The sequence below is a fragment of the Cinclus cinclus genome, chromosome 1, assembly GCF_963662255.1.
Source record: "Cinclus cinclus chromosome 1, bCinCin1.1, whole genome shotgun sequence".
NCBI lineage: Eukaryota > Metazoa > Chordata > Aves > Passeriformes > Cinclidae > Cinclus > Cinclus cinclus.
Genome location: NC_085046.1, coordinates 25426512 through 25700969, shown reverse-complemented (window position 1 = coordinate 25700969; position 274458 = coordinate 25426512). Strand labels below are relative to the sequence as shown.

The window sequence follows — 274458 nt, the reverse complement described above, 5'->3', positions numbered from 1 at the left end:
CAGTCTGAAAACAGAGAAGAGTGGAAACATCTAGTTAGATCCTTTAGAAACAAGAAGGATAGACACTACTGTGACATTTTTCTCTTATGATTTGTGTTTGTTTTGGTTTGGGGTTTTTTGCATATGGAATAGAGTTGGGGTTTTTTCAGCTTATGAATAAACTGAAATGATTCCCAAAGGAGATATATTATAAGCAAATATGAACAGTTTCAATCAATTATATCAGTATTCTGCAACAGGATCTAACCAGTAATTTGTGACCCATAAGTCGTATATCTTGTTTTTTAACAAGACTGCCCAGGACGACTGTTCAGAGGCAATTTCTCAGCATAATCAGGAATCTGAATGTTACCCTTTTAACAGCTGAACAGGTAATGAAACGATCCACTTTGAGAAGAAGAATATAGTTAGACTGTGATGGACATAGCCCTTATGAGTTTACAGTACCATTTTCTGCCAGGCTGCTGAAATTCTCCAGCACATTACACATCTTAGGCAAAAAATATTCAAAGCCAATAAAAGGCCATGTGTTCTTAGCAAATCCGACTTAGTTTTCCCACATAATTTGAAGTGGAAGATGTTTAGGAAAAATACCATATATATATATGTATTTCTAAACACAGCTCATGCAAAACTTGTTGTCTCTGGCCTGAGATAACTTTACACCATGATACTATAGAGTTAGATGTTGTAGATTACATATCACTTCCTTTACAAGTTAAACAGTAAAGGGCACAATACAGAATCACATATTTTTCACAGGTGTGCTATGCTTGAAAATATGATTTAGGTAAAAAAACTAGGAAAATGCTTTCCAAGTTTCTTTTTTTATGACAAAAGAACAAATTATTTTTATAACGAAATTAATATGAAACTATGTTTGTACAGACCCTCAAAATACATTATTTTCTTAAACTCCATAACTTGAAAAAAAATTCATTAAATCTACATGCAATCCTGTTCTCTACCACCCTCTATGGAATTGGCCTTTTCCTGGAAGAATCTCCACGAAAGCATATAAACTACATCTTACTCTCAAAAAGCTTTTAGCATAAAGGAAGAAAAAATGAGCTGGTTTTCTGTGCTGTTTCATACAGTTATTCTCAGGTATCATTATCAACTAAAACAGTTATTCCACATAATAGATTTATCAATAGACATATGGAGTCTGCATACATCTTCATAACTACCATAAAAAAATAGACATCAACATTCAGATAGATCACCTGCAAATGAAGAAAAAAGAGTGTATAACTTAGAAGAATAAACATTAGCAATAATGTTCAGAATACTACAAGCTTACCATTGAATTTTATATTTTCTATAACATAAACAGTGAGAGTATAAGCTTGTTCATAAATAAAGGGGAAACAGCACTCTATAACAATAGGTGCACATTGTGTTAGGTTAAGGGGAAGAAAAAAGCCTTAAAAAATGACAAGGAAATTCACACATCTTAAGGAGCTGTTTAGCAGAGTTCCATACAGGTGTGCCTACATCTACAGAAGTTTGGGAGCCCACCGCAATGACTTTCAAACCTATTTGTTAATCTCATCCCAACTGGACAGAAGGTGAAAGCCTCTAAGAACTGATAGAAGAGAAAGACAGCATCAATGAAGAGTGATGGAGGACTAAGGACTTTTTTAATGTTCAGCTATTGATGGTCATTGGGATTTGGTTCATCTGATAGCTGTTAGAAGCTTCACAATTGCAGAAAGGCTACTTACACAATTTCACCCTAGTAAACATCACATAATGCAACTGCTAAATCCAAACCCAAAGGAAATTGAACTGGGCTATTCCCATTTACAGAGCAAGTTTCCAGAGATCACTGGTCTTTATTTATTAACATAACTATGAATTTCTGCAGCCTGAGCAGAAGTAACTTCTTGAGTAATATGGTGCAGCACTAGTGACTTTACAATGCCACATGGAGATGAAGAGAACTAGACAGAGGCCAGAGATTTGTAGGACACTGCCACAAAGGGGAGCTTTTCCTAAAGGAAATGTTACTGGAAAAGGACTCTGAAGACAGATTGCCTAGTCAGTTTAACTCCCATAAGGTAAAATTCTCAAGTGAATGGGAAATATAGTCAGCTTCAGTGAGAAATTTTTACAGAAGGAAAATGCTAGTTACTGGAGGAGGATTTCCATCATATAATTATACATATCTGCATAACTGTAAATTCAGCTTATCTGGCTGCTGTGGTATAGATTAAGGTACTGGAGTTTAAGGGTTTAGACTTTATTCAATATTAGTTCATTGTGTTTCAACAGGGAAGAAGCTGTATGTTGGAAAGGGAGTGGGGACAGGTAGTTTCATGCCAGCTGCTTTGATACAGAAAGGGCTGAGAGTGAGTTTCCCATGCTCATCTCCACATGTCTGAACTCTTTATACAAAGTGAGAAGGTGACATTAAAAAGACATTTGTGTGGGCTGACAAGAAAGAAAATTATGAAACCAGACAGAGGTCTGGCGATATAATGCATTGATAGATAAGCAATAAGCAGCTATGGCAAGCCGAGTTCATTACAGAAGACATAAATCAAAAAAGCCTGATTCAGTCAGGACATATGGAGATGCCACGTAGTACAGGAAAAAGGCTAATACTGTGACCTGTCATAATGTCAGAATTATTTTAAGGTAAAAAATATGGTGTTGACTTTGAAGAGTACTTCATGACACGTGGATGGCAGGTTTGCCAAATTCAAGTACTGGGATATACAAAAGGAAGTTCCAAAGCACCCCTAAGGACACTGCACTCATTGTTGATCCTAGGCAAAAGTTACAAAAGTTACCTCTGTAACAATTTAAGAAACTTAATCTTGTCTTCCCTTCCCTACCTTTAGCTTTCCCAAATAGAAAATGTTCTGTAAATTGTATTCCAACAACTCCAATTCAATTGGTCCTGAATGTTTTTTCCCAACATCCTCCTCTTGCAAGCATATAGTATATACACATTGAAAAATGCTATAAAGATAGGACAATATAATTTCCTCAGATTCTAAAGGGATTTGTCAGTTATCCCCAGAGCAGTAATATTGGGAATGGGGAGGCATGTTTCCTTGCCATTCCCTTCCCCTAGGGAAAGCTTAAGCATATTTCAGATAGGATTTTCTGTGAAGGCCATATTTATATGGGCTATGTAGACACCTAAGGAATAGTAAGAATCACAGTGAGGTTTATAAAAGCATCCAATTTAACGGTGGATTAAAATTTCAAACCTAGGCTGAAAAGTTAAAAAAAAAAAGGTGAAAATAAAACTCTCACAGTATTTAAACACTCTAAAATTTCTCAACTAAATCAAATTTTAAAGCATGCAGCACATGAAAAAATCCAATGGGCCTACCTAAGTTATCTATGAACTTATGAAAATTCCACCTTTAACACCTGTCACTTTTTGAATTTGAGAAAAAATGCAAGTGTCTCAGTTCTAGAAATAAATGCATCATCTTATGTTTTCTATATTAAATACAAAAATAATTATGCATATAACGCTATTCGTCTGGTCACTCAGGAGCAGTGGTTGCCAAGCATTTTATAAAGTCAGTGAATTGACTGGACTTTTTCAGTGATCATTGGTGGTTGCTGCCTATTTCACTGTCTGTAGTTGCTACAAAAATTATTAGTCTAACTAAGACAAAAATAATGTTAATATCCCAGAATTCTGTTGCAAAGTAAAATGAGTGAAGAGCCAGCTTTATGTTTGGATCCTATTTGAAACGTTATTCATGACATTTTCCAACAAAAGTTGCAATTACTGTCATGGACATTGCTGTCATCGCAACGCAAACACTTTGTTTCTTGTCTGTCAAAATCAGAGCAGCTGTCACAATTTAACTAACTTGAAAAGAATTGTAATTAGAAATCCCTACGTTATAAAATTTTTCCTACAGCTTAGCTAAAGTCAAAGTAGTAATTATACAGATTTCAGTCAAAAATGCAATCTTCAAACTTATATAATAGAAAATATTGCCTTTTTTGCTTTTCTGAATGCCAAGAGCAATTAGAAAAAAAAAATGGAGGTTAACTGAGATTAAAATATAATATATTCTCAGTATGAGAAAGTAATGCTGTGAAAAAATATTAAATTACATAGATTGTATATTATTCTTTATCCTTTAAGTGTTTCCTGTATAGAAAATTGATGCACTTACCCTAGAACTAATAACATGTAATGGACACAATAAAGAGGCATTTAGAGTTAGAGACTGAGTCTGCATCATATTTTTCATGTACTCAGAGGGACAAATTCCACCAGAATGCTTGGGCCATTTAAAACCAGTAAATGATGAAGAAAAGTATCTAATGTAGCTATAGTCCCAATATAGTTGCTGCTTTGGGCAGAATAAGAAGGGACAGTTAGTTTTAAACCTATTATCCAACTCAGATCTCTATGGGACTGTTGTTATACTGAGAGCAGTGTGGTATCATACATGTATGAAAAGTTTTTCAGCTCTGACTGACTTTATTAATTTATTAAAAGGCATTTTAATTAGTCTAAATGTCATTTAAACTGTATGACCATTAATTCTTTAAAATAAAATGGTTTTCAGCAAATTCCTTTATTCTTTTTTGCAATAATTTGCAAATATTTCTGTTCCTTAAAAATATTTCTAAAACTTATCCTTTGTTGTTCAGCAAAGTCATTATTCAAACAATTTTTATTGCTATTTGTTTGCCTTTAATCTAGACAAATTCACCAGCATTTCTTACAGAGTAAGAGATAGACTCAGCAAAATATTAACAGTCAGTTGTCTGTCCCAAAATTTCTGCAGAAAAATAACAAGGCAGCTGAATAATGAGGGAGTAAAACTTCTTATTGAACAGATATAAATGTTTGAGTTTGTTGAATAAATTAACTAATTTATGGCTGCTAATAATTTTTTTTTTATTATTTCCAGGTATCTTTGATTTATTTCCCATTTGAATATCCATTTAATATTTTAAATATATATTTATGTCTCCCTTTATACAAAAGGAGATTTTTTTTCAGAGTTAAACATATGAAATAAAAGCACACTGAGCTGTCCAAGTAAGTGACCTGATTTTTGGATATGTTGAGACTCAGCTCCCAGTGTGATCAATATATATTGATTCTACATACTACAGTTGCTTTATGCAGTTAAAAATATACCAATATTGCCATCCAGTATTTCATCAGCAAGCTATAAAAATTTCTTAGATATCTGTGTTATTGACAAACTAAGTGTCAAACTGTAATTCCGGTGGTGTATAATCTTAGTAAAGCTTAACATTGATTTGTAGAGTTTGAATTAGAGAAATTATTTATGTATTCTCTGAAATGCAACAAAAGTTTTCAAACAGAACGTTATAGAAAGGGAGCTGAATGTGCCTCTTAACTCTCAGACAGTTCACCTGAATTTTTTTTCTTAGAGATGTAGCTATTAACAGAATATATTCATATTCTCCATTTCCAGTTAAGAATAGTTCTGTGAAGACAAGCCACTGATCCTAAAAGGTTTGTTATGTTTTGCTCACACCTTCCTTACCATCCTGAAAATACCATAACTTCCCTTACCTTATAGCTCCTACTGGATTATAAACTGGAAAAATCGACATCCTATCTCTGTTAACCTTTGGCAAAGCTTGAGGAACTATTTCTTGCTCATGAAAAAGCCATCTAATTGCTAATCTATAATCCTTTTAATATGGTCTATGTTGTGGATTGATCCATTGCCAGCTGACCCAGCAGTGCCCACGGCTATATTAATCCTATTATTCACATGTTCCAATGGAACTCTCTAATGAAGTCTGAAAGGCTTGCATACTACTGATATTAAGGATGGTTACACTTGTATTGCACCTAATTATGGAACACTGTATTGTATCACCTAATTGTGCAAATTATTTTTTTCACAAGGCGTAATTTATTTCGGCAACAAGCTTATCATGTTTTCATCTATGTTCTTTTATATTTTTTTTGGAGGCAATAACTTATTTACAATTTCAGTGCTATGTTTTTAAGATCCTAATAAGTGTTACATTGCTTGACCAGACTGGAAATAAAATTAGCAAGGTAAAGAAAAATGTTCAAAAAAGCAGGAGTCATAAATAGTAATAGTATCTTGCATAATTAGAATTTAACTAGAGGATTTAAAGCTACTCAATAAACAATGACACATTGTTAGACTTTAAAACACTCTTTTATGAAAACTGATTTAACAATATTATAAATCTGTAGAGAAAGAAATTAAGGAAACATGTTAATAGCAATGACACACTACTATCATCTGCCACAATTCTTCAATATTGACTCTTTGGCTTTCTTCCTCACAGAAAGTACAGTAACAATATGGTTTGTATTGTCTTCTCCTTTAGGAGTGTGAAGCAATTCACAGCTGTTGTGGCTGATGTAATCACTTTCACTGTCCCATACTAAAGAACAAATCTGTCTTTCCACTTCATGCATTGCACAGCAACTAAGTACATCATCTGTAAGTACAGCATCAGAAAAAAAAAGTTTCTAATCCAGCCATCTGTAATCCAGTGCAACTTTGAAAATAAAGGCCCCTATTCCCTTCACTGATGCCCTTCACTGAGTCTTATTATGGTTTGGGTCATGTATCTCCACAAAACCTGCCCTGCAGTTACAAGAGAAATCACTTACCCTTCATGATGCCATAAGAAAAATAATAGCCTGCTCACTCAAAAAATCACTCAAACCAATTGTCACATGTTTCCCTGTCAACCATCCTAAGAAATAAAAATATCAAGAACACAACCTGTGTTTTCTAAACTGTTTCTCTGGTATGTTATCGTCTTACCCCAGCTTGGCAGTAGCATTTATTTGCAGTATATTGAAAATTAACATTTTATTATTGACCCCTAATAATTATAGAATAGTAAGCATGTTGGAACGTCTCAGCTGTTCAGTGATCACCAGAATACATATGCTCCTCACTGATATAACAGAAATATCAAAGCCTCAACTGAACGGTAACCTTCACCTACCCGAGTTTTTCTCTCAGGTCTGTTTCAAAATATTAAATCTATCCCATAAAACATAACCTTAGACAAGTAACAGCAGAGTATAGATTACTTTCTTAGCCTTGATAAGGTTTATGTATTTATACGCAAATACAGATTCACACAAAATATATTTATGATAGCCAGCTTATACTACACAATGTTGTGCAACTGACTTTTGCTTGTGCTTCCTAAACACCAGAGAAAATGAGGATGAATACATGTTGTCTCTCAAAGACTTCATTAAGGTTGTCTAATTAGAATGCTACTCAATTATCCAATATAATGGCTACAAGAGCTAATAAGGCATGCAAATACTCATAGGCACATGTCTAATTCATGATAATATTTTAAAATGCACTACATTGGTGGATTTGGGTGTCATAACTGTAAATAAAACTGCAGCAGTTGCACATTACTCAATATGTAAGAGTTTTCTTGACAAAATACTGGTCACACAAACCTCTTTGTCATTCCAAGGAGCCTCTGAATTAAGTGAGATTCAGCATGGGCAACAATGGAACAAGCTGGGTAAGAGAGTAGGCAAGAGAGATAAGTGAAAAAAGAAGTAGTTCAGCTAAGGGAAATCAATACATTATTCAACCCTTGGCAATACATGTGATTAACATAAATGTGTTCAGTACTCTGCTAATAGATTTACTAGCCAAAAGCATTCTTCCCTTTAGGAGCATGACCACCACAGAATATAAGAGTCTCTGACTGCCATAAAAGTAGAAATCAGTGCTGTGTTGGCTGTATTTCCTTTGACCATCACTATCAAACACTCATCAAACCGGAAAGAAATACCAAAGTTAAACAACAAAAAAAAAAACCACCCCCAAATCAACCAAACAACCACAAAAAAAAAAAAAAAAAACCAAAAACAAAAAAAACCAAAAAAAAAAAACAAAAAAAAAAAACAACCAGTTATGCAGGACATCAACACTGTTCTGGTGATACCTTAGCTAGAAATTGCTTGGCTAACTTACACAGATGTAAGAACAAATTTGGGACAATATTATCAGTCATGTAGGCCGAGAGGATATGAAAGGGCCAGAACACCATGAATTGCATGCAAAAATGATAACCACGTGAGAAAATATATTATAAATTTATTTTTTTTCCCTGTTTCGGATTCCTGAGTTCCTGCCCAAATCCTTTATGTTCTCTTTTAATACAATTTTAATTTGTTATCAGCTAATTTTTTAAATATCTTATATTTGAAAGAAACTAAGAAAAGGTGGCTAAGATTTTAGTTTTGGAGGGAAGGACAAGAGTGAAGAAATTATGTATGTTATCTTGGATTTTGACTGAATGACACTGATAGTCTCTATCATTTTGTTTCCACAGCATTTCTAAGATATCTCTGATAGTTTATACTTAGTAGCTGTATGTGTGTTTATCTGGTATATTCTCTAGGACCTGTTGAAGTGAATTGGCCCAAACTAATTTGAGTCTTAAGGTACTAGGTTTTTGTTTTGCTTTGTTTTTTCTTTCCAATCAATTTTAACCTATTTTAATTGCCATTAAAATAAACTTCAATTAATTCCATAAGGAGTAGTAATAGTTTCTTCATTTTTAAAAGAATACATAATCTTTTCTTTCTGGAAATGAATGAATTTTTAACTCTGCATGTTGTCAATTTGCAGCTGGAATGCTGCTGAACTAGACTTTGAACACCTTTGCAAGAGGGTTTAATAAGCTTCAGTTGTTGATGATATAGTTAGAGAATCTGAAAGAGTGAAAGCAATCGAGATATCTCTGCTAATATATTGATCAGCTATCTTAAAATTATCAGATTCACAGGTGTGTTTGACATACTGTGTTCTTTGGCTAACTTTGCTTTGGGAGTGGGCTAGTAGAGCTCAGCACAGCTATCAGCTCCTGACCTTCTACCTTGAAGTCACTTTGAAATTTTGAAAGAAGTTCCTCATATGTAAGATTAGTAAATTGTTTATATGTTGTTTGCTCTGGATTACATCTGTTATTTGCTTTCTCCAGGAATTTGTATTAGAATTCACATATCTCAGGTACATCACAAGGATTTAATTCATCATAAGAATTTGCAAGTGCATTATGTGATGTTTCTCTGTACAAAGTACAGAACAAATATTAATTAAGTTTCCCAAAAATGAAACAGACTGGCCACTGTATCTTTTTCCTGGTAGTATACTGTGTTCCTAATTTCTACCAAAATATCATGAAGAGGTCATTACTCAGAAAATGTGACAGTAAATTTTCAGATTAAGCACCTATTACAAAGAACAGCTCAACTATATTTGAAAATCCAAAATCAAAGTTAACTGTAAGTTGTCATAACTATCTGATTTGGGAGCTGATGGATCAAACTTACGCAGGAATATATTTTTTTTAAAATTGTGAGAACCTTGTGGCCAAGTCATCAAACAAAAATACCAACATTAATCAAAAATGGCTCACTGCAATAAGTGAAGGTTTAATAAGTATAAATGTACTGAAGCAAAACATGGTCTGCTGAATCAGCAGACTACACCATAGGTTGTTCTAGTAAAGCATATTTGTGTCATAGAGTAATTGAAGGGATCAGTTCCTGTGGTACCACCAATCTATTCATTTGTGAAGAAAATTTTAGTGTGGAAGAAGAGAAAGAGGGAGACTGTTCATTTGCTGCAGATAAAAATAAATATTTTGTTTATGCTAAGCCAGTGGAAAATATATTACCTGAGAATAAATGTAAACATTTTCAGAAAAATCTTATATTTTTTCTTAAAATCTGACAAAAAAAATGCAAAGGTGGGTTCTAGGTAAATGTTACCATAAAGGTTGAAAAACATTTAATTATTTTTTGGGGATATATTTTCATGTCCTTGTTTTATACTGATGCAGACTTATCAGTGGTTTTTGTTTGGTTAGCTTTTTCCCCATGCTAATTCCAGAGAATATTTCTTAACAGCCTAGTTATTCTGAAACACAGTTAGTGCTCTCAGTGGACTATAATGAGTTACACTGTGCAAAATCCATCCCTAAGTAAAAGTTCACACAGGGAAAAAAAACATCTTTAAAATGAGTCAGTTTGGAATGTACTTTACCTCAAGACATACTTCATTAACTGAGTCAAGGGTTTTTCTTTCCTTTTGGTTACATTTAAAGTCCATATAACTCATCAAGAAAAAATATGATAAAATGGAAAAAAAAATTCCCCACATGATAGTGATGCATTTTCCTGGTCTTAGGAAATTGAGTCAGACATGGTTAAGGAATAAGGGTATTTTAAATATCTTGGTATTTTAATAAGGATTCTTATGGTGCACCACGTCACCAAGTTGCAATGTGCCGCAATGCACACACAAGATAGATTGTGTATACAATACATAGGCCTTAAAAATTAGCAAATCTAACAAGGATGCCCCAATGGGAGGTCTGGGTGAATTGTGTGAAATTCCCCCATTCAAGGAATTCCTGCCGGGATGGGTCAAATCTCTAGTTTACAGCCTATGTTCTAGAGAGGACCTTGGTTTCTACTGAAGATGGGCACTGAGTCTGGAGGGTTGCTATTCAGTCCAGGAAAAGTTGAGAAAAAAAGGAGCTGCGAAAAGAGTGTGTGCTGTGGAGAAAAAATACATTTTTCCCATCTCCTAGGCTTCTGAACTAGCAACCAGAACTTTTAAGCATGCAGTGTCCCAAAACATTGTACTTCAGTAAGGTGAGAATAGGCAATCCTCAGATGAGTCTCCTCCCACTTCCAATCCATCCCACCAATTTCACGGTCTTGTGGAGGCTACTGCTGCTATGAGTTAAAACTCCTGGCACTGAGAATTGTCACATTTCATTTCTACCCATGGGTTTTGAACAGCTCCCTGTGCCAGCAATGGTGTGAGGGGAAAAAAATCCACTTTGACTCAGATAGTAATATAACAAACAAAGAATTTATTTCTTTTTATTGTCCTTCCTCTTCCTGACTAGGCTTCTATTAAAATCTTCAAAGTATTGCAATGACAAATGATGTAAATACAGATAGAAATTTACTTATTGGATCAAATATCTAAATCTTGGGAGACCTAAATTGAAAGTATTTCTGAATTCAGAACAGGGACTTGCATACCTTTTTTCATATTACAAGAGTGCTCTGACAAATTGTCTGCTGGCTGGGGTCCAATAGATATTTCTTGTTATCTCTCAGTTTTGAATTGTTAGAGAGACAAAATAACTTCCAGTACTTTAAAAACTCTACATAATACATATATGTCAGGTAAGAATTTTAGAAGAAAATGTATCAGATGAAGTAGCTAGAAATAAAAGACTTCTAAAAAAAGTAAAAATAGGCTATTTCCTGATCCTTAACAAAACAGAGGCAAATTTTAAAAAATAAAAAAAATATTTGAAACAACAAATTTAAGCAAAACAATTATATTTAGTCATCTGCAAGGACAAGCTAGTTAACTAGTTTAAAATAATGAATCATGAACCAGGAAAGAATAGAAACTCTAATATGTCTGAAAAGCAGAATCACAATTAAGTACATAAACCTAAGTCAGAGTTCTAATTTTAATTGAAAGATTTACCTTCAGCTTTTTTGTACTTCTCTGATGAGCACCAGAACTAAGAGATCAGGAAATAGCCATTTTGTTGAAAATTTTCTCCCAGTCTTAGCTGACCAAGCAAATCTGTTTTGACACAAAGTGATTGCTTTGGTTCACCTGCATAGTTTCAGTGTAGCATTGGGCACAGAAGTTCCATTGGAAGGATACTTATGAATTTTGATGTTCCCTTTGGGCTAGTGGAGGAGGAGATGATGGCTCCAATGGACAGCTTTGTCAGCTGTTGCACTGATAAGGTCTAGTTGTACATTATATTATCTTGGTGGATGTTTGGATCTTGTGGCGAATTAGCAACCTCAGAATGTTCAAATTAACAGAATTTTCTGTATTAGAGGGAGAAATTAAGAAAGGTATTTTATAATATAGTGTTCCAGTACCAGCTGCTATCATTCAATGATTTTCATATAGATTAGTTTATGCTATATGATGTGCAAACCAGAACTACAGAGTTTGTAGTATCTGTAGTGTGTCTGCTTTCTGCTTTAAATTTGTACATGATATTAAAGCATTTAGAAACTGGGAAAAAATACATTAGAGTTGCTGCCTAGAGTGTGATGGTTTGTGCTTTATGATAAAGTTCTTAATTACTTGATCTCAAATTTCTATGAAAATATGTAGTAATTCAGAATCTTTTTTCACTACATGCACACAAACACTTGTATTCACTGAAGTTTGTCTGGAGGGAGATACCAAACTATAATTTTAATGCTAGCTATCATGAGAATTTATTGAAAGTTTTTGTTGGAAGATGCTAGACTGGTCAGTAAAAAGTCACTGTCTGAATGCCATGACATGAACCACAGCAATAATTTATTTTACAGAAGACCTGGAATAAAGTTCCCAAATCTTATTTTTCCATTTTTTATTCTATTTGTTATTGTGCCTTAAATATCTAATTTTTATTTACTATGATATTTAGATCCAAGGAATCTTTATGCACATTTTTGAACTTATCTCCCACACAACAACAGTTGCACAAAGTAGTTCCTCACCAAGGGAATTTTTTCTCATCATCTCTGGTCATGCATGTAGTAAATAGTCATCAGGGGAAAACTTGTTTCATCCACTGAGTCTAGGCAAGTATCTTAAAATTGAGATTTTTGAAGATTCCAATGGAAAAAAAAATATATCTTCTAGTGATTTTCACTTTCTTCAATAGACCCCGTGGGAGGAAGATGGAAGTTCAGGGAAGAAAGAGTCTTATAAAGACTTCCATGATTTTTACTGAGTAAGGTTTTACTGATCAAGACAGCAAGTTCTATGTGTTTCTAGCTGATCTATATTAATAGATCATTATTTGTAAGCACTGCTTTATACTCTAAAGACAGTCACTTGATTCATTGTAAGTCTTACTTATGCAGGAAAAATAAAACCTTGTGTTTCTGACAGTTCCTTGACAAATGCTTCATGGACTAGTCAGAGAAATTAATTAAATAACTAAATATAAATCCTTGCATTTTCCTGTCTTTAATTTGGTCCGTATTCCAAGAGTGGGTTAGGGTTTTCTCAAAGTCAGTACAACACATTTAAACAACACATTTAAACAATATATTTAAAAAGAAACACATATATATACACACACAGAGAAAACCCCAGATCAAAACCCTCAAAACCTCAGAATACATGAAACACGGAAACATTTCAAAATATCACAAATACTTTCTCTCAAGCAATTTCTTACCTGTTAAAGGGCATCTGCTTTGTGACAGCACCTGTTAATTCACACTTATGTGTAAACTTTGAGATAGAATAATGCTTAATTGCAAAATACTTGATTTGGTTTGACATGGAAACAGAATATTGATTCTTCATCATATAGAGTACTTTGACAACTGAAAGCAAAGTAATACCTAATCCACTGACATAAGCAAACAAGATCATTGATTTTCTTGTGTTAGATATTTTAAATAAATATATAAACACATTATTTTGTAATTGTACCATATGCATTTAAAGAAATCTTCTGAATTAAATATAGAACTTCTGTTTAGAAAAAGCCAAATATTCACCCTGGTATTTTCCAAGACAAACACTATTGCAAATAGTGAAAATTAGCAGAAAATATAATTTGAGCATGAAAACAATCTTAAATAGAAAAAAAAAACCCAAAACCTTTTCTATTTCAGAATATTCTCATCTTCCTATTAAACATTATCCACCTTCTCTAATGCAGAATTCAATTTCCAGCATAAAAGAGATAAAATACTGATAATGGTAATGGATATTAATCTGAAATGGAATGAATAAAAAAAAAAGCATGCATTAATATATGCTAATGTTAGTGTTTGCAAAATATCCATAATATCATGTTTTTAATGTACTTAGGCAAACTCAAAGCAACTGACATTAACAGTGGATTACAAATCCCTTTATTTTGTACATCCTCATATAATTTGCATGCTGAGATCATTATGTTTCTTGACACACATTTGCAATGAAAATAACAATGAAATAAATGGAATTGTCACTACTCAAGTGGGCACTGCAGTGTGGTATCTCTCAGGATTTGAGCCTCAAATATACCCCAAACATAACAGGATACACTATCATGTATCCTAGCTTACACCGCAGAGTTCTCTTAACATACAGAGAAACTGCCAATATGCCCTTGTAAAATATACTGCATTAAACTTGTCAATAGCAAACACTATCATCTTAATGAAACAGATGTTCAGGATTCCAAGTGGATTGAATGACACTGATAGCTTCATTCACAAGTAATAGTCAATATAAAATATGATTTTCTTAATAGAGCAGAGCACAGTATTGATAATTAAATAAACTTTTAATAATGAATCTGTCATAGAGCAAGAAATGTCATGAATCATTCATAGCTATATGCTTGAGGCAAAAAGTGAAAAATGACTGATTTTTCTCACTTTTTTTCTGGTCAGATTTGCTTTTCCAAATTAGCTGGCCAAACCAGCTGAATAATGAGGTCAAACTCTTGACAAGGTTAAAATATCATGGGTTTACATCTTTTAAATAAGGTGGCAGTACAGCTTTAATGTTCAGTAAATTGTTCAAGATTACTTAAAACAAGAAACTATTATAGAATTTACATGAGGTTTCCATTGCAAAGTTGTAGTAAACGATAGGTGTTCTTAATATTTCACTGTATTAATTTCATGCGAATATGCATTCTTTCTTCAGTTCAGTCCAGTCTGGAAGTGTCTGACGTGACCTGGGGTAAGAACTGAAACACAGCACAACTGTGTTTTATAAGGAAAGCTCTGAGGTGTCTAAAAAGGTGGCCTGCTAAATAGACCTCAGACAAGCACCTCACACAAAGTTGTGTAAAGAGACAGAATTTACTCAAAAGAAAGAATATTGGAGGAAGATGAAAAGTTGTGTCAAGTTTGCGGATGATGCCAAATTGGAGAAGATAGTCACCAGGCTCAAGAGCAGAGCTGCCACCCAGAGGGACCTGTAGAGTCTGGAGGAATGGGCCACCGGAGCCTGATGAAATTCAGCAAGGACAAATGCTGAGGCCCACACATTGGAAGGGAGGTCACCTTGTAATGATCTTGGCTGGGAAGAAACTCTGCTTAAAGGTCCTGGAGCAGTTTGCAGAAAGTGAGTTAGGTGAGCATGAACTCAGTGGTAATTATTGGTACTGAAAGGTTATAAACTGGCCCTAGTATTTTTTGTTCAGTTTAACTCTACTGAGTTTTGTGTAGAAGAAAACACACCAGGAAGAATAAAGACTAGTCAGTTAAATAGCCAATGAAGACTGGAAACAGGGGTAGAGAGCTTCTTGGATAAGACACTGCCCAAAGGATCTTGAATGCTCCAGAATCTTCTCTTCTGTCATTCTGTTCCCATCCGCAACTTCCTGAGGGTCAAGCAACAGCATAAAACATTTCTATGTTTCAGTCTATGTAGCATAGATTTATATTTGACATAACTTTAAAACTAATTATCTTAAATTACAAAATTGGATAAATTAGTTTGCATTGTGTTCCATTCTACTGGGACTAGTTTTCTCCCACGTAACTCACTGACAACTTCCTTTACCACAGTGACAGGATCCTGCAAACTGCAAGAGAAAAACAGCTCAGGAGAGAAACTACTCAGTACATAATTGGTGACCTCTAGTATGGGTTCATCAGTGATGTGCCAAGCATCACCGCTGTGCAGCACAACTCTTTGCATGTTCCTAGAGGACTGTACACTTTGTTTTTTGCAGGACTGCAAGGCAGGGTTAACAGTTTTGCAAAGACTTTTTCTAGTCTGTCTCACATTCTTTCTCCGCTCTGCCATATTTCCTTGGTTTCTTCTTTCAGAAGGGTTTACTTCCTTACAATCAGATACATATGGTGAGTAATGCAAGTTGCTCTGTATTATACTCACGTTCTCAATTAGTTCCTCCCTATTGAAGAAGTAGATCCAGGACAGTTTCTCCTCTGGTTCCATTTTCTACTTTCTGGATCATAAAGCTGTCTTCCCAGTATTCTTGGAACTACTTTCATGTTTTACTGTCTTCATTACCTAATGGGTTTCAAAATGGTTATTGTTAAGTCCCTCATGAATATAGTAGCTTCTGCATTTTAACACTTCAAGGGTTGATGTAGGAATTTTCCATTCCAATCAGGTGACTTATAACAAACACACACATTCATATCTTCATCATATCAATTTATTTTTTTCTAGAATATAGAGTATGTCTAGCTGCTGGGTTTTTTATCTTATTTTTCTATTCAATTATTCAAATAGTTAATATTATAGAGCCATATTATTCTTTTATTTTTATTTTGCATTTTGTATTTTAATTCTCCCCTAAGAATTTGTTGGTTTATGTTTTCTCTTCTTTTGATGTCTTAGCAATTTTCTTGCCCTTACTTTCTCCTTACACATGTTGCATCTTTCTTTTCTACTGTTTAATCCAAATAGCCTAGAGCAACTAAAAGATTTCTTTTTACTTTCAACTGAAAATTAAGCATTTTACCCTATGGGCTTTGCCAGAAAAGATAAAGATCTTTGTAATCTATTTGTATACATTCCTTTAAGAAGGATGTTCTGTATATCAACTAACAGATACACTAAGGCACAGTAGTTGCTAGAAGAATTTTTCACTACAATAACAGAACAAATAGTGATTTGTCTGAATATAATTTATAGCTTCCCTAAGGCTGCAGTAAATTATGCATCTTCTTCTACTCACAGAATGTCTTACAAACGTCTACTGAAGGTACCTCTTTTTTTTCTACCTGTGTTTTTTTTCCTGTAATGCTTCGTATTTTTAATACAGAGCAATATGTTCATAAGAATTAATATCATTTGTTGTTTTTTTTAAAGCTAACATCCACAGTAAGTATGATTTCCTAATAAGTATACTTAGTACACTCTCTAAAGTAGCCAGCTTCTAATGTCATGTAGCAATTGTTAATTTTGAATCATTATGGAACATAGAATTCGTAGAATGTCCACTCCTTCCTTCTCACCAGGGTATTAGGATATTTTGTAAGCAACTGAAGTATTTAGCAGAATGGCAGAATGGGTCACATTGAAAGGGGGTCATCTAGTCCAACCTCCCTGCTCAAGAAGGGCCATCCTAGAAAATGAGTGCTAAGTTTTCAGAAATACTTCTAACTTCTTCGGGTAATTTTAAAACATGCCATTTGAGATGCTGAAAATCGAGCCAGAGTATTTTTTTTTAATTTGTTTCCTTATACAGAGAAGACTTTTAGACTTCCTAGAAAGAGAGCTCTAATTTTATGTTGTTCATCTTGGTCATAGAGTGCAGCATCTGTGACTGACATTTGCTTATTGTTGGTTATCAGAACTGACTTACTGACATCACATACCTCTACTAAAACTTCCAGGAAGCTTCCCATCCTTCAGTTTACAATTTGCAAAATTATTTACAGAATAGTGTTATAATCCACATATGGAATAAATTTCTTCCAAAGGAACTGCAAATTATCTGAATTTAAATTAAGAGTCATGAATCACAGTTACATCTTCCAACAAGTGTTTTCAAAACAAAAGAACATTGAGGAAGTAAACTCACAAATAAAGAAATGAAAGTTTGAGCTCTCTAGAATATAATTTGTGCAGTGTCCAAAAGTTAAGAATAGCCATATTCTTTAGCTGGATTAATTTCAATATTTTTAATAATAGTTTTCTTTCATGGTATTAATTTTAAAGATGCAGGTAGTTGCACTCAATGAAAATGTAACTGCATTTTATACACTGAGACAATGTGGCATCTGAAGGCAGTGGTATTTTTGATTGATGTAAATCATAACGTCTAAGGCGATGAGTGCCAAAAATGACATTAAAAACCATGATAAAAACTTATAGTAAGAAAATTTCTTCTTTAAATGATCAAAGAATTTATTATTTATGGAAATGTGCACTTTTGACCTTATACTTCTAAGCTTATATTGTCCGCAACTCATGGCAAGGCATAAAAGGCTGAACAAATCCAAGAGCTTATGTGAATTAAATTATTAATTTCAGTCATAGAGCAAGTGCAGTAAATTATACTAAATGCAGAACAAGACAGCAGAAGACAAAGCAAATAGCTCAAGAAACTGACTCTTATTTTAGAAGGCAAAATTATCTTAAACTAGCACAGCGAATCTTGGAGATAATCCATTACCATAATGTGTAGGTTGTCAATATTATTCCAATGTATTATTGTAACAGCTTGACCCAGGCTGGATATTGGTGCCCACAAAGCTCTTCTACCACTCCTCAACTGCGCAGTGGAGAGAAAATACAAGGAAAGCCTCCATAGATCAAAATAAGGACAAGATGAGTAACTCAGCAGTTACCATCACGGGCAAAACTGACTTGACTTCAAGAAATTAGATATTTATTTTATGCATCAAAATCAGAATAAATTAGTGAGAAAACAAAATCTAAATCTTAAAACACCTTTCTTCTACTCTTCCCTTCTTCCTGGGCTCAACTCCACTCCAAATTTTCTCTGCCTCCTTCCCCCCAGTGGGACAGAGATTCAGAAATGGGGCCTGCAGTCAGTTCACCCCATACTGTTGCTTCTGCTGCTGCCTCCTCAGGGTAGGACTACTCACACTCCTCTGCTCCAGTGTGAGGTTTCTCCCATGGGAGACAGCTCTACATGAACTTCTCCCATATGAGTTCTTCCAAGAGGCTTCAGTTCTTCATTCACTGCTGCAGTGGAAGCAATGTATTATGACCACAGAGTCACAATTCCTGCCAGCAAATCTGCTCCAGCATCATCTCCTCTGACTCTGTGGCTCCACTGGTCCTGCCAGGAGCTTGCACAGTCCAGGCTTCCCATGGGGTCACAGGCTTCTTGGGATGCACATCCCTGCTCTGGCACAGAGTCCTGCACCAGGTTGATTTCTGCTGTACTGTGCATCTTCCTGGGCTGCAGGGGGACAGCCTCCGTCCACATCTTCTTTTCCAAGGGCTTTGGGAAAATCTCTGATCTGGCACTTGAAGCAGCAATGCCCACCCCTTCTTCACCGATCTTGCTGTCTGCAGAGCCATTTCTCTCAGTATTCTCAGTCCTCTCTTACCTGTCTGCAGTTGCTGTTGAGCAGCACCTTTCTTCCCCTTCTCAATTGCATAATCCCAGAGGTGCCACCACCATCGCTGATGGGCTCAGCCTTGGGCAGCAGTGGGTTCATCTTAGATCTGGATGCCTTTCTCTCCATTGGAGATTAGAGAAGCTTCTGGCAGCTTCTCACAGAAGCCAGCCCTATAGCTCCCCCTGCTACCAAAAAATTGTCACACATACCAACTACATTGACTTCCTCTTAAACCTTTTTATTTAAAGAACGGAGACAAAAAGTTACATCTAAATTGTTTTTTTTTTTTTTGGTTTTTTCTTGTTTGTTTGTTTTTTGGAGTTTGTTTTGGTTTTTTTTGCTTGTTTGTTTGTTTTGTTGGGTTTTTTCACTGCTGGTTTGATTTTCTTAACTGACCTTGTTTAGGTTTTTCAGCAGGATCATATGAGCATCAGACCCAGCACAAACATATTAGATGAGAACATGGCTACAGTGGACACGGGCAAAGATGACAAAAATATGGGCAATTTCAAGAGAATGCCTTAAACTCTCCTAGAGAAAACCTTATCTTCTGTGTATGGAACACCAAATTCTCATTTACATTTTCCGGACATGTTTACTCTCTTAGGCCTGTGACATTTGTTTTTAAATTCAACAATATTTCAAATTACTCTAGGGGTTTTGACTTGCTATGCAAGAATTTTGCAAATACTAGCTAGCTTTTAAGGAAAACACACCGACAAATATTACTAAAAGCATGGGCACTGAAGAACTGTGTAGGAAATTATTTTCTTAGCCTATGGTAAGTCTACCTCAAGCTATAACTGAGACTTCTGAAGGGTTTTATGGGAAAAAATAGAAAGCATCTGTTAAGAAGAGGCAGTAGCTCCCACGAGAGATGAGAACTGCAAATTCAAGACAGTCATTTCAATTAAGTCAGGGCAAAAATATAAAGTCGGATTTTTCACACTATCAGTTCCTGGCTATCTGTTTGCAATGACAAGATGGGGGTTTTTTGGTATTTTTTTCCTTTTTTTCATTTTTTTTTTTTTTAGTTTTGACAGATATTAAGTGCTGAATAAGAGAAATCTTTCCTGATTTAAAGAAAAATAAAAATTCTGTACATTCATATGGGTAGTTCCCTTTCAGTACCTCAGTATTTTCTACTGAAAATTTCTCAACTTCTAGTATAATTTTTATAAGCTCTGTTACTTGATTCCTGGCTTTTCCAGAGTACCATTATAAGGACTCAATATTGCCACTAAGTTTTAGCTTTCACTAATCAAATCTGTCTCGTCTCTAGTTCTTTCTGCATTTCTGTGTTATAGTCAATCTTTTATTCCTGAATTTGAGAGAGTGATATGTTGTGCACAGTTCATCCTCTATTGTATCTCAAAGATAATTTTCTGCAGTGATAATTTTTTCATATTTCCCACACCCAAGGAACACTGGAGGTTCAGAGGAGTTTATAGTGACAAATGTTTTATAACATATGGGGGTTTGGAGTTTCTGCCGATTTCAAACCTATGACCTCATACTACAATGTCCAAGGTGATTCAAGGCAAAATTTCAGATATTTTCAAGCTTTCCAAGTTAGTTGGTTGACCTTCCTCTGCACATAGGAAAATTTTAAGCAAAACTGAGACACTTCACCTTGATCCCTGACTGAAGAAGAAAAAGGGGAAAGGATTTGACTGTCAGCTGCCAAGGAAGGTAAATGAAGATTGCTGTTTTATTATTAACTTGATTGATATATTCTAGGTAAAAGCACTCTGGAGCACTCCTGTTAGGTAGTGATATTGGGTAAAATAGCTGTTTTGCATCTCCCCAGTTATCATTATGTTAATTAAGTTAATAAAGTTACAGCTTCTAGCAGTAATATATTCTTATGTGTGAATCTTATTTGCCTGAGGTGCTTAAATCAACACACAGGTCTCGTCAAGCCTGACAAAAATCCATATTTTGTTACATGATTACCAGTTTAAAAAAGAAATGTTGGGGGTTTGGGATGTATTCACTTACTGGTACATTGAAATTTTTCCATTTTTAGGAAATATACCAAGGGGATATATACATAATTTTCAATGCATCCCACATGTACAACCTCAGATTGCATCAATGAGGATTTTTTAATGAGTCCAGGGTAGTGTAGAAATACAATAGTATTTCTTTTTAAACAGTATTTTATAGGTCATTATGCCAAATGGATTAACCTCCACCTATTTAAATTTTTTTTACTTAATTTGGTGAGATTTTTCCAAATATCCTAAAATTTTTGGTTTCCACTGAGTTTTCAGAGTAATTTTTGAATTTATAATTAAGACAGCTGTTTTCTGATCTTGCTCTTAATAATGATAATGGAATTAGATTTGAAATTATAATAAAAGTGAGAGGAGAAAATTCACTTAAAACTGAGTCAAATAAATATTTATCATTCCTATTATTTAACAGTTGTAAATTAGCCTATGGAATCCAAAAGACATGATGCAAACCTAAGGATACACCAGCTTCATCACAGTTTGACTTGCTATAGTTTGAAAAAAAATGATAATGAAATAAAAACATCTGTATAAAAAACCAGAAACTATTTTCATTTAGACATAGAAAAAAATTTGAGGACTGAAATCTGAAAGAAAAAATTTGATTAACAGGTTAAGCCTAATTATTTCTACAATAAAACCACATTCCATCCTCTGAGGAATCCAGTTTCAGCTGCTGTCTGAGAAAACCTGTAAAGCAGATATTTCTTTGATTCTAGTAAGGAACGTCATTATATCAGACGAAATGGATTAAAAGAATTTTTCACATCTAAGGATTAGTTCCTGATTTGTTTCTTCACCTCACTATAGCCATTCGGTATAAATGAAAAATAGAAGAAACCAGCAGGAGATGTCACATCCAGGAGTTGTGACAAGATGCACTCAACACAAGATTAATCTGTAGGATTGCACGCTGTTCTGGAAGACTCTTCAGGTTTTTTAGCATGGACCACGAGTTGATGGTCTTGACAGCCCTGAAGGATGAGATGCCATCCAAATGGACCTGGGCAGGCTTGAGAAGTGGCCCATAGGAACTCAAGAAGAGAAACAAAGCCAAGTGCAAAGTCCTTCACCTGGGTCAGGGCAATCCCCATTATCAATACAGGTGGGGTATGGTGGGGCGGGGAGCAACCCTGCCCAGAAGAACCTTGGGGTGCTGGTGGATGAAAGGTTGGACGTGACCCAGAAATGTGCACTTGTAGCCCAGAAAGCCTAGTATGTCCTGGGATGCATCCAAAGCAGTGCAGCCAGCAGGGCAAGGGAAGTTTTTGCCTCTCTACCCTGCTCTGGTGAGAGAGACCCTACCTGCAGTGCTGCTCTGGTGTCCCCAGCTCAGGAAGGACATGGACCTCTCACAGCAATTCCAGAGGAAGCCAACAAGATGATCAGAGGGATGTAGTACCTCTCCTAAGAGGAAGGCTGAGAAAATAGGCATTTTTCAGCCAGCAGAAGACAAGGCTTACTAAGAGATCTTATTGCAGCCTTTCAGTACTTGAAGGAAACCTATAAGAAGTATAGGGACAAACTTCTTAGCAGGGTCTGTAGTGACAGGACAAGGGGAAATGGCTTCAAACTAGAGTGCAGTCAATTTAGATTAGATATTTGAAAGAAGTTTTTTACAATGAGGGTTGTGAGACACTGGAACAGGTTGCCCAGAGGGGTGGTAGATGCCCCCTCCCTGGAAACATTCAGGTTGGATAAGTTTCTGATCAACCTGACCTAGTTGAAGATGCCCTTGCTCATTGTAGTGAGGTTGTAATAGATGACCTTTAAAAGGTTTTCCAACTCAAACTATTCTATGATTCTATGAAGAAGCAATTAAAAAAATCTAAATTAAGGTCTGGGTCAGAATATGTGACTCAATCCTGCTTCAGAGCATGATCAGATATGGGGTTAATTTCAGACTTTCTGTGGACCCTTTGGGTCCAGAACTGATCTGGAAGTTTTGGGAAAGAATGTAGAAAAGGAAAGGTGAAAGGGACATGGTTTAAATGTTCTAGAAATTCAACAACAGTAAGTATTTCATACCACAACTGACAAAATTCAGAAACCAAAAAACAAACACACTCAAACTGTATTCATTACAGAAAAATGGTCTTATTATTTTTGAAATAAAGTCAAACTCATGAGTCTCTGATTTGAAAATTTATTCTGGTTGGGGTTTGGTGTTTTTTTCCATAATGTCCAGTAGAATTTTTATTCACTGAAACTTTTCCATGTTTAAATGTGAAACTGCTGAATGCAACAGAACAATCAGTTTATAGACTACCAGTTGAAATGAAACTCAGTTATAATGAGATGATGTGTTAGCCCCACTGATAACATAAATAAAAATCTCTCTTTATATAGAAACCAGTAAAGTAAGCAGAAATCTTACCATCTTTGTTTAAAATACTTTGTGTTCTAATAATAAGTTTCAGACCTAATCTGAGATATCTTAAGGTCAGTCTAAAAGCTCCAAACAGTTATCAGGGCTTTTGATCGGGTTTATGGTTTTAGGGTTCTTTTCAGAAAGGGAAATCACATCATATTTTCCTCTGAAAGGAGTCAATTGAAGATGATTGTCACACTTGACTTGATGATGTATGGATAAGTTAGACAATGTTTTTTCCCAGATAGTGCCTTTTTTTTTCCCCTTCTATAACCACAGCCAGTTCTGGTTTACATATATTCTACAAGGTAAAGGTTTATCTAAACTCCTGTATCTTTCAAACTTTGCCCTGCAATTTCATTAGGAAAAAAAAACAAAAACAAACAAAGAAAAAAAAATCTGTCATACTCTAATATATGATTAGTATGATCATTTGATTAACCTGTGTCTGCTTAATTTCAATCAGCAATGCTAACATGTCAACAAATATTATCTAAGTCTAGCCCAATTTCAAAACTGTCACTGGCTCATAAATTCTTTGTTATGTTGACACAAAACACATGAAGTCAATGGGCATTTTCTCTTGAATGGCAGCTGGAACAGACAACACATGCATAGTGCTTGTATCAGCATTTCTATAGAGTGCAGTCTGTTCTGATTTTACTGTAAATACTTTTTCCTGCATTTTATTCACCTAAAAGCCTCAGATATCATCAAACAATATATGATAGCTATTTATAGAGCCATAATTTTAAAAAATACTGATCAAGAATACCAATTTTACAGAGGCTGTTATCCTCTTTAGATTTAGAGAACATACTTACATCATGTTTGGGTTTAGTTTTTACTTTTCTTTTTCTTTGACTTGGAGAATTTATAGTGGAGTTCTTTTCCAGTTCTCTCTAGTTCAGACAAATTAGGAATGCTAGCTCTAGTACAAATCTCAAAGTTTTGGTATTGATTTCACAGACACCTCAAACAAGACTTTGTAAAGGAAAACCTATTAGGAAACTTAATCATTTGTAGTAAAATTATGTTAGCTACTACTTGGCAAGATTGCTTTAGAACTAAGGCTTTGAAGCCTGTCACAGGTCTTAGAAATAAAATTGCTTGAGTAGTTGAGGAGAACTGTATTAAAATGCAAATTTCGAGCTGCTAATATTTCTTCAAAAACCAATAATCCCTCAAGGCCACCAATATGTCAAATACTTAATGGAAAAATATCCCTTAGGCAGAATGGCCTTTCTAAGTTGACTTTTGATTAAACTTAAAATACTATATAGCAAAAAAACTTAAAATCAAAAAGAGGATATAAATATAGTACTAGACTAAAATGTCATAAAGAATGCAATTGGAGGGGCAAATTTAAGTTCTCTAATTTTTAAATAATTTTCTACCCTTTCTGAGGATTAGTCAAGGAAATAATTACTAATATAAGGTATACCTTATAGCATACACTCACAAACAGGCCTTGGAGGAAGAGAAACTATTTTTTCAAAGTAATACTGATGTAAACAAAAAGTTCTGATATAGTTGGTGTGTATAGCACAGAAGTCAAGGTCTCCCCTGCCAAATAATTCTGCTTCTACTCTATTATACAAATCCTCAAACCTAAGGCTCAAAATTATCAAGTGAGAATGCAATGGATCTTATTTTCCCTGACTAATGAATTCCAAAGCTCTGTGCATCTTTGTCAAACACAGGAGAGAATTTTCCTTTGAGGAGGAATGACTCAATAAAATGACTCAATAAAAAGTCTAACTCTATTCCAGTTAAAAACAGTGACAAAACATTATTGTGAGAAGGACTGGGATATTGGTTTGCTCAAGTTGCAGTACACTTCGACTGAGTACATCAAAATTTTGAGGAAATTAAATTGCTGTTTAAGCATTAAAACAATCATAGAACCTATAGTTGCAAGCATATTAAATTCTATCATTCCTAAGTGTTGTCCAATAAAAAGATTTGTGGAAAACACAAGATGTCTGTTTACTGATTACCATACTCTATGACAAGTGTGCTGTTGCAATATCACCTTTTACAGTGAAAATTTTGTGGCAGCAAGGTAAAAAAACTTGAGATACTCACAGTTTGTAATGTCACTGAGTAAAGAGACTATTTAGTAGCAAGAAAACAGAACACGAGTTGTCAGCTGAATAATCCAGGCTGAGCTCATTTCTAATGTGCAGCACAATTGTTTTTGAATAGGAATTGGACAAGTGTTTTGGCCAGATAAGAAAATCTTATGTGATCATGAGGAAACAGCAGCTGGATTCTCAGCTGGGGTGAAGCAGAATAGTCTGACTAAAGTATCTTGAACATACAAAGATCTATATCAGTTAAAGATATGACATTGCATTTGATCTTCAAAAGATGTGTTGTGTTCTTAATCTGTAATAGAAATCCAAAGAACATGTTTTCAGTTCTAAAGGTATCTTCTAGTCCTTCGAAATATAATAATCTGTATAGCTTCACTTTACCTTTTGAGGCTTCAGTCACCAATGCATTAATCTAGTGAATACAAACAAGCAAAAAGAATGAAATTGCCCTGAAGAAAAAAATATGATGTAGAAGTGATATTGGGCCTCTGCTTTTAAATAGTTTTAGTTTTTTAGAAGCACTGATCCATAGCTTCCCTGGAGAATTACAGACGCACCCTGAAATCTGTATTCCTCCCAATCAGTTCCCTACATCTAAGAAAACGAACTTCCCTAGCTCTCACCTGAAGATGTCTGACCATCTTCCTATATAACCTACACTTATGATACAGTATGAAGAATTTTAACCTTCAAGTTAACAGAAATGCTTTTTCTCTCAGTAGTCAATAATCTAATCTAGTAACCTTTAACGACTCCTCAAAAGAAAAGTACCCATCTTTTAGAAACCCCATGGGTTTAGTTTCTGGGTGAGCAGATAAAGTAGAATCAGACATGGACACTTCATGTGATCAGCAGGTTTCCAGTTCACCATGTACCCAGTTCTCTTTGTAGAAAGAAATTGAAGTCTAAAGAAACTTTAATTATTTTTTTTTTTCTCAGTCATAAGGAGGTCACATACTGAGTGTTGTGGACACCATGTTAAAGGCAATGAACAGTGATCACATTCAAATCTTGGCTGTGATGAATTATCAAAATATACTTGTTGACAAAGTATGTCACAGCAGCATTTCTCACAGGATCAAAATAGCTATACAAACTTCTTCATTTACAGTGGGTGGAGGATGAAGAGTAGTGCTTCTACATTTTCAGTCTGACAATTATATGCTTAAGAGAGGGTGGAAAATAAAAATGAAGTATAGTTAGAAGTACAATAAACAAAGATCACTTACGGTATTTGGCATGAACAACTTTAAATTAAAAATATTTCAAATGCATTTCAATCCAACTCCCTGAACTTGACTTTAGAATTAATTTTGTTGATTCATGCTTTGTTCTTGGCTGCATTTTCAGCCAAAACACATGTCATCAAAATCATATAAGAATGGTCATATTGCTATCCCAGATTTACATAGTATTTAACAATGCTTCATTCTAAACTCATTTTTGGTTGTTTTTGAGTGAGATTTCACAGCAGTAAGTAGCTGTGATGTGTATTGTTAAACCAAAGATGGAACCAGACAGTGTTCTGTATGACGTTCAAGGAGACCTAGACCCCTTTCTCTTCATAACTGCAGGGAAGAAGAAATGAAAGGTTCTTTCAGTCTTCTTGAGATTCAGAATTAAGTGCTATCACACTTTCACTCCTTTAACACTCTTTTGGGTTGTGTTGTTAGCAATTTAAGCTCAGAAAAGAGTGATCTATGTGATAGGTCTATAACTTTCTTTCAATATCAGCTATTTGGCCTTCATTTATCTATCAGGATCTTCTGACAATCTTTTGAAAGTCAGCAGTCTTACATTTTTATTTAGTCTATTTTCTGATACTTGCTTTTATTTTCCCCCAAGTCCATTAGGAGTTAAATTTTAGTTTTGAACAAATTCAAACATCCTTATTTCTCTGTTCACTAAATAGTTGTTTTGTTTTGGGTTGGGGTTTTTTTTGTTGTTTTTTTTTTTTAATCTAGTTATTCCTAAGGGACATTTTTACATTTTAATTGAGACAATTGAGAGGGCTTTTTTTTTTCTCGTTTACCTTTCATCTTAAAAAGACTGTGGTGGGTTGACCTTGCCTGGATGTCAGGTGCCCACCAAGCCTCTCTACCACTCCCCTTCCCAGCTGGACAGGGCAGAGAAGATAGAATGAAAAAAACAATTTATAGGTTAATATAAGGTACTTTACCAAAGTGAAAGCAAAATTTTGCCTGTGCATAAACAAAAAAAGTTTTATTCTCTACATCCCATGAACAGGTGGTGGTCATCGTCTTCCTGGGAAGCAGGGCTTCAGCACGTGCAGGTTGCTTCAGAAGGCAAACATTGTAAGTAATGAATGCACCCCACCCCATTCTTCCTCCTTCCATTAGGTTTTACGTCTGAGCTGACATCATATGGTATAGAATATCCCTTTGGTAAATTTTGGTCAGCTGGCCTGGTTGAGTCCCCTCCCAAGTTCTTGTCCACTTTCAGCCCCTTTGATGGGGGAAGGACGTTGAGAGACAGAGATGATGCTGTGCCAGCACTACCCAGCAGTAACCAAAACTCTGGTGTGGTATCAACATCTTTCAAGCTACCAATACACAGCTCAGCACTATGAGTGTTGCTAAGAGAAAGTGAACTCCATCTCATTGACCAAAAGACATACTTTGTCTTTTAGTTTGGTAAAGAAGTTGCTTGAGCATCGTCGGGTTTCTAATTAATTCCCCAAGTGATAGCGGTTTTTGTGACTCATTTTGGGAGTTTTGGGTTTTTGCATTTAAATCGCTTTTTACTTTCTTATCCAGTTATAACATCAGACAGCCTTGTTATATTGTAGGTAATTTTTTCAGTATTCACATAGCAATGGAATCAGGAAGGGATTATGCAATGGTTTACATTTAGACACATGGTATTTTTAACTGCAAATTTTAAAAGAACCTTATCTTAAATAGTTGAGAAACAATTAAAGTTTCCATCAGAGAAAGAACATGAGTAAGTTAAAAGTAATTAGTTTCTATAAAACATATCCCAACAATCAGTGTTGTCTAAAAATTAAATCCTTTGGCATTCTTATAAAAACTGCTTAAACTATGAATTATATTATGTTGTAAAATGAAAGTTTATCATCAAAGAAAGACAAAAGTAGGAAACAAAAAGTCTGAAAACTGTCTTGGATTTACTGTCCAGCAATAATGCTTATTCTGAATGGCCTCCCTGAATCACTATAAGTAATGGAATTTTCCCCGTTGTGTCTGTTGCGTAACAGTCATTTTGTTGGGTGGGCAAGATTAAACTTATCTGTGAGCTTGACTGGTATCTTTAAAGGTGAATTATTTTCCTTGCATTGAACTTATGATTTCCTTGTCCTTTGACCAAAGTGGTAAATAGATGTATAACCTGTCGTTTCCTACTAAGGTGGCATGAACTTGGCAGGGTGACAGATTCCCACCCAGTCCCTCTTTTTCACTCCTCTCACAAGCCTCTGCTGGGAGAGGAAAAAGATGAAAAGAGCTTGCAGGTTAGAACAATACCTTCCTTCTATCTCTCCTTCTTTCCAGGCTCAACTTCACTCCTTTATTCCCAACTTCTCTACTTTCTCTCTGTTCCAAATAGTGCAGGAGGATGAGGAATGACAGGGTCACAGTCCATAGCAGTTCCTTTCTGCTGCTTCATCCTTTTTCTCTTCCCCAGTGTGGGCCTCTCCATGGACTGCAGTCCTTCAGTGAAAACCTGCTCCAACATGGGCTCTCCATGGACCACAAATCATTTAGGAAGTATCCATATGCACCAGTATAGAATCCACCATGCAGAGTGGATGCCTTCTTCAGCATGGTCCTCCCATGTGTTGCAGGACAATACCTGCTTCTAATGGCCACTTCCACAGGCTGCAAAGGATTCTCTGCTTGCTCCTCATCCTCTTCCATTTAGGCTGTATATGTCAATAAACTAGCAAAGACTGCCCAAGGATACTATATATCATGATATTCATGCTCTTTAAGCATTTTCTGAGAACCCTGTCTCTTTAAGTCAGAAAGAACGTAAGCAAGGGTTTAATAATACAAATTCCCCACAAATAAATTTGAATTATTTTACTGAAAAGCATTTTTGCATCGCTATTAAGATTTAATTCCTATAACAGTTTTGCAAAAACATGCAAAGCAAGCAGCAGTTTCTTGACATAAATTAAAATAGAGCCAATGATACCATATGGATGAGGAGAAAAAGGGCCAAATTAACCATAAACAGAACAATCAGAAGAAATCTGATTAATTTTCAACTTGTTGGTAAATGAATAAGGCCCCATTCATTTGCTTTTCAGCCAAACAGTGGCTGTAAAACTGCAATACCATAGACAGACATGTCTCTGCATTTTATGTATGTGAGCATTATGACACCAAAGGGGCAAAGATGTGTGTGGTTTAATGTACAAGGGATCCAGGTAAAAACAAATTAAAGAATAGAATAAACACAAGAGACTGCAAATAGGCAGAATATAATGCCAAATACAGTAGAAGCACACTCATATATGAAACAATTATTAAAAACTAGCAGTCATATAGATGCAGGGATGATAACTAATAACTTGTGGAGGTTTTAATGAAGGAATTTGTCAATATCTTTTTCTAAGTCTAGGAACTGTTCTGTTTTGTCAGTATCATAAGCACTCCTATCATATCAGGCTACAACTCCCTAAATTGTATCTATATCTACATATATCTGCACACGTAATAAGCTTCATGACATTTTTCCATCAGCATTTTTAAACACGAAAATTTTAAAATTTTCGCATCCAACCATTTCCAAAATGACAAAGAATTGCATAAGCTTCACTACATAAACTCATAAGAAGTCTGCTGAAAAAGGAAAGCCAGAATTACTTCAGACATATCTCCTTAAACACACTTGCCAAGAGCATCTTTCAAACTAAGCTAATCTACTAAGTCAGCAAAACCAACAAAAGGAACTTAAACAAGGGAGGTTTCTTCCTCTCTTTACCCTAACCAGTGCTATCACCTGCACTACCAAGTCCTAGTTTCCCAGAGGCAGAGAAACCTGAGATACCAAGTCTCCTCAGTGTTCCTTCTCTACTGGGAGAAGCAGTGTAACTTGGAGAGAACAAAATTTAGGCACATAAAACAATCGAATGTGTAAAGTCTAAGGCATGAGGCAGGCAATAGGAAATCTAGGAGGGATGGTGTGGTAAAGGTGTGATCACCAGTATTAGTCTGTTCACATCTCTTTGGGGCTACTGAAAAACTCATTTTTATACGAGTCCCTAAGGAGTCTTCTGGAGCTGGTTGTGACACAAAGTTCATCAATCCCTTCAATTTCTTTAATCACATTAGCAGTTTCTGATGCTGATGGAGATTGTCTACATCCCATGTAGGGAGTTACAGTTCAGTTTCCAGTGATCAAAAAGTCCCTGCATATGGATTCTGCAGAAAACATTCCCTAGAAAATATATAAAATACACTCTTAATGTCTTCTCAATAGAGTCACCCCTTTCTGGGAAAAAAAAAATAAATTGACAACAAAATGAGCATATTACAAATGCAACAAGTTGTGGTGTATGGGCCAGACAAGGATCCTGATACATCCTGGAACTTGAGATTTATTCACAGAATGTGTATCAGCTGTACATCACTCCAAAGAGCAATCACAAGGCAGGGAGACTGTGTCTCTTATTTATTATTATTCCCAAACCTGATGCATAGGTGTCTTTGTTAATCTATGTGTTGAGTCGTACTTGGAAGGAAAAATAAATGGCAGCATAACTATATACTTCTGCACTATGTAATCTGTTATGTAGAGAAACTTTAATGTAAGAAAATTCTGTTACCTTAATTTCTTTTTTTTTTACATACCTTGCTTTGATTTGCTGTTCATCCAAGTGACTGAAAGTTTCTTCTGAGAGCATATTTAATAGAAAATGGAAAACAAAGTGTGAAAAAGAAAGGAAAAGAGAGAGCTCTAATGAATATGATGTTTAGTATGCTGTCAGACATTTAAGGCTTATGCTGCCACAACTCCAGTTAGCTGAGCACAGCAGTAGTTATGAGGAGTAATGAGTTTGCCAGACATTTTGAAATTCCTCTCCTGCTGTGTCCTGTCAGTTGAAAAAGAGGGAGACAGTGATGGCCAACAATTTAAACATAATGGATTGACCATAACTGGCACCTAAAGAACAATAAAGCAAAGACCAAATGGCAGGATCTGACCAGCTAAGTTCCCTGAATATGACAAGGATTGTTACATTTTATATTTTGCTTGAAAAGAAAAATGCAGCTATAGATTCAGTAGCTGGAAAACATTTAATTAGAAATAAACATATTTTATTGGAAAAACAAAATAATTAGTGACATAATAACGAATATTAAAAATGGCTACATAATTTTTCTCTTTTTTTCTGCCCAGTTTAAAGTAGGGAGGTATTTCTTGATAATTTTGAGTAATAGATAAGAAAAATATTCATGCCAAATATATTTTTCCAGTAGTATTCTAGTTATGTGTCCGTGAAAGACCAGAGATTACTTTCCTTCTACATTTCTCATCAGAAAGACTGAAGACTGGATTTTTAAAAAACAAAGCAGATCTTCATAGCTGTCACCATGCTGCACAGTTAGAGTATTCATTATTTTCTGGTAAAAGAGGGATTGGACGTCAGATTTTCCACTCCAAAAGAATATGCCTTTGCCAAGTTATTTAGATCAGATTTATATGAGCGATTTGTCCTTCTAGAACTTTATTTCCAAAATAATATTTTAGTGTTGATAAGAAAGATGAAAAAAAAATCTCAAAACAAATGGCTTTTCAGTTCTACTATTTAGCTGGAGCAACTCAGTCTGGAGAGGGCTGTGAAACTGTTCCCTCTTCCAGAATAAACTGGAAGAAGGAGGGGGTTTTCATTTCTCCTGCTAAGGAACTCAGACCTTAATTTATTGGGCTGAGCTAATCACCCCATGATTCTGCCATAGACAGCAGAGAAAAAGGAAGGCACCTCTAGACAATTACTTATCTCCCTAATATGATGGATCAGATTAATTGTATCTGGTTTTGTTTATATTTGCTAGGAATGGAGTCTCAAGTGTTTTATTCTGAATTAAATATCCAGTTTTTAAACACCTAAAATTTGTGCAAATCTTTTTATGCCATCAATGTGGCTTATTTGATTATTCTTCTATAAATATTCTATTTCACTACTTTTGAAATTGAAAACACAAAGCTCTTTTCCCTAAAACTGAATTCTTCACTATTCCAACAGTCCCTGTTTTCAAAGGGCAGAACCTTCGGACTAAATATATAAAATTTGTATCATGTGATATCAATTAAGTTATGCAAAGCAAATAAAGGTAATATTGATAAGGCCAGATAATGCATGTCTGTTTTACCTGTGACACAAGAGATAACAACCCTTTATATTTTTTGCAGATTACGGCAGTGACCTGTTGCAGGGCACGTTTGGACAACTGTAAATTCACAGCATTAAGAGCTGATCTGGGAGCCCCCAGCCCCTGAATCTGCAGTTCAGCTGCTCTGGAGTTGATCAGAATACTGCTTTGTTCACAGATCATTAGCTTGATGGAATAGTTATCTTAAATGCCTAACTAATTTCCATTTATTTTTAATATTTCAAAAATGATCCGGTCGAGTTTTTTCAAGCTAAGAAAACAAGGATTGGGCATGCTAAGCTCAGAGCTTCATCTGCTTTGTCCCCATCAAGCATCCCGACTGTAGAAGAGTTATGTAAAGAAGCCTCTGGACTACCTGGATAATGTATGAAGCTCTCTCAGATTTACTTAAGGAAGGTAATGCTGGGTCACAAGGTTCAAATGTCTGTGTCCAAAAAGAAGCACAGAGACATAGAGTCAATGTAATGACTAAAGCCTTCCTTTCCACATCCACTGGATATAACTGTATTCCCACTTTTGTCAAACAAAGGGGAAACACGGTTTTGTCATGTTACTTGGCAGAGGCACAGCTTGGTGTCACATCATATACCCAGGAGAGCTCGTGCTGGGCATGCAGCAGTGCAGGTGCTGCCTATGTGTGCAGGAGGAAAGGAACTGCTGTTGTGTTGGACACATGAAAACTCCCAGTGCTACTGCACTAAAGCAAGCACGGGCATGCAACTTCCTGAAATAATTCCTGGCCTGCTTAACACACTAAGGACCACAGAAGGACTGCAGCTTTTACCACTAGATAAGGAGAGCAGCTTACAGCAAGAATGGCAATAGGCTTAGGTACCATAATCCACAGCCATGGCTGTAGCTTTGACAGAGTTTTGTGAACTGCATATAAACCTATCCTGGTCTCTCAGAGTGTTCTTGCTATTCAAAACCATTTGAAAAAGCACTTTTACATGGAGCTCTGTCACCCAGTGTAAGGGCTGAACTGTATCATCTTTTCTGCTACATGATTATTTTTCATCCAGGATTCCTGGTATATTTCCTGCTCCTTGAATGGACAACACAGAATTTTAAGCAGGGAACTCACAGGTGAAAAATAGAAAAGACTAACCCTCTTCAAATATAAAAAGGAATATTCCTGTTGAAATTTTTCACAGTTTTTATACTTGGCAACATTTTTATGGGGAAAAAATGAATTTTTAAATAATAATAGTAAAAACACAGTGGGAGAAACAGACATAACAATCATTCACAAAGATATTTAAAAACAATTTTTCATAAAAAGGCAATTCTCTTTTTCACAGCTTTATTTTACCACTCAGAGAATAGTATCTCTTATTAAACAAGGGAATCCAGGGCATTTCCAGCAAAAAGAATCTAGAGTGTTTCCAGCAGCTCTAAGTCACCACTGAGTCCTTGAAGAAATAATTTTTTCTATCTGGAACAATAAGAACAAAGCACAGATTGTTAGAAGGTGTGACCTTAATGCTCCAGTTTTTGAAAGCAAGTATTTATGAGGTTAATCAAATTTTCAATTAGTTAAGAATTTTAGCAGTTAAATTAATGTAATGTCAACATAGATGTCAGTAGCACAATAAGCTCATATTGTCTGACTTAGCTGACAGGAGATTCTGGCTTATTCTAGGCTGGGGACTCAGTTCCTGTTCTGACATTGATCCTAATCATGTTTTGAAAGCAGTAAAGCTTTGAGAAGCTATTGTTTTCCACAACTACCAGTGTAGGGCTGATGTTTTATTCTTTAAGCTGAATAGGAAAGCAGCATGGTCAGTGTTCTTAGGGTCTTCAGAGGGGTCTGATTTTTACTCTGGTTTTGCCTTTATTCTGGTATGTAACAGGATGCCACTCATTTGTCTGTGTTGCCATAGCCTGTCATAGATTCTAACACCGTCAGGGAAATTCTTCTAACTATAAATGCACAAATTAATTCCAAACTGCTATGCCTTGGATGAGAGGCTAAATCTTACAGCATATTGACTGCATAGTCAGTCATCACACTACAGACACCTAAGCTGAATCTTTATTCAGTTTGATCCATGGGAATTCTTTACTGTGTTACTGAAATGTCTCCACACAATAAAAATGTTTATTAAAAATTTGTCTGAAATTCAATAGCAATAACTTTGTTGTCTGAACCAGGTTATCATCTTCTACTTTAAAGCAGAGATAAAGGCAGATTTCTGAAAGATGCACATCAGTCACAAGATACAAGACAGTATCAAAGCTCAGAAAAAGGGCATGATCTATGTCAAGCAGGAGACATAGGAGTCAATTTCTTCCTTTGTCACTAACTCTGTTTATGTCCTTAGACCTAGCAATCAGGGGGTTTTTTTTCTTTTTTTAGTGTTGGTGTTCCTCCAACGGTTAATGATATCTCCCTATCTCACCATATTTGGCAGATAATCTATACAGAACTTTGAAGTGTTTGTATACAAGGCTACCAGTACTAGTCTACAAAGGGCATTCAATAGACATTCAGCACCAGACACTTACTATGGGCTCTTCTTTTACGTCTTCACTCATGGCTTTTCATTTCCATCAGCCCAATCCCCCCCTGCAGAGTTGCACAAAGTGCAGCCACCCAACAATCAAGATCAAGACCAAGACCAGCTCCTGCACTTCAGTTAATACAACCAGCTAGACCAGTGCTGAAGCCTTTTTATATTTTATTCTCAAATTTCTCCTAAATGTTTTCGTTTCCCTTCTTTGTTGTTCCTCCTCCCACCTTTCTTTCCCATTTCTGATCCTGAATCACACTGCTTTACCTCTTGTAACAAAGGTCTCTCAGTCCTTTCCTAATTGGCAAAACCCTCCCTAGAGGATGACTTTTTAGCATTTCAACATCTCATGCTATTGCTGTGATCTTTTGTGTAAGAGCTGCCAGACAAAAATGATTCCAAATGAGATGACTAATGGGAGTAGACAACGGATTTGCAGATGGACCTGTTTGTCTCATTCTACCCCATGAATGTGCAGATATATCACCATTTGGATGACTGGCATTTTTGGGGGTTTGCAGGAGTTATTTATAACATCTTTACACATTCAGACTAGAAAATAATTCTCCTATTTTCAAAACCATTATCTCTTAGAGATTACATACCCTCAAAGTCATATTAAATCCCAGTGTTGGATATAAAGACTTCTTCTAATTAATTCAATTTGGTTATGCAGATTTGGTTCTGTCTACAATTTTTTTTTCATACAGCATTTTTAATATTACCTCATTTACAAAGAGATTAGACTTCAGAAATTAAAATAAAAATCTATGTGAAAAATAGGATGACATTGCTCTGCCTTTAACCCTAGCATCTACTTCTTCTGTAAGATAATGGCTGCTGAGCAGACTAAAGTTCTTAAGTTAAAATGTGGCTGCATAAATCATGCAAAACAATTCAAAGTTTCTAGGCATCAAGAGGCTTGCAGACTTGAGGTGTGATTGAAGAGTAATAATGTGCGTTTGTCAGTGAGTTAGCCTGGATCTGAAAAATAGACTAGCTGATTGAAGGACTTGACCTAATGATCTCATTCTTCCATCTCTACTCTGTCCTTGTTTCCAGTCCACTCTAGATTTTTGTTCTCCATTTCTTACTAGACGAAAATTTTCCCTCTATTCCACTTATGTAAATGAATTTCACTGAGTCTGCTAGTTTTGGTGAGATGACTCTTTATGATACCTTTACTATTTTCAGCTGATCTGACAGACTTAGCAATAAGTAATAACAATAACTGGCACAGAAACCACAGACTTTTTTTCCCAGAAAATTCCACATTACCTAGATAAAAATCTATTTAACTAGAGTAGCACTTTAGATAAATATAGGCAAGACATTAAAAAGTTCGTAGAAATACCAAGAAGCATGAAAAAATATACATACTTAAGTATGACTATTTAGATTTACCTTGATTATATCTGTGTTGGTTTTGCATGGCCTGTTTTTTGGCAGCAGGTTGGGCCACAGTGATGGCTCCTATGAGAAGCTGATGGAAGCTTCCACCATGTCCAACAGGGCCAAGCCCTCTGAAGATGGACATGCTGATGGCCAAGGCTGGGCCAATAAAAGATGTTGATAATGCCTCTGTGTTAACGTATTAAGAAGAAACCAAAACTAGGAACCTTCCATTATATTTTCTCCCCTGTCTAGTTGCAATGGGGAGTGAGCAAGAGAGGCTTCATGGGTGCCTGGCATTTGGCCAGTCTCAAACCACAGCAACATCATTTGATATAAAGTTCAGTGTGTGTATTATATTCTTAAATCTTTCCCCATCTATAAAAGATTGTTATGGGTTTGTCAGTACTTTCCCCAGACAATATCAATTATTTCACAAATAATGTAATCATGTAAAATCTGTGCTAAAGGACTACCTGAATTTTTTTTTGTGACCTACACCAGATTGTACTCAGCTTGTTACAGCACAGGAAAAAACCTCCAAGCTTGAAACCTAAAATAAACTGTTTTCTTAATTTCACACAAAAATCTGTATATTTCCAATGCAGGAAAATAATATTTAACATTCTAATAAACACTGGAAATAAAAGGTCACTTAAGGAACCAAAAATTGAATTTGCATTTCTTACACCTTTCATAGGTTACCTTATCCATAGTTGTCATCTTTGTCATCAGAGCAGAATGATCCTCAAATTTTAAGAAAATTTACTTGAATGGCAGTACAATAGTTCACAGGTGATTTCAGATTTTGGTGTTCTTGAAGAAAAATGTAGGTTTAATTTTGAATGGTTAACAGGAATTTAATTTAGATATAACTGAAAATGGCTTCTATTAGATGCTTTCCAAAAATGCACTCCTTCTAAGCTGCTCAGTCACAGAAAATAAAGAGATCACTTTAATATATCTTTCCATTATCTTGATTATCTATCACTGGCCATGTGCTTCAGCTGTTTAAAAATAGGAACAAAATCATTAAACTGTTCTTGCTAAAGATAATGCTGCTTGAAATTAAAGAAATAGTTTTTCTTTATGTTATCATTTTCAAAGTGCAAAGAACAGCCAATTTATTTCCATATGTACTCATAAAGTAGTGCTGCACTTTTGTAAATGCTATTTCTCTGTATTATGCCAATATTATATCTGTGCTACTTCCCACACAAGAAGGCATCCATGAGGTGGGGAAAAAATATTTACTTTGCTTATTTTTATAGCTGATTTATTGTTCCTAGGGATTTAATCAAAGTTTCCCCTCAGAAGGTTAATTTTTGAAACTAATTTACATCTTATCAGCTTTTCTGAAATGCAACTAATCAACAGAAGACCCATTTTTATGTTTAATTCTTTAGCTGAGAGGACAATCTTTAAAAGGAAATGCATCCAGTATGAAAAGGTTTGCAAAAGTTTAGGGCTCATTTATGTACTCCATTCAGGCTATACGTGAAACTCTCAGTGCTGCTTGCTCAGGAGACTTTAACCCAATTAAAAAGCCCTTGACAAAATAGGTTACTGCATTTCAGCCTCAGCCTCAGGAGAAAACATCAGGGATAGGGACATGACAACATGGTCAATTAACATGACTTCAGATATGTTAGCTGAGCTCTGCAATGCCATTAACTAAAATCAAATGAACTAATACAATTAAACAGAAGAGCCTCTTTATCCATCCAGATATACCCCAAAGACTAACAAAGATGATCCAACGCCTGCCAGATCTTTTCAGGGAAGACACAGTTAAGCTTCTACCTGGAGCACCATTGTAACCTTAGGTACAGCCACGTATTCAAGTCAAACTAGAAATCAGTGGTAATTTTTGCACTTATCCTCTGTTTCTCTTGCATAGATACCATTCAAATGCCTTTTAGAAGCAGTGAAACATCATCCCTGCCCTTTTTTTCTTCTGTGATCCATCCACACTCAACAGGCTAGCACTGGTACAGAACCTGCACAGCTTGGTTTGTGCTCCTCTACATGTTATGATGAGCCCTTCAAGGAAGACCTTACTTGGAGCAGTTTTCCACCATTTACTTTGTCCATTGTTGTAGTTTGATGGTAGTAATACAAATCTTTTCTGAATCAAATGTACATTTTCAGCTTTCTGATAAAGGGTGATATTGACATGCAATACAAAAATTTTATCACTCACTTTGGAAGTTTATTTGATGATGACTGGTCATTCTATAAAAATTTCATTAAGATATAAAAGCAAAAGTAGAATATTGTTTTAAATGTATTGACAGAACAAAGATACAAAACTAATTTAATGTATCTTGAGTGTAAAAGTTTCATAAATTGTATAGACCATAAAGAATAAATCCTAGCAAATTTTAAATACAAAAATAGAGACAAACCCAAAAAACTGCATTGAGGGCACTCGATAGTAGGATACTGATAATATTAAAAATAAAGTTGTCCAATTTAACAGATGACTAAAATAATGCAGATGGAAAAACAGAAAAATGCAAATACTTTTACAGCAGTACATGAATCCTCTGACTTATATTGGATGTTAACACTCAGAACTTTTACAGGGCTTCACTTAGTCAGGACTTTTATTGAAAAAACTTGTAGTTGCACTGTGCATGTCAGGAAATACCTTTCTCAGCTGCAGTCCAGAGCCTCTGGATCAATGTATCTCTTTTACCTGCACCACTTTATTTACATACTGACTTGAAATGAAGCTGCTACTCAGGGACATAAAGCAAGGCAAAACTTTCACATCATTTGCAACTACCAAGCTCTGTGCATGTCAGTGTGGCAAGTCATGAAAATATTACACTTTTTTATCCCTGTCCTTCCAATTTTTTTCTTCTTCCTGACCTGTTAAGGGCATTCATTGTGACCCATTTTTGATTTGATCCCGACCTCTTCAAGGGAGAGATTTTTTCTCTGGGTATTTTTCACGGTGATTTTTTTTTTAATCAAGTAAATTGTTGTAAATAATATTTGAAAGAACTATTAATTGGTTTGAATAATAAATTTCTTTTTCAAGTTCTTTTGTTATTGAATTTTTTAAAAAGTAACCATGTTTGCTGAGTAATAATTTCAAATAAGAATTTAAAAATATTTGGAAAGTAATTTGACCAGCTTAAGTATTCTGAAATTTGTTTCAAAATTCTTCTGGAGGAGTGTCATAGACAAACTGTGGTAAATGCTGTCTGCTGTATCTAAGACTTTTTCCATCGTGGAAAAAGTAGGATTCTATAGACCTGTAATGGCTTTCAACCATTCAGGTATGGATTACATGTCTTTCCTTTAAACATCATTTTGTGGTTTCTGGATGGTAATCATTGTTGCCAGTCATGATACTCTGTAATTTCATGTTTTTTCATAACCATGAGAAACAATAAAGCAGTAGTTCTCAGTTCTCATCACTCAAAATTTGTCCCTCAGTTCTCCTTTTAATTAAAAATAAAATTAAGATAAATATTTATTTTAGCAATATTTGACCTTCTAGGACATTACACTGAATGGGAGTGTGAACCACGCAGCAATCAGATGACACAGACTCAACAAAAACTGAAATATTTTAAAAAATATATTGTCTGTGGAGATTTGTGTAAGATTGTCGTGGCTATTCGTAAAAAAATTAGCTTAGTGCCACTGAAGGAACTGGGTTTGCTCAGCCTGGAAAGGAGATAACTACACAGGAACAAGAATGCCAGAACCTACAAGGAGGGCATGAAGAATAGCTCTTCACAGAGATGCATGGTGGGAGCATGACATGGGCATAAGTTGAAATAACAGAGGTTCAGACTAAAGGTAAAGAAAAGAAAATATTACCATGAAAGGCACTTGAATAAACCAGTTTTTCCAGAGAGTTTAGGTAGTCTCTGTCCTTGGAGATTTTGAAGACTGGATAAAGCCATGTGCTGAACTCATAGCTAACCTCAAACAGAAGACTCCTTCCATTCCGAATTTTCCAATGATACTTTAATCCTCTATCTAACATAAATGTAGAATAAGATAATGAGCTATTTGGGTGGTTGCACTTAGAATTATGTGGAGATACACTGAACACAACACTCTTCTTTTTATCCATGGAGAACCATTACTGTCAGTAAACAGGCAGAAGAATTCAGCTGGTACAATACTTAATACAGTAGGGGACTAGGCTGGGGAAGTTTAAGTCTCAAGTGGCACAGATCACAAATAATGATATTAAGCATACAGTACCAAGTATTTAGAGAATTATTACTTACTTGCAATAGGACAGGGCATTCATCCATTTTAAATATACTACTAATCAAAAATATTCCACTGTGTATTTACATGTATTTCTGTATGTTCTTATATACCTACACATATATAGCATATATAATACATATACAACACACAGCATATTATAAATACATTAAATAAGTTAAGCAACTATAACCCACAATATAGTCACAGGAATATCAACATACACATGAAGCTAGAACTGCTTATAAATATAAATTTCAACCTTGACTTCACTGGAGAGAATTAGCATAAACAGCGATTTACAGAATGTGTCAGTACTGTTGAAAGCTATTACATAAACCTGGTTATCATTTCTTTTCAGGCTGCAGAGGAAAACCTCTTCACCATGTTCCTCATATGCACTTATCCAGGTTGCCCTGTTTTAGTGAACAAAAAGGAATCACCCCTTCTCTGTGAGTGCGTGTGAATAATTTCTCTAGGTATTTATGGGAACAATTACAGAAATAATAACTGGAAAAGAGCAGGCTGAAGAGATTAAAAGGACACGTTGAGACATAGCATGTGACAGTCTCCAAGGACCTGGTATATTCCAGGGACCAGATATCCTATGGAATCTGTAAGAAAAGGTCTGAGAAAGCCAAGAGTTGGACAAAGTGCAAGGGCAGTAGTGCACAGGGAGATCAGCTGCAGACTGTGCATCTTGGACCACTTCCAGAGAGGTGAAGACTGCAAAGACTAGAGGACTGTGCACATATCTCATAAAAGAAGGGACCTTGAGGGAGTTTCCAAATGCTTAACTACAAACCACTGGTCCAGCAGATTGCAACCATTTAAAATAGCTGGAATCTGGGATTCCAGCCTATTGCCTTGCTGCAGCAAGCTAAAATTATTTAACTTATCTCAAATAAATACAGCAATGAGATTTAAGTATCTAGAGTCCACTGTGATTGGTAATGCCTAAGAACATATTTTAAGAAATGTTACTTTTGTTCCAGATTTTCTTCATAGGTTTGTTAAGCCTAACAGCACCCATAAAAAAAGGAAAACATTCCTCAAGATCCTGATATTTAATGCACAGTTTTGTCCTGCTCTGGGTGTCTTATTTTACTTACTGTTCCCATAAAGAGGAGCTGACATCTCCTGTCAGTTAGAGACAAGCTATAACTTTTAAGTGCCAAGATAGGCACAAATTGCTATTTTGCTTTACTCTCTGATTTTATATTATTTTTTGATTTGCAATGTACTGCAATTTCATTTGCAGTCTATTCTGTCTTTCTAGGGAGATCAATTAAAGATAACAAGATAAATTCTTGATTATATTCAGGGAGTCAATTTTAATATTACTTACAGGAGGGGATTGTAATCTTATCAAGGATGTAATTGCTCCAGTTTTGTTTTTGCTTACTGGGAGGATTGAGCATAATAACTCAAACCAATATGATATGGAATACAAGAAATGTCCAAATTTAACAGTGTTCCATCGTATAAGTTAAATAAATAACAGTGTAATGAAGAGAAATCAAAGTTAAAAAAAGCTGCCCAGAAACATAGTGACATTTCTGATGACAAATTGTAGGAGACAGTGAATCTCAAAGCCACTGTAAAGTGTGAGGGAAGTATCAAATTAATACCAATTTCAGAGAAAAAAAACAACTTCTTACTATATTCAGAATTACGTTAGATCACCTTTATATTCAAAAGATAGCATAATATCCTTGAAAGAGAACAATGTGATAGCTTGACTACACTAACTGCTGCCTTCACTGAATGTGGAAATGTCAGGTACTTCATTTTCATACAGGACTTCATGAATTGTTAATAACAGAACACTGATTATGAGGTGGGTGTGTGATCTTGCCTTATTGAAAATCAGAACGGGTTTCAGAATGCATCATTTTAGATATCTAACTTGAGACTTCTGTAAACAAACTGTTGAGATACATAGATTATATCTCTATGAAGCTTTCATTTTGCATATAAACCTGAGGCACTGAAAGTCCAAAGTATTTGCTATTGAACAGATGTAGGCTTTTAGCTGAAATTAGTCAAATACTTTAGCAAACTAAAATATTGTAGTGAATAGGATTCAAACAATAATTTAACAAGTTTCAAAATACTTTGCTAGTCATTTCTTCATAGGTAAAGAGGCCTGAGAGAGGATGGAGTAATTTAATGTATTCTGGAGGCCTTATCCATACAAGGCAGATCCCTCTTAAGTTAATGGAGCTACCCTGACATATAAAGGTGCACCAGAGTGCAATACTGTCTCTGGTTCAACACAGATTTTGATTTCTACCTGATCTTCACTGTGCAAGACCTAGTTCAGCTCATTTGAAATTAAAAAATAAATTTATGCACAACTACATTTAATTATTTGGGTTTGGAAAATTAGGCAAGAAGTAAAAAACGTAGCATTTTGTGTTGCTTTCATTACAATTTTGTAAGAATATGATTGACCTTAAAGCAAAGAAGGCTAATTGTCCTGAGCTTCATTAGGAGGAGTATTGCATTATACAGGTCAAGAAATGTGATCCTTCCCCTATGTTCAGCACTGGTGAGGCCATACCTGCACTACTGGGTCCAGTTCTGGTTTCCCCAGAACAAAAAGACATGCTGGAGACCATCCACTGAAGGGCCACAGAGAAGATTTGGGGGCTGGAGCATCCTTCATATGAATGGAGCTGTACTGAGCCTGTCTGGGGGGGTAACCCCATCAAAGTGCATGAATATCTGAATGGAGGCAGTAGCAAAGATGAAGCCAGGCTATTTTCAGTGGTGATCTGTGACAGAACAGGAGTCAGGGAACATTGTAGGTTTCATCTGAACTGTGAGGACAATGGAGCACTGGCAGAGGTTGCACACTCTACATCCTTGAAGATATTTAAAAATCATCTGGACCTGGTCCTGGAGGACCTGCTCTAGGTGACCCTGCTTGAACACAGTTGGACAAAATGATGTGGAGAGGTCCTTTTCAACCTCAATAATTTGGTAAATCAGATTCTGTGGCTCTTGTATTTCACATTCCTTTTGGAAGGTATCAGAAATATGGTCTTTGATTTTCTCCCATAGGAGCGGAGCCTAGGCCTGTATGGACCTGTCTGAATTGCTGTTTTATACCACCTACTGCATCACTCAGGGCATAGCTCTAAGGGAATTAAAAAACAACCTCAGGACAAAAATGCAGTTTTGTTCCATTTCTTCCTTAGGGAAGTTGCCAGTACCAGCACTGAAGACTCTGTACCTCTCCTGCTGCTGCCTTTCCTGTCCCTCAGAGAATGCAGCACCAGGCAGTGACCACATCTGATCCATGGCACATCTCCAAAAAGCAACACACTCAACCAAAACTCAGCTCTGAAGTGGCAGAGAGATGAACCTGAGCTGACCCCCAGCCTAGTCCAGTGGAGCCAAGCAGACAGGTCCGAAGCAGCAGCACCACACGGAATTAAATCAGTGGAGTGGAGCAGTCTGGAGGTGGGCACTGCAGCGTTGTGCAGATGATCCAGCTTTTGCAGGGGTTATCCATCAGTGTTTTTCACTGTGTTGGACATGGAGATGGGGAACACTGGATGTGGAGAGCCTCTGCCAACTTGTCTTTGTCTTGGCAACCAAACAGAATTGAGATGGTGAACATCTTCTGGGCATGAAGCAGCTTTTGTTTTGTATTTTTTTTAATTAATATTGTTGCTGTTACTGTGTGTTTCTTATTCCATTGTTATTTTTTTCAGTAAATTGTTATTTTCTCAACCCATAGTGTCTGGTCTCTGTCTCTTTCACTAGAGGGGACTGGGAGAAGGGGAACAGCATATTTAGAGTTTAATTCCCAGCTGTTTTTTTTAACCACAAATATATAAGGGCTTTCAAGACCAGGTTTGGCAAATAAGGGTTTGTGAAACCAGGGGAGTATGAGAAATGAAAAAACGGGAGACACTAGGAACCGAACTCACAGTTCAGTGCTGTGACCCTTCTGTGGGCCTGCAAAGCCCAAACTCAGATAGATTTCACCACACAGGTGCAACTTGACTTCCTAGGACTTCATGATGCTGCAAGGTCTACATTCACTGAGCACCACTGCTATGGAGCTGGGCCAATCTGAAAGTTTAATATGCACTACAGGCCACAGGGAACCTCACATTTATCTGAAAAAATATCCACAGGGGCAGCTGGGGGCACGTGCATCTGCATCAGCACAATTTTTTATAAAAGTCCTTGGGCCCCATTTTTTGAAGTGTTTAGGGGTGTTTTAGCTGATCAAACTCCTGGTGATGCTAAGGAGATTTGAATGAACTGCTGTGTAGGCATCCAGGATCCACCACTGTGGAGAGAGAGAAGAAAGTGGAAGGACTAAGGAGCTGGATTTGATAGCACCAAGACTGATAACTTGTCCCACTGTGCATCTCACATGAAATTGGGCTTTTCAGTCTCTCTTCCCATTCATTGTACCTCTTTCAGACAAAGCTGGTGTCACTTGACTGTTTATGCAGATGTTCCAGCTGTTAAGGACTTTAATCTGGCCCTTCTGCTACAAGGTTTGCAAGATAGAAAGCGTTAGGCACTTTATGTGAATTATATATCATCAGACTAGATGATCCCAGCTTCAGTGATAGTTCATCTTCAAGGCCTCAAGGCTAGAACTAGTGCTCCAAGCAGCTAATCGGTGAGGAAAGTTGCAGCAGTGCTTTGGATGCTGTGAAGCTGCCAGTTGCAAGAGACTACACACGTAACTGAATTGGACACCTGGGAGGTTGGGCTGTAGTTATAGCTGTGAAAACAGCAGCCGTGCCAATACTGTGAATCTAAGCACCAATCTGTTGTTTTGGGAGCCCGAATTATTTTGAAAGACCTAGCAAATGATTGTCAAGGAGACTTAGAGCTACAGCTATAACTAGTGATGGGATGTTTCACAGGTATTTTCTTAGGTCCTGAGGTAGTCACATCAGTCCAGGTCCACTCCAATATGTGTATTTGCTTTCTCAAAATGGGATGGTTGCTTGGACTAAGAACCCTACAGAGACTTGTACAGCTGGTGACTGGGAGTAAATTATATTAGGAAAGAGCTACCTTTTCTACTCACAGCAGTAAATGGTGGATATCTCAAAACCCCAACACCCCTCTGTGACTTATGAAAACTGGACTTCAGGTTCCCAAGTCATTTTATACTGGCATTTCACATCTCCTTTGTAATTTCTAGAACAAAAATAATTACTATCCCTGCAGTGAGGACTAAAAGGCAAAAATGAAGTTAAACATGGTACATTCAGGGTTTATGTTCCCATGAAACATCTGTCTCATTAATATAAGTCTCTCAGTTTGCCAAGCAAAGTCAGAAAAAATCTTATTTAAAGCAGCACTGTTGAAGAAGCAGTTTTCTCATTACAGAGTGTTGACCATTGCCTTCTAATAGTTGCTTGTGTTCCTCCTAGTTTTAGTAAAACTAATTCTATAGTTGTAGCAGTATTTAATAAAAAACCAGCACAAAAATTTTCTAACATACAATAAAATAGTTCTGCCTACCTACTCACCCATTCCATCTGATGAATTTTAAACTAGCTTTGAGATAACATTGAATGTTCTAAATATATTTAGCAGTGTTAAATAAAAATTACAAGTCAACAGGGCTAGCTATAAAGCATAAGGCTTACTGACACATTTTTTCTTTCATAAAATGAGACTTGTAATTCAATTATGTACTCATAGGGGGAGAAAATGGTGCATGTTCCAGCCAGCAGCTCCCATTGTCCACATGTGCATTCTCAGATCAAACAGATCTAATAATTCCTTGTTAAAGTCATCATTTCCCATTAGATGAGCAACTGTGGCTGGTAAAAGATAATGGTTACAGTGTGTTACACAATTAATACAGTGTGAAATGAACTGAAATATGTTTTCTAAAGAAGATTTTCAATGGAAATGGAGTATTTAGACTGTATATATCAAAAATACATACCCAAATGTGGATTGTACTGAATATTTTTACAAAACTGACAGTGTGCTCAGTCACAGTAGCTCTTATACTATAAATAAAATTAGTATGCTGTCAAAAGCATAGCAAACATTCTTTAGGGCTATGAAAGAGAAAACTTGCATTAGAAGAAAATCACTTCAAGTTGTCGGGAAATACATAGATGATGGAAATATTTTCAGGCTTTGCAATGGTTTCTGCCACAAAAAGTATTAAATTTCAGATAATCAGAAAGACTGCAATAGATAATAGACAGCATGTTTAGTGTAAGTAGAATGAATTCAGAAAAGGAAATTATATGGGTCTGGTGTTTAAAAAAAAAAGAAAGAAGAAACTAGCAAACACATAAGTGAACAGTTTACTGTGTTGTCTACACAATATGCTTCAAACTACCCCAGAATAACTCATGTAGTCATTGAGTCACCACAATATCCAGCAGTTCTGACGTTCAAAAGTTGCTTACCAATTCATGCTGTTTCTTCCTATCAATAAAGAGAGCAGGTTTCATAGCAGATATCTGATCTGAATTTAAAAAAATAAAAATCCATACATCCTTTCATGTTGTAGAGCATTTTTACTTCCTGTAGACTAAAAGCAATTCTGTGGAATTTATAGAGACGAACCTATTTTATAAGTCACCTGGGTAGTGACACACTGCTGGAATTTGATAAAGGGTGCTCCAGAAGATAATGATGTGAAATTTGTTCTTCAAGTGCATAAACTATTACCAAAACTAGCTGAGGCTCTAGAACCATTTAGACAGGTCTGTGTGTGACTGTGTTCCTGCTAACAATTCTTGCTCTTCAAATGGATTTATTGGTATAAGGCAGTCTGACCAGGTTAGAACACTGGGCAGGTACAAGTGGCAGCCTCTGACCATTTAGACAATTCCTGAGGTACTGTTGTGCTCAACAGAACAAATATCTAACTATCAGGTGGCCCTTAGGAATCTTTGGTGTTAAGAAGCCTCACACCAGAATTATAAGATCACAAAATGGCTTGCGCTAGAATAGAATCAGAATCATGGAATCATAGAATCAATCATAAAATCATAGAACCATAGAATCATAGAATATGTTGAGATGGAAGAGATCTGTCAGGATCAACTCCTGGCCCTGTGCAGGACACTGCAAGAATCACACCATGTGCCTGAGAGCATTTTCCAAATCCTTCTTGAACTTAGACAGACTTGGTGCTGTGACGACTTCCCTGAGCTCCTGATCAACCATTCTCTGGATGAAAAACCTTTTCCTGATATCCAACCTAAACTTTCCCTGACTCATCTTGATTATGAGAGTAGAAAATCTCAAGACACACCCAGTAGTGCTGTGGTGGTGGAGATTCCTGTCACACAGTCATTGAATAATACAATCATCATAGAACCATGAAGTGGTTTGGGCTGGAAGTGACGCTGAAGAACGTCTAGTTTCAAGTCCCTGAAATAAGCAGGTGCACCTTTCACCAGGCCAGTTTGCTAAGAACTCCATCCAACCTGGCCTAGGGTACTTCCAAGGATGGGACATGCACAACTCTGATTAACCCGTTCCAACGCTGTCACCAGCTTCACAGTGAAGAACTTCTTCTTAATATCTAATCTAAACACATTCTTTTGACTTGAAGCCATTCCTTCTTGTCCTGTCCCTCCATGCTCTTGCAAGTAGCCTCTTTCCATCTTTCTTGTAGGCTCCCTTCAGATGGCAGAAGACTGTAGTTAGATCACCCTGAAGCCTTTTATTTCCAGGCTGAACAATCCCAATTCTCTCAGCCTTTCCTCTTAGAAAAGGTGATCTACAACTCTAATCATGTTGGTGTTCCTCCCCTGGATTATCTCCAGCAGGTTCCTGTCCTGCCTGTGCTAGGACCCCAGAGCTGCATGCAGCACTGCAGGTGGGGTCACAGCACAGCAGAGCAGAGTAGAGCAGAGCAGAGCAGAGCAGAGGGACAGAATTTCTCCCTTGCCCTGCTGCCCACACTGTTTTGGATGCAGTACTGCATCTAAAATGCAGTCCTGCATCCAAAATGCATGGTTAGCCAGGTGCAAAGATATACCTAAACATCTTAGGAAAGGACTTCAAAACACTGACACACATTAGAGAACATCTGGCTGAATCTCAAACACAGAAAGTATTCTGCAGGTCCTTTACTACAAAAAGATGAAGTTCAGCTTCCAGTGAGGATGAGATCAGGCCATTTGTAATTAAGCTAAAAAAAAAACAAAAACAAAAACAAACAAACAAAGAAAAACAAACACTGATGCACTTATATACAAAGGGTCTACCTATACTATATGATGGAACACAGTACAGCAATCCTATCTCTAATCTACTGAAATAGCACGGCAGGTTTTATTATCTATTTTTCCTATGTTGCTCTCATGCTAGATTTCTTTTTCATAATTATTCTATTGCTGTTCTCTTGAGTGTTGATTTACTGCATACCACTATACTTGTCATTGAGGCTTCATTTATAAGCCAGCCAGGTATCAGGTGTTTGATGAGACCAGTTAAGAGAATGATCAGACGATGCACATTTTATACTATCAGTAGGATACAGTAGCACTGAGATAGTTTTGAGGCACCATGCAGTATCTCCTTTTTCTTTTCTTTATCTCTAAGGTTCATTTTTATCCTCCATAACGCACACCTTTAAACTGCCATCTCAGTTTAACTGGTTTTTGGGACAAGGACTGCCTGTTTCTAACTGCACAATGGGATCATATACCCCATTATGCAAACAGTAAGTAATAAATAGCAAGCAATAAATAATCATATGACAAACACAAAAACTCCAATAGTTCTATTCCTCTTTTTGCAATCCTTTGAAGGGGACAACTTTTTGTAGGATAACTCCTTTTGCAGTATCAAGATCACACTCTGTTCTGGGAATGGGATGAAGAGGTGTTTAGTTTCAAAGATGAGGAAGAAAAGCCACCATTAAAACACCTACTGACTAGATCTTGTCTGTCAAAAATAGGGAAAGATTTATTCAGACATCCTGTCTCATTGAGAAGATTCAGGTACGTTACTCTATGAGACGATTACAACTTTATATATAGGCATGATGCCTTTGGTTGTAGTAGTATTCATTAAAATATTGGCAGAAAATCCAGAGACTCCAAACAGAATCTTATCACAGATTTTGGTGGGCTTGAAGTTGGATATAACATGAACACCCTCATATGCACTTGAGATTGTTGCAAAACTGAGTGCTTAAAATAATGTCAGTGTTTTTATAAAAGCAAACACAAGAAATTACAGACCAAAACTTGACCCTATATAAATACTCAGAAGACTTAATTTCCTCATAGTGTAAATCTGACTTTGTAACTATGCCCTCTGTGAAAATGGTGTAATGTAACTTGTCTGAACAGTGAAATGCTGGAGCATGATATCTCCTTCTGTAGTTGAAAATACACACAAAAGAATAAATCTGCTCTTAAATCAAACACACTGTACCCATTTGCAGATGATGTCCAGATAGGTTGCTTCATATGACTGGCAGATTTTATAGCCAAATCTCTTAAAAAACAGCAATTTATTTTCAGTCCATAGACCTTCAAAACGACTCTTCATGACTCAGATTGTCCCAACATGATTTTTTCAATAAACTAAGGGCAGTTGATAGTTCAAACTTACAAAGAAATTGGCAATAATGATGCTCTTCAATAGCTCTTTTCAGAACTCCAAAACAATGACCTATAATTGTAGGCGAAAAAAATATTGTCATGCCTCAGCAGAATAGTTTTCTTTAAGTGGAATATGTGCAATAAAAACCCTTACATAATTGTCTAGAGTAGTGGTGAAAGGGACAGAGGGAAGTGTGAGGTCCTTCACATGCACAAGGAGGCAGATCTATCTTCTTACTTCGAACAGCAGGAAACAGTATTAGTGAGGAGGGACCACATGGAAGAGCTGATGCAGTTCCACGTGGAAAAGCTGCTCCACAGTTGTTGCCTCCTCATAGAAGCATAGTCCTTGGAAAGTAGAGATTCCACACTGTCTTCTATTTAGGCTGATGCTATGCAGGACTAATAACACCAGAAATATAACTAAGCAAAGAGTGGAAAGACCCTCTTCTGACAAAATTTCTGCAGGAAATGAGTTAATTTATGCCTAGCAGGCTGTTAGGCAATTGAGAATAACTGATATTTTAGTTCCAATAGTGAACAACACGGCAAATAAATTCTGAATATATTGATTAATCAGTGAGCAAGTAAACAGAGAGAGACACACTTTTCTCCACTAGAATGTAAGTGGTCTTTCATTTGTTTTTTGATTAAGCTGTAGAGGTTAGATTCACAGAAGGGCAAACACACCTTGAAGCCCACCAAGATTGTCCTTATGATCCTGAACCCAAAATTTAATGCTATTCTTTCCTAGCTGACTGACTAAACATTCCCCTTGAATAGCTAGATCTCCTTCCCAAAAAAAATGCAGGTCAAAATCTCCCTTGTTAAGTTGCTGTCTATCAGGAGAGAAAGTGAAGCCTACACTTTTTACAATTTCAAACAATAAAACTCCAGGGTATTTGAGAGCTTTTATTCTGCTTAAGTGCTGAACAATGAATACCTAACATATGCCTAAGCCTTACACTTTTCTCTTCTTGAAACCTTGGAGGTGTTCAGAATGGTGAATTTTTTCAGAGCATATAGAACAGAAAAGAAGAGAAATCACAGCCTTAGAGAATGCAGGAAGAGTGGATAATTTGGTAGAGCAGGGAACACTGAATTTTGAGCTAGAATTCATGTCTTCCCCTCTCTAGGCAAGTGATGTAATCAGAAGGTTCTCATAGAAATGGTGAGGATGAAACCTGTGTTTTTAAAGGGAAACCTTTTTACATTGCTTTGAAGGAAATACAGGACTGAGGACTGATTTCATTCATACTGCGGGTGTCATGAGATCTGATTCAAACAAAAAGACAAGTCTGAGTATTTGGACACAATAGCCCAGGAGAAGAAGACGCAAAAAAATTCTTTTTCCAGTAAACTGCAGAAATTAGACTGGTGTTAAATGAAATTACTTCCTCAGTTCCGTCCAGGATACACAAATTTGTTCATGCACTTTTTAACAGCCAGGTGTTAACTGACTTCACTTATCCTATGAAGTTACCTACGTGCAGCCTGAAAGCTGTGCATATTTATCACCTCAGTAACACTCTCACATTTAAACCCATCACAGAGGTCTACCAGTAAAGGAGAATATGTTCATACAGCTTCTTCCTCACACCCATTTTGATCAGAGCACTGGAAAAGTCTCTGCCTGCAAGTAATCAAAGAGACCTGGACCTTTGTTTTCACACTCTGTATGTTCTGACAACCACTTTAGAATCAGAGGTAAACAGAGAGCTGATGACTAACAGTAGAACAGTGTAAAGAGTAGACATAGGTGAGTTTTGTTTTGCAAATATTTGTAGTTAAATTTTTATAAAGAAGGATCAAATTCAGATTATAAATAAATGAAGAAAATTTAATGATTAGAAAACTGAAACAATATTTAGAGACCTAAAGTCCTTGTTTTGACAAGATACCATTAACATTTCTTAGACATGTAATGTCCATTAAAATGTGTGAGCTTGTCTTAGAGTTATATAAAAGTTATTTTCCCAAGTTGGAACCTCTGATCAAGGCAAAGTTTTTATTTGTAACACATACATACTAACAGGCCAGAGGTAACAGGTACTTCTAATATATTAAAAAATGCCAGCATAAATCCCAAAGAAACTATGAACAGCATTCTCCAAGGAATTATTTCACTCATTAATATGAGAAGGAATTAGGCCCTTATTAATTGTCACTGATTCCAAGAGAAATACTTTTCTGCCTTGACTTTACACACAAGAATCTACTTAAAGTTTATGACCTTTCTTCCTTCCAAAAGCATATAAATTATAAAAGTAGCTCATTCCCTCAACACATTAAAGATATCTCTTCTGGTGAATAATTTTTCCAGTCTCCTGTTTAGTCCTCAATTAATCATCGCTTTCAACTTGTGTGATTGTAGTCTAAAAACTGTAACTGTAAAAATGCCATCTTGGTTACTCTCACAAAGACTCCACCTGTGCCACCTTGCAATGATTTACAATATCATTAAAGACTACAAAGACTATGAAGAGTTGATGTAACTTTAAAAGGAATAAAAGGGGAGGAGAGAAGTGCTTTATTGAATACCAAAGTTACCTTGATAAATGGGGGGATTGGTCTGAAATCAATAACAAGAAATTCAATAGAGACAAGTGCAGAGTACTACACTTGGGGTTTGTCTACACAAACAGATTAGTACAGCAAAGTAAAGCATGAATTTACAGTACACTTGCTGCTGCATACTAACTTTTCATACTGACACTTTGCTAAGCAGTAAGTCTAGCTCTCTGCTGTAGTAGATGTCTTCTACTTCATGTTTTGCACAGAAACAGCATTAGTGCAGGCTTACAAGTACCCACAGGGGAATCTGGCATGGAGAAGCTAATGTGCTATAAATTTATACCCTATCTTACTGAAATTTGGTACATTAAATTCTACCATAGGCAGGAAAAAAATTGAATGTACAAATAGACAAATGTGGACTTACAGGTTAAATAACATTACTGCATAAGCAAGTTTTAGTCAGCATAACCAGCACAGTCAATGATAAATGATGATAAATAACTATGATATTGGTATTACATAGAACACTGTTACAAGTACATCAAAAGAGACAGAAGAGAATTATTCACATTCTTCTTTTCTCACTCTCGGCAAGACATAAGCCAGAATAGTCTGTTTTCTTTGGAGTTCCACTTGAAAGGGTAGGCAGGTTTTATAGTAGTCAGAAGAATGCAGTCAAATATGCTAAAAGAACCAGGACTGCTAAATCCAGAAAAACTATGACTGATGATTGAGTATGCTAACAGTCTTCAAAGACATAAAAGAGTGCTATAAGACAACTTTCTGCTTGTTTTTTCCCAGTCCAAGAAGACTTGGAAGGAAATAATTGTTTCATTTGTAATTGTGATATTGCATATGAGCAGTTTGGAATAGTTGATGTACACCGCCCTGAAGGGTACAAGAGCAGGACAACAGTGGAAACAAGGGTAAAAGGGGCCGTTACTCTCATTTCTAACATCATGATGTGTTCTAGGAGTGAGTGCAAGAACAGCAGCAAGAAAGTGAGAGACTTCAAAATTAACCACCTTTGAGGAAAGGGTACAAGAACATTCAGTTTGAGAACTACTGAGTTTGGAGACAATTTACCTAGAAAGAACAAGTAATTAAGCATGCTGGGGGCTCCTGATCCTAAAAACTATTCATAGACAAACATCTTTCCTTGTGGTCTAAGCATTCTTGAACATTTCTCTGGGCAGGAACTCAGAAGTAAACATCTTTCTAACTCCCTTTCATTTATTATTCCACCTATAGCAGCCGTGCTAAAATACAGACCTTCTAGTGGTGTATACTTGGCTCAAACATATTCTTTGCAATTAGCTTTGGAGCAGCAGCAACATCTATTAAGTGAAGCCTGACAACAAGTTAATGGGACTCTAATTTTATATCTGATCATTTACCACCCATTTTTCAGTTTCTCATCTAACTTTTCTTCCTCATCTTTGCTATATGTAAAAATAAATTTTGGTGTTATATTTCTCATAATAGAAAAGATAAAAAATATGTTAATTACAATATATGCAAATTATGCTTATATTTATGTGCTCTTTTATTATTCATTTGCATTTGCTTACTTAACTGTCATTCTATGTACCTCCTAGCTATGCATATATAATTTTCATTATTGAATGTGTTCTATGAATTTACAGCTTGCATGTTATAACCAATTTAACCCACCATATACTAGGACCCAGCTAGCCTAAAAAATAAACTTTTGGGTTGGCTGCATTTTTCTTCCACAAAGACAGCACATAGACATTATCTTAAACTGAGAAACCAAAAATCAGTACCAGCTAGTAAAAGAGTGAAAAGTAAAATTAAAGTATACCAACCAGATAAACTAAGAGTTCTGGAAAGTTACAAATTTCAAAGATCAAAGGGGAGATTACAGTTACAGAGAGTTGGTTGCCTTCTCTTGGCAACTAGCCATCAGACAATCTAAGTCATATAAGAGTAGCAAAAGGAATCCAGTGTAAAGCCTTTTTAAAATAATGTTAATGATATCTGGAGAAGAATAATACAAAGTGAAAGAAATAGAATAAACCTACAGGCTGGCAATTACAATTGTATATTAGCTTTCTACTTAGAAAGATACAAGAAATAGAGGGAAACTAAAAGGAAATGGTATATATTTCCTAGAAATGATATGAAATTTTATTACTGATTTGTTCTACCACCAAGCTAATCACTTTGCCTTCAGTGATATTTAGACAAAGGCAACATTTTTACACTATTTACCAGCCCTATGAATAAAGTAACTACTTATTTTTAATGCTATACCTAAATCTTTACCCGAAAATTAGTGATAAGTATGACTACCCCTTGTTACTTAGTATTTCTAGAAGAGTTTGCACAATCACCTCATTGGATCAATTTTTAATAGAAAACATAATTATATATTCCATCCCTTCCTATGTGTAAACACATCATTGAGCACTACTCACATCTGATATGAAGCAGACAAAAGGACTTCAAATCAGAGAAAGGAAAAACACACCAAACTGGGAAGAAGGCAGACCAGAAATCAATCAGAAAAAAACTGTAAAATATTTCCTCATTATGACATCACAGCAGTTAGCTAGAGTCCAAGAAATGTACTAATGATGCCTATGCTAATTGCATAGGCAATTCTTACATCTGTAAGGTTAGAAATGTTTTAAAATGGGTCTAAAGAGGTAGACTTGCACAAAGTAGTCCAAAGGAAAGTAGCCATGAATACACCTGAACACTGCTACTTCAAAACTCAAATGAGAAGGAACACTGGAAAGCAGTATAATTAAGACTTGCTTCTAATAGAAATAATAGTGGAGATCTCATTAGCAGTAAATTTTTTTGCAGTTTGGGACCTGAGAGAAACCACTGTATCTATGAATATGTAGGAATTTCATTAGAGAAAGGTGATGAAACCCTTCATCATTGGAATTCCATGTAAAATATTGCATTCATTTTGTAGTCTTTAACTTTATATAGAGACTGATGATATGGGAGTTGTTCCAACTCTTCCAGTTCTTTTGGAGTGGTTAAATAAATCAACTTTACAGGTAATAGTGTGCAATTAGCAAAAGGAAGTAAATTGGGCAAATTTGTGTGATTTCCATGAATAAATGGAAAGGGATGCTTTTACCTCAGTAGGAGGAAAAGCCTTCTTTTGGGAGAGTAAATTCAGTAGCAGCATAATCTGCAGGGTAAAAAGGAGAAACTTAATCAATATTTCTAGGAGAATAGTACAAGTTTTAGAAAAAAATACCTCACTGAAAAATGGGAGATTAGTTGCTAAAACATTTCCCAGAGTAATAGCTTTGATTAAAGAAATGGTAAGTCTTTGATATGCAGAGGAGAAATTACAATTCCATAAAGTTGGATGGCACTGGAAAATGTTGGCAAGCTGAGAAAAAATACAGTTCTAAGTTTGTGAGTATTACTCCTGTTTTCTGAAAGGCTACAGCTAACTTGCTGAAGTTCATCAGCTAAAGGTTTCAGTAAGTGTTTTCTTAGGTCATGGAAGATTCATTTGGAAATTCATTTGATACACAAGCTGTGTTGTTAGTGTCTGTTCACCTTATTAACTGGACATGACCTAAGGTCATTAGCAAAATGAAAACTAGAGCAACTAATGTCATACACCTATATATCAGGTTTTTTTACACAGTTTTTGAATGAACTTCACACTTAGAGTGTCAAAGTGAATCATGGCTAAATGACTGCATTTCTTATGCCTCTACAAGAATACAAACACAAAACCAGAAACAGACAAACATAACAAAATGAACATACAATGCACTCAAGATCACCATGGTCCCTGCCATTGAAGTTCTATTATTTCTGTTATTGCTCACTGTCAGCAATCACAGTTCTGGATTCCACATGTAGCCACTTGAAAGGAGTTCAGAGTATTTGCCTCTGGAAGGAGTATGTTGCAACTGTAGAAACTTCCTTGCAAAAAATTCCATTCTTATTTCCACTCTATGACTAATCAAAATATTTTGCTTTCACAAAAGAAATTTTAAAATGCTTCATAAATATGCCATAATAAATTTAACAATTATAGCTAATGGATACTGAAGAACTAATATGACTTTTTATTTACACTCCATAAGTGATCTCACTTTTCCTTGGGTTAGTTACCTGTTTGTAAGTAGGCTTTTGCATCTCATCCTAGATTTTCTGTGACCTAGAAGAGGAACTAAACATCTCATGTTATTTACGCCTTTGCCCAGTCTGGTTTTACTTATTTTCTGTGATGAACAGATCTGCAGATACATTGGGCTTTTCCCAGAAACTCAGTAGCCCTTTCATAAAATAGTGATTTACTTTTTGAAATGGCTAATTGCCACATCTTCACTGATGTGCACAAATTGCTTCGAACATAAATTTTCTTTGGTGCCTCTAAATTCTTATTAACAGCAGGCAAAAGTTCATTTCACACACCACTTAAGCCTTCCTTCATAGCAGTATCCCTGCTTGATACATGATTGAGGTATAATTTGAACTAGGAATAAATCCCAAACATGCCCCTTCTTCTCAAATTCCTTCTTTGACAATGGAACTGTAACTCTCTTAGAATTAAAGTTCAAGTGAGTCAGTGGCTTACTACTGATCCAAAGCACCTACCAAAAAACTACATTTCTTTATTCCAAAGGCAAACTAAGATAAAGGATTCAAATTTATGTATATGATACACAGGACATCAGTCCAAGCTTAAGCAGAGATTTACCAGCTGTGTCCCTTAAACAGAACTTAAAAATTCTATAGATATTTTCCAAGGAGAAAATACTCCTGAACAAAGTAAAGTAATCTGCTTGCTAGTTTGGGTACGTTAACTACAGAATACAGGAAACAATGAGAAAATGTAATTTTTAGCTATAAGATGCATCAATGCTTTTGGAGAAATCATGCTACAAGTATTAGATCATATTGTCAGGTGTGTACTACTCAAGGAAATATAATATTCCCACAGTCCCACAATTTATTGTATCTTTACAAATGACAGTTTATTTGTAATGAGTGTTCCTCTCACAAGTAGTAAAAAGTGTTAACCATAACCACAGATATTTATTTTGTTAAATTGATTCACAAATTATTTAATCTGCCAATTTTATAATAATTTTATTAAGATACTGACCATTAAAAATTCTTTTTTTTATTATAAAATACTCTATTCTTCCACTGTCAAAATATTTTTGGAAATAGTATTTGTATTCATAAATTAAAGAGGTAACTGTAACTAATCAGAAGGGCCAAGAGTGTTTGTATTTAATTGATGTAAATATGAGATTTTAAAAATACTTATTTTTTGCGTTCTGTGTATATTTAACAAAAAAATAATTAACAGTATGTTTCAAATTTATAAGTACATGGTTCACAAGAACTCTGCAGTATGCTGTCTTGAAAATTAAGAGTACTTGGCATCAAAACCACTCCCAAATAGGTATTGTATACATATTTTTTTATACATATTGTATATATTATGCAGCTCCTGGCACAACAGATCCTTGATGTAGTCATTTGAGGTCTCTGGCAATCCTAAGATATGCAGTTTAGTATACAAATCACTAGAGAGAAGCCTTTCTTCCTTTACTACATGCAGTCAGATACAATTCCACTACCTCTGCTACGGAAGGGCATAGAAGGACCCACAAGATGCCAAGACTGAGATTCACTGTGTTCTGTTGAAGATCAATTCTTCAGACCAGCTGTCTACACTTTAGGCTGATTTTACCGTAAGCTTAGAAGATAATTTTTTATCCATTTTCTTCCAAGGTTCTCTAACACAAAATTTTCAGAGTAGTTTATGATATTCTACTAGAACTGCAATTAAGAACACAGTGTTCAGAACTCATGAGGATGTAATGATTTAAAAATGGTAAAACTGCCCTCTGACCGAAAGACTCAAATAGAATTATTTAAATTTCTGTTCTAACATGTAACAGAACACTGCGAGACTTTCATTTTGCTCTCCTATAATATTTCTAAGTTTACTGTAAATTACTGCAGTAATTTTCAACTGTTTCTGACATCTTTACTACTTAAGTAAGGGTAAACTTCGAAAAACAATGTCTGTGTAAATATGAATTTATTAGTTTGCTTACTATCAGTGTAAGAGGAAAAAGGGAGAAAAGGATAAAATTTTACAAGCGATTTCATGTGGGGCAGAGATAGTATATTTTCTTCCACATGCTGAAATATTTTCATAAAATTAACAAGTGAAGGCCTTACAGGTTTCCACCACTGTTTCAAACTTTGAACAGTGATTCTTGTAGGTTTTTTTGCAAACCACCCATTTCCTATATCTTGGATTCCTTTTTTCAAAAGCACAGGAACTGACACAAAAATAATATCACTGATCCATGCCAGGCTGTTTTAATATACTGATACTTGCTCAAGTGCATGATCCATGTATTTTTCCACTAGAAATAACTGGTTCCATTAAAATATCTCTATCTGTTATTTCTCTGTGAAGTGAAAGTAAGAGTCAAAGCATGATTTAAAAGTTAAAAAAAAAAAGTGAACAGAAACAGTCTCTTCACTTCTTAAAAATAAGTAACTTAATCTTCTTTAATCCTAAAAATATACCTTTAGAGATATACATCTTTATTACTTCTAGAATTAGTGAGTTATAGCATGGCAACATTTGCCTGGCCTAGCACTCCATTAAGGCATTGTTCATGTGCAAGACCCAGACACTCATACATACATTGTTTAACTGACTTAACACATTCATGCTCATTAAAGTCCTTTTTCAAATGACAAAACCAAAAACATTCTTTAACAAAGTTAGTCAATGCAAAATATTTCCCAAATAGATTGAATGAAATTCAATGAACTAGCACCCAAGTAATATATTATCTATTCTGATATTAAATCACTGTTTTGCAACTCAATCACCAAAAGAAATCTTTCAAGTTCAAACTCAACAATACCTATGAAGAATAGCAAATTCTTCAAAGGCTTAAGACTAATTAATAGTATTAATTACTGTGACAGGGGCCGATACAATACCAACAACCACAATTATTAGGATCAAAACCATTGTCTGATTAATAGTTCCTTTTTGTATGGATGTTACCTGAAAAGTGGAAAAATATTTATATATTAACAGAATGTATATATTTCATATACTTATGGGAAGCTTTAAAAAAATTAGAAAATAATGAAACTGTACCAGCAATAGTATTTCACATCCATTTTCCAGGAATATAAATGAACCATATAATGCTCAGTTGTAATACAGATTGCTAAGACTGTTAATCACATTTAACATTCAAGTTCTACATAATATTAAATGGAAATTTATATTGGAATCAATATCAAAATTCCAATTGATTTAATAGGCCCAAGACCTAACTATTGCCAACAACACAAATTACTTTATGGTTTATATTATTTTGTATAAACAATTACTTTTCATAGAGCATTAAGATAAGTAGTACCAGTTTAATCATAATCCCTGTGAAAGGCAAAAAAAAATTTGTGTGTCAGCATATTCCTTAATGAGATCAGAGTATGAACTACATGGCTTGGAAAAGATCTTTCTCCAAATCTACACATGGACTGGGGTCACAGTTTTGTCCTGGGAAATGTCATACATAATGAAGAAATCCCCACAAGCATATCTATTCAAAGAAGCCAAAGCAATAATAATATGGAAGTCTCCTCTCCTACTGGTACATCAGTGGGAAAACATTTACTTTCAATAATGTTATCCATTTGCTTTGTTCCACTCTCATTTAGGTTCTGCACATTTCAGCAAGAGACATCATCAACTGGTAGATGTTTTGAACTTTTCAGTTCTTGAAACACTAGTGAAGTGTTCATTTGGTTTTTTGAAAAGCTGCTCATAATGCTGTACATAGCTGGAAGCTGACTCCTATTTGCGATTGCATCTGTGACCCAAGAACACAGAACATGGGGGAAAGGGTAGAAAGGGAAAGAAAACATTTACAGGAATGATAATTCTGAAAGATATGATATGAAATACTGAGTTCTTCTTTGGGCAGCCTTCTTTTAGGCATGGACTTCTTACAGTTGCTGGTTTTCTGGATGTTGGGGGTAAAGTATGCCACTATCCACTATATATCTATCTATCTATCTATCTATATATATAAATAAAAGATATGAGCTTTTTCTTACAGGAAGAAAATTCCCTAGTGCCATAAAAAGGGATCTCTTCATTCCCCAGAGATCAGTACCTCACAGGAGGCTAGAATTAAGGCAAAGACAGGCCTTTGTATACAGAGTGGCTCTATATTTTCCCACTTCTAAATTATAATGACTCATTTTAAGCAAAGCTCTGCACCTGTAATTTCTTATCAGAGCGGAGGCTTCTGCTTGAACTAGCAAGACCTTCAGTAATAAGATCTGCTTGCTAGGAAAAGGGCTCAAGAAAGTTCTGTGTATTCAACATATATGTATTTGCACACACTCACACACACATCTACTTATACACACACAAATATGCACACATACAAATTCATAAATAGATGTCTATATATGTACATATGCAAAGAGACAATATTGAAAATCATATTAGGCTTGAAGTATTACCCGCTTGTCAGAACTATTTAAACTACTATCTACACAGTACATATTGAAACTCAACTTTAAGATTTTTTATTTTTATGTACAGTTCATTTTTTCCTCTGGAAATAAAATATCTAAATACAGACAGACTGTAATGTTGTATATGTATAGCTTTCAACAATACTTTAGCTGAATAAATGCTTTGTACATAGTTCTGTCTTTTAATGGAGTTTACAACTACATTGATAAAATGGATTCCTCATTTCCTTGATTGTTTTAACCAATAACAAGCAGAGAGACAATTACAAGTTAATATTAATAAGCAGCTCAAATAACACTGGTTAAATTATGTACAATACAAACCATTCATACAAATGAAGACTAGGATATTGAATTTGTTACAATAGTTTGTAATAAAGATAAGACAGCCACTTATAACTTACATGTTCTCCACCAGGCATTTTCCTTCTTAGAGATCTATTCCAGTTTATAAGTAGTTTAGCTGGCCTAAACTTAAACAAGTTTAAAGAATCAGAGCTTAAAGAGTCAGAGAAACATTAAACCAGAATGTCTGCTCACATGTAAATTCCAAATGTTTGCCCATCTTTACTAGAAACAGGCTTGCTCCATGGAAAAAGAGCCACCAACACCACCTTGAATGTGCCTACTGTGTGCTGGGAAAAGCCATTACACTTTTCTGTGTTCATATAATACGGAATACTGAACTCTAAACACACTTTTTTCCCATTTTAACAAGTATTATTCCTACAGTATTATTTACCAGTACAGCTACTTCAAGCAGTAGAATGCATGAGTGGGGATTATTGATTGGCATGTACTCAAAGGACATTCAAGGAGATTTCCATAACAGTCTGTCAAAAACCTTGTACTGTCTAGTTAATCCATTTTGCGTGATGATAGGTTGTGCTGAATCCTTAGATATCAGACAATGAAAAATTTCTTAACAGGAATCTCAAGAATGCGCACTGAAAAGTGTGTGTGTGTCTCTGTGAATGTATGCATGGTTTTATTTCAAATCCATAGTGATTTACACCTAGATTGATACATGGAGCTGACTGGGCAAAAATTACATTAGATTGTTTTCCACTAACATATTTGCAGCCATTTGACATCAGCAGCAGCAGGTAGACACATTCCAGGCAATAGATGTGGCCTTCCTCCTTGAGGTTACAGCCCTGTCATTCGACCTCTTTTATTCCCCAGGCTTCAGTCTCAGACAGACACAAGTTGGTCCTCACCCTGAAGGGAAGTAGGGTGTGTCACTGTGGTAGTTGTAATCAGGACACACTTTCTGTACTAGTTTATAATCTGTACTATAAAAGGAAATGTAAATACAGATTACTTTAAAGGGCTTGGAGCAGAGCCACGACACATGGCTCTGGGTCTGCTCCTGATAACATGTTTTTGAAGGGTCATAGTTGCAGAGTGTATTCTTGGTAGCCTTGTCAACCTTTTCATACTCGATTCGACAGTTAAAGGACTTGGAATCTTTGGCATCAATCACCGTCTGTTGTGCCAAGTCAAATTCCACTATTTTTGTAGGGGGCACTAGGCTCACAGATACATTCCCTTGACCAGTGGAGTTATGCCTGAAGTAAACACTAAACGTCCCATTGCCATGGTCAACGATTTTCCCTGTTATTAACAGATTTAGCTTCACAGTCTTGATGTTGGAATGAAAATCTCCCCAGCCAAACATTTTCTTAAATTTCCCAGTCTTGACGATGGGCCGTCTCTTTGCTCTGGGCCGAGGCTCTTGCAGATCTGTGGAGTTCCTCAGCCAGTCCCAGAGATCTTGCTCAGAATAAGTTTCTGGGGCATCGTATCGCAGGTCCAAATCTGTATCATTTTCCTTTCCACGAAAAGTCTGTGACAGCAGTCGGCTGATGGATAAGTCTTTGCTGCTTTCTGTCCATATGTGCTTTAGTGTGGATTTAGAGCTTCCTGATTTTAGAAGTTCTGTTTTTCCTCCATTTGTTAAATTTGCACAGGTAACCTGAAAAAGAAAGGAAGAAGAGAGAAACAATATATTGAGATATGTGATATAAATCCCATCATTTCCACCTGAGACCAAAATGACCAGATTTCCTAATCATAGAGAAATATTTTTTGAGAACTTAAATTGTACCTCTTTTCTCAGTAAACCGAAAGAGAAATGTCTGTTTTCCTCCACTTTCCAAGTAGTTGTTACTCAATTCTCCTTTGCCAGTTTTTTTTTAAATTGGCCTTCAGATATAATCACAGATATTCACGTTATTCATCTGAGGTCTGTAAGTGATGAGTGTGTAATGAATTACTACAAAAACTGAGGTACACAGTCTTGTCATCCTTCAGCTTGTATGTGGCATCTCAGAGTGAAGTGTTCTTGCTTGAATGCTCACTCTGCAAAGTTGCTGCATCTTCCACCAACAGAGACATATTCATGTATTTTTTGCTGCCCCTGGAGTCTGATGTCAGGGTGCTGTCTTGGTGGTGCCAGGCTGACCATGCTTGGAGTCCATGTCATTATGAATCTAATAATAATAATACAATTTCCCAACTCCATTTATGAATACTCATTGGTCTATGTTCTCGACTGGGACCTTCAGTCACGACTACAATATAAATAACAGAATAATGAAAATTTTAATGAGTTTTGAGTTGACAGCTGTACATACAGTGTACTCCACGTCTGTTAATGCAGGAGGAGTCGCAGCCTTTTCCAATAATCCCTTTCAGACCAACTACTGATTCGCCTTGTCGGTATCTATGACAAGCATTTCTCCTTCCTCGCTTCACTTCTTTTTTCACCACTTCCTCCCCAAATTAAATAGTGATCTGTATAAGACAGAAAGCCTTTTGTATATTTAAAAAAAAAAATCATAGAGCCATCAATTTAAAAGCAGTAATAAAAAAATCCTGCAAAATCATATTTTAAAAGAACAGAAAATTTTGCCTCAAGTTCCTACAAAATTATATATTTAAGACATAGTTTTCCACAAAATTTACTGTCAGAGCAATTTGTCATATTTATATTTTTTGTCTTTGCTTTAATTGAGTGGAAAACAGAGAACAGATGCAGGCTCACAGCTGTCTAACATGCAGCACTGGCAGAGAGCTCTGTCCGAGCATACCTGGGAGGGCTGGAATTCGTGCAGGTTGGGTGGAAAGGGACTGACATGTGTAGTCCCATTCCCCCTAAAATTTGCACCACACTCACTGCCCAATTTTTTAACATTTGCACTGAAGAAGAAGCTTTGAAGAAGCTTCATCATTTGCTTTGAAGAAGCCATCAAGTTTTTTATTTCCCTTTTCATATGAGATTCAAAAATGCCCGTTTTATTCCTCTATGTTCTGGCACTGATTTATGTGCTTCTATCATACTTGCAGTTAGATCTTTCTCTTCACTTAAAAATGAATTAAGTGCATTCCATACCCAGGAAACCCACTGGAAACCAGATAGTATTTAAATCATGTCCCCTCCCTACTGGTACAACTGGAGGTATATGTCACGGAAGATATCTATCACAGCATGGCCTTTTCATTTCTTAACAATCATGAAATTGAAACACACTTTCATTAACTTCAGTAGTTTTTCAAGGTCATTTGAAGGCACATACATAAAATCAGTCTAAATTGTCTTAATACACTGATCAGACAGGAGATATGTCCCCAGACTTTCACAGCAAATAAATAGGTAAATAAATCTGTCACATCCTACACTATATCTCCCCAATCCATTTCATGTGGGGACAGTAAGGATAGTAGATAAAATATGGATTTAATTCAGGATTTTGCCAAAGAGACAACTTCTTCCTCTTTTGAATGGACAGAAGGATTAAAATACAGACTACCATTTTGATAGCCAGTTCATAGCTGCATCTTAACAATAACACAGTAGGCCAGGAGAGAAGCTGTAATAAAATGCACTGATGGTGCACTGGTTAATGAAGCAGCAATGAAGATTTCACAGGGAGAGAGAAAGAGACTCAGAATATATTTTTTTCTATGGCATATGGAGAAGGAGGGCAAAATAAGAAAAGAATTGTGTTTAAAAGGAAAAAATGTTCCTGTCTAGAATGAATCTGTCAACCTACAATGAATCTAAGCAGTTAGCTAGCAGAGCTAGTAAATCAGCAATCTGTAGGTAGGATACAGATTGCTTACCACTCTCATTATCTTTGCTTAGAGTTTGTTTTTCCTTTGTTTTCCTTTCTTCATCTAATGATTTACATTTCGCAGGATTAGACTACCAGTTTCGTGTAACAATAGGTAAAACTGTAAAAACCTTTAAAAAAGGTCTCTCTTTTTTTTCAGATATGTGAAACTGAAGACTCAGGAAAGGGAGGAGCTATTTTCTGAAATGATTGATGATTGATCCAATACATGGTTTTTTGAAAGCCACTATATTTCATGGAAATGGATGATTTAGGCTACATGCATTCTATATTGTTTCACACACAATCTAACAGATACAACTGCTTGTTACTGTCATCAGTTTTGTAATACCTGAAAGATTTCTGGCTGTGCAGTTAGCCCTGAGACTTCTGTTTGTGATTTTCAGTGTGGGTAACTAGCTGCATCCATGAGTAAAGTCCTGAACCTGCCCTTCATAGTCAAGAGTCTGTGTGAGCACTAGAAAATCAGGCAACAAAGCATTAATGAAAAAGCTCTAGAATTCATTGTGATTCACTAACATTTTCCATCCAACTGCTTTTGCATATACTGCTAGTATACTATATGCTACAGAAAGTATCCTCAGAGATTCACACACCCAATAACAGAGCATTGCTATGTAATAGAATTTCTGCAAATGCAACAGTCCTTTCACGTGAACTGATTCAGTTTCCTTCAATCTCTCTTCTTCCCAAACCCAAGGTTGCAATAATACAAGAAAGAGCATGCAAAAGCATGAGGCTTTGCACTTAGTATTGTGAAACTGATTGTGAAAGAGCCAATGAAAAGTGGATAATAAAACACAGAGTAGCCTAAATTCTATGGTGGTATTTTTGTCCTCTTCCTTGAGGATTTCTACATATAATTCAGAAACTGGCATATGCTATTTAATCAATTAGCTCACTATAACCAGTATTGCCTTATTTTCCATAGCCAAGTGTCACTCCTAGATGGAACATTGAAACATTTGGCTCAGTTTCAATAGCTCTGTCTAGAATGGAGTCCATTTTCTTCACAGCAGCTCATTTGGTGCTCTGGTTTAGACTTTTGACCCAAATGCTGGTAACACACTAATGTTCTAGCTCTGGCTGAACAATGTACAACACCAAGGCCGTCTCTATTTTTCTCTCAGACCCTCAAGTGAGTAGAATGGAGAGGTGCACAATAGATTGGGAATGGACACAACTGATCAAAGAACCTGAATTCACCAGAGATATTCCACAGTATGTAGTGTCATGTTTAGCAATGAGTGGGGGATTTATAGGAGGTAGGCATCTTTTGTTGAGGAACTGGTTGGCCATCATTCTACCCACTGGAGCTGGTTTTGAATTGAGTGTTGCCTTTGCATCACTTGCTCTGGTTTCTTTCCTTCTTTTCTTTCTTCTTCTTCCATTTATCCTTCAGTTAATAAATTTTCTTTATCTTGACTAGCAAGATTTCTTGTTTTTATTCTTCTATTCCTCTTCCCCGTATCCACTGGGGAAAAGGGGAAAGTAAACAAAGAACTGTGAGGTGTTTAGCTGCTCATCAGTGTTAACCCAAAACATCAGTGCACTGCAATAAATCAGTGTTGCAAAAGGGCTGAGTAGGGGGATTTCCTCCATGACTGTGTAGCCAGAAGTGGTTCTGAATTATGATGATAGCAGAAATGTTTGTGTCAAAAAATAATAAGGAACAAAAAAAAAATTTAGAAGTGCTTATCTAGTGCTACAAGTATCATTGAAAAAGCACTTATTAAGCATGGCAGAGTGACATTTGGTTTTGGTCTTGAACTTTTACTGGAAATTATGAATTTCCACTACCTAGTAAAGGCTACTGATACTGAAAAGGTACCACGAGCTTTTGCTACTGCCTGGCAACTCTTTTCCAACACTGGCAAAATTTTATTATATCTCTTGTACTTCTTCCTTGAAGAAGGAAAGACAGCGGTTTCATTGGGCATTATCCAAAAGTATCATTTAAAAGACACAGGAATTGATCTGTGTTTAATTTTTTAATCTATTAAGATAGAATACTCCTTTCATTTTGTATCCTATGTTTTGAGAGTGATAATTTTTTCTTTATTTTTTAACTTCATTAAGCATATTTTAATTAATGTATGTTATTCTTTTAGGACTTTCTAAAGGATAGGCAGTTCATTTATCTCAGAAATTTAGGAGTTCTCTTTCAAGACACTGAACCCTGAATGTTTTTCCAAGTCAAATGCTTGGAGCAGAGAAAATGAAGTTAGAAAGGAATTTCATGAAACCATGAAGGCCTCAAATGGTGATTTAAGTCCTCCTCTCTAAAAGGTAGTAAAATCAACCATATATATATTAATGTTAATGCAAGACTTATAGACCTGAGATTTTTTTAAATATAAATTCAAAAAGGTAAAGAATGCATCTTGATTTCTCACTCTTTTCCTTTTATGCTAGCTCTACTACAGTTCATTACCTCTAATTACAGTATTGGCTTAGAAATTATGTATTTATTCCTCTGAATATATGACTACTTGAGAGCAAATGAAAACGCAAACAAACAATCTAATACTCAGGGTGGAAAAATCTCTCTCTTCAGGTAAATAACTAATCAGAAACCAAGACTGTTTCTATTGGCATAGCACTGTAAGAATTTGGCAGCATTGTGTTTGGAAATACTATGAATAGAATTCAGAATTTTCTTTCCTCAGTAAGATATCAGGTACAACATAGATAGGAGAGTACTAAAGGACATTACAATAAGCTGGACCATTATCAAGGCAGGGCAGCACACAGAAAGTTGGCAGTGAATCCAGTTCCCTTATATTCATCCTGTTTATGCAGTGGGTGGAGGGAAAACAAAACCGAGTTTACTCTTCCATTTAGATCCATTTTTTTCTTCCTGCAGCTGTCTACACATTGTACAAAGTTACCAGTGGCATGGAAATATTTTATTCCGTGAATAATTTCCAGAAAAGTCAAAATCAATATTCTACAAGAATTTGGTAATAAGGAAATAAACTGAGAATGCAAGTTGATGGAGATATTATTATAATGGGAAAGAGTAAAACACACTGAAGAACTTGTACCTCTAAAATGGACATTCTGAAAAAGAAGGACAAAGAAAAACACATACATGGATCTTTCACAGAAAAAGGCCTCTCTGGTTTTAACTTACAAATCGTTTTGTTGCAAAACATGAAAATAATGAGGATGCATGTTAGTCATTCAAAAAATCTGCAGACTCAGATAAGTCTGACAAATAGAACAGTAACTCATGATTTACTCTGTCAAATGAGAACTCAAAAATGGCTATGCAGGATCAAAATAAAGACTTCTTTAGAAAAATCATCTTATCTCCTATAGTAACTATAAGAGATGCCTGGAGAAGGACAAGAACATGGCAAGCATATTCTAGTCCCCTGATTTCTTCCCAACTATCCAGCAATTCTAGTTTCCTCTTCTAGATATTGTTTCTGTACATGTTTTCTGTTTCATCATTTCTCTTTCAATTTTAAGATATTATGCTATCATTTATAAAATTATGAGAACTGAAGGACCAAATGAGTTTTCTGTTTCAGTAACTCTAAACAAACTGATCTTCTGTGCATTTGTTAATTTTGACCTTTTTTAAACTTTAAAAATTCATAAGATACTTCAGCAATGAGTTCCATAGCTCTGTGTCCTCCTATGGTTTGTTTTGAACGTGGTTCCTGACACCTTCTTTGGAGAACCATTCAAATGGAAAATATTGTCTCTATACAAATTTCTCATGCTCATGCTCATTTTTCTTTACTGCTACACATTAAGTATTTTTTCTGCAAATACCACTGAATGGAAAACTTGATGATTCTTAACTGTATGAGGAAGCCTCCTTCTAACTCACTAGTACATGCCTCAACTATATCCATTCATAATAGTAAACAGATATTGATCTCTTTTCCAGCCCTATCAGCCTCCTGAATCATGAAAATAATCCTTGAATATAAGTTATTCTATGCCTATACTTTTGAATTTCCTTTGTGTCCTTCTCCATTCCCAGTTTTGTCTTTTAACTGAGGAGACCAGAATGGTACACGGTATTCAGGTTGTGGCAGAACCATGGTCCTGTATGATGGCAAATATGGCCTTCCATTATTTGTTCAGTCTTTTCTCTCTAATTCATAATATTTTATTTGAGTTTGGTCATAAAACAGCACTGAATTGATTATTGACCATAGAAAAAAAAAGCATCTGAAGTTTTCAAAAATAATTTCTAAAATAATCACTTTGGATCATTCATTTTAAGCATAAAAATGATAATTTATTGTCACAGAGAAAACAGAAGGAATGTAATTTTTTTATACTATATTTAGGTTAAGAAATTGAACTTAACACACACTGTTACTGCAATTTTTGTATAGAATTCCTTAGGAGTCACAAAATTCAGAATACTTCTATTAAGTGTGCTCAACTCAGCTTTAAATTCTGTACTTCTCTGGTTTTAATTTATGAGCTATCATTCTTGCTTCAAATGGCCCTTGTTAAAACAAAGATGTAGCTACCTGAGCTTTTTTCATCATTCACACAATAGCAGTTATGCAAAACAAGAAGCTGATATAAATTCAGCTGACAACAGCTGATATAAATTCAGAGAAATTTAATATCATTGAAATTACAGTGCCTGGATCAGTTGATATCTTTTTGAGATCTGACTAAGAATCAAAGACTAATTAGAAAATTTGTACCCACAGAAAGATGAGGGTACTAATAAAACAGTAGCCACGCTGCTTTGTTTAGGTGCATTATAATTCTTAACAGTTGTTATCATAAAATATTAAGATATTGGAATGGCTGTTCTGCAAAAGACAAGTGCTAGTAAAATTTACAATTTTACAGTGCTTTCTACACAATGTAATTTGCTTGTTATAAACAAATCTGAAAACTAGCTAGTCTCAAGTAATTTTCAGGAAATGCAAAGATGTTAAAGCACCTTAAATGTTTGGTCCCAGAAAATATTCTTAAGAATTAGAGTTTCAGTTCCTCTTCCTTGCATTCCTGGACTGCGGGCTAAGCTGTGACACTGCAACAAGCCCTTTGAATGGTAACAGACTCATGAAAAATGCTGGTGGCCTGCCAGCTCTTAGGTTCTAAATTGTATCATATTCTTTGCCAGTCCAGTCCATGGTCAAGACAGAAACAGAATGCATTGTGTCTTCTACCTCCATGAATTGTTGATGAACTTTCCAAGTCGAATAAATGTTCTTCAGCTTGTCACCCAATAGTAGCCAAAATAATCTGACCTATGGAACGTAACTTGCCCTGGAGACAATTCTATAGAGAGAACCCAAAGGCTGTAGGCTGGAAGCAGGGCAATGAATGCTCTGTGTAAATGCCTTCTGAAATTCTCTAGTCCTGCTGAAGTGCACTTCTCCCTATACATCTGTAAGCATGCTGAAGGTGAGGAAGTGATGTACTCATAGGCATGCACACCTGCTAGTATTGCTCCTCCTTTTAGATACAGGAAATTCCCCATCTGGAGGTTTCCTGTAAGAAATAGTGTAGATTTGTACTATTCTGTTATCTTTTGAGTTTGATTTAAAATCATAAAAAATTTTCACAAGTATTTAGAATCTGAAAAATTAGTCTTCATGACTGTGTTTTGTTCACTAGTGACTAAAAGAACTGTTTAGTAAACAGGCTTTCAAAGTGTTTAGTTTTCTAAGACAGATAAGTACTTTAAATCAAACAGACTTGGATTATAATTACAGACATTTCTTCTAGTAGCAGTGCCCTAATGGATATTTTTCTCTTCCTCCTTTTCGCTGTTTCGTTCTGCCAGTGCTGCCTTCTCCCCTGTGACCATCAGACATACAGAAAGATTTTCTTTATTCTTTCACAAACTACCAGAGAGGAAATCAGACTCAAAATTAAACATCCAGGCTCACCTATCTGCCTGGGTAAGACTGAGACCTTTGAACCAAGAACCAAAATCACAGACTCACCAGAGGAAGTAATGAAAAGCCAACCCTACACTTTGTTCCTCCCTTTTTCTGCAAAACAGGAGCAAAGACAGGTACTTCTGTCACTATTGTTTTTCAAAGGAGAAAACTCATTATTTTCTGTCCTGACATGTAGCTTTTAGACAGGGGAAAAAATAAAAAAAAAGATAATTATTGCCATTGTCTATTTCATTTACGAGTTTGAAAGAATTAGCAAGTCAAAATGGAAGTCCATCTGGTCCCGTACTATGCATTCAGCAATGGCCTAATGTTGATTTTATCAAGGAAGGTAAAATGAGGGAAGAATATACTATTTGTACCAGCAAACCTTTTTCATTTCCAAGTCTTTGCAGATCAAAGACTACTTAAGTTAGGGGTGTGGCTATGAACTTATTTATTTGCAATAAATACAGTTTACAAGCACTTGTCTGTTTCTGTATGGATCTTCTACTGTGTGAAACACCCTAACACCTCATCTCTACTTCACACTCTCAAAACTTTCTCGTCCTGTTGTTTTGAGTAAGTCACCTGCCAGTTTATCTTATGCCACCCAAAATCTGGTCCATCACGACACAACAAAACCTAGCAGGGAGGCAGCATTTTTCCTCTGGGGTTCAGGCAGAAGTTTGGTCCCTGGATGCTGAGGCCAGGCAAAGCTGTAGAAGTCTATAGCTGGCACTAGAGGAGCTTCCTGGTTAAAGAAAATAAGATGTTGTCTGAGTTACAGCTGCTTCCAGAACTAGGTAGCTCCAAATGTATAGTCAAGGAAGAGTGTAAAACTGTAAATTTTAAGTATATAGGAAATGCATGAATTTTTCCCAATTAGTTTGTGGGCTGAATTTTCACCCACCAATAAAGTGAATTGTAAAAACCCTAGAGCAGCAGAAGGATGAAGATAGTGTGGTATTATGTATCTTAATTTCATTTTTGTGCCCAGTTAAGACAGAATGGGAGGTCAGTTTAGAAAACATTATGCTCTCACATATAAAAGTCTGTGAACTGAAGGACTAAATGAGTTACAATACCCTGAGAAAATCTTCACATTAGAATTTTACAGCTTTCTCTTTTTTGCCTTAAAAGAACAGAAATCGAGCCCAAGTATTTCTGATGGCAGAGATGCAAGTGAATATATAAAGATTTGGAAAAGGATTGAAATATAACTGTATGAAATATCCTATTAACTCTTGCCCTAAGTTTTACATTTCTGGAAATAATTTAAACTAAACTCTTGAAGCCTGCTGTCTATGTTGTCATTACAGATTTTTTACTTCAGTGGATTATGACTTTTGAAAATTCACCCCATCCGCATTCAGCAGGGGATTAAACTACCATGGAATAAATTAAAGTGGGTTAAAAATGTCTAACAGAGTTTTAAGACCCGTGTATTATGCCAGTGCCACAGAGTGCTGCTAACTTTGAAATGAAAGTCTAGCTAGGTAAATAAATTTTGACAAGGATCTATTGTTCTTGTTCCACATTCCTGTAAGCCTTTTTTTATTAATATTAGCTTGCCATTTTCTGCATACATGTAGAAAGTAATATTAAATAAAATTAGATTTTATATGAAAGGCCACAGAGCAACATCTTAATCAAAATTTGTACTATAGTTTGCTTTTTGTGTAACACACTGAAGAAAATATTCATTATCATATGAGTAGCCATATCTTCTGAGGACAGTTAAAAAGGCTACAGCTTGACATATCCTGGTACCATATAATGGACAAGGCCACTGTGCACTATTAATATACTCTATTAATATTACTAATTTTCTACATGACATTTCCAATCTTCCATTGTCAATGCAAAATTTAAATAAAATTAAATCCACACAAATAGTTTATTGCTCCTGTGTCTGATGCTGTATTTTTTCCAGAAAAAGCATTAGAATGTTGATACAGCTAAGTCACTTTCCACACATATATTCATGGGTGTATCCTAAAAATCTGAATTTGAACAAAGATGTCTTTTGAGAAGATTTAACTCCCACTGATCTTTACAGAGTACACATTGCCACACAAAGGAATTTTATATCTATATGAGATGCTTGTGGGGAAACAAAAACAAAAAGGACTCCCACAAAAACAAGAAATTCTATTGCAAAAATATAAATTCCTTTCATTAAAATCCCCTGTTCTTCAGCATGAGTTATGCATTTACTACAAACAGCTGAATACTTCAGGAATATTATTTTAAAAACATAGAGGAAGCTCTTCCAAAGTTCAGAGTTTGGCATGTCCCTGCTAATTTTTATGCCTTCATCTTCACCTTATACATACTAACTTCTCAGTAGACTTTTGTGATCACAAAGAGGTAGGCTTTCTTCTCTTTGAATTTTAACCAGCTATAGCAATATATTGTCTTTCTAACTGTGTTTGTTTAATAGGCATTGATCATTCATTTCTTTGGTCTGTGGATATCAAGCTGTATTAAAATTAATTTCTGAGGAAAGAGGTGTATTTCTTTAAAGTTGTTCTGGTAAGGAAGGGAAGCATTTAGCAGCTATTCTATTGCTAGTTAATTCAATTAATTCTTATCAAGATTTTCTTGATGGTTTTGTAAAGGTCTACTAATTCTTAAAGGGGTATACTCAGCAGTAAGCAGCATGTGGGGCACCACCTCTGCTAGGCAAGCTAAGTGCTGAATATTGTTTTCCTGGCTATGACTTACACAAACACGTTGCAATGTTCCCAAAGTGCAAAGGTGCCAAAGAAATATGGATTGGCCTGTTGGAAATCAGGAGACACCACATGTTACATATTTACAAGATTTTACAGGCAAAATTTAGTCTTGATCCAAATCTGAGCAGGACTCTATCATCAGTGTACATTTGCTCAGTCAGCATGCAGGGAAACCAAGTAGTCTCAGTAAAAGTCCTAGCCACACTTGCCTACACAGCTGGTCTTTATGTGACTCTGGACGTGCATTACAAGAGACTTATTAGGCCATTAAGAGGAATAGACCTACTGAGTACTAGAAGGGAGTACCATAAACCAATTTCTCTACATCTTATAAACTACTAATATTCAATCTATATGGTGCTTCTTTGTGCTGAATATCACTGAGCTTGTACAGACCTGTTTTAAGGTCTGTGGCAACTTTCTGAGCTGATCTAAACAGACACTGTCAGGGAATTTAGCCCAGCCAGTCAAAACAGAAAAGAATACTCAATAGAAAATCAACATTGTCGCTGCCTGATAGCAGTCTTGTATTTTCTCCCACAATAATATCACACCTAATTAAAAGTGAAAATTGATAGCCAGCAGGATTAATCAAATTCCATATGCAAATAGCTGGCTCATGAGAGCCATGGTCCAATTGCTAATACTATCACTAAGGTCATTAATTTAAATTGAGATGAGTTAAGAGTCCTTTGGGCACTGACACATAAGTTTAAGGAGGTTACTCATTGTTAAGTTTTTCACACTGTAGCAAAAATCTTAGGAAGAGAATACGTGAATATTGTTCCAGCATGCCAGCTTCTAGGATGAGCAGCACTGTGAACCTGTCTGTGGGGGCCATGAGTCCTCTCCTGAGTAGTTCTGATACATCAGTTTAAATTCTTATTAAGATGTTCTGAAGCAAGGTAAATACAAGACAGTTCAAGGTCTAGTAAACTGACATCTTTAGGATTGTTTTATGCCTGCCGACTTTTGCTGAACACTTTCAGATAGCAGAAAGGCTTCTATTTTTTAAACAAGACTTGAGTACCAGTTTCATAAACCCTTCAGAGACTTTCCCAGACTTCAGCCTTCATAAAAGGTCCAGACATTTCCAATTAGCAAGAAGTACTTACTCAGCTCATAAAGATAAATACTGCAGCACTGGTTATTCTAATGCAAATATAATGCATTCTCAGTTTACCAGCTCACCTCAAATATAGTTCCAGTGTCTCGATCTATCACCACACTTCTAGACAGAGTGCCTAGAAGAACTGTAATCCTACAGGCAGATTATAATATAGTGATACACACCTATGACCTTTCTCCAAACGTTTATGGTGAAAATATTGTAAATTGCATAGTAAAAAAATGACTGCAGAGCAATAAAGTAGTGATGAAATTATATAACTTATCCTACATAGAGAATAAAAACATAACATTTATTACTCTGACCTTGTATCCCAAGAATTTCTCAGGTATGTAAAAAAAATTCAATTGGTCTATCAAAACAGGCTTAGACTAAAGCATGACCTGCAAATCTTGGTAGCCAGAAGGATTTTTCTAAATTTAAAGAGAACACAGGATTCTGAAAAATAAAGCTGTAATTCTTACAAGTCTGGCCTTCATTACTTACTCAAGATCCTGTTTTCATAATTGTAGAGTATAAGAAATTCAGATTTCAGGGACAATCAGGCATTATTTGTCCAAAATCTGCTCAAGTTTAGAAATGAGACAGCACAAAAAATGGATAGACGAACACAAACTTTTCACACCAAGTTTCAGAAAGCCTTCATCTTTTTTGACTGATACATGGAGTCCACTCTGCTTTGACCTCGGACAGTTCTAAACATCACCACCTTGACCACACTGAAATATTTGAGCCAATTCTATCTGCATTTCTACATTTCCAGCCTCCTGCATGAACAAGATTTCAGTGGAGTCATTCAGACAGGAATTAAGTGCTTTGCCTTTCATAGAATACACATTTAATCAAGGACAGGTCAAGATCACTGTCACATTCATCTGTCTGCCCAAAAAAGCAAAAAAACTTTTTTCCCTTGTCTCATCCTTCTATATCTTTGTGGCTGAGCAGCAGCACAAAACAATTTAACGTTAGCAAGCAAATTTCATTTGTTACTTGCCAAATGCTGATACAAAAGATAAAAATGAAAGAGCAATAATATCCTCATTCTACAGCAGAAGGTAACATGTCTTTGCTATAATATACTTGCTAAATAACATTCAATGAACTCATAAAATAATTTAATTTAAATATAAATGCTTAGCAGTTCCATTTTTCAGGGAGTAAATGACAGTCCTGCTTGTGTTTCTCTTAAATGTATTGTCAGAATAGACATCCTTTCATAGCCTATAGTTATTGTTATATATTATTATTACTGCAACACTCACACACCTCCTTGTGGCCTGGGTTAAGGTGTGCTAGAAATTAAACATATATAATCACTGACCTAGAAAGATTTCTCACTGAAACATTTGAAAAAGGCAAAGCTAAAAGAAGAAATTCTAGTGCTGTCCTAACTCAGTTGCAGAGTTAAGAGTTAGTACAAATCTCTGGACTTCTCTTTCCCATGTCATATCCAGTATGTGCCAATAAAAAGGCCAATTCCAATAATTGCTTATACATAATGCTATTAGCTGTTTTAAAAAGGATACAAGCTCAAAGAAACAAAGTCAACTCAAGTGAGTTGTGTCAACAAGAAGCCTGAAAACCATTTGTAGACCATCAGGTAGTCTCAGGTTTTTTTTTCTGTACAGGAGCAGGAAAAACTGCCCTTGTTAATGAGAAAAGTTTGATTTGTTCCTCTGCCAAAAAATGATAGTGAGAATAATCATATTCATGTCTAGTATGAATATTATGCTGTAATGTTGTTGTAAACAATGACAAAAAAAAGAAATAAAATTGGATTCACAATTTAGAAGACATTATAAATGTAATTCAAAATGTGAATCCCTCTGGTCCACTTTTATCTTTCAGCAGTCAGTCAACACCAGCTCTGGGTAGTACATAAGCTACCTAGTGAATAAAGAGAATACTTTTTCCATTTTTTCAAATTTATTATATAAAAATCTACTGATACAATTTTTATAAACTTAGATGAAACCAGAAGAATCTTAATTTATTCAAGTTATTAGCTTTTTAGAGTGTTTTCCTTCTTAACTTTCTTTATCGATAACTCGGACAAGAGACCGTAGAACAGAAAGAAAAGTTCAGCTGGTACTTGTTACAAGATACCTTAAGCTTTTTATTCATCCATTGAATTTTTTTGTCCATTTGTCTTATGGATTTTATTGCTACAATATGGAAGAATTTTCATCTAGTGTAATCCAGCAACATTATTAGATTAATTAATAGAATATATTTCCTGGTAATTTCAGAACAGCTTTTCCATGGAGAATAGCATATACACAGATTTGGTCTAAAAGATATCATATTTACAAGAAAGATATTCTATCACTCATGAGTTACAGGAGTATGAGAATACAAAGATTTGGAATTTGAAGTTTTGCTATATCATGGTAGTAACCCTAGGCAAATGCCTGAAGCCTAAATTCCAGCCCCAAACCTTTAACCATTTCAAGCCCCTAACATACAACCACTCACCTAATCCTAAAATGGTTCATGGCAAGAAAAAGAAGGGCAGGCCTTTGTATGTATAATACACATAATTTTGCAATTCTTTTTCTAAAACTACTTGTGTACCTTAAATATGATTGTGTACTTTGAGTAATGCAGAATCAGATCCTTTTCCGTGTTCACCGACTACTACTTATCTAATTTTTCAACAGATCCATGTCAGATTAATCCAGCTGAGGATCAACCACATATATTTAAAATTATCAAATAAAACCTTCCAGAGTTAAAATGCAGATTATTCTGCATTCAGAGCCCTTCAAATAATTTTTAGGTTTATTTTAGGTTCAAAATATTATTTGATATTACTCAGGGTTAAGGATTTCCAAACAGAATACAAAAATCTTAGACAGAGAGATTGAGATTTTCAGTTTGTCCTTGAGACTGAAAATGGCAGTAATTTTGGTTATGGGGAATGGCAGTAGAAGCTGCATGGCAGTTGTCTATGCCTGTTCAATTGCTGTCCATTCTAATCAGATTGCTAACAAGGGATCATTAGGATTTTGGTGTCTATGATGTAAAATATCTACTAGGAATTGGATTTTGATCATCACTTCATTTTACATCTGTTTCCCACTAACCAATGGAACAAAGATTGTTAAGCACTCTTGACCTTTCCTGGACTCAAACTAGTAATTTAATTGCTAATCTTTACTGAGGGACTCCAAAGTACACTATAGAGACCCCAAGGCATGCAGCTTGACCCTCTCTGTTCAACATTGCCTTTAACCAACAACATCATCAAGAATACACTCAGATTTCACAATGTTAATTGCAGCTTTGGCCATAATTTCCAAATGAAATAGAAGAAACTGTTTAACTAGAAACTTTAAAGATATATGCTGAGCTCTAGGTGATTCTACATGAATCAAAAAAAAAATTCTCTCCAGCCAAGAAGACCTTGCAGCCAAGACTAATCTTGCAGACTCACACTACTGCACTGTCAATTTGCTCCTAAGAAATGCCCAACTCCTGGCAATTAGAATTCTTAAGAGGCTGGTGAAAATCTGTTAGTTTTGGCTTGTTTCAAAATCTTCCCCCAGATGGTAATATAATTCCAAACCAGCTGAGATTCACTTTGTGTTGAATTTCAATCCAAAAAAGAGTCATACAGAGAAGAGGAAAAAAAAAAAAAAAAAAAAAAAAAAAAAAAAAAAAAAAAAAGAAAGAGAAACAAAAGCTTTTCCCCACCTCAAATTTCGAGTTATAACATGGAGAACATTTTCTTTGAATCATTCTTCTGAGTACAAGTATGTCATTCTAAATTCTGCATCTCCAAATTTAAACTTTTTCCTTGATTATTTTCAAATCTACATTCAAGTAAACTTGAGAATAACATTTTTTAACTGAGAGAGGAGAAACATAGAGGCAGTATGGTATATCATGCACTCAGCTCTTAATGCAAAGCTTAAAACCAGAAGAACATAAGCTACTACCTGCATATTTTCTGCCAAATTAAAATCACATTAAATTGATAATAATTTTCCTGTAAATACCAGTGCCTAATACTATTGTGGTTTGTCACACAGTTCGTACTTCTTACATGTGTTTGTCAAAATATACTGGTTTTTTACAGTATTTAGGGTCATATTTGTAACTAAGATTAGAACCACATTTCTGATTTAAACCTGACTCTTGAAGATTTCTGTACTGCATTACTTTTACTTTCCTGTAATACTTAGAGCACATTGCCATTGCAAACTAGAATGCAGTATCTACTACCCTGAGATTGTACTGATTAATATCTCAGACAGAAATACTAGAAAGGTCCCTCAAAGCAGACAAGCTGTGTGGATATGAAGTTGTGCAGCAGCTAATCAGATCCACCTATTAGTAGACCTTAACTGGGGCACTGTGTATCTCTGTGCTTACTGGTTCAGGAAGCAGCTTGCACAGAGGTCTGCACTGAATTTTTTGTAGTGTCAGAGCCCTATTCTCTTCATTTTTATCCATTGAAAAATGTAGGACTTCCAAAGTAAATACAAATCACTGTAGTTGTTCACTGGAGGGAGTAATTTCCCATGTCAACTGAGTTCAGGCTCCAAGGAGGAACACATTAAAGGTACCTTCCAGTTTGATGGGCTACCAGCCACTTGGGTTGCACCTCAAGGGATGAAAAGAGAATGCCAGTTTTCTAGTGTAAAAATAGAATCACTGACTACACTTTACTGGAACTACTCCTGAACTAAGTTGTCATAAACAGAAGTTTTAATCTGTTATTGAATGGGTAATTGATATTTTTCAGGACTGAGAACACTTCCCATTTTCTGCTGTCTTGGTCCTACAAAGCCACGCCTACACAGGTAAAAAAAAAAATTAAAATAAATATTTTGCACAATTTTAAGCCAAAAATTAAATAACTCCCTTTGCACATAGATCATGGCAAGAGACACATGCAAGTCCTCACAGAAAGCTGACTGAGAAAGCGTGTTGTGTTAAAAATATTTCTTTGACTAAGAATTTACAAACTTTCATTTAACAAATCGCACACCAACTTCCTTAAGCATTTCAAAGAACCAACAGAACACAACAGCTATGAAAAGACTCAGGACTTCTGGACCATTCTGAGGCCTCTTTCTGTTGCTGCAACTCCTCCAGGAAGGCATCTTGCCAGCTTCCACAAACAAATGCCCAGCACAAGGGTACTGAGGTATTGGATGGAGGCAGTCAACAGGAACTTGTGGCCGGTGTGCCAGGCCACCTGCTCTAGGGGGGATCAAGCCATGGAGAAGGATTGAATTCAATTTCCTTTGCAATTCTCTTTATACAGCTTCCCAGCATTTATCAAATCTCTGCCACCTGGAGAAACTCTCTTTATGTCTGGCAGAGAGAGGGAACAATGAAGCAGAAGGTGTTTCCCCATCCCCATACCAGACTGACATTGGAAACCCATAAGTAACTACTGCAAATATTACAATGAAAATACACATTTTTCCTCTAAAGAATGAAGACATTTCTGGCTAAAACAAAACAAAACAAAACAAAACAAAACAAACAAATAAAAACCTCATTAATTTCACTAAAAATTAATTAAAACTTCAGGGGGCTGAATTTGTGAATCAGATGCAGTCCAGAGGGAAGTTTCTACCTATTGTAGTCTCGTGTTCTTTACCACACAAAAGCTCAAAAGTTTGCAGGAAATTAAATGTATTAACCACAAACTTAGTATTCTTCTTCTTAGTATTATTATAGTCCAAAGTCAATGATCTCAGCAACAAATCAACAGCAAACGATAACACAAACAGATACATACAAAAACCACTTTTTTCCTTTACTTCACAACATAGAGAACAATCCATACTGGAGAAAATTATTTAAATTATTTAATGCTAGTGCTGACCATTTATAAAACAAAAATTAGTTACGTGAATCTTAATATCTGTAGGAACAAAATATAAAAATTATATTCTTTTGAAATACTTAACTTTTCCTAAATGTGTCTAAGAATTTTACAATACAAGCAAGTCTGTCAACTGCATCAGAATTATCAAAGTACTGAAAATTACACAACTTTCTCATGGCAACCCAAATTTTTTCTGAATACTGTTTTGAACAACACCACAAAACTGTAGAATTACCAAAATTAATCCAAAAAGAGTCAAGTACAGTTACGTTGGATTTTCAGTGAGAGTAGTAATTCAAATATGGTCTTGGCAGAAAATAACAGGCAATAGAAATTTTTTAAGTAGAATCTATTTGAAGTTAGTAAGTATCTGCTTCGATTAGAAATTCAGGAAGTAATTGCAAGATTAAAAATAGAAAGTACATATAAGTACTAGCATACTTTGAAAGGAAATGTGCACATTTAAATGCAATTGGTTTTTTTGCCCCACTACTGGACTTGGTATAGTGAAAAACGAGACAAGACAGGCAAGAATGTAAAGCTTCCCAGTGTTAGTCCATCACTGGCAAAGTCACAGAGAGGAATGAAGCTTTATCCTTGGTGTGGACCCGTGTGACACTTTCTGAAGAAGCAAGCTTTTTATTCAGAAAAGGAACAGATGTTTTGGCAGATAGCGTAGAAAGAATCCTGTCAGAGACTATAAACTAGGCTTGAAGGGAAAAAAAAGAGTCTGGAAAAAAGTGAAGTATAAAACAAAAGAACCAAAATGACATGGATAAAATAGAAATACAGAAAAAAAGGGCTTTGTTAAAATTGAAAAGAGAAAGAAAATGTGCTCAAGTCTTTGTAACTTTGGAAGAAGTTTTAAAGAAAAAAAAAAATGAAACTTATCTCTCTTCCACTGACACAGCCCATTGCAGCATGACACTGGGAGATTAGTTTTATAGCTCCAGACAGAAATCAAATAAAAGGAAGAGTCAATGCCCTTTTTAAGCATCAGTAGAGAAAGATCACAAGTACACAGCCAATATTAAAATGCAGCCAAGGTTTATGGCCAACATTTAAGTAGATTTGTACTGGAAGAACAAAAAATAACCAACTGTGTAAATGGAGATGGGCATACTATCACCTCACCTGCTCTGCACCCAGAAGTTTCTCTCTTTCACTTCTTGGCAGAAAAGAAGCTCCTTCTGAAGCAAACAAATATGTTTGAAAGTACTTAAAACTCAAATTCACCAAGCCATTTCCCATCAATACCTTCAATCTTCATAAAAAGAGCTTTGTCAAGAAATTCTCAGCCTACTCCCTTCTGAAATCTGCAGCTTCTGGACAACATTTTAAAAAATCCTCTATAACCTCCAAGAATAACCTTTTCTGAAAAAATATACACTGTTATGAAGATATCCAAGCCAATTATGCACAACTAAGTCCTACCATCTGCTAAGAATGAAGTACCAGCCAAAGATACTATGGCACATCTTGGTACAGACATCTAAGTGGGAAAAAATGTGGCCATACGTAAGCTGCACTCTCAGCTAGCTGTGTGTCCACTGTGATGACACTGATACCCAAACAAGTAATCAAAAAAGATTCAAGCACTGTATGTCAGTTGTTTCACAGTCAGAGCCAACACACATATCCTTACCATGATGTAAATTCAAGGCAGCTCAAGGCCACTTGTGAATAAACAACAGAAAGTTTTCGCAGGAAAAAAGCAAGAGCATTGATTTTTCTATTAACGAATACTCAAGTTTACATTTTAAATTCCACTGCATTAAGCTTCCTACATCCAAAAAGACATGACCTGGCCTGGAGGGATGCAGCTTAAGGTCTAGTCCCTGAAAATATCTTGAAGACTAAATTTAATTTTTAGATGTTGTCCTAAATCACTATTTCTATGAAGAAAGACCTGTAAAGTAACACTGACTAAAGTAAGAATTAGAAATTTAATATTGCAATGAAAGTTACATACTTTTGTCCTTTGGATTGTAACCCCTATGTTAAGTCATTAAAGAGGTGCTGTTTCTCACACAGCAAGACACAGAATATCTCTGTAAAATCAAGAAACCACGAAAAAATTTACTGTCAGAAAAAGATACAAAGAAAAAACTGCAAGGAAATGAATACAAAGTCCCAGTAAAACTGACAGGAAGAAATAAGAAGGTTCATCTAGATAGAAAATTGACCGTATAAACACTTCTTTGCATTCCACATATATTTCCATCTGAGGTTTCCATTTAAAATGTTCTCAGTCTGCAGTGAAAACCAGATTTTCCTGTCTGATAGACATGAAAGCTCAAATTCACCACTGCAAATTAACTATGTTCTTTCCGCTTCATACATCAACTATTATGTGCAACGTTATTTCTGGAATTGTATCTTAGCTTACAATTTGATGATTATGGTACATCAGGGAGAAGAGAATGCACCTTGCTCTGCCACAGCTACATTTTTATTGACTCCACAGTATTGAATTGGGAAATTTCTTTTTGTCAGCAAACTAAGCGGGTCTTACTTGGAAGATTTAAAGACTGCAGATCTGGCACCTGTGATCAGTTGAGGCCTGCAATGACAATGGGATGGCAAAAAGAATCTGCTTAGTCTAGGAAGCTACTGCAACTATTTACAGCAGAAACAGTAAGGGATAATAGTGTACCAGACTTCTGCCATCATTTTCTCTAGGCAGAATATGTTTCTTCATGAAAGGGGAGACTTTCTGTACTCTCACCTCCAATCCACCTCAGCATTTGCAGCCTGTTAGTAAGTACTAACCAACAATAGAAAGTAATCTCCTCAGAGGTTCCCAGGGACTCCACAGATTTTGGGTTTTGTAATATATGGTCCATCCTCCTTGATAAAGTCTCTAGCCTCCCAGTTTAGACCTTCAAGCTCCAGAACCATGAAATATAATATTAAGGTCTCTGAGCTTGCTCCCTCACAAATTCTCTGAGGCCTCTAGCAAGATCTTTCCTCATCTATCTCTAGACTTCTCAAAATCTTCTTTGACTCTGTAAACACTGGGTTTCTCTCTCCTGAGAAACAAATTCTTTGCTGGTGAGGTGTGATTAAAGTAGATCTCCCTTATTCTGTAAAGAGGAAACAACAGAAATAGTTTCTTACTGAAGGAAAAGCCACAAGTCCAAAATACCTTAGGTCAGAGAAATTGATCAAAAGGACAATGAAGTCTTTCAATTAACTTTGATAGACTTTGGTCTTAGGTCATCAATCAACACTGTTAAGAGCTATGGATCCTGAAAGAGGCATTGTACTGGAAAAACAGAGAGAAAAAATACAATCTTACAATCTCTACAAAAGACAAGGAAAACTCAGGTGATGTACTCACAGCCATACCACAGTTACTAGATTATAATAATCAGCTTTTTATTTAAATAAGGCAGGCCAATGACAAATATGGAATTAATGGTATTTTGTTCATCACTAAGTTTTGTGACTGATTATTGCCATGACTGGTGGCACACATATTTTTATTTTCATTTTAGAAATAAGCGCTGTGGGTCAAATAAGCATAGGTCTCTATGTTTTCCTTTCCAGAATTATTAGCCCATATATTTTAACACTTCTGTTCTCTGTACATCAAGATGCAACTAGAAGATTTAAAATTACATAGACAACAGAAATTTTGGTGTCACAGATTTTGTGTTTTGGTTTTTTTTATATAACAGGCTAAAATAATTTATATTCAATGCAATTTTTACTGAACTTTATTGTTTCTTGGGGTTTTTGCTGTTATTACATAAATAATTATGTAAAAAAATAGTTACATGCTTGTAATTGTTTCATCTAGATCATCCTGCTGATTAATGTTAATTTGCATATGACTTTGGGGTATTTTCTTTTTCTTGTTCCTTTCACAATTCTTACATTTTTTCACCTAGTATGTGCAAATGAGTTCTCTGAACTTGCTTCCTGAGCTATCCCAAGTAAGTGTGAATTACTTTGCTTACTTGTATCAAAATGCCAAATTCTACACAAATTCTACTTTTCACTGCTTTACTCACTTATGCTCCCCATTTGTGTCACTGTGAAAATTAGCATTATGCTGATCTTCACAAAATGGCTGAAGTAATTTGCTTTCATTTGTGTTTTTACTACCTGATAACTCCTGAACTCTTTCATCTCCTGAAGACAATCACCTTCCCTTATCCAAATAAGACAAAGGTCTCACTGGTTGCTGCAGCTGCCACTGACCAATATTTAACCCAATCTGGCACCAGCTCTACTGTGGACCTGATGCATGCAGAGCCTTTCTGGTACCACCAAACCCTCAGAGCACTGCAAGGAATCACCAGCTCTGAAAAGGAAGTCCCAGGAACATATACATGCAAATAGATGCTGGCTTGCTAAAAAAGCTTTTAAAAATATGGCATGTCTTTTAGATTGTGCTGTAGACAAAGCTTCTTAAAATCATCAGCACTTACATGCCTTTCTGCCTCTCCCTAGTTAACTTTTAATCTGAGACCACCACTTAAAACAATTAAATGTCTTCCCTTTCTGAGTTGTGTCTGTAAACAACACCATTCTGAAAGCGAATGTTTGGCTGTCACTGTCCTCAAGAATGGAAGTGATTCCTAAATATCATTAATTTCCTGTCTCTCAGTTTCTATTCACCACTTTTAAGTCTGCCAGTATTGTCCATTATAATATGATGTTGCCTCTACTCACATAGGTTCTTGGGTTTCTCATCTCTGGGACAGACTCCATCTGCCCCTGGAGTTTTGTTAATCTTTACACATGCTAATGTCCTGATCATCTGTTCAGGTATGGTCTAGATTTCCCACAGTATTTCTTCTTCCTCTCATAGGAAATTTACAGCCATTTCCAGCATCTGTCGCCCACTCACTTGTGAATGTTAAGGCAAACCATTAGTTTAATGTTTACAAGTTCTGTCCATTAATTATGTTAGCTTCTTACTTCAGCTACCTTTATGGACTTCCCATGCAAAGTATTTTAAAATTCCTTCACAAAACAGCTCAGCATGTCTTTTCTCATGTTGACTTTGCTATAGGATTAGGCTTGCCACAAAAAATGTGTATTTGCCTTCCTTTTCTATAAAAGCTAAAATAGAAATCTATTGTGTGCACTAGTTTTTTTTCAAATCTCCTATTAACTACCTGGTCTCAACTGTGGCATGTACTAATTTCTTTGATCATCTCTATTAAACCCCTGATTTTCATGGAATCTAACCTCTTTTTCTGCATTTTAATATAATCACTCTTGAAACTGAACTTTTTAATTTTGAGGATTATTTTAAAAATCAAAGTAACCAGATCTGAAGCTTTTGAAAAAATGTAAGGGGATGGCATAAGTACGTCTCCAAGAAAACTAGACAGAAGTTTATGTTGCTTTGACTGCTCATGCTCTATTTTTGTATGCATTTATTTTTTAACTATCTTTATTGCAGTCACTCAGACAGAAGATTTTTAGCTCTCCATACTAGAAAATAGGAACAATCTACACAGTGACATAACTTTCTTTCAACATCAGACTGTGCTTTCCTTTTAAATATAAAACTTATCGCATGTTCCTCTAGAAAGTTAGATCACATCTTCTGCTTTGTAAACAAGTCGATGTCCAATGCAATACACTTCACACTAAATTCTTTGGTTATTTCTGCATAACACCTTTAATGAGTGCCCACTGATGTTCACCCACAAAGGTCTTGTCCACACTGTCATAAGCCACTTCAAATCTCCACCATCATAACATCTGTTCCTCTGTTTAACTCTGATCCCCTCACACAGAATCTAATGGAACAAAAGTGCCAGCCTTTTTGACCAATGCCTGTTTATGATTTTCTAAATAATCAGATATAAGCTATTTGCCTTCATGTTCAAATTCTTCCTTATTTTCATCCTACCTATCATCTCAAATGAGCTCTGCCTCCAGTTAGACCATAATGTTGGCTTCCATTACCCATTTGTCAGATATTTTTAAACGAGCTCCTCTGTGATTTTTTCCAAGCATCTGCCACACAACCTCATTATCTTTCTTCAAATCCCTCATTAAAACTCTCTTGCTGTGATGCCTATAAAAAAATGAGAAAATGTTTAAGCTAATAATGCACTGAGACACTTCCTCTCATACTGACCAACATTGCCTCATTGTTTCCTTGTGCTCCTTCAGCTGCCTTGATACACGTGTTGTCTCTTACATTTGAATCAAACTTCCCCATGTGGTCCTGGTTTATGACTTAGAGCTCTTTGGTGCTGATAATATAAATAAGAATCAGAAGAAAAGGCTTTTCCCCTCATTATATTTTGCTAGCTCCTGAAAACATGTTCACACTTCTCTTTTGTGTGAGTTTCCAGCAAATAATTATAAAAAGCACCTCTAATATAATCTCAGAGTCCTCTCTCCCTTTTCAGAGGGGAATACCCAACTGAAGGACTAATTTATTCTCTATTAAAAAAATATTTGAAAAGGGAAGCTATGGGTAAGAGAGAAAAACTAGTGTTTCAGCACACTTTTTCCACAAAGGATACAGAAGTTCAACCCCGTCTCCTCTCCATCTTGTTCCTGCCCCTTAGAACAATACAAATAGGATTCACTTCAAGGGAAGGATGGGGTCTTTCCTGGGGATTAGCAATTTCCTTTCTTCCTTCTCTGACTGCCATTGTTTGCTGTGTATAGCCCAAGTCCTGTTGCTTTTGAAGGCACAGACTCATGCTCCAGCAATTCTCATGGAAAGTATTTTCCTTCAGGAAGGGAAAGAATTATTTTTCCACAGATAATGGAGAACAGAATGAAAAATTAATGTTTTTCACATCACATACTTCACAGTCTCTCAGTTCAGCATTATTGCCATTCTCAGATCTTAAAGTTATTTGTAATCTTCCCTAATACATACACCCAAAGCAGCTCTGCACCTGCACTAAAAGAAGCTCTTCCTAAGAACTGAACTTCCTCTGCATGGATCTCAATGTTACAGTGAGGGCTGATGTTTCCACTTTGGCTTTTAAATCCTCTATGTATATAATATGTCCTTAGCCACTGATTTTTTTTCGCTTTGCATCTTGTCTCTTTTTTACTTTTTTACCAATTAGTACAACACTCATAGGAATGACCCCTGCTCACAAGAAGGATAGTTATTTCCTGGGTCTCACACATTATCATTGCAAATACTACACAGAAGTGTAGAAATTGGTTTAGACAGATACAATTCACTAATGTGCTCAGCAGATATCTGTCTATCAGCTGGAGAACTTTAGCACCTTTCTAACAAGAGATACACATGCAAGAAAGATATATCAATTCATACACTTACCATACTTCCAAAAGACATGAGTAAATCATACAGCAACTAATGATTTGAGATGTAAGCAGACAGTTTTGACATCTGTGTTCTATACAGACAAGAACATGCAAAGTCATGGGGTTTGTATTGCTCAAATGACTTAGGACTTTGGGTGAGTTTGATACTAAATTTTTCTTGTGTTTGCATTTTGTTAACAAAATACATCAACAATACAAGCCACGAAATTATATCAGATATATTCATGAATGACACTACTCTGTATCATATCCTTTTATTCAATCTGAGTTATGGTAAAATGATTTAATTATGAAAATTTAATCAGTCATGGAATTCATTAATCTCATGGCACATCCATGGGTGGTAAGCATGGATTTGCCGTGCAAGTACTGGGAAGAGCCAGAGGCTACTATTGCACAGAAACAGTTTGGAGACAACATGGAGCAGGTGTAATCTTCACCTCTTCAGGAAGTATTTCAGAATTGCAGCTGTGGAACTTGTTTCTGTTCCTAGGGGAGGGAGACAGCTCCATGCTGTTAGAGTAATGTCACTCTACAAATACAGCAAATGCAAATATATTGTCCCCCCTTTGATTTCATGTTGACAACATTCTGTCATGGCTGATCAACCAGTCTCCATTTAATTGTAATTTCTTATCTCAAGAGAAATTCAACTCTTTACATCTTTCACATCAGAAACATGTTGGAAAAATAGTAATAAAACTGAATTCCAGCTGAACAGGAAACTCTGTTTTCTATAGTTAGCACCTACTAGTGCCTTACTAGCAGCTACAGAACTCTGATGGATATGTTACAAAAGAATGGACTTTCCATGCAACAAATACAAAGAGGTTTGCTCATTATAAACACAGCAGAAGCTCAGCTTTGAGAGCTCACATGAGCTTTCTTCCACATGAACATGGCTAACAGACTTCTTGAGAAGTCCATGAGACAGTTACCTGAAGCAAACAGTTTAATCTTAAAATGCTGAACCACTTTAAGAAGAAATTCAAGTACTCTTGGGGAAAAGAAATCTTAAAAAAAAACCCAAAAAAAACAAACCAAACCAAACCAAACCAAACCAAAAAAAAAAAAAACCTTAAGTACATAATCTTCCAGAATTTCTATACCTTTTTCTGGTTTTCTTCAGTGGGTTCTGGTCACTTTATTAATATCACTTCCAACACATCTCATACCAATATCAACTTCAATTTGTCTCCAAACTCAAGAAGATATCTTTACCCAAAATCGTGCTCTGATTTAGCAAGAAATGACCTTGCAAGACAGCACGATGGGCAATTTAAGTGAGCAGAGGAAATTTTAATTAACAAAAGATTAAGATATTAGAACTTGTTTTAGATTATTTGTGTAATGCTATGAATAAAAAGAAACTTAATCAAAAAAGGAAAAGCAATAATGTGATCATGTAACAAATGAAATTAAGGCAGAGAATCAATTACCTGATCTACAGTCTATGGATCCAATTTGAAGTTACACACCATTTACAAAGATCTTCTGAATAATTCACCCAGAAGAAAAAAAGTTCAGAAAGTGCTGTCCAATAAAGCACAGAGTTTTACAGTTCATTTAAGCTATGTTTCTTTATGCACAAGCACCCATATCTCCATTATGCATCCAAGGGTGCACAATCACAAAACAAGGTGGACTGTGACAGAAACGGACATGACCTGTTCCAGCACACAGTGCTCATTTAGTTGAGGAAAAGTAAAAGAGGTATAAAATGTCAAACTGGCTGATGTACACTAACTTAATAAAATAAATGCTCAACTACCTTTGACGGTTTTATTCTGAATTTTTCTGCAAAAGAAAGGATGAAGAGGACAAGAAACAAATGCAATCACTCAGAGAAATTTCCCAAGAAAATATATTTATGCTGAAGCTGAGACATGCAATTTGCTGTTTTTTTGGCCCCACTTATCTTACCAACATCTTTTATTGATCTGCAAGGTAACATAAATGATCAGTAAAGGCTTTTGATCACTCAGATTTCAAAGGAAGTAATAGCTAGCAAACCTATAGATAATTAGAAAATACAAATCCAATAGGACAATTTAGTAAGTTGGGCAAAAGCATCAGAAGGAATTTTTTAAAGCCTTCCAGAAAACAAATTTTATGAACAAGGAATTGTCAGAATCTTACACCACCCCATAATCTAGAACTCCTGAAACCACTGGATAAAGAGGATACTGAGTCAGCTGAAAGTTCCCATCACCTTGACATCCTTAGAAATTTTTCGTGAAAGCAAAATTTCATGGAAAAATGTGGTGACATTATTTTTTTATATTTGACAATGGCCTAGGGATTGGGAGAACATACTGTCCCAATCTGCTGTCTACATTTCAAGAAAAATGCTAATAAATTGTCCTCGTCTGACAGAAGAACTTTCAGCATGCTTAGCAGATCAGAAGATCTGCTTGTAGCTAAATACTCCAAGAGTTCAACACTTTTACAAAAGATTAAGGATTATTTCCTCTACAGCTTAAAAGAATGTATATGGGAAACAGAAATTTAATAATGGCTTCTCTGATCTACAGCAAAGAACAAATTTATGGAGACATCCCCACAACTTAAAAGAAAACACAACCAAATGAACAAACAAAAAAGGCATGAATAACAACATGAATAAAATACATCTGCTTTGGAAAATATAGGAATTAGAAATGTGGAACATCTGATCTTACATAGGCCAAAAGTCCCCCAAACTCTTATAGCACAAGCAAAGCAGAATTGTGCACACATCACAGACTTCTCAGAGATAAGATACATAGAAATAGAGAAGGATCTCCATTCACAATGAAAGAAAGACAACAGGACATGAAATGAGAACAGTTAAAATACATTATCAACAGAAATACCTTTGAAGTCATTAGTAGACAAACATTCAACTAAGATTAAAAAGAGATAGCTCAGTATTGACTTCAGCAATATATCTACTTTCACTGAAGAAAAATAAAGATTATTAGATGATGAATGTGCTGAGTATCTTCAGCAACTGTAGGACAGCTTACAGTTACTACAGTTTTAGTACAGGAAATGAAGAAGTTAAAAAAATGGAAATAAGTGTTTTGTGATATTGAAACTAGATTACTTTGAACAGATTTCATAAAGGGCCTTTACAGAGTGCTGCATTTTCTTCTACTACTGCTCACCAACATTGGCGAAGAGCACAGATGGAGTTACTATTAGCTAGACTGATCATGCACTTACTAAGTCAAGACAGAAATCTTTGCCTCTTGGCATCAAAAATCTAGAGGGAGATAACAGTAACTCATATGACTGTCTCATAATAGAGTCATAAGAAAAAATTTATATAGTAGAGAAAACACAAGATATGAGCACATATAGAAGACATTGTCTTTAGATAATTCAAATTATGCACACAAATGGAAAGTATTGATTCAGAAAAAAAATCTGGAGTCTGCTATACTAAATGGAAGATGTGTTGATAGCAAAAAGGAAGACATTAGGAAAACAAAGGACAGCAAAAAAGCACAGAGCTCCCAGAAATACATCCAAATGTAAATGAACAATGTTGATTCAGTATGCAACATGGCCAGTGTGCCAGTGTAATCAATATAATCAGAAACTACAGAATGTGAAAAGGCAGAAGAAACGGCAAGTCTACAAAGACAATACAAAACTTAAAGGAAAGAATGAATCAGAATAAATTTGCTAAAAATATGAGTATCCTTCATTACTTCAGGACACATTTAACTGCACGTAGAATACTATGCCTACTCTGGAATCCTTGGTACAGGGTCCAACCAGCTGGGGACAATCCCCTGGAATGCCATGAAGATGTCTGAGGTGCCAAAGCAGATGACATATGAGGCTAAAGAAACTGGGTTCAGTCTAGAGAACAGTGTAAGGAAGAAGGACCTTATCATCAGATTTCTACTACTTAAAAGGGAGATATAGACAAGATGGAGACAGGCTTTCCTAGGAAATTTTGCATGGAAACAAGAAATAAAGAGAAATTCCTATTGAGCATGGTGAAAGCATGAGTGAGATCAAACACAGTAACAGTTTCTTGAGAGACTGTACCACATTTATTTATAGCACTGAACTAAACACAGCCCTGATCAGTCTGATTACCTTGAAATTTAGCTCTACTATGAGGAAAACACTGAGGTAAATGACTTCCAGAAGGCAAAAACAAAATACAAAACTGTGGTTTATGTAATATGTCCTTCAGGTCAAAATGAGTAACAAAATTCAAAGTTAAAATGAGTAACAAAATTCAAAGTTAAAGACGGACCGAAAACAATTAGCTATATTTTAAAAACAGTTCCAAAATCTGAGAAAGAAGAAAAATTGATAGTGAGAAGTAGTAAAATTTTAATAAGACTTTAGGTAAAAACTTGAGAGGCAGAGGTTTGTTGATTGTTAACAAAGAAATACAAAGAAGATGGTGTAAAAAGACTGACCATTATGGTTCCCTGAAGTCTATAGCTGCAAGGCTTAGCCTTTTAGTATCCAGTGGAATGAGAAATTTTGCTTTCCAAACTTTTCTATTAAAGCTATTTCATACCTTTTCTGCATTAGGCCTGAAAGTTCAGAGAGGGAAGGAATGTTTTTTGAAGAGCATTCCTCCACTGGAAAATGGATTTTATAGCCATTATTATTTTTCTGTAGGGTTCATTCAAGTGTGAATTTGTTGTTTAATTATACCAGTTCACATCCCCAGTTTCCCTGTGTTAGGTGAAATATAGTCTGGGAAATTCAAATACAAAGTTCAGAGCTTTCAGTGGTTCCTTTGGAGGAGATACTATGGTGTAATGGTGAGTATTGGCAAGTTGTACCTTTGTTCTTCGGGCAAGAGTGGACCTTTTCAGAGAATTATAGTTTGTAGAGAATTTGTTTCTGATAACTGAGTTTAAGGAGTTTGAGACTGTTAAAAAATTTTACAGGGGTATCAACGCATGAAGTAAAGAATATCAATAATAACACAGTCTGCTAAAATGTACAAATTTAAATAATCTTATTACAAGGACTGGAAGTAGAGAAATATGGTAGGAGTGTTTAGACAAGCCCAGTAAAGAAAATGACAAGGCTGACAACTAATGGCCACCTTCCAGGCAGCTGAGCCAAATTTTAAAAAGATTCAAAAGGCAATCAGAACCCTTAGGAATAACAAGCACCAGGTGTCAACAGTGTGGCAGCTGAAATGTTACAAACAAGTAGCTGTAATCTTAGAGACCTTATCTAATTCTTTTTAATATGGCGGTCTGTGAAAAAAGCTAAGGGAACTGAAGAAAACAGGCATATTTTTAATTTCAAGAAGGAAGACAAAATGTAAAGAGACAATCTGCTTTCTCTACTTATTATGATTCATAGAATCTTAGCTTTAACACTTTATGTATATTGCCCTTAGAGGCAACAAACAATAGGAAAATGCAAGTGTTTCCAGGCATATATAACATTTCATAAATCTCATCTCTATGTATCAGACATTTTCAATACTTCAGTAGCAAAGAAAAATTTTTGCACTATCAGCGTACATATTTAAATAGATTTTAAGGTCTGTGTGATAGCATTCTCCAACATGGTCTTTGTACTGCAGTGAAAGAGATCCTTAATAAAATAATTAGGGTAGCCCAGCTGTCTTTACATGACTGAATTTAGACTATGGCATAGGAAATTCCTATGCAATTTGTCAACAATATAGGATTATGAAAGGCAAAACTGCGTGTTGAAAAAACTGGCAAGAACCTGTAGGAAGATTATTACATAGGGTAGAAAAAAAAAATAGGTCTCATTAAAATTCAGCAGCAGATCATACAGTTGGAATTCTGGGAAAATATTCCAGTTTAAAAATTCAATATACTGTTCTTATACCACTATTGGAGAACACATAAAATGCTGAGCAAGCGTTACTAAGAATCTGTAATGTCAAGATGGTGAAAAAGAAGAAATGAGAATCTGTATTAGTTCATCAAAGTGATATAACAATTTGCCTTATTCCCTGAAGTTGATAGTTTCATGAGTATAATTTCAATAGACTCTCAGGGTGAATATAAACTCAGTAGTGAGTTGTGTTTATTCACTGAGCAAGAGCTTCCTTTCTTATAGTAGGTATTTATGGCCTGTCCTTGACCATACCTTATGGAGGATAAATTTTTGAATTATTGTTAGATTTCACTAGGTACTGTAACATTAAAGTTTTCCTGATGCCCAATTTTAATATTAAAATGCAAGATACAACAGTATTTTGTGTTTATTTTGTTTTAATTTAATACAAGTTACCTACCTCAATCATTTCTGCTCTCCCTTTTGCTTTCAATGACCATTTCATGCCCTTCTTCTTTATCTAGTAATTATCGCTCTAGGCAATTGCTAGATCCAGTTACAGTGAGTTCATTACTAGGTTTGATTTGAAGATTCACGTTGTTTTTCAAAACCAGAAGAAGAATCACCTTGTATCTTATTGGCAATTAGCATATCTTGCTACAGAGCACATCTTATTCTTGTCCCTTTCTAATATACAATTTCTAATAGGAATAAAGCTGCATATTGGCATCTCTAAGCCAAAAGAAGAATAAATAGGTCACTGGCCTTGGAAAAGAATCACATGCAGAATTCAGGGCTATCACATAGCATTTCATCATTATGAGATTTTATTCAAGAGGCAAAGTTTGCCCCTGCTCTCTTTTCCTGGATCATTAATAGCTTTTTAATCAAGAAAAATTAGCTGAAGATAGTGTCATTTAGCTAGAGCAATATAATGATATTTATAAATGACTCCTTAATACAAAGTCAAAACCAAAAGATCTCCCCAACAGTTCTTTTATTTATTTGCTATTTCTGTCTACTTTAATGCCTGGCTACCATGTTATGAAAATTACAATTTAATATTACAGCTGAGGAAAGAATCAAAATATCTTTTGAAATGACAGAATAAAACTCACCTTCTTTAAGCTTGTTATTAAAATAAACATTGAATGTATAGGTCAATTTATAGAATGTCATAAAATTCAACAAATAGTTTTTATTGGGCCAAAGTTAAGAAATAAAATCAGAATCCTGTTGTGTTGCTAACAAGGTTTTTCTAATCCTTCAGCATTCAAATCAGATATCATTCAATTAAATCTCTTCTTTTAAAGCTATATACCTTCAGAAATTTTAAAATCACATCTAAAACCATTATATTACATAGGCAAAAATAGACTGTATCTGCAAATGATGAGTGTCATTTATGTATAAGGACTAACTATATTTCTTACAAAAATCAACCCAGAGGCACCAGGATTTTCTATTTAAATTAGCCATTTCTGAATACAAATGTGATTTTGGGGGTATTTTTTCAGACATCCAGTGTATAGTAATGATGCTATGACAGAAATCCTTTGAAACTTGAAAAAAATTCCTCTGTTCATCCAAACATTTATTTTGTTTTAATTTAGAAAGTAAAATTTTCCCTCCAACTAAAATTCAAAGGTGTGATCCAAATTCACAACATAATATAAATTTTGCAGATGTACTGTTAGATCACCTAAATAAATAACATCATCACTGCACTATTAGTCTAATCTGAATTTTGGGAAAGACTGACTAATTTTCACAGCATCTGGCACTGACTACTTGAATTTTAAAAAAATAAACAAAAAACTATAGTGATACTAAAACATACATAGAATTTTCACATGTACTTTTATGATATGACCTTCTTATATGATGTAACTTTGTAATTTCACTATATTGACAAAGATTTGTGCTTTAGTAACACCTCTAGTTGTACCTAGTAATAATTCTACCTGAATTGTGAAGAGCAACTATTTGTCTGTCACAGTTTGATATTTTTGATCTTCCAATATGCTTCACAATAGGCTTCTGTCTCTTAGTTGTTGTCTGTATTCTTTATTTACACCTATTTTGTACTCATATCTCCACATCTTAAGATCAGATTACCTGAAGTTATGACTTCCCCAAAGAGAGAGAAGATTTCTTATTAATATACTTGCATAACAATGAACACACACCTATGCATATGAAGACCAAATGAAATAAATATAATGAACAGTATAATTTGGTTAGAAGTATTGCACCTAATGTCAAACAAATACACCCAAGAAGAAAGAATATCAGTGGTCCAGTTGCCACATGTAAGAGTCTCCGCATTTTAGAGACTGAGAAATTTGGAAAGGTTCACTTGCTTTGGTAAGGCTCCAAATGCACTCTGTTATTCCGTGGTCTATCAGGGCACAACTCTTTTCTACTTCTGAACCTGTTATGGAAGTCCTGATATGGAGGGTAAATTTGTTGCATATCACATAGGTATGATGAAGTTATTTGGAGATTTATCTAGTACTGATTGCAACTAAACACAGTTCTAATGTGAGTGTCCCTCTGCACAGTGGAGAGAAACCAAAACCTTCTGTACATCTATAGATGGGAATGAAGGCACAAGTTTTAGGGGCTATTGAGACATCTAAAGAGGTAGAGTCTAGTTCCCCAGAACTTTTCAAAAGTAAGTGTTCGCAAATGTACAACAAAGACATGTATTCAGAAAGAAAGAAAATAGGCACCTACACATCTGATAATGCTTAACCATATGGCCAAGCACATGAATGCTTACGTGCTTTTAGTTCTAAGTCATTTATTCATGACTTCATGGAAGGAAATGATCACTAAGCAAAAGATACAATATGGGATATCTTGTATGACTGGTTGAGTTTCTTTTTCTGAGGCAAGTTTGCCATACAAAGGCATGTTCACTCAGGAACTCTTTAACCAGGAATCCAGAACTTACTGAAGGCTGTCAAATGTATCTGAAACACTACAAAAGCACCAAAATCTACATTATGTGATTAAACATAGCCATCTAGTGTAATTTTAGATACACTAAGTTGTCCAAGTTATCAGATAAGCTAAGCCAATAAAAATAACTGTAAAAATCAAAATTTTAGAAAGAGGATTCTATCTCAGGGTGACTACAAATACAACAATTTCCATTTATCCCCACAGTCTGGTTGATCTGGTCATTTTATAATCTCCTGGATTCTGACTCAATTGTAAATCAATTGTAAATAGAGTTCTATCAATTTGTGGCTCCAGACATCAGCATGCAACTTCCAGGTTGCAACTACACAGTTCACCTGGTAGAAACCATTATAGGTTTAAAAAAAAAAAGAGTAAACAGATCTTCTAGCAAAAGTCTGAATACTTATCTACCAATGATATATCTATGTTATGAACTCAAAAAAGGTTTTCTGCAGATGATATCAAGATCAAACTCCAGTGTGGAACTTATTACAGCTAAAAGTAAACCACAATAGTGTGTTGAACCTGAAGTAAGCCCTAGAAGTTTATGCTACTCACTCTCCCCAAGAGGCCAGCTGTAGGACTGTAGGGTTTCATCCCACTCCCTAGGAATGTTTGGGTTTGCACAGAGACAGTACACATGTGTATTATAAACAAAATACTCTAACCTTGGGGTTAATGCTGTCATTACTTAGCTTTTTAACCCACCCTGAGGAAGCAGCACAGAAAAGGATAGATTGAAGGTATCTTTTGCATAACTCAATTGGTACAAGGCTTTAAGTAACCCCCACAGATCTATTATTAAAGGTAAAATGAAAGAAAAGAACGTTCTTTCCAGAAACAAGGAGAGGGTGTTTGAAATGCTGTCTAGGTTAGAGAAGATCTTGGTCAATGGCAGCTCCCAGAAAGAATTCCCTACTGGCACAGCCCACCTTGGATCTCAGATGACCTAAACAAAGGTCGTACCTGAACAGAAGGGTCTCAGGTTTTAAAATTGCAGCCTGTGTGAAAGGAAAGGCCTATTGTCATTGCAATAACTGAAATAAAGACAGATTGAAATTTCACATCAATGTATAAAATAAGAGGAAATGATGGGGGAAATGCAGAAGATTCATGCTATGGCAGAGCCACTCTCCCCAGAATTCTTCTCCCCTCTCCAGGTTCTACAGCTAAATGACACTGGCTCAAGAAGAAGGAACTCCATGCAGAGCACTGCTCTCACCTGGGTAGACTCAGTTGAGTTCCCCATGAAGGCTTTCTCCACCCACTTGCTTTTGCCTTAAACCACTGCATTAGTTCAGATAGCTGTTGCAGTAATTTGTAAAATTCCTTTTCAGGTTGGAACATACAAAAGAAACAGATTGCTAAGTACATTGTCCAATACATGGGTGTCCACATGGATTTGTCTCCTCAGAGGAAGGAGAAGGAAACTTGCTGGCTATTCCATGTCCTGCTCTTATCAGAAACTAAACAACATCAGTACCAACAACAACAGAAACAAACAAACAAAAAAAAAACCCTGACAATATAGCTTATTCTTCTAATGGATTATCTATAGTGTATACCAAATTTACCTGACTCATTATTCCCCATGTACTTATACAGGATGAAGAACAGCTGGGTATATGGGGAGTGTAACAGTCTGCTGAAAAACAAGGTGACAGCAAGATACAATGGTAAATTCCGAAGAAGAGGGAAGGTACAAAGAGTGATCAAAATAAGTGAGAAATATCAAGAAATCTAAAGCAACTGACTGTCCTATATAACAGGTGATTTCTGAATGTGGATAGAGGGTCTACCTCAAAGGAAATGAAGACTGCTGTCAAATCTTACAAGAGGAGCAGTGACAGTGGGTATCAGAGGTTGGTTGTTGTACTGAGAGGTAGGTTGGAAGTCAAAAGGGTCAGATAAGAAGGGAAGATACTTGCTCCAGGTAAAGCTCCAGGGTGGCTTTGGAGAGACCTACCTGATCATAGACCTAACTCTGCTGCTAACTTTCTGCCCTCAGGCAATTAATTTTGTTTCTTTGAGATTCTGTTTTTCTTTCTGTCTTCCCTGACATCTATTTTGAACTGTATGTTGTTTAAGATAGCAGCTGTTCTTACACAGTTCCTTGAACAATGGGGTCTGATCTCACAGGAATCATCTAGATGCTCCTAGAATACAAATAATAAATAATCTTAATTTAGCAAATATTTATTGAGTTCTCTCAGGTATTAGAACTAATTACTGCCACTTTCCCTAAAAGAAATAATCCATCACTCTGCTGTTGATAAAAGAGCTTTTTGAATAATGGATTTAAAGTCTATCTATTCAGATAAATAATTTGTTCTTATTCCTTTCCTATCACTATATGCAAATTGTTTGCTTCCCTGTGGGACAACTGTAAACTCTCTAAATAGTGTGAACTAAACCAGTATTGAGCAAGTTCAAATTTTGTACAATGTAAAGGTGCAAAGAAATAGTTTCTATTTCCAGAGAAACAGAAACTGTGTGCACACAAAATTTTCATTCTACTCATAAGTAGTAAATAGAGGAGCTGAACTATGTGGGAGATGACTGCATAGCCATCTAATTTCATAATTGTGTATTAAAAGTAGCATTTTTCTATTTATGAGACTTGTGATTACACTATAATAATTCTAAGTAATACATTTCTACCCAAATTATCTTATAGTAGTAGCCCACATAGCTTAACTACACCTGTAGTAGGCACATTTTCAGGAGTAGACATTTCTTTCAAATAGATCAATTTAAGAGCTTAAATTCAGGTTTTCAAAGACTTCTTTTCATAATCAAATGAGATCTCACAGTCCTGTCTCAAGAAAGATAGAAATTTCAAAAGTTTGACATCCTGCTCGGGAGGTTTGCCTACCTAGAGATTGTTTACTTCAGCGATTTAGAAAGGGCTTGCTCTATTTATTACTGGAAATATTCCCATTAATTTCAGCAGAACTCACCACAGGGAGATGGCTAAAAACAAGAAAATCTCCTTTTTAGTAGAACAAGGAACAATGTTTTATATTTTGTCTATGTATGTCAAATATGGAATGTATCAATACTAAATCACAGAAAACCATCTTAAGTTTCAGCTCAACAAATGTAATGTGATGTGATGTGATATAACAAAAAGAAATGCTGTAAATAAATTCTTTCATTATTTTTTTTGTTTTGTTTTGTTAGAAATCCCATTCTATCTATATGCAACAATTTGAGCTACGTACTATTCTGACATTAAGCTGCTGGTTTGCCTGCCGTAACTGGAATGAAAATTTTGGCTCACATTCCAAAATATTTTCAGGATAAAGCTTTAAGGAAAAAGCCTTACAATAAAAAGGGCTAATGGCATTTCTACTTTGTATTTTACAGTGTTATCTGCCTTCAAAAGAGAGCTCTATTATGGTCCCAGATTGTAAACCAGATCAGTCTAGAGAGGATGCTAAAAAGAGAAAGATATGGATAAGATAAATGAAGTAGTTCTTCATTTACCCTATTCCATAGGTATCATTAGTCTCAGCAAGCAAAAGTGGATACTAATCTAGTGACAGAGGACTAAAAAACCCACTACATGAGTTATACTGTGGTGAGTGTGAGTCATGGGCCAGGTGATAAGATATGTGGTTTCACTGATTGTCTCAGTCCCTGGACTATCAAGAGCTGATGGTCCCCAAAGCTATATCCATTCATCCCATCTAAGAGTATTCCTGGTGTTCAAGGCACAGTCTAGCAGTGGACTGAATTTCAATGATTAGGAGGCTCATTCAAATTTGGCTACTCTGAGGTGTATAATCTTCCTCATTTCATTGTGTGACTGACTTTTCCCTTTTGTCCCTATAATGTTTAAGCTTCAAGTTTTGTGTGGCAAGTACTGTCTCTTACTATTTATCTATACAGCTCCTAGCATGAGATGGCCTCAACCTTATTCAAAATCCTTGGGTACTTCTAAAACTAAAAACAGATCAGAAGTTCCAACAAAGCAACTCACAATACCTCCAGAGGCATATACAAAGACCTGGGGACCTCATTTGCTTCCCAAGTCCATACAGAGGAAAATCCCCAAAAATGTGTTTAAACATCATCACTGGAAGAAAAATCTGGTTCAGTCACAACTTTTTCTCACGGATGACACAGCCATGAAGAACATTAAAGAAAGAAAAAAGAAGCTGGAAAAAGAAAGACAATGGACATGGAGACTGGAGAGACGAGGTAGTAGAGATCTTTCACTGCCTTGAACTATGGACACTGGAAGGATGGTACATAATCTTTTTTATAAACAAGTTCAAGCAACATCGCCACAAAATATCAGGGCCACAATACTGTTCATGCAAGTCTTTGGCTTCATGAGGTGTCTGACAGCCCAGATTTCTGCACTTTAATAATGCCTTAGGGAAATGATGTTCTTATGCACTGTCTCTGTATTAGTTTGCTTTCTGCTGATAAGTTTCTGAAATAAGCTCAGAATCAAATTGCATCAAATTAACCAGTTCCACAACGGTGCTCCAATCTCCTGAATGCCTGTTGATTGTGGAAAGCCTGCAAGCGTCATACCAGGACTTGGACCTTTTAATCACCTCTGAGATTCTCAACTGATTCCTCTCTACGAGTTTTGCATGGTTCCCACATACTCATTCTGAAGATAAATTTGATTTTATCCTATTCAAAAATACGAATTAAAATAACAGACAGATTTTCACTGTCAGCCTTCGCCTTCCGATATCAGCACAACAATTACTTGTGCATTTAATTTTGTGCCTGCTATTAGAGTAAGAATATCTGCAATCATGGTCAATCTATTCAAAATTAGTACCAAAGGTCAGCAAGTTTTCCATAATAATAGTAATGCTAAAGTTTGTATAGACTAAAAATTCTTTCCAAGTAGCACAAAACCATTCAGTTTTACAAAAACAACTAATACCAATAGATAGATTCTTAATAACCTAACAGCAAATTTTAATTTATTTTGGGCCTGTACAGTATAAAACTGTGTTTCTGAAGTCATGCAAGACTAGCAAAGTATGAAATAAACAAACAAAATAAAACAAAACAAAAAAAAAATAAAACAAAGAATGCAAAAATAACCCCTACCATTTGAGCAATAAGTTTGCTTAAAATGTCCTTTTCTCTCATTTGTAAAAACGCTGTCACCAGATGGAATGCGTTTTCAACTGTAATGCTCAAAGGTATTCATTAAGTCCAGAAAAAAAATATATTTCAGATGAAATTTGTACATAACCTTTGCCCACAACACTTTTGAGGTTCAGACCTATTCCAATAAGCTGGGAGTAGTGTTTGTTTGAATGTCTGGCTGGTGCTTTTGTGATTGCACTGTGTCAAGTTGGTTGGCAGGCTGGCTCTTTTATTTAACATAGACCACAGTCCCTCAGTAGTCAAGCAGTTTGCAATCATTTGTTTGTCCTCAGAATATTTGAAAATTACAGGAGTGTCATTTATGCTATTTATTGCACAGCTAGAGGACAGAGGCAGCCACAACTCAACTCTAACTTGTTTTTGGTACAGACTTTCAATTTTTTATTGCCCCTGAGTGCAGGATTGCAGAGCTTCATCATTGGGACCACCCAGACTGAGTAAAAGTGGCAGAATTGAATCCAGATTATTAAGATTAAAACTTGGAATGTAGATTTCCACAGTATTTTAAGTTAAGAAATAACATTCCTCATAACCTTGAGTGAACTGCTTCAAGTTAGGAGCAGCTTTAGCCCACTCACTAAAACCCTTTCAGACCTTGTTTAGTTGGGTCTTTGCACCTCTGTTCTGCAACAGGTATACAAATTTTCCCATTAGCAAAATATTTGTCTGTCTACCCCTGAAGCAGACAGGGACTGTGAGATACCAGTCTGTGCTTCCAGTGCACAGCATCTCCTTGTGGATTGATGCAGGTACTTAAAATTATAATCTTGAACAAGATTAAATTTCTCAGTGTACAAGGAGCATCACAGAAACAAAGCCTAAGCCCCTGAGTGCCCATCCTGTACCTTTGGCTATGATATCATCTTTCCTGATTGGCTGTAAATCAGTTTGAAAGCCTGGTGTCAGATGATGTCCAGTTTAATTCTGCAGGCAACATAAAATTAAAGGAATCTTATCTAAGATACACTGCAAGCACTGAGAGTGATTTCCTAAAGATATCAGTGGCCCTGATATTGTAGATCAATTATGCAAACACAGCCTGCTTGCAAAAATAAGGAAATCCTTGCCAGATCCATGTTCTCCATATGCCTTTCAAGGATGCAGAGTAAAAATTAAAAAAAAAAAAAAAAAAACAGGAAAAAAAAAAGCTAAAACACCAACCTCTCTCATTTTATTAGGACATTTGTAAAAGTCTTGTTATAATTTCAGTTTCCCAGTCAGGTTGATTAATAGATTTCCCCCCTTGTTTATGGCTTTTTCAATGCTCCATTTTATAGAAGCCATGAATACATCAGGATTTGCACCAAGGACCTCAAATAACTAGCTCAACATCAGCTGACAAAGCAGCAGACTAATTTAATAAGATTTTTTTTTCTCCCAGTTCTCTCAATCTGCTTTGCACCAATTACAGAAGGTAAGGTCAGAAAGAAGGCTTAACCTAGAATTTATTTTCAGAGATTTTAGCAATGCCACGTTCAGAACAGTTTTCCTGATCCCTATTATGTTGTTAGACCAGCAGAGGGAAGAAACATGGCACAGTAGGAGCTGTCTTAATATTAAGTATTAGATCACTGATGGTAGGTGTGAAATATTCTGGCTTTGTTGTAGTGTGGGAAGGCTTGTACAGAACTGATAAATAAAGATATATGATTTTATTTTCTTTTTCTTTTTTTAGAAAAATAAAATAAACATGAAGGAATCACTGCATGACCCTGTTAATACAAATTGAGTCAAAGCCTGTGAATGTATCATTACTATAGATGCTGCAATGAATAACTCAGAAAAATACCTATTTTCTGGACTTTTTAAAAATTGTGTCAGGGTAGGTCACTCCTAAAATGCCTGGAAACCAAAAAGAACTATTTTTTCCCAAATGCAGAGTAGTTATATGAATATTCAAATATGATCTAATTAATTTTCTAAAAACCAATGTCTTTTTCTGCCAGAACATAGATTATAATAATTTTATCCTTCAAATTTGAGAAAGAAAAATCATAAAATTTTAAATAATTTTTTAAACTTTCAAATTATTTTATGGAAGTTCCACAGGATCATAACAAACAGTTCAAAGGTTTCTTAAGCTGGAGGAAGAAAAATACCTTTAGGATATTTTTATTTGATTCTACCTCAAGGTAGAATCATCTAATGCTTTTATTCACACAAATTAGTATGATTTCTATCAGGACTAATCAGACAAGCTTGTGATTTTTTTTTTTTAAAATCTTCAGGCTTCCAGAGCAAACCTTTTCTGGTTTTTCATGCTTTGGTCTTCATGTTGAAAAATTTGAAAAATAATATATCACTATAAATGTGATAATAATATACAAACATATCAGCAATATAGAATAATTTCACTTCATAGAAAAATGTCAATTTATATGTTTAGTTGCTGTTTACTACAGAAGGGAGAATGCTAGCCTTCTATATGGCAGCAAACAGTGCAGCATCCAGTCCTCAGCAATAAATATACCTGGAATATGGACAACAGTGGCATTCAGCCTGAACATCCGTCACCATTTTAGTTTGAAGTGCATCTGGTCCTTCAGAGTATAATTCCTGTGATTACCCAGTTCAAGTCTTTCCCCACTATTCTATGTGTCATCAAATGACAGTAATGAAAATAACTGCAGCCATTATTATAGGGTTTAGGACTTTGCCATCTGTTGAATATTAGCCTCTGGCTTCCCCCAACTGGCATGCTGTTATGCCAAAATCAACACACCAGCAGAGTCACCATGCTACGTTTGTATACATTTGTACAGCTCTTTTGTTTACACATATCCCACAGAATTCTACAAAGCTCTGTTAATAGAGCCAGCAATCACCAATAAAAGAGGTCACATAGAACAAAGGTAGTTCAAGTACTCACACCCAAATACCAAGGTGTGGAGAGGAAGGAACTGAGCTGAGATTCCCCACTGCAAGAGATGCATGCTTAAAAAGCTAATATAACAGTGTTAAGCATATGTTAAGGACTGGCAGTGTCAAACCCTGATCCAAATAGATTTTTTGCTTTGCAATCAGCACCAGTAAAGAGTCTTAGGTGGAAGGGAATATAAGGCACTAACATAATACCCTAGAGAACAATTAATATATTCATGGAGCTCTCCTTATAAAATATCACATTTTGTTGTCATGTACAACAAAGTGTTGGAAGTGTCCTAGCAGCTGAATGCCAGAAATTACTGCCCAGGCTTTAGACCATAAAACATTCTCTTGTTTTCTGATGACTCAAGTCCTTCAAAGATAAAAATGGATAGAAATAGTCTGATACCAGAAATTCCCTAGGTTTAGAGAGTTCATCAGTCACAAGACTGCATCATCATCAGTGATACATACATTCACACTGCACCTGCAAGAGACCATTTTAAGCAAAATCCTCACAGTTGCATTCTCACTAGCTTCATCACAGATGACTAAGATGACTCGTAAACTTCACATGCTGGCAAATGCTAGTTTTTAATTGTGACTACTTCAAAGACAGAATGCCACCATTAGCTGGGGGAAAAAAAGGTCAAGATAAAGCAATGCACTAAATAATTTCAACAGGAAATAAAGCAATGCACTAAATAATTTCAACAGGAAATACAGTCAGTGCAAAAGAACTATAGTAGACATAGCAACACCAAAAACCCTGTGAGGATTCATTGTGTTGACTAGGAATGAAAATAAAGAAATAAAGATTGTTATATGAAGATGGAAAGTTGCTAGGGAACATTCACACTAATCATATCTTTCATGTTTTTATTCCTGGAATGTACCATCTCCATTACATTTTTGTTCAGACATTATTATTTTGGAAAAATTATTACACTGTGGTTTCATTCTCCAACCCATGAAAACAAGCTGAATAGAGGAAAATATCTCAATCTATTGTCTTCAGCCAATAACAGTGTCTCAATAGTGAATTTGACTGAGAAATGAATGCAACCAAGTGTGCAGGAAGTTCTTACCAAATTTTTAATAGCCAAAGCTATTCTCATTTCTGAAAATTCATGTGAGTCATGTACATGAATAGCAAAAAAAATACTACCTGAAACAACAAAAAATACTAAGAAAAACAAACAGAAATTTTTAATCTCCAGATGGACTGCAGGACAGAAAAAGCAGCTTGTATTTCCTGACAAACTGTCTCCAGTTCCATACTCAACTAATCAGTTGTTGGTATTAAAATAAAATCATAGTAGCTTAGAATTCACAGCTTTATCAAGAACCAACTAGCATAGTACTTTGGTAACCAGTCTAACCATTAAACACTTAGTATTGCTCCTTCAGACACAAACCAAGGCTCACTATCAGTGTTACAACGAATCACAACTGCTGACCCTGTTTCTGGAGATTGCTGATTTAGCAGCATGAGAGCAAAGAGATTTAGAGCAACAAAAATCAGCTTCAGTAAATCTAATTAAGTTTTCTTAATTCAAGACTCTAGATGACTCTCATGTCATCTTCATAATCTTAAATTCTTAAATTACATAAACTGAGCAACAGAGGAAAGATACATTTAAAACACATGGAACCATGGCCAGAATTTTCTTTTGATATTCCTCCCAGTTCCTTCTCAGCTTGCCAATATGTCTGGACATTTCACTAGCTTTTTCCCTATTATCACTTATTATCCTTATTTCCACTTTTGAAACAGAAAAAAGTAAAGAAGCTGGGAGACAGTAACTTGCTTATTTCAGCCCCACCATTTTTGGAGCACATGATTTTCCAAAATTTCAGTGGTGAGTCCTCTGTTGGAGAATTTATAAATGAAAATGAGTGAGCACAGAATATCCAGAAGAGTTGATATATTGAGGAGTAAAGTGATCAGCCACCAGTATAGTGAAGACTAATTTTTGGGTTTTTTCCATACTCTCCCCACATTAATGCACCAAGAAATAGCAGCTTTCTTGGGTTTCAGCTCTCCCTCCACCTATCTCATTGTTTTTTAATCAGAAGTTAAACCCTTAGAGGATAGAAATCTTTTCAATTAGGCTTATTGAAATGCTTACATTACTGTGAAAAATTTTGGCTTCCATATATTGGTGTATTTTTTAAGACATGGCATTTCTTCAAAATGTTCCTGAACAATTAAGGCTTTGGAATCAACTGGATCAGAAAAAAAATGCAGGATAAACTCAGATCCTGTAATAGAAACAGACCTACATGCAAGTCACATTTCACCATAGCTCTGTGGGAGCTGTAATCAGGCTAAGTGCTGTAAAATGTAGCTGCAATTATTTGCAGATTAAAAATTCCAGCCACAGTTACTTCTTGATTCAAAACTGAGGATGAAGAATTAGAGGTCACTCTGTTAAAATAGGAACATTTTAGTGTAATGTTTCTCAAGGTTGTCTTTGTTAGATTTTTGTAGTTGCTTTTGTACCATAGTGTAAAAATAAATTCTATAAATCTGCACACAAATTCTAAATATTCAAATGCAAAACCATGGACTATTCAAGATGCTGCCAAGCAAAATAATGCTACAGGCCATTTTCAGTGATAGAAGCACAGCTGTATTGAGAACCTTCACTGAGATCTCCACTAGAGCATGGAAGTAGAAAGATAGGAGAAATGGCCCTGTAAATATGCAATGGGCAATCTGCTGTGAATTTTAAGGACACAAAATTGGACCAAATTAGAGAAAATTATAAATCCAGACTATTTCACCATCTCTTGAGTCACAATGCAAAGTATTGGGGTAGAAATGAAGTCTAATAGTTTCATTAGACTATGAAGCTGTTTTACAGTTCACTATATCTCCAACCATCTGGGAATAACCTGGAGACAAAAGCCTTTGTATCATGTGGAAGGACACTAAGCTATATCATCCACAGCCCTAAGTACAAAGAGCATGTTAGGTGAAGAGGAAACATGATAGAAGCTACAAAGAAGATAACAGAAGCCAACTAGAGGGAAGTCTGTCTGGGGAATACTTGGAGGAAAAAAGGTTATTTATACTGCTGTGTTGAAGATACACATATTTCATGTTTTCAGGAGTACTGCATAAACATATATACAAAATTCATCTTAATGTTAGTTTCAATTCTCTGTTGGCTACTAGCCATAAAATTAATCCCTTCATACATATACAAACTTTCTGAAGAACACAAATAGTTGCTGTTAGCTGAGCCTGATTGGCATCCAGCCCCCCATTCTGATGTGATACTGAAATGCAAGTTTCTTATTTCATACCAAAGTCAATATTTAAAACACACACACAAAAAAAAATATGACTTAACTATTACTTCTTGAAGCTGAAACTAAGCTTCTATCAAGAAGAATTACTGTGATTCCCATGTGTGAAAGGTTAAGAAAAAGCCTGTAAAAGAAGTTGCATCCAACAAATATGCCATACAGTAGGACTATGTGACACAAAAAAGCCCTGAAAAGTATATAAGCACAAATCCATTGAAATTCATTAAAATTCAGGTTCGTCTGCAGCAACAGTTTCAAAACTCATTCAGAATTTTTTAGTAAATGCTAAAAAACATTTTAAATATTTTTAAAAAGAGAAGCATGTTGCTTTCTTAGCTCTGTGAAAAATCCAGAGTCCCTAATAGGCACACAGTTATTCAATCAATACATCTATATAGTCAGGAGATATAGTAGTTATAACTCATTCATTATGTAGCATTCTCTAAAGCCACATTAAAAGGAGTGAGATATTAAGAAACGGCTGGCTAGTAGATTGACACATGCCATTGTGCTCTATTCGATCAATTAAGCCATCCAGATAGTCCTTTGAGGATAAATGGGTAGATGCTCAAAGAACATATCTGAGCAATCTGATGAAGACATTGAAACAGCAATTCATCATTGCTTCAACATGAATGGTAATAAAGACTAACCAAATGACAGATGTTCTATACAAAGTCAGACGCTGCAGACAAATGTAAGAGATAAGACACTTTAACTCTTTCCAGTAATGACTGAAAAAAACATCAAGCCAATATTTCATGTTTATAGAAATATTCCACTAGAAAAAAATCTCCTGCTGTTGGACTAGTCCATTTTGCTCTGCCAAACTGCTGTAAGTATGCACTCTTCACACAAATAGAGTGCAAATCAGGTTACTTTGTACCAGCAACAAATCCTGTAGTAATTCCTTGATACAAATCACCACTTGGTTGAAGAGGAATGTATTCAAGCACAAGAGATACGGAAAAGAGCACAAGAGATACTGGAAAGTGGCTGGCAAGAGTGAGGAACACACATAGTTGATCCACCAGCTTAGTTTAAAAGGTTGCTGGGAGCTAGTTTGCAGAAGTGAGAGTAGTCTCAGGTTCACACTAAGCCTACAGGTGATCCTTAAAAAGACTTTAAACCACCCACATATGTTGAACTACTCTTGCATTGCTTGTTTTCATCCCATCACCTTTGTTCCTTTCTCTTCCCCAGCTGTGCTCTAGAACTGTGAGTCTTTTGTCCCATGAGAGCTTAGAAAATATTCATAGGGGATCAAAATGTCTGAAGGGCTCATTGGCTCATTTCATGATGGTTTAAGCCAATCCAAGGTTTCCCAGCTGTCAAAAAGAAGGATCCTCTTTCCCATGGCCTCAGATTGCAATTTCCTCCTTTTCATCAGCTCTAACACTAAATGGAGCCATGAAATGAGTCACGTCAGTTTACTGATATCTGATTTCTGGAGAGTTAGTTTTGGTGTAAGCCATCACACAATCAAAAAGTGCCAGCACAACAAGCAGGCAAGGCTGGGAGAAAGGGAAGGACCAACATTTTCTTCATGCTGGCCATGGATTAGCTTAAACTGAACATAGCACAACTGCCTTAGGAGCACAGAGCAGGAAAGTGAAAAGCTATCGCTAATTAGTAGCTGCAAGTGTCTGCACTAGCCAGGGGACTACTAAAATCTCATCATTTCTGGCATAAGCTCAGATCCTCCAGGACCAAGTGCATATTTACAGCATCAGCCAATAATTAGAATTGATTGCCATTCCCCAACCTCCAGGAACTGAGCTGCTGCCAAATGCCCAGATCAGACAGGTGCTGGGGAGCCCAAAAGGGTCTCACAACTTCAGAGAGAAGTTCAAATATGGGTTCTTCCATCAGAAGAACAGTTCTTCTTCCCAGGCATTAGGGCCCAGAAAAATCAAGAAATTGAGTTCTCCTGCAGTCTCTTGAATATTCAGCAATTTTCTGCTTGCAGATGGTTCTGGCAAAAATCTGCTAATGGATTGCATGTAAAAGTTTTATGATATTTCAGCAGTCAGTGCTACCTCAGAGAAAACTTAGACAGCCTGTAGTAGCAACACTCAGAGCAATCAAAAGCATTCTGTAAGATAAAGACTATTGCACTTTCCAGCAGGGGAAAATGTGTCAGCTAATGTGTCAGCTCTGCTATGGGAAGATATATACCTTGGCTCACCATAAGGCCTTCAACCTTTTCACAGAGCTACGGACTGATTTCCCATGTAATATTGCAGGGATCCAAGGAAAATTAGAATCATAGGTGTGACAAACAATTAAATCTTTGCATGTTTCACTGAAGATGGCAAATTACCAAGTCTTGACTATGGAAAAGATTGTTGGTACTAAGTCAGGGAAGAAATTAAATACAGTATATAAAATCACTGAATGCTTATACACACTTGAACATCACCAAGCTAGTGTCAAGAAAGCTTTCTGTGCATCAGTGTTGGGATTGTCTCATTTAAGCAAGAAATTAGCATCTTCCAAACCAAACTTGCCTTCTACTTATCAAAGAACATGAAAATGTTTCTCCCCCTTCATTATCCTAGTAATTAAAAGATAGAGTAATGACATAAACTAGAGGTTATTTAGTGCTCTCTCTTTTTCCAAATATTTACTAGTGTCTCATTTGTTTAGCACTATTTTGATGGCGATGTAGGCAAATTCTTCAAAGATACTCAGTAACAAAGACCCTTTCAAGTGCCAAGGTTTTAGAAATTGTATATCCCAGAAACTTGATAGGTTTGCGTCATAACATTTGCCAGTATCATCTCAGATGAGCATTTTTATAAAGATGGATTTTAATTAATATTTAACTGGAGTATTACACAGTGAAAGTGTTGGTTTTAGTCTACAAAGCATTCTGCAACAGTTGGGTTTTCCCAGAATAATTACTTTCAGTAGCCAAGCCAGCAGCTGACATTTCCATGTTTGAGATTTCTCCTAACTGTGTGCTGTGCTGGCAGGAGGGCAGCCTAACTGTAGTACTATCATCAACACAGAATACAAAGGGACAGTCACCTTGATATGCTAGAGAGACAACAAATGGGAAGAAATAAAAGCAATTAATTTTGGAGTCTTCTGTTGGTTAAATATAAAATTATTGTGCTTTTTCTCTTTTCAAAAACTGATTGGGTGAGGAAAGTCCCTGTAACTGTTGTTAGTCTATTTATCTTTAGCGTATATAATAACAGTGACAATGTGAATTTCAGAATTTTCATTATATTTAATCTCATTGAATAGGAAAGTAATAGCTTTGAAGTCATATTTTTGTTCAATTGGTCAGCATTCCTATTATCCATCAGGAATATTAAGACCCCTGGCTTGTTCTACCTTTGTCCTTGTATCATACCTGTGTCATTCTGCATCCTCAGCCACAGGCAGTCCTTGACCTACCCGTAAATTATTGGAGAGTGAAGATGCATGATGGAGCCCTGCTTTCCTGGACATAGCTGGAAATCTGCCTGTGCAGAAATTGATGGAGTGATGAATTAATTCCCTTGTACCACTTTGCTAAGCTTTTGCCTTACCTATTAACCTATCTTTATCTCAACCCATGAGTTGTCTCAGTTTACCATTCCAGTTCTCTGTCCATCCCACTGGGGGAAGGTGTGTAAGTGGTTGCATGGGGCTTGGTTAAACCAGGACAAAGAGGAATGTTGTTGTGTGTCCCCAGTCTTAAGTGCTACATTCTCTGTACTTAACACTTTCTCCACAAAGCTTTATTTCTTGTATTTTACTTTGGGATAACTGACACTTATTTTTATTTCTGTTCACCATTAGTTGACTTCAAAGGTATTTTATAAATGAGAAGATTCTGACACTCAAAACATCTATTCCTTTTATGATCTGTTTTTATTTGCTGGGAGATTTTCTTATGAAAACTCTGTTTCAAGATTTTCTTACATTCCCAGTTTTGTAAATGCGAAAAGAAAAGCATACACAGAATATTAATCAAGTCCTACTTCTGTCTTTAAGGTCAAACAGAATTTTTGAAGTTGATATATCTGACAAAGGATTATGACTACAAGAGTCATATCTGCATCTTAAAAGCAGATTTGAGAAATGCCAAATGATTCCAGTTCTAACTGCAAAGCCAAGAGAAAACACCTTTCCACAGAACATTTCAGCTGTTCTCACTAATTTACTCAAGTATTAGCTTCCCAGGGTAGATAGCAAGTATACAAGGGATATAACAGTTTCAAAAATATTGTCACAACAATGTTGTGTTACCATAAATTAGGTCACCTATTAGTCAGCAACATCTGAGACAGTACAGAAGATTGCCAGTGAAGACTAACAAAGATGATTTTCTATCCTCTCTCAACACAATATATGAAAACAACATTTCTCACCTGAATGTGTCCTTCAGCAGCTTAAGAGTTATATCACAATGCACTAATATTTCACAATCTCCTTTTGCTTTCATACGAGCTGATAAGGGTTAGGGGTGGAGGGTAGAGGGGTAGAAATATGCATGGGCTTACCCTGTATTTTATTGCTACAGAAGTAATTCTCATGATTGCACAGCACTGGGTTGTCCTCCTTCAGAGTAAGAGAGCCAGCTTATTAAAGCAGAGTATCACTGAGCAGCTTTTTCTTCTTGCATGTTGAAGTTCTCTCAGAAACAAGAGAGTCCAACAACAACTGATACTTGAAACTACAAGTAAAGAACACTGTTTTCTCTAATCCCTAGACAAACAGTTAAGAAAAATGTGGTGGCCCACCCTCACTTGAGAAGTTAAGCAATTATGCCATTGCAGTGTACTGGTATAGGCTCTGCAGTAAACTTCTGTGTTTTCCATTGAATCTATTGTATTGGAGAGCAGAGAATAGATTTGTTCTTCTCCGACTCCAGGTGATGGCATGGCACCATACCCTTTAGTCAAGAAAGAAATCATGTTTTGTCCTGCTTTTGGCTTCTTTTAGGGAGAGGATGCATTAGTATTAATGCTCTAATCTCCTCTGGAAAGGAAACTCGATATAAGAGCCTCATCCCAAGGAGAAAATATTGAAAAGGTCATATTTTTATAGCAAACTGAAGAGCAAATATAAGCATAGAGGCAATTTTGTGCCAAATCCTATTTTGAGAGCTTCTTTTTTGTTTTTCAGAAGCAAAAATATCGTCTGAACTGATATTTTTCATTTTTGTGCTCAGTCTGCAGTTTACCACCTTTCATGATGAATAAAGTAAAATGTGGAGTTTTTTATTAAAAACTGCCTTTTGTACTTTAAAGAAAATGTCCTTGTCATTTTTTGCATACTGCTTAGTCCAGAAAAGAATTATTTGGCAAGTTTCGTATGCTGTATATATAAAGTCAAAGGGGAAGATTTCATACTTGACTGAGTTTGGAAGTAGCAGATAAGAAACAAATGCATCAACACATAAAAAGCAACACATTCTAGAACATCTATTGGTCTCTGTAGAGCAGGATATTTATAACAATCCTGTCTCAATGCTCCAATGCAAATGGATTATAAGTATGCTTAAGGTACTATAAGGTCAAGGCTTCAGGTACTAATCCAATTCTGTAAAGTCAAAAAGTAGTCTCTGAGTATTGCATTGGATATTAAATACATAGAAAATGCATCCTGGTATTCTGGGAAATGTTGAAATGTGTATAACATAATCAAAACAATTTCCTGTCTGTTCTGCACTTCTGATCACATGTTACCATTATGCAAACACAGGTGTTGTTAGGCTACTGATTACATGGCCAACTAGCTGTCAAAAACCGTCAACCCCATGCAATTTTCTTTACAATACTATACATCACAACTTACCATTTTTTTCTTTTTACATGTCTACATTTTTAAAGGATGGAAAGCACTCACTCTTGAAAAGGAAAAAAACCATCCTTTAAAATAATATTTTTGTGGCAATAGGTTAAGAAAATCACACTCATCAAAATATCAAGCTAACCAAAGTTATGATTTCTAGGATAAACACAACATCCACAGAGCACATAGACCTAGAAATAGCTGCCAAAGAAAGTGTTAGAAAATTCTTTGCAAGGTAAAAGAGGACTAAATTAAAATTCCTGTGAGAATCATCCCTTCAAGTTTCTTGACTCCTCTGTGCATGTACACCCTTATCATGACATGGCACAGACATACCTTTTTGCATTTCATACTACAGTTCCTCTACATTTGTAACACCAGAATATTTCACTGTGAATTTTAAGCACTAGGACTCCAATACCTTGTTCTTATGGAAAAGGCTTACCAGAGCAGAAGATGAGCTGTATTAATTTATTGTCATGATGAAAGGGATAGTGAGAATCAGAACTGACACTAACTCTTTCTATTTTCTCCACTACTTTTTGATTGCAATCATTGTGGTCTCCATGGATGTCATATCCATTACAGGCACACCAGCATTTGAAGCAGTTTACTGAAGCTGGAAAACAGTTCTGATAAAAAATGTGCTGCTGCCAGAACTTGGCATATTAGAGTGTCTGAAAAGATTGCCAAGGCTGGCATTTTGCCTCTGCTGCCCGGGGCCATAGAAGATTGACACAAACTAAAAATAGTTGTAAAGATCAAATGTGTGTGTTTTTATGAGGCGCTTTTCTTTTCTTTTGAAACACAACTTGCCTGACAGACCACAAGCACCTAATATGACAAGGTGCTGAAGGTTTCAGGAATGGTGCTGGGGATCATATGAGTTTTATTTTGTTTGAGAGCACTCTACAGAACCGGATCTACAGCACATGTTAAAGTGCAAAATATTATGCGCAAGGTGGAATTTTAAAAAAGCCAAAGGAGTCAGAAAAGCAAATGTCAGTAAAAATCATGCAAATCATGTACAAGTTGATAGACAAAACTAAAAACAAATAGGGGATTAGTATTTGATCAAGTTTTTGATCAAGCATTAAGTTCTGTGACCTTTCTATGCCCACAGAAAATTCAAACCTCAAGACACACACAGTCTGAGTAGTAGTACATAGTACATGATTCTCCCTGGTTTCACAACACCCTTTTTAGACTTTTGAAAACCTGAAATTTTGCCCCATTTCTAATGGAACCATTTGGATTGATGCAGACACACACACACAGAATTATTTATTTCCTTTTGATTTTTTACATAAATTTGTCTCTCTTTTTTTGTGTGTGTGTGTGTAATTTTTCTCTGTAAGTCATCATGAGGCAAAGTTGTACAGGCAAAAATGTGTGCAGCATGCCAATTTCCAAATCAATTATAATTGACTAATAGGTCAGATGTAACAACCTCACAGCCAAACTTCTTCAGAGGATTTTCCAGAATGTAAAGATTATATTTTTAATTGACTATTCTAGGATATGAACGAAAGATAAACATGGGACAGCATTATATTGAACATTTTATAAATAGAAAAATATGTTCACAAAGTTCAAGTAATTACTAATTGTGAACTACTTACAAACTTCAGAACTTATTGCAGTCTTGGAGAAAAAAGAGAAAAAGAGTATAAGACCAGATTGGAAGTGGCTCTGAGCAACCTGATCTAGTAGGTGGCATCCCAGTCCATGTCAGTGGGGCTGTAAGAAAATGATCTTTAAGATTCTTTCCAGTTTAAACCATTCTATGATTCTATCATAGACTGTACACAAAAAGCAGTAGGTTGGACAATTTTCCAACACTTATTGCCTCTGCTTGACCAGACCTTTACTAGAATGCTTTTGAAACAAGAGAACTTTGTAATATATAAGTTTGTATTGCATAACTACAAAACCTCAGGGGAATTTTAGGTTTTTTCTACCACATTTTCATAAAGCTGCTGGAAGCTCCTTTCAGGTTTTGTACATACAAATGGTGTAAATAATTCACACTGAAATCTCTAGCACCTTAAGGAACTAAAAGGATAGCAAACCTTTCCATGGTTTCAGAGAGGTAGAACCAAGACCAAATTTCCAACCAATTCAATTAATTTCACATTAATACAAAATGAGGTCTGTTTACTACACAATATGTCTCTGTGGAATGATACTGTGTTTCTCTCACTAGAAAGCTGTTTCTAGTGACTAGTTACAACAGGAGCAGTACTGTATCTGAGGAACTTGATGACTTTCAAAGCCACTGTCATTCAGCTATGGAGGATTGCAGATTCAATTTCTTCTTGGATCTTATAAAAATACATATTTTCTCAAGAAAAGTAAATAAGGAAAATATTGTGGCAGGATGAATTTCCCTGAAGAGTTAATAAATCTTCATTTCACAAACTCCTCTCAAATGCTGATCCATATATTTCTAGTTATTCATTGTTGGGTGGCTGCCGAGTCATCAGAGTGACTGACACACTTTTGACTTTAAAAACTGCTTATTTGGTGCATCAGTAGCAGTTTTCAATACACTGGTTGCTGTGCCCTGCAGACCTCTGAGTGGAATTAGACTGTCCTGGCCCTCAGAGGCAGATTCTCCAGTTATAATTTCTGCAATATTGTCTCTCCCTGACACTTCAAGAACAACGATGGTGGTGAATGTTAGAAAGTACAAGACTCTATTGGACTTTCACATTTACAGCTCACTTCCATGCTACTTACAGTTATTGTGGCATAGATTAATAATAAATATTGCCTCTTAATGCTGTAGCACAAATACTTCACCAAAACTCCTCACTTGTTTATCCTTCTTTGTTTTTCCTTTTCTCATAGGAAGGAATATGTGTTTTTCTAAGGAACACATTTGATATTTTCATCAAGTTTGTTTCTTCATTATGTTGCTAGTAGTGTAGCTTATCTCTGTTGTTGGCTATGATTGCATCTGCATGTTATTGGCCTATTACCTGTAGAGATTGAGGGTATGTGTGGATGACTTGCACTACTAGAAGTTTCACACTGAAAGTTGGCCATATGGGAAATATCTCCACAATTAGTGGGAAAGAGGTATTAGAAGTATCAATGCAAATCTGTTCTTTCCATTGAGGGATTCATGGATTGTAAAATTCCTCTTCTGTGTCTCAGTATCTACACAGCTAGAAATATATGTTAACGGAGCAGCTGTCGCCAGTCTCAAGCATTCAGAGACATCCTGATTCAATTAGATTGTCACTGATGAATTCATATTTGTAATACATTTTGGTCCTTAATTTGTACTCTGGGCAAAAAAAATAAGTCCTAATTTCTCTAGTCCTGCTCCTCGTTTCACCAAATCTTCATAAATAAAAGCATAAAAGCACAACAAATGAATTCTATTAGTGAAACAAAGGATACAGCAGTACTTTTAACTTCTTCCAAATTATGGTGCAGGTACCACTAAAATAAGAGGCTATTTCAAGGGACCTTCATTTTTCCTATGCTAATAAAAAGTATTAAAATGTTCTCTGTCACGAAAATTTGTAGTAAATGTGATTTTACCATCCCTCAAAATATTGAAGAGTTTTCATACTAAATCAGGGGATTTGATCAGAAGGTAACTTGGAAAAGTATTTGTGTCACATCATGATCATGAACAACACTTAGCACAAAGAGAAACCTTGACTAATTATAGAACAGCTCAATTGCCAAGCATTATGAAGTTCAACAAGGGAAAGTGTCAGATTCTGAACCTGAGATGGGGCAACCCTGGATGGACAGACAGACTGGAGAATGAGATGTTGGAAAGCAGCAATGTGGAAAGGGACCTGGGAGTTCTGGTTGACAGAAAGTTCAATATGAGTCAGCAGTGCCCTGGCAGCCAGGAGGGCCAGTCCTGTCCTGGGAGGCAACAAGGACAGCATCACCAGCCAGGTAAGGGAGGGGATTGTCCTGCTGTGCTCTGAGCTGGGGCAGCCTCACCTCAGTGCTGGGGGCAGTTCTGGGTGCCACAATGTAAGAAAGACATTGAACTGTTATAGAGTGGGCAAAGGAGGGCAACGAGGATGGTGAAGGTTGGATATTAGAAAAAGGTTTTTCACCCAGAGGGTGGTGGTGTACTGAAGCAGGTTCCCCAGGGAAGTGCTCACTGCACCAAGGCTGCCAGAGTACAAGAAGCATTTGGACAATGCTCTCAGGTACATGGTGTGACTCTTGGGGATGGTCCTGTGCAGGGTCAGCAGACAGACTTGATCCTTGTAAGTCTTCCAATTCAGCGTATTCTGTGATTCTGTTTCCAGTGTGGAGGTCTCTGCTTTCAGTCAAAATACAAATAAGAATGCACAGCAGATCTTCTTAGTAGTGATACATTTTCACAACTACAAACTGATCTACCTACTCTTACATGGGACTCTAGACAAGCATGATATTTACCTTTGAGTAAATTACAAAAACTGACTAAAGCAAAGGGTTCTGATCCAAAATCCACAAAAGCTTTATTAACAACTATCACCCAGATTATCATAACACTCAATGTGCACACCCTAAGACTACTTCAAATCTGATATAATGATACTTAGCTTAGGCTTTCCTTTGAGTTTTAATGCAAATCCCATTATCTTGCAACTGGACTATATAAAAGACATATACACTTGCTGTGCTTGTTGATCAGATGACTTTTATGACTTTTTATCGGTAATGTATATAGGATCAGGACCAGCTCCCCAGGACCCAATAGAGTGCCTGAATATAACTGCTTAAATTTTGCTATTAAACTACGTATGAGTTAAATGAATAAGCATAATTAAGCTCAAAATTAACATGACCTGTTTTTTTTAAATGAAAATATTTTTTTCTGGTTTGTTCTTATTCTGTATTAAAAGCAATAGCAGCTGAATTTATTTACAGAAACATGGTGGTTATTGTCTCTGAACCTTTCAGCCACTCAAATTCAACCTAAGACCCAAAAGAGTTACAGTGTGGATATAACTCACAAATTACAACAGAGTTGGATTTTACACACCAAGATTCCTGCATCCTCTTGTGTTAACAGTCTACAGTGTTTAACACTCACAAAGCACAGGCCCAGGTACTCTTTCTTCTCTGTTATACCATGCCTTCAAGTATGTTCTCCGAGATGTCACAGTCACCCAATGGGAAAGGGATTTTTGAAGGTTTTTGAGAAGGTTTGAGACCTTCATAGAAAAATTTTTTGGTGTTGTTGGAAAACCTAATACTCCCGTAGCTGCAGACACTGAAGGTAAAACTTCATCTAACCATGAAGGCAGTCAGGTATGTCTATTAGAACACGTTTTCTTCTGAATTCAGCATGAGCAAAGTAGTTACTTGTTCTCCTGAGAGCAATTGTTTGGTCTCTTGAGAAAAGGCCAGTTTATAGAGATACTTTTTAAAGGGTTAAGCAATGCAACCCTTCTCCCTAAAACTTGATTTTCCTGTTGCAGCAAGTTCTTAGCTATTTAGTCTTGTAAACAATTAATACAGTCATCCATTAATGCTCTACTTAACCGGGTTCTTTTTAAATCTCTATTCTCTAATAGAAAAGAAGAAAATATGAGAGCACTTTCTCATTGTTTATTATGGCCCTTTAATAGCACTGGAAATATTCCATCAAGAAATTTTAGTCACATTATTTGCTGTAGGAGGGATTAATCAAAAAAAGAAAATTCCTTTAAAGGCATTAACCTTTGCTAAAAATTGCAGATGGCTGTAATGACAATTTTTATGCCTTAGGTATTAGATGATGCACAAAGTGCCTGATCCAGCAAAAAATATTCATATCCTTATGGACCATGCAAGCACTGGATGCTGGTTCCGCAGCAGGTGAGTTGACATATTCAGATGAAAGGTCAAACTGCAACAGAAAGCAAATACCTCAAGCACAAGTAGTGAATGGACTCCCTGTGTCCATCTGTCACCACCCCTGGCCTCTAGACAGTCTTCCCACTGAGAATCATGTGAATTACAAGGCTCCCATTTCCCTGCTCCACTTCTTTCCTCTCATTCCTTTCTTCTGTTCCTCAGTACTGTGAACAGCACACTGTTCCTTCACTACTTATCTTCACAAGTATCTTCTGCTTCCTTGCTCCTTAGACATCTATAGCCAATTATTAACAAATCCACTGGAATACTGTAACATGTGTTTCAAAGTCAGACCCCCAACTCAGAATAATTCATGCTAATTCTTGTTTGTCCCAGATGACAATAACTGCGAATTTCTCCACACCAAATAAATTTTAAGTGTCTGGAATTTCTGTTGCTATTATTCATATAATCAGAAGAGATCAATTTTTTTAACTGCTCAGTTAAACTAATGTCTTTGTTGGACAACTGACAAAACCTTTATCCTCATAGCACATATCCCGTACAAGTACCACTACCAGCAGCTTGCTCTTATTTAGGAGTAAAAGTCAGGAAAACTTTGAAAAGGTTTGAGAGTAGCTCATATTGGCTAACAAAAATGCTCATTATACCCACATCCACCTCTGTGTGAATGAGTAATCCAAACCTGCTGTACCTCTAAAAGTTGGCTGAAAAGTAATGCTCACGGTACTGATTCATTAAGATCAATTAGACTTATTCTAACAAATGTGTATTTCTTGTGATATTCCTGTTCTGTCCTGGGTGAAGAAAAAAGAAAAAGGAAAGGATAAATAAGGCAGTAAAAAGTGAAGAAACACAAAGCACAGCTCTTGAGAAATATTAAATATTTGCCTTAGGTTCTGATGCAAGTTTTGGTGGAGGTTCATATCTAGCTCTGTTTGTCAAAGCTTGATTCTTGCAGGAAGGATTTCTACAAGTAGATGCAGATATATATTACTTTTTCTCTCTCAGGATGCCCACAATGAGTTACATTATGCGTTCTAACTACACACTGTTCATGTACTTGCCTCATTATTGCAATCTATCATATCTGTACAGGTAATATTAAAAATCTGGTCATGCACATGAGACGCTTTAAATCAAACAATTAATTACTTGTAGAAGTAGGGTTCTTTTTCAAAGATGAAGGAAAATATTTTAGTTAGTCAAGATATCTTATTACTTCTCCATAATATACAGAGCTTTAGGGAAAGATTAGGTTTATTAAGTCAGATTCACAATGCAGGCTTTCAACACTGCCATTTCCAATAAGTACACATTTGTTTAATATTAAAGTTCCCTTTCAAAACAAAGTAGTTAAGCCTACCCTCACATTTATACATCTGCAGTTTGTTTGATAACTTACAACATAATTACAGGCTGTCCTCCCACTAAATGCTGCATTCAGACTTATGAAACAAGGTGGTAAAATATGCACTGGAGTCTGTGTACTAAGCCCGTAATTTACCACAAGCACTAGGAAGAAAAGAAACAGAGGGGAACCCTGCTATTTAAACTGCTCAGTTATCACGTTTTCCTCCCCCACACATGCAGTAGCATATAACCCATTCATATTTCAATTTTACATTTCCCAAACTGTCAGCTTGTGTTTCAAGTTCATTTGAGATCCAATCTGCTTATCAGAGCAGCAGTGAATGCCATTGCAGATCGAAAGAGAGCTGTCACTCCCCACTAACAAATAGGTCTGTGGCTCATGGGTTGGTGAAATAAAGCAGGGGTTAAGAAAAGTGCCTGGAGTGTTACAGAGGGAAGAGGCATCCAACCCCTTTCTGACCTCCCATGTCCAAGCAATGAGAGAGTATTCTCCCTCTCTGTTGGAGTTGCAGCTAAAATAACTAAGTAAATTCTCAGGTAGAACCAGGGAATGTGGAAAAATAAGAGACTGACCTCATTTCAGCCCTTTCAGCCAAGTTTCTCACAGAGGGTGGGCCACCCCAGGGGAGGCACTGAAGAGGCCAGCTGCCCACTGTCCTGCAGTGCTCACTGTGGGATACCTCATCACCCCTATCCTTCCTCTGGAGCTGCTGGCTCACACAGAAAACGAGGCTCACATGGTAGCTGGGTTCTGTCCAGCCTTTCTTTCTAGCCTGGCTTCCCTTGGAGTAGGAAACTCCTGTGTGCCCCTTTCCTCAGAGACTGCAATACATTAGCCAGAAACAATGCTTTCAGATAGTCACATTCTCTTTGTTTTTTACTTTGTTGTTGTTGTTGTTCATTTTATTCTCCCATCATATTTAAACAGTAACAACAGTTTCTAAATAATTATTTTCTGTGATATGTATGTAAAGCTTGACTTGCAGTATGTTCTCAGAACAGCTCCACTCTGTAAATATGCAAGTTCACTTGGTGTGCTCCAGACAGAATTTGTCTTAGACACTTCAAACCTACAACTGTATCAAATTATACTGGTTCTAGATTTTAAAAAAGTGAAAGCCACATCTTCACATATAATAGCCACTAAACACATCCTGTACTATAAAATAATAATAACTATTAAAGGCATATTTATTTTCTACTATGCTTTTTCTATCTTTTTGCTGCCTTTCAAATGTGCACCATAATTATCAATGAAAACTCTTAATTCCATTTTAAAATCTCTAAGCTACATTTGGCACATTGCAACTTGTGAGTTCATTTGCTGTGAGAAAACAAGTAACACTAGAATAACATCTTAAATGTAGGTATGTGACTTTCATAACAGTGAAAGACTCATTAGGGAAAGGAAGGAGATAATACACTGAAAGCTGCATGTTTTGGAGTCCTTTATTTGCTAAAGCATCTCCATAATGTGACCCTGAGAAATCATCCCCACTCATTCTGAAGCATTTTGAAATGCCAAGAAAATCGTATTCCACACCATTTGCTCACAAAACTTCCCCTTAGTTCTTATATCTGTTTTATTCAAGGACACCCATCTCAGATTTTGCCTGAGCTTTAAAAAAAAAAAATAAAGGTTGTTTTCCTGATGCCAAAATCCATACTGCTTTCTTCAGTGTAATGTACAAGCAGATAAAACTGGTAAAGACATAAACTACCAAGAAGCTATTGAAATCTGTTGAAATTTTGTCTCCTCCAATTACATCCAAAGTTGCAGCCTTACTGGGATTCTACCTTCCAAGTGAGCTAAACCAAAGAGTGTTGGGGGTTGGGTATCTGACTATGTCTGAAATAGCACAGAAATCTTAAAGCACAATTTCAAAAGGTAAAAGCTCTTCTGACCAGTATGGATGCAACATACAAAACATGGCTAGTACATTAGGATTACAATAGGGATCCCTCCTTCTCTACAGTCCTTTAAATTGAGCAAGGGCTGGTTAGAACATTCAAGTCCCATCACCTGCTCCAGAAAAAAATATTAAAAGGTGTTAGAGGAAGAGACAGACAGACAAAGTGGAAAATCAGACGGGCCTTTCAGTATTTTTCAGGCTCTCTTTCAAACTGTGTTGAAGACCTAAGAAATTCAGAGCAACTGTTGCAACATCAGCAGAAAAAATATGGCAGTACTGTAAAAGAAAGGATGCAAGGCAGCATGCCAAGGTGTTTTGATTCTTAAATAACAAATCAGACTTATATTTGAAATAAAGTTCCTATATAAAACGAATTACAATTTCTGTTCTTATCTGTCAAAGCTGACTGCTTGCATGTCTGAGTGCCTATACAATCTGAAACATAGCAGGTATAATTTGTGGTTTTTTCCCTAAACCTTTCTCCAGAAAAACATTTCCTTGGACATATTTTCCAAAACTCCAGTTTGTCATTCTCTTCTTTCCCCATCTATCGGTTAGCTAGAAAATATTCTTCAATGCACTAATGAAACATGAGCATGTTGTGATAAATCTGCCTAAAAGAGACACATCCTCTCTGATATAGATTGGTATTTGGCCATGTAATTCCTTTGGGATTTGAATCATTGCCTAATTAACACCCATCTATAGTTCAAATAGTATCAATTAAAGCATGAATGTGATGATGTCCGCAAAAAAAGAAAGAACACAGATTCTAAGTGACTTCTGAAAAGGCATTTCACATCTGTGAACTGACCCACCTGGCACGAAAACAAGAACAGGAAGGCACACACAAGACATTTTTTATGGTCTGCCTAATTTTCCAGCTATACCTTTTGTCTCACGTAATTAAGCCTGCAGTGAAGGAAGGAATGGTGTTTATGACTGGATTCATGAAAAGGTCTACTGAACAGTGCATTTTTATGATGGGCAGTGTTTTTCATTTTTTCATTATTCCTTCCAGTTATAGGAATCAACTGTTGTCATACGTACTACAACTCAGAGTTAAATTGCTAGGTGGCTGGGCTCTGGATTGCCTGTTCCTTCTTTAAAGTTCAACAGCAATGATCTTTGGCAGGAGAGTTCTCTTGTTTCCACAGCTAATGCACTGACTTGGGGTTTACTCACACTACTCTGTTTCATGACAGCGTTTTAAGTGCTCCATCATGGTAAGCTCCACAAAAAATTGTGATATAACAAGAAAAGTATAGCTAAATTCCCTTTGCAGCTCTTTGATCTGGAAGCTTGAAGTGAAAGGTATTCTCTTTCTCTAACATTCCTGACCACCCCCAGACTAAGGCACAGGTCGTAGCACCCATTTGAGGCCTGGGCTCCAGTTACATCCCTTCTCTTTGACAGAGAACAATCCACCTCTTGAGCCAGAATAGGTTGGGCAGCCAAGCTCTCATGTGACGTAAGGAAAGGTTGCTGCAGCACTGGAGAGAGAACGGGATTGAAGCTATAGGCAGTCAAGGTTCAATTTAGTAATTTGCAGACACTCTGGTAAACCTGATTCAAGCCTAGGGAAACCCCATTGCCAGGGGAATATATGTCCCTTGTCCTATATCAAGTTTCATCTTTGGCCTTTTGGAAATATCTCCTTTTAATGTCATTATTATAAATAAATCTATAGCTCCTGCAGAGTGGGAACAAGTTTATAAAAGAAGTATTTTTGCATTGTCATTTATCAGGATACAATTGCAGTAGACTAGAGGCCCTATAGTTATGTATTCACACTAATAAAAAGCAAAATTTTCCAAGCCACCTACTGACTTGCCTGCTCCTGGAGTGCAGCTCAATAAGAATTGACTTGGGTTAAGAAACTTAATATAGAAGAGTGAGTTTTCAATAATTTCAGGCTCTATCAGTTCCAGTAGAAGTCCAAATATGATGTTAGACTTACAAAAATATATTCACAGGCTACATCCAGTAGTACTGATATTTTACATTCATCATTATGTAAGTTATGCATGAGGACAGAATATTCTCAAGAGCTGTTAGGGAAGGTGACACTACCACAGAATATTCATATTCAAAGCAAATTTTAAAATGGATTGCAACAAGTATGAAATATAGTGGAACATAGCAGTCAACAACCCAAGGATAAAGACAGCAATCTACACCCCAAATGGTCCTTCAAAACAAGGCGAATCATTGCCATACTTAACAACCAAACTATTTCAGACAGTGTCAGCTTCCCAGACAGCCACTAATGTTGACTGACGTGCAGAGTGAATGTGGAAATATCAAATAGTCCAATTTCTGAGGTTCTTACTCATACATTTAACGCAGTTGTTACTAGAGCAATTTTTTTTATTGAAGTCAATCCATTCTGACACCCTGTTCCAAAAGCTTGTTGGACTTGGCAATAATAATTCCTTCTGCTTCTTTTCATGTGTTATCCCTTCAGCCTTGATCCTTTCATCTGTGTCCCCTGTAGGAATAATGTGCAATCCCTACTCTATGTCCAATTATTGAGACATCTGGAGATGGGAGTAAGGAGGCATGACAACTGAAATATAGAAAAGGACCCTAAATTTAAGAAGCAAATTGACCTTATAGTTGCAGAGAGAAAAGATTGCTATGAATATAAACATACATTATAAACATCTGATAATCTGCTCACTATCTGAAGTACCTTTAATTCAGTTGAATGCAATATCATTCTCTTGCAGACATTTTGGATTTGAGTAAAAATAATTAAATCGCAAGCAAAGACGAAAAAGGTGAAAACTCAGACTTTTTTAGTTGAAAACAACTTTGCCAGCTGAGAAACAAGTGAATTAAAATCCCAAGTCTCTACGAAACTGCTTCTGCAAAAATTTTTTACATCAGTTTGAAATTTCAGACAAGTAAAAATGGTGTACAAAACTACAAACTGTGGAATCCTTTCTTTTCTGCAAAGAAAGACTATCTGATTATTTTAATCTCTTCTATAAACACACAATGACACATAATTGGAAGAAACAAAGCTGGGAGATATTAGATGATGTTTAAATTCAGAATGACGAAGAAATACTGGCAAGGTAAGAAATATTTTGATACATTGCGTCATGGGTCATGGTGAAGACATGTTCAGCAACTCAGCAAAACATCAATGTTATGTCTGCCAAACAGACAGAATCAAGAACATTTTGTCATGCCTCCAAGGCAAACTCTCTCTAAATTAGTCTACAAGCCAGATTGACCTTTACTAGCAGAATAGAATATCCTGAATATTTATGCGCTTTAAGCAGCCCCTTGTAACCTCCAGCCCACCAGGTCTCACTCTACCACATGTGCTATAACATCAGTGCTCTGCTTTGCCACTTGTCAGCCACAAGCTCATAGGCATGCCAGGCACCCTGCCGAAATTCTCATCAATCGTCTCCTTTCAGAGTGACTGATTTGAAGGTTCCTGTACGGACAGAGGAAAACCTGTTTTATAAGCCTGTGTCATGCTGTGAGACCAGCTCCCAGCTTTGTGTCATGCAAACCCTAATCTCTTCACAACCTGTCTAGTTTCATCTCAGTCTGGTGTGAATATCGTTTCTCTGCTGAGGGATCTGGATTGCTCATGATCTAATCATATCTCCTGTCATCTCAATACAGGTTATTTCTCCTACATGTTTATCCTAGATGCATGCTTCCAAATGTCAGCTAAAAACAATGTGACAATAGCAGCAAAATATTTTGTTTTACCAAGTGCAAACGAGCCTGTTGGGTATTCAAGCAATATGGCAATATCTCCTTTTCTAACTTTTAATCTTAGTGCTTGCCTTTTCAATGTGACTGGTTGCTTCCCCTTGCTTACCCTCTGAATCAGACAGTGACAGTACATATTCACACAGTACTGCATTTTTCTAACTCATGTAACCTGGAAAGTTGTTTCTGTGTCAAATCTTTTTCTATCATTGACTACTTTAAATGTAAGGCTTTATCCACTGATATTCACAAAGCATTTCTGTGACTACCTCTGAATATACCTTCAAAAACCACCATTACCTCTTGCACAGAAATGTAAGAGCCTTTTAAATACATGACCAAAATAGCACACATCCTTGGGGTCTATGTGTGGGTTCTTCTTTACTTTTACTGTGTCTTTATTTTGATGTTTATTGAAATTTTTATCCTCAGATCCAAACCCATAAAAACAGAGGAGAAACATCCTCTTGCAAGTGACAGAAAAGGAAAAGGGCAGCAAAAGCCAAAATCTGAAAGTTGAAAGAAGAATCCCAGTGAGATGATACAGCTCTGTGTATGCACGGCAATAAATAGGAGAGCAAGCCTTCCTTGTATTTAACCCTAGCTGTAGGAGAAGGGAAAGGGCAAGTTCAGGTCTTCCCAGTAAATGAAGAACCAGAGGGAAGGAGGGACAGACAAAATAAGGCACATCACTGGGAGCAAACTGTGCCCTGAGAAATTTAAACAAAAATAAATAAATATAAAAATCATCCTTTCTCCCAAAAGGGAGGGAAGCAGGTGAGACACTGCCCTAAGGTCTGTTTGAGGAGGGGTGCAGCCATACAGTGTTTACCCAGACCTTTCAAGCTATGTAGTGTTGCCTTCAGTAAGACATGACTGTGAACACGTTATAGCACAGCTATCAACCTAGCACAACCATTCACACCCAGGCAGGTTGAGCACTTCATACATCACTCTGTCTAGGGCTTTGCCTTTAAATCCTCTTATTTCGCTACCTCAAAGGCACCTCAGTGTGTCCTAGTCAAAGTGGCTGCACAATTTATCAATAGCAGCAGCAGCTGCTGACACATCTTGCAGTTACTTGGAACTGTAGCAATCCACCTGTAAAGAAACAGTGTAAAAAAACAGCATCTGAGATATGCACGGGTAACAAAGGCCGAGCACTGGTTTCATGAGGCCTACAGCAGGCTCCAATATGGCAAATTTAAACGAATGTGACATTGATTTCTCCTGTAGCTCGATTCAGTAATTAAAGCTATAACCAAAGGCTCTTTTCATTTTTTACTCAGGCAAATTGTCACTGCAGTCAAAAGAATCTATCCAATGAAAGTCCAGGAGAATCTCAGTAATAGTCCAAAGATTTAACACTACTTGCTTTATTTCTAATCACTCTCTTTTAGAAGGGTAATTAAAGCCACTTGACATGTGAGATGCTGCATACGTGCTCTGACCTAGTATGAGAAAGTAACAAGATAGCCTTCTTTGTTAGAAAATAAAAAGCATGAACCAGAAGCAATAATCTCCTCTGGGTTTTCTGCAGCATGCCCTAATTAAAAAGGAAATCTTTCTCCTGTCTACAAATAGAAACAGATGAAGTCTACAGCGCAGCATTCAGACTCCAAAAGTTACAGTGGTGCAGTGTGAGGCAGCTGAAGGCAACCCCTGAGCAAAGACTTTCCTGTCCTCTCTTTTGTACCCCTTTGTTGTCACCCTTGGTCACCTGTCCTGCCCACCCATGCACCTGCAGTGCCCATCGATGCTGCCTCACCTGTGCTGCCCCACCTGCCCTTACTGCCCCTCCCCTGCCTCCCCACGCACAGGCAGACGTTTCCTCCACTGCTGAGAACTGGATTGGTGCCCTTTTTCATTTGCTTCCTTTTTTTCTAATCACTGGAGATGACCACATGAGGTTGTCTTTGTCACAACATTACTGCTGCCTTTTATAATTACAAGACACTGGTTTTTCTGTGTATTTTCAAATGCAGTTTAAGGATTAATGTTATTACATATCCTTTTCTTCTGACAGAGCTAGATTGTTTTCTCCCTACTATTACACATTTAATAATTGCTTGAATTTCATCTGTGGAAGACACAGCACCATCAGAAGTGATCATCAATTAACAGTGTTAATATAGTGTGATATCAAATTGTCTTCTAAATAATCTTAATGTTTAAATTTTACAGGTTTTGGGGGTTTTTTAACATTCAGAGGTTTCTTAACACAGTTTAAAATAGTGGAATAGGTCACTTGGAGGCAAAACAGTTTGAGAAGCTATCCACCTATACAGCAAAATGCTAATGCCCTTTGAAATATAAACATGAGGGAATTGTTCTATTTATTGTTTAGTGTTTTGCACATTTACAGACCAGGTCCAGAAGTATTTCTCTTTCATCTCAAAATCTGATTGCTATGCTAATGCCATTTAAAACTAAATGGAAGAAAATTATATTCTCCACAAGAATTCAATTGTTTCCTTTCTTTGGATAGAAAAGGAAATAATAGTAATTTTTATCCATACAAATTCCTGTATGGAAGCCTCAGTGCATAAATCACATTGGGCCTCCATAATTTGTTATTAGTTATTGGTTATAGCTGGGATAAATGCTTGCGAACACTGTTTATGCAATTGTAAGCAGTGTCACTTTTGGATTTGGGTCTCAGACCTCCTGTAGCTTTATACAAACCTTTTTCTAGTGTTTTCTTTTCCTGCAAATCTATGAGTTTAAGCCAAACAGGAATACTGTGCCCGGTCACAGGAAGAGTCAAATTAGTTCTCAGAGTGAGCAAAAAACCCAAGGGAATTTACAACCATGTACATAATGTTTAAAATGGCATTTGAGGAACTAAATGGGCTGAAATACTCAACAATTATTCAAGTTTTCAGTGACCCATATGATGCTTAGGTCAACATTGTTACAAGTGCTTTACAGAGAGGTCCAGTGTGTTTTCTTGACTTCTGGCATGGTTCAGTCCAAAGGAAATGGCTTAATACCACATACCATGCTAATTTCCCATATTTTTTCTCTCCATATTCTGCCTTGTGATCTTCCCTATCACACTGATAGTATGAGACATAACACAGGACAACAGAGCAAACTTACTGATTCACAAGTGTGTAAGCCTTCAATTGACAGTGATAACAGTTGGATGGGATGGTTGGATATCACCTTCCCAGATGAGGAAGGAAAGCAGTTCAGTATAAAGATCTCATCCTTTGGTGCCCTTTCAATGATCATCGTTAGTGCTTCTAGAAACCCACAAAGTAATTTACAAAGTGTCTGTTCAGAATATGATTGAAATAAATAATTTAGGAATATTTTAAATTTTATCACTTTACAGAAATATGAAGCCACACTTGCTCAGCATGAAGTAGGGATCTACAACAATAAGTCTTGTATGCATATATATATATGCATATTACATATATATGTTCAGATAGCTTATATGTAGACAGCAAGCTGAAAACCAACTTAAGAGTTAAGTTTACATGCCCCAGTTACAGATATTCTGAGTTTAAATTAGGTACTTAACTGCATACTTAAAGCCTTGATTTCTGTTTGTTAATCTGAATTTTATAGGATTTTCCCTCTATAAAAGATTCCCAAAGCACCTCTGTCACTCTGTTGCAAGTACTTTCTTTCTCTTCTCAATCTTTAACTTTTATCACAGATTCCTTGGTGCAAATACATTGCTTACTATATCAAAGCATGTTACAGTTCACCTGATATTTCTATTTGCAAAAGTACAAGAATCATACTGTAGATCTCCCAACTGACAGTGCAAAAAACAGACCCTCACAGGAAAGAAGTTAGAGCCTGCCCTCATGCCCAAAGTCTGCAAAGCAGGGAGTGTATTTGGATAAAAGGTTCCTTGCTCCCTTACCTCCTGGATATATGTGAAAACATCAGGCATAATGCAAGCTGCATCAAATTTCTTTCAACGCTACAGATGTCCAGTCTCAGTCTGGACCAAAACATAAAGTTCCAATTCTCCTCACACAAAAAAGACAATACCACTCTAGGCTCATTACTTTACATACTCATTCAGATTTGGGCCCCCAGAACTAGGAATACTAAACTGTCTTACATATTTTTCCATCTTATGATGTATGCTACAGTCCACTAGGAACAGATCTGAAATAATTATATTTCATTTCATCTCACGTCAGACAACAAATTAGCTTAGCACATTTTAATGGAGTGGTGCACAGTGCCTCTTTCACTTAATGAGACCACATTTTGATGAGGGACTCTAGTGGGTTAAGGAATCATAACCATAATGAAATACAAGGTTTGGGGTTTGGTTCATTAGGCAACAAGGAGAGCTCTTCAGAATACTTGCTTCCAAAAAGAAATACTTATGCCGGGATGTTATATCCCTCTGGAGAGTTTTTCTGTGGACTGCCATTACTGAAGAAATGTACTTGGAGGGAGAGTAATGGGGACAGGGATTAAAGAATTCAGCTGTGCCACAACACATTTATCCATCAAAAGAGGATTAAAAAGTTGATTTCTCAGTCACTAAAAGAAAAAGAAGTTCAATAATCTGGTTTGATAATCAATCTTACACTGGAAAAAGAGACATTTCTATTTCCAGAATACCAGTTATCATACAACCAAGGTATGCATGACAACAGGTAATTATATGTATTTTATATTATATATAAGATATATATAATATTTTATATATATATATATATATATATATATATATAATACATACTATCTTACGTTACGTGTACAAGCATAAGATATGGGCAACGTGCATATCTCCAAAATCTGGCAGATATTTTCCTAGAAGAAATTAGTATGGTGACTTCACTAGCAGCAGACAGCAAGAAAAGAGGAAAATGAACAATTTTACACTATTTAAACCTACAGAAACTGCATTTCCACTTCACAATGAAAATATGATCAAGCAAAAGTTGAAGGTTACTTTTGGGACATGTGATGCATTTTCATACCAATTCTACTTATTATTATAATTTTCATAAACTAGCAAACATATTGATAATAGAGAAGGAGGGGAAAGTTATGGATTACCTTGCCCAGAGATAGTCCCTCTGGAAAGCTAAGCCAAAAAGCTGTACAATTTTGAGGAAGGTTGAAGAAAACCAGGTAAAGGAAGGAGGAGTTTATCCTTTGGTGCACTTATATCCATGCTTGTCCCAGAAGCTAAGCCAAATACCTGTAGCACCAAGTAATTGTGTTCATTTTAAAATTTGAACAGAAGAAGATAAGAGAGGATTCTAAGTACAGGAAAATAATCAATATGCCTTTCATTAGTAGTAAGGGAACACTGATATCTGAGCAGAGAGCAGAAAATCCTGAACATTTCTTTTCTAAAAAAAAATGTTAAAAGTCTGAATCTGGAGACTGGAAGAGGATTTGTGGGATTTCTATTCCTCTTTACGTGTGCATGTTCCCCTTGACATGTGCATGCCACAGACCACACAAAATCTCACAGAAAACTGTATGATAATACCTTCCATCTCTAACCTACTGAAAATAAAGCACAGTGTATAGAGTAGGAGCATTCCTTTCAAAGTTTAACGTGCAGACTCTATTAGTCCTCCCAGGCATAGTCATCCAGCAAAAATTATAATTATAAGTCATAATACATACTTTTTTTTTCCAAATCCCACACTTGACTTTGATCATAATATCAGATTACAAGGCACACATAATCAACCATATTGTAATTAAATCGCATCAAAGCTTGCTGACCTTTTGGTGCAATCTTTTGGGTAAAATCCACAGTACACAAACATGTTTTCATCTATGTGAAACATTTAATATGCATAAAGAAAGGTAACTTTTGACATCAACATAATTAGCCCTGGCATATTGACTCTAGATGTCAGCCCTTGGCTGTGAGCTAACTTGTGTGAGATCTTGACATAATCATGTTAAGTGCTGCCAGTTTGCGTAGCTGCCATAGATTAAACAAGAAAAATGGTATCAACGATGTAGGCGTATGTTCTCTGCTGCATGTTAATGAAGCCATTTGCACTAAAATTGTTGATATTTAGAATTTCCTTTCTTTTAATTATGAAAGCAATCAATATTATAGCATCTTAGTACTTTTTGAAATAGGCTATTAATTAACCTATTGATTATTTTGGAGAGTGAGATAAATACTCTTCCTGAAAATATATTTCCTTTTTCAAGGTCTTCTCTGTGCCTTCTAGAATGCTGAGATCTACTGACAGAATAATGTTGCCTTTTTACTGTATGAATAAATAGCCATAATAGCTACAGCATAATTTACAGATTATTTCTGTTCTCCTTGAACCAAGGTCTGAAAGCTGCTAAAACCACTCAATAAGGGAAACTTGCCATCAGATGAAATTTGGATTTATATTCACAGAAAGCACTGCATTTAATTTCTCTCAACTTTATCTGGAAGTTGCATACTGAGAGTAGGGACCTCTGAAGACTTTTCAACTTGGCCTGTCTTTGCATACTTGATATCCTGCAATCACCTTCTGAGATCTTAGAGCAGTGTCATTTCTCCTAGCAATGAGAGATAAGAGGATGTACTTTGCACATTCCTTAAGCTTGATAACATTAAAATATTGTATCTTGGCATCAGTCGAAACTTCATTGCAAATGTAACTGTGGGTTTTAATACATACAAGGTTAAAACTATCCAATTCTGATCTTTTATTATTATTTTAGGTAACATGATATTAAAGCTTATTTCATCATATGCCTTGGCACTTTAATGATCTGGGGCAAGGTAGCCAATTTTACCACATGTACAGAATAATCATGGGACCACATTTAAGGCAGTGACAAAAAGACAGTTCCAAACTTGAGTACCACAAGTTTTATACCACACACAAAATGAAGCTTCACTTTTGGATGTAAAGATTTCATAATCACAAGCTACAAGTTCCATACCAGCAACATCCATTAGAAAAATTCAGAATTATCTTTTATTGTTAAAAATACATTTAAAAAAATACTGGTTATAAAATGATATTAGGATTCAGCCAGTTCCATAATTTTAATTTGTCCACATTCTGGTACATTGCAGGATTTGCACTGGTTTTGAATGTCTAAATCTGAACCCACTCTAGGGTCCATAGGCCTGTTTAGGACATTTTTGAAGTAAAATCATGCTTTTCCCATTATTTAAGCACAGGGGAATAGAAAATCACATAAAAACTACTGGCTTCTCAGTGATTCCACCATTTAAAATCTCTGATTCTAAATCCCTTGAAGTGGGTGGGTGCTGCTGATCTATATCCAGCTATAACCCCTGATACTGACCAAACCTGTGCTGTTCCGTTTACAGGCCTCACCTGGAGCTAAATCCCATTAGAGTTATTGTTTTCAGAGTCCTTTTTTATGTGAACTTAAAAACTGCATCTTTATAAAGTGTTCATACTAGTACATTAATTTTCTTCCTTTAAAAATAGACCTGTACATTAGTTAAATCTTTTAACAAAATTGATTCTTTTTAAAAGGAGAATTGGAGCATCCTAATAACCTTTTTATTAGAACTTTTTAAAGGCTCTTGTTAACCTTTTATTCTAATCTTTGCCCATAAAACAATATTTATTTGCCTAGAAACAAGTATTTAACTACCATTGGGACAGCCTAGGATTGCCTGCTTTGCATCCAGCTACCACTCCAGAAAGACATGGGTACAATGAAGGTCCTGTGCCATCCCTGCCAAAGCCACATTGCTATCACAGATGCTTGCAGTGTCTCCAGTGGCAGGGGGCATCTTGATGTGGGAAATTGAACTTGAGTCCCTAAGCACTGGTCGAACCACGTAGGGTAGAATTCAGTATGGAATGAAAAGACATGTTTAGGTGTCTACATAAAAAGTGTCCAAGCTCCTACTATAGGCAATGGAGAGCTAGTAAAAAAGAGTAGTGGAGGCCAGACTTCTTACCAATCTGCTCAACATATCTTAGAGTCCAGTAACTGTACTTACTGCAGATTCAATTCAATTGCCTAGAATTGGTCCTTTCAGTTATTACAATACGCAAATATTGTAAATGTGATATAAGACATGGGACATAGGGGCCTCACTGAAACAGCTTGAAGCAGGAAACTCTGGGTTTCAAATGGCACCACATAATTTTTTTTCACCAACTGAATCAAGCCCTGCTGTTATACTCTGAATTTAGACTCCCAGATGATATGCAGACCCTTAATTTAATGTATCTGATCTGGAACTAAATCCAAAAATGGTGTCCAAAGATAGATCTTCTTCTAGAGCCCAGTTTTGCTGTAATCCTCATGAGTCTGAATCAGAAACAGCACAAAATGTAAATTGAATTAATTTGATGTACAAATGAGAGCAGATCCACCTGTTTGGTTTCTTTTTCTATTACAGTCCAGTGCAAGTATAGATTTTACAATTCTGCAAATCACAGGCTTAGTCTTGCCACTCCAAGCATCAAATCAAAACCAATTCTGGATTAAGACATGAACATCAAAGAGATACTTCTACTGCTCCTCCTCCTTCCCTCACAGTATCTTGCTCAGCCATTTAGAGAATTAACTGCACAGTCCAAGTACACCAAAACAAATATCTGCAAAGGAATTTTTCTATTCTGCTTATTCCTTAATAGGAATGAACCTTTCTGAAAGAGCTGTTGGTGTGCCCTCCTATTATGCATGACGTTTATAAAAAGTGCTTTACAATCATGACAGTACCAATATTTGGTAGAATGAATTTCTTTTACTTTTTGCATTGCCACACAGGTTATTGGTTCTGGAAATTTAGTTAAATTTATTTTCAAGTATGTCAACACTTCACATGCCATTTTAGTATCCCTTTCTCTCATCATGAACACTAGACATATCAATACCCTCAGGGCTCCTGATACATCTTGGACATAAAGGACAGGTATTTTTTCTGCTGCACAGAGAGAATCTAATGCTCAAAAATATTCTGATGTGGAAATTTTTATTCATCTCTGCTCAGATGCTAATTTTACATACATACACTCAGGTATAAATAAATTTTAATTGCTGGTTTTCCCTGGGGAGTTGTGTTTGTTTCTGTGTGCTTAATACATCAACTACTTTATATTCTCTGATGGGACATGTGTGCAATCCCTTGTTGTTCCTTCTCCAGTACTTCAAGAAGTCCTGGACAACACAAATAGCTGGTACCAGCGACAGGTGGACACATCAAAAACGAGTGTAGGAAATCCACTAATTCTTTTCTGGTCCTATATTCTGCAGAAACTTAAAAGGTGCTACTACTGAACAAAAGCTTAAAATTTCTCTTAATTTGTCTACTCCCAAAAGAATTTTTTGAGAACTGGTGGCAAAATGTATTTTATGGGATTCCTAGAGCTTACAGATTTTCTCAAGCAGCAATACCTGAATGCTGTGAAATATAATAACATGAGAAAGACTTCCAAATGGTGTCTTACCCAATCCTCTTTTATTCACCAGTTTCTTTGCTTAACTGGAAAATGCTGCAACTTCAAAAAATCTCTAAGTCTCCTCTGTATTAAGCCTATTTTCACTTAACTTTTATGTGCACCAAAAAACAGTATCAACATTGGGAACAACATTCCAGAGCAGTACATAGTTCACATCCAGTATTCCAGATTAGTTTTTATTCCCTACCAGATTATTTTCATATGTGACTTCAAAATATTCTTCAGAAGTTTGCTGACTCCTTTTTCACTACCATTGCTTAAGCTCTTTTTTGTCTTCTTTTTACAAAGATAGCATGTCATGTCCAAATTACTTTTGGCCTGTGCTTTGTTACCTTCCAATCACCCATAATTTCTGCTACTTTTGTTCAAATACAGAGAAATATACAATATAAAATTTCGCTTCCTAAAAATCTCATCTGCACTCTGGACACCAGAGTGATCAAGGAGACTTTTGCCCATAGCATAGTTCTTTAGAAACTTGGAAAAGTTTTAAACGTTCTTTCCAAGTCAGTTTGCCCATACAGGAAGGTGATCTTGTGCTTGAGGCTAAGACTTGGAGCCATTATTATCATTAGGATCACAATTCTTTCCTACAACACAGTATTTGATGCTTAATCAAAGACATTTATTAAACTGAGATGTATGCACCCAAATGTATGCACTTCATAATTTTATGTATTAAAGATATATAAATGTATATATATATATATATATGTAAATATGTTTAGACAATCCAATAATAAATGATACCTTGCACATATTTATTCTATCAAAATGATTATTCAGATATTTCAACCTTTTTTTAAAATTGGATTTTTCTCAGCTTGTTTATATATGCTGACTTTATGAGGTTTATTATAATGTAGATTCTACCATAACCTGGATCAGATTTGCCAAAATGTTTTGCCTCTTAACATTTTCTCATCCTGACTTTGCCAAGAAAGTTGTTTCATTTTGACTCAAGTATGCTAGCAATGTCTTGTGATATCATAGATTATCTTACTTCTGATACGCCACTGGAAGCTTATCAGGAATGCAGTAAACAGCATTTTTGGCCACATCATTATCTATAGGTTCAGTAACCCACTGAAGAAGACATACATTTCAGTTGTTTTCCTTTTTGTAATAATTTCTAACCACCATTTTTAGACTGTGAATCCTTCCAAACACATCAGCCTTCTTTCAGCATCCCTGCTACACTCTTTTGGAAGCTTATGATTAAGTCCTCCATAGCAACTGCTCCCTATATACTCCCTCACTGTCAGGAGGTTAACTGCCAGATCTTTATTTGCCACATTTTCCCCCAGGCCCTAAAGCCCTCGTTCCCTCTGCCACGATAAACAGAGACCCTACGAGAACCACTCTAAGTACACACGACTCTCACTTCCATCTCTGCATGAGATTTCTGTTGACTGTTCCCTAACCACTACATGGAGCAAAGCCACATACATTTTGTTATTATCCAGGCACTGCATGCCTCCTGAGAGGATGGAAATGCCTGGGTCTTCTCTATAATAGCTATTGTCAGAGCAAAGCCCACTGGACAAAGCACGGTAATTTCACCTTATAAAGAATAAACACCACTATTCATGTAGCATAAGGAAATGCAGCTAAGCCCTGAATGTCTTTGGCATTCAAAATTCTTAGCAATCCTTGTACCCAAAAATTGTATCAAGTCTGAGATTTCTTATAACTAACTCTGATTTTATGAGGATTTCACTCATTCGTCACAACCTCCAGGAAACTGGAGTTCCTATGCTTATTTTTAGGCATGAAGGGAAAGAGGATTTCATCTTAACAAGCTTTAAAGAATAACTTGTGAAGCCAAAAATAATTTCTAGTGATAGTATGCTGAAACTTCAAAATGCTTAATGCTAAATCCTAAAAGTACTAGACAGCAAGTTTTACTATCTTAATTACATGAAGGGTTTATATTTGCATGAAGGTGCTGTGGTCTTCATGAGCATATCATTGCAAAAGTCGGTTTCCTGCTTACCATGAAATTTCACAACAGGAAATCACCTTGTTGTATATATGAAATTTGTTTATTACTTTACTAATAAGTTACTATTTCTAGAGAGCATATTATAAGACCTCCAGCACCTGAAGTTCATTTGCTTCATTATTCTGATGGGTAGTAAAGATTCTCATGTGCAATAATAATTCTGGTCTCCCTTTTTTTAAAATCAGTTATTTATACATCTGAAATCATTTTCTCATAAAAGATTTTTATGTTTAAAAAAATATTTTATTTTATTCAGATCAAGTTTGACTCATCCATTACTGAAAATTTTATTTCTGTCTCAATGTGTCATGACAAGTGAAAAAACACAGCTGTAAATATAGTCAATTTGCCAAAAGTTTTAGTATAATAATTTTGGATTAGTGTTAGCAAACTTAGTTCCCCAACAGCAATCTTCAAAACTGGCTTGTTTCTTCCAGTAGATTTCCAGTGGATCTAAGAAAGCTAGTTGCCTCTTTCTACACTGAACAGTTCACTTTTTCCTTACTAAAGAATAAAAGGAAAGTGCAAAAAAAAATGTTTAGCAATGAAACATTTACAATTGAGTGTCATTAATTTTGACATGGTCTCCAAACCCACAGGCAGCTTTTGTAACCACTGAAACAACTCTGAAGGTCAATCCAGGATATTTTTATATGCGGTGAGTTTTAAAATTTGAATTATCATTTTTCTTTGAGTATGGTGTATTTTGCCATCTCAATAAAGATATTTCAAACTGAAGACCATCTACAATGTATCAGCATATTCTACCACAATTTATTGAAACATATAATAAAGACTGAAGGTCTTTGGAAGCATATGCACAATCTGGTATTTCCTACTAGTCTGAAGGGTTGATTTTTCAACTTTAATAATCCTTGATAAACATCATTTCTCCAGAATGCATGAAAAGAGGTCCTTTTCATACCAATACTTAATATCTTCCATATAAAGATTTATGTGCATTCTTCTAAAGCCATATCTTATTTCACACTCATAAACTAATGTTTCTCTTCCAAATAATATATGATTAGTAGATATTATGCCAAGAGTAAATCTACTGCACAGTAACATAATGAATCTGTAACTTTCAATATTTGCACAGTACTCTACCAGAATACCTTGTAGCAATCAATAATATATTTCACACTATCAATGAGTAGCATAAAACAGTGAAAGATGCATGGAAGTCTTTGCTATATCAAATAAATGTTGCTTCTTAACCAGATTTTGTTTGAGAATGCATTACAAACTATCCTGGGAACTACAAGTTCAGGATCATTTCTATAATATCTGCAGATATATTTACGCCAAATCTGGAACATAAGTTTCCAAACTGATTTGATACCTAAGCAAATTGGAACAAATGCTGTATCAAGGGCATTTTTTCATCATTAATAAAACTGACATACAGCACACCACAGAGCTATGATAACATATATTTTCAAGGATGAGTCTAAGTGCAGATAATAGAACACATCTTGAATATAGATGTTTTTATGCAGCAACAACAGCAAACTTAAAGCCCACTCTGTGACATTTATACTCTCTAGCCAAGGTAGATATAACTTTTGCCAAACTTTCTCTGGCTACAAGTGACAAGGCTTCTTTATAGCCCAAGTTAACAAAACACTTGTAGCTGTACAGGTACTTCAGATGAGAAACACCACTTCTCCAAGCTATTCATACCACATCTAAGTCACCAAGCCTCCCTCTCTTGAGGAGTTGTAAAACAGTTCATGTAACAAGATCCTGTTACATTTCTTCAGATTTTTTTTCTGCTTCCAGAAGGCAATTGTATTTACAACAGAGAAATAGGCTAGTGACAACAATTTTTAAAAAAAATAAAAAAGGAGACAAGGAAAGCAAAAGCTGTTTCATGGAGGAAATATTTCAAGAGCTAATATTTCAAGTCTACAAGAGGAAATAATCACCATGAGTCTGAACATCTGCCTACTTTTTGGCTGTTCTTCCACAGAACAAAGGAATTTTGTGAAGAGGCAAAGGATGCATGTTTGAGAAACAACAGTAAGCAAAGTTTTGAACCCCGGACTACCATGGTCTGGGTACATTCCATAGATGGCGAATGAATCTATGAAGATCCTGTTTTGAAGGATCTGACAGAGTCTTTGAAGTAAAATAAACAAATTAATGCCTATTGTAGGCATGAATTTTGTAGGGTTCAAACATTTAGATCTGAAAGCAGCTTTAATTGTCTTAGAGACTGAGGTGTCATCTCACAGATATAGTGAAAATTTGAGGGAAGGGAAAGAAAGAGATATGACTATTTAAGAGGCACAAGACAAATGACCTTGTGAACTCTATCTCTCAATAGATAAAGATACCAATTTTCAAAATTACTCTAGTAATTCAAATAAATACCAAAAAAAAAAAACCAAAAAAAAAAAAACCTGTGATGAAATTCACTTAGAAATTCCATTAGAAATGAACAATCTCTAAGGAATAAAACTGTTCATTACCTATTTACTTTTTTGACAGCAAAGCCCTTGAAATTCAAGCTGCTGCTGAAGGAAAAGTGGGAATGCATCAAGCAGTACTCTTGGCTAGTAGAAGAGGCTCCATCAACCCAGTATTTATTTTTGACAGCAAGACTCATAAAACAAGCTCTCTAAAACTCTACAGTCTCTGTGTAGTGCAACCTCCCTCACGCTCTGGCCCTTCTCCACAATTCATTGTTTCCATCATTCTTGCACAACACTGGGACAGAGCCAGAGCAGCAGGACAGATGCAGAAAAACTCTCAGTTCTACCTAGGTCTCTCATAACTCTGCATTCACACTCCCTTGTCATGTGTCTTTCCTGAGACACTATGTGATAGCTGGAACATGGAGCATGGACAAATTTTCTTCAAACTCAAAATACAGCACAGCTAAAATTTGACTAACTAAAATCAGGAAAGCAATTGAAGAAAACCCTATCTAACCCCCTTAGTTGTCAGGGTTATGTCTCCCTAATAATTATAGATGTATTACTGAGGAAACTCTGGCATCTTTCTTTTTACCTAGCTGGCTGTCTAGATAAATCACCCTTCATTAACAATTCAGAAAGATTCACTGATGTCTGAGACCTCAGAGGAGCCTAGATTTCTAGCCATTTTGTGACCAAACTTAACTCAGACTGCTTTGTGTGAAAAACTGTGGCAGGTATGAATGGTACTCAATTTTTACATTGCAGCAGTGTTTGAAGCACGTGCCTCAAAAGCCGGAGCCTAGCTTCAACAGAAGGGGCATAGAGTACTTTGATCCAAAAAGGTGGTGATGAAAGCACTGCCTAGAATGCAAAACTCATTAGGATAATGTAAGTGAGAGCTCTCATGACTCCATAACTGCATAACTCTCATAACTCCATAAACTGCACAATTTATAAGGTACCATCCTGTAAAAGAGAGGTCAACATTTTGCCTCACAAAGACACATGGCAACTCCAAGCTCAGATTCCCGGCTTGATACAGGAACATAGCCCTTTTTTTGGTGCTAACTTACTGAGTAAATTTGACACATGAGCTTTTGGGACTCCCAGACTAGGTGCCAAACCTGACTCATCCTGTGTGTGTGGGGAGCTTCAGCATTATGAATTCAACTTGCTCAGCAAAGGTCAAGTACCAAAGGAATTTAGAAGCTAGGGCTTTTATAACAAACCTGTTTACATGGATAGTCTCAGAATTGTTTGGGACACATAACCTATATATTGGTGTCTTGCTGCACTGTTGAATGGAGAAAGCATTCCCTAACAAAAGAGAATAGCTGATAAAAGTGTTACACTGCGCGTTTGCTTCTCTACCAAAAAAAAGTATTTGTCTAAGCATATTTATTGTACATCTAATTCCACCTTTGTTTGCACTTTATAGATACTGTCTCCCAGCACAGATGTCCTATGTTGAAAAATATGACAATTTGAAATGAAATTACTCAGCATATATAATGTCAACAGATGTTTTGGAAATCTGGAAATATATCCCTTTTCTACACAGCAGACTTCTGCTTTTTTCCCACAAAACATCCAAGGTAACAGAAACATCATGAAGCTAATGGTTTTACAGAAGCCATCAGTCATCTTGGAGGATCACTGGTTGTGAATTGTTGTGGTAGGCTCAAACAGGTTCAGGGGAATCCCTTTGGCAACCATGCTTCCCATGCTAATATCAAACTAGGCAGTTTCATTTCAAATTCCAATATGATTTCAGATTCCAACCACTGTTTAAAACCGCTCTACCATAATTGCTACAAGAATGTGTGTCCACTAAAATCCATTCAATCACTTACCCAGGGAGGCTTGATTCATTTACATGAGGCCTCTTTATGTTAGCTTAGCAATGTGGAGCTGTCACGAAACGGATGCAAATGCAAAATAAGCCTTTCTCCATGCTGCGTCCATATCATGTCTACATAGTCTTCCTAGCCTTACTGCCCTGATGCTCCCCATCCCACTCTTTTGTTGTCCCTCTTAGAGTAGCCTGTGTGAAAGTAAATCATTAGCTGCTTAGAGCAGGGACATGTAATTATAGGTATTGAAAACATGCAGAGAATGCACTGAAAAAAATGCTTTCATAAGAAAAATACTCTCTCTGCTAATAAATAACTGAGAATTTCCTCTCCTTGTCAGTGGATGGGAAAATCTTGGCTACTTTATTTCCACTACAGTGTTGCCTAAGAATCTCAGCTCCCTTTTCCATCTAAGGGATGACAGTTTTCAGCATATGCAGATTACTGTCTGCCCTCTCCTCCCTCCCCACACATATCTCCTGTCAGTTACAGTTTGTAAACTGGTTCTGTCTGAGGAACAACTAAGGCTTCCCCACCTCCAGGTAGTTCATACCCAGGTATGAGCTGATAGTAGATCCCAGTGCTTGCCACTCCACAATGCCTGAGGTGAGCATGAGCTCCTCTATTTTCCTCATCCTCTGAGTACCCTCACACAGCCAAATGATGAACTACATTGATTTGATTTTAAGATGCATTATGTGTGATTTCTGAAATAAGTTTTCAGAGTGTGAAGCAAATCTGTAAGAACCCCTATATACATATATATATATATATATATGTATCCATGAAAAAGACAATCTGGTTTTGGATATGGAAAATTAACATGGTCTTTTAAAACAATTTATTTAAAACGCAGTCTTAACCCTAAAAGCCCTTAAGAGGTATGCAAATAAGCCATTGCCAGCAGGTAACCTGAAAAGAGATTACCAGGGAATTCATCATAGGGTACAAAAGCAGAGTAGCTAGAATGTCCTGGTGTTGCACTTGAAATGAGTCTGCTTCCTGATGGAGTTTTCTGTAATCACACACTTTCCCAGGCAGTCTATATGAATGCAGACAAGGTCACAAGCATGGGGGATTCAAGGACAGACAGATAAGATACTAATCACATCACCTTCCTGCCTCTTATTGGTATGCTTCAACCACACCAGCCCAGCAAGACATCCTAATCAGGAGCTGCAACCTCAAAATCTCACACAATGCTCAAATGATGGCTCAGGGCCGTCACTTCCTTTCTTTGTCATGTTGGCCCTTTTCCCAAAAAAATAACAAAATACACATAAAATTTTCTGTTTTCATTCCATCCCTCACCCACTTACACAAATGATGAAGATAGGTACAAGCCTACTACTACCTATTGTTACAGTCCCTTACTTTGGGACAGAAAATTATTTCCTTTTTCTAAATAAAGAAAATTATATGAAAATACATGTTAATTCTCCTGTGATATTTTAGAAGGGTTTTAAAAATATTCCATCTACAAGATTTGAAATCTGAAATTTCAGAGAGCATCTGGGAAGTCAAAGTACTTACTGGCACTTTTGCAAGGGATATTTTTGCACCTACCTTTTCACCTCTTTTCTAAAACAAATGACTCACAGATGATCTGGTAACCTAGACAGTAACCAGTGCATGAGAGAAAGTGGAAAAACCAAACTAATAAGTGGGGGTTTTTTAAAATAACCTGTTCATAGACATTTTTTTACAGGTTGGAAAACATGCTGAGATCTGAAGGCTTAAGTTACTGATTATTTTTTTGTTTGTTGTTTCCTATTTAATGGCCTGAGGATATTTGCGTTGTCTACATAAATGCCACAGGTTAATTAAGTATTATCTTTAAATGTATTTCCATTTATCAGTTTTAATTGCAGAGGCTTTCAATTTCAAAGTCCCTTTTTGATTAAATCTTCAGAAAGTAAATAGAAGCTTCATATTTAACTTCTTATTAATATTCACTATCTTGTATAGCTTCATTGTGTCTTTTTTTCTTTTCTAAAATTCATCACTTCATCTCTTTCTTCAGATCAAAATTGCTTCATGCGTCTATGTTTTTGCCATGTACCTGTTGGCCTCTTCTCATTTTTATGTATATGGCTTCAGCTGGAGTATGGAGTTAATAAAGCAATGGTACTATATCTTTCTATTTTTTCTGTGTTACACTATTGCTCTTTGCAAATTACTTCAGAGATTTATAGTGAGCTGTCCAAAGTAGCCTCCAATACTGTACTTCCAACTCCATGGTCACTTAATACAAAGGGTTTAATTATATCAATGTCACATCTGGCATTTCAGCTGTTTCCAACTGGACTGTCTTGTAAGTTACAAAAAGAGTATTATTTATTTATTGTAGCTTAGAGACAGATACTCAAAGTCACCCCTTTTGGATTCTTTAACCAGTTGATATCTTATATCTTATTGATCTCCTTAAGGATTTTTCATGGAAAATAGTTTGGTCAGGACACTGGTAATGAGATAAATGTCACAATCTGTGAAATACATACAGTACTTTTGGTAGGCATTTCCATGTATTAAGAAAGTGTACCTCTTTGAAGAATATAAAATAATTTAGGTGCACCACTCAATTATTCGGTGACTTAAATCTACTCATTATGAATAATCAATAATCTATCTTTCATTCTTCCAGGTTACAGAAGGCTTCTAGCCACATTACCAAAAAATCAAGTTCACCTTCTAGCCTTTTTAGCCTTTCACTAAGACATATAAGTTTTGTTTAATATTTGGCCTTTTCATTTAGCTTTGTGTTTTGATATGCCGTTAAGTTTCCAGGATGCTCCTTTGTGAGTATCACCTCCTCCCACAGTTCAATTGTAATTTTCCTTATCTTGTATGACTGATGTCTTTGGCTGATGTCTTTGTCTGACCTGAATACTCTTTAGCACCTGTCAGCTACTCCTACTCTTGCTTTATATAATTTCCCTAAATATTTTCAGTTCTCTGGGGTAGCAGTTTTGCCCTGCTAGAAAAAGGAAAAATCGATTTCTGTAGAGGACTAATTCTGCAAAACTTCCTACAATTTCTAAGTACATTCTTACTCCTTGTCTTTACTTGTGTTTTCCTACTACAATTCTGAAATTTTGAGTACTCATCCTGTGCTGCACAAGTTGGTAAGTTGGGGTACATTTCATGAAGCTGTTGCTTAGAGGGGCATCTTTATCCTGATAATATAGTTTTTATTTGTAAAATATTAATTTCCCTTCCCCCTGTCAAATTCGTAGTTAAAAGTTCAGAATCTGGCCAGAAGGGTCTCTCGGGCCTTGCCAGAACTATACTGATATCCCAGCAAACAAACCATCTTCATATCTGTTTCACATACCTTCCCAACCATCACCTATCCAGGAAAATAATTATGCAGACTAAAAACTGAATTTCTTACTGACAACTCCAACTCCTGGTGTTAGAGGAGTAACAACGTCACCACCAGTTCTAGTCTGAACTGCTGACACAGAACAGTTCCACAGAAAACAAATGACAATGAATGAGTACACAAAATGTGTAAATCATTTTTCCAAAATCTTTCTTTTTGTAAGGTTTGCTTTTTTTTTTTTTTTTCTCTTATAGAAATGGTTTGGTATTCTCTGAAAACATCACAGATGAGGAACTGAATTTTAAGTGGTATTGGCACGGTTATCCATTCACATCCATTTATCATATTATTTTCCCTTGTGGCAGGCTAGAGCACAGGCAGCTAATCGTTCTAGGAACAAAACTTTGGATTAAAAGATTTCCAAGTCCATTATGGAAGTCCTAATGAAAGTGCTTACCTTCAAAGTCATATTTAACAATCAAACACAGTTCCCACTCAGGCTGTAGTCAGTCCTAGAAGTAAGTGAACAGCTGACTTTAGAATGTAAAGCAAATATTCTGCAAAAATGTCCTGCACATTGAAACTTCATAGTAGTTTCTCTAGTTGCAAGCCTTGCCAGATAGCATCTTACAGCCTCTCATGGTGAGTCTTTGGGACTATCTTTAAACAAGCAGGAAAAATGGGCAAGGAAAGCTCCTCTGGACTCAAAAGCACTATTAAAGATAGAAAGAACTGGCTTACTATTGCCGTAGGTAAGGCTGACATTTTAAAATGCAATTTGGAAAAATGGGGGAAGGGATATTATTGATAGGAAAAAAGATGAAGGAAATGAAAAAGAAAGAAAAGAGTGAAGTGGTGCTGAGACAAAAAGACTGTGAAAGTCAAGATGAAGAGATTTCCCATTTACCAGTAATCTTCTAAAATATTTGTTTCTCTCCTGTAGAGATAATCCTGAATTTTTCCTTCCTTTGTAAAGGTGATGTAAAGATTCAATAAAAACATCTCTTATGTAAACTGAAAGTTCTTTTCTTCACAGGTCATCTTTTTAAATTTTCAGTTTCTGAATCTTTTCAATTTCTGTCAGTTGTAAACAAAAGACCAGATGTTAGCTGTTATAAATAGCATAGACTAAAGAGACATTATCAATTAAATATAGTTAAAAGAAACTACCTTTGGATATCCCATAGATGCCATTCATCTGTTCTTGCACTGGTTTTTGATACTACAGAAGAGATAAACTTGCCTTATGTGTGTTCTGAAAAGCTTACTCCACCACTTCAGAATTAGGTCGTGAGACAAAGAGCTGAGGACCCTCTGCAGTCCACAAGAACTGAGGGTTTGCAGCATAATGAGGGACTGGCATTTTTAATTATCAAAGCTAGAGTCCTTGGGCAACATCATTCCCTAACTCAGAGCTATTATTTCCAGCAGTTCTTCTGATGAAGTATAAGCAAACAGCTCTGGAGTCTTCTACACAGTAGGAAATTTAGAAGTAGCTTCACTGCAAATTATTTCCTACAAATAAAAAGACACCAATAAACACAAAACTGTGATTTTCGATTTTCAGAAATGACCTAATGAACTGAGACAGTGAAGCTAATGTGCCCCAATTATGTCAGGGAGAAGAGAGGGGAAGAAGAAAAAATGAAAAAGCAAAGAAAGAACTTGGATTATAAATGGTTCTGATTTCACCCTTCTGAACACCCCATTTTAATTCACAGTGAACCAGCCAGCAACTGAAAATAGACTGCAATTTTCTGAAGTGAAGCATTTTAAAGGTGCACAGAAGGAGTATGCTTTGAGCTCAGCATGGAAGAGTACCACAGCAAGGCAGTGTCCTTGGAGCAGGTAAAAAATACAGTTGTGTCATCATCCTCTTCCAGTTTACAAGGATGCATTTCTTTTGTCAAGGGCTGCTGCACAATGACAGACACGTCACTCAGTGTGGAATGTAGCTTCAAAGGTGCCACCTCTTCTCTTAGCACTTTTCTGAGGTGTGCTCGAGACACACACCGTCGTATCCACACACAGAATCTGGACAAAACATTCCTTCCCATACACCTTTGCATGTTTCTTTCCTGCTCTATGGCTCTAAAAACAAATTCTAGTATTTGTTCAGCTAGAGGTGTGTTACTTGACAGCGACAAAAGGGGGACCTCTTGGTAGACAATGTTATACAGTTTAGTTTGGAATTTCTTGGTTTGTCTTTGACTCTTTTCTATAATCTCCTCCCAGAATCTTCTCCTTTTAGCTTCATTCCCACTACACTGCCCTTTGCATGCTGGGTCCCCTTCATTTAATCTCACTTCAGTGTACACTTCCCTTATATTTTTGCATTCCATTTCTCTTATCAACACAACTAAAACCTTTCTTAGAAAGTGCCAAAAAATGAACATACAGTTTGTCGTCCTTCCACTACCTGCTAAAGCCCTTCCCTCTATTTCTAGTTTCTTGTGTTTAGTTTTCAAATTTAGTGGAGGAGGAATCATTTATTGATTCACTTGAATACAGTACCTAAAACAAAGGTCCTCCTGCTGAGGAATAAGAGTATATTTTTCTCCCTCTTTTTTTTTAATACATGTGATGGAATATGGAACTTTATGTGAAGCACTTGAAAACACTTGCTACCAGTAGGATAAACTTGTCTTACCTTCAGGCTCCACCATAATAAAAGATGTTTATTTCTTCTTATCACAAAGCTTAGGCTCATGTCAGTAGAGTTGTGGCCACTGTGCCTTGCCACCCCATAAGAATAAAAGCAGAGGAAAATCTGAGATCCTTTCCTGTGTTCCCATACGAAAACAGAGAGGCTTTGAGGTAGGAGACCTCATTTTTCACTATTAAAAATGAACTCAATGGTTTGAAGAAGTGGTTTGAAATCAATAGGATGCAATTCTGTAAGGACAAGTGAAAGTGCTACAGTTATGTAGAGTAATCAACTGTACAAATAGAAGGTAGAAAATGAGTCTGTAGGAAATTGTTTGTAGTCTATGGGGGATCACAAGCTGAACAGAAATAAACAGTCTCACCTCCCTGCAAAAACTATTTCAAGAGGTTATATGGGCAGTATCATGTGTAAGACTTGCCTGTAGTTACTCCAGAATCAGTAAGGAGCTAATGTACTGTATTGCACCTTTAGGCATTCTGCTTTAAAAGAGATGTGAACTTTTTGCTGAAGTCCAAAGGAAGGGAGAGAAACAAGGTGGATTAGAGGACTGGGAAAAAATGATCTGCAGGTAAAGATTGAAAAAACGAGAGTTGTTCAGTTTGGAGAGTGAAACACTTAAGAGGAAATGTCATAACAGACTTGAACAGTACCCTGCTGAGGAATTGGAATCAATTGTTCTCCATGTCCACAGGGATTAGAACAAGAAATAATAGAATGTGGAAACTTTAGACTAGACATTAGAAAAACTTTCTAACTTGATGAGAGCAAAGCATCGGAACAGATTGCCTGGAAACACCGCAAAATCCATATCATTGGATTTTTTAAGAATAGGTTCCAGACATGTTTTATCAGATTCTGCAATAATATTTGTAATAATAACACCTTATGCCTCTCTTCTGTGTTTTATAGCAAAGAACCCCAGGGTGCACCTACCCTCTAAATAAAACATATAGACAGGAAAATTTGCACTGCACTTTTTCAGACAATGAGAAAAATGTCTCAAAGTAGTTAAGTCTCCTGCTTACTGAGCTGTAGGCATGCCCTAAAAAGTGACTGTACTGATAATTTGGGGTCTCAGCTCCAAAGTTCCATCAAGTTACGATGACTCCTTTGAGTCTGAGTCACCTGATCATTCTATAGATGCTCTCCCTTTGTAGTCAATGAAAGGAAACAGGTATGCTTAGGCAGTGAACCACCTGGCCTCCTAAGGTATACAACATAAGATATATTTCATTGTTTCCCAGGCTGGGAGTGGTTGCATTAGGTAGGAATCTGAGCTTTCCAACTCCTCCCTTTGTAATCCAGGATTTGAAATAAAGTACTTTGAAGCTACATATTTGTATATAGAAAAGTATGGGTGTAACTTGGCCATTCTCAGTACATAGTTGAGGTCACTATGGAGTAAATTCTATATTTAGAAGCAGAAACAGGAAACATTCCCCTACATTTTAGCATGTTAAGATGATGGGTCAATTGTAAGAAGATGAACTGCCTGACAAAGCTTGTATGATAAATGAAGATGGCCATAGGAATATGATTTGTTCAGCTCTCATGTGATTCTATAATTTACCACATAGTCCATCCTGTATTTAAAAAGTGAAAAAGATCTCTCCAGATGTGCTAGAATAAAAGTCAATTCCAGTAACAGCTTTCATATTGCCTTTCCCCCAGAAATCAATCTCCTTTCACACTTGATTTGTTTCACAAATATGAAGCCTTTCTCCTGGTCTGCTTCCCAGAGGTTTTCTTCCTTACTTCAAAAATACCATCTCTTTAGCTTCAAATGTCTCTCAATCTTTCCATCTCTTTTTGCCCTCATTCTTAGCATGAGGTCTCACCTTTAACTGTGTCATGAGCTTTTAGAGACACCTGACTAATCCTGAGAAAGGATGGCTTGTTTAGGTGGCAGAATCAATATTCTCTTTGGGACCACAACATAGCTTAGGAGTGTTATTAGCTAGGCATTCTATAGCAGAGGTGATCAGAGTGAGGTCCTCTGCCCTTGACCTTCTGTGCTGCAGGTGAGGGAGGTTGCTCTGCAACCACAGCATGGAAAGCTGCCAGGTCAGCTGTGGGCACCAGGCACAGCAGCAGACCAAAGAGATCTTAGCAAGAATTAGCAGTGCTTTATATGAACTCCAGGCAGGTACTGAGCCATCACCATGTGCTTCTGAACAACTCCTACCTTAAGCTGGGCAATATCAAGTGGGCCCCCTGTAAAAGGGGGTGACCCATCCAGCCAGTGCCCCACTGACTTGCACACAAGGCTGAGTTACTAATTTGAAAAGCATTTTACTTCCATGGACCATGACATTTGGAGAAGGGGCCGTGTGTCTATTTTTAATTTTGCCATTGCCCTAGACTGGGATGAAGTCAGAAAAGTGGGGGGAAGGTTCCATTTTGCTCATACATTTAATCTATTTAATTGCAAATCCTCCAGGATGTGAATGCAACAAAAGAAAATGTCTGAATTGGAATTCTGCTGACAATACCTCTTATTCTGAAAAGAGCAGTACAATCACAGTACTTATTTGGCTTTGTTTCAGTCCTGCAGTTGGAAAATTGCCACTACTGGTCCCTTTGGCCACTTTCTGTCATCTCTTCCAAAAAAAGCCAACTAGCTTGGCTACTCTGAGGGCTAGTTTGGCAGCTGTTAACTTCCAGATTATATTTCTTGAGCACTGGCATCTGCAGCAGTGACTGGCCTCTGCCCTGGCTTTCTTCCCAGCAGCACAGCAGCCTCAGGTTAGTGCAGGACCAGTCTGCTGCTGGAATCCCTTCACATCCTGCCCTCCTTTCAACCCACCTTGAAAATAGAAAATATGCTTCATAGTAGCTGCCACACTTGCAAACAGACTCAATGGGCTGCATCTTGTATTCAAGACAACCACAGGGCTAATACCATTCTAAACACACCTGGAAACCTGTTGTTCCCTCAACATGACTGAAAGAGGTGCAAATCAATTGTGCCTTTTCTTCATAAACAAAGCAAAGATTTTATACTTGCCTTATTTTCTGATCCAATTTTCACAGAAGATTTCTTGTATACAGTCACACAATTGAAAGCAATACAATTTAATTATCACCCATCAGCAAATGCATAACAACTAACAGACTATGTCAGTACCCTAAACCTGGATGAACCAATGTAACATAAGAAGGGAGCCCAAATTTTTAGAAAGCACTAGAAAACTCTAATTCCAGAGTCTGCACTTGAAATTGAAGATGGAAATGGATAGCACACAAATTAATATGAATGTGGATTTAGCAGATAAAGATCATGAAAGCCCAAGAAATCTTGCAAAGGACTAAATTCTACATCAAATGTGCAGCCTATGGAATTTTAAAAATAAATGCTCAAAGCAGGTTCCAGGTGCTTCTTAGATCACTAAGCTAGGTCCTGTCTGAGACCAAGATTTCAGATGAATTAGCCTTAGTACATTTTTACAGCAGAAGTCTAACTCCCAAAATCATGCATGAGGAAACAGGGTAGGACTTGCAAACAGCGAAGCCGGCAGAATGCACTCTATGTCTACTTCATCTTGATGTAATATTTCACATGCAAATATAGGGTTTACTTTTTTTTTTTTTAAATTCAAGATGCAAAGTTCATTCAAAACCTTCCAAGAGCTCCCCATTGCCTACAGAGTTACTCTGCACAGGAGGGAATCATGTCAGACACCAGATGTGCAAAGGCTGCTACCCTGTCTCCTGGGACATTTCCCAGCACTGTCATTCAAATCCTTTGCCAGAATGCAATGTAAGAGTCAAGAAGCAGGAAAAGGGAAAGTAGAGGGATAATGACAGACCAGAAAAATTGTGTGTCTATCCCCTGTTTCTGTGAAGATTTTATATGCTGTTGGTAAAATATTACTTCCCATTAGATTTAATATCCCAGTCAGGAATTGTATTTATCTGCTCAAGACCAAGTGCTGGTAAGATGTGAAAGTTCATTCTCCCAGTGTCATGCCCTGTAGATCACGTTGAATTCCTGTAGCAGCACATTGAATCTCAGTTGTAGACAAGTGTGCCAGTGACTAGGCAGAGTCTGATAAGCTGTTGATCGAACTGATGATATACAACATCTGTATTGTCTGATCCATTCTGGGACATTCAAACTAGACCAAACTTTGCTTTGGAATCACAGCAACCTTGACCACAGCTGATATCTACTGAATTCATATACAAATGAAAACTCAGAGCAAATTTCTCAGGTATATAAAGTGTGTTCAGCATTTACTGTGCAATAATAGATCCTTTTGCTTAACAAACTAGAATATACATGGGCAAGTACAGGAAGTTCGGTTTCATTACAGAAGCTGGAAAGGTGGCAGAGGCAACCAAGCGCCTGGTAATTCTTCCATTAAATAGGAAATTTCCAAATAAGATATCACTACATACCCTCCATTCTGCCCTCTCTTACACTCCTTTGGCAGTGTGTGTAGCAAGGAAAAATGCAAAATGGCTGCATTTTGTCATGCTCTGGTTCATCTAATGTTCTCAAGTGATTTCAGCTTCGAACTCTTCTAGCTGAATTTCTGGCTTCAGAAAAGTCACAGATCCCTGACCCCTCTCTTAGACCTTCACCCAAGAGAGTGAGTTCATATGAATCGACTAGTTGTAATTAAAATTTTTTCAAATCTCCTATACTCTTTACAATACATCATTTGCATTTTAAACATAAAGTATTGCTACACTTAATACCACTCTGCAATCAAACTGAAGTCAGCAACATCACATCCTTTTCAATGGGTGGATTTAATTTGTATGAGTTAAAAGGCATAGCTGCAAAAGAAGGATCCTGGTAAGCTGCTACAGGCACCACATCCCATCCTGTCTTTCAGAAATTATCAAAATCCATATTAATACTGATTAAGTTCTTCATTTAGCTCTCCCAACAGGTCAGATGATCCAGAATCCACTTCTCTGATTGCTAGGTGATTTCTAGCCTAGAATTTGTGTATGGGCAATGGCAACACATTGATTCTTATGGCAACATTGTTGTTCAGCTGAAGGAAGTGTTTTTACTTCCTTTGTTCTTACCCCAGGATACAGAACAGAGCAGTTAAATTAAACAAAACCCCTTTCTCCTAGGCCTAACAAGCTGTCTTTTAGTTTCCTCTCAAAAAAAAAAAAAAAAAAAAAAAAAAAAAAAAGCCTGGCATTTCCCAGAGTCTATTATTTCTTCCTTGAATATGAGTTACTAGAATTGCACATAATTTTCCAGATAAAATACCAATAATATAATTTTCCACCTCACTAGAAGTACCTTACCTGACTTGCCCTAGGAGCATTTCATCTTTTTCATGGCTAAACCATACTGAGATATGTTGGTTAATCTGTGACCATTTGTTTTAACCAAGCTTCCTTACTTCCTTAGTAATTTCCAAAGCTTGATTTCTCCAGCTTACCAAATAAGTTATTTTTACAAATTCCTAGATGCAGTGGCTGAGTTCTTAAAACCATCACTTCACTTCACTGTTCTTCCTCTCTTTTTTCAAACAAAAGGTCAAGCTCACTCATGGTGTAAGAACTTTCCAGTTGGATTTGACTGTACGGATTGGATTTCCCTTCCATATCTGGGTTGGACTACCACTCTGTGTCAGGCATTTTACTCATTATTCACATCATCTTAATATCAAAAGGACATTTTCCTTGCCAGAGTGGATAAAACTTTACCAAAAAAAAAAAAAAATTCAAGAAAAAAAACTGAAGTCAGCAAAGAAATTAAAAGAGTTTAATTGCTTACCACTGCAGTGATGGCTCTTTTATCCCTTATTAAATACACAGTCAAGCTTCATAGTCTCAACAGATACTTTTCAAAGCAATTTTGACTTTTATCTTTAAGCAAAGATACAAAGCATCTCATAGATGGAAAAACCAATGCAGAAGGCTATGATGAGATTTTGCCCAAGCAGGTAACACTGATGGCTGCACCACTCTCAGCTGTAATGCTTGCTTGGAGGAATGCACAGAAACACTGGCACTTGCTTCACTGAGACTAAGTTTTCATAATAACATGACTGGTAAAATAAAAAGCATTGCAAAATGGAATTCAGTTTCTGGTTTTGATTTCTTAGCCAAAGTTTTGGATTTTTTTGGTCAGTTTGGGGTTTTTCTCTGTATGTATAATGAGGTTTAGTTTATTTTTTATTCAGTTGCTACTCAAGCACCACTTCGAGTTTTCCAGAACTAATGATATGAGCTTACACTTTGTTGAAAACCCCACCAATAAATAGATGAAGAGAAAAAAGCTCCTTATCATGTGTATTTCTACTTTGGTTTAGTTTAGGTCAATCTGGGCCAGAAATATGTTTTGAGCATTACTTAACAGGCAATTTCTCTCATTTTCAATAGATATTATTTCATCACGTCCCATTGTAATACTCAACAACTACAACGCAATCACAATAGACAATTAACTTCTGTCAAATCCCAAGCCAGGATATTTACGTCAGAACTAGGTTGAACTGTTTACTGTAATGATATAATAGAGAAGCTAATATCCTACCCAGGTCTCTGCCCAAAGTGAATTAAACTCTCCTGAACTCTCATTCTATGAGTACTCATGTACAGCAAATTACTAACATTCTTGTAGTATCTCAAGGAATGTGAACTTTGAAATGGAAACTGTGTCAGAGACACCACTCAACAACTCTTTATTTGAGGAATTTACCTGAGACAAGGGGCTGAGTAATAGAGGTTTATACTTGCAGAAGTGTTTTTTCCTCATTATTTTGCTATGCAAATGTTACCCAACACCAGAACACTGAAAGGTTTGCATAAATTCTCCCCACTTTATGTTTTATATCATTCTTGAAGGATTTTCCTGGTGTTTCTTTGCTTGCACGGATGCGCTGTTCACTGTGTAATAAAAAGGCTCAACCCAAAGAGTGGTGGTGAATGGAGTTACATCCAGATGGCAGCCAGCCACTAGTGGTGTTACCCAGGGCTCAGTGTTGGGGCCAATCCTGTTTAATACCTTTATCAAAAACTGGGCAAGGGAATCTAGTTTGCCTCCAGACAGGTGACATCAAGCTGGGTAGGAATGCTCATCTGCTGGAAGGCAGGAAGGCTCTGCAAAGTGATCTGGACAGGCTGGATTGTGTCAAGGACTAATGGTATGACTGATGTGTGAAGGACTAATGGTATGACATTCAACAAGGAAACATTCTGGGTCCTGCACTTGGGTCACAACAACCCCATGGATCACTACAGGCTAGGGGCAAAGTGGCTGAAAGGACACCTGGTCTACTGCCAGTTGAACATGAGCCAGCAGAATGCCCAGGTGGCCAAGAAGGCGACTGTCATTGTGGCTTGTAGCAGAATTAGTGTGAGCAGCAGCACCAAGGCAGCGATCATCCCCCTGGACTTGGCACTAGTGAGGCTGCACCTCAAAACCCATGTTCAGTTTCGGGCCCCGTACCAACAAGAAAGCCACTGAGGTGCTGGAGTGTGTCCAGAGAAGGGCAGTAGAGCTGGTGAAGGGTCTGGAACATAAGCATGATGAGGAGCAGCTGAGGGAGCTCATGGCACTTAGGCTGGTGAGGAGAAGGCCCAGGGGAAACCTTATCACTGTTTACAACTACCTGAAAGGAGGTGAAGCCAGGTGCTCTCCCAAGTAAGAAGGGACAGAACAAGAGGAAATGGCCTTAGGTTGTGTCAGGGGAGATTTATGTAGGATTTTAGGAAAAACTTCTCCACTGAAAGAGTAGTCAAGCATTGGAACAGGCTGCCCAAGGAAGTGGCTAAGTCACCATCCCTGGGGGCATTTAAAAGACAGAGATGTGGCATCTAATACATGTATTAGTGGTGGACTTGGCAGTGTTAAGGTAATGGTTGGATGTGGTGATCTTAAAGGTCTTAAAGATCTTTAGGTCTTTTCTAACCTAAATGATTCTAGAATTCCACAATTTATATGTTGGATTGCAGGTCTCAAAACCATGAGTTAAATTGAATTATTGAGTTACAGTATTGGAGAATCCCTGCTGTACTCTTTGCTCAGAATCACTTTTCCTTCCTATCCACAGCAGGAAACTAAGAACTGGACCCTACCACAGAAGGGTGAAGGCTGTGCTGGACAACCACCACTTTCAAGGTTAGAAAAGACTGCAAGCCATTTTAAAAATAAAAAACAAATCTGACAAGTCACTTCAGCTTTTTCCTATGGATCCTTTGGTGCAGATCACAGAGACTACATTGCTTCTGAGAGACAGGAAGGAAGTGTGGGCCTCTGGAGGGAATCAGTAGGGGCAATATTCAAGAACAAAAGGCTCAGGTACAGAAAACAGTGCAGTAAGGAACAGAGTTCAAGAATTAAGTCATTATTAATCAAATTACAGATCAGTCCCAATAACCACATATTTCCTTGAGCCTGCTTTCAACAGCCCTTTTGTAAGATATTCACAGAGTAGGATCAATACCTCTCTGGAGGTAAGTGGCATAAATTATGTCTCAACATATACACCACAGGAGCTTTACTGTGTGTTGTATACAGTAATTGCATTTTATAGATGACTGTGGAAGGTTTCAGCTTTCATTGATTTTTATCATAAACTAAAAGGCGGCAAGAAGAAAAGAACAGCAGTTTATATGAAGAAGTCAGTCAGCTGAAGCTGCAAAAGAAAATGAAAATTTGGCAACGCACATGTGATCAATCCATGTTTCATGCAGAAATGAATGCAGATATTTGAGCCTTTCCACTCAGAGTAGCAAAAATCTTGAGAGTGCTACAGAAATCCCAGTTCATCTAATAGCAGTCAATTGTGCTATCCATCAGCAGGGTTTAAGACTATAAGAAGTTTTCCTAATTACAGCACTTTTAACACTTCTTATGAATGCAATCTGAATCATTTATGAAACAAGGTAACAGGTTGTGTTTGCATTATCACACATAATGTGACCACATTCACATTCTAATTGAGGTGAGGGACATAAATTAAGATCATCATCCTATCCAACAATTTTAACTTTCAAAAGTGTATTTTTAAAATGTTGCTTTTCTGATTTCCTTCTTTTTCATGTCCTTCACAGCAAGCAATTCATAAGAGATGTTAATGCAGCATAACAACTCTTTACCCTTTTTCAAGGCCAATTTTGCAATATGGGCAAAGTGATTGGAAACATAGTCCTGAAAAAGCTTAAACCATCTGTCAGGGACTCAGTTAAGAAGATCCACAATGTTTCACAGCCAAAGATGAGGATAAATTATGCCTGGCTAGAAATGTCCAAGGCATGTGAGTTACCATTCAAGCTTATTAGGATGAATTGCAATTTTTTTTTTTTACTGTTCATTACCCTGGTAACATAATCTTTTGAAATTATAATATGCAATAAACCATGCAGACTGGAAATCAAGCAAGTGGTAAACATGAGTACAAATGAATATAAAAGCTCCATGTCTTGTTATATCGAAAGGCCATGTATGTGTATGCACCCAAAAGCCTACTTGTTTGTCTCCGTTGACATAGCTTTGATTCTATTTTTGTGCTCCATATATATTTATTTATATTATTGATCATGTTTGATCACATGCCATAAACTACTTGTCTATTTTATTCCTGAAATTTATTTCACAAAAGAATAACAATGTGGAGAATAAAAGGTTGGGGTTGCTTTGGTTAAGTTTTATGACTTAGGCTAGAAGACATAAAAATATTAATGTTAAGCTATTGGTTTAATACCATTATTGGTCTAATGGACAACTGTTATCCCAACATTTCTAAACAAGGATTTTTCCAAAGTATTTCATAAACACTCTCGGTCTAAAACCCTTTAAAGACCATAAATACTGTATGAAGCTTTTATCAGAAATATGAAATCGATTATTACTTGAGGGAAGACTTCTGGATAATATACAAAATAAAAATTAATCAAATTTTCCCATCTAAATTACTGTGCTATGATTTTTAAAATGCCCACAGACACTGTAAATGCTAAAAGGTATGTGAAGATCTATGCTTATCATGTATGTGAGAGTTATGAGAATTATTTGATAAGCAATAGTAATTTTGTGCACAAAGGCCATAACTAGTTCTTAGCTAGCTGAGATTTTCTCCTCCACAGCTATCAAAATATTCTTCTAAGTCCTAAAATTCCTCCCTTGCCTGCTTCAGAAATTACCATTAATTTCACCTGGGAAGGTATACAATCTGTAAACCAAGTCTGTCCAACTAAATTTAACAAAACCCTTAATAACTTGGCTTCATGTTTATGAGTATTTTTTCTGATTAGTCTCTTAAGGGTCAAAATAATGTAATATTTTATTTTCTCACACTACTTTCACTGTCCAGGAATAAAAGATGTTATTGTATCTGAGAAAGCCCATTGAGGAGGTGAAAGCAAAGCAAAAATAAATTATTTGAAATGCTGAAGCAAATAAAAATCTCATATTTTTCTTTTTCTTTCATCTTACCACAAAAAATTTTTGCATGTTTGAAACCAGTATTTCCTGGGGAAAGGAAGATAGGATTAAGAGAGGCATTGGATGATTGTTCAAGGTGATGGCAGCAGTTCAGCAGAGTATCTGCTGTAAAGTGATGCAGTGTGCAGTGTACAGGTACCCTTACAAAACCCAAAGTGGATCCCTCATGACCACTCAAAGCACTTAACAGGCCACATATTTTGTACATGTGTAATCAAGTGAAAATATACAATGATCACCAATTCCAAAAATGGATGCTATGCAGCCAAATTTCTCCACAAAACCCCTTTGGCATCCACACAACCTGAATGGTTTTTTATATTTTCACTGGATAATAAAAGTGATGTAAAATCCATTAATACAGCAAGAAACAAACAAACAAACAAAACAAAACAAAGCAGCAGCTGGCACATTAGGTGCTGTTCAGGTGCCAACACAGCAGTCTGCAACTAACAAGATTATTTCGTGTTTGTTTTGCTGATTATATTCAGTGGAAAATAGATTGCAAGCAGGAATAGCAGCTTTATCAGTGAAGCTGACTGGAGACTCTGGTAGGCTTTCTGTAAAAAGTCACTTGAACTGCTTTTTACTCATATCACTTTGTTTTTTGTCTCTGTCTCCATTTTTATACTGGCAAAGTTTGTGTTTCCTTTTAAGGTTACTGAGTATATGACAGTAGTCCTAGTCAAGCACATCTAATTTACAGAAGATTGGGCCAAGTGACATCGTGGACCAAATTTGAACAGATAATCTAGATAATGGAAAATGAAATGACTTTACAGTACCATGGTAGCTAGGGCATGAGTTAGTTTCAGACACTAAGAAAAAAAATCTAAGGATGAATATGGTGCCCTTTCCTGATGTTATTTATTTGAGCAAATTTGTGCATCCCTGAAAGGTTATCCTCTTATGTCTTTAAGCTCCCTCCTCCACTATAACGATGAGTTAGTTGAGTTATCATTTATCACAGCAGGCTAAAATTGTCACAGCCTTTTCTGACTGTTCAGGGAAAGAGAGGAAAAGAAAATCCTGATGAAACCATAGGTTCTTGCCTGGTTCTGCTCAGAATATGAATTTCTCTGCTGTGAGAAGAGCAAGAAAGCTTCATCCAAGTAATTGGAATGGTGGAATTAAGAGATGTACAACCCATGTCCAGAATTACCAAGGATATGAGAAGTAATCTAATCAGTAAAACATGGAGAAGCAACTTATTCTCTACAAAGAAATAAAATTGGGGATGAATAGAAGGATAATGATGGAAATCTTGCTGGCAACACCTTAACATAAATGCCAACATACGGTCCACCATCATAACTGCAAGCTTACATTGTCCTTTGGCTTATTCCTGCAGCAGGGAAAGTACACCTGTCTATTGTCCACCACCCTGCGGCAGATTGCAAAGCCCCAACATAGAAAAGAAACTCTTCCTTTTCCTTCTGCCCTCACAGAAGTCTGAATAGTGTATCTAGATATAAGCACTACTGTGAAAGGCCTATGAAATATCACCTAAAGCACAGGAAAACTGTATTTGAGGTCTATTACCTTAGCTCTGATTATCTGTTATGCAGAACAAATTTTGTTTGCCCAGAGTCAAGCTCTGAACTGTACCAGTAGCAAAGTATTTTTTAAAGGAGAGCTTCACTGAATAACCCAACACCTGCACTTCTAATATACCTTCTATTCTTCTACTCTCCACTAACTGTTATTTACTGTAGACTTCAAAATTTATTTATGGAGTTTAGTTTGTTGGTTTGTTTTTTTAAAAAAAGAAATAAAGAAAAGATGACAGAGCTTCACATTCAGAGATCACCAAAGGAAAGACAGAAAACATCCAGTGAGAGAATAATTGTTAGAGGATAAAAAAAAAAGCCCATTTTTGATTTAGCCTTTCATACAGCTGGCAGTATTTAAATGTTGACTGGTTTATAATCTCATGTTTTGAAGTTCAAAACAAACCCTGAATGCAATGTAAATGAGCTCATTATCTCACCTCTCATCTTTATGTATCTAATTTCTTGATGACCTGTTTTACTTTTCCATTGCCTTAAAAGCAAAAAATAATTCAGAGACAGAAGAATATTTTTACATTTTTTTAATGTATTTTACCCAGATCTCATTACTAATCAGAATTAATAAATCATTCTTAAATGAATACTGGGTAGGCACAAATGACCGACTAGTCAGTGTTCTCAAAACAACAAGGTATTTTTACATGGAATAGAAAAATAAAGTAACCCTCTACTAAGTTTTGAGATGTTAATAAAGATAAACGTCTGTAGAATTAAAATTATGTTTTCTCAGTTCACCTGACAAAATGACAAATGACAAATGTTAATCAAAATAACCTTTTTGTTTAATCCATATAGAAAGTTAGTTAGCAAAATTCTGGTTTTAGGCACTGAGTTATGAACTTCAGAAGTCTGGGCCAATGTGAATGGATCAGTCTGCTGCTTCTCATTAAACTCTGTTCGCAGTACCCGTGTTCATCTCCTTGTTGTGTGAGGATTTACAAATGAAACAGTTCTACTCAAAGCACTTACGTGCTGGCTTTGTCGCTAACTGATGTTAAAGATGAAAGAAGCTGACCATGAAACATCAAAAATGTTGAAGTAGCAACCATGTTGCCAACATCTAAATGTAAGGAAATTGAATTATACACTCTTACAAGCTGTCAGATGAAAAAAAGCTTGAATTCCAGAACAGATTGAGAAAAGCTTACAAATGTAGGTCTACAGTCACTGGCAAATCTTTTCAGTTCCTCTTTCTCTCCCCATACAATGCACAGGCTGAAGTGAATGCTCAAGTTCCCACGCTGAGTGGGTAGATTAAATAAATATCTGCAATAGTTTCTGGTATCTGAAGTTTACATCAGATACTAGCAGCTTTTCACTGAAATATAAGGAATTTATATGCCACAAAGGGCTGTGGCTTAGCCCACTCAGATTAATTGCTGACCTGCCTGACATTCAACTGTTGTGGATCTTTTTGGAGCCAAACACACAAGCATGTCTATGCACTGTTCGAAGAGCCTTTGGGGGAAAGGAGATATGTACAGATATATATAGGTATATATACACATACATATATATATATATGTATGGAAAAACAATGCAGAATATACATATCCACAGACATTGTTTGTGGTCAGTTGGAGAAAGAAGGGCTCCTACACAAAACTGAATTCACTGGTATACTGAAGCTCAGCTTCAGGGAGCAAAGGGATCTCATGTATGGCTTACAAAGCCCTTTCATGATGACCAAAACTCACCTGCCAATCAGTGAGGTCAAATGCTGCCTTTGAATTTTATAGAAACAGACTTGTAGAATCCTAAATTTCCCCATCTACACCAGCGAGCAGAGTTCACTGGCAATGGAAGTATGTTGTACCTCCTCTGCATGCTGTCACTGGGGGTGTGGGGGACTTTCAGATTCATAAAATATTTCAACCAGCAAAACTGATTATTACATTTGAAAGAGTCACCTCTTCTTCCCTCTCCCTTGTGAAAGCAGTGAAATTTGCTTCATATAAATAGAGGAATGTTCATGGAGTTAAGCCATTAGAAAAAATTCTCTTTAGTTTGTTTTCTTGAAGAATGGGGGAGAGGGTAGATAGGAAACCAAACAAACCAAATTCTTTGCTTTGGCTCTGATGCAATTCAGAGTAAATCTATATTTGTGGAAGCTTTGCATTACTTCAGTAGAGCTGTATAATCTTATCTAGATTGAAGTATTAGCAAATACATTCTGTAATCTCTATGCATAATAAATAACAAAATAAATGTAGAGACTTAGATCATTATTTTGATGGATAAATTAACAAGCTGGCTTTTAAACAATAGACTAAAGCAGGAAACTAATGTCAGTAAAGAATGTTGCTAAAAAGTAGTCTAATACTGAAGATCAATTAAATGCCTTTGGAAATGTATCAACTGACCTTTTGATATTCAATGTTAGATACATTGGTTCTCTGCACCTTAATTTACCTATGTCTCATTTCTGAAAAGCCAGTTAAAGTGATGTTTTATGACAGAAGGGATGTATTTCAGGGGTCTCTCTGTGGTTTTTCACATTCTAGAAACAATCACACCATCTGGCACACTAACCTCTGCACATATAGTCAAAGTACACAACTTTGGAGCAGCTGAGCAGAACAGTATGGGAAAGGTTGCCTGACAATTTCTTTAAGGAGAGCTTGAAATAAGAACATTAGTTTCTCACATGCTGGAGCACATAATTAACATGAGTAATTGGAAATGAAATAAAAGGAAAAAACCCAAGCTACGTGACAACACCACTGCTAGAATGTATGAAAATACATTTACTTTTTAATTGGACTTTTACTGTCAATTTGAATTGTGGATATGTGATCCAAAATAGTCACAGCATGCCTATGTGAATTGGCTAATGAGATGTCCGCTGACTGCTGAGCCCTTCAATTAATCAAATAGCTGAACACATTGAAGGTAGCTAAATATTCTTCTCTCTGGTACTCTATTAAAACTCAGCATTATATCAGACATTTTCACAAAAGACTAAAATCTGAGTTCATGTTGGGATAGCCTTCAAACAAAAAATGACACTCATTTAGTGATTCGAACATCTGCTTAATTATCTTTATTACCCTGTTACTTCTTAGGAGTAATATACCAAGAATTTGACTTACAAAACAAATTACCTTTAAGACAAAGAACGGAAGATTAGTTCTGTGTTAAGACACCTGGAAGAGAAGTGGGTTTAAATCCCAATTCTACTATTCTTTTCTGTTCGACCTTGGCCATGACATTTCGTTTTCTAGCCTCATTTCCTATATCTATTGATGCTACAAGTGATGGTTAGCTCTTTCTTCCCCACAGCAAGTTGGAATCCCTGTAAAAATGTTGCTATAAAATGAAGAGCTAAAAGATATCCAACACTTCAGAAATGTTTAATGACAAGCTACTGTAAAGAAGCAACTTCTCAATATTCCTGCATAAAACTTTCATCCACATGTGGAGGAACAGTTCAGAGAACTTCCCAGACTCTGTCTTAAGGACAAAGAATACTATTGAGTAAATTGATCTTTTTATGTCCCATCTTGTGTTTTCAGAGACTTTTGTTCATTTGCCTATTGAATCCAAGTCTAGCCTCACTCTGTAAGTTGTGAGCAAAAAATGACAGATTATGTCTTCACATAATTTGTCTTTTCAACTCTACTGACATACCAAACCAGCTTCCAGAAACAACTGCACGTTAGTGACTAATACCATTACCTTTATAACAGTGATGTCTGCAAATTCTAGTGATCAAAATAGTTCAGGGAAAGGCAGAAGTATGGAGTTATCCCTAAAATATACTATTAACTACACTCCATATTCACTCCCAGTTTGCTGCATACAACTTCAGCATTTCTCCATCATGCAGCTAGGCTTATGCTGTGGTCCATTTCCTGGACCATTCTGCAATGGGGTCCTTCTGGACACCTCTCTTAGGCAAATTAAAATCTTATAGCTGAGAATCTTCTTTTTCCAGCAGTAGAGGTTCCCAGTCCCTCTCTTCAGCATTACATGCAGCTGAGGAAGTGAGCGGTTGCAGAATATACAAATTAAAAAGCAGAAATTAAAAATAAGAGTATTCAGATAATAGTTCTCACATCTCATTCAATATTTATCAACAATCCTACCTAAGTAGAAATTGTGATGGGACGGCACTATGTGGTAGCTAAGTTTCCGCCTAGTTAGTCAGTCACTCACTCTTCCCAGAAGGACAAAGGGCATAATCAGAAGGGCTAAAGGAAGAAAAACCTTGTGGGGTCACAATAAACATTTTTTCATAAAGTCAAAAAAAAAAGAAAAAAAAAGGGGGGAAATAAAAATATCAAGTGATGCAAAGACAATTTTTTCCTCACCACCTCCCACAAACAGACCAGTCTCCAGCTAGTCTGAGCAATGTCTACTTTGGATAAACTTCTCTTCAGTTTTATTGTTAAACATGACTTTATATGACGCTGTGCAAGCACTGTTCATCAATAGTTAAAACATCCATGTGTTATCAGCAATGTTTTCATCACAAGTCCAAAATACAACACCATGCAGGCTGCTTTGAAGAAAATTAGTTCCATCCCAATCATATACAGCAGAGAAATGAAACATTCCCATGGTTTTTGGGAAGCCCCATGAAAGTCACATCCTGTTTCCAGTCATAAATTGCAAATTCTCCATTATATTCCTCAGCATAATTTCCAAGTATGGAACGTGACTGTTAGCTGAATATTTGAGTAATGCCAGAAACTTTTCAAGATAACAGCTTCTCCTTAGGCACAGTCACAAAAAAACTGTCATGGTCTCAATAGTGAAACAAATAAACAAGCTTCTGCTACTCCACCATCCTTCTAACAAGGAAATTCAAGATTCCTAAGAGAAAATTTATTCCAGACTAAAGGCTGAACAATTTTCAAAAATTCTGGAATCACAATAACAACTAGAATTTCTGAAAATCTTGCTTTCCTTTTTTGTCAGTTCCTCAGCAAGCATGAAGTACTATTGCTTAGTTAATTGGACCTAATTAAGTCATACTATGTTAAGTATACTTTAGCTGGAAAACTGAACTTATCTGATTTTGCCTGCTTCTATAGCAAGGCGGGCATGAAATATTGCATCACTTGTTCTGATGTGACATCACACCCAAGACAAAGTTCCCCAGTTGTTCACCTTGCCTCACAGTTTAAAGAAAATCACCAGAAGACAACAGAACAAGAAAAGCATTCCTTCTATACAAGCAATGACAAAATTAAATGGCATAACAAATGCTCACAAAAATCTTTCCTAATGAGGACAATATTGAGCTAAATTTAAGTGTCTACACATAGGTCTGTGCACATGAGCCAGGTGTCTAAGATTTCATTGTGGCTGACAGAAATTTAGCTTGCAGGATCACTGGAGCCTCAAGAAATTTTCCCCAAACTGAAATAGACACAAACTTATTTGGGGAAGCCTAGTTGCTTTAGCCAAAACTCCAGAAGACAGACCCATATTTCCTGCTCCACACTCCCACAATGTTCTGCTGTATTATAAGTGTATTATAAGAATATTATAGGTAGCAAAAATGAGAGGAGAATGTAGAATTTTCCTACTGCTTCCTACCCCTGCCTCCAGACACCAGACACGAGGTAGAAACCCGATATTGCATGGGCCACTCTGCAACAGTGTAGGAAAGACAAAGGCAATAAACCTTGAAGAATGTTTGGGCAAGTGACTAGTAAAAATACAGAAATAAAAGTTCAGGAAACCAGTCTGTGGTTCAGCTTAGGTTTATGAGGCAGGCTGTTCTCCTAGTTTGTCTAGTTCATCTATTTTCTATTAGTCCATTTCCTTTGATCTGTTAGTAATATTAAAGTCTGATTCTGCAGAGCTGCTTTTGAACTTGTCCATTTTTCCTTTTAATTCCACTCTGGCAGGAAGGGCTATTGTCTCGATCTTCTTTGAAGATAGATTTGCTTGTTGTCACAGCTGATTTAGAGATTCCCATGACATTCAGCTCTCCTCTTGTTTCCCATATTGCAGATGAGCAAAGCTTCCCCTTTGGAGGCACTGACAGGTAGAGCTAATTTGCAGTTCCCAGTAATTGACCATTTCTTAAAGACTAATGATGCAGTTCTTATACCTAACCAGCCTTACAAAAAATGCAAGAGAGAAAAGCAATTCAGAAGAATGTATATTTCAAACCTCATTAAAGCACTTTCATTGGCAATTCTTCCTCAATCTTGACAAATTTTCACTCTTTTTTTGTTGATGCTATTTGTAAATCTAAACAATTGGATCAAGCTAATCCTATTTATTAGATGCTTTAATAAAAAATTACTATACTTTCTATGGATTAACAGATGTATATTACCAAAAAAATTTACTTTGTTAAACAAAATAAAAATTCCAAACCATATCTGTTTTCCTTTTTTTATCACTGTAATGTAAGAAATCTATTACATGTAGTTTTGAAATATATGGACTCTCAAAAAATTAGGTTTAATCATGTGTTCAGTGATACTTTATAAGTTACTTTTGTGCAATTTCCTATACACCTTTAATGAAACATGGGACAAAAGCTGTAGCGAATACCATGTCATAAGTGAGAAAGCATGAGTAAAATAAATAGATGGGAAAGGGTTAAACAGTCACAGAAACCAAGAAAAATACATGTGTAACAAGAACCCTACGAAAAAAGAAAGCAGTAATAAACCTTGAACAGAGCAGTACAACCAAAAAAAATTAAATTAGGAGAAAAGGTCTTGGAAAAGAGTTCTAGAGGAATAAAAAGAAATTGGAGAAGAAATAAATAAATTAACATAATATAAAACACTGGTAAAATTCCCTGGAAAAGACAGTTACATTCCAAATGAAAATGGGTGAAATAAAGGAAGGAAAAGAATCTTATAGTATTAAAATATTGTTGTTTTACTAATTTCTAATCTGTAAGAGGCTCGTGCTATGCATCAAGTTTGATTTCAAAGAAATTCATGAGCATATGCTTTCTTCTATATACTATGTCATTAATTTTAATAGAATTTCAGCATGTGCAGGTAGCTATAGTTATTTGCAGGACCAATATTTCAAACTCCCCCATATTTAATGGGCCATATTCATGTGGAAGAACCATTTCTGTTGATGTGAATTGTTTTAATAGTTTCTTATTTAGCAGAAAAGAAATCAACACCTGTGATCCATCTTACATTTCTGTGACACACCCCAGAATCTCATCATCTCCTGGAAGCCTTCTTGGTGACACACACATCTAAATTAGATGGGAAACATTCCATCCAGCTGTATTTATCCAGTGTTAGGTAGACAGTCACAACACACAATTTCATCTGCATATAGATTTTGAACTCGTTTCAACTAACTTGCTGGCAGCCGTTTTAAAATGCAGGCACCAAGAGTTTATTTTGCTTAGCAGCTGCATAAGAATATTATTTACTCATGACTACCTTCAGACTATATATTTCTCTTTATATTTTCTTTACCAAAGAGAGAAAAAGAATTTTTGTTAGAAGAGGGAGAGTTCTCCCATAATTCCATATTTGGCATGAAGAAAGCATATTGGCTGGGTATATATCACCCATAAAATAATAATTTTAATCAAAATTGTTAGCGATGTTGACTTTGGGATTATCACAGGACATGTGTTAATGTTGAATATGACAGCATGATTTTCCCTGATTAAAGAATTTACCTTCTGTATCTGTCAGAGGAGAAACTTCTGAAGTGGAAACTTCTCAGACATGGGATCTTTACAGTATTAGACACCATCTATCTTTGTGTCAACAGCACCTCAGGTAGCTAAAGTACAAATTCTCCCCCTCTGATCTACTGATGAGTTACACCGTGGCCAAAAACAAGGTATTCACGAGTAAGCAACCTTCTTTACAGATATTAATATTCCAAGAAAGTTGTTTTAGGCAGCTCCTCACCTGAGGCAAGCAACCAGAAAAAATGCCACAGCTGTTGGACACTGAACACTTGATATAATACCAGCACAGAATCATCTAAAATAAGTTTTAAAGCATTCTTAAATTAAAAGGCAAATACTTTTGAAAGCAAGTGCATACTGAGCCGTTTAATGCTCCATGATTTATTTATGAGGATTTTCACCGTAGTAAGGAAAAAACATCATTGAAAAATAAATGAAAACCAGCATGATATTAATATGACCAGAGAGAACCTCTCCCTCTTGCCTTTGGGATATGATCAAAGGACTCACTTCTGTGAGTATAGTTCTGAAAAATAATCGTGTTTGACAGCCAGCATATGGCCCCAATCCTTAGTTGTATTCGAACAACATTTGCCACACCATCAGTGCAAAGAAAGCCTAAAGACAACACAGCCTTCTCCTGTGGCAACTATGCAAAATGGGGAACTTCCAGAAACACAGAAGAAAGCACCTTGCTTATCCTCATAGCCTAGATAAATAAAATGTCCATGGAAAAGCCAGGATAGAAGGTCATCCCTTAACTCAACAACAAAACAATGCCTTTTGTCCATGGACAGGGAAGTCAAAGCAACTTGCAATCTCTAAAACTACAGGAGATTAGTTCTTTGAAACCTCTCCCTTTCCTCTCAGATATGTGCTGCTCATCCCAGGGACACAGCTGAAAAGCAAGGGCTTCCTCCCACAGACTGTACACAGACTGCAATGAATGCTGCCTGCCATGCAGAGTAGTCCCTGTTCACAGCTGCTCAGCTGGGGATTTACCCAAAGCTGATTGAAGTTCCCCCAAAGCTCATGTGAACCTTTCTTCTAGGAAAGTGAAAGCATACGAATAGAGAGGAAGAGGAAGAATAAAACTGGTGAAAAAAAATTGCAATCAGGAAATGCACAGGTCACACAAATCTAGAAGCTGGGGAGTAATTCTAAGGTTTTGCATATTTGTTGCAGAGTATACGAGTAAGGAAAACGTGATATACATTTCCATTAATGCTTCAGACGATTTGCCCTTGTTCACTGAATAGTTTTGTCCTTTGCTGCTCCTCCTTGGCAAATCCTTGTTTCAATTCTTCCAGCAATCAGGTCAGCACAAAGATATGTGAAAGGAAGGTCTCTGATTCAATGCCCACCCATAATATGCTCTTCAAAACAGTCTATCACATTCACTGTAGGTGTTTAGAAGGTGCACTTGAAGCCAAACATTCAAGCAAAATCTCTTGCTTTTCTCTTACAGAGCTCTTCCTCACTATGAACAAGCTCATTCAAAAACCACTTGATCATCTGAAATTACATCTCACTCTGACTGTCCCTTCCCACTGGTCTCCTCCTCACCATGAACAATAAGAAATTTCTAGATTTGGCCCCAGAATTCACATCTCTTTTCAGCACCCTGTGAAAACGCCAGAACTATTTTCTTTGTAACTGAGGACAAAGATGATTGAAAGACAAAGATTGAACAATCTAGGTAATTCTGCCTTTTACTTCTCAAGACCTGTTATTATCCCTAACAGAGTTAAATTAATGGAGTATAAATAAGTTGTCACATCTTCAATAATTTTCATGAGGTGCTTTTACTTTAATTTGTGAAAATATAATTTGTATACATTATTAAGAAAAAAACAATATTTCATTTCCCTTATATTTTCATTTACATATAGAAAGACGGAGGGAGAGAGAAGAAAAGTTTTTCCACTTCAGCTTCTTCACCTGGGACAATGAAAGGGGAGTAACATTTATTGAGGGAACCAACACCAAAAATTTGTAAATTCCTGAAGTGAATTGACTACATCAGTTTCCCACACACATTAGCATAGTTCTGTTTTCACCTCTGTACTCCCACAAACAAGAATATTGTGATTACTCAATATGCCCTGATATCAACACGTCCTGATATCAAGTCTTGAGCATTTTTTATGCATACAGTCTTCATGATTTTAAAGTTCCCTTCAATATTTAGAAGTGAAGGAAGCAAAACTGGATCAAATAGCCTGCAACTGATACTTATGTTCACAAATGGTGCATGCTGCAAAAATCATCGCATCCAAAGATGTTACTCTGTCCACTTTTAGAGTGGTTGTAATCCTTTTCTGTACTGTTTTCAACATCACTTCCAGTACACATCTATAAATGCAGAGAAATGCAAATATATGCTGCATTTAGAATTCTATACAGTGAAAAGCAAGCTTTTGTTTTTCCTTGTAAAATAAAAAATTAGGGCTACTTTTTATTTGCAAGGAATACTAAAATACCAAAATAGATTATGAAGTTGGACATCCCTAGGGAGGCCTAGATATTAAAAGATATTTAGATAAATTATTTTCATTTCAAAAGCACTCAACACTTATAAGTATCTGTTGTACAAAACAGGAAATAGTGGATTTTCACTACCTCTTACAGCTTGAACTGTTTAAACACAGACTGAAGAATCTCATTTTAGGTTCAATCATGGTGACCAGCTGCTCCTAGTCTTCTATTTGAAAGATAAGCTCTGACCTTGATTTGTCATTCTTGGCTTCATTTTATGCTCACAGAAAGTAAGTGTAATACTTTAGTGTTTTTCTAGTCATTTTCCTGGTCAACAAATGGATATGTCATCATTGGTGTGAACAGTAGAAACTGAGGTCGATTTTTTTAATGTATTTAAAACTACATTTCAAATGAACCTGCAACATACTGTATGGAAAAAATAATTTGAATTCTTTCATTACATAGGTATTTTTTCTATTTTGTACCATTTCCTCTAAGACATGTCATCCTCTGAAAATGAAAATACAAAGAGTCACATGTAGAGTTACACACCGAAACTTCTACGTAGACAAAACTGGCTGAGACCTCAAATAAAGCTTTGAAATACAGATACAATTTTATAAAAACCAAAAATTTTTAGAAAATGAAATGAACTTTCTATATTTGAGAATACATATAGTGATTTTAGAAACCCACAGAGGTTTTAAATACCATACAGATCTGGTAGAAGAATAACATATCATATCAGAACTAGAAATGGTAAGAAAACAAAGCACATAACTTTGTGTCAGGGAATATTCAGCAATACGTATTTTATAAACATTTGTAATGAAAAGAAGCTGTCTGAACGGCAAAAGAACAAGATAAATTAAAATTAAGCCCCAATGAGCTTCTCGTATTTCAGGTGGCCAATCTCAAGTTCAAGTTTGTCACAGAAAAATGTTAATTTTTTTAGAGTTTGCCAATTTTATTTTTTATAAACTGAACCAGAATATTTAATCTCAGGAGTAGAGGCAGATGTTTCTTAGATAACACACCTGTTCCCTTTAAGTTGGAAAGTTCAGTCAAATTGCATTAGTTTATCCACCTGCATGAGCATATTTTAGCTGCAGAAAAGAGAATTGTGTGCAAAGAGTTGATTATAGTTAGCTTGCAGCAGTTCAGATACTTGTTTCTGCTTCAAGGGCTGGATTCAGACATCAGAAGATTCAGACTCAGTTGCTGCACTCTGTCTCAGGGTGTGGCACAGAAAATCATTTTCCTTCCTCCACCACTCAGAGGAAATTATTACCATGAGAGGCAGGCTCCCCACCACGCACAGAAGCACACAAGAACAAACACACAAGATGAGACCAAAGGTCTGTATACAACACCAGTTACCAAAAGGTCTCTAGTGTAGAGTAAAAGAACAAGGTAAGTCTGTAATGATGTTTCCCCATTATAGCCTTCCAGAATCTAGCCATTTGTGTCACAGAGAACCCCCTGAGCCACAGAATATTTTTTCTGGAAATCACTACCTCACCTCAAACAATTTAAGGTCTAGAAAACCAAAAGTTATGTCTATTCCATGAAAAGAAAAAAAAAAAAAAAGAGAGAGAGAGAAGAAAAAAATGGGCTCATTTTAGTCCTAAAAACATCCTTTCCTTTCCATTGACGTAAGCCATCAGTAATTCTACACATGTTGTACCCTTATAAAATTACTACTAAAGGCAAATCAGGCCTAGCTACAAACCTGTCTTAGTGATCAGGGGAAATTGAGCCCATCCTCTCTTTTCTCTCTTTTTTCCATTATAGAATTGCCAGTGTTTATGGCTAGGTAAGCAGAGGGTTACTGCAAATCTCTCCTTTGCAAACCTTGTACTCCAATCTCTGATTCTCCTTCACAGGACTAGGGACAGCTGAGCAATCCCTCTATGTGAAGAAAGCCAAGAATGCCTGTTATATTTTTTGTTCCACACTCCACATAATGGCAGTATTAAAAACTATAATAGATATTGTGTTCCCTGTGCACCAAGAGCATGTACTCTTTGTGCTGTAATACAACATATGCACTCCAGAAATCTACAAAAGAAATAACTTGACATTTTAATAATAAAGATACCAACTATTCTCCTCTACGCCTCTATGCACACAGAGGAAATAGTGACTATTGATAAGAAGTAGGTAATTTCCTCTGGATTCCTATTCATAAACTTCTTATGAATGTTAACACTGTAGGTCTTGCATATGATAGAAATTAAGATTTCTGCCTGGCAATAACTGCATTTTTGTAATGCTTGGCCTACAAAGATTTTCAAATTTTTAAAATTGCTTGCATAGAAGGAGAAGATTCACTTTATTGCGAGCCATGGCAGCTTGGTAGGCAGATAAAGCTTTACCTGAGACTAGTGTGTTAACTCCTTTTGAGTTCTGATCTCCCCATTCATTTACTTTTTAAATAGCAGAGAGAAAAGTGGATCAGATAGAAAATTGATGTAGCTGCAAATTATGCATCTATCATACTTACTGCCTAGTGGCAATCTCCCTTTGATGTTCAAAAGAGTGAGATGGGGCTCTTTCAGCATTACAAAATGTAGAAAAGTAAAGAACTAGTTCTGCTTAGTGGTGGCATTATGAAATGATGATTATTGAAAAACAGTAAATAATACCAACCAAAAATCCCTACGTAATGAATTAGACTTCCATGGGCCAAAGGCTGAATTCTGGGCAAAAGTCACAGAAATATTTCATAGAAAAGGGTTAGTGTATTCATGTGGATTTTGTCATAAGAATTATAATAAGATGCACTTTCAAATGGGTATTAAGCTACTCCAGTCAATGGGACCACATGCAAATGAATTACTTTCCTAGAATTACTTTCATGTTCTGTAGTGATATCCTAGCTATACAACAACGAAGCCTCTGAACATCACCACGCCATTTTCATCACTCACTTAGGTTTCTCCCACCAAGGGATACCCATACTACAGCCCTGTAGAAACTATCCATATTACTGACCACACTGTATGAGCTCAAACTCCACATCCTCACCTCAAGCCTTCAGCTGTCCCCCCAGAATTCTCCACATCTTTGACAATTGTATCCTGAAATAAACCACAATTTAGCTGGCCCTGAGTCTCAGTCTTTGATTATTTTATAGCCAAAGGAAAAAGACACCAAAAACAGGACTTGTCTATCGGCCTTTCACTGGGTATGTGTGCACATGGTATCTAGCAGCCCAAAAGGGCTGTGTATCAAACAAGTACCTGTTTTGCCAAGGAGCCAGGCCAGAGCACTCCAGAGATGTTATGTTCTGCTAACATCATTTTTCTGGATATAACTCATGCTGCAATGTACTGGAGCATTCTTCCCTCACTGAGAAGATTCCAATCCAACAAAAGTCACCAAGATTTAGAAATACAGCACACAGGACAGAACATACAACAGTGGATGCAGCATTCTCAGGTTCACATGAGGGGATAGGGAGGTAGTGGGAGAGCAGAACCAAGGCCAAGGTTCTCTTCCCAAGTCATACAGACAGCAGATTAATTACATGTCAACAAGTCACACAATTTTTAATGCTCCCAAAATCTTTCTTGCTATTCAAGACAAAAGACTTTCATTCACCTAACTCCACACCTTACTCACTTCACAAAGAATGAATTCTGACTTCAAGGAACAGCACCCTGAGTGATTTTTTGTGTTCTTGGTTCATCTGGAAGGCAAGTACATCCCCTTTCACAGAGGACCCTGTCTTTAGCACACCCTGTAATATTTTGAAACATGGAGTTTGATGACGAGCCACATCTCAGCTGTCCAAGTCCTAAATTGAAAGCACCATCTAGGCAATGCTAAGAATCTTCTGCTAGTATGGACTTGCACAAAAGCAGGCCAACTTAATTGTCATATACACACACATATATTTATATCTATCAATATGTGTTCATGTATGCCCTCTTTATACCAAAGAAATATTGATCTTCACTCACAGGAGCCTACACTCTGTCCTCCCTGGCAGATCTCTGAACCAAAAGGCATTACCACCTGTCCAAGCAATCCTGCATAGTAACCTGGATTAAAATAAATACAAGGCACTCCACTTCCTAAGAAGAAAATCCTTGATAAAAAAACAGCACATGAAAACATATTTTTTAAGATATACAGCCTTCCTTACCAGCTTTTGCACTCACCTACAATGTTCTTCCAACACTCAACACCTGAGCCACTTCAAGACTCACTCTGTGCTTGAGACACCTTAGCAGTCCTTTTCTTACACACCAATTCCCAGGAGAGCAATCGCCTGTTTTGGTAGGATTCTCTTGGATGGTTTAAATTGTGGAGAGGGTCTCTCCTCCCTCACACATCAGTGAAAGAGCAGATAAATCTAAGGTGTCACAAAGCACCTACCTATGGCTATAGTTATCCAGGAAGAGCAAGAAGGAGAAAGGGTGGGAGCAGAACCTCAAACAAGACAGAAGCAAGGTTAACCAAATACTGCATACCCAGTAATCTTTCACAGATTATGATCTTGATTTTTTAGTCCCTTCAGATGCCAGATGAATGGCCATAACCCAGGATACCAATTCAGCAACAGAGTCTGGGATAATGACAGAAGCAGAGATGTGGCAGCCATCATCACAATGAACTTTCTTAATAGCATGGGAAAACTTAACTACTGTACTAAGTATGACATGTATTTTTTCCAGATGTGACTCTCATTTTGTCTTCTGCATGAGTATTTATGCTAAAACAAACAGAATAATATGGGGCTTTGTACAAATATGCATACATAGAATGTATTTAATCCCTACGCATCTTCTACCATACCAAATAAAACCACTTTGTATATGTATTCCTGAAAGCCCTTGGAAAGGAGCAGAGAAACCACACAGAGGGAGCTGGGCAGGTTTCACAGCGGGAATGTACAGCTGAACTCCTGATTGAATTTTGCTTAAGCATGGGCACAGACTGGCAATGGACAGCACCAGTACCTGCATAAATAAAACTAGAACTTGTTCCACTGATTGACATGTGAGGTGGAAGAGGCAGGACCAAGCTGAAATAGCCTCAGTCCTCTGTTATAACTGTGGGAAGACAAAGTAATGCCATTAATGCTTATGCATGTTGCGCTGGTCACCACTGTAAATGCCAGGTGTCAAGGATTTCCAAGAACTAGGATAGGCAAAACTGTTGACATTTTTGTCAATATTTGGGCCGCTATCACCAGCATGTATAGCATGCTGGTGACAAAGCATATAAAGCAGAAAGACCTGTTTTCTGTCATAACCAAGAACCTCAGCCACAACTGGTACAAGTGTGGGGATAAAGTAGGCTCTAGCTGCATCAGGTGAGAGTCTCAGATGAGACTCTGGGTGCTGTAACCAACGTCACTTCTCATTATCTCCTTCCAAGTAGTGGACAATCATCTTTTTCCAGAACTGAGCTGGGTTGTTGTGCAATATGCACCAGAGATTACATTAGAAAATTAACAGCTAAACAAAACTCTGACCTAAAAGCAAGTTAAATAGACCTCTTACTTTCACCAATGTGTAATGGTAGTGGGGTTACACAGGGCTTCATCCTCTGCCCTGTGCTCTGCAACATCTTCATTAAAGACTTGGGCAAAGGTCTGGAAGGATACTAGGCAAATTTACGGACAATACAAAACTGGGAGGAGCTGTTGACCCTTCAAAGGCAGGGAGGTCCTGCAGAAAGACTTCAACAAATTACAGAGCAGGGCAATCACCAACTGTATGAAATTTAACAAGGGACAGTGTCAGATCCCCTCCTGGGATGGGGCAACCCTGGATGCACAGACAGACTGGAGAATGACATGCTGGAAAGCAGGGCCACAGAAAGGGACGTGGGGGTTCTGGTCATTGGCAAGTTGAACATGGGCCAGCAGTGCCCTGGCAGCCAGGAGAGCCAGCTGTGTCCTGGGGGACATCAGGCACAGCACTGACAGCTGGGCAAGGGAGGGGATTGTCCTGCTGTGCTCTGAGCTGGGGCAGCCTCACCTCAGTGCTGGGGGCAGATTTGGGAGCCACAATATAAAAAAGACATTGAACTATTGGAGAGTGCCTAAAAGAGGCAGACAAGAATGACAAAATGCCTTGAGGGGAAGCCATATGAGCAGTGTCTGAGGTCACTTGGTCTGTTCAGCCTGGAGGAGACTGAGGAGAGACCCCACTCCAGTTAAAACTTCCTCAAGAGGGGAAGAGGAGGGGCAGGCAATGACTGCTGGCTCTTCTCTGTGGCAACCAGTGCAGGACCAGTGAAGGAATGGCCTGAAGTTGTATCAGGGGAGTTTTAGGTTGGATATTAGAAAAATATGGCTTTCACCTAGAGGATGGTGGGACACTGGATCACGCTACCCAGGAAAGTGGTCACAGCACAAAGCCTGACAAAGTTCAAGAAACATTTGTTTGGACCATGCTCTTGGGCACTTGGTGTGACTCTTGGGGATGGTCCTGTGCAGGCACAGGAGCTGGAACTCGATGATCCTTTTGGGTTCCTTCCAACTCAGCATACTCAGTGATTCTCTGATATGCCTCTATTCAGCAGAGGATGGAAGCAAATGTTTGTATATGTGAAGAGTCTCACTGCAACCTGTGTTATATATTTCAAGTTGAGAATATGTTTTGTTGTTTCACTCAACTGGAACTAACAGAGATTCCATATCAGGAAAAAAGTGACATCAAGTGACATCCCCTTTTGTCATAATAGTGAAAAATTTACTGACACTAAAACTCTGCCCGGATTTATTTCCAACAATACAATGGACAGGTGCAATTATCCCTTGGTTTATCTGCTATTATCTTCAAGATAATATAGAAAGCACATAAGTAATGTGTCAAAACTTGCAGGGAGCTCAGCCAAGCTATTCACCTTAAGTCAAACACAGCAAAACATTTTGGCTTCTAAAGATTGTTGCACAGCTCTGCTAATACCAAGAAAAGAGATTGTTTACTGTTCTTCTGCAAGGCCTCCCTCATTGACAATGAGCTACGAATAGATTTCTGAGGTATTGAATTTGGTGCTTTTAAATCTTTTTCTGAGTCATATTTCTCTGCTCACATCCTTTTATTACAGATGAGTTAGTTGCAAAAGCACATAATATCCAAAAACATCAATCTGAGATGGCATAATGAGAGCAGGATTCACAGGGTGTTTTTTTTGATTTTTTTTTAATCAATTACTGACAAATCGATATATTTTATACTATTTCTGCTTCCCAGTTTTATTATTTCATAAGGTCTGCAACTTCAATTAAAGATTAAATGTGTTATCATACCATTAATTGTTCTGAACTGGTGAATCGTTCCTGATTATATATGAATGTCCTTGTTTATGACAGATAGGACAATTGCCTCCCACAGAGACACTGTAGCTGTAGTGTGGTGTCCCACTGAGTATCCAGCATTACTCTTGGTGGCGAGTGTGTGTGGTTAGTGTGACTTGCAGGGAACTGCTGTGCACCTCTGACTTCCCCACCAGTGACCTCGTGGTTAACCAGCTAGACAAGTGATGTAGCTGACTGGAAAAAGAACATCTAAAACTAACCCAAGATAAGTAGCACCTTCCACTCCTCTGCACTTCTGATTTATCTTTGTTTTGAGGTTTCTTGGGGGTTTTTTTGTTTGTTTGTTTTGGTTTGGTTTTTTGGGGGGGTGGGGGAGTTGAAGTGTTTGTTTGTAGGCCATTTTGTACTTTTTACAAAGCTCTGAAATCTCTGTTGTAGAAAACTTTGCTAAAGCTGTGTAAAGGTAATGTGGGAAAATGTCCAGTTATTTCATTGACAGGCTTTAGATCAGACTACACCTAGCAAATACTATAGGCAAATATTATACTTTTCTTCGCATATTTGCTACTTTTTATAATATATTCAGAGTACATTTTATAACCCCTAGAGCTTCACAGGAGAGTTCTTTTAAAGACATCCATTCTGAAAAATATTCCCTCTTGGTTAATAAACAAAAGAACCATTTCCTTTAGACTCCCAGGCTTGCTTTCACTTCAAACTGAGTTTTGCTGTGAATATTACAAATGAACACTGACCTCATATCCCATATTTAGCCTAGAAATACTTTTGGAAGCAAAGGTTAAGTAGTCAACAGGAGGAAGAACAAGGCAGTTTCTGAAAGATAGATCTTTACTCCTGTGACTCAGTTGCAATATTCATCTTGTTCATTTATGCTGAGGCTCAGGACAGAATTCAGCAATGTTTCTGTATGGTCAAACACAGAGCTTGTCTTTGCCAGCCTGCGAGTAGTTCCCAAGATGAAGACAATTACATTTGTACACAGCTGCTAACTGTTCACCTAAGAGAAAGGTGCTCCTTTTTTGTTTAAATGCTTTCATTTCCTAACTGAGCTGCATATGTTCAGGATTAGGGATACTTCTTGATCCCGTAGCTCAAAAGATAGCCCAGCCAAGCACCTAAGTTGTCTGTATCTGGCTATGCATTTATGTTTTAAGAAAGAGCCCCTAGTATGTTCTCAAAAATAACTCTTTACAGACGTCTGCTTCATGAAAGGTACTGAGTTGCCCAGTAACAGCCATTGAGACAACTCATCCTGTTCCTAACATAAGAACCTATATGAAATCCCACCACAGAAAACTAAGAATATGTTTGTAAAAATTTAATCCACAGTATCTTTGCTTAATAATGCAAGTCAGATCTTTTTAGAGATCCAGGGATATCTAGAGGGAGTCTGGGAAGTGTGTTCCACCAAATTCTATTGCTGTAAAGTGTTTATCAAGTTTAATAGTTTACCAGTTCCTCTCAAATCAGTTAAGATAATATCATGGTAGTGCGTTCAGTGTGTTCCACAGGATACATAAACAAAGTTATGGCCAAATCAATTCACTTAATCTAGTGTCCTGATCCTACCTGTGGCCAGGTGTTTTTAATGAAGCTCTAAATAATGCAGCGCATAAATATTTAAGAAAAAATACGTTCACGTTCTGGAGAAAAAAAAAATCTATTGTTTCTACTGAGCAAATGCAGAATTAGGTGCATATAGGAAAGTCTCATGCCAGCATTTAGCATTTAAGGGTTTGTTTCTGTTTCAAAGCTTAACAGTTTACACACTTTCAGGACAATTGTCTGCTAGCCAAGAGAGGAAGCAACAACAGAAGGTATGCATAGTCACATATGGCCAGATCAGGGGAACCATCCGGACTTAATACTGGCAGAAGCTCTGGTCAAGAAATGTTCCAGAAATCCAGAGAGAAGTCTATGGGCACTTGGATAGTCTACATTGTGGTAAGCAAACTTCACATTTATCCTATATCTTACATTTTCAAAATCAAAAAAATGCCATTTAATTAAAACTGTGGTTTCCTCCATCCCCACCTATAAACATGCACAGCAGCTTTTATTTTTTTCAATCTTAGAAGGCAGTTTATGCCAAACCTGCCGCAAAGATGATCTCAGAGAATTGTGTGAGATTAAGCACAGAAAAGTTTAAAGTAAATCTATCAGAGAGCCCTTGAGCTACTTTGATAGTCATTCCTACTATCTTTTATAATGCTTAGTCTTGTTACAAGACTGCAATACAAGATGTCCTGGCACTCTAAAATCTTCTCATTTGATACACAGACATTCTGTAAATAAATCTGCAGTGAAGTTCTTAAAGGTTTATTTCTTAATTTTAGCAACTAGGCATAAAATGTTGGGCTATAAAGTACTTGCAAATTAGATTACTGGAAGGGAATGGAATACATTGTTATCTACTGAACCAATGATGGGCTAAATGGCACTTTGAATTCTTATGGTGAATATGACTGCAACCTTCACATAGCCCATTGACAAGAAGTAATTTTATTTACAACTTTAAATCCACAGAAAGGTGAAAGATGTATCACTACAAAATGAAATATTATTTTTTTTTTGTCCCAAGGCATAACTGAGATCCCTCAATGTGACATATATTCTGAAATGAAGCAACACTTTCTTAATCCTGCTAGCAGTACATTTCACCCAGACCTTGTATTACTGGTGATCTATTTCTGTTTGCCAGTCAAAAAATCTCCTAATTTTAAGATGGAGAAATAAGAAATAATGAGAGACTGTTTTTTTGTCCCTTAACTGTTCTTCACAAACATATCATTAATTATATTTGAGCTGCTATAATAAGCTAGTTTCATCTGTACAGATAAAAAGGTCTACCCATAAAGAGACAGCAGATTGAAAAAGCCTTACTCAAAATGAAATATATCACATCCTCCTGGGCCAACAGCACTATGATGTCTATACTTTTAGAACAAAGTCTTTAGGAAAGAATTAAAGCTATCTATAATTGGATACAATCTGCACGTTAAAACACTTAACAGCATGTTTTTCCTATGCATACCAAATGTGCCTGCCACTTTCAATTAAAAATATTTTAAAATCTATCCATTACATCACGTCATTTCCTCTGCACTTTCTCAGAACCTCATGATGAAAAAGTTATTACTAAAAGTCTTGTTTGTAAGCACCACAGAGTGGGTAGTGTTATAAAAAAATTATAAATATCAACAATAACTGCATTCTTCTAATCATTCAGTTTAGCCATAGAGCTACTCCACAGTACTACATTAAAGAAAGAGTTGTTCAAAGAGTAACACCATATTGCAAAGTACTTTCACACAGAGCACCTAAGAGGATACGTATGTTTATAAACTATAGATGGTTCTGGTAGCAATGGCTATGATTAAGGCTGTCTGAAACTTCATGTAACAAGACCCTTTTTTGCAGTTGCTTATAAGTTTGCTGAACTCCAACTACTTGGAGCAAAATTTCTCACTCCAAGGTATCTACCTGAGTATTTGTTTAGTCTTTGTGGAAAGATTAACACAAAATGGTCTAGAGAACAAGACTACAGGAAAATATCCTTGGCTTTGGAAAAATAGCCAAAATCATTTTTTTCTTTGAGAAGTTGTAATGTTGCATTTCTGGAGAAGGAAAAACCTTTAAAATGTGTTAGGGCATGGATTTTTGTCAAGCATACAATTTTTATGATTCCTGGAATGTCCATTCAAAGACAGGCTCCTTTGTTGAGTGTTTTCAATATCAAGCCTTAACTACTTCCCAGAATCACCTCAGTTTCTACAGCTAAAAATCATTAGTATTCTTTACATGTTTTAACATTCAGGGCTGTATTTGCAGAATGACCTATACAGGTTTCAGCTCTGGAAAACAGACTTTGTTTACTTCAGCCCATAGAGCTAGTTGCACCAAGCAGGAACACTCCATCAATCCTTGCTCTGTATATCCTAGACCAACAAAATAAGATGCTGGAGCAAGGTTCTCCTATCCTTTCCTGATGGTTCCTGCAGGTGCTCTGAGAATGAAAAGGCAGCAAGACAGCTTGCAATCCAGTAATCTGTTACAGGTTTTTATGCATAGATGATAGATACGAATCATCAAACAAATGAAATTATAAGCTTAAAAATAATGGATGGGGAGGGAAGGTAGTGGCCTTCAAATTGGTAACTTGTTGCAAGATAATAGTATGCATCCACCACTAACTGTGAGTATTACTCCCCAGGAAAACAAATAAAACTTTCAGGATTTTGGGTACATAAACGGCTTTCTAGAAGCAATTAATCACTCATTAGTTACTGTGTTATGACAGACTGACAGAGTTTCTTAAAGTGTAAGACAAAAACTGGACTTGTTCAGTTCAGCTGTGAAGATAATGGAGGTTCAGCAGGCAGATTGAAATCAGGACTGCTTATGCTCACTATTAGCAACCTTGGAAGATCCTTCAGGCTTGATCCAGAAGGTACCTATAATTACTACAGTGGAAGGTTTACTCTCTTTGTCCAAGGGACTTGTTAATGTTCATAACCTGGAATTAGCTGCCCACATATTTCTGTTGGAAAATGTCTCCTGAAAGCATAATTCACAAAAGCTACTAAACTCTCCACACTAAGCAACCAGAGAAAGAAAAGGAATTAACTTAAACACTTTCTGACATTTCTGAAGCATAAATGCTCCTAGAATTAGGTACTTTATTTTCCTGTTGCTAGAACGTCCAATGAATAGAATTGGCAAGGCATCATATTTTCAACTTTCTGGTTCAAGAATTTCTTACACATGATAATAAAGATTTTTTCTAATATAGGGCTCTCAAATTCTGAAGTGCCTCTATTTGAGTGAACTCAAATACATAAGGCCAAAGAGCAAGGAAAAGATACTTAATTACACAAATGTCTCAGAATTCACCTACAATGAGATCCTGTTTCAGATTAAAGCAGTCCCTGACTGTATTAAACCAAGCAGAATAAAATGAACAAGCCAAATCAAGAAAACTCCACAGATTATTCCACCAAGCAGTAGTTAAAATAATTACCTCAAACTGTAAGATTTGGATACATATTTCCTGAAGAAGTAAAGAAACTGAATCTCATGAATCCCTAACAGAAGCTTTAGTCACTGGGCTGATGAGAAAAATATGAACAAGAGAGAGAGAAAACGAGAGTGGAAAAGTCCTACGACTCGATCAAATCTCTTTTAAGTCTAGGGTGCTGCACATCCAGCAAGAACAGCTTCCTGATGGTCAGCACTCCCTTTTTCATTTTTTTGGGTTTGGGGATTTTCTGTTTTGGGGGTTTTTTTGTTTGTTTGTTTGTTGGGGTTTTTATTTGTTTTGGTTTGGTTTGGTTTTTTTTGTTTTCATGGGCCTATGTGAGTCAACAGAATGAATACCAGAGAAGCTATGGTATTTTAGGCTGAAGCAGTGGCATTTAAGTTAAATAACTCAGAAGGCTAACTATCACAGCTGACACTAATTTTGTCTTAAGTGATAGCTGAATGTGAGGTGCAGTCATTTATTTGAGAGCAAAGCTTTTCTTTATGTTGCTAGTTTCTTACAACTGACTAAAAGGATGCTTGAAAGTGTGGAATGCAGCTGACAGCTAAGCCTGGGATGGTCAGGTCTGATTTATACCAACCATGGGAAAGGTACTGTTCAGTGAGGACATGCATGCTGAAAAATGTCCAAAGAATATATTCAGACTGTCATGAGACAGAGTTTGAGTGCATGGTTGATGAGAATTAATTATGAAGCAATATAAAGTAGTTAAACAATTAAAGCTAGAAGCTTTGATACTAGAGATGAAAAATCAAAATTATTGCGTGTAAGAGAAACTTTCTGCACAGTCATTTTCTTGGACATTTGAGAGGGTTTTTTCTGTGGCAGTAAAATTGTATGAGAAAAAAAAATCCCTAAATGAGGAGTTCAGCCCTGAACCAAGCCTGTGACTGAACTCAGAGTTTCAGATTTGTGGGCAACATTGACTCAGACACCAGTAATGCAAGATGTAAACAATTCTTAAGTAGTCAAGAATGAAATAGAGGTCCAGGCTCAGAGATAGACTCTTGTAAAAGCAGATGTCAAAGCTAAGCAATTGGGGCAGAATGAATCTTTATTCAGATTCTGGGCTTTTTGAGATTTTGTTTTGATTTCTAAGAAGGAATTTGTATGGGGATTGCCTTTTGATTACTGTACTTTTTCTATGCAACTACAGTGACTCATCCATATTTTAGAACCAAGAGTATTCCACTAAGGACTAACCCCCTGTTTCTTCAGACTTGAGAGGTAATAACATGCTTTCCCTACCATACCCAAAGAGCCTTCTAGCAAAAATAGAAGTCACTTTTATGTTAATATTTCTGCTAAGAATTCTCTGCCTAAGCAGTGATATATTTAACAATATTAAGTAACTTGAAATTACTTCCACTGATAAAGAGAAGTATCTTAATAAAAAAAAAATAGTTGAGTCTATTTTCTGTCAGGCTATCTTTATGACAGCTTTTGTTTCCTAAATACATACTCAGAAGGCATTGGAAACTAGGATAAATTCATCAATATAATTTCAGTTGTGTATATTTTCCATCCCCACTGGGCATATTTATTGGACTCTTACTGTAGCTGGTCACATTATTAATAGCAAACAATTTATTTGATTAATTTGCCCTATGCTTCTGTTTATTAAAAAGACTCTCCCATTTTGATTTCTGCTTATTTTATTCCTAAACATTCAGTAAATGTTTTCAGCATGTTTTAGTCTGGAGTTTTTTTGGAAGCTCTTTGTTTCATCTAATCACAATGATTATTTCTTTGCTGGAGTTGCTGTGACTTGAAATCTTCAGTTAGTATTGTCCCCTAATTGACATTGCCACTGTAAGTGCAGTATCAGGAACACTTCTGACATGAATAGTGAACATCTAGTATCAAGTATATTTGAAGCACTGATTTACCAAGGGATGCACAAATCCATAGGAAAATAACCTTTCCCTAAACAGTCATCAGACAAAACAAGTTTACACAGGGGTATGCCGAAAAATGAATTAAAAATGAGAATACAGAAAATTAAAAGTTCTTGCTTCTCCAAAGATTTCATAGATAGATCCTCACGCTATTATCCCAACTTATTTCAAGCCACTCCCTCGTTGTCCTATGATATATTTTCCCAACAGAATGGTCCTTCATTCAACCACCAATCAATCAGCTCCAGATAAATCAAGGCAATAAAGGAGTTGCAAGGAGTTGTAGGTAGTCTATGAAATGAAAACTTTAGCATGTATGAGCAATGAGTTTGCTGTTTTTATAGTTGTTGTTAGTATAACTCCACTGGAACTCATTTCCTCTAAACATGTTAAAGACAGAATCACTCCAAACATCTCACTAATCTTTGAGAAGCTAACAAAAAGGTCACAAAAAATCAATAATGCAAGGTGGACCTTGCTCAAAGAGGAATAAATGAAAATACCATTTTAGAGTCAAATTTCTCCATTATTACACAAAGCTGAGGGGACAAAACTCCCACAGAAGTTCCCTAGAACCACCACATTCCCACAAACTAAGAACTGTTCTTGATGAATACATAAGCATATATGTCTCATTATCTGAAATGTTTTATAGGTCAAGAGGTTAAAACTTCCCATCAGCAATTAAAATGTTGGTACAAATTTAGAGAGTGTAAAACACCTGAGCAAAATTGAGTCAGGGACCTCCCAGGGAGATGAATTTTAGCCTGAATCAAGAGGCTAACAAAGCCACAGCTCCACCTGTTGAGCTAAACCAAATCATCACGGGTTTGCTTTTGTGACAGACATAGATGACTAACACTGTGATGCTTGGATAAAGTAAAACATCAAAGTTTAGGGACAAACCATGCAGTCATTACTCTAGGTGAAGGAATACTGCAGCCATGGAGCCATTCTGCCAGAGAGCAAAAGGACTTGGATCTACAGCAAGGAGCTCATGGCAGGCCAAAGATAGGGTGACATTCTTCTGGGTAAATTTACTAAAGAATAAAACAATGACAAAAACAATGCTAGAAATAAAAGTGTATGGAGCCTGCTCAGCTTTTTTTGACTTCACAGAAGACTAAGTTGCTCAGACCGGAGGCTATGAATACCACGTAGCCATACATACACGTTCTTTCACATTCATTAGAAAAGTTTACTACTTCTATCCTCTGTTAGCTAAAAATAGCCAGTTCTCACAAAGAAAATCAAGCTAAAATGTAATGAAATACCTTTCCCAACCACCTTAGAAAAATGGAAATATTTATCAAACTAAAGATCCCATTTTACAGCCAAAGAAATCAATGGCAAAGTTTTTCTGAGCCTGAATGATCTTGAGCCAACATGTAAGTTTCTTGTGGAAGAAAAAATAAGGCTACATTTTTTGCTTTGCATGGTCATTGTTCCAGTACATTTTTCTTCTGAAAGAAAAAATAATCTGAAGTGGTCTGCAAAAAAGTGTGCATCAATAGTGCAGTTAGACTTCAAATTTAGACCTCAAATATAGTTCTCCAAAATGGTCACACACAGCTTTCTGAGATGTGCCACCATTTGCATCTCTTTGTAATTGTAGACAGTAGTAAAGGTGCTGTCTGTATGCTTCATAAACACATTTACAGGAAGAAAAAGAAAGACACATGAATTATCTTTTTGGAAATCATGACTTTAATTTCATAGATAAAGGTGGCTTTGCAGATTATTTTTTTAGAAGCTGGAGCAATAGTCAGAATGAGTCACAAATCAGTACTCAAAAAATTCAAAATAATAAAAAATATAATTATTATCCCATAATTATAGGAATTTTGGTCATTTAATTAATTATTATCCAATAATAATAAAGACAATATTTTTAGGATAAGAGGTAGTCAAAAGTTTAATGCTTGGTTATAGAAAAATACTTGAGTACTTTCTAAGTAGTCTAGAGGTAAATTCAGCAGATTCTTGGCAAAAAAACATTACTCTGCAATATTTTTGAAGACGTGGATATGTTATATTTTGCTCCACTGAAGAAGTTTTATGTCCCAAAAAATGCAAAAACCATACTGCATTCACTTTCTCCTAGCTCAGTAAAGTACTGAAGCATATGTGAGCAAGTGTCCTGACTTCATTTGAGATTGTTTTGCTTCTAAAAAGTAGTTGCAAGCTATTGGCCTTCACTCTGAAGTGTGTGCTATAATACTGCAAATTCAGAATATTCTATAAATTGTGGAGAACAAAAACAGCACCTCATCTAATGTACTTAGTCATACATTTCCATATTCATTTGGGTTGCATTATGCTGGAAGACTGAACCATATCGTTACAATCTGCTAATCCACACAATAACTTTTCCAAGACTCACAGTCTGCTCTAGCTAGCAAATATTCAGTGCATTTAAGATGCAAACACAAGCTATATTCCAATTACATTTTTAATTCTGTGGGATGGTACCTTATAGTAATGACTTGTGCTAGCAGAGAGAGCAGAGCTGCTCACAGAGCAAGGAGACACACCACAAGAGGTCCCACTGAGTCAGCACAGGGAGAAGCTAGAGAAATAGGTGATGATTCACATATCACAGACTTGTCAAGGACCAGATAACGTCGTTTTTTACCCATTTCAAGTGACCACTCACAAACATGATCCCACTGAAGGTATCGATGCACTATCCTCTGCTTGCAACATGTACCACACTGCCACCTGCTACAAGCAAGTCAGCTAAGCAAATGCAATGGTATGTTGAAGTAGGGAGAAGAAACAACTAGGAATATAAAATGTGGACATTGTCAAGTAATATCCATTGGAGATGGAGGCAGCAGGACGGAGCTCATATTTCTAAAAGGTGAAGGTTTTCATGTACTATTTATTATGCATGTCTTTTATGTCACATCTCTGTAGTGTTTCTTATCTTCCTGATCCTTAAAGATCTGTTCACTCAGCAATTGTCCTCTACAGAGCTACAGTATTATTGCTGTGTTTTACCTATCAATATTTCTTACAAAATCTTCTCAAGGTGCAAAGGCTTCCCCATATAAATGCTAAGAAAATCTCTGTATGTAGTATAGAGTAGTTGCAGTAAGTGATAGCAGAAATTACTCTAAATTAGAGTCAAACTACAAACTAACATTCTGATTTTAAGCACACCAATATTTTTCAGTACTGTTATTGACAGTGCAATAAACATGAGGACACTGTTTTAACATTATTCTAACTTCAAGTCTATCTCTTCTTTTGCAGGACATCAAAAGCTATGGATGAAACTGTAAATATAAAAAGCAGTCCATTAATTTTATATTAGCAGTTTTATATACCTGAAGGCCTATGACAACATTTCTTGACAAAATAGCCTAGCAGAAGGACTATTTTTCTAAAGCTCAATCAAGAAGAGTTTATAAAAATGACTGTGCAGATTATTATTATGGTACAGGTGGTCTGAACTACCCATAACAGAAATTCCATTAGCTAAATTTTAAGAGCTGCCAATTATACTTTCAATTTGAAGTGGTATCTGAATAGTGACAAGCAATTCTCAGAAATAGAAATGGTCTACTTAATCTTCAACATAAACAGAATTTGTCCTCCTCACACAAGTAAACAAACCATCAATTTACATGGAATCCTATCTTGTATTATACTGCAGGATCAGGGCATAGGATCTGCTGCAGAGGAGTCTTTGTTTATCCACAGTGTTCTCAATACATAGCCAGAATGTTTTTCCTTTTCTATTTTTACTTTTACCCAGTAGCTCACGTGCACCTCTTCAACAAGTGTAGGAAATATTGTGCTTGTTGAAAGTTAACTCACACATAATGTGAGGCTGACATAGGGCAGGGGAAGGAGGAAGAGGATCATAAAACACATGGGTCACTAATCATTGGTAATGTTACTTCTGTTATTTCAAACATGTTCCAACTAGGAACATGGGATAAGTAGGATCTTTTATTTTTCAGGTGAGATATACTGGTTAGATTTAAGTGACTCTCTACTTTTCTTTCTAAATAAATTAATATAATTTGAAAGTGTTATATATTGCTACAAAATTATATATATATATATATATATATATATATATATATAAATATTATATATTATAATTTAATTCCATGCATTATTTCCAGGAACTAAGGTTATTAGATCACTTCTTTCCTAGTATTATTTTGGCCATTAGCTCTGCTTCTAAAACAAGTCTGCTGCGCTGCTATCACCAAAGTTTAAGTACATATACAAAGAAATAACACAGACATATCTGACTTACCAGTTTTCAAAAGGCCAGCAAAATAAGAGCATTCACAAGTGCTCTTGTGCACACAATAACCAGGTTACTCACACAAAGAAACAACCAGGCTCTTTGTTCTTTTGGTTTTTGTGTCAAGTCTGGGTTAGAATACCAAATGTGAGAAAAAAGAGAGCACTAATATCATAATCATTTGGTAGGCCTAATTTCTCCCCCTTCAACAACCTGCAGATTTGGAAAGAGCAGATCATCTTTACCTGCACTGGTTAACCTGTCATCAAAGTGATCAAACAGATTAACAGGAGAGGTCGTAACCTAGGGGACACTGACAAAACTAACTTGTGAATGGACAGGTCAGAGACCAAGTAGTGGACAAAACTTTTTTTGAGCAGAGGCAGGGGGCAAGGAAGAAAATATCACTAAACTTCTCCTCAGAGAGGAAAAGACAAGGCAGCAGGAGAGACAATGCAGTGTGCAAGGTAGATGAACGTCTCTGAGACATTTGTGCTAGCCGGATGGTGAGACATTGACATTAATGAGGATGGCATTTGGAAGATAAAAGCAGTATCCCTGCAGCAAACAATGCAGTTTTGAGACACCATACACAGGGATAGGGTGCAATCAAAAGGGACTGGAGAATGTTCACATCCAGCAAAAGCATCACAATCACTACTGATATTCATGGGAGAATATGGATCAGGAATAAATGGCTTATGGTTTTGTCTGAAAGGCTGGTCGAGACTGTGGGTTATTTTACCTCTTAGCCCAGTCAATTCCCATCACATTCCTTTATTGAAGGACTCTTCATCAGTCATTCACTTGCACCTGCCTTGCCAAAAGTCACTGTTTCATTGACAAGAGCTTTTCAAGCAGCAGAACTCTAGAGGATAGCACTGTCAATAGTAAATGGGGATTTACAGGGGTGGAGGCAGTTGCCTGTGATTATCTCCTCGTGAAAGCAAGGGGAGACCTGGGAGATACCCTGGGTACTGTCTGCCAGGACACAGGCAATAAACAGAAGGCAGCAAGATTTGGCTGCCCCTCGCAGATGCCTCAGAGTGCCACTACCCCAAAACTGACATCAGCTGTGTCTGAGACACTCCTGCCCCGACCCATGGGATAAAAAAGTGTCATTGTTAATTAATAACTCCCTGTTTTCATGTCTCAGTGTCAGCCGTGTCTTAGACCTCATTTTTTACTCTAATGCTCTTCGATACCTCTGGTCTCTCTCCAAACAAAGAGGATGCTGTGGTCCCGGGATAGAAAGAGACAAACCTGAGCACCTCAGAACAGCTTTCCTATCCCCGGATTCATTATACCACCCCTGTTCCACCATACTCATGTATTGGCCCTCTGACCAGCTTTCCTCAGAAAATAAAGGTACCATTTCGTCTTTGAGAGAATGCCAGTCAACAGCAATAGTAAACAAATACATCGATCTGCTGGTCCCCCCGTGTCCCTTCTTCCTTCAGGAAAACTGGCACACAGCGCCAACCCCCAGGTCCAGAGAGTGTTGGGGACGAGGTCTAAGAAGCAGCAGCCCGAAACCTTGTCTAGCCCGGGACGGGGCGCCCGTGAGCGAGCAGTGGGCGGTGCGGGCCGGGCGCTGTCCAGGGTGCTGTCCTGCCCCGAGCTCTGTCCAGGGCGCTGTCCTGCCCCGAGCTCTGTGCAGGGCGCTGTCCTGCCCCGAATCTGTCCAGGGTGCTGCCCTGCCCCGAGCTCTGTCCAGGGTGCTGTCCTGCCCCGAGCTCTGTCCAGGGTGCTGCCCTGCCCCGAGCTCTGTCCAGGGTGCTGTCCTGCCCCGAATCTGTCCAGGGTGCTGTCCTGCCCCGAGCTCTGTCCAGGGTGCTGCCCTGCCCCGAGCTCTGTCCAGGGTGCTGCCCTGCCCCGAGCTCTGTCCAGGGTGCTGTCCTGCCCCGAGCTCTGTGCAGGGTGCTGTCCTGCCCCGAGCTCTGTCCAGGGTGCTGCTCTGCCCCGAGCTCTGTGCAGGGTGCTGTCCTGCCCCGAGCTCTGTCCAGGGTGCTGTCCTGCCCTGAGCTCTGTCCAGGGTGCTGCCCTGCCCCGAGCTCTGTGCAGGGTGCTGTCCTGCCCCGAGCTCTGTGCAGGGCGCTGTCCTGCCCCGAGCTCTGTGCAGGGTGCTATCCTGCCCTGAGCTCTGTCCAGGGTGCTGTCCTGCCCCGAGCTCTGTCCAGGGTGCTGCCCTGCCCCGAGCTCTGTCCAGGGTGCTGTCCTGCCCCGAGCTCTGTCCAGGGTGCTGCTCTGCCCCGAGCTCTATGCAGGGTGCTGTCCTGCCCCGAGCTCTGTGCAGGGTGCTGTCCTGCCCCGAGCTCTGTGCAGGGCGCTGTCCTGCCCCGAGCTCTGTCCAGGGCGCTGTCCTGCCCCGAGCTCTGTGCAGGGTGCTGCCCTGCCCCGAGCTCTGTCCAGGGCGCTGTCCTGCCCCGAGCTCTGTCCAGGGCGCTGTCCTGCCCCGAGCTCTGTGCAGGGCGCTGTCCTGCCCCGAGCTCTGTGCAGGGCGCTGTCCTGCCCCGAGCTCTGTGCAGGGTGCTGTCCTGCCCCGAGCTCTGTGCAGGGTGCTGCTCTGCCCCGAGCTCTGTGCAGGGTGCTGCTCTGCCCCGAGCTCTGTGCAGGGTGCTGTCCTGCCCCGAGCTCTGTGCAGGGTGCTGCTGCACGGCGCTGCCGGCCCGGTGCCGACCCTCAGCGCCAGCCCCCTCTCGGCCCCACTGCCAGAGCTTGCCCGCTCTCCCGGCAGCGCTTGCATTCGCCTTCCGCGGCTCAGAACACGAAGCACCTCCAAAGGGGGGGGTGGGGGGGGACGGGACGGGACACTTTTTTAAAATAAACAAACAAACAAATAAACAAATAAATAATAGTATGTGGACTAATCGTGCTCTGAAGGAAGTTTTAGGCCCAGATCCAACAATGAACGGGAAAACAGGAAGCCAGACTAACCCGATATGTGCTAAAGAGAAGCTCTTTCTGCTTCCTCATTAATGCTTCATGCAAGAAGCGCAGCCCCACATGGGAAAGAAACTGTCCTGCTGCAGAGTTTCGAGAGTCTCCCTGTTGTTCTTCAGTACCGTCTCTCTGCTTTGATACAAAAAAAAAAAAAAATTGAAAGAGTACGGGGAAGCGACAGAAGAAAATCTGACTGAATCTATCACAAACAAGCCCAGCAAGACGGATTATGGGAAAAGAAGTTGTATTCTTAACTAACGACCGGCGTCACAGTAGTTAAATAGAACAGAAAAGCCTCTCGACAAGTCAATTCTAATGTAGATGAGGTGACATAAGAGCTTTTCTCTCCCTTCGAGGGCTTAGTGAATTCCGAATTTGCCCCTAGAAGCCCTAGAGGAATAAGGAAGAAAGGGCGGTAATATTGGGATTGCTAGTCATAACAAATACTACCGTGATCTGGATTGTTGCCTAGAATTACACTGAAAATTAGGGGATCCAGTGCCATTGTCTCAGCAGAGCTATTTGTCTTGACCTTCGGCTTTGTCCATCCAGGCTGAACAAACTTCCTGCAATGAGCGTCGCCCATGCTAGTCACAACACAACTTTGATCTCTCTGAGTCACGGAAAGGGAAAGAATATGAGAGGCAGTTTCCCCTCCGAAAGAAGGGCACTCGCAAAAGTTTATACAGCAGCCTGAAAAATGTAGGGTTAAACAATAAACTGGGAAATGTGCTGTCCTGTTGAAAAAAGTAGTTTGCACAACATTGAGAACCCGCCAATATATATCATATCAATAAAAAGGAGCTCTTCGAAAGCTTGCATAGTAATTGAGATTGGAGATCTTTTTTGATATGGGTTGGCATTTCCTCATATCAATCTGACAGACCCAACTCAGGAAATTGCTGGTAATATTCATCTGGGGAGCACTTTCATTAAATGTAATTCATTCGACTTTCACAATAAATTGAGTGACATCCTTACAGCAGAACCTTTTTATCCTTGATGAAGTGCTTGCCAGCCTTTGGTTTTCCACTTTATTGTCACATTCCTTAAAGCAGAATCGTCAACATGTCAATCTGCTGCATGAAAAAAATGCCAAAGATGTATTTACAAAGCACCCAGGAGGGTGGTTTAATGCTGACTTACAAGAAGAGCGAGGTGGGTGTTAAACTATCTGCTAAATCACAGCAAAACTTCACCCAAACCCAGTCGGGAGAACAGAAGCCAATCCTAGGGAGGGTAGGATGCCTCATACATTCATTTTCTCCAAGTGCTGGCTATTCCGAGCAATTGGTTTCTTAACCTACTTCACCACACTTTCCAAAAACGATTAGGAAATTGGCTTTTTGTTAATTAAAATGGCGGTTTAGAGATGCAGGGAAATATTAAAAAGGTTAAAATGGATACCTCTAAGTACTGTACCGACTTGGAAGATTTGGCTAGTCAGAGAGAGGCAGGGATATTGGATTATATTCAGGTGCCTCCCCAGAAGGTGAAATCTATTCTAGACTGCTTTCTCCAACTAGATGCTAAATTAAAATAGTGTGTATTAAGCATCAGGAAAAAGAAATTTCAGTGTGGGGAAACCCCTTCTTAAACTAGCATAGGTCCCTGGTGGTTAGGAAGCAAGGAAGCCTGGACAAGAATACACTATCCTCCGCGTGGGGGAAAAAAAAAAAATCAAGAGCGCACGTAAGTTTGTTTCACCTACACGAGTTCGGGGTCCCGTTGCTACTCCCGTGTTTTACCTTCCGAAAGAGTATTTTTTCCCCCTTACTCCACCGCTACAGCGTCTCTCAAACTCGTTTAGAAAGAGGGAGCAGGAGCATCTCAAGGCTACGTAAACTCCCCCGCACAAAAAGCCACCACTGTCCCTGCTTGCTAAGCGTTATCCCCCGCCCTCCCTGCCTTCGACGTCAATTTGAAAATTGAAAGAAATCGCTTATTTGGAGGAAAAAAAAAACAATACCCAAATGCATTCACCACCAAATGACTCTGAGAAAATACTGTGGGTGGTGATTACTATAGGACAATGCCTCCTCTCTCTTTTGTTTTCTGCCTGCAGAGGTGTTTGTTTGTTTGTTTGTTGTTGTTGTTGTTGTTGTTGTTCTTTTCCATGACAAAGTAGGACACAATCGGCAACAATCTTTAAAAAGAAAGAAGAAAAAAATCTACTTATCTCCGTCAGCACTTGATATTTCCTCACGTTCACCACAGCTTTCATTAACCGGGTGAAATGACCGCAAACAGTGTGACACACAGCGAAATTAAATGTACACAAACTCTAGAGCCGCTAACCCCCTGTTTACCCCCTCAGCAAATACTGTACCAAGTGTGCCATGGCTGAGGACAAAATTAAACCTCTGTTATTCACAACAATTTTGCAGGAAAGCTCCTCTCGGCTGTCAGAAGGCCTCCAAGCTACAGTGGCGGTGTGAAACAGACCTTAAAATCCCAGCCCGGCACGGGGAGAAGGTTAGCAGGCTGTTTCCAAAACCCCTGTGCCAAAGTCATCGCCCTGTTTAACAAGGTGCCCCGTGAGTCCCGTAGTTCCACTCCTCTGGCAAAGCGCCGCGCAGGAAAGCTCCCCCCGCAAAACAGCCTTCACCGCGGGGTGAAAAACCACCCCTCCTTTTGCTCCAGCACTCTGCTACCCAGCTCCGGTGCGTATCCTAATTAAACCCACCGGTGAATAAACACTTTGCTGGGAGAAGATGACAAGCCGGGCGGGGGATGAAGTGTTGAAGCGGGGGGGGGGGGGGGGAGGCGGCGGGAAATCCTTACCCTAGCATCATGCCACGCAAAATTCCGACTGATTTGAGTTCCGTACCCGCTACTCCGGTTAAGGAGCACCTAAGAAGTCTCATCGAGCCGGGATGATGCCAGCAAAAGAGATGCATGTACCCTGTCCGTGCTTGTACGGTGCGGGAAGATCTCCCCGGAGCGTGCGGGGGTAGAACCTGTGACCGTGACGGGGGTGAAATCCCGCCGTGTGCCAGCCCTTTGCCGCCCGGCTCCCGCTTTGGCCGGGGGTGCGCAGGGCCCGGGCTGCGGCCCGGAGCGTGCGGGACGGGACGGGACGGGACGGGACAGGAGGGGACAGGACGGGACAGGCGGTCGTCGCCGCCGGGAGCTGCCGGTCACATCCCGCCGGGCCCCGCCGCACCGAGCGGCTCCGCAGCTGCCGGCATGAAAACGATCTGCCTCCTCCTTCGAGGGCCTGCTTGACCTGTCGCTCTGAGAAATAATACTTAGGATGCTCGCCGTCCTTCCTAACAGCCCGCGCGTTCTGTGGTCACTTCTACAACTTGCTGCTTCTGCAGGGGGCGGGGGGAGAAATAAGGAAGGAATGACAAGAAACAGCCGGGGCCTTTTATTGTCCTGTGGTGTCGGACTAGAAGTTCACCGGCAACTAGACAGGAGGTACAACGAGAAGGTTTCCATTTAAGGAATCGTGTAAAATCCCAGCGTCCTTATAAACAGAACTCAATTCTATGAAAGTCTGTGATCTCCGGGTGTTATTCTGGCTTTTCTCTTTATTCTTGACATGCTTCCTCACTGACGATTTTGAGCTCAGCACAGCACTGTAAGTTAAGGAAACGTCATCCATTGGAATCAGACTAAGATGCTTTTGAAAGAATAACGGTGATGTGGAGTGTCGTGGCAAATAAGAACTAGAGTAGGTGTTTGAACACTGTCTGCAGCTTTCTAAAAGTAGAGAAAGAAAACAACTGCAATACTTTAAAGGTTAACTCCTAATTCTGCCAAATAAGTACTAAGTTACCCGTTTAGGCCAAAGGAAATACACTACCGCGGCAAATCAAATATAACATTTTCAATACACTGCACACCTCGAAACAAGGAGAAAACGCACACCTCGCAATGTACAACTAATGTTCTTTTCAAAAAACATAATAGGGTGAACCATCTCTACCCCAGCAAAATTCCTACTCCTTCAGATCGGCCATGATCTCTATAAATTTCAGGCAATAAGGCTGGACAGTATATGTCTCTATTAAAAGGGGAAGAAAAGCAGAAGCACTGTTTTTTTCCCCTTAAGATTACATTACAAAGAGGTTTAACGGTAGGGGTAGAAGAAAAAGAACAACAACAAAAAAAAAAAAAGAGCAGCGGTTTGCTGAGTGAAGAGAAATTACAAGGCAGACAGTGTCTGTAAATGAGTGACTTCAAGGCAGCCCAGCCTCGCTGCAGCTGTTCACTCTCCATGAACACCTCCTAATTCAGGCGAAGGGGAAACAGGCTATTTTCCCTCTCACCTATATTATTAACCCCTCTCATAAAGGGTTTGGGTTTTTTTAACAAACTCCATAGGAAGCTGTTTGTGCTGCAATTTCATTTATCCTTCCTAGCAGTTTGAGCATTGAAAATTTAATTCCTAATTGAAACCGCTTTTGTCCACGCGGAGCGACGTGCACATACGGATAGGCACAACAAAGTGCTGCACCTTGCTGCTTTGTGGCACCGCGTTAAAGCTTTAATCAAAACTTCATGCTTCGGTGCTAATAAACAGTTTGTTATCATGAGATTGCCTAATGCAAACTTTCAGAGTCACTCCTGAAATACAGAGAATAGGGAGAGATTGGCATAAACGTGGAAGTATCGAGTTAGAGACAAGAATCGTGCTAGGGAAATCCTTTTGGATCCTCCCCGAGTGTTTTGGCAGAAGACACAGACCAGCTGAAGGGCACATTCCCCCCTCCCCCTAGCTTGCCTTTTATTCCCGAGGGTTTTTTTTTTTTTTTACTTCTTTTTTTAGTCATATTTTGCATTGTTTCGAGGGAAACTTGAAATCGTCTCCTTCACTCTGCAATGCCAAGCCCTCGGAAAAAAAAAAAAAGTATTCAGGTAATGAAGTCTGTAACTAAACGGTAATTGAATCAGCATAATTTGCACACTGAATGGTTTTCAAATGCTCCCAGTTTACAATTAAAGGAGAATTAATGCGCTTGTTGTTCAGACTGCAGCGCATTAGAATAAATCCAGCACTGTTGTTGTAATGAGTCGAGAGCAGTTTAACTGCCAGCAAACACATTTAAAATTTAACACGACGTATCGATCTCGCTCTGGCTTTTTGATGGATTATTTGCCACGCACTTTTCTCCCCATTTCCCCCCACCCCTCCACCCCCACCCGGCTATAAAATTCGCAGGGAGGAGAGACGCCCGCGGCAGACGTGGCAGCGCCCGGCGAGGGCAGGACCCCCGATGAGGGAGCCATGTCGGGCGGGCACGGGAAGGGCCGGGAGGTGCCCGACAGGGACAGGGACAGGGACAGGGACAGGGACAGGCCGGGCGCGGGCGGGTGCAGGAGGAGCGCGCGCGGCCCCGCCTGCCCCCGCCGCCCGCGCCCGATTGGCTGCCCCGAGCGGGGCCGCGCGCCCTGCCCCGCAGCGCCCCCGGGTGGCGAGGCAGCCGCAGCGCAGGGAGCGGCGGCGCGGGCAGCGCCCGGAGCCCGAGGAGACCGAACCGAGCGGAGCTGGAGCGCGAGCCGGAGATGAAGCCCGAGCATGAACCGGGAGCCGGAGCCGGGCCGACCCCGTCACCACCCTCAGCACGGGCGCCGGTGTGCTTCTCTCGGCAACGCTCCTGGGAAAAGGCCTTTTCCCTTCCCCTTAGCTACGGGGATGAGCTGCCGCCAAGCGTTTGCTTGCTTAACGCATCACAAGCGAGAGACTGCAAAGGGGCAGTCTGCCTGGGTTTTGTTCCTTACAATCGTAGTGGGAATAAACTGTGTGTGTGTGTGTGTGTAAGGAGATAACGCCGATGTTTACTCGTATTCCCGCGGTAATCTTAACGGAGATTTGCTACGAAAGTCAATGACATTTCTAGCGGAACATAGTAGCTGTACTCGCCGCCGAGTGCCCGCCCGCCTGTGCCGCACCGCCCGTGGTGGCACATCGGAGGGGTTCCCTTCCGGAGGGGCTCCCACCCTCATCAGGACGGAGCAGAGGGCGGGAAGTTGCCTCCATCCCACAGCCTGGCCGGGCGCCCCCGCGGCGTGCTCTGGCGTCCACGCAGACACTCACGGACCCGGCACGGGAGGTAGAGCCGGGGGACGAGGTCCGGGAGACCCCGACCCTGCTCCGGCCCGGCGGAGCATCCCTTCCCCGCGGAGAAGTTACAGGTCTGCGCCCCCGCTCCTCGCGCACCGCCGGGATTTCCCGGCCGGGACCCGCACCTCCCACGCCCGGCCCCCGGCCCGGTCCCGGGAGAACGGGGCAGGGCTGGCTGTTGGACGCAAGTAGTTCCCGTGAGTTTGTTTGTTCTCCGCCAAGCTGGCTCCAGACGAGCTTCCCCATGCCCGGCCCGTGAGAGGGGCCGGGGACACTCACCAGGTAGAGAGTGGGCTGCAGCAGAAGGACCGCGTACCAGTACACAGCCTGCATCCTCGCCGCTCAAACTTCCCCCGCGCTGCTTTCGCTGCCTCTTTGTTCCTTCCAGAACATAGATCCACCTGACATCCACTTTACAGAACAAGCAGAGCTCTCACCAGCCTAGAGAAAAACGAAATTATAGATCCCATGACCACAAGACGAGGTTAGGCTTAGCACAAGGGGGGAAGAGAGGTGTGTAGGAAAAGGAGGGGAGGGGGGGGAGCGGCGGGAGAGGAGGAGATGGGGCTTGTGAATGGGGGTGGGGGAAACAAAAAACGATTAAAATCGAGTTAATCCAGCGTCAAAGCAAAGTGATCGCACGGCCAGAGGTAGCGGCGGACCGCCTATAGGCAGCGCTCCCCGGCGCTCAGTCCTTTTACTGGGCGGGAGAGCCCCGTGCTGTGGGCTGGGACGGCCCGGGGCTGCCACTGCCAGCCCTGCCTGTCTGTGCGCCCTCGGCGGGGACCGGGCGGCAGCCGCTCGCCAGCTGGCTGCGGAGCACCGGCAGCGAGCTAGGGAGCGGAGTGGCGCCGGAGCGAGAAGGCGACAGCAGACGCTGGGATCGTGGTTCCGGATGCTTCCGGGCGCTTAAAGCCGAGTCAGAGAGCTTTGCCTTCGGGACGCCCGAGCAGGCTCTGCTTACCGCTGCAAGCACCCACCTCCCTCTGCCGCTCCTAAAGGCGCGCCGTGCCTTGCCCCGGGCCGGGACCGCGCCCCGGGGCGCCCCGGAGGGCGAGGACCCCCATCCCCGGCCCCAGCCCTTCTCCGCCCCCGCGGCCCGCGGACAGCCCCTGGGTCGCGGGGGGGCCGCGGTGGGGATACGTACGGCGTGGGGGATCCGACGGCGGACGGGGCTCCGCGGGACGCTCCATGGGCCAGCCTAGAGGGGCTGAGTGCCGCGGCGCAGCCCACCACCCCTGCGCATCTCCTCGCCGCGCTCCGCGCCGAGGTGTCCCGCGGCCGCTGTGCATCCAGCGCAGGCACTGTCAGGGCGGCGGGGTGGCTGGCAGGTTCTCCCCCCCTTGCCTCCCCTTCTCCGCACACGGCCGCGCTCTGGATCCGCCGAGCAGGACACTTACGGGAGGAAGGAGCTGCCCGGGCTGCCCGCTCGCCTTCGGAGGGGGGCGCGGGCAGGAGCGGCGGCACCGGCACTCCGGGGCGTCCAGAGCGATTTGTCTCTATTAAAAATGACTTATTGGCGAGTGAGCGGCGAGCGCCTGCTATTTAACTTCAGATAAAATCTATCTGCAAAGACCTTGGCGGATCATCTTAAAATAAAGCGCTGGAGCCGAGCACTGTCCGAGGCTCACTGCTTGGGGAAAGAGAAAGAGCAGCGGAGGGGGGAGGAGGGGGGGGCTTGCTTGGCGAGGGGGGAAGGGAGGAGGGAGGAAGGGGAGTTTAGCGGCGTCCCATCCTCTCCGCTGAACGGGGTGATGAATTAGAGCCCTCCCCGGGCGGTGCGAGCTGCCTTGCGCTGCCCGCCCTGCCCGCGCTGCTGCCTGCCGCGTGTCCTACCCTGTCCCTGCTGCCAGCCCTGTCCGTGCTGCCAGCCCTATCCGCCCTGCTGCTTGCCGTGTGTCCTGCCCTGTCCCTGCTGCCTGTCCTATCCGCCCTGCTGCCTGCCCTGTCCGCCCGAGAGCGGGCGCTGCCCGCACTGCCCTCCCTGCTGCCCGCACTGCTGCCCGGGCACAGCCCTTTCCCTCTCTGCCTGCCCGCGGGAGCCGGCTGCCTGCCTTAAAGGAGCACGGGAGAGCACCTTCCTTCTCTTTCTTCCCTTTCATTTCAGTTTTTCCACCTTCCTCAGCGGTGTCCCGTGCACCGACCGTGCTGCTCCGCCTGGGAAGTCAGCGGGCTCCCGCCGGTCAGGCACGGAGGTGGCAGGATCGCGGAGCCCAGATGGGTGACGGCTGCGGGAGGCAGGCTCCGGGATAGAAGGGTTGCATCTGCCTTGCTAGCAGGAACCTGTAGCTGGACAGCCCCTCGGAGTGAGGCTGGAAAGCTCACCCCTGTCGGGTGCTGCGGCTTGTCCTGCGAGCTGTCATAGAAATGGAAAGGTCTCACTGACCTGTTTTTCCTTCTACTTTATGAAGAATTCTATGGAATTCTATCCCCTAAATTGGGACAGGGTGAAGGCGGGGTGGTACAGAAGTAGCAGCCTTACTAGATGCCCACACTCAACACAAACCTCAGATTTATCACCTCTCAAAGCCAAAGTAAGAAGCATACCACTAAGCGTACAGAGAGAGAAATGAGAAAGAAAAGGAAGACTTCAGTTGTCCTGTCAAATCCTTGCTTCTCTCACAGCACATACGGGTAGCACATCTGTGATCTGAGGCCTCAGTATCAAGCTGTAAAATACTGTTTCAATTTGGGGGTCTGAGTTTGGAACACTATAATAAAAGGGGACCAGGGAAAGAATGGGGAAGGTAATGAGTACTCTTTGAAAGGGCTGCACCAGAGTCCTCCCCCACAGCCATTTCTGCTCCAAACACCTGGAAGATGGGCACCTCCATATGCTTCCAGCACCATCACTCTGCTAGACATGCAGAATGCTTATGTCACAGCTTTGAACAGAAGTGTGCAGCCTGTGAGGAATCATACTGTCATCCTGCCCCTCCAGAGAGCCTCTGCGTTGCAGTGCAGGCTAAAGCTGCCTAGGGACTCCTTGTTTCAAAAGGATAACAAAAAATTGCAGCTGACTTCCCTTGCAACTCCCTGCAACTCTCCCACTCTCACTTTTTCATAAGTCTGGGGCTAGAACCACACCTAATAGACAATCTAGAGAGAGATGAGAGAGACAGGAGATTGCTAGATAGATATTGCTCTCTGCATAGAGCAAACTTGCTGTAGACCATGTGGAGCATACTGCTAATCATTCCAATATCTTGCTGTTTAGACCCAGCGTGATTACTCTTATCTTAGATATGAAATTGCCAGGTTAGTATGGAGCAGAAAAAGCAAAGTCTGCCAGGTTTCAGTAGGTCATGCTCCTGGAGGAGACATAATTTCTTCAGGAAGGAGCAATTCAACTCCATGTATAACTTGATACAGTTTACCCAAGTTCTGATCTCTGCCTTCATATTAGAGTGACAAGGAAGTAGTCCTAGGAGAATAATTATTCCTTCAGCTGGTCAGATAGAAGAAGGTCCTCTCAGTCTTTCTCATCCAGATCCTTATATCTTGTCTAGGGGAGCATTTTGGAGGAGCTCCTGGCTCCACTGGAATCACAAACATGGCTCCTCTTCACTTCATCCTGCTGAAAAGTCTTCACCTGTGAAATCAGAAGTGTCTCCTATAAACGACCTGATCTGTGTGGTATCTATTTGAATTGTTAGGCAGGCTCTTGAGGCAAAGTTCTTAAGGATGGGAAAATATATTTACTGAAGGTTCACACTGATCCAAGGTCTCGTTAACTGAGAGCTTCTTTCTTCGCCCTTCAGCTGACCTCCTATGCCAGAGGCCACTGCAACAAACTTTCAAATTACAATGGAACTGAGATTTCCATCAGAAATGCTGCTTGGACTGCTCCTTCTCTCCATTGCCATTCCAGAAGGAAGGAGTAAGGAGTATATAGGCATCTGGATTGAGCACTATTATAATTAAAGAAAAAAAAAAACCAAATTCCAAAAGTATCCCACCTGTTAATATGTGATACTTTTTCAATGGGAATAAAATGATAAAATTAATATGAAAATCTGACAATTCAGGTCTTTGGATACAGTCATTTGACTTTCATCTGATTCTGTAATATTGGTGCAGCAGTTTAAGTGGAACATTAGAATTTTTACAGTGAATATGTGAATTTTAATTTCAACCATTTGGATGCTGTTTGCAATTTTAACAGTAATGTCCTCATCAAAGCAGTATCAGCTAGTAAGGTTTTAAACAATCACAAATTCTGGACTTTGGAAAAGACCGGTTAGACTTTAGAATGTATTTTGAGTTATTTTTAAAGCTTGGAAATACATTCTAACCTTTAGATATCTCCTCTATTTGTGCAAAGATAGCGTCCTGGCTTGCAGAACTGAAAGGGTCACAAACAGAAAATCCAAAGACAATGGCAAGTGATTAATAACTGTTACAGTTTCCAACAGAAGATGGGCATATGGTTTAATTGCTTGAGGCAACTAGAGGAAAATACAATGCTGTAATGATAAATATCAAATTATTGTGTTAAACTTACTGCACTTACTAACTAACCTGTCTAAACATGGACAGTTATTTATGAAACAGTAAATAGAACTGAATCCCATGGAATCCTATTCATAGAGGCCACATCTCTTATTTTGGAAATAAACTGCTTGGGGGGAAAAAAGCAAAGCAAAGAAGGCAGAGGTGGACCAAAAAACAATGAAATATATTTAAAATATGAAGAAGTGTAGGAATAAGAAGAGAAAGTCTGATGAATCAGTGTTTGGCAATATGAACAATATTTCAGTAAGATTATTTACATGAGTGATATGAAGTGTCCGGCCTGTAAACTGTATAGTACATATGTAGTGCATGTGCAACTCCACTATCTTATCTATATGCAAGCTGAAGTACTACTGAATTCAGCTGGAGTTGCATATGCACTCCAATGACAGATTATGGCCTCCACAGCTTTTCTATATTTGTACTGTACAGTGTGTGGGCCAGATGCTTCATATCATTCATGTAAATAATCTTATTGAGATGTTCTTCATATTGCCAACCATTAACTCATCAGACCTTCTCTTCTTATCCCTTCCCCTCTTCACATTTTAAATAGATTTCTTTTGTTTCAAGGAAATCTTTATGTTTGAACAGAGTATTTTTATGGTTGGTATAAATACTACAAACAGAGTGCCTTGTCACATTTTATTTCTATGTTTTCAAGGTCAGAATATGACTATATGTACCATTCCTATTTCTAAACATAAAAATATCTCAGTGAGACTTTTATTTTTATTACATTGATTTCTGCCTACTTACAGTCAAAGGCATACCACAAAGTGGTGCTTCTTTGTATCCCATATGGAAAATTACAGGAATACTCCAACCACTTCAAAAGAAGTGCCTTGTATTCATGGTTTTCTTAACTATTACTTCTGACACTATATCATGAGCATTCACACCACACTGGAGTGAGATGTGACATTCAGCATCAAAGAAGACCAAAAGGTAATGTACAAACAACTGTGTCTGGACCACACAGTGCTTCTGTGATATAAACATGAGTAAGCCTACAGGCTTCGTGAGACTTATTGCAGGTGACACTCAGTGTGCACCTATACACTCAGGATTTTACAAAAAAAAAAAATACTTGAGATGAGGTAAGACATAAATTATAACTTATACAAATAAAACTTGCAGCCAGGTTTATCTACAGGATTTTCTCATTAATAATGCCTCCAAATTCAAGGAGGAGGGGAAATCATTAATATAATAAGTCAGAAATTTTTCTAACTTCAATTGCATAGGGAGCTTCTTTTCCAACTTATTTATAATAGAGATTTTTATTTGCATTCCACTTTATTTCATCCATTAGATCTAGAAAAGTTTCTACAGTGGCAACACAGGAAATAGAAGACTTTTAATAATAGCTATAAGTAGAGAAAAAGAATAGAAAGGGAGAAAGGAGTGTGTACTAATTCTGTGTATTGTCCAGAAAATACCACAACTTGGGTTAGTTTCCTGAAGACATAATTAGATTTCAAAAATAATGTAGGACTAAGTGAATTGCTTAATTAAAATCCAATTATTAGAATATTTCATTATGAACTCTCTAGGGATTATTAGCTGACAGCAACACTTGTTGGAATAATAAAACTTGATAACAAAAGTTTTATTAAAATTTCTATGTCTATGAGTATGGGTTTTAATTGCAAAATAACACAATATATAACACAATGTCAGCTGGAAAGGCTTTATGTAAGAGAGCTAAAATATGAGAGTTAAATTGTATTGAAGCAGAAACTGATGTTTCTACTGATGTAGGGGTGAGTCTGCAAAGCCAGTTTTCTTTCTTTCAGTGTGATGGCAAGGGAGAGAGCAGGGTAGTCCCGGAAGGCTTCTTAGGCTGCCTGCTGAGCCAAAGGAGGGATGCTTGCAGCCCAGGGCTCTGTCGAAATAGCTGCCCTTGGCTCCTGGGAGCTCCTTGCTTTTCAAGGCTTGAGTCAGAAAGCTGCATAAACCTTGAGCATTCAGGGCAGAAGGACACTCCACAGAGAATGAGGGAGAATAGCAGAACTTCACCCCAAGAGCCTGCCAGGGTAGGACATCCTGGCTGTACTTCATATGTGCCAAACAACGCTGTGAAGTCATACCTTGTAAAGCAGCAATCAACTATATTTCATTCACTGTATTATAAGCAGGAATAAATTCTCTGATGCAGTGTTAAGGTCACTGAAGGCAGATCTCCTTAGTATCTTTCCCTCTGCCTCCTTTTTCTCCTTCATCCTGTATTGACTGCATACACCCAACAGCAGCGCTGTCCTGAAGCCAGAATTTACTTGTCATTCTACAGAGTGGTTGCAGCAGCAGCCAGGCAGGGCAGGACATCAGGCTGCATGCCCAGCCAGGCTCTTCTTGTTGTTGGAGCCACGACACTGAAGGCTCTGGGGCAGCTCCTTCCACCCATTCTTCCACCTCTTGGGGTTTGTGGCACACACACTGGTGGCAGACCCAGCAGGTGCTGGGTCTGCTGTTCTACACTCACCTGCCCACAGGGAACCAGGCTGGAGATACAGCCTTTACATGAAGCAGTAAAAAGCTCTTTTGACCTCAGGAAGGGAAGTACAGGTGGTAAATGACTGGAATGGCTGTGTCCAAAATGAACTTTATTCTCTTTTAAGACAGCATCTGATAAAAGGATCAGTGATCTCAGATAGAAGTGCATGAGCTCAGATACAGGACCCTTCATGTCAAATACAGCTGCCACTGGCTGTAGCTAGGAAGAAACCAGTTTCTGGTGAGCGTTCAGTGTGTTTTGTGGAGCTCTCTACCCTTTCACATTGCTTTTGCTTCATGGTGGGTTTGTAAATTAACAACCATGCTGATTTCGTGTCAAGCACAGTGAGTAGCAGAACCTAAGGGGGATTTCTTACCTTTCATAACTAATAACTTAATATTGTTTTACCTACAAGGCAAAATGAGCTATCAGGAAACTATTGAGAAAAACTTTGTCTTTTGTGTTTTAGACCTGTGAATTTGGGGGATCTCTCTGTTCTTCATCAGATAAATCGAAGTATTGAGACTTCCTTTGAACAATGTGGAGTTGAGCTTTTGTGAGAAGTCTCCTTTGGATATGTCTTGCAGCAACAAGAACTTTTAAAGACAATTTTTTTCCAAGTCCTTGATCAAGTAAATTATTTCATATGGTCAGGTCTTAAGACCAGCAAGGAATATTTTTTAAAAATATTAATGATAATAAAAATACTTATTGGAGGCCATTTACACTTCATGATCAAGGTTTTACATTTCAGCTATACTACTCAGGACTAAAAAGACACCAAAGTGTCTTTACTTTCTTTGTTAGCTAGAGGGCCATCTCTTAGTCATAGGTGTAAAAAACAGTCTTCAGTTAGACAATAGCCCACCCAAGTGAACGACATCTTGTTACTTTGCTAAACTACGAACCAGCTTCGATATTTTCAGTATTTAGAGGATCAGAAAGAAATGTGGCAATATGGGAAGGAGCTATAGACTTTGAAAAACCACGCAAAAATATGTCACATTTCACTGTAATAGCAATACAGTAGTTAACTGCTTTTGTTTACCCAAGCCTACATCTGGTATTAAAACCAAGTGAGATATTTTGGGCTCGAATATTGTGAAATCTATGAGAAGTAGACAAACCTTGAGAGAACTTTCACCTTTGAGGAAAAATTGAAATAGATTTTCAGCCTTTATAAGGGAAGAGAAAGCTTCAGATAAGTTATCAAATAAATTAAATTCCCACTTTTACATTGCAGTTGCTGCTAAGGTACGAACATTTCATTATAAAATCAGAGACAGCTGTTAGGATCGGCAGCATTAACGAATACATGCTGAAAAACAAAGGGATGTCGATTTGTTGAGTTAGTTTGTCGTGCTTTTGCAATCGCTACACTGAACACAGACACATTTCCCTTTCATTCTTGAGAAAACTTCACTAAAAATTTTTAGTGGATCCAAAAATAATCAAAAAGAAAAATAACCAATTCCCATGGTTTACATCATTTAATACAAAAATTCGTGTTTCCTCGTTCAGAGTCTGGGGGCTGATGGTGTTAATTACGCTGGATTACAGCAATCTTCCAGTGCCACCTTGTGGCGCAGTATAATACCGCAAAAGGTACCTAACATCACCCTCGCCAAGCGAAAGCAGCCAGTTCTCCACGCAGCAGTCCACAAACATAACAAACTGAGGGGTAGAAGAGAGTTTTCATCTTAGATATTAAACTAACTTCTGCCCCTGCCGCAAGAAAATGTCACCTTTTTCTAGTAGAGGGCACCACCCATCAGACCTAATGCTGATATTTGGGTATCACTCTAAGGATGACCCCCAAAGCAGTGTGCAGGAAGATCCCTAGGGAGGCTTTGCAGCAGGCCATGTTGCAAACACAAGAATTGCTCTATGTTACACCTTGTAATTTAGCACCAAGGATATATATTTTTTGTTTGTTTAAACCACCATTCTTATTTTACAATGTAATAGAATGTGCCAACATAAGCAAACATCACCATATGTGGACATATATTCCAGTCTTGACTACTCTCCCTGTGAAGATTGTTTCTCTAAGCCCACCAGGATTTGTCTTGCTGCAGTCTGAGGCTGTGTTATCACATCATGCTCACAGCAATAGAATTACAGCTCCGGAGCAGAGCCCTTCCACATTGCTACAAGAACTCCTCTCACACACACAGAGTTCCTTGGTGGTAAGTGCTTTCCATCAACAGATAAGTAGACTTCTTAAAGCTGGAATTTAAGAGATATAAATCACATGAAATAAAACCGGTTGATTTCATTGACACATATCCCAGAGGACATCATGGTTTTATACAGGGAAGGGATATATCTGAAAAGGAAAAGTGTACAAGGCAAAAAGATGTCAGCAGCAATGGCAGTACACTGGCAAGAGCTGCAGATCAGCTCATACTCAGACTGGTCCTGTGAGCTGGGATTTGGGGATGGACAGTCCTGTTCCCCAGGCAGGTTAACCTCACATCCTACTGCAAAACTGCCCTTCTCAGCTATACAAGACTTGTGGTGACAGTGAGGACATTTGGAGGATATAAAAAAAATTAACCATGGGGAACCAAGAGCTCAATTTCCTTGAGTGTGAAAATTCATGGAGCCCACACACAACACATGACTTAAAATAATCTGTAGGATATTAAGGCAGAATTTACTAATAAGATTAAAATCAGTCCTGGATAGTTATGTCTCAGATGATCATGCAGTGCCAAGCAAGTACCATACAGCAGGCTTTAAAATGGGATTCCTGTTTTTGAGAGTCAACCCTACTGACAGATCCTTTTTACTTTTCATCCTATATTTCTTACAGGTCTGTGCTGACAAATCTTTTGTTTCTTGTCATCCATTGATAGTATATATTATGTTATTTTCAAAGGTGCTGAGCTTACGTCTTGTACCACTCATAAGGTAATAGGATCATAAAATATAATTGTAAGAAGCACATTTTCAGAAGATTCATCTTCCTCTTGAGTACGTAAGATGTGTCCATGGTTTTATTTCTACACATAGATTTAAGGAGACTATCAGACACTGACAGAAGCCTGATTTAAACAGCAATGGTGTTTAAATCTAGCAAGGTGGCCATGATCACCCCAGCTCCCCAGGTAAACTGAAGTTTGCAGGTCTCATTTTTGTCTTTACAAAGGACAGTTTTAAGATGAAGGACAATAGTCTTCTAAGCCAAGCACACACTAACTATATAGACATCTATGTACACACCAGAACATGGATGTACTAATTTTTTCAAGTTCATATTGTTTGTAGATTTAGATATATGGTATAAACTATATATTCTGCAATAAGAACAGACTGTTTAGGATAAAATCTGTTTTTCTGACCTGACAGGTTTCAAACACTGCAGTAAAATAAATTCAGTAAGTTTGGATTTTACAGATCAGCTAGTTTTAAGGGGGAATTACATTTAAATTTAAGATAGGTTGGGAATTGTGTAATTCAATTAGATTTTCAGTTCAGCTAATTTAAAATTTTGCCATTTGTACTTAGACAAAACAGACATACAGTTTTAGAATTTGTTCAGTTTAAGCACCACTGATTAAAATTTAGCAAATCCTTCAGCATGGTTGCTCAAATTCCTAGTTTGAATTAAATCCACAAATATTAACTGGATTCAGTATAAAGCTGGTCTGAAAGAGTGATAAATAGGTTGCTGTTTGGTTTCCATTTGAGTGCTGGGCACTGCAACAATAGATTAATCACCCTTAATTAACGATCTCCTTTGTAGAAGCTTGGAGCAAGCTATCTAATGAGACCAGAAGGAGAGTGGGAGCTACTTGATTCACTTAATGCACAGGTATCATCTGTACAACTATCTGCCCTCTGAGCAGATGGGGTGTGCTCACAGCAACCCAGCTCCTGGCCCTGGCAAATGTGACAAATGGAGAGAACTTGGGGAGACAGAAGAGCACCACCAATACATGTGGAGACAGCACAGTCCCAGCTGAGGGCTACAGCACCTGTGCTACATCAGGGCACCACTCACCTGAAAAGGAGCAAATTTCTCCAGTACATGGGTTCCCTTAACCCTAGGATGTCCATACACTCCTTTTCACCAAGGGTATTTCTCAGTGGACAAAGAATCTAGCTTTCATTGTAAAAGACATACACTACAGTAAGATTCAATTGTCAAGTATACAGATGATCCAGTTTCCAAAGCCATGGAAACCTGGCCAGTGTTTTGTAGGCCACATGTAATAGCACTGGACCTCAGAAGGCTTCTAAATAGTTTCTTATACAACATGAAATAGGTTGTGGTAACTCTGGATCATGACAGTATCAATATCAAAGGGAGAAACTGTAATCTTTTTGGCTAGGAAATGTACTCTGAAACTGACATAGAGACAGAGAAGAGATACATTTGAAAAGCAAGGTTAAGAAAGCAGTAAAGGCAGAAAGGTTAATTTTTGCAACTCTTTGGAGCACCTGAAATCTAGGTAAGAATGAGGGAAAATCCAAACTAGAACTAACTCATAGATTAATTGAAACAGAGAGAAGTTATATTTTTTTTAAAAGTAAGTAAAAGTGAAGGAAAGCCAATACCTGTGAAAAAGCTACATACTCTTTCCAACTCTGTAGTGTTATATCTCTTTCTCTTTCTATCCAAAAAATGACATACCTCTTCACCAGCTCTGTCAAGGCTCTGGAGCTTATCCCTGTGCATGGTATCTGACTTCCATGCTGTTTGAAGGGAGGCTCTCTCCCCTCTGTCCCTCAGAGGACTCATAAGTTCTTATTAAGAAAGAACTACATGCATGACAGCCCCTGGAAATTATGGTGATAATCCAAGGTGATTAAACACCCAGAGCACCTGTAATTTCCCAGTCCTTTTACAGCCAGCAGATATCACTCTTCATGACACGAGACTCAGCTCCACAACTGACAGCTGAGAACAAACAGTGTCTGGTTTACTGAAAAAGAACCCTGAGATGGGCTGGACACTGGAGCTCTTGACAAACATAGCCTGAAAGCACCATGATGTCGAGGACTAACAGAGAGAGTCTGTTCTTTGTTCACAGCCATAGCTAGGGAAATGAAAAACAAGGATTCCTTCTTAGCAAGGAGTCACAAGGAATAAATGGTTGGCATAAGATAACAACTTCCTCCTTCTTGGATTAAATACTCCAAGGAAAGACTTCTGCTTATGAATCTTCATTTACTTCAGGCATTCCCACCTTCTGCTGCAAGATACTGGTGGATAAATCAAGCAAGACCCTTTCATCACAGCAGCAGGATAGGATCATATACCATGTGTGACAAAGCAGGTCAGTGAGCTATTAACAGTCTGAAGAAACCTCCCTAGAAGTTCAAGAGTCCCAGGAACTGCTGCTGTGCAGAAGGGTGTCAGAGGTACCTGCTGTGTCCTCTTCTCATGGCTGAGGACTGGAGCCATTGTCCACTTCTTATTGCATGACATAACAGCTTGGAGGGTCCCCACCAGAAAAAGCTATTACTGACTCAGGCCCAAGCAGTGTCCCACTTCAAACTGGCTGCCAAGGAGACATAAAATAACCTTATATTAAAGCCATAGTGACTACATTTGTGGGAGCAAAAGAATTGAAAGAATTAATGTGAAAGGTATTTGACTTCAAAAAAGAGAACTTCCCAAAAAGGAGGAAGCTAGAAAAGAGGCAAAAGGACAAAAAAATTTTTGCATGGTGTGGACATTGTTTTAAGATGTCCTTTTAGAGGCTGGTTCTAAGTAAACCAGTAACTACTATCACAAAACTTTAAAAGGAACAAAATCACAAGTCTTTCAGAGTTAACAACCGGGTGAAGAAAGATTTCAAATGTAAAAGAGGAAAAAAAAATAAGCTGTTTCATCCAAGTGAGGAAAAGAGATCATAAAAACTGTAAAGTTTACAGAAAACCACAAGGAAGCCCAAAATATTTTTTTAGGAGCAATTTGCTGAAGGCATAAAAATGTTCCTTAAAAATCCCCTCCTTTTAAACACATCAGGAGTAGGAAAGTTGCCAGCTAGTTAGTCAGGCAGATATATGATCAAGATGTAAAAGGAATGTTCATGGAAGATAAGGTTTAAAATGTTTAATGAATTTTTCCACTACTGTTCATGGTCGAGGATCTGAGGGATGCTCAGGCAACAGTTCACTTTATATGGGATAAGAATATGATGATCTTCTAACATTTCTCAAACAGAAATGTTAGCAGAAAATAGTACAGAAAAAAAACCCTACAAAATAAGTTGTAACAAATCAGGTTCCAGAAGTAAAAAATGTTCACTTGGGACACCTAAAGGAGTTAATGCATGAAATTGCTGAAGAGTCAACTCCATTCCATATCTTAAAACACACACCGGTATTGGTACCAGTATATGGTGTCAATTTTTTTAAATAGTTGTTGACATGAACTTAATAAATCTGTTTTCCATCTTGGGCAAATTTGTAGAAACTACATTAAAGAACAGAATATATAGACTCAGAAATAAACATGATATTTTGGAGAAGGGTTAGCATGACTTTCATGGTGAAAAGTCATGCTTCATAAATCTACTACATTTCTTTGAAGTGCCAATTAATATGTAAACAAGGATACTGCAGTGTAGTAGGAATATAAGAATTTCATAAAGAGGCTGGTTAAACTCTCTCCATAGGGGCTTTTCAAACACACTGCTTGCCTGAAGGAAGGTGGAGATCCTGTTATGAATTAAAATTTTTCACAACAGAGAGACTGAGCCGGGGGGGTCACAGGGATCCACATAGGCATTTTTGGTGCTCAACAGATTTTCAAATGGTCTGGAAGGAACGTTATACTGATGTGCCAAGATAGGCACATCATGGTGATGCAAAATTATTCAGGACTGGAAAAAAATTAAGATGGCCATGAAGAGTTGCAAAGGGACATCATTTACTAGTGGCTTGCATGTAGAGTGGCAACAAAATGTAAAGTGAAGTTTCATGTCACTAAATTAAAAGGTAGACCCTTTAAACATGTGCTCTAACTACAGTTTTTCCATTCAGGAAAGAGATGTGTGGAAAGTTCAGCTTAACAGTCTGTGGGAATCATAAAGATAAACAGATCTCAAGTATTTAATTTTTAAAAATTTAAAGAAAAAAAAAGCAAACTCAGAAAACAGGAGTACAAGAAATACACTGCTCACAAATGGTTATTACATCCCCATCATTGACTGTGCACGGGTCTACCCCTCTATCAGCAAATGGCTTTAAAAGAAGTAGAGAAGCTGCAGATAAAGATAAGATCACCACTGTGTTATAGCTTCCACATAAGGAAGGCCTCTACAAACTGCTTTTTTGCTAGCAAAACCAACGGCAAAGGAATAAAATTATGTGAAGAAGAAAAAAACAATCCCCTTCAAATGCATCAATCTGTTTGTTCTTATATTTCAAAAAAATAAAGATGCCTGAGAGCCACTGTTTAAAAGTCTGATGCTACTTTTCCCTTTCTCTGTTGCAATTTTTATTTAGGTGCATCTGAGTGACTAGGGCAAGAGAGATGCCAATTTTTCTAAAAGGAAATGGAAGTGCCGTTATTCAACTCTGCTATAAGATCACTAAATCTTAAAGCTTGTCTCATAGTGGAGAAGCAGTGAAGCAGGAAATTGCTAATGCAAAGTGTATAAGAGAAGATCCACTACAGCAGGATTCAGGCTTCACCCCAAAAGCCACTCTTGCAAAGAAAAAAACAAGAGATATGTGAGCAGAGGAGAGCACTATGAAAATTAAACAGCTTTCCAAAACAGGGGGAAAAAAAAAAGAACTCAAACTAATCCTTTTACTACTACATTCAAAGTTTAATTGTGTTATATTTTTTTTCTTTTTTTGTGCAGTATTTGGACTTCAGTAATGCATACAGCTGGAAAGCAACTCAGCTCCACAGAACTAAATAGTATCAGGTCATTTTATGGAGAGCTGGAAAAGTTATATAATTTATTTTAAGTTTAGTGATAATTTATCTGATGAGAGAGTTTGATAGTAGTACTTTAGTTTTAATGATTTCTAGCTCAAAGTAGCTTGCTCTCCCTGTGGTGTTTCTTGTGAACCTGCATGCAGTGATGTTGGGCCCTTCTGGGGTGTGTTTGCAGACTCACTCAGGACATGTAATTCTCCAGTAATTCTTCATCTCTGCGTGAAGAGTTAAGTTTTTTAGATCCTGTGCAACCTATGGCCTTTAGGCACCTTCTTTAATTCTGCCCACTTAAGCAGTAACGTGAATCAATGGTACTATTAGCACTATTTACATCAGGCACATATTTAAATGTTTTCAGCATTATAGCTTGTATACCTGCAGATATGTGACCAGCTGTGTCTGGCAGGTATAGTCATGTACAAGTATGTAAGATGACTAGCAAATGAAATTATGTGTCTGCAGGAGTCTTCACTACAAAAAGTCCATGTGCAGATAAATTACATCTTCTTTTCCTGAGGTGCTGTAAAACATAAGATTCCAAATCAAAATTGATTTCACACTGTTTCCTCTACCCAGCTGATGTAGTGTCTGTGGTGAATGTCATCTCTCCATGACTGCACAGACCATTCTGTAAGCCCAAGTGGGAATCTTTGACATCTCAGATTGTTTCTGGTGTCTTCTTACCAAAGGAGACTGGCCATCCTAGAACCCCACTGACTGGAGGAATGTGCAATGAGTAAAACCCTATTTACATTTTGGATTAAATACAGCATCATCTGGGGGTTTTCATATTTTTAAATTTATTTACCTATTTATGGAAAACACTAAATCCTCTGCAGAAATAATTTCCTAAAAACCATAGACTTCAGAATGTATCTGCAGGCACCACAGACAGTTTTCAGAGTATTTACATCTGTTGTAAGGCAGTACTTCAACAGACCTGAAATAGACACCCATAAAATGCTTCATTCTACAGTGCTTTGTTCTGACTGTGTGATGTGTTCATATGGTTCACTATTTGCCACCCAAAGAGATTAAAAAATATTAAACAATTCATTCTCACAACAATAACTGAAGTAGAGAAATTTGGCAATGCAAGGGAATTGCAAGTCGGAAAATTTAAGGGTTTAAACCATTATAATCTCAATAGAAAAACAAACTGTAGTTTATTCAACACAAAGCTATACTTGGCTTCAGCCTTAAGGTTAAACTGTGGTTTGTACTTGTTGAAAACAGCTAACCTGGTGCACCATTATGCCAACAGATGCTGCTATGGGTGAAGTTTCCCATTTGTTGAGCTTGTGACACAAAGCAAAATGCTTCATATTCTTGACAACCTTTTGAGCAGAAACCAGAAGCATTTACTCCCAGAAAGACTGTTCAGTTGATCCCTCACTCTTAAATAGTGTTAGCAGTACAGAGAGCCAAACATATTAAACAGATGTAGTTTGGGCAGTAATTTCATAGTTATCAATTCTGATAGGGATTCAGCACATTAAGTGCAAGCATCAGCACATTTAGATAGCTGAGTTTCACTGTCAAAAAACCAAGGCAGGAAACTCCAGAGGGCAATTCATCTTGCATAATTCAAACATGAAGCTTTAGAGCACTTTGGCATTTGATTCATCATTTTGACACCAATTAGGCACCTACTTTAGTCGGAGCATATTACGTTTTCAAGAGGCCATATTTCTTTATTGGCTGAAGAATGGGGGGACAAAATAGACTAGACCCTGATTTTCAGACAACAAAAGGTAGAGAGAATGAAACCCACTGCCTGTGCCTTCTAACTTGCTGGAATCATTAATTGTGGATTTTAAACTACAATATGTAGGCAACCCCTTGCCTGACTGCTTCCAGACACATCATCCAGACACTAAAATCCTAACCCTAAAGTCCAAATTATTTAATGGTCAAAATCAGAAACTGTCATGTAAAAAAAACCCCAAACCCTCCCCCAAAAAACAAAAACAAAAACAAAAAAAAAACCAAACCAAAACAAAAAAAAACTAATACCAATTTGAAATTACTTCAAAGGTCACACTACTAAGTCTTTTCTTTTTCTCCAATATAAATGTTAAGCATCCATCAATTAAGGAATAATGTAAAGCTCTTGCTCAGGCACAGGCATCTACGTCATATCACCATATACAGATAAAAACTAGCCAGGAACATTGACTGTCAGGGACAAGCAGCTATTTTCAAACACAGCCAAGGTGCTTTCAGTAGGGAAATCACATGCTGCTTTATGCAAACACACAGTTTTTTTAACTCTCTGGTTATCTATTCTGACAAAAAGTCTACCTCAGCCGCCCAGTCAAAAATAAATGAATAATATAATGCACAAAGACTTCAGAGCACCTCTGCAATCCTAATTACAGACAAAACAATTTCCCATGCAGTGTTTAACATAATAGATTTAAGTGGATGAACAGTCTAGTTTTATATCTACTCTAGATGCCAACTTGGACTGTGCCCCAAGCAAGCACTAGGAGGTCCCCAGTTTTGGGATTTCTGCCTTGGGTCCTCCATCTCTTAGACTGAGATACCCTAATAACCATGAAAATAAATAGATGTCATGACAAGCATGAATATGGTAAAAATCAGCATGGTGGAGCAGCAACTCAAATTGATGTAGCATTTGGCCTCTTCCAGAAGAGGAATAGATCAAAAGATTAATAGATTGATATTCCCTATGTAGCTCTACTGGCAATCTTTCTTACAAGTCAACATCCTTACCTTTGGAATAGGAAGGACATGTACCGATTTCTTCACTTTCATAAATCATGACAGGACTCAAGAAAACAGCATGAGGTTGAGTCAGGGGAGGTTTAGATGGAATATCAGAAAAAGATTTTTCGTCCAGCGAGAGGTTGGGCACTGGAACAGGCTCCCCAGGGCAGTGGTCACAGGACTGAGAGTGTTCAAGAAGTGTTTGGACAACACTCTCAAGTATATGGTGTGACTCTTGGGGATGATCCCGTGCAGGACTAAGAATTGGACTCAATGATCCTTGAGGGTCCTTTCTAACTCAGGATATTCTGTGATTCTACTATTTTACTGCTGCCAGTGATCAAGCTGTGTGACCTGTGACCTGTGTACCATTTGGCTGAGTTATATGCCGCTTGCTTCATTCATCCATTGTACTCATTAGCAAAGGCCTGAAGAAAAATGACTTCATTTATACCTATTTCTTATCCAGAATTCCCACTGGATGTTCAGCTGTCAGAACATCTCTGTGTTTGAAAGTATTCGAGCATTTCTGAACTAAGATTTGAGTTTCCTCCTGTATTAATTACAGGAACATGCTGAGCTGCTCTTCAATCAGAAATCTTTTTGCAACACAAGAACGTGTGACATACAGCTTACAACAAAGGAAAAGAAGTCACAGCTGTATTTAACACTTAAATGAAATTGAACTTGATGTTTCAGAGATCATTGCAAAATAATTTCAAAGAATCTCACTGGATCAAATAACATAATTATAATCTCTAGCAGTAGCATGATGTTGGCTGAGGTTCATTTGTCCTAACTTTGTGCTTTCTTCCACAGGGAGAAATGTCAAAATTCTGAATTTCCCAGTTAGCAAATCTGCCAACACAAAGCTGTGTGGGGTGGTTAGTGTGCTGGAGGGTGGAGATGACAGGATTGGGAGGTAGGTCTGTGAAACCCTCATGAAGATCAACAAGGTCAAGAGTAAGGTCCTGCAACTGGGTTGGGGCAATCCCAAGCATGAATACAAACTGAACAGAGTGAGAGCCCTGCTGAGATGGACTTGGGGGTGAGGGTGGAGGAGAGGCTGGACATGACCCAGCAATGTGCCCAGAAAGCCAAACATGTCCAGGGCTGCACCTACAGCAGCGTGGACAGCAGGGCCAGGAAGAGAGTTCTGCTCTGCTCTGCTCTGCTCTGCTCAGACCCCATCTGCAGTGCTGCATACAGCTCTGGGGTCCCTAACACAAGAACACGTATACGGTGGAGTGAGTCCAGGGAAGAGCTACTAAGATCACAGGACTGGAGTACCTCTCTAGGGTGAGAAAGCTGGTGTTGTTCAGCCTGGAGAAGAGAAACATCTGGGAAGACACTAGAGAACCTTCCAAAACCTAGAGAGGGCTACAAGAGAGACAGAGAGGAACTTTTAGCAAAGACACATAGTGACAGGGCAAGGGATCATGGCTGCAAACTGAAAGAGGGCAGGTTTAGATTAGATGTAAGAAAGAAATACTTTACTGTGAGGATGGTGAGGCACTGGAACAGGTTGCCCAGAGAAGGCTGTGGATGTCCCATCCATGGAATTATTCAAGGCCAAGCTGCATAGAGCTCTGAGCAACCTTGTATAGAGGAAAACATCCTTACTCATGTCAGGGAAGGTGGAGCTAGATGAACTTTAAGGTTCCTTGTTACCGAAACCATTCTATGATTCTGTATTTCTATGATCCTACTGTAGGTACCTCTGTGAAGGGGTAAAAGGAAAAGGAAAAAAGAGACATAAGCCCAGGTCTAAATAAAGAGATAAGAACACAGCAGTGAGATGTGATGTGACCCTGCCCTTGCAAGGGAAGAGAACAGAGATGGACAAGGCAAGTGAGATGAAAGCAAAAAGTGGTTTGTGTTTGTAAACAGGCTCATTGTAAAGGGAAGTGAAAAGGTCACTGGACTGGAATCAGTGGCTGACAAAGATGAAAGAGAATATTGTGTGATGAAAGGATTCCTATTATTTATAGAAAGTGTCTTGAAAATGGAAATAGTGTGTAACTGTGTAACTGCTGATGCTAGGTGAGCTGCTAGTGACTGCATTAAAGTGACAGTACTCAAGGAGAAACAGAAAAAAAGAGTGAATTAAAATATTAGAGAATGTATGGAATTTCTGCTAAACTGCTTAAAGAACTAGTGAGTGGTAGGGAAGTGTTTGTGACTGTATGTCCTTATAAAAGTGCTACATCTGTTCATCAGAACACACTGCAAAAGCAGCCATCAAGAAAGTGCTGCAGGAAATCCAGAACTGCCAGAAAAAAAAATGGCAAACATCTGTACAATACTCCCACCACTACTAATAGGCCAGCCGGTGAGGAGGTGCTTGTGACTTAACAAAAGATGTGGCTGAGTATGCAGTATGTCCCCAGGTAGTGAGAAGAGAGGTTGGGTTGGGGTCAGTCATCCTGCAAAATCACAGAAAGAGTGTACTCCAGGCTACTGAAGAAAGATTCATGGAACTTGCAGGTAATTTCATGGGTGTAGATATAATCCAAAATCTTTTTACAGGGGTTTCTACTCAAGTGTCGATCCAAATTTCACTCCAATTCTAAACAAAACGAAAAGAAAGAGTAGTGAGCCATAGGAAAGTAACAGTAAGAAAGTAAGAAATAATAGAAAAGAGTAGTGCCTAGTAAGAGAAAAAGATTGCAAATGTCTTCAGAATAAGCAGGGCTGTGCAAATGGCAATATTGCCTCCTAAATAGCTCAGCGGTAAAAATGTGAAGCACCAGTAGGTAAGCTCAGTCAAGCAGCGGTGTGAGTAGATAAGTGAGGAACAAACACAGAAGAGGAACTGCCAGCCAGCAAAATGCTGACTGGGGGAGAGAATACCCAGACTGTCTACAGAAGTCTGCAAGTTGCCCTCTTGCCTCCCTCTGCTCATAAAACAGACCTGCAAAGCCTGAATGAAACAACCCCCTCTCCTTTTTCTTTCCACAGGAGCGGCTGCTAGAACAGCAAGTGTTACAACATGCACAGGTCCTGTTGGTCCTGTCACTTAAGTCTTGTAGCTCTGCCTGAGTCTAAGTTTACCTGCTCACATAAAACTGGGGAATCAGACTTCTGTGGCAGTCTTGTATCTTAGCTAAGCTACAGGAGCAAGCAATGTGTGCTGAAACAACGCCTGAAGGTACAGTGAGATTAGTTCATAATGCTGAGCCTCAGCTGGACTCTCTGGAAGCTGCAGCTGCTGGGTAGTATGGATCTGAATAATAATAGGAAGAATACACAGAAGTGTCACTAGTGTTTTCACCTTATAGAAAATGTATTAACTGTGTCATCCAGCTACTTCTCTGTTGTACTGAAAGGGTGGTGAGATGATCTCTTACCTTACTATGGTGTTTCTGATCCAGAAATTACCTGAAATACCCTTGGTTTCCTTTGCACAGAGGTAAGATGTTCTGTCCTGAAAACACTGACTGTGCCTCTGCTAAGTCTTTTCCCTTTGGGCCCAGGCTACCACATCACAGCACCTCTCCATGTTACACCTTCTGATAAAGGCATCTGTTTGACTTCCCTGAGCAGGGATGTAATTGCCTGAGAACAACTAAGTATCAACAGGTGACCTGTAAAACTCCTAAATAGGCTAGTATTTGGTCAATATGCTTCCAAAGACCTGTTTTAGAAGAGAGTCCTATTTACCTCAAGTAGATGACACTCATCTGAAATGACATCTCAGGTAATCTATAGTCCTAATTTAACTTTTTAAATTTTTTTATTGATCTTAAATAGAAATTTCTTTTGCCCTTGCAGTACGCCTTTCTTCATTCTTCATTGAGCATATAACAAAATAATCATTGCTATAAACTCTTCATTTGTTAAGTACCATAATTATTTCAGGATGATTTGTTGTGACAAATTCAAGGCTCTCTTTGCTAAAACTACCTTGAGAGGGCTGTGAGCATTAGCTGGCATTCCCAGACAGTATTTCTCATTACATCCCATCATTTTCCTGTCTTTCAACAATGATGCCCCTTGTCTTCATTCCAATGCTGCCTTGAGGATATAGTAATGAGTCCTCAGACATTTTCACCTCTCCCTAAAGGGAAAGCAAACAAAGTGCCAGACAGAGGAGAAGATATGGGACTATAGATCAAAGAAATCATCAGTAGGTTTGATTCACGCTGGGTCCAGGCATCACTTGACCGATCTGTAAGACACCAGCTTGGTCTCTTCTGCAAAACTCCATTGAAATAATTTTCGCTTTCTCATGCTGTCTGGTCCTCTTCTCTCTGTCTCAGCTGCTGGATTTCAAGTGTTCCCCGTGACTATTTGAACATGGATGCAAAACAAGTATTAGAGAATTGTATGATAGACTTTGACACTTATGAAATAAAAGGAAAGACAGTTAAATTTTGTTGGTTTTTTTTTTTACACTGCTAGTTGCTGGAGGCCTTTCCATGGCTATGGTATCATCACTAATTTCCAGTATAAAATACTGAAATTGAATTATGGATAACACATAATCTTCCACCTCTTTAGTTTCCAGCTACTGGCAGTCCTGAAAAAACTGTATGTCTTGGACTGTCCACCATTTTAAACATGGTAATGTCTGTGCTTCAAGGACATGTCTCTGTTCCTTCCCTTCAGAGAACCATAGAATATGCTGAGTAGGAAGGGATCCATCAGGATCATCAAGTCCAACTCCTGGCTCTGCACAGGACATCCCCAAGAGTGACACCATGTGCTTGAGAATGTTGTCTAAGTGTTTCTTGAACTCTGTCAGTCTTGGTGCTGTGACCATTGCCCTGGGGAACCTGATCCAGTACCCAACCCTCCTCTGGGTAAAGAACTTTTTCTTGGTATTTAACCTAAACACACAGACCCCCACACCCCCACCACTGCCCTGGCTCAGCCTCATGTCATTTCCTGAAGTCCTGTCATGGTCACTCAGAGAGGAGATTAGTGCCTGCCCCTCCTCTTTCCCTAACTGCAATGAAGTCTCCCCTCAGTCTCCTTTCTTCCAGGCAGAACACACCAAGTGACCTCAGCCATTCCTCACATGTCTTCCCCTCAAGGCTCTCCACCATCTCTACTGCCCCTCCTTTGGGCACTCTCTAACAGTTGTGGCTCCCAAATCTGCCCCCAGCACTGAGGTGAGGCTGCCCCAGCTCAGAGCACAGCAGGACAATCCCCTCCCTTGCCCAGCTGTCAGTGCTGTGCCTGATGTGCCCCAGGACACAGCTGGCCCTCCTGGCTGCCAGGGCACTGCTGGCCCATGTTCAACTTGCCAATGACCAGAACCCCCACGTCCCTTTCTGCAGCTCCAGCCTCCTGTTCCCTAGCTTATATATTGCCCCACCCCAGGTGCAGAATTTTTGCAGAGATTACCAGAGCCTTTCTTTTTCTTCCTCTCCTAGCACATCTCCACTTGCTTCTCCCTTTGTAGGTAAGGAGAAGGCCTTCACTGCTGACCACTGAAAGGCAAATTTGCCATTGCTTCTCCCAGCTCTACTGCTTTGCTGAAATGGGGTCAGATCTCACCCTCCCCAATTTCTGTTGCTGCAGGACTGACAGTGGGTTAGGGCATTGGACAGCTCAGCTGTGGCTGCTGCTGCAGCTGTAGCTTCCAGCTGAATGAATGTTCCTCTACAGCACAGACACTGACTTGATCAACACCTTCGTGCCTGGATCCAAATGGTTTTCACCAGACAATGGATATCTCACTTCCCACTCTTTTTGACAAGGAAATGAGTAATACTGTCTCTTCTCTACATAACTGAGAAATCAGTACCTATTTGAAATCCCTGCAGTTGTCAGTGTTGTTGTCCTCTTTAGACTGAAGAACATTTGACAGCTTTATGCCCTAGCAACACAAAGCAAGGCAGACTGTGCTGTTCAAAATAATTTCTTCTTGCTGGGAATGTGTAGAAATCACTTGTGATATAACACATGCTTTCTCACCATTGTTCTCTGCAGTCCCACAGAATTCTGAGCCTATGACAAACATCCTAGGGAGGTTTGGAAATAACTTGGGAGCTATATCTTGTCATGGGAGGTATGAAAGTCAACTGTAAAAAAAGCACATTGCTTGGGTTTACCAGGAAAGTCAGAAATAAATGCATCATTTATGGAAGAACTGTGCAAAAGAGGTTGTTCAAGCTCTGAACATGGCTGTTGTGGTTACTGATTAACTGTTTACAGAAAAAGACACCTGGTTTCCTTTCAAATGTAAAGAAAAGGTACAAAAGAGAGTTTCCACAAGTGATTTTCGTCCTTCTTTTTATGCATTCAAAACATTGATTTAACTACTTACTGGAGGACTACACTATCCAAAGCTAAAGAAGCCTCTCAAAATTCTTTGGAAGAAAAGGATACAACTATTCAAGTCAGAATAAAATACACTAGCCCCTCTTTTCCCCTCCACAAAAATACACCTAGAGTGCAAACCTGATTTTCTTGCAATCAAACACATATGGCAGTTAGAGGGGCAGGGTACCTTTGGGTCACACCCCAATGCCACCAGTCTGGCCCCCCTCATCAGAAAGGCTCTGCTTATGGCTGCAGCTGTTTCTCCCTTTAACCACACCAAGTATTTGCTCAGTGGCCACAGCTTCACAGGGGCTCTCAAAGAGACAAGCACAGCACAAATACAGCAAGTGTTTACTCTTTGTCCTTCCTTCCTTCCTTCCTTCCTTCCTTCCTTCCTTCCTTCCTTCCTTCCTTCCTTCCTTCCTTCCTTCCTTCCTTCCTTCCTTCCTTCCTTCCTTCCTTCCTTCCTTCCTTCCTTCCTTCCTTCCTTCCTTCCTTCCTTCCTTCCTGTTTATTCCATGTCAGTCACAACTATGCATTTTTGTCCCCATTGCTGGAGCTTTTCCTGTTGCTTTCACCCTCAAGCCACTTCAGAGCGATAAAATCCATTTCTCATTTCTTCATTCTCAGCTGGTACCTCGACTACAAAAGCTCATTTCCAGAGAGAGAAAATGGTCTAAATGATCCTAAAACATCTAAACATAGTCAATACAGAACTATGGATAAGCAAGCTGATAGAAGTTGAGATACTCTAGAGAATATTTTTGGAAGATAACCTTTCCTCTGGTGTTTTTCTGGCACTTTCAAACATGTCCTGCATCTTTCCACCTTTTACTGCAATACTGTCATAACTTACAAGTGATGGCCAGGTGGTATTTGCATTGCACAAATCTAAGGAATATCTAGATTCCTCAGGAAGGAAAAATGTTAATTTGATAACTAGTATTTTACCCTCTAACATGAATTCTCAGTTTGTCATTGCAGGACAATGTAAAGAGCACTGACCTGCAGAGGATTTTGTCTTCCAGATAAGACATAAAGTGAGATTCTGCTACTTGCAGTCACTAAAGACACTAAGACACTTTTGTTTAAGGTGTATTATTTCCTCTACTCTGGTGAAATCCCAGCTGTGAACTTTACATTCCTCTTATCTCTTTTCTCCTTAAAATTAAATTGGATAGGATGGTTTTCATTTCCTGTCCCCTCACTTCTTGTGTTGTGTGGCTACAGGCAGTTAAAAAGCTGCAGTGTTTCACCCTGGAGGTGCCTGTATCTCAGTAAAAGCTGAAATAATCTTTTATGAAAAGATTTACCTGCCTCACAGGAATGTTTTTAAGTTTAAATCTTTTCTTTTCTTTTCTTTTCTTTTCTTTTCTTTTCTTTTCTTTTCTTTTCTTTTCTTTTCATGGTTGGGTGGGGGGGTGGGGGGAAGAGGATTGAGATAAAAACACCACGACTATACAGATGACCTGAATATTTACAAGGAATTGACAAATTCTGAATGCAATTAGGATCATAATTTTCTGATATTTCAGTTTCCTTCATAATTTTTGAGAGGAAAAATCAAAATAAAAGCAATTGAAAAGTAATCCAGACAAGAAAGAAAAACCAACCACAGTGCTTTTCTTTAAAGGAAATAGCTCTCTCTGCCAGGCATGATCTCTACAGGATGTATAAAAACTATTGTGAAGGATGGCTGTCATATTAAATGCATTTTCAGGTCTTTTCCTGCAGCCACTTTGAAGACATGTGACTCAGCTGTATTTCTTTCTATTCATCAAAACTAGTACTTTCTTTGAATACCAAAGGTCTAGGAAAAAAGGGGCACAGAGAAATCTCTGTCAGCAGTCACACAGTCAGTGCAATTCCTGGTGAAAGTGATGGCAGCTGCCTAGGTTACATTGGTACCTTGCACTTCCATCCTTATTTCACTGAGTTTTGCAGATCTGGACACTTGACATCCAAGAAACATTATCCTCTCGAAGTGAAACAAGGAGATGTGATTAAAATCGGGTGTTAAAATTGTTTTCAACAAATTTGGCAAAGACAGGGCATGGTTAGATGTCATTCCATGCAGTCCTGGCAGAGGGAGACATCAGAAACATCTCTAGTTGTTGCACTAGAGGAAGATCATCTGCCTTGGAAGGATAACAGCTGTTATTAATCCTTGTTTTCAGCAGCATTCAGCATGACTGAGAGACTTTCAAGTACCAACAAAGACCAGTCCTTAACCTTATAGTCTGAAACTAAATTCAGGGTCAGAGGTAAAGGGGAAATAGCAAATGTATAGAGTGCTCCTTTGGATGGTCTGAACTAGATACCGTAAATCAACCAGGCAGTCTTATAAGCAGGGATGACCTTGAGAATCCTTCAGTCTATTTTAGTCTTACAGTGCTTGTAGAAACTGACTGCTTCATTCTTGATGAGTTTTGTCAAGTATTTTCTGTGAAAGTAGGCATACAGACTATAGGAAGAAAATTAAATGGAGTCTATTCTCATTTATTTTCAGGAGAATTTTCTGACTTGCAGTTTAGTGACTTCACAGAACAACCCCAAGTTCTTCCTGTTTTAACCATCCTTTTAAAGTCTGAAGTTTGGGGTCTTTTTGTTGTTTTTGGTTTTGTTGGTTTGTTTGGGATTTTTTTTTCTAACAGCAAATGCACTAACTATGTGTTGGCTTCAAACTCTACAAATGTTTTATCTTAACCAGGTGTTTATTCTGTTTGCATTATTTCATCCCCTTCTTCCATGGATATTTGAGGATTAGCATATGTTGTGGACAAGATCAAAGCAATCAACTTACAGTTTGTGAGCTTTATAAGGGAATTATTTGATTTTTGCAAACACGTCACAGCTGTTGTGCATGAAAAAATCTACTTAATGTTATGTAAAGAAAAAATTTATATGAACGCTTTTGTTTGACAGAATTCACTTTTCCATCTCATACAAAAATCAATTAAGATGAAAATGCAACTGGACTATGTATGTGTATTTTTTTTTTAATCAAGGCAGCTCCATGTCTCCAGATTCTATTGAAGTAGGCTTTCAAAGCTCTTTTGTTCTCACCTGCTTATGAAAAATCATCCTGGATTTCAGCTCACAGTGACTGCCTGAATCCAAAAGGTAAAGTAGTCCATCCCCATGGAGGACACCAGCTGTCTCATTGATTCTGCATGGCTCTTGGCTGACACTGAAGCAGCATTGGCATAATTTCCAGAGAGAGGTGTATAATGAGGTAGCACCATGTTAACTATTAGCAGGGAGAAGTCAAACATCTGGTCTGGAGGAAAAGAGGAGTCCAGAGCTGAACTATCAGAATCAAAGCATGCATTTATTTGGAAGTGTATGCCAGGATTAAACACCTAGGAGCAAAAGCTTTGGGGATGAAAAGGAATGCAAAAACAATAGTAAAAATAATAGGAAGAAAACTCCTTTTTCATTGTATTTATTTTCTAGGAACTATATTCTTGATGATTTAGGAACAGCACTCTTAAAATTCTTTTACTGTGTGAAAGAAAGGTTACTCAGGATAATCTTAATTTTGTACAAATGCACAGTTATTTCCTCAACATTTTTTAAATCTATCTGTCTCTGTCTCTTACACAGACCAAGCTTCCAGTTTGATGCAATTCCACTAAAACTCCAGCCCAGTGCTGCATTTTCAATCCTTTCTGGTTTGCAATTCTACAGCAGGAGTTTACAAATGCCAAAAGCTCCATTTGTGAGTTGGGAGCAATTGGTTCATGGACTTGTCCTACAGTTTGGAAGGATGAGGATGTAAAGAGTGAAAATTATTTAGCAGCACTTGGTGGAGATGAAGGGGAGTGTTTTAAAAACAGAGGCAGAGGGTGAGAAAAGGACAAAAGTCATCCTAGGCAGTCCTTGCTGGCAGGTGCGTTCACACCAGGTGCTGGCTCTGTTCTCCACTGATTGTAGCAGCAGGACACTGGTAGTTTTTGCAGTGGTATAGAAATATCTGGGTATATTTCAGTTTTATCTTTGTTTGGTTGACACTTCTAAGAAATCTTGGTTTCTATTAAAAAAAAAAAAAACAAAAGGTGAGAAGAAGTGTCTTCCTGTAATGTGTAAGGGATAAAGCAGTGTCTGCATCAGCTTCCAGAGTGCAGTTTTCTCTTTGGCTGCAGTATCACATACCCAAGTGAGCGTATGGAACACTCACAGTTCTCTCATCCTCATTCTGGACATGCTTCTTGCTGAACAAAGTTACCTCCTAAAGAACTGATCTAAGGAATCTAGTCAAGTACTGGTAATGCCAAATCCTGTCCTGGTGGCAGGCTTTTCACAATGAAATTCACCATTCTTTCTTACAATCATGGGGGAAGGTGACTCTGACCTGTGGTTTGCTGTTTGCTTTGGCAGGGTTAGGATTCCCAGTATTGATCAGTCTCATGACCAGTTTAAAATTAACTGTTTGATTAACAGGTCTTTTTTGTAGTGAGACTTTGTTCTTTTTGTCTATACAGCCCTGAGCTGTGATCTTTGCAAAGTGTGAAATTGATTGCTATTTTCTTACAATGCTAAATATGCAATAGTTAAATCTGCCAAGGACCTTTTAAACAGTATCTCTACCAACTTTCCTGCATTCCCATCTGGTTGCTCATAGTATGGATTTGTTGTGACATGCTTTAGCTGATACAGCAAAGAAAAGCATTTTTGGAACATAAGACTCCCACAAACTCTCTTAATCCCAATTAGGACTCCCCAGAGTCCCCTATTTCACATTGCAAGGAGTCAGGCACACAACAGTAAGTTATCAGCTCCTAAACAAGAATACTAATCTGTCATCCTCACCCATTTCCTCCTCTTCTACTCACAAACTGCTCCAGGTAGTTTTTGACTCTGAGTTGTTCCTTCTCTACTCCCCCATCTACCTGCTCAGAGCAATACATCATCTCCTTTCCTAATCATCTTTCCTTACCCTAGTTTTTAATGTCAAAATATTCTGTGCCTTTGGGGATTTGCTAGTCTATCTTTTTATTTTTCCTGCTTACTGAGTCTTTCTTGTCCTCCCTTCTGTGTAAATAGCAGAAACACTGAGGCTCGTAGCAAATATACTGTATATGTATTCCCCAGTATAGTGCTATGAGTCTATATTTGCATTATTTGGGATGTGGAGCCTGTGAAACACCTTCTCATTCCATGGCTGTTCAAACTGGTGGGCCTCTTGGTGTAAACTCTGCCCCCCGCCCCTTGCAGTCAGCATATGTGAATATATTTTTTGGCATAAAGGAAAGGAGGCCTTGCTCCTCAGTTTTACCTCAGCAAGAAGGTGGAACACTGCTGGTGTGTGCCTCCATAGCCAGAAGCTGCAAAATCCCAAATTCCTAAGGTACAGATGTAGCCAGGGGGGGAAAATGAAGCCCCACTGCATTTAGAACAGGCCATATAAAAAGGTTCTTTACAGATCCATCTGTATAAATGTAAGTGATCCATTTATCTATAACAATTCTGGCATCAATCATGTGACAAGTTACTAGGGGGTCAGAAATAACATGCCATCAAAATAAGCTCCTTGAATATTTCCATTTTGGTGCACAGATCATTTGATAAAAAGAGGCACTTGTAATCACTTCCTTAAACATAGTCTTCTGCCTCTTTTGTTCAAACCACTAAAAGCTACATAGCATATGCACAGGGACTAAATTCTTCACAGGCAGGCATCTGGATCAGTATATTGAAATTGAGTCTATTTTTAGGCCACTGATGCTAGCTTCCCCATGAAACTGCATATTCGTAGTTTTCAGGCTTTCTGAAGTGGATTCTTGCCATAAATTGATTGTAAATCATTTTGAGTGCATGGGAGGAAGGCCTGCTCCAAAGTCTATTGAAAATACATTAGAGTCTTTCTATTGATTTCAAAAGCTGAAGATCCAGCCAGCAAGAATTCATTCTGTCCATGTAAAATACGTGCAATTTGCATTAGAAATGCAACATAAATGTATTTCTTATGCAAAACTCAGCTGAACAACACACTTCATTGCATATCTAGCAAATTCCACAGCTGGAAATATTGTTCTCTCTTTTATATCCTTACTCTTCTTATCCAAGTAGCTAAGCAGATATTTGGGGTTTTCTGTTGTTTCATTAGGGGGACAAATTAAAGAGAGAGCCTGTGATTGCACTGGTACAACCCATTTACTTTACAAGGAACAAGCATAAATCCCTGATACAGCAGGAAGAGCAATAAGATGTCATTTTTATTTAGGGTTTTTTTGTTTGTTTGTTTTTTGGGGTTTTTTTTGTTTTTGTTTTTCTTTGGCTTCAAGTATTCTAAATCTGTCTTTTTAACAATCGTTCCACCTCAAAAGCTGTTTTTATCTCCTTTGGCTCTCCTTACATCATGCCACATACATTTCTGTTACCTGTGTTTCTGGTCCATTCTGTGGTTTTGTTTTTTTGGGTTTTTTTCATGGCTGCTGATTCTCTGCTCTATTTATTAGATCCTTAGGCTCTGAGACTGCTTTGCAGAAATTTGGGGCTGCTGGGATCTGCTGTCAGTGCTCATAGTAGCAATTCCACTGTGTCAGTTGCTGCTTAACACCTACTATCACTTCACTGTTCTCATTTATCTTAAAAGAGAGTGATTGCCATGCCCAGGAATTTCAGTGAGATCTCTGATTGTTTCCAAATCGAAAAGCTCAGGTCTATGATCAAGTTACAACACATAAGCAGTTACCTAACTCTAGATGATCCACGATAAGTGTCTGAATATCCATTCTTTCAGGCCATATCAAATACTTAGGAAATTCATTTAGCTAAGTCCCCAAAGAGCATCATCCAAATCAAAATACATTTCATATTAGCTCTCTTGATGTTCTCAGACCACTGAGGCTCAGAAAAGGCTTTATATAAATCAATAGGTTCATATGGGGTCAAACGAGAGGAGCATGTGGCTTTCAATCTCTTCAGGAAAAACTTGAGCTACCAATCAAGCTATTCCTCATTCTGTGAACTTGTATTACCTTGACTGATCACAATTTGTGAAGCAGTGGATATTTATTAAGTAATTACCTTTTGGGGACAGTGTAGTTTGTCTAAGATGCACACTGCTAAGATAAGAGAAAATCAGTGTTAAATGTAATCCTGTGATGATATTTTTTCTCTCAAGCTCAAATACTTTTATTTAAAGTTTATAGTTTTGAAAAATAAAATTTTAAATTTTTTGAAACACATGCAAAGTCAAGATGTATTCAAAGAATAGATGTGTTATGAATACAAGTGTGTGTGGTATTTGGCCGTGAAGGGAATAGAGTTTCCTGGTGTTTATTCTAGGGTCTATCACCAAATTACATGGAGTTTTGAAAATATCTTCATATTTTAATTTCTGATTTGTGTGATGGCCTGGAGAATATTTTTAAGTAGACTTATGAATTCTCATTAATTTATGAACTCTTTTTTTTTACTTGTTTTCAACATGGAATAAATTTATGGAAAAAGAGACCCTGCTTGTGAGGCAGAAATTATTCTCAGGGCCATGTATGGCTTCTCCCCAGGAAAACAATGGAAGTCACTGTCTGAGACATTAACTCTTAACAATTTTAAGCCTCAAATTAAAGAAGGGATGGAGAATAGAAGCAACACAGAGGAAAGGCAGAAGGAGGAGATATTTAAGGATGGACTTTACAAGGAACATTCTAATAAAAGTGGCAAAAAAACCCTCAAATCCTAAAACAGGAAAGAAGGTATGGCAAAAAAAAACAAAAACACAAAAATCTTAAGAAACCTTAACCATGATATTAATGATCCTTTAGAAAATCTTAAAGGATGTTTTTTATTGTTTATACATCCACAATTCTTTGTTTTCCATTTCTTCCATTATTGGTATGCTTAAAGTCTTTTGCAAAGGCTGAACGCGTTAAGCTTCAGCTGTCACAGGGCTCTGCAGAGTTAAATAGCCTGTCAGAGCTACCTCAGGAGGGCCTTGATGAAACCAAAACTATTTCAGCTAAGTGTACGTGAGCACAGTACCATTCTAATGTTTCTGGAGTCATATTAGTATAAAAAGTATTGCTTTCGTGTCTGGGTTTTGTGTGCCACCTCCCTTTTATTTCTGAATAAAAAAGCCTATTTGGCTATTTACAACAAAAGTAATAAACTGTGGCATTGCTTTCATTGAAAAAACTACTGAATTTAATGACAAAATGCTACAGCATGCTCAGTCTTCTATATAAATTTTACTTTCTGACTTATTTTGTGTCTTTGCTCTGCTTTATCCAGACAAAAATGTATAAACACATATATAACCTGTTTACCCAGGTCTTATGCTCTCTGATGAAACACTTTCATCTCCCAGCCACTATGTAAAAAGTGGGCATTATGGTTCTCCCTACCCTTTCTCAGTACCTTCAGAGAAGGAAAGGATGTAATTATCTGTTCTAATTCTTGACATGGAGGCATAAAGAAAAAGGAATCCTTTTCTCAGAGTCTGAAATTTCCCCATAAATTAGGCATGAAAGTCAGATTTGTCAACTCCATTTCCAGAGCCAATTCAGTTTCAGAACTGAGCCCAAGCATATGTGCAAAGCTAGGGTATATTTGACCAAGGTCATGTTGAAACCTGGGATGGAGGCATTGAAATTCTTTCCTACAAGTGGCTTGTTCCCTTCTAGTGCACCTGGAACAGCGCTGAAGACAAAAGCACTAGCTACTCATATAATGAATAACCCTTCCATTAAAAATTGCTCCAGGCACACTTGGCAGCAGGAAAATGGATAAGTGGGAGGACCAAGGTAGATGATAACACTTGGTAAACTATTAACCAACCCACACATGGGCTTGATAGGTTTGTACGTGTATATATTAAACTTTTGTGTAAACACACAGAGGACAATTATGGACACGGTGGCTTTAACTGCTAGTGTGAAGAGATTGCTGACCCAGCACAATTGCTACTGCACAACTCCCTCAGATATCTGTCCTTTATGCTGAGAAGGACATCCTAGCTGGGAGTGTTTCTGTACATACATATGTATAAAATGGCTCTTGGTTCACACCGGGAGATATAAAAAATACCACAGGAAAGCTTTTCATGGCTCCTAATAGAGAAGGCCATCTTGACGAGTAACTCCAGCCAGGAGTAAATCCAGTAACTCCAGCCAGGAGAATGCAGAGAGGCTGCAGTTTGTTGGCAATGGCTCCAATAGGAACTTCACAGCCCCACTCAGTGGCTGTAGGCTAAAAAGCAGGCTTGTCCTCAGCAGACCATTCATACTCCATCCATCCTCCTAAAGCCCAAGTACTGATGCTATGAAAGCAGATTAGCTATCAGTGAGGGTGTGTAAGCATGAAAAACCCCTGAATATAGACAAGTATTGATATCTCTGTGTTTGGGTACATGTCCTGTCTGTTCTGGAATTCCCAAGATCCCAGGAAAACTTCTACACCCTGATCCAGTTTCTCTGTTTTAAAGGTTGTGTGATACTGCTGGTTGCTTTGAAAATGGCCTCTGTTTCACCCCAGATGTACATACATATGAACAAATTCAGAAAAAATTCATTCCTCTTTACATTATAGCATCTGGCTTCCTTTTGCAATAAAAAGTGTCGTATAAGGCAAGATATGACAATCTGAGCAATAAAATTAGAAATTCTAATCTCTCCATGCTGGGCACAGAGAAAAGTTCATTGCAGCATTGGTTTACTGTAGTATGTTATCGAATTGTGATAATGCAGATAAAAAGAGAATGGAAATGGCAAAATTATTAAACTAACTGTATCTGCAAGGATATTAATTTGATTTATCTCACTTATTATTATTGCCATCAAGCTCAAATGCAAATCCTAAAGTTTGAGTTAAATTGATGACTGAATTTAGCTAGGGGGACGGGAAATAAAGAATTAACCGTTATAAATGCTACTCCCTTACATGAATTTGGAAAAGAAAATCTTTCTTCTAAGTTTTTTTTTTATATATCCTTGTTTCCTAATCTTCTTGTTATTAATTTTTAAGGCTCCCATTTTAAAGGAACTGATAAAGACAGCTAGTGTGTACAATTTTGCTTTACTGGACATTAATATGTTTTCCTGATACTAACACTCTCTGGTGTTTCAGTAGATGCTCAGAGGGTGCTCAGAAGCATATGGAAATCAGAAGACCTAGTTCCCTCAAAGAGCAACATGAACTGTTATTCTCTGCCTACAAATAAACAACATGCTCTAATAAATTTTAAAGTTTGCATTATGTTATTACAGTGCTAGCACATCAAAACGTTAAAATGTGAAATTATGGTTTCTAGTTTGTGACTCCATTTCAGTGTATGGCATAAATTGTTTATTTATTTGTTTATTTATTTATTTATTATCACCTTTCTTTATGATAGGAGTTAGGGTTCTATTAGGTTTCTCATACTGTATATGTTTAAAAGCCCACATCCAGGGCCTGGATGTGCATTCTGACACAGTAAAAGTGAAATTTGGTCTTCTTTTAAAGAAATGGCAGAAGTCCAGAGTGACACCTAAGGTACATATTAAGGTATATACCTAAGGTATAAATACTGGAGTCAGACTGATAATTCTCATCCTGACCGAGAATATATGTATAATATTTACAACAGTTTCAACTAACGTGCTGAAGGGAATTTAATCTTAGAAAGACCATTTTATTAGGATGATTGTGATGTTTTTGGTACCCAAGTAAGCTTCCTCAGAGCAGTGCTCTCTGAAGATATGGGATTTTTTTAACAATGCACAGTGCTTCAGCATAGTCTATATACCAAATGATTGTGTCAGGATTAAATAATTCATTCTTAAGGTAATGTATTTGAGATGGAATACATGCTTTAAAGTCTTGTTAAATTGCAGTCATACTCTCTGATAAAAGTTAGGATTCAGATCTTATGAATTTAAAATAAAAGCTAAGCCAAGGGTGGCCAAGGTTTATTATTACACCTGGCTGCAGCATGGTAATCAAACCTGTGGAAATATCTGCAGCTGTACCCACAACATCCCTTCTGAAATGGTTCTGTCACTAAGCCCAGATCTTGAACTAAGTGGTTTGTTGCCTACCATGCAATGTACACAAAAAAAAAAAAAAAAAACAAGGATAGAAAACAAAATATAATTTTGGCCACCATATCCCCAAGTTAATAATCTTCGTAGGAGTACATGTTGTGTTTTTGTATTAAAACAAAGAGTTTCACATTACAGATTATGGGGAGACTCATGTAAACAAAGTGACAGATATAGACCAATCAAAGTATCTATTGAGGCATGGAGCTGCAATACAAAAACAATCAGTGCAGAAAGCAAGGCAGAGACAATACAATTTTAAATCCATTTGACATGCAAACTATATCTGTTGAAGCTTCTTAGGCTGAATGAATATAAAACTCATTATCAGTATTGCAGTATGCCCCATGACACCACTTTATTTATTCAGATGAAGACTGCAGAGTGTGAGTAAATACAGCAACCTTGTTTTCTCCAATTTCTTTGCAGGTAAATCCTTTGCTTATATTTGTTCTTTGTGTACTTCCCACAAGTCTCTCATGTGATCTTCCTGCCCACTGTAGGAAAACAACCTTTATAGAAATACAGGGCATGTGAAGGAAGTGTATTTACCATTTAGAATGGTCAGTCCACACATACAGGTCTTAATGATACTGAAAGTACTGAATCTTTAATCTTGACTTTTATCATTTGGTGATCTTGGTTGACTATCTTAGATGTCTGTGAAGCATTACAGACTACACAGTCATGTCTTTAAATAGTGTGAGTTGTTTGGCTGGCAGAGTCTGTTCAGTCAAACTGTGAGGCAATATACTTTGCTTCTGGACACAAATATTTGGGTTTTTATAAGTACTTTCCACATATCAGTTTTCCCACATGGACTGTGGATCCCAAGCAGTGTGCAGCTCATTTCAATCCATATCACCAGCCAGCACCCTGAATCCTAATGTGGGGGTTCTATTCTTCTCCACTCATTTGAATACAAAGAAGTCTTACAAACAAAAATTTTGAAAATATTTCAAATGCACATGACCAACCACATTCATACGTCTTTCAAGATGACACAACTTTTAAAGAGTACATTGTCAGTGATTACCAATAATTTAGACAGTGATTTTTTACCCCAAACCCAGAACTAAGCTTGATTTGATGGTGTCTGAAACCTGAATAATCTCGTATGTAGGGATCCCTGTTTTAGAGTGAATTTTGAATCAGACTCGCATAAAATAATTATTATTTTCTCTGCTTTGTGGTGGAAAACAAGTGCAGTTTCAGGCTTATTTTTTCATTTTTTTCCTCATCTCTTTTATAATATCTGTTATTGTGACAATAACTACCTAAAGTATCTTGTCCTTTTCTTTGGTGAGTAATTTGATTTGAAAGTAACTCCTAGTCTCAACCTCAGTAACCTTAGGGAAGAGGTGAAAGAGAGGTCATTCCAAACACAGAGATTATCAAAAAGGTTTAAATTACAGAATCATTAAGCTTCTATAACTGCCTTTGCATTAAAAAGATGGTAATGAAAAGAGGAAATAGCATACTATGCAATGCATTCATTGGGAAAATAACTGTAATGAAATGTAAGTCCAGGAAATTATACAAACATAGCCTGTTCTCATTATATCCTAAAGATAGACAACAGTGTATCCCTTTCTTCCTATCACTGTTACTCTTTTAAAAATCAAACCATGCTTTCATCTTAAAAGTCACATTTTGCTCAACAAACAATACAAACATGTCACAGAAAATTTTAAGACCAGACATGCAGTAAAGTAGTCAGTGTATTTCTTTGCAGTTCATACAAATTGGGGAACAAATCTTATGCTTGAATCTATATGCAATAGATTTTCAATCATTACAAATATATTAAGATTAATGGGGTATAGAACAGCCCTTGGAAATATCGAAAGGAAGTCTCTATGTGCAGTCATGAACCAATCATCTCACCCGGTGAGACACAAAGTGAAATCACAAGTTTTGTGATTTAGGAGACTGTTGTGGAGATGATTACTCCAGGAATCCACAATATTCATGGACTTACTTGACAACTGCAATGCAAAATTAATCAGATGTTGCGGGTATTTCCACTCTCCTTGGTGGCCTTGATCTCAACTCTTTCAATCTCCTATAGCCACAAGTACAGAGGGCAGACTGGTGAAGTGGGCTGCAGTACTCCTTACTTCTTAAAATCTGGTATTAACTCAGTGCAGTGAGGAGATATGTAACTTTTTCATAATCTTCATTTTAAAATCTACTAAATGAACAACAGGCCTGTGTTATCAAAGGATTTCTTGTGCAGAGGCCCTAATATACTGGAAGAAGATGCTACTTTTATTCTTTAGACTCACCTGCGATGAGTCACACTTGACAGGTGCGGATTTTTTTTCTCTTCCCATCTGTCTTGCTTCCTTTGAGCAGAATTCCAGCACTCGGTGCCTGGTGTCCCCTGCATCAATAAACACCACTAAGTTTCTAGTGTTACATCTTCACCTGACATAAAAACAAATGAAAGTGTTCTTCTGTATATCCAGTTCTGTTTCACATAGCTTTGGCAACTGCCAGCTGGAATAGGAAGAGACACTCTGATTTCAATAGTTGACAGAAATGATATGCAGAGAAAGCCAGCCAGTGACAACTGAAAAGGAACAGGACGTTACAGAAAACCTGTATGTTAACACCAGAGTCCAGGGCCAAAGAGAGCAGATTCAAATCTCACCCCTTCCCTGTCCCAGCTGTCACTAGACATCAGACCTAAACAATTCTCAAGTTCATGGCTTTTATAGTGACTCATACTAAATGGCCCTATACATAAGTAAAGCAGTAGCTGTCAAGCACAGATCACATTGAATACTTTGTAGAAAGAGAGGGGCAAAATGACTACAACTCAGCACCTGTGTACTTGCTGGAGACCATACTACATGCAGGTTTGGTAACAACTCCATAGGCAATCTGGGGTACCTAATGAACCACAAAGTGGGGACTTGGGATCCTGCATATAGCCCAAGTTCCCAGCCAACCTACACACAGCAGCTTTCTCAAGCACCGCCCTCCTCCAAACAAGGACCTGTTAGAAGAAGACAGGAGAGTTAATCAAGTGAAAAGACCCAGATATCTTCATTGCTTCAGCTGTTCTTTTTTCCTTCTATCCCAGTGATGACATCTGCCCCAAGGAAGAAGGGGAAGTAAAGATAATGCCATAAAAGAAAAAAGTTTGAGACCTAACAGAGTATACAGTGAGTACACTATATAATATTTTCCTAATGTCAAGCCTCTTCTTTTATTGAAATAGTACTTTTTCTTCATGACCACCACTGTATGTGTGCATCTGTCCTTAAAATGTGCAGATGTCCCCTTGTGAGTACATCTAAAGACTTGGAGAACCAAGGAAAGGGCAGAGAATTTGTCATGAACACTTTTCCTACCAAAGTCAAACATTTTGATTCAAGTAACATGAAAAGGCTCTGTGACTATGGTAAAACATGGAGATTTTGCTGTAGATCTCACTTATATTAATTCCTCATTCCCTAAAACTTCAACATAGCAAATTCCAAGGCAATCTTGTCTAGAGACTTCTAATATGTTCAGAAACTTCCAACACTGTGATATTTCCAGGCACGTGACAAACTCTGAATGGAACATTTATGACACCTGACTTCTAGAGTATTCACATGCCTTTTCAATGACAGCTGCCAAGAAGAGATAGCATCCTCCAGCTGCACAACTTTTTCTCCTTGCCTTACTTGTGAATTGAGATGTTTGGCTTTAAAGTGGCTCCCTGTACTGTACTCTTAAAACTGCAATTGTCACTTGATGAAAAGAAGCCAAATGCACCATCAATGACATCTGACAACAAATAAAAATCTCTTTCCTAAGGGCATAATGGGCAGGATGCAGCTATATCATTCTTTCCTCTTATTAAATAGCACTAACCTCGGGATAAACTATCAGGCACTAGACACACAGACTCCACAAAAATATACAAAGCAGAAGCAGGGTACAAAAGGCAAGCACATGCTCTTCCTCAAAACTGAGCACTATGACATTCCATGAATAAATTAATGTAATTGCTCCTCCAAGGAAATACCAGGGAAAACATCTGGCACTAATGCAAGGCCAGGTACTCCTCACCTTAAACCTGGCCTTCACAGTGGGATAAAACCATGGGGGAGGAAAGAAACATCAGTTTCTCATTATCTGCAGTTTCTCACTTGCAGGAAAAATTTTAATGAACAACACAAGCATATGCACAATAATTGCCAGATAGTTAAATGAGGGTGAAAAACATGATCAGATGAAACAAAACTCTGAGTTTGTTCATTCTTTCTTCTCACAGCTGCTGCTGCTGTCCATCCACAGCCTCCTTCTCAAGTCTAATTAGCAGCCCAAATTAGAGTAGCCTTCGTGCTACTCTGTTCAATAGAGTTTGCAAGTGGCACACATTTGCACTGAAGTGCTGTGGTCGAGATTTTCTTAAGTGACTCTCTGCTGCTATTTAGATGTTGAGAAATCTGATTTCAGAAAGGGCTGACTGTCTTGACACACAGATAGATTCCCTGTATAAGGACTAAAATGTCAAAGACAATCCAGAGTGAACAACTATTTGTAATTCTGGAGGTGGTAGACCTACTATGGTCCCCATATCACACCTACCAAGCACACACACCCTACAGCAACTTCAGTGATATAAAAGATCAATAGTTAAGAACCTTAAATGTGCCCCACAGGCCAAACAAGGAGATTTTTTGCTTTTGTGCTATATCCAGATAATGACACAAAATTATTTATCACATTTCTTTAGCCCAATATACAGAAAATAACACTGCTGATAAAAATCAGATTAAATATTAGTGGTAGTTTTTTGTTACTTTTTAGTGTTTCCTCTATTTACTCCTGTGATTTTATTTGCAAATTATAGTACAGTTCCAAAGGGCCCACATAGGACTAGCAAAAACATGCCCTCTTGTCTACAAACAACTGCAAGGCTAAGGGCAGACCCCCCTTCTACTACCACTGGGTGGAAGAGGAGCAGCTTAATAAGGAGATCCCCACTGTAGAAAGAATCTTAATCACATGCTCTCCACGTCCCTGTTACATCCTCCCCAGAGAAAAGCTTACTACATCTCTTCACCACAAGCAAGAAAACACAAGGGTCAGCAGAATCTTTCTGCTTTTATCTATCCTTGTTTAGAAGCATAGGAGGAAGGGGTTCTCACTGTGAAACCCCCTTCCTTTGATTTCCTGATACAGCTTGAATCCCTAAGACACAACGTTTCTTTTTCTCTCTTGTGCAAGGGAAGGCCAAATTCTGTCTTGTATGGGATGCACGAAGAGTTTTTTGGGCTTTTCCAATCAGATATCTAGTGCAGACCTCAGCTGAGAAGTGTCTTGCATAAGGACTTTCATGCAGAGCAGGAAAGGAGAGGACGCACATCAGTGCACTAATCTCTGACTCCACAGCAAACCCAGACCCTGGTGTTCCAGTCAAAAGCACCATGCAAATTACCTTAACTGACCCCAGTTTATTCACAGAGCATTTTATTCTAGAACATGCATCCTGTGAATCCCCTTGGCAACTAGCTAACAGCCAGCAAAATATTCCCTGCCAAATGCCCATTAAACTTCACATAACGTTCCTACACCAAAGAGGCTTTATCTCTAGTTTGCGGTCTCATTTTTTTAAACATTCTGCAGTACCAGATAAGCTCTTAAAAAAAAAGGTATTCATTATTTGATGTTTCTTTTGTTCAGATAAAAGTGACAACAAATAAATTCATAAAAATGGAAAAAAAAAACCAGACATCACTTTCATATTTTCGGTGGCACCATTCACATGACAAAGATACATTTTTAATATTCCTGCCCAGAATATTAAAGTCCTGCATTTTGCCAGAGAGAGAATTTGTGTACAGAGAGTTTCATTATCAAAGGTCTCAACATTTCTTCTTGTCTGTATTGTCCCCAACAGCATCTTGGATGTTACAATCATTTTCTGGGAAAGCAATTTTGACCTTCCACAGAAAGCTATTAAAAGTAACCTGGATCTTACAGATACAGCACTTTAACCTGAGAATTTTAAATAAGCAATAGCCCTTCTAAATTATTTAAAAGAGATTTAGCATCAGGTATTAGCTCCTGGACAGAGCTGTATGTCAAGTATATGTCGTATAATTTGTTACTGAATGATGAACATTAATGTCTGTTGCCACCTTAGAAGACAGGCTCGACCTGGCCAATACTTTACTAATAGTTTGCAGTGGGAGGATTTTGAATTTCTATCATTTTTAATGATTCATTTGTGTTGTAATGGGGAGCCAGGTTCACTTCACATCCTTGGGCCATTAAAGACATTTTACCCCCCTGAGTTAATTCTGTGTTCATTCTCCAAAATGAATATTCATACCATTCAAATGCAATTTTTAATTAACGGCACCAGCAGCATTACCATTATTATACCTGAAAGATTCAAAGACAGATCAGAGAAATGTTGCCACAATAGAATTCACTAAATTCTGCTCACATTCCCTTCTAAGGCTGATCACCTTTAAAGTAAAGAGAATAAACTTGTTGGATAATATAAGACAGATCTAATTAAGATAATGAACTGGAGATTATGAACATTGCTACTCCATGTCTAAAGAATTTTAATATTTTAGTCTAACAGAAGGTTAAGAGTTTACAAAAGAAAAGATAGTGAAATACACAATGTGGGCTTTTTGGACAAAGCTTGAGATTCAGTACCCATAATGTATAAATAAGTGGATAAAAGGAAATCAAGGAGGCTATTTCAGGAAACACACATCATGATTTCTTTTAATTAATTATCTTATACTTCCATAAAATACATGATGAGAGAATTCTCCCTACAAAGCAAAAGCAGGCAGGGAAACATTGTGGGAAGCCAAGAGGCTCTTCTAAGGCTATACTGCGGAGAGTTTTATCCTAGCTTCCATCTGATATGGCTATTACAGCCTTGGATGAATTTTTCTTGAGGGAGCAGCCTAATTAGCTTGCCAGCAGCATGGAAAGAAAAGGGAGGGAGGCAGGCAGAGAGGAAAGAGGTAAATGAGCTGTTAGGTAAAATAGAGTTGATATCAATAAGACCTACTGTTCAGTTTCTGAGAAGCTTCATCTTCCAAAACAAGGCAGCAAAGAGACAAATGTTAGAGGGTGAAACTAGAACTAAACAATTTTCTGTAATCAATAGCAGATTGTCAGAAATCGTCCTTCTCACATTTGCAGAGGTACATTCTTCAAAGCAAGTGCCTGGGAACTGCTGCCTTGGAATCATACCCCCAGATAATTCACTGTAATTATTCTGCTACAGGTAAAGTTTCACTCCAGAAAGAATCATTATTACCCTTCTAGAATAGAAACATCAGGTTACTAGAATATCCATTGAGGAGTAAGTAAAATTAGGCCAGGCTGTGTTGGCTCAGTGCTGCCCAACAGGCCTCCTCTGGAAAGAGGGGACATTGGGGAAGCAGAAATCTTGAAGGGTAAGTCAACACAGAGGCATGACTGCAGCTCAGGTAGGCATAACCTGCCCATCACAGGCAATGACAGGATCATGTCTGCAGCAGCACAGCTTCCATCTCACTGCACTGTTTTGCCTAAAACTGTAGATAAGTGCTGAGCTGCGAAGCCTTGGCTGTCATGGGGGATTGCTGCTCATACTCGAACTGGCCAGTGTAACACCCAGCCCCTGTGAGCCAGCAGCCTTCCTGTGCGAGCGGTGACACCGTTCCTGGAGATGATTTGCTCTGTGTTGCATGCTGCTACTGTAGACTAACAGGTCCTTGCTGTGCCCCAGTACCTGTGGAAGTATAAACGTGTCAAAATGTCCGCAGCGTTATTCTGACTCACCACAGACTGCTCCACAGAACTAAGCTAGCATTGCTCGAGGGAACAGGAGGCACCAGACCCTGCACTCAGGGGAGTGCACAGCCCTTAACGGAGGCTGGTCACTGGACACAATGGGGGAAGCAGTTTTGTGACAGCCAACTCAGAATGCCATTTCATGTTGTGTTGCCATAGCAATACAATATGAAGAAAATAGAATAGAATTTTCCCTGATTAAAGACAAGGTTTAGCTTAGAAAATATCTTTTGACAGGAAGACGTAACTGAGAATAAAATGAAAGTAATGTTATTCTGGTCAATTTCTATTGCTCCAAACAGGATGCCATAGACAATTCATAATGGCTCCAACATTCATTTCCAAACGGATAATTCTCACTGGTGCCGCCTGTCAAATTTTCATCTTGTTCCAGACACAGAGGTTTTACTATAGATAAGCCTAATTGTCATTGGCTTCACTGAAATAGCAGTGCTATTTCTCTGTATTTAGGAGCATCCACTTTCCTCAGAAAAACAGACATCTATGGATTTGGAGACACAGAAATCCAATTTTTTTGAGCTCTCCTTCATATTAATCTACTAAAACAAGCTCCAGACAAATAACAGCTTTCTCTCCCAAAAGCAGCAGAAAGAGAATATCCATAACACAACCTCTACAAAGAGTAAAACCTACCTGTGAAGCAGACAGATTCTGGAACCTTGCTCAGTTCTTGGGCTAAGCAAGGGAATAGGGACATAACAAGACTCACTATCTATAACAAGCACATTTCTTCTACCCTCAATTCTCTCTTATTAGCACAGTATTTAAAGAAATTCCAAAGGAAAATATTCAGCTGGGCACACTCGCCCCCTGAGGAGAGGGTGAGAGCATACACCAGCTGTTCCTCATGCTGCTCCGTGCTCTTTGGCATGTCACTCTGGTGCTTTGGTCATGAGCTCAATACAAAACCCCAAACCAATAAACTGGAAATGAAGACTGTCCTAGAATCTCTGAGAAAAAATCAGAACGAGAGCACTGAAGCAATTCCTTACAGGTCTGCCAGCTGTCAACTATACACCAGCTCATGGGAGAGGACAAATTAAATGAGGAGTCATCTTCACTCCTTGAATTTTAAAACAGATTCTTAGAGTATGACTAGAAAAAAAAAATCAGTAGACTGTAGAGGTGTCAAAGCCTGATCTTTTAGAAAAATCTGGTTTATCTGAATGACTCGTGTTGATCAAATTGACAATGCACTGCAATAAACTGTTAAAGTTGCCCTGGTTTGTACACATTTAATTTGGCATTTGACACAAGACACTTCCACTGTGATGGGGAGGAGTATTGATACAATATGCAACAATGAGCAAGGCAGACAGTGAGAGGACAAGGCTCCTCTTTGGAAACACTTGGGTGACAGGAGGAGGTTCTCTAGCTTCTCACCTTCCAAATCTTTACCATCTAGTGAAATTTTTTAGTGAGGAAAGATGGAAATAATTTTATTTTCCTGTATGATAATTCTGATAATTTTTCAGCCAGGTAACATAAATGCAGTTTGATAATTTTTAGTGTAGCTTATAATCATTCTAGAGAAACGAGACAGCACTTGTCATTTCTGATTTGCAGAAATATTCTCTGAAATATTTCTCCCTGTATTTACAGATTCTCCCATTCTGACCAGGATTTTTTAGGCTTAAAAAGAAAAATTAAATCCAAAATGGTCATAGTTCACATAGATATTAAATAACTCTTAATTTTTCTCTTTTCTTATGGAAAAATGGGGAATTCATTCAGAGATTGAGAACCAACACCTGTCTGCAATGTCACTTAAGAAAGTTATTTCTTCTGATTTAGCTGGAAATTAATGCATTTTTTTTGTTGCAAGATCACAATCCACTCCCAAATTGATGTACTACCAATTATTTCTCTTTTGCTATCAATGTTTATTGGTTTTTTGACAACACTGGATTTCCCTAATACTGTTGCTTACAAATATTTCCCTTCCACAATATTCAAACCAATAGTTTCAAAAATTCTTTTACTCTACATTATCTTTCCAATTTTTGTTGGCCTCAAGACCATATTTTTATCCCATGCATATGTATAGAGATGAAAAGCTCACTTAAATCTCATCATCTGTTTTATATCCAATGTACCATACATTAATGGAGCATAAAAGTTTTTGAATTAAATAAAGGTACAAAATTCAGTTATGATGATAAAAGCTGCTTTAATCCAGCAATCACCATTTTAACTGCTGCAGGAATAATGAGTAGCACACACAATTTGAATAATAATGAGAATATTGACAAATATTGAATAGCTGTGTGAAACAGTAACATTTAGTGTAGCAGATGTATCACTGTCAAAAAGTGAAAGGGAACAGACATGTCACCAGGTCAAGGACAAAGCACAATTTTCACAGTATACCTGTATACTGATCTTTAATTAATTCTCTTACAAGCAAATGCCAAGTACTAAAGTGTATTACCTTATAAAAGTTTTAAAGACCTTTAATATTGGGTTGTTCTGTTTAAAATAAGTCAACCTAAGGAATATTCAGTTGGTAAAAAGACTAAAAAGTCTCCCAGTGGAAAGAAGCTACCTCTTACCACTCTAACTTGGCAGCCACCAAGATGACCTGCATCAAAATTAGATGCATCTAATGAGATGTGTCAATGAGATGCATCTCCAGCTCAATATGTGGAGTGTGAAGAGGGAAGCATTTAGGAGCTCCGTGTCAAGAGCACCTATAAAGAATTTTCCAGAAGTCTGGACTTATATTGTCATTGTGGTAACTGCTCTGGAAGGTGTCTTCACAACTAAAAGTCACCCAAGCAAATAGGAGTCACCTGCTGGCTCACTGACCTTTCCACTCCCAAGAAGTAAAAGGGCCTATTGCACAATCAGGTATTGTGGCTTTGAATTACTTGTCCTAATTATTTACTCTCCAGCACTGCAGGAAACCACAAAGGAAAAATGACATCCCTTCTGCTAGGCCAAAAGCAGAATTAAGTTCAAACTCCACTCAAAATCCAGCCCTGACACAAAGAGATTACAATTTAGGGACAAGTCTCAGGCATCTTACACCTAAGACCTAGAGAAATTAAACAGAAAATCCTCATAATCACTCTCTTCCATGCAAAAGCAGCATGGAGGCCTAAAGGGGCCCTAAAAACCCTTCACACCAAGTAAGGTTTCTTTAGAAGAGGCACTATGAAAGATCCCAATAAGCTTTGTTCCTAACATCCTTTCTCAAGGTCTGGTGAAAGGAGCATGCTACAGCTTGGAGTGGGGACAAAAGAAACAGCATTACGGATATTCCAGCCATGACATTTCTATTTCATGCAATCCTATTTCACATTCCCACAGGACACTGAAGAGGAACTACGGTTTGAACTGAACAGATTACACTAGAGCTTTCACCAGACCCCAGGGAAATTCAAGGTTAAAAGAGCTCAGAAGTATCTTGAAACTACTTCTGCCTCTCTTCCTACAGGTTCATGACTTCTGTGCTTCTACTCTAGGGACAGAACATAGAATTTCACTGTGATTTGCTCAAAGATGTCAGTTCCAGAACTATATCAGATGTCATGAGTTTTCACTCTGCCTTCTTTATGCTGCTCTTTAGCATGGGGGCTGCACAGCCTGGAGAGCAGACAGCTCACTGGGATGTCATCACTGTGCATAAATACCTGATAGAATGAGTAAAGAAGACTCTTCTCTGTAGTACCCAGTGGCAGGGTAAGTGCAAATGGGGAACAAACTGAAATATAAGAGATTGCAATTTTAACACAAGCAAAGCATTATTTTTAAATGGTAAGAACTGTTGAACATTGGAATAGAGAGGCTGTGAAATCTCCACCCTTGGAGATACTCAAAACCCAACTGGAGACAGCCTTAGCAACCTGCTCCAGCTGACTGAGCAGTGACTTGGACAAGACAGAGGTTCCTCACAAACTCAGCCACTCTGGGTCAGAAATTATGGCTATTTCACTGCAAGTAACTGAAAATTATCAGCATTTGTGATGCTTGCCTCAAAACATTTTCCTTCTCTGAAGGAAGGCAGAATTTGCACACGGATGTGCAAATGCAGCATACAGTGCTGGATTAATTTCTTCCAAGTTAGTATTTCTGCCTGTTCTAGCATGATTTGCAAGGGTCTCTGAGTGGAAGAAATGCTGCAGAAACTTGGAACTAGAGAACTTCCATATGCTGCTCTGTCTTCAGTGATGCCCCAGTTTTATGCTTAGTTACATACAGACTTTCTCAGGAAATTGGCCACAAGAGATGCTTTTCACTGAGGCGTGGGTGGAGTGGGCATGACATGAGGGTGAGGTTTTCAAGGGCATGTCAGGGATTTAGGAAACTTAATTACACTATAAAGTGAGAACTGAGACATCCTTTTCTTTGGCTGATGATGGACATGCTTCCCACCATATTTATTCCTTGCTGTGTATGATTCCTTGCAATGAGAACTACAACTTCAGTGATGTGAAACACATTAGCCTCATAGGCTACACAATTCTCTAAAAACAATAATCTGCCATGGTTCTGGTCACTCCAGATGCTTTAGAGTAGCTCTCCATTACAGGAGACACAGACATAGAGGCTCACAGCATGTATCACACAGCAAACAGGAATTCTTTGTCAGGAAATAAAAATCAACATGTCAGGTTTTCAGGTTTCCTTCCTAAAATGATACAGTTCTGCAATGTCAGATGATTAACCTATTGGGATTTTGCACAGTACCAGAAGAGCTTACTTTCCCCTTACCTTTTTTCAGTATCTATAGCATCAATCAGTACTGCCTCTACTTTGCAAGCTGTCACAGGAAAGCGCACAAATTAGGAACTATATGAAGAGCCACATATTTTGCATCTAGAAACATGCTCAAATATTCACAGTGGCTTGCCTGAATCCTAACAAAAAAAAAAAAATCTCACATTTCACTTTCATCTCAAAGTCCCTGGCAGGAAAATATGAATTACCGGTAGTAACCGCACCATGGACTTCTGAGCCCTAGAAGAGCAGGACTTGTGAGACCACTTACTAAGTACCACACTATCCTGACACTGGGATCTAAGAACGTCAATAGAAGATAAGGCAGGAATAAAAACAGAAAAAAACAATGTCTGTCAGGTCTGCCTGTCACAGATAGGAGCTTCTTTGACTCTGCTGTAGAGCTAACAAACAGAAGGGACATTCATGGCATGCACACCCTTAGCCTCCCCCCTCCCTCCTTTCCTCTCTTTGAAAAGCCAGAACTCTTTGCATCTCTACTGCATTTCTAGTTTCAATGATGCTCAGTTTCTTTGCTTCCACATTGATATTTCACAGATTCTTAATGGCTCCTTATTAAACCAAAAAGTACGTTTTAGTACATGCTAATGAGAAGAGCATAATGACAGCTCAAGGATCGGGAAGTACAGCTCCACAATGAAGCACTTTGCCAAAATACCTCAGTATTCACATGGGCAGGTGAAAAATATACTTGAGGGCAGAGTAATAACAAAGTCATATTCACACGCAAGGACATCAGAGCATACACAGCATATAATGAATTTGTGTTTAAACATCTGAATGTAGTGCCTCTGCATAAAATGCTGTGAAGGGATTAAGCCAAAAGAATCATGTGGCAGTGACTCAATAAGAAAGATAAAGCACAGTCATTTAGGCCCCAGTTTTCCCCAAACCTTAGCGTCAGCTGCTCAGGCTTCATTAACATTACCACATCTTGTGCTTCAGTTATTAACAGCATACTACATTGTGACTGGCCTTTTGTGGGGACACAAAAAGAATGAGTGGTCACAAGGAAACCTTTGTGCCTCTTCCACAGTTGCATAGGAGAGCCAGTCCTTGCAGTCCACAGCTGTATAGGGAGTTTCAGAGTTAATAATGCCAGCAGCAGAACACTTTTCAAAGGAAAGTGGAGCAGAAGGGAGGGCAGTTAAAGCTCTGCTCTTTTTCTCTCACATTAGCTACCAAACTAAACAGAGGGAGTTTATGCTATACCCCCACAAAGGAGATGTACAAACTACTTGTCATTGAAGAAATCCTTCCCATGACACCGAGACTTTCTGCCTGCCCTTGAGAGCTGACAGGGACAACGCTTTCAGGAATTACCAGCACTGCAGTGCACCTGCAGTTCCCCCATGATTTTGCTGTGCCCTTGGTAGTGTCAGGAGAATAGACATCATACAGTATTTATGCATGTCCTATTGCTGGATTTATTCATGGATTTTTAAGCACTGGCCATATGCATGGTTCTTAGTAAGACACTAGCTCTGCCTGGATGAGATTATTTGTTACATATTTCTTCACTCTCTGCCCCCCAAAATCACAGAGTATTTTAGAAGTTATACAAAAAGTCTTATTTACTCTCAAAACACCAAGTCCATCAGCATGCCTAACTAGCCAATTAGCACCACTGATTTTTTTCTTAAATGTCAAACTTTATGAATAAGCATCTGGGTAGTAAGAATTGGAAGCTTGTTTGTACTAAGGACATGCTTACAATCTGTAACATATGCTGCAAGCTTTATATAAAAATTGTTCACAACCTTCAGAAATAAAAAGATAATATAAGAAATATGTGGTGATACTAGAAAACCAAAACTCTCATAATGCAGAAGGAATTAGGCTATTTTAAGGCTATTTTAAATAAAGCTGGATGTTTCTCGAATGCAGAAAAACCATTTGTGTCTAAGTGGAAAAAAGCCAGCAGGTGTCAGCCTTGCTTTATCCAACCAGACTCTCCCTGGCTCAGTAGCAAATTCTTGCAAATTTGTTTGCTCTGATTTTTGACCATAATTTTCTTCTCAGGAGTAACAGTTACACAAGCTAACTGTGTTAACACAGAATTCTATATTGAGCAATAGTTATATAGGTTAAAATGTTGAAAGAGCTGTTACCATAGCAACTGCTGCATCAGATGGATTATAACCAGGTGAACGAGGAGACTGGTACAACTTCCTGATGAGAAATTCAATTAATATGTCAGCGTTTGTATGAAGAAACCAAACAGCAATTTGTCTGAGTTGGCAGTGGCATTTCACATGTGATGTTTTTTTCCACAAGGGAAATGATGACCATAATACCTTTATCCTTCCCTCACATTAATATGCATGCCTGTTTTCTTGGCCTGAAACACACTTATTTCCTTTATGCAAAATTCTAACTCCTGAAACGATGTGCAGGCTTTCACTCAAAAATCACACAGGGAGTGTTTTGTAATGCCAGTGATACTCTACTGTGTAACAACATAAAAACAAAATAGTGCTTCCTTTATTAAAAATGCATGCAATATCACTTTTAATCTAAAATTTTATAAAGACAAAGTGCTGTAGGCTAAGGGCAAAAAAAAAAAGCCCAGTCCTTGTGCAACTCAGATTTTAAAAGGCTCCTTATCTCCTATTATACTGCAATTTCCACAGCACTCTGAATTCCCAGGGATGCTGTCAGACACTCTGATGGGTGCAGCATCAAATGCTGCTTATTTCTGGTGATCTTTAAACTCACTCCCCCCACCCCAGTACAGTGCCACCCACAGGAAGCACCTCCAATGAACAGTGCAAAAATGTGTCTGTGGAAGACTGACTCTTCATTTTCCTATCAGCTTAATGTCATGCCATAATTTGATGTAGGGACTTGTAGTCATTTCTCCTGAGATCCCCAAATAATTTCTTTGGTGTATACTCATGTGAAAGTGCCCTTTGGGTCTCATACTCCAAAACACTTTAATCTGCTTCAACCACAAAAACCTTCAAGTGTTAGTTGATAGCAAAGCCATCTTGTTTCCATTTGAAAAAGAAATGTAACACATAACTTTGATTATTTCCAAAGTCTCATACCTTTTTATTAAAAACTGATACAAAGAATACGCACAAATTTCTCAGAGGCTGCCATGAAGGTTTTGCTACACATAAATTTAAGTCTGGAATTCCACCTGATCATATGCTCAAAATAAACTTCCCTCTCTCTCTCATAGGACTTCCACTCAGGATGACATTCACAGTTCACTCGGTTCTCTAGGAATTTTTACTTTCCAACTCCTATTTATCTTTAGCCACGCACCAAACTGATGCATCAGTCCCTGAATTTGTGGTCAGTTTTGAGGCAAGTCCTTTGAGCTGCCCAGATAAAAATCTGCTTGGGCCTTGTCCAGCCTAACACTATTTTCTACTGCTATATTTATTATTAGAACGAGGGAAATTCCGTGGCTTCCTCATTTAGAATAAAGCAGAGATAATGTAGCAATACGTACCAAACAATGCTTCTGAGGTCAGCCAAGTACCACCAGCATCAAGCAGAGCAAAACCCTGTGCCACACAGGATATAGTCAAAGTAGAAGTTCATAGTAAGCTTATACTCAACATGAAGTTTGCAACTCTCATGAGCAAATCAGTGTCAGAATATGACTTCTGAAAAAATGTGGTTTTCTTTGAGGCTTTGTATCAGTTTTATTCCTTATTACCTCACTTCTGTGAATTTGGAAGACTTTCTGAGCAACCACAAGTATAACAAGTAGACTTTAAAATGGATCTGTGAAATTTCAGTTGGCTATTGCAGTTAGGTGACATCCAAAAGTATGTGAGAGACAGATTAGACTAACAAGCAAGCCACTGGATGGAGACTTCGATGTTTAAAGCTCAAGGAGACTTGCCTTCTCTTTTCATCCTTTTCACTTCCATATGATGGGACCACAGATAAGGCACTTCCTCTCACTATAACTTTTTTTCTGCTGTCCTTTTTCTGTATTCCCTGTTAGGATTTTTTAGAGATAAAGGTTGCTTTCTGTTTTATTTACATAGCAGAGATTACAGTGATTACATAGCAGAGACTACATATTGTCAGGATGTCGGAGTGCTCAAGGAATGCAGTTATCCTGCATTAAACAACATTATTAATAAATCATAGATACCATGGCAAATGTCAACTCACTGAAAATAGCTTTACAATTCTGGTCACATAAGCAATGCCATCCATCATAGGCTTTATTGATATTTTAATTTTTTTTTTTACAATGTTACATTAAACATTTCCTGAAATCAGACATTTGTCCAGGTTTCCTTTTCAGTTCCTTTTGTGTACTGAAAGAATCTGGTAAAGAACATATTGAATTTGTAAAGAAATACTGCAAAATTAATTCTAATGAGATTTCATTAATCTAGGTAATTCCAATTTGTACATTAGAAAGCAATAAAGGAGTTAAATTATTGTCTTATTTTAGCATCAATGCAGTTTCACCACATCTAAATTTCACTAGAAGTGAAAGATGTTGAGTTCAATGACAATAAAACATTTGTGCATTTTTTTATTATGTGGGTTATTACAAACATATGTAACTTGATTTGTATTTGTACATTATATAATATCAGAATTAAAGGAAGCTGAATCAAATCAAATAACCAATTTTGGTGAAGATAAAGAATTTTTCTGTCATGTTGGCATCCATACTAATAAATTAGAAGACAAATGCACAAATTCTAGTTGTTCTTTGGTCATATTTTCAACTGAAATCTTAAGACACTAAACACAAAGGCAGCAGAATAGCTAAGTTCAAGGGAATCAGAACAGTGTCAAGATACTCCCTCTGTCTTGTCTTCTTTTATTAGCTTGGAAGCAAGGCCATGCCTACAGCATGACAGCACGGTCAGACATCACCAAACATCTCAGCTGGGTACATTATACAAACAGTGTACAGAAGCACAGGCCAGCACAAAACTGGCCATTTCTAGTAAGTTCCATTCTGTTTGCTAGACATATTCAAAGAAAATGGTTTTGCTGAGTTGATGCCATGGATTATCAGCTTAACTAATACAAAATGACAATTACTAGCATTTCCTACTGTTTAGCAAAAGCAAAATGAAAGTTGCCCTCTCATACTTGTTGGTTCTTATCCGCTAAAAATGTTCAACATAAGTGAACGCAGAAGATTTGGTGAAATTCAGGCACTTGCTGATAAGTGCCTTTAAGCAGCCCTTCACAGATTTCTGCTACATCATTTCAGGCCAAAGATCTTTCAAAATCTGCTCACATTTCCTATCTGCAATTACGAATCATATATCTCAACAAAATCTACTGTTCCAGACCTCTTATCACTCTTTTTCTTCATTTTAATAAGATTTTTTTTAAGATTTAGTTTGTAGAAACATACCAGTATCTCTGGACCAGTTTTTCAGCTTGTGTAAGGTTACATAGGTATAGGGTTTTTTAATGGCTTAGTTGGAGAAAGCCTTAGATCTGTCCTGTGTGCTGGTTATCCAACTGCCCTTTGTGCCTTTGAAAATGTCCTGTGAGGCCCCATATTTACTTTTCTATTTATTTAAAACAGTTTGGATCTGAGCCAATAAAGTTCATTAAGAGGCACTCAACCAGGTTCTTCATGTAAATTCCTAACATCTTTATAAACACACGTCCAGCAAGGCAACGAATGTTAAGAAACCAGGTTTCCTTTGTATCAGTCACAATCTCCTCTGAATTAAAATTCCAACCAGAAATGGAACAAGGATAATTAATTTTATAACTTTAGCGTGCACCTCTTCTCCCAAAAAAGCAGACAAATTGGCAGGTGGTGTGAGGAAAGGGCTAGGGGAAATCACCAAATATCAGTAGGCTGTTATACAAGCCACAGAAACAGCCCTCTCAGCACTGGGTGTGCATCTGCTCACACACAGCCTATCAAGGAGTCCACTGCAGAATTACAGGGAATTCAGAGAAAAATGGAAGCAAAAAAAGGGAGGAGTTTTACAAAGGGAGACTTAATATACTGATATTGCTTTTCTTAAAAGAAATGAGATGCAGCAAAGGCACTTCTACCTCTTAGAAATCTTTACCATGTCTATATACTAGTGATGTCAGGATTATAATGGTCAACTTGAGTGATAAAAAGGCAGAAGCAAGAAAGCTTCATGGTTATGATCTTCAATTCAGTGATTAGGGATTACTCTGAGATCTATATGTGACCTGAAACTATCTCCTGTACAGCTCTTTGCATATTCCCCTAGTGCTGGCTGCAGTTCGACACAGAACAGCACACAGGTCTCATACAGCAGTACAATTTCTTTGCTCCTTTAGCCAATGGACAGAGTCCATGAAAACCTGAAAATGGAAATATTCCCAAGGCTATAAGATGGAGTCATTAAAATAAAGAAATTGCAGCTGCAACACTACCCAACTAACTTTCTAACTTTCATACCTGAAAAACAGAACTTAAAAATCATTCATAATGCATCCTGCTTCCCTGTTCAGTGCAGTCATTCCTTCCAGCTCTTTATCTCCAAAATGCCTTGGATAAAACCTGCAGAAACTAAAAATAACAGCATTAGCTCATCGTCACACTCTGGTCAATGAATTGAGTAATGCAGACCTTATGAAAATGTATGTTTAGAGCCCTTGCAGATGAACTGTATAACACAAGCCATTAAACACAACTCTATTGATCTAATTTCATTATTTTCAGCAGACTGAAGTTTAGAAATTATGAGCTGCACTACTGAATACCAACCCAAGGGGAAAAAATGGCTCTAATTGATGAAATCTTAGTAGAAAACACCTACAATGAGATGTTTGTCATTACAGATAAAGTTTTACTATAATGTAAGTCTATGTTCATGCAAAATACTCAAAGCTAAGTTTTGTTCAAAAAGACAATATGCAGAAAATGGAATCATTCTTTCACACTGATATATTACTGCTTTCTAGGGATAGGGGTAGAGAATGGTATCTTTCTGGAAAAGTATACAAGATAATAAGTTAAAACTGTGAAAACAGTAAGCCCATATTTCTAGGCTGAAATAGAAAAGAGCACTTTTATATGTTGCAATTAAATAAGCCATTTATTATTTTCAGAGAGGTGGAGAGAGCTAGACATACAAAATTATTTCCTCACCACAAAGCAGTATTATTTCTTCTTGGCAACAAGGTCCTTCTTCAGTCACAGAAGCCAATTTAAAAAAAAATAAAAATCACATTACAAGGATGTGCTGGTTGTACTGCTACAACAGAGTGCTTAGTCTTGCCTTCTACCCATGCCAAATATCAGGACTTCTTTCAATCAATTTATACTGAACTGAGTATAAGCTTTATAAAAGAAAGACCTATTCCTCTTATTGTGATTCTCCACAAAACATTCATGCTTGATAGATTAAAGATCAATGAATTTTTTTCAAGTATTTTGATGTTTGATTATTTTAGCTTCATGGGTCAAATTCTGACTTCAGTTAGAAACATATACCTGAAACAATTAACTCCGTTCACTTCACATTTGTAGTAATGTAATGGAAGAATTTCACATTGATGTGAAGAAAGGGAGCAAGTAGCAGTGTTCACACATTTGTACAACATTGAAATATATGTAATTATATGCTAAAGCTTGTTCTGCTTTTTCATTTTAGGATGTATTATGTGGTAGGTGTATCTTGAGTACCAGAGAGGGCATACTGTTGTTCAGAGATTTGAACCATGTCACTGATTAATAGTTCTATTAAACAGGAATAGTGTTCCAGTACTTAAAGTACTTCATCATAATTAAGTCATAGTGCAGAAGAGATAATAGAACTTTCATGTATAATATCTGTCCTGAGGTAAGCCTAACCACATGCATCTTCAACTTAAGAGACACATATTAAGCAGCACATCAACCTCTTTCTCCAGCTTTTCAAGATACCCCAATGCAGAAGCTTTGCCCTCAAATGTATTACCTATATTCTCCTATTTAGCAGCAGCCATGAACTTGCTGAGGGTGTTTCATCCATCATCCCATCAGGTTATTAATGAAGACATTAAACAAGTTAGCCCATGATCAGCTGCAGAAGCACTACAGTAGTGGCTATCTGAACTTCAAACCAGTGACAATTTGAGCCTAGTGATTAAGCCGGTTTTCCAGCCACCTTGTAATCCATCCATATCTAATTTGGTTTATTAGGATGCTATGGCAGACTTTAACATAAGCCTTTTAAAGTAAAAGTATACTACATCCCTCATTCTATCTCAGTTACTAACAGGACAGCTATTTAATCGCAGAGAACTATCAAATTGCTCAGGGATGACTTATCACTGGCAAATCTGTACTGGTTGTTCCTAATTACATTATTTGCCTTTAAGAACATGAAATGGCCATAAATGGCCTCCATCTCCATCCTCCAGAAGGATTTGCACCACAATCATTCTAGAGGCTGAGGCCAGGTAGAGCAGGCTCCCTGCTTACCTTTATGAATTGCCCTTCATAAACACAGGCATGTTTGCCTTTTCCCAGCCATCAGAAATATCCCCAAGTCATCACAGCCTGTCCAGGACAACAGATAGCAGCCCTGCCATGGCACCAGCCAGCATCCCAGCCTGTCCAATGAACTGGTGTATGTTCAGCATGCCTAAATGGTCCTTATCCCAGCTCTTCTCTAGCATGCATAGCACCTCCCTTCACTGTGCCACAAAGTACTGGGAGGCCTGCAAACAGATCTTGCCAACAATTACCTACAGATACTTACGATTTTACGCATTCTCCTGTAGCTCACAAAAAAAAAAAAAAAGCTTTATAAAGGTAGATATAAAACCAATATGAAAGAAAAATATTTTCAATTGCTTCTTTGGATGTTTGTTGGTTTTGGTTTGTTTTGTTTTTTTTTACTCAAATTAAATATTTGGTTATACACTGTTTTTACTGGTTCAAAAGAGACATGTAAATCTGGGAGATGATGCTACAGGCATCATAAATGCATCTTGATTTGGTCAAAGTTAGAATATTACTGTTTGTTTTAGACTGTTTATATTGCATTTATTTCAGTTTCAAGGAGCTCATGAAAAAATATAGTTCAAGAAGAGAAATGAGCTCAATGAATCTGAAATTCTAAAACCACAAAAACAGGAGTACAAGAGCTTGAACCAGCAGTCATTGAAGTCATCAGACTTTAGATTGAACTCACAGTTTAAGGGACTCAAATGCTAATTTTTTTCTTAGTCACAATGAATACATTCAGTGAAATTTTGAAGTGTTATTACTTGTTCATCCCTGTAACACATATCATCAAACATAAAAAAGATAGCTAGCTAGCCAAAAACTTTTAAACTGCATTTTCAAAAAGGAAAGATAACATTGTGTGCCTCTATTAGAGCAACTAGATGTGTAAAAGGTTTGCCTTTGTACTAATGAACAAGTCATTTAAATCTTGTATTCTAGTATGCAAAAGTAGCAAATACAATAGTTTTCACTGCACAAGTTCATTGGGAAGGGGAATACATTGAGTTTTCTCTTCTTTACACTGCATAGGAACCCCCTTTTATAAAGGAAGTTAAAATGAGCTGGTGTAGACCAGCAGGAATCAAGACTGTACTACACCAGAGGAGAGTGTCTCAAAGGCACAATGTCTTCAAGCTTCACATGGATCAATGCTGTGCTGAAAGGAACAGTCTAGCCCTGAATATTTTATTCTCCAGAATTCAGTCTAATGAATTATTTTGGCTGTAGAGGCAACAGATTAGACATAGAGCTGTGAGAAAACAACATATTTTGCATTTCCAAATGCTAACTCATAGAAAACTACCAATAATAAGTATTATAAGCCAAATTTTATCCTGATAAGAATTGAAAATAATGAATTAGGATTGTCTCCAAAAAAAGGATGTGATAATGGAAAAGCTGATAAATCTTTCACTAAAGCAGCTCAGGACAGAAATCTACTGTGGTACAAATCACTGGCTGATCATGAGAAAACAGCAAATTTTAGCAGGCTTTACCTCTAAAAGTATTAAGATGATCCACTCTGTCAATAGCTCAAAATGACAAATTATCTACTGTGCTTTCACAATAAACAAAATATGATTTCTCAAAAATTACAGAATATTTTAAGCATTCTAACTAACAGTATCTGTGGAGTTCAAGAGCCTTTTTCAAAACCCGCCTTAGAGAGAAACTGAACCTCAAGACTTTAATTTTAGTGCATATTCCAAGTAAATGTTTATCTCTCTTCAGCAGGAATGAGCTGAGTACATCAACCTAGAGAGCAAACTGGTTTAATTGCCCACAACAGATTCTTTGATAAATTTTCAGAACACTTCTCTTAGAATCAGTCTTAAAACAATCTAATGGCAACATGTAGGAAGTATACACATCTTTTCAGTTCTGTGGAATATACCTATATAGGATGGGAATAAAAGAACAGCAGAAATAGAAAACATTGAATGTCAGTGAGAGTGTAGCCTGTCTCCTGTAACAAATACTTCACGCTGTTCACAAAAGAGGAAGGAATAAAGTAATTGCTGAATGAGAGATGCAGCAATACTTCAGTATTTGATGAATACTTCTATTTAAAACAATACTATATTTTTTTCTCTGTTCAGTTCAATAATTTAATTTAATGAGGTGAGGGTTTTTCCAAAAGCATAGTATGAAAAGGGTTGGAAAATCAGATTTTCAGTAACAACTAATATTTCCCCTCCCTTAAAAAAGTGCACTTAGAAAATTAGGTGGAGTGTTTTCCAAATGCTAAGATGTACTAAATGTGGACCAAGCCATACTTTCAGAACAGTAGCCTCCATGATTCCTGTTGGAACAACTGGGAAAAAAAAAAAAAAAGAAAAAAAAAAGTAGGTAAAGGTATTTTTGTCAGATAAGAGATCTCTGCATATTAGAAGATGAAACCACCAAAGTTCTGTTTCTCAAGGAATGCCAGATTTTTCTTCTATTAAACAGCAAAAATAACATAAAGTCCATATGTCATAAGGAACTGAAAAGTATCTTCTACCTCAAAACAGTTATCTTGGGACAGATAGTTCATACTGCCTTGAAGGGCAAAGAGATTATATAGCACTGGAGGATCTGATTCAAGGTGTTGAAATCTTAGAGATTATTTAAATCATGATGCCAAATTTTAGACCCATCTTATCACAAAGAACTCTGGCATATGTTAGAAAGGTTTATTGAGCACAATGGCTTCATCACAGTTTCTTTTCAAGCAAATGTCAAAAATTTTACAAATCCAAATATTAACATGGTTTGGGCGAAAAAATATCAAGTATTTTAAATTATTTGCAGATGGGATACCTTCAGAAAATTTAGTAAGTATACATTTTATGATAAAAGTGTTTATGTGATACATGAGGGGGTTGAAAGTAAATCAAACTCCATAGTTGTTTGCAATAGTTATTGTGCTGTAAATCTATTTTCCAATGTAGTATAATTCTTCTCACACATTTGAGAATAAGCAATATCTACAGTACACAGGACAACAGCTGTCAGATTAATTTTTAGTAGACTTACACTCCTAACATATGAAACATCTCCAGGAGAGCTTTAAAAATTAGGTGACTCATATTCTTAATGGACCAGAATATTTTAATGACTGTTTCAAAATGTTTGTTTTATATGGAACAAATCCCATGAATGCATTAAAGGGAACATGGTAACATCTGGGAGCCTCAGCCTGCATTTACTATGTTATTGTCTTCTAAAGAAATGAACTTAATAGAAAATGTATTCATATTGCCACTATGAAAATCTATTTGATGAGGAGCTATTTTATTAATATATTACCCTTCAAAGAAGATGTATTAACTAAACATGGTTTCTGTCAGTGCGCTGCCCCTTTCTCATTCCCAAACCTGTGGAAAAAGCAAGCCCATCTTATGAATCTCTAGCCTTTGAAAACACTGGAAGATGGGATGGCTAAAGGCAGTGGTAAATCAGTGTAAGAAACCTTGGCCAGTTCTGTCATAGGTTTTAACTCTAGCCATGGGTTTATGCACAGAGACAGGACTGCTGTGGAACGCGCCTCGAGCTGTTTATTTTCCAAGCATGAGTCTCATTAGATGGCTAGAACAATGGGAAGATGCCAGCAGCTCACGTTCTTGGCAGCAGCCGAAGAATTTGTTGTTATACAATGCACTTTGGAAGTTTTTTGACCAATCACAAAAAGCAAAAGCATATTGGCAGTAGTTTTATCCAATCACTATAAGTACACGTGCCTTTGGTTAAAACAATGCTTGTTTATTTCAAATACCTGCTTGTAAGCCTTAAAATACAATGCACAGAGCTCCATTATTAATCTTAGAACTTCCTAATATCTTGCTAGATATACTTTTCTGCAGCTTAGGGAGTTATTCTAGCCAAGCTTTAATACACAGACCATTCTTTCATTTGTCCTTGCTTTCTACATCTCATATAACTTTTCTGCTGACAAATCTTATGGCTACTGCTTAGATCTAATTGCAGTTCTGCTGTTTCTGAGGCCTTCTTTTTGCAGCTTTCTCAAAACACTCAGATGTTTTGGTGACAAATAATTTTATCTGTTTGTGTCTCAATTTCTCATTTACAAAGCAAAAACAATGATCCTTCCTGTCTCTCTCTCCCATTTTGCATTTTCTTTCAGACTCTAAGCCCCTTTGGGAAAGAAGTTTGGGGATTATTCAATAATACTGTTGCAATCTATAATAAAATAAATTCATAGTTTACTGCAAGGATCAGATTGCTCATCCAAGTCCACAGTAGACGAAGATAGCCTCAGTTCAAATACATACGAATTTCAGAATACAAACAGTTTCTGCAGGCTGTGTGCATTCAAATTAATACTTTCAAGTAAATACTTAAGATGAAGACTTTTTAAAATATTATTGTTCTCAGGTGAAAATCAGTGGAAATTGCCACCATGCCCATTCTCCTCTCCCTACTGTCTACTTGTCTTCATTAAGGATACACCTGTTTCTTGAATGCCTTGCTAATTCTCTGTTGAATTCAAATATCAACTCCACCTAAACAACAGATTAACACAGGTCTTTTGATTCAAAATGTCAAGTATGAAAAATAGATAGTCACTCCACATGTTCCATCCCTGTCATTCAAATGAAAAGTATTTGACCGGAAAGTACCCTGTGTGCTGTTTGCAAGAGTATCCATGGAGCTGGATAATGACAATAAAGGAGACAAATCATGGAGGATAGTGGAAGAATGTACAACAATGTCCACTGCAAACTAGACAAGAGGACAGAAGAGTATGGCATAGGTCACTGACCAGGAATTCCCGAAAAGAGTATATGACACTTGGACGGTAATATTAAGTTTTGACTTCAGACAGTATCTAAAGTGAGCACAAACCTGCATGAAGAAATATCCAGGCAAGCCCTTCTGCTCGTGACTGTTTTAAGTCCTAAGAACCATAGGAAAGTGATGGTGAGTGAACATCATGAAAGCCATGATTACAGGCTGAGTCCTATTTGGCCCTACCTTGATGGTCAGAAATGCTGGCACCACTTCAACCTGGAGCCCTCTAATTCTACACTTGGCTGTCATTTCAGTGGCTCTGCTATCACAGAAGATATCAGGGGCAACAGGCACAAACGTTTGATACAAATATGAGGCAAAACTTCACTTTGAGGGTGACCAAGCCCTGGAACAGGCTGCATGGAGGGGTTCTGGAATCTCCTTCTCTGGAGATACTCAAAATCCACCTAGACACAATCCTGTGCAACATGCTCTAGGTGAGTCTGCTTTAGCAGGGCGGCTGAAGATCTCAGAGATCTCTTCCAATCCCAACCCAAATAATCCCATTATTCTCTCTTTTCCATTTTATGAGATGAGAAATAAATTACTAATTAAATCTCTGAAGCTGACATTATGCTAAAAGTTTTCAGCAGATCACTAAGCTGGAATAGTCACACAAACAATACAAACTATATGCCTTATAGAGCTAAATTATAGAAACTATAAAAAATAAATGCAAAACAGCAGAAAACAAACACCTTTAAACTAGACAGATTTTTGCTAAGAAATTTGAAAACAAACAACAGTGCGGCAGGAAAATGAAAAGAACAGCAGTTAGATAAGAGAGGACAAAAAAGATCGAAAATATTCATGAGGGACTTGAGGAAGTTTAAGGGAAACATAATTTCCCTCACCTTGATTTCTAGTTTTTGAGCAGAAACTCAAGCAGGCAGTGACTCTGTTCATAAAACAAAACATTAAATGTTTGTACTTCCTTATGTAGACAAGAAATAGAGGACAAGTGGCATAATAGGATTAAAAAGATCTTAAGATGTAGAAGTTTAAATAATAATAATAATAATAATATTGCCAATTTTACTGTTCAGGGAAGATAAGAAACTTTCAATGTTGTTTCTAGGATACCTATGCTATGCAAGTTTCTGAAGTTACTAATTCCCAGATACACATAAATGGGGGACAGAATAACAGCACATTAAGAAATCTTAAGAAAATAATATATACAAATGGCAAAAATACAATTTCTATTACTTCAACTGAAAAAAAGGGCTCTACTACCGGGCTTCCAAAATCCTTGAATTTCTAGTTTACTCTCTCTTGTCCCTCGTAGTTGCTATTTTTTTAATTTGAAATTCAATCTTATTACTTAAGGAATATGACAAGCTAAAAACCATCATATTATTTAGGATTATTTTATATAGACACCACAGAACAAAAGAGAATGTATAAATTTAAATGACAAGGGTAGCATATCCTGTAGTATACTATAGTAGCAATGTGGTACAGTAAAGACAACTGGATGGTGAGTCTCACTGAGTCAACATGGGATTCCAATCTTTAGTTGTCTTTTTAAGAATTAAATGCAGCTGGAGAAAAGTGCAACACAAAGCTCAGATGCAGAAAAGAGCTTACAAGATGAGGGCTAAGATTAGTCACTGGCTCAGTCTTTCAAAAGCTCTAGGCTTGTGTGATTGAGGGCTTGGAAAGTAATTTCTACCACAAAAAGTGATGCTTTCAAGTGTGACATGTAGTTCCACCTCAGAGAGCTGTTCTTTACTTGATTCTTATGGCAATTTTAATGATGTCATCCAAATAATCTCAGTTTGTGAGAGTATGGGATGTTCAATAGAACAGCAGAAATGAACTTTTTTAAGTTCAAGGAACCAAATGCTTAGTTAATTTAAGTAACTTAGAGTACTTTGATACTCAAATGGGGGAAAATTGTTAGTAGCAGAAAGTATGAAGCACCATGCTTTAAGGTGCTTCATGCATCCAGTCAGCTTTATCAAAGAACTAAGCTTGTGAAAAGTAGAAAGTACACCTTATTTCAAGTATCACTTACCATAACGGTTTTAGTTACATTTCTGCTGCCCTAAAAATATCTCCATGGGAGATAAGAGAGGTGCTAGAACAACCAGATGGCACTTGCTTATATTTATAACATTTACATCTGGTGATAAACTACATGAAACATGATAAAAGATAAAGAAATTATTGCACTTCAGTGAGGACTAAACCTTTAAAACTAATTTTTTGAGGTTATATAGTAATCTCACCTAATGGTTTGAGACATTAAGATGGACAACGCAAAAAAAGTTGTCTGTAATTTGCAGGATGTAGTCCCAAAGTACATGAGAAATGAGCTAGACTAAATCTTGATTTTTTAGGTATATTCACACACATACACAAATATTGGCATAAAAATAGTCCTTTGATTACAAAAGTACAGTGTTTTGCAGAATCAAGGGTTATTCAGGACTACCTACCTTACTGTGGAGGAACTAAGAAAAATAATACTTGCAAATTTACTAAAAGAAAAAAAAATCGTTTTGTCTTTGTTCTGCTCCTGCAATGGCTAAAGTAATTCCTTACATTCTATGATATTTTCTTTTTACACCTTCCTCAAGGAGATTTGCACATATAAATACCATTAAAAGACATAACAGATTCTTCATGTTCACTGAGAAACTAAAAGCTACCAAAACACAATGCCAGATGTGGCTGAAGAGATCCCAGATCCTCATCCACTGCAGAGAAACCTTTTGTCATTTACTAGCATCACTTCCCTTTGGCCAGGTAAAAACTCCATGAACAATTTTTCTCTCAAAACCAGGAATATACCCAGAATTTATTTGACTAGTGGGGCAACATGTCTAACGCAAGTATTTACACTTCAGCACGTTGCTCTTTCAGTCACAGGAACCCCTGTCCAGAGAATGATTAATCTCACTGGAAACTAAAATAAACCAGATAACCACACCCTAAAATGCATCTTTTTCTATCTGCTCTAAAGAGAACTCTAGAATACCAAGGCAGCTGGAGGGTGTTTACAGTATAACATCCAAAAGTCATTGAGATATTTTACACCAGGTTTCCTGTAGTCCAAGCTTTCAGCTGCTGTGTTATACCTTTTTCTGCAAGACTGGGGACTCCATTAAGAGATTTGTCTCCCATGAAAATATTTTCTTGCTGTTACTTTCCTTTAATACAAAAACTATCCTATTAGGGTTTCTGTAGTTCTGGGAAACAATCCTGTATTTCTTGCCATAAAACCATTCTTGTTTGTCAACACACCGTCTGTGCTACATACACCATGCTTGGGGGTATGACCTGCTGTTAGGGGTCACACCAATACCAAACAGGGAGAGTAGGCAACCTCCCAAATGTTACCTGAAATTCCTCACATTATACAGCATTAAATTATCCCGGTTGGTATCTTCAGAGCTCAGGGACTGCATGCCTAGTTCTCTACCCATTAGGATCCCAGGTCTTTTTCACAGTGACTGTCTCACAGGACAGTCCCTGTTGCTGTAAATATCTTTCATTTTTACTCTTAGATCTGTGACTTCCAGGGAAGTAGCTCAGCTCTGCCTCGCAGAAGCCTATGGAGACACTGACAGGCATGAGTGCTTGAGACCTACGTAAGGTTCAGAAAATGATGCCTCACTACCACTCTTCTCTCTTCATTTTCTACTGTTTCCTCCTGTCCACTCTTCTTCAACCCTTTTCTGGGGCCCTATCAACCCAACCTCTTCTTCTCCATTCCTGTTTGCACGCCCTGCTTTGTGCTTACACCTCTGCTCTCTTCACACCGGTAAGTTTATACTGCCTCATTCAAGAAGGATCATTTTTCACCCGATCTTGCCGCTCTCCGTTTCTCCTTTTACTTCATTTTCAAACGCCACCTGTGAACTCTTCTCCTCATTTCAAGCTCTTAAATAAGCTTCAAATCCACCTCCTTTACTCAAAAAGCTTTCGCACAAACCCAGTGACCCAATATCCGACATGAGCTCAAAACCAATGCTCTCCTGACCCCCCCCCGACACTGCCACCCGCCTGCCACTTTAAAGGGCCATTTCCTCCAAGTCTCCACTACCTCGATGACAACTATTTATGACAACCAGAGCATTGTAGTATTTCCTTGCTGCTCCCCGCGGGACACCTGCGGTCCCCAGCAGGCTGGGGCTGAGGCACGGGACGTAAGGCTTTGGTCGAGGCGGTGATCAGAGCCCCAGAAGAGCCCCAACCCGGATGACTCGCCCGCCACTTCCCTACAGCGCTGTAGGGAAAGCAGAAGGAAACGCGCCCCTGCCCTGAGCGAGAGCGGGTAGCCCCGGCACAGCGGACCTGGCGGCCGCGCCCTCCCTGCTCGGGGGCCGGGCTGGGCCGGGCTGGGCCGAGCCGGGCCGGGCGGCGGCTCCGCCCCGCTGCGGGGGCGCCCGCGCCGGCACAGGCGGCTCCGCTCGCCGCGCTGACGCCGGCGGCGCTCAACACCTGGAGGGGCGGCGGCGCCTGCGGCTCGGCCCTTCCCTCCCCTTCCTTTCCCTCCGCAAGGTGAGTGCGGGAAGGGGGGGGGGGGGGGCTCGCTGGTCTCCACGCTGGGGCCGGGCGGGGAGAGCTGGCGCCGCGGGTGCCAGCCCCGGGTGGGCGCCGCCTCCCCCGCGGGCAGCCCGCTCGGGGCGAGGGAGGCGGCTCGGCCGCCGGGCCTGCGGAGCTGGTGCCCGTCAGCGCCGTGTCCGCGGGCGGACCTGTTCAGAGCGAAATTTCCGAGGCGCAAGATGGCATCTGTCCCTCCTTTTGCCTTGTGTTCCTCCCTCCCGCCGTGCGGTTGTCTCGCCATGATTATTGCATTTATCCGTTTGTGCCTCCCGTACATCCTCCCTGGCGCTCTGCCCGCTGGAAGCGGGGAGGGAAACGGCCGGTTCTCCTCGGCGGTTTCCGGCTTGGCTGCCGGGCTGAGGCGCAGGTTGCCCGGCTGAGCTCCGAACCCTCCTGGGGCCAGCCGGGTGGAGAGGGGTGGCAGGGCATCCTGTGGTCAGGTAATGGCAGATCTCGCACCAGCACCGAGGCGGTAACAGCTGGTGAAATGGAAATTCAAGAACCCCCCATTTACGATTTAAATCTTATACTTTGTGAAAGGTTTTTCTGGGTAATCGGATTTATTTTGCATCTATCCACCTGACCCATGAAAGCTGCTCTAGTCCTTTAAAAGGTGCAAGGAAAATCAGACATTACTTGAAACATCAGGTTAGTTTTTAGTAGCACACAGGGGTGAAGGGCACTGTGTTCATTTATTTGTTGATATCATTATGTATATGTTCAGTGCCCTATGTAAATAAGTCTCCTGTTCCACACTGTTTTGCGTGAAGCTGATAGCCTCAAGGATCTGCGTGACCCTTCTTAAAGCAGTAATTCAGGCTTGCCTTAGTTCAGAGGTGTAAACGTGAAACTGACTCTGGTAATCTCAGGGTTACATCCTTTAACCCCCTACCACCCAGTTAAATTGTGGTAGTATTTTGGAAGGTTGGCATTGCAGTTGTTCTTCTGTTCAGCTGTGATATTTTCTCCCTGCCTACAGGCCTCGCTTTGAACCAAGATGACATTTTATTTCCATGAGGCACCTGTTTGTTGGCTTTCATTCTTCCCATGTTTAATTGTGTTATTCTCTTTCTTTTGGTTTCTGGATAGATTTTATTTAATTTGCGTCTCAGAAAGCAGCTGTGACTCTTGTTTCAGAGTAGATTTCTTAGAAATAAACTGCTCTTGTGTTTCACTCTGGCAAGACTCTTGTAGGGACAAAACTGTTTGATCACTTTTCCAAAGTGTTGGACAGAGAAAATGGTGTGCTGAGTTTTGGCATCTGCACTGCAGGTGGCATTTGGTTGTCTTTTATCTGATTTTTCTGATAATCCCCTCTTTCCACTTTGTCTATCCAGCCTTCTCAAAGAGGGAGTGGAAGAATCCCTTGACAGTGCTGTCTGGCACAGATCTCAAAGTTGCAGTTCTTACTGGTACTTAGCATGATGACCAGCAACATCTCGTTTAGACTTTATAGTTTTTTAACTGCTGTTTGAACTGCCTATTGGTTTAAACTTCATGATGTAATGGTTTAAGATTAATGTTAATACCACTGAAGGAGGAATTTAGTGTCAAGCCACAGTGATCATTTGAGTAGTGAACTGCCATAACTGGTATAACCAGTCACATTTTACACATTACAAACTCTACTGGAAGACAATGTGGCGGTTAAATGCTGCCAAACCTCAGTCTAAATGAGTTTCTAAAGTTCCTTCCCTATCAGAACTTCATGTGTGAAAGGTTGTTTCCAGAAAGGTTCCAGCACTTTACTTGAGAATCTAGATACTGGTCAGTGGAGTTTTCAGCTGAGAAAAAAACATTAAATGCATTTTAGATAATGGTGCTGTTTTCTATTGTGTTTGTTGGAGTTGAGATTCAAATATAAATGTTATTGCAGATGTGCAGATTCAAGAAGACCAGTTACGACTTTATGGAACGGGGAGGTTTCATTAACATTTTTCTTTTAGAAGTTTATATTAGTGGGGGTGAAGGGGATCACATAGTGCAAAGTAAAATTTGTGTTGAACCCTACTACAGGGTTAGAAGATTTTGTCCTGCCTTAGTACAGTTTCAAGCCCAACCATCTTGCTGATTCTTCTGTTATCCATACTTTACACAGCTGTTAAGTTGTTCTCATGATTTCTCAAGTAACCTTTTCTTGAAGAAATGAATAATAACAGCTCTTTTCAGTCTTTTCAACTTGTGTTGAAAGCTGTTGGTACAAGTTGGCAGAAAAAAAAGTGCTAATATCTCTTCTAAACAAGAAGACAAAATGCTCTCAAAGACTTTTTAATACTTTTTTTTTTTTTTCAAAATCACCTCTGAGAGTATTGCTTGCTTGTAGTTTATTCTTCAAAATGTTTTGCTGCTTCTCAACCATAAAATCACTCGGGAGAGAAAATTATGCCACGTGATGCAGAAGCATTAAAAATGCAAAAGTCCAGAGAGTGAAGTTAGAGAAAGAACCAAACAGTCAAGAACAGTGGAAACATTTGACCTTTTAAGTGTTGCTAATTGTAATAACAGTCTCAAAGTACCTCTTCCCGTGGCTATTGTTAGCCACAGCAAACTGAGGGGCATTTTGACCAGGTTGTGCAATTGCTTACGTCAACCTTGGGAACTGTCTGTACCAAGTCACTGAAACAGTACTTGGGTCCATCTTGCAAGTAGCTTCATAGGGCTCACCACTGCTCTAGGAACAGTCCCTGGTGTGCCAGGATATGACTGAGAGCAGTAATATTAAGCCTGAGTGGACTGTGCATCTGCTGAGAATATGTAGCTTGTACTGATGGTGTTTACTCAAAGGGTGGTGCAAGGAGATCGCCCTGTATTGTTGTTGCTGTGTATGCTAAGGCTGGTTTGTTAATCGAATCTCTTATCCACAGATGTGAAATAATCTCCAAGGGCATCTGGAGAAAATTATTTTCTTGTGTTCCCTCCTCCAGCATTGTTTTCCCTTAGGTGTAAATAGCATTCATTGCCTTCTGGCTTCTGAATGGATGAAAAGGCAGGAGGGGGGCAGAAATGTGAGAGGGTTGACTGTGCCAGCAAATAGGATATCTAAATAAGAGAGCCATTAGTTTGAAGTTCTAAAGCCTTGTATGTTTGTATGCAATATACTATAAATGCAAAAAGAGTTTAATGGGTTTTTTGGTTCATTCACTGCTTTTCCCATAGTTTCACAAAAGGGAAGTTTCCCAGTATTGAGACTCTAGACTAACTACAGGTATAATGCTTCAGAAAAAAAATCTTGTCTCTTATAATCTATGTACTGTGCATGTTCCATATATTTTTATTTTGTTTAATAATATTCAGCTATTAAGTTTACAAATAGTGATTCTTAAACTAAGAGAACAAATGTGTATTACAAAACAATTTGATAGTAATTTTGAAGGAACAAAGCAAGTCTGCATTTAGAAAATAATTAAATACTGCATAGTGAATATCCCCAGTTTTACTCATTTGCAGTGAGCTTAGACCTGCCATTCGATGACTTATACTCAAATTATTCTTCCATAAAATGCATGTAGTAATTGCAATGCTTACCTGGTTATCTCTCTGTTCTCCACAGATATAAGTGGAATACTTTACTAGTGAAGCAAAAGATGTTACCTGGAAACCGATACTATGTACTGTCCCTATGTTATTCCACAATAAGCAGATGAAAAATCAGTATAGTCTGAAAAAGGAATTTCAAATTAAGTTTTGTGTGATTAAATATCTCTGTGCAAATGATAAAGTTCTGTGTGCAGATGAGCTTATCTAAAAAGTGCTATTGTTTGCTCATCAGTCTTGCAGTCTACCAGCATTTATTTGAAATATTTTGTTCTGACACTACATGTATTGTGTTATGACTTCATGTGCCATTCTTATCAGTGTTTTTCATATAATGTACTGGGTTAGGAATTTTTCATTCAACTGTTTAAAAATCAACCAAAAAAAAATCCCCAACCCAGCTCCAAGTATCGTTTTAATGCATTTTATGCTCTAGAAAGGAGATCACTTACACCTGTAAGTTTGACCTGAGTTTTTTGGAATAATATGACAGATATGCAGTACCAAATAGACACACAATTATTTTTGTAGAGAGGAATGCTAACTTTTGAATTGGTCCTTACACTTTGTGGGGGCAAAAACAAGTTCTAAAAAACACGCTGACAGTGCCTAATTTCTGCTTTTTCATGCTAAAACTTACTTGTAACCACTCAAGTACTAAAAACCAGAGTGATTCGGATGGATTGATACTCTTTAGTTCTTGGTATAAGTGAGCAATAAACTCTCAGAGGGTAAATTTGCAGTTTGTCTGCCACTTCTATTAGCTTGTATACATCATGGGAATAGAAAAATAAAGACTAAATTATAGCATAAGAAGCATGGCCACGGATATCATCCTTTTCCTAGACTATACCAGGAACTTAAGTAGAATAATTTCCCACATTAATTGTATATTCTGACATTAACAATTGTGTTTTGGAAGAAAGTAACTCTTTACAGTACTCTCTCCACTAGATGTGACCCATATGTGCCCTGTACAGGGTATTAAATAAAGTCGGTGTAAAATTGAGTGAAAGACAGGTGTCAATAGTACTGCTACTCATTTGGTTGGATTTATTATGTGCAGACAGATGCCTAGGTAGTGCTACAAAATGATAGAAAGAAGACCCAAAACATTCAGATTTCTTCATGCCCTGTACATGATTTCTTAGGGTGCAAATCTCTAATCACACAGTCTTAGTAACTGAAGATACCTCCTGGTATTACTGTGGTTTGTTCTCCACACAGTTTACTAGTTTGAAAAAGAAAGGTATGTTATATTGAGTCAAACTACTTCCTTGGACAGCAGACTCAAATTTCTCTGATGCTTCTGTTGTTTTAAGTACGTGCTTGGGATTTTTCTGTACATCAAATTTGGCAGGGGTAAGGCTCTTGGTAGAGTAGGTTAATTCTTTGAAGGATCAAGACAAATAAATGAAATTGAGTAAATGAGTAGTTTCCTGGGATGTCTCACAGGCCTTGGTAGAGAGGAGAAGGAAATGGCAAAAACTCTGTATAGACATGCTAGTTCCAGAACTGTTTGTAGTGAAAGAGAAAACTGGTTCCAGGGGACTTAATGGGGTGTGTCCATATCCCAAGGACAGTGTTACTCAGTATGCTGCTGACTTCCCCCACACCCCCGCAGTAATTCAACAGACCATCATGAAATCCTAGTTCTAAAAGAAGGGGAATAGAGCAGTGCTCTTACAGCATAATTTATCTTTGTAGTTCAGGTGCCTAATGCAAAAAGCCTAATTTTTGTGTGCACAGAGTACAGTAGTGAGAATCTGGTTGGTGAGCTCAACATTGATCTTTGGAGGTTCTATTCACTATCTGTACAGGGACTTAGTCTTGAGAGGCTTGTGTGGTAATTTAGGCACTATAGTTAGATAATAGCAGTCAAACAGGATGTTTTTTCTCCCCTCTCAGCACCTCCCAGGTGTATGAATATAGCAGGAGCCTTCACTGTGTAAAACAGGTGCCATTTATCCTGTGCTTCTTTTAAGGATGCATACAATTTCTTTTTGGGTGTCAACTCGTGAAACAGATTGAAAGAGTAATTCTGTTGACACTGCAATCTTGTATTTCTTTTCCTGAGAACTTGTGGGTAGTCTCCAGGATAGGCACTTTCTGGGATAAGTAGCGAAGCTGTGGATCTGTCTGAGACAAAGAATTAGACAAAAAGTTGTAATGGATGGAAGGAACTGCTACTGCAGCAGTTACAGACCAGTTTGCAAACTTTTTGAATTAATAAACAAATGCATCAGTGAGTAGTCTAGCTGAATGAAAAGACTCCTGGCTTTAAAGCTAAGCATGGATGATTCTGCAGGATTAGAGCATCAATATTGAGAATTAAGAGCTTTAGAGGAAAAATTAAATCTTGTCATTTGTCATAGATATAGCTTGAACTTTAGATTCATTTTAGCTGAATTAGAGTGGTAGCTATTCTTGTATTTAAGAGTAGGCATACGTCTAAATCTGTGTGTAATCTTGATGCTGAAAGACCCAGACTTCAGCTTTCACTCTTATCCTGCATTGACAACATGGATAATTCAGATCCTCAGGCTGTTATATTCCCTTTTTGCTTTGGAAAGGCAAAGTCAAACACTATTTGTAGCTCCTGGTCTGTGTGTTTGTAGACACACCAGAGAAGATAAAACTGCCCCCTACCTAGTCTCCATCTTGCAATGAGACTGCTTCTTGTTTTGTATACCCATTTACTTAGTTCAATTTGATCACAGCTTCCAGGGAGCAGAGTGGAGGAGATGGGTTGTCAGCCAAGAGCTGTTGGAGGCACAGATGGCCTTGATTCCTTCACCTAGGCACAGTTTCTTCCCTTGAAAGTATTTTATGTAAATTTTAAAAGTATTTTATGTAAAATTTATCACTCTTGAATTCAATATATAAAATTCCTTACATTTATTTTTTGTTACTTAGCACCACTGTACTATTACTGTACTAAAAGTTTCTTGGAAGAGTATTTATTTTAATAAAATTGTTGACATAAGTAAATCAACTGCAATGCATGATTCTGCCATATTTGAAGTTATAAGTTGCAAGGGTTTTAGGATACAAAGAGTCTGGGATTTGAGGGCCACAGAACCTATGATCTGCTTTGAAAGAATAGTAGACTCAGTGGACAGTTCTGTCAGTGAAACTGCAGACTCTTCTGTTTTGATGAGCATATTGCCTTCATGTAAGGGTTGCTGAACTCTGCTAGGCTGTTTGTTCAGTTCCCTTTCCTTGTTTCTGGATGTATCTCAAAATAATGTGTTGTTCAATCTACTGCCTTCCTACATAACTGCTAGGTCATCTTTGGATGTTAGATTTGCTCTGTACATCAGCATTTATAATTTTTTTGCAAGGATTTCAGCTCATCTCTTTGTTCTGAGAAGCTGTGATTAGATCAACAGTTTGCTGTACATAGAGTCTTCAGAGTTGAAAAGATTCCTGCTTGATGCCTCTGGTTGCATCCTGTTATTTTTCTATGTGATCTGTTGTCTGAGCTAAGAGCACAGTAAGAGCTGTGTAACCGAAGCTCAGACAAGAAGAGATAGTTGACTTAGGGGTAAAGCTTTTGTTTGTTGGGTTAGGCTTTAAAGTGATTTCTGGATAACCTAGGAGAGTAATAAGAATTGAACTTTACCATGCCACGTGACAGTTCTCAATTTAGGCTCACTGAAAAAAAGAAGTAATGTGAGGTGACATGGATCTATAAACTTGTTTATTATCAATGTCGCTCTTGGAGAGAAGGCACTCATACCATATTTTTTTATACAAGTAGAATCTGAAGATTATTCATGAAGCTGTTCAGCTCTTGGGAAACCAGACTTGTGCTGCAACGAAATATACTAAAGCTGAAAAAGAGAAGCAAGCTTGTACAAATGTTGTACAGAGCATGAGCTAGAGGGTAATTCTGTACTGAAGTATATATTGCAGTTGAAATCAAACAAAACACCATGAAAGCATTTTCTTTTTTGCACAGAAAAAAAATTATGTGTTTATTCAAGTGGTCTTGGAGAATATAGATTATAAAAGGATTTTCCATAGAAATAGAAATACCACTTGCTAATGATGAGTGTCCCCCATCAACTTTTGTTCCACTGTCACAGCTAATAAAATTTTTCAGTAGGATGATGAGTATGGCAGAAATGCCATGAAGTTCTGTGTGCATTCCAGCTGTTATGGCTTCCTGTGGAAATAATTTGTGGCTAAATAGTCTACCACCCAGAGAAACTCTGCCATAGTAGGCTGTTTGTAGGACCATCTTTGTTTCAGCATTTCTTGTTGCCTGTGGCAGAGCACTGCCTGAATTCAGCTCTATTATGCCTGAAGCCAGGCTAAGTCTGGAAACAGTTCTGATGTATTTCAGTGTCCAGGCTGTGCCTGTCTTCTCTGGCATCAATCTGCAAGCAGGATGGTTTGTGGAAAGCCATGCTGAAGCTTCTTGGTGGTACAGCAAAAACACCTGCTAGGGATTTTCAAGGTTATGGCAACGCTTGTGATCCTGGCTGGCTCTGTATGGGAATGTGTCTTTCAGCTCTGTGATCCCTGTGTTCCAAGCAGACTTGTGAACAGGGACAGCTGAGGTTTAATGCTTAAACTGAGGCAGCATTAGTCTCTCTCAAGACACTGAGAAGCACTTCCAAAATTATTGGAGCCATTAGTGGACTTCTTCAGGAAGCCTCAGACCCATTACTGTGCAGTATTAAACTCGGGTTTGTGTACAGTTGTCTGTAATGTGGCACCGCTTTCTCCTGGCACGAATAAAGCAGGTATGCTTGCTTCTGACACTCATCCCCTCATCTAGAGTATCTGTCCCTTTTGTTTGTCAAGATAAAGTCTGTCATGGAGATTACAAGTGTAACTCTTTATTGTCAGATATCATGGAAACTTCCCAATAGAAATGCTTTCCTATAGGGTGGAGATTTTTTTTTTAATTTGTTAATCATTTTCAGTATAATACTATTTATTGAAACTTTTCTTCTTTTTTTTCATTTTAATTCACTGAGAAGAAAAACAAACCAAAAAGGTTCCTTGCGTGAACTCCTTGTGGCAAATAAATCTTGTTTTTATATCTAAAACAGTATGATAGTATGGGTTAATTTTAAATTTGACTGCACTTTCTCCAAAAGTATTGGTAGATTCAAGTTAGTGTCATGTGCTTCTATTGTAGTCAGTTTTGGCAAAGACCAACTGGCATGTTACTTCTGTATAAGGCATTAGTCTTGTTCGAAAGCATAAGAGTTCAAAACTTAAAGTAGTGAGAGGTTATGTGGTCATTTTTGGTCTCCCTGCAGCCTCAGGGCCAGCATTTTGTGACTGTAGGGATTCTTCTTTACATGGCTGTGAAATGTTCCTTTTACTTCTTGGATACTTCCCAGGGCTGTTTCCAGTCCCCTCTTACTAGTATCTCACTTTTTGAGACTAGACTTAGATTTTGTTATTTCTTTTAAAAACCTCCTTGCTTTCAGCTAAGCGATATGCTTTTAATAGTGTCCTTTGTTAGACCTGAACAAGTATCTTAACCCTTTTTGTTTCCTGGACTTGGAACACACGATAACAACACATGAAGATATTATTTGTATTTATAGACCCTGTTAAATTACCACAGAGATAATTTACTACATGTTATTTTTTAGCAACATACATTTCTTCATTTTTTTCAATGGTAGCACTTAGTAAGCTGTCTTTGCAAACTGAATTTTCATTTAGGACCAAAAGTTAGCTCCATACTGGAAATAAAATGAGCCCTGGAATTGAGTTTATGTCCTGGGCTGCTGCTTGTTGCCACTGCTTAATTATAGCAGTCTCCCTGGCATGGTTCTTTAGCTATACTATTTAGAAGTCTCTGGGACCTTTTTCCCTCCTGGCCCATTTTGGGTGATATCACATAGGAGGCATTTCTAGCAGACAGTATAGGTAAGACTCCATTTCTGTTTCCTTCCCCCCTGACTGGCCATAGGACACCATCCCCGTAGGTCTTGTAGCCTCAAACACCTCGGATGCCATCCTGCCACACAGCAGAACAGAGAATACATGCTCATTTTCATACCATGAAAATATTGTCCACTTTGAATGTAAAAATTCCCACAAAGAATATCTTCAGGTCGTAAGGGTGCTATGTAGGACCTGGAAGAGTATAACTAAGAAGATTTCAGAGTCAAAAGATGAGGTCAGATGTTTAGGAAGAAAGAGCATGAGCTGTACTTGCAAATGACAACTGTTTCACCATGACCCTGTGTATTTTTTGTAGGGACGCTGGTTTCCAGGAGAAGCAGGTGAACGTGTACAGTGAATAAGGTCAGTGCTTTACACCTTTCCCCCATACAGGTATTCCATTACTTGGAATACTTAATTCCAAGTAATGTGCATGTTACTTCACCTAGATAGGCTGCTCTTTGCTTCCTGTCAAACCAGGTGTGCTGCTGAATAACTGAGTCATGGATGTGTATACAAGCTAAATCCTGTGGTTTTATCTCACTCACACACCCCCACAGTTGACTTAAGGAGGATCAGTGTGAAAACAGTGAAATCAAGAATATAAAGGCACTAGAAAATGAGTTAATAATGCATCTGCCTATGATCCTAGAAAGAACAGCAAAGCAGTCCATTCTGTATCTTGTATGACTCAATGGTTCTGTAACACAAACAACAATCTGAAGAGATTGTTTCTTCCTCCTTTTTTAGTTGTTAACCCTTACATTTAAGCTCTGGTCTGAAAACAGAGTTACTAATTTTTT

At 37.8% G+C, this 274458-nt stretch overlaps 1 protein-coding gene across 1 annotated transcript; it reads right to left on the bottom strand.

The window, feature by feature from the left end:
* Window positions 1–62983: 62983 nt before the first annotated feature.
* NXPH1 (neurexophilin 1) lies at window positions 62984–199214 on the bottom strand. Its single transcript, XM_062495230.1, has 2 exons — window positions 199161–199214; window positions 62984–63745 (listed from the first exon to the last, which is right to left on the bottom strand). Exons 1-2 carry the CDS (start codon window positions 199212–199214, stop codon window positions 62984–62986), a joined length of 816 nt encoding a protein of 271 aa, XP_062351214.1.
* Between the last annotated feature and the right edge of the window lie 75244 nt (window positions 199215–274458).

What these genes read in the sequence shown, in the direction of transcription:
- NXPH1 (XM_062495230.1), bottom strand. Translation starts at nt 199,214, where the DNA reads ATGCAGGCTGTGTACTGGTACGCGGTCCTTCTGCTGCAGCCCACTCTC. An exon ending in TGCAGCCCACTCTCTACCTG is followed by an intron (nt 63,746 to 199,160) that starts GTGAGTGTCCCC and finishes TTTCTTTTTCAG; the next exon opens with GTTACCTGTGCAAATTTAAC.